The following is a 282,186-nucleotide window of genomic DNA, read 5'->3' as shown; positions in this document are numbered from 1 at the left end:
ACACACACAGTTACATGCACCCCCCTACACCACACACACACACACACAGTTAAATGCACCCCACTACACACACACACAGTTACATGCACCCCCCTACACACACACCTAGTTACATGCACCCCCCTACACACACACCTAGTTACATGCACCCCCTACCCCACACACCCAGTTACATGCACCCTCCTACCCCACACACCCAGTTACATGGACCCCCCTACCCCACACACACACACACCTAGTTACATGCACCCCCCTACCCCACACACCCAGTTACATGCACCCCCCTACCGCACACACACCCAGTTACATGGACCTCCCTACCCCCCACACACACACACACACCCAGTTACATGCACCCCCCTACCCCACACTCACCCAGTTACATGCACCCCCCTACCCCACACACACACACACACCCAGTTACATGCACCCCCCTACCCCACACACACACACACACACCTAGTTACATGCACCCCCCTACCCCACACACCCAGTTACATGCACCCCCCTACCCCACACACACCCAGTTACATGCACCCCCTACCCCACACACACACACACACCTAGTTACATACACCCCCCTACCCCACACACACACAGTTACATGCACCCCCCTCCCCAAGTCAAGTCAATTTTATTTGTACAGCACATTTAAAAACAACCCACGTTGACCAAAGTGCTGTACATCTGATTAGGTACTAAGGAAAAAATGAAACATACAGTAGCACACAAACATAACAGCACATACAAAACAGTTCACATCGCCTCCTCAATGAGCCTCAAACGCTAGGGAGTAGAAATAGGTTTTGAGCCTGGACTTAAATGAGTCGATGGAGGGGGCAGTTCCCACACACACACCCAGTTACATGCACCTCACTACACACACACACACACACACACACACAGTTACATGCACCTCACTACACGCACACACACCCAGTTACATGCACCCCCCAACCCCACGCACACCCAGTTACATGCACCCCACTACTCTACACACCCAGTTACATGCACCCCCCTACACACACAGTTACATGCACCTCACTACACACACACACACCCAGTTACATGCACCCCACTACACACACACCCATTCACATGCACCCCCTACACACACCCAGTTACATGCACCCCACTACTCTACACACCCAGTTACATGCACCCCCCTACACACCCAGTTACATGCACCCCACTACACACACACACAGTTACATGCACTCCACTACCCCACACACCCAGTTACATGCACCCCCCACACACACACCCAGTTACATGCACCCCACTACACACACACACACAATACAATACAATACAATACAATATATCTTTATTGTCATTGTACCCAGGGGTACAACGAGATTGGGAATGCGCCTCCCATACGATGCTGTAGCGACCATAGAGAATGGTCCAGGTCGTCGAACCCTCGGATTGGCCAGCGAGGTCACGTGGGAACGCGACCATGAGGATTGGTCCAGCAAACGACATTGCTGATTGGCCAGCGATGTCAGGTGCGCGTTTGGCGCCCGATTTAGCCAGTTCGGCGAAGTCTTCAAGGAAGACAGTAAGTTTATATTGGTTGTCCTGTAACTTGTTGTTTTGATTCTGTATTCGTGTATTGCGGCTGCAATAAACTTCGTCTACAACTAGCAAGTTTCGGACTCGCCATATTGGTGACCCCGAACGTGATCTGGACGATCACCAACTGAGCAGGAACCCGACGCCTCGTTGACGTTGACCGAGCAGGGCACACCGGAGTCAGGCGCGGCAGGCGTTCATCTTCCGTTATTTTGGACGTACGCACCGCAAGCTTGGTTTATCCACGCCGAGGCTCAATTCCACATAAAGAAGGTGTCGGACGATTCCACAAAGTACTTCTACCTCGTCAGCGCTCTATCGCCGGACACAACCAAGCGCATGATGCGGTTTATCATAACTTCACCTGCGGAAGACAAATACGAAACCATGAAGAAGGCATTACTGCGAACCTTCGGGTTAAATAAGCATGGTGGTGCGGCAAAACTTCTGCACCTACCGGAGCTTGGAGACCAACTGCCTTCCGTCCGCATGGCTGAAATGATGGTGCTAGCCGGTGAGCATACGGATTGCCCGATGTTTGAACAGGCATTCCGCGAGAAACTTCCCGAGGATGTCCGACTGCTGCTTACGGATTGTTCTTTTAAGGACCCCGAAGCATATGCAGCGAAAGCGGACGCGCTCATAGCGGGAAAAAACAAGGCCAGTGATTCCATCAACAAAGTCTCGACATCGGTGACCACGCCGCAGCGACGGAAAGATGGCGCCACGTCTCCCGCCAATTCCCCGAAAGCCCGCCAAAAAGATCCGCACAAGCGCGGCTGGTGCTATTATCACCTACGATGGGGTAACGAATCCCGCAACTGTCGTTTGCCTTGTACCTTCGCGGGAAATGCCTCGGCCGATCGTACATAGGGGCAGTTACGATTGGCCAGAACCGGCGCCTCTATGTCCATGATCGATTCACGGACACAGAATTTTTGGTAGACACCGGAGCCATCGTCAGCATAGTGCCGCCGACCGACCTCGAAACCAGATCGGGTAAGACAGGTCCCACCCTCATCGCGGTTAACGGCAGCCCAATTCGCACTTTCGGCACACGGAAGATGTCCCTTGCTTTAGGCCTCCGCACGTACGAATGGCCATTCATCATAGCCGACGTCAAACAAGCGATCCTGGGCGCAGATTTTCTCTGGGCTTTTTCACTGGTTCCTGATGTCCGCGGTAACGACCTCCGACCCGCTGCTGAAGACGAGCACGTCGCTCCGGCAATCGCCTCCTCGCCCAGCCCTACTGTCCAGGCCGTCGTCGCGGCCCCCGACTCGTATGCTGCGATTCTGGCAGAGTTCCCAGAGCTGCTCGTCCAACGTTTTGACGCACCTTCAGCTAAGCACGGTGTAGTCCATCACATCCGCACTGAAGGCCCTCCCGTTTTTGCTCGGGCCAGGAGACTACCGCCAGACAAACTGGTGGTGGCACGGGCGGAGTTCAGGAAGATGGAGGAAATGGGAATTGTTCGTCAGTCCGACAGCCCGTGGGCCTCGCCGTTACACATGGTCTCCAAGGCATCTGGGGGGTGGAGGCCATGTGGCGATTATCGGCGTCTCAATGCTGTCACCACGGCTGATCGCTACCCCATACCGCACCTACAGGACTTTTCATCTGGACTGGAAGGAGCGGTGGTGTTTTCCAAAATCGATTTGGTGCGAGGATACCATCAGATTCCGGTGCGACCGGAGGACATACAAAAAACTGCAACTATTACTCCGTTCGGGTTGTTTGAATGGTTGCGTATGCCTTTCGGTTTAAAGAACGCGGCACAGGCTTTCCAGCGACTGATGGACCGCGTGGGCAGGGGTTTACCCTTTGTGTTTATTTATTTAGACGACATCCTGGTAGCCAGCCCCTCAGTGCAAGAACACCAGGCCCATTTGCGGACCGTGTTCCAGCGGCTCCAAGACCACGGGCTCATTATTCAACCCTCCAAATGTCAATTCGGCCTGCCTGCTCTCGATTTTCTAGGTCACAGAATTACCTCTGCCGGCGCTGTCCCTTTGCCAGAGAAGGTGGAGGCTATCCGGGCTTTCCCCAGGCCTACCACAGTAAAAGGGCTGCAGGAGTTCGTAGGCATGGTTAATTTCTACCATAGATTCGTTCCGGCAGCGGCGCGAGTCCTGCGCCCACTTTTCCAATGCCTTGCAGGTAATCCGGTAGAGTTGTTGTGGTCCCCGGCCGCAGAGTCGGCTTTTACGGCAGCTAAGGCAGCCTTGGCTGACGCCACCATGCTGGTCCATCCGAGCCCCTCCGCCCCCACGGCCCTGACGGTTGACGCCTCTGACGTGGCGGTGGGCGGGGTTCTGGAGCAGCAGGTTGGTGGCCGTTGGCAGCCTTTAGCGTTTTTCAGCCGGCAACTAAATTCGGCCGAGCTGAAATATAGCGCATTTGACCGAGAGCTTCTAGCTCTCCATTTAGCTGTCCGTCATTTCAGGTATTTCCTCGAGGGCCGCCCATTTGTGGCATTTACGGACCACAAGCCATTAACATTTGCTTTTTTGAAATTGTCTGACCCATGGTCGGCCCGCCAGCAGCGGCACCTGACTGCTATCTCAGAATTTACCACAGATGTCCGTCATATCGCGGGTAAGCTGAATGCCGTTGCTGACGCCCTGTCTAGACCTGCTTTTCCCCCTATTTCGGCGGTGGACTGCGAAGTGGATCCCCAGGAGCTTGCGGAGGCACAGCTCCTGGCGGATACCGTTTCGACGTACCAGTCCACCACTTCGGGATTGAAGTTGGCCCAGGTAGCTTGTGGGTCGGAGGGCACGAAAGTCTGGTGCGATGTTTCTCTTCCTCGCCCCAGGCCGGTAGTACCGCCCTCCCTTCAGCGCCGGGTTTTCGATGCCATTCATGGGCTGGCACACCCGTCCATCCGCTCCACCTCTGCCTTGGTGGCAGCGAGGTTTGTCTGGCATGGCCTGCGGAAACAGGTAGCGGGATGGGCACGTTCCTGCGTGCCCTGTCAGACCGCTAAGGTCCAGCGCCACGTCCAGCCCCCCGTACAGGATTTCGAAGTCCCGGCTTTTCGTTTTTTCCACATCCACGTGGATTTGGTCGGGCCTTTGCCTTCCTCCCGGGGCTACACCCACCTCCTCACGGTGGTGGATCGGTTCACCCGGTGGCCAGAGGCTTTCCCATTGTGTGATATCTCGTCAGCGTCTTGTGCTAGGACTTTGGCCCTTCACTGGGTAGCTCGTTTCGGGTTCCCGGCAGTTATTACAACTGACAGAGGACCACAGTTCACTTCGTCCCTCTGGGCCGCGCTGGCGGAACTGTACGGGTCCAAATTGCAACCCACAACTGCATATCACCCCCAGGCAAATGGACTCGTAGAAAGGTTCCACCGCCAACTTAAGGCGTCCCTCTGTGCAAGGCTTGAAGGCCCAGACTGGGTAGACCAACTCCCTTGGGTTCTGTTGGGCATCCGAACGGCTCCTAAGCCAGATCTCGGTGCGTCGTCCGCAGAGCTGGTATATGGCTCGACCCTTCGAGTACCTGGAGATCTGTTTCCGGACACTTCAGCCCTGCTCCCTACAGTCCCATCAGCGTTAGCAGCTCTCCGGGAACGGGTGGGCTCCCTGGCTCCAGTGCCGACTTCACGTCATGGGTGTCCCATGGTACATGAACCGTCTTCCCTGAAGGACTGTGAGTTTGTTTTTTTGCGTAAAGATGCCCATCGCGCCCCGTTGCAGAGGGTCTATCAAGGGCCGTTTCGGGTTTTACGTAAGGGAACGGCTACTTTCACCTTAGACATGGGCGGCAAGAGTGAACTCGTCTCGGTGTCCCGGCTCAAACCTGCCCATTTGGACCCAGATCAACCAGTCCTGGTCGGTCAAACCCCTAGAAGAGGCCGACCTCCGTTAGTTCCGCCCAGTCCACAAACCCCCATTCCGACAGTTCCTCCGGGACCTCCAGTTTCGGCAGTTCCCCTAGGACCCCCCGTTTCGGCAGTTCCTCCAGGACCCCCCGTTCCGGTAGTTCCTCCAGAACCTCCCGTTCCGGCTGTTCCACCAAGTCCGGAACCTCCGGCTCCTGTGGTTCAGGCTGTCCCTCTCCGTACTCGTTATGGTCGCGAAATCCGGCTCCCTGCTAGGTTCCGCACCTCGGGTTCTGGGGGGGGTCATGTAGCGACCATAGAGAATGGTCCAGGTCGTCGAACCCTCGGATTGGCCAGCGAGGTCACGTGGGAACGCGACCATGAGGATTGGTCCAGCAAACGACATCGCTGATTGGCCAGCGATGTCAGGTGCGCGTTTGGCGCCCGTTTTAGCCAGTTCGGTGAAGTCTTCAAGGAAGACAGTAAGTTTATATTGGTTGTCCTGTAACTTGTTGTTTTGACTCTGTATTCGTGTATTGCGGCTGCAATAAACTTCGTCTACAACTAGCAAGTTTCATAATGCAATAATTTAAATAATTTAGACAGCAGCAACCCAACGAAACGAAACAGTTGTAACAGTTTTGGACAGGGTAAAGTGCAAGTTGATCTATGCGTTGTGGCCATCCGGCTCAGCAGGACCGGTTCATAGCAGCTATGGCCCTGGGGTGAAGCTGTTCCTGAGTCTGGAGGTGCGGGCATAGAAGGCCTTGTATCATCTGCCCGATGGAAGGAGTTCGAACAGACTGTTGCAGGGGTGTGAAGAGTCTTTGTGGATGCTGGTGGCTTTTTTGAGGCATCGTGTGCTGTAGATGCCCTCTAAGTCTGGTAGCTGTGTTCCGATGGCCCTCTGAGCTCTATGGACTACCCGCTGTAGAGCTTTCCTTTCTGCCTCCGTGCAGCTGAGGTACCACACAGGGATGCCATGCGTTAGGATGCTCTCGATGGTGCAGCGGTAGAAGGTCGTCAGCAGCTGTTGGGGTAGACCAGACTTTTTCAGTGTTCTTAAGTAGAACAGTCTTTGTTGTGCCTTCTTGACCAGCGCAGCAGTGTTATTGGACCATGTTAGGTCCTCCGAAATGTGAGTGCCCAGAAACTTGAAGCTGGACACTCTCTCCACACTGTCCCCGTTGATAGAGATCGGGGCATATTCCCCGTTATGTGACCTACGGAAGTTGATGATCAGCTCCTTGGTCTTGGTGGTATTTAGGGACAGGTTGTTATCCGAGCACCAGTCCGCCAGGTTCTGCACCTCCGCTCTATAGTTTGTTTCATCCCCGTTGGTGATCAGCCCGATCACCGTTGTGTCATCTGCAAACTTGACAATGGTGTTGGTGTCGAATGCAGGAACACAGTCGTGTGTGAAGAGGGAGTAGAGCACACACACCTAATTACACGCACCCACATAACAACATACATACCCTGTTACATGCAGCCCAGTTACATGCAGCCCACAGTAATATACCCGCACTGTTGCATGCACCCACACAATTATATACACCCCACAGTTACACGCACCCCCCTGTCTCTTGCCCAAAGTAGGGGAATCTAGGACCAGAGGACATACCGTAGGTTCAAGGTGAAGGAGAAAAGATTTAATAGGAATCTCAGGTGTAACCTTTTCACACAAAGGGTGGTGGGTGTGTGGAACAAGCTGCCAGAGGAGGTAGTTGAGGCTGGGACTATCCCATCATTTAAGAAACAGTTAGGCAGGTACATGGATAGGACAGGTTTGGAGGGATATGGGCCAAACGCGGGCAAGTGGAACTAATGTAGCTGGGACAGTGTGGGCAAGTTGGGGTGAGGCGTCTGTTTCCACACGTATCACTCCATGACTCAAAGCCCTTTACCAGAATTATCAAATTCCATAAAAATCACAGTAATACTGGTCCTCTATCTTCGTCATTCAATACATTCAAAACTCCGCTGCCCGTCTACTCACCCACTTCCCGATCCGTGACCATATCACCCCCGTCCTTTACAAGCTCCACTGGCTCCCCATCCCCCAGAGAATCCAGTAAAAAATCCTCCTCATGACCTACAAAGCCCTCCGTAACCTGGCCCCATCCTACCTGACTGACCTCCTCCACAGGCACACTCCCACCTGCACCCTCCGCTCTGCTGCTGCCAACCTCCTGTCCCCCCCATCCGGACCAAACTCAGATCCTGGGGGGGACAGGGCTTTCTCCATCGCTGCTCCCACCCTCTGGAACTCACTACCCTAATCCGTCAGAGACTCCTCCTCACTCACCACATTCAAAACATCACTGAAGTCTCACCTGTTCAGCACTGCCTTCAACCACTGACCGTCACCTCACCTTCTGTCTCCTTTTTCTGTTCGTTTACTTATTTATCTATTTATTTTCTTCTCTATGTTCTAGTAATCCCTGTAAAGCGTCTTTGAGTGTTTGAAAAGCGCTATATAAATGTAATGCATTATTATTATTATTATTATTAAAAAACGAAAATGCTTCGGTACGATTTTTTTTAAATTTCGCCAGAAAATGTAGCATTTTGGAGATTTTACAACATGGATCCTGATTAAAATGAATCTTAAAAACGTACAAATTACTGAATTATTTCAGTAACTAAATATATATATTTTCAGATGTCTGGGAATTGTGTCTTCATTTCTCTCGTACCGGAGATCCCACCTGTTTATTAATAGGTGTGTTCTCCTCCTGTTTATTATTAATAGGTCTGTTCTCCTTCCCTGACCTAAATACAGAAACGCTGCACCATTTGTTACCAATTCCTGTCTGCACTGCATGCCTTGCTCCCATTTTCACTCAGTTCTGCAAATATATTCCTGAAATGCCTCAATTATTTGATGCAGATGGGTGTCAGGGGAAAAGGCCGGAGACTGGGTTAGGAGGGAGAGATAGATCAGCCATGATTGAATGGCGGAGTAGACTTGATGGGCCGAATGGCCTGATTCTTCTCCTATCACTCCTGAACATGAAATATCAGTCGTTTGTGACAAGATATTCTAATTTGGTGATGTATCATTGGTGAGGAATCTGCTTTCGAACTTCAGCGGATTTAAATGCAAAACTGCACAGATCCTTCAATCAATCAATGATAAAAGATTGACACAAGGTACTGGAGTAACTCAGCGGGTCATTCAGCATCTCTGGAGATAAGGAATAGGAGACGTTACGAGTCAAGGTCCTTCTTCAGACTGTACTTCTCGACCCAAAAAGTCATCTATTCCTTTTCTTTGTCGAGAGATGCTGCCTGTCCCGCCGAGTTACTCCAGCATTTTGTCTCTTTCTTCAGTGTAAAACAGCATCTGCAGTTCCTTCCTACACATTCCTTCAATCTTAACGCGGCTAGGACATTTGCACGAGAAATCTGAATGTTATTTGACAACAACTCCCGAGCACTGCAAATCTATAAACGATCACCTTCCAAGCCTAGCCAAGAAAGTTCAGTAAGTAATTCTTCATATAAAACCTACCATCCTCGGCTGTAGGAAGGAGTCCAGAGTCGTTTTATTGTCGTATGTCCCTAACACAACAATGTAATTCTTACTTGCAGCAGCACAACGGAAAATGTAAACTTAGATGCAGGGAAAAATGTTGGGGGAGTCCAGAACCAGGGGTCACACACAGTCTAAGAATAAAGGGGAGGCCATTTAAAACTGAGGTGAGAAGAAACTTTTTCACCTAGAGAGTTGTGAATTTGTGGAATTCTCTGCCACAGAGGGCAGTTGAGGCCGATTCACTGGATGGATTTAAGAGAGAGTTAGATAGAGCTCTAGGGGCTAGTGGAGTTAGATAGAGCTCTAGGGGCTAGTGGAGTTAGATAGAGCTCTAGGGGCTAGTGGAGTTAGATAGAGCTCTAGGGGCTAGTGGAGTTAGATAGAGCTCTAGGGGCTAGTGGAGTTAGATAGAGCTCTAGGGGCTAGGGGTATGGGGAGAAGGCAGCACGGGTGACTAATTGTGGATGATCACAATGAATGGTCGGTGCTGGCTCGAAGGGCCAATTGGCCTCCTCCTGCACCTATTTTCTATGTATCTATGTTTCTATTCTGCAAACAATATAATAAACAAGAAAGAAAATACACATACCTACACGTGCACTCACATATACATGCACATAAAACAACCGATAATCGTGCAAAACAACAAAACCATTGCATCAGCTTGCATTGGAGGTTGCCATTAAGGTGGAAAGGTGCAGGACAAAACTTGCAAGGTTGTTCTCCCAGGACTGGAAGGCTCAAATCATATAAATATCCCAAAGACGTGCGGGTTTGTAGATTAATCGCCTTAGTGTATAGGGAGAGTGGATGAGAAATTGGGATAACGTAGAACTGGTGTGTGAACGGGTCGGCATTGACTCGGTGGGCCGAAGGGCTTGTTTCCATGGTGTATCTCAAAACTAAATTAAACTAAATTCCATTTCATTTATAGACAATAGACAATAGGTGCAGGAGGAGGCCATTCGGCCCTTCGAGCCAGCACCGCCATTCAATGTGATCATGGCTGATCATTCTCAATCAGTACCCCGTTCCTGCCTTCTCCCCATACCCCCTGACTCCGCTATCCTTAAGAGCTCTATCTAACTCTCTCTTGAATGCATTCAGAGAATTGGCCTCCACTGCCTTCTGAGGTAGAGAATTCCACAGATTCACAACTGAAAAAGTTTTTCCTCATCTCAGTTCTAAATGGCCTACCCCTTATTCTTAAACTGTGGCCCCTTGTTCTGGACTCCCCCAACATTGGGGACATGTTTCCTGCCTCTAACGTGTCCAACCCCTTAATAATCTTATACGTTTCGATAAGATCTCCTCTCATCCTTCTAAATTCCAGTGTACACAAGCCTAGTCGCTCCAGTCTTTCAACATATGACAGTCCCGCCATTCCGGGAATTAACCTAGTAAACCTACGCTGCACGCCCTCAATAGCAAGAATTTATTTTCCATGTGATAGTCAGATGGTTTTCAAAGTGTCTCCATTACCATTTGAAATCAGTGTGCATATCATGTGTTCAGTTGAGTCACAAGGCAAGGCAGAAATGTGTCACAAAGACAAAATATGTATTTGCAACGGATTACCAGTATTAATAAGCCTTGAGTCAGCAATGTGATATGTAACTAAAACTGATTCAATCTTTCTAATAGTGTGCTGTCCACAAGACTTCAATTGTTGTGTGTCCTGCTACTTTGACATATAATTCTTCCATATTGTTGTAGATGGGAAAAAAAGATCAGTTTTAAAATATACTTAATGGGTTTACTGTATCACAGCACATACCAATGAGAGAGAAAAAGGCAATTCTAAAGTGTGGATAGAGTCACAGAGTCGTACAACTTGGAAACAGGCCCTTTGGTCCAACTTGCTCATGCATGCCCCATCTACACCAGTCCCACCCACCTGTGTTTGCCCCATATCCCTCAAACTTTTCCTATGTGTCCAAACCTTTCCTAATGTGTCCAGACATCTTTTAAGTGTTTAGTTCAGCTTAGTTTAGTTTAGTTTAGGTTGGAGTGGAACTAAAGCGTGTTTTCTAGCGCGGAAACAGGCCCATCGGCCCACCGAGTCCACGCCGGCCAGCGATCCCCGTACAGTAGCTATACACACTAGGGGCAAATTACAACTTCTACCAAAACCCAATTAACCTTCAAAGCTGTGCTAGATCTCTTTGGAATGTGGGGGGAAACCAGAGCACCCGGAGAAAACCCACGCGGTCACGGGGAGAATGTACAAACTCCGTACAGACAGTACCCGTAGTCGGAATCAAACCCGGGTCTCTGGCGCTGTGAGGCAGCAACTCTACCGCTGCACCACCGTGCCACCACACGTTGTTATAGTACGTTTTAAATGTTGTTATCGTACCACTATTGCTTCAGGCAGCATCCCTGGAGAACATAGATAGGTGACGTTTCGAGTTGAGACCCTTCTTCAGACGTTGCACTCTGGGGAAGACTTAGGGAAAGATCCATCACACTTGCTCACATAAGCAAATTGCTAATGTTTGATTTAAATGAATAAATCAACGTAAGAAGCAAATTAGAAATTGCTTGTTGAAAACGTGTTCAAAATTAGAAATTAGTTTTGCGTAATATTAATTAATTACCTACTAACCAGTAAAACCAAGGCCATAAATCTACACAGCATAACGTGTAGTGTGGAAAGAATCAACGAGTTGAGGAACTAAGAAGAAAAATGTAAAATAACTAAAAATGTTGGTCATTGACTGCATGGGTTTATTAGTAACTAGAACAAGTGGACCTGTTGGGCCCAAACCTCTCCTGCATTGGTGCAGCAACCTCTTCCCCCCTCTCCCCTCCCCCCTCCTCCCGTCCCCCCTCTCCCCCTCTCCCCCTTCCCCCTCTCTCCCCCCCTCCCCCTCTCTCCCCCCCTTTCCCCCTCCCCCTCCTCACCCCCCTCTCCCCCTCCCCCTCTCTCCCCCCATCTTCCCCTCCCCCTCCCTCCCCCCTCTCTCCTCCTCTCTCCCCCTTCCCTCCACCCCCCTTCCCCTCCCCCTCCCCCCTTCCCCTCCCCCCACTCCATCCCCTTCAACCTGCCTCCCCTCCTTCCCTAGGAGATAGATTTAGACTTTAAAATGGGAATAACTTTAAAAATATAACACCGATTTCAATGAAACTTCTTCCATTAGCACCAAAGGGACGACGGTGAGTAAGGTGGGCCTAAAATTGTTGCGCTACCGTGTACCGTTTAGGCTGTAGTTCAGGAACAAACACACAAACAAACAAGTGTATAGATTAGGAAATAGAGTAGGAACAAGACATGGCATCTGAGACGTAAGGCAGAAGCAAAATAGAATGAAGGTGGTCTATTAAGATTAATGAAAGAAATGTAATGTGGAAGTACATGAAAATGAACCAGAATGTGTGGAAACTGCTTCTAAAATGTTAAAACTGAGAATAAATTGGAGACAAGACAGAATTCAAAACCAGAAAAATAATGATGGCCATGAGAGTGTGGTAAAGATGCGCGTCTATTTTCGATGTAAACCAACATCTGCAGTCCCCTCTTACACATTTCGCCCGCTCCACTGCGTAAACTCCTCAAGTTATGCACCTCCATCTTCTACTTTGAAGAAGTTCTCCTCCTCTCTCCGACGTGAGTTCTGCAACATCCTCTCTCGCTGCTCCCCCTCTGTGATTCCTCCTGGTCTCCGACACTTCATCTCTTTTGTTCTCTTGCGCTTCCTTATCTCTGTAACTCCCTCACACCTGACATCACCCATCCCTTCTCTCCGGAGATGCTGCCTGTCCCGCTAAGTTACTCCAACATTTTGTGTCTATCTATTAGATCATCTGGTCTGAGGAAGGGTCTCGACCCAAAACGCCACCCATTCCTTCTCTCCAGAGATGCTGCCTGTCCTGCTGAGTTACTCCAACATTTTGTGTCTATCTATTAGATCAACTGGTCTGAGGAAGGGTCTCGACCCAAAACTCCACCCATTCCTTTTCTCCGGAGATGCTGCCTGTCCCGCTGAGTTACTCCAGCATTTAGTGTCTACCCTGTTCATTATAGACATGTTTCTCATTCATTGACTTCCCCAGTTAGAATCACAAAGTCCTTTTAGAGATGAAAGGTACTTTGTTGTTTGTCAAAGCAGGGAAATTCGTGCATCTTTGAGGTATAAACAAGTTAGGTTCAGGTTTATTATTGTTGGACCGGGTGCACAACAGTAAAACTAGACATGGATCTACAATGTGCACCAACGTTCAGTGAAAAAGTTTGTTTTGCGCTCTATCCAATCAGGTAGATAGTACTCATACTGCTCAGAGTGTCCTCATTGTATCCATAGTTGTAATTTTAATTTGTTTAAATTAATCGTTAAAGCTATCATTTAGATAGCAAATAATAACTTTGTAGAAATATGTAAGTTATTCATCTGGCAGGATAATACAATGTAATTTTAGTTGTAAACATCAGAGGTGAGTGCAGAAGGTTAATGCGGACCTGAAAAGCTATTAAACTCAAGACACAGAGTGCTGGAGTAACTCAGTGGGTCAGGCAGCATCGTTGGAGAACATGGATAGGTGATGTTTTGGGTATCGGTTTAGGGTTTCAGTGTGAAGAAGTGTCTTGACCTGAAACGTCACCTATCCATGTTCTCCAGAGATGCTGCCTGACCCGCTGAGTTACTCCAGCACTCTGTGAAACGTCACCTATCCATGTTCTCCACAGATGCTGCCTGACCTGCTGAGTTACTCCAGCACTCTGTGAAACGTCACCTATCCATGTTCTCCACAGATGCTGCCTGACCCGCTGAGTTACTCCAGCACTCTGTGAAACGTCACCTATCCATGTTCTCCACAGATGCTGCCTGACCCGCTGAGTTATTCCAGCACTCTGTGAAACGTCACCTATCCACGTTCTCCACAGATGCTGCCTGACCCGCATCCCTCTCCCCATCAGATCTGCCCCCTCCATCGACTCCTTTAAGTCCAGGCTCAAAACCTATTTCTACTCCCTAACGTTTGAGACTCATTGAGGAGGCGCTGTGAACTGTTTTGTATGTGCTGTTGTGTTTGTATGCTACTGTATGTTTCATTTTTTTCCTTAGTACCTAATCAGATGTACAGCACTTTGGTCAACGTGGGTTGTTTTTAAATGTGCTATACAAATAAAATTGACTTGACTTGACTTGACTTGACCCGCTGAGTTACTCCAGCACCCTGTGCCATGTTTTCTAAGTGCATGCAGAGCCGAAGGACAAAGGAAAGAGAACAGCGTATTAGAGATTTTTTTTAAAAAGGAGCCTGTGTCGGTATGCAGCGGATGTGGGCAAGATTCTAAGTGAATAATTTGCAGCTGTCTTAACGCGTGAGGTGAATGATTCTGATGCTGCAGTTAATGAGGGAAAGTGCAAGCTACTGCTGGGATAAACATAGTAAAACAGGAAGTATTATAGGATTTAGCATCTTTCAAAGTGGATAACCCACGAAGCTTTGATGAAATGTACAGCAGACTGTTAGTAGAATAGTGGTGGCAGGGTGGTGTTGTGGTAGAGTTGCTGCCTCACAGCGCCAGAGACCCGGGTTCGATCCTGACCTCGGGTGCAGTCTTTGTGCTGAGTTTGCACGTTCTCCCCGTGACCGCGTGGCTTTTTTCCGGGTGCTCCGGTTTCCATCCATATCCCACAGACTTGTGGATTTGTAGATTAATTGGCCCTCTGTAAATGAACCCCTGGTGTGGAAGAGAAACTGGGGGAATTGATGGGAATTTGGGGAGAATAAAATGGTTTTAGTGTGGGATTAGTCGGTGTGATCCTACCTCAACCTACTCTGGCAGATTGTTCCATGTCTCCACCACCCTTTGTGTAAAAGAAAGTTGTCCCTTAGGTTCCTATTCAACCTTTCCCCTCTCACCTTAAACCTACCTCCTCTGGTTCTGAACTACCCTTTGCATCTACCCTATCTAAGGTTAGAAAAGAACCAACATTCTTTTCGGGGCAGCACGGTGGCGCAGCGGTAGAGTTGCTGCCTTACAGTGAATGCAACGCCGGAGACCCGGGTTCAATCCCCACTGCGGGTGCTGTCTGTACGGAGTTTGCACGTTCTCCCCGTGACCTGCGTGGGTTTTTTTTCCCCGAGATCTTCGGTTTCCTCCCACACTCCAAAGACGTACGGGTTTGTAGGTTAATTGGCTTGGTAAATGTAAAAATTGTCCCTAGTGGGTGTAGGATAGTGTTTGAGTGCGGGGATCGCTGGTCGGCGCGGACCCGGTGGGCCGAAAGGGCCTGTTTCCGCGCTGTATCTCTAAACTAAACTAAACTAAACTTCCACTGGCCATTTCCCTGTCTTGAACTTTCTGGCTTTCTCTGAAGTATTGATACAGCAAGTTAGTCCGAAACTTGTCCTGGTGTGTACTTGTCCTGTGTGAGTGTGCACAGGATATTCGACTATTCAGTCAGCACTTCAGAATTCTTTATCAATCCTTGTGATTTCTGGAGTGCGTTGAATTATTCAACGGTTCACTTCATCTGTTTTTCATTTCACAAGCTGCTTTTTTTAAAGCAGTGCCCTCAAAAAGCAGATTTTTGAACAGAGGTCATGAAATTACAAACTGAAGTTGGATGTGTTGCTAATTTTAGCCTTCCTGATCTTGGGCCATGAAGCCATGGTACTATTTATGCTGGAGGATTTGACGTGGCTAATCTCACACCTCGATTTAAGAAGAGAGGGAATGACGAATTGCTGAGTTAAATTTATTAATACTTTTTTAATTTAAGTATTTACGGATGCGTGAATAACAAGACTGGAGCGACTAGGCTTGTATACACTGGAATTTAGAAGGATGAGAGGAGATCTTATCGAAACGTATAAGATTATTAAGGGGTTGGACACGTTAGAGGCAGGAAACATGTTCCCAATGTTGGGGGAGTCCAGAACCAGGGGCCACAGTTTAAGAATAAAGGGTAGGCCATTTATAACTGAGATGAGGAAAAACTTTTTCAGTCAGAGAGTTTGAATCTGTGGAATTCTCTGCCTCAGAGGGCAGTGGAGGCCAATTCTCTGAATGCATTCAAGAGAGAGCTAGATAGAGCTCTTAAGGATAGCGGAGTCAGGGGGTATGGGGAGAAGGCAGGAACGTGGTACTGATTGAGAATGATCAGCCATGATCACATTGAATGGCGGTGCTGGCTCGAAGGGCCGAATGGCCTCCTCCTGCACCTATTGTCTATTGTCTATTGTCTATTGTCAGATGTGTTTTGTGCAGCCTGATAGAGATATAGTCTCCCCTTGACAAACTTAATAAAGTTTTTAAGAAGTGAATAATATGATTGGGGCAACACAGTGGCCTAGCAGCTGAGTTGCTGCTTTACAGAGCCAGACTCCCGGGTTTGATTCTGACCACTAGTGCTGTCTGTGTGGAGTTTGTACGTTCTCCCTGTGACCGAGTGGGTTTTCTCTGGGTGCTCCAGTCTCCTCCCGCACTCCAAAGACGTGCAGGTTTGTCGAACTAGTGTGCACAGGTTTAACACAAAGTTTAAGGAAAATGTGTGAGGCCAGCTTTTGTACACAAGTTTTTAGTTGAGTACTAGACCAAGTGGACCCGTTGGGCCCAAACCTCTCCTGCATTGGTGCACCACCCTGCCCTCCCCCCCACACTCCCCTCTCTCCTCAACCACCCCCTCCCCTCTCCCTTCTCCCCCACTCCCCCCTTCCCCCCCCACCCTCCCTCCCTCCCCTCCCCTCCTTTTAAACTTTAAAATGTGAATAACTTTAAAAATATAAGAACGATTTCAATAAAACTACTTGCATTATCACTAAAGTGACAATGGTGAGTAAGGTGGGCCTAAAGTTGTCGCGCTATCGTGTACCGGTTTGGCTGAAGTTCAGTCACAAACAAGATAACAAACGAGAGTTTTAGTATATAGATATTGTAAAGTGTGCGCGAGGTACGGTGTAAAGCTTTTGTTGCGTACTAACCAGTCAGCGGAAAGACTATACATGACCATACATAACTAACCAAGCCATCCACAGTGTACAGATATATGAGAAAGGGAATAACATTTAGTGCAAGACAGAGTCCAGTAAAATATGATTAAAGATTGTCCAAGGGTCTCCAATGTGATAGATAGTAGCTCAGGTCCACTCTTTAGTTGTTGATAGAATTGTTCAGTTGCTTGATAACAGCTGGGAAGAAACTGTCCATTTTGAACGGACACTGTGGGCTAGGGGTTGCCAACTTCCGCACTCCCAAATATCGGACAAAGGATGACGTCACCACCCCGCGCCCCACGTGACCTCACCCAGCCAGCAGCCATGTGCTCCTGCTTTATCAATGGCGGCCGCCCAGGCCGGCAGGCGGGTTGCTATGCAACCTCCCTTAGGCGGCACCCGGGCCTCTGGGCCTACACTGTCCGGACCTACAGCATCCAGGCCTACAGCGTCCGGGCCTACAGCATCCAGGCCTACAGCGTCCGGGCTTACAGCATCCAGGCCTACTGTGTCCGGGCCTACAGCATCCGGGCCTCCAGCATCCAGGCCTGCAGCGTCCGGGCCTACTGCGTCCGGGCCTACAGTACCCCCCGGGCCTAATATGGGCAGTCCCGTACGGGACAAACCAATTTAACCCAAAATACGGGATGTCCCGGCTAATACGGGACAGTTGGCAACCCTACTGTGGGCCGAAGAGCCTGTTCCTGTACTGTACCGTTCTATGTTCTATGATTAGCATCTGCAGTTTCTTGCGTGACCGTCCACTCATTTCCTCTGCATCTGTACACACTGAAGCTTGTGGGCTCCACCTCCCTAACGTTGCTGTCCACCAAGTTCTGAGCTTCTAAGTTTAGTTTCGTTTCATTTCATTTAGTTTATTTTTATCATGTGTACCGAGGTACAGTTAAAATCTTTTGTTGGCCTGTTTTCCAATCAATTATAAGACTCGGGCGGCCCGGTGGCGCAGCGGTAGAGTTGCTGCCTTACAGCGAATGCAGCGCCGGGGACCCGGGTTCCATCCCGACTACAGGTGCTGTCTGTACGGAGTTTGTACGTTCTCCCCGTGACCTGCGTGGGTTTTCTCCAAGATCTTCGGTTTCCTCCCACACTCCAAAGACGTACTGGTATGTAGGTTAATTGGCTCGGTAAATGTAAAAAATTGTGTGTGCAGGATATTGTTAATGTGCGGGGATCGCTGGTTGGCGTGGATCCGGTGGGCCGAAAGGGCCTGTTTCCGCGCTGTATCTCTAAACTAAACTAACTAAACTCTGCATCATTACAATAGAGCCATCCACAGATGAAGGATAAAGAGTACAACACTTGGTACAAGATAAAGTCACAAGATAGGTTTAGTGCATGTGGATGTGTCATTGTGACTCCAGCTGCAGCTTCAGCTTTGAAACCAAGATCTTGATCCACTGCAGATAGACACAAAATGCTGGTGTAACTCAACGGGTCAGACAGCATCTCTGGAGAAAAGGAATAGGTGACATTTTGGGTCGAGACCTTTCTTCAGACTGAGAGTCAGGGACGGGCGGCACGGTGGCGCAGCGGTAGAGTTGCCGCCTTACAGCGAATGCAGCGCCGGAGACTCAGGTTCGATCCTGACTACGGGTGCTGTACTGTAAGGAGTTTGTACGTTCTCCCCGTGACCTGCGTGGGTTTTCTCCGAGATCTTCGGTTTCCTCCCACACTCCAAAGACATGCAGGTATGTAGGTTAATTGACTGGGTAAATGTAAAAAATAAAATAAATTGTCCCTAGTGTGTGTAGGATAGTGTTAATGTGCGGGGATCGCTGGGCGGTGCGGACTTGGTGGGCCGAAAAGGCCTGTTTCCGCGCTGTATCTGAAATATGAAAATATGAAGAAGGAAACAAGTCCCACTCCCCTGACCCTCAGTCTGAAGAAGGGTCTCGACCTGAAACGTCACCTACTCCTTCTCTCCAGAGATGCTGTCTGACCCGCTGAGTTACTCCAGCATTTTGCGTCTATCTTCGGTGCAAACCTTCATTCGTCGGAGATCACTAAAAGTTAAAATGCAGGACAAAAAACCCAAAGATCAATCCAGACCATGAACGATTACATCGCGGGGTTTTGATAAATCTGTCTTGACATTAAATCATTAGATGTTCAGACTTAGGAGATACAGTGTTGAAACTGGCCCTTCGGCCCACTCGATCCTTGCCGACCAGTGATCCCTTCTTTTTTGCATGCAGTTCAGTAAAAATCTTACTATTCATAGGCACACCACACTCACGTACAAGACTACAAGAATGATTTTTTTTTTTAGTCAGAGGATGGTGAATCTGTGGAATTAGTTGCCACAGAGCGCGGTGGAGGCCAAGGCATTGGGTACTTTTGAAGGTTCTTGATTAGTAAAGGTGTCAAAGGTCACGGGGAGAGGGCAGGAGAATGGGATTGAGAGGGAAAGATAGATCAGCCATGATCGATTGGCGGAGTAGTCTCGATGGGCTGAACGGCCTAATTCTGCTCTTGTGTCTTACGGAGTGTAAGGATAATAGATTACCACGTGGCTACATGCAGGCTTCACCTCGTTTCCGTTGTCATCTTGTATCCTTCGAGTTCAATGTTGTTAAAATTGTTAAAGCGGTCACAGAAAGCATTGAAGGAGAGGCTCAAAGAGTGGCTAAAATTTAGTTATTATTTGTCAAAAAGTGACAATGTGTTGGGAAGACTGAAACCATCATCTTCAGTCGATTACAAACTCTTCTTGGTTCTTGGTCCTCCAAAATATTCCAAATGGAATTTAAACTGGAGGTGGGTTCTTCCGAGGTTAAGCCCCGGGATGGTGGGACTGTCATGTGAGGAATGATGGGTCTTGTGTTCACTGGAGTTTAGAAGGATGAGAGGGGATCTTATAGCGACGTATAAAATTATAAAAGGACTGGACAAGCTAGATGCAGGAAAAAAATTCCCAATGTTGGGGGAGTCCAGAACCAGGGGCCACACTAAGAATAAAAGGGAGGCCATTTAAAACTGAGGTGAGAAGAAACCTTTTCACCCAGAGAGTTGTGAATTTGTGGAATTCTCTGCCACAGAGAGCAGTGGACGCCAATTCACTGGAAGAATTTAAAAGAGTTAGATAGAGCTCTAGGGGCTGATGGAATCAAGGGATATGGGGAGAAGGCAGGCTCGGGTTACTGATTGTGGATGATCAGCCATGATCACAATGAATGGCGGCGTTGGCTCAAAGGGCCAAATGGCCTCCTCCTGCACATATTTTCTATGTTTCTATGTAACTAGTCCTCTCTCTGGCCACCACTTGAGGCTGAACCAAACTCTTTGCAATCTTCATTTCATGTTTGTTGTTGAGTTGAGCTTTGGACATTGTTGATCTGGTTGTTTTAAAACTATCTAGTCAAGTCAAGTCAAGTCAAATTTATTTGTCACATACACATACTCGATGTGCAGTGAAATGAAAGTGGCAATGCCTGCGGGTTGTGCACAAAAATAATTACAGTTACAGCATATAAATAAAGTTAATAAGTTACTAAACATAGCACAAAAAGTGTCGACAAAAATTTAGTCTCTGGGGTTATCAAAGTTGACAGTCCTGATGGCCTGTGGGAAGAAGCTCCGTCTCATCCTCTCCGTTTTCACAGCGTGACAGTGGAGGCGTTTGCCTGACCGTAGCATCTGGAACAGTCCGTTACTGGGGTGGCAGGGGTCCCTCATGATCTTGCTTGCTCTGGATCTGCACCTCCTGATGTATAGGTCCTGCAGGGGGACGAGTGTAGTTCCCATGGTGCGTTCTGCCGAACGCACTACTCTCTGCAGGGCCATCCTGTCCTGGGCCGAGCTGTTCCCAAACCAGACTGTAATGTTGCCGGACAGGATGCTCTCTACAGCCCCAGAGTAGAAGCAATGAAGGATCCTCAGCGACACTCTGAATTTCCTCAGTTGTCTAAGGTGGTAAAGGCGCTGCTTAGCCTTACCCACCAGTGCGGCAATGTGCGTTGCCCACGTCAGATCCTCTGCGATGCGGACTCCCAAGTATTTGAAACCGCTCACCCTATCCACAATAGACCCATTTATCTCCAGTGGCGTGTACGTCCTTGGATGTTTAGCCCTTCTGAAGTCCACAATCAGCTCCTTTGTTTTAGTGACATTCAAGAGGAAATATCTTTCTGAAATATCTATTCCATCTTTCTGAAATATCTATTCCATCTTTCCTCCCATCTTGGCTTTCCCTCATCTCATCTGGTGCTTGGAATCTTTTTTTAAGATCTTGAGTTCCAACGAGACTTGGAACCAGAAAACAAGAAACATGTGGAGCTCAGGAGGGATAATAATCTTCTCTGAACTAATCTTCTCTGAACTAACTGAACTAATTACTGTAGCTTTCAGACACATGTTTGTCCAGTTGATTGATACCTGTCACAGGTTTGTACCACAGATAGTCATTCCAATTAAATTCTTGCAGGATTACAGAATTTCCTTAATAAAAGTTATGCTGCATTTGGTTATAATTTACTTGAAGGCTAAATGATTTCATGAAAACCCAGTAAAAATACTTTGTGAATCCCTTTTGATGTGACAATTACTAAGATTAAATGTTTAATGAACATTAAGTATTTAAATAATCAAATAAAATAGTGGTGCGTTAAATTTATGGATTAATAGAAACTTAGAAACATAGAAAATAGGTGCAGGAGGAGGCCATTTGGCCCTTCGAACCAGCACCACCATTCATTGTGATCATGGCTGATCATCCACAATCAGTAACCCGTGCCTGCCTTCTCCCCATATCCCTTGATTCCGCTAGCCCCTAGAGCTCTTTCTAACTCTCTTTTAAATTCATCCAGTGAATTGGCCTCCACTGCCTTCTGTGGCAGAGAATTCCACATATTCACAACTCTCTGGGTGAAAAAGTATTTTCTCACCTCAGTTTTAAATGGCCTCCCCTTTATTCTTGGACTGTGGCCCCTGGTTCGTGACGCCACCAACATTGGGAACATTTTTCCTGCATCTAGCTTGTCCAGTCCTCCTGTCAGAGAGTTGTAAATCTGTAGAATTCAGTGCCTCAGAAGGCAGTGGAGGCCAAGTCTCTGAATACATTCAAGAGAGAGCTAGATAGAGCTCTTAAGGATAGCGGAGTCAGGGGGTATGGGGAGAAGGCAGGAACGGGGTACTGATTGAGAATGATCAGCCATAATCACATTGAATGGCGGTGCTGGCTCGAAGGGCCGAATGGCCTACTCCTGCACCTATTGTCTATTGTCTATAGTAGAGAGGAATACCAAATGCTGGGATTTTGTTGCCGATATACTGCAGGAATACCTAGGAATGAGTGGGTTAACATATTGTTGCTTTGAACTTCAGGCGGTAATGGCTGTCCAAAGTAAAGACTAATGCAGGTGGTTAGAATTAAGATAAAAGGTAGATTTGATGGACTTTTTGTCTGATAATATGTGCTATCTAATGTATATCAAGGATTGCGGAAGTCATGCATTGTACAGGTTATTAGTTTAGTTTGTCATTTAGTTTAATTGTCACATCTACCGAGATACAGTGAAAAGCTTTCGTTGCCTGCTAACCAGATTGTACGTGTGGTATTATATTTTAAATCATTCTCATCTTTTGTTAATTTGGCTTTAATTTTCAATTGTTTTCAGGAGAATCTCTGGTAAAGATACAATTAAATGGCAAATGTAGGTATATTTTAAAGCTTTAAAATTCAAGGTCAAATATTTAATTCATAAAATTTCTGTACATTTTTTAAACTGCTTTGATATTGAACTTCAGTTATTTTATTTTTTATTGTTTAAAATATTCTTTGAGACTCGATCAAGGAAATTAAATACATTTAATTTTCAAGATTGACTTGGTTTACTATGACAATAGACAATTGACAATAGACAATAGACAATAGACAATAGGTGCAGGAAGAGGCCATTCGGCCCTTCGAGCCAGCACCACCATCCAATGTGATCATGGCTGATCATTCTCAATCAGTACCCCGTTCCTGCCTTCTCCCCATACCCCCTGACTCCGCTATCCTTAAGAGCTCTATCTAGCTCTCTCTTGAATACATTCAGAGAATTGGCCTCCACTGCCTTCTGAGGCAGAGAATTCCACAGATTCACAACTCTCTGACTGAAAAAGTTTTTCCTCATCTCAGTTCTAAATGGCCGACCCCTTATTCTTAAACTGTGGCTCCTGGTTCTGGACTCCCCCAACATTGGGAACATGTTTCCTGCCTCTAACGTGTCCAACCGCTTAATAATCTTATATGTTTCGATAAGATCTCCTCTCATCCTTTCAAATTCCAGTGTATACAAGCCTAGTCGCTCCAGTCTTTCAACATATGACAGTTCCGCCATTCCGGGAATTAACCTAGTAAACCTACGCTGCACGCCCTTAATAGCAAGAATATCCTTCCTCAAATTTGGAGACCAAAACTGCACACAGTACTCCAGGTGCGGTCTCACTAAGGCCCTGTACAACTGCAGAAGGACCTCTTTGCTCCTATACTCAACTCCTCTTGTTATGAAGGCCAACATTCCATTGGCTTTCTTCACTGCCTGCTGTACCTGCATGCTTCCTTTCAGTAACTGATGCACTAGGACACCCAGATCTCGTTGTACGTCCCCTGTTCCTAACTTGACACCATTCAGATAATACTCTGCCTTCCTATTCTTACCACCAAAGTGGATAACCTCACACTTATCCACATTAAACTGCACCTGCCATGCATCCGCCCACTCACACAATGGAAGTTATTGTAGGTTCAAGATGGCGCCGCCCTCTGTGGCAGCCGTTGGAGCAGCTCCTGCTCACTGGTGAGCGTTTTCCTCTTTCTTCGTAGTTAGTTAAGTTATTTCTCTCACTATTCTTGTGTATTAGTTTTGTGTAACTTTAGCGCGGTATCATCAACTTCCGTCAGTCACACAACGAGGAATACGCTCCGATCTTTATCAACGGGGACAGTGTGGAGAGAGTGTCCAGCTTCAAGTTTCTGGGCACTCACATTTCGGAGGACCTAACATGGTCCACTAACACTGCTGCGCTGGTCAAGAAGGCACAGCAACGACTGTTCTACCTGAGAACACTGACGAAGTCTGGTCTGCCCCAACAGCTGCTGACGACATTCTACCGCTGCACCATAGAGAGCATCCTACCACATGGCATCACTGTGTGGTACCTCAGCTGCACGGAGGCAGAGCGGAAAGCTCTTCAGCGGGTAGTCCATAGAGCTCAGAGGACCATCGGAACACAGCTACCAGCCTTGGAGGGCATCTACAACACACGATGCCTCAGAAAAGCCCCCAGCATCCACAAAGACTCTTCACACCCCTGCAACAGTCTGTTCGAACTTCTACCATCGGGCAGACGATACAAGGCCTTCTACGCCCGCACCTCCAGACTCAGGAACAGCTTCATCCCCAGGGCCATAGCTGCCATGAACCGGTCCTGCTGAGCCGGATGGTCACATCGCACAGCGAACCGGCACAGATCTACTTGCACTTTATTCTGTTTTAAAACTGTTACAATTTGTTTCATTGGGTTGTTTAAATGAATACTGACTAGATAATTAATTTATTGCATCGTATGGGAGGCGCATTCCCAATCTCGTTGTACCCCTGTACAATGACAATAAAGATATATTGTATTGTGTTGTATTGTGTGGAGAGTAAAGCCGACGTTTTTGCATGACTTTTTTCACTCACCGTGTCCAGAGATCCCGCGGGCAGCCAGGGCCCCGTTGTTGACACGAGGGGGCAGGTGTTAACGCTCCGTGACCCTGAGGTGCTGCCTCAGGACAGACCTGACGTGCCCAATTAGCTGAGGAGGAGGGTGTAATGTATTCATGCATATTCATGTGCCATGTTAATGAGTGGGCGTTCCTTGAGCTAGGAATGCTGGGTAAATAAAGGCTGGTGTGATTCAGGCAACCAACGTGGGAGTGTACTTTATCTTTATGCCGTGTTGAACATAACAAAATTGGCGACGAGGACGGGATTGTGGAGGAGACTGAGTTTGTTTTGCATAGCTTTTGTACTGCTAAGTTTTAGGTGCTTTGCTACACCAGAACAGGCAGGAAGTCTGAGCTTGTGCAAGGAAAAAAACCTCTCCTCTTTCCTTTGTTTAAAAAAAAAGAGAGGGACAAAATGGCGGCATCCACGGGCTACATCGGAGGCCTGGGCATCTTTGACAAAAGTAGAGAGCCGTTCAGCTCCTATATGGAGAGAGCAAACATGTTCTTCATGGCAAACAACATCACGGAGACCAGTGGTGAAGGAGAGTGGCTGAAACAAACAGGGCCGTTCGTGAACGCATGAAAGCGATTCTGCTCACGGTGATCGGACCTGAAGTGTACGGCACACTCGTGAATATCCTTGCGCCCATAAAGGCAAAAGATGTGCCATTCTGTGACATTAGAAAGAAGTTGGAGGAACACTTCAACCCAAAGCCTCTGGAAATTGCAGAAAGCTACAAATTCGGCACGAGAAACCAGAAGCAAAACGAGACAATCAGTGAGTACATTGTTGCCTCAAAAAAGTTAACGTTGCACTGTAACTTTGGAGCCTTTCTTGAACGCGCACTACGCGACAGATTTGTTTGTGGTCTAGTGGACGAACGAATTCAGTCCAGACTCATGAGCACTCCTGATCTTACGTTTGAGATAGCATGCAAGATTGCTACTACGATGGAGATGGCATCAAAGAATGCTCGCGAGTTTCGTTCACCACATACTGCAGTGGCCGTGTATACTCACAAAGCAGCGCCAAGGGCCAAACTGAAACCGAAATATGGCGGGGAGCCGAGTGCAGCCAGTTGTTATCGTTGCAACGGTAATCACCCATCCCAATCCTGTCAGTTCAAAACAGCTAAGTGCTATAACTGCCAGAAGAAAGGTCATATCGCCTCAGCATGTCGGGCCAAGCTTACAGTGGGAAACACACGACAACACCAGAAAGGAGTTCACAACTTAGAGATGAACCCGGATGACAATGAACTTGGGTTGTACATCATTCATGCAACTGATGTCAATAAGCCTACAACCAGCCAAGATAAGGACTTTCGAATTAAACTAGTGGTTAATGAACAGTTAATTGATATGTGCATTGACACGGCAGCTGACTGTTCGGTCATGAGCAAAGACTTGTACGAAACAAAGTTCTCACAGACACCATTGTCCGAGAGTAAGGTCAAGTTGAGAACCTACTCCGGCGAAGCCTTGGAGACGTGCGGACAAATGGATTGCGAAGTTCAGTGTAATGGACAGTCAGTAACACTGCCCATCATAGTGGCCAGCTACAGAAATAAACCGACCCTCCTTGGAAAGGATTGGCTGCGTAAAATAAAATTAGACTGGAAGAACATTTTCAGCATTGATGTGTCCAAATCACGTCTTGAAAATGTCGTTAGCAAACACGCTGATATATTTGCTGACAGTTACACGGGAATAACAGGATACTCTGCACACATTCGACTGCAGCAAGATGCGACACCTGTATATTATCGACCAAGACCGGTACCATATGCGCTAAAGCAACAAGTGGAGGAAGAACTCAACAGGTTGGAGCGGAATGGAGTACTCGTGAAGACAGACCAGAGCAACTGGGCAACGCCAGTTGTGGCTGTGCTTAAGGCTGACAAAACTGTTCGACTATGCGGTGACTACAAAGTCACAATCAACCAAGTTGTTGATGACGAACAGTATCCTTTGCCAACCTCCCAGGATCTGTATGCAGAACTTAGCGGAGCAAGAGTCTTCACTAAGCTGGATTTGTCTCACGCTTATGCCCAACTCAATGTTGACAAAGAAAGTCAGCAGTGCCTGACCATCAACACACATAAGGGCTTGTATTCATACACAAAGCTGCCCTATGGTGTGAAATCTTCCCCGAAAATCTTTCAGTCCGTCATGGACAAAATGTTGCAAGGCATTCCGCACTGTGTGTGCAACCAGGATGATCTACTGATATTCACAGTGGGCATGGAAGAACATCTGGAGATACTCGAGCAAGTTCTCACACGATTGAACTGCCACAACGTAAAATTACGAAAGAGCAAATGTGCATTTGCACAATCAGAGGTGATCTACCTTGGACTCAAAGTAGATTCCAACGGACTGCGCCCTGTGAAGGCGAAAATTGAAGCAATTGTGAATGCTCCAACGCCCAACAATGTGACAGAGCTACGATCATTCCTTGGGATGGTGCAATTCTATGCACGATTCCTTCCAGATTTAGCAACCGTGCTAAAGCCACTACATCATCTGTTACAAAAGGATGAGAATTGGATGTGGGGAAAGGAACAACAACATGCATACGACATCTGCAAGAAAAACCTGACAAGTGACAAACTCCTTGTTCAATACGACACGACGCACGAGATGAAACTTGCTTGTGATGCTTCAAGTTATGGTGTAGGTGCAGTGATTTGCCACGTAATGGATGACGGACAGGAAAAGCCTATTGCTTTTGCCTCCCGCACCCTATCACCAAGTGAGCGCAACTATGCACAGATAGAGAAGGAAGCACTCAGCATTGTGTTCGGAATCAAGAAATTCCACCAGTTTCTTCTTGGCAGACCATTCACCCTTGTGACTGATCACAAACCACTACTCACGATACTGGGTCCCAAGTCAGCTATACCTTCCATGGCGGCATCAAGGATGCAGCGCTGGGCAATTCTGTTGTCCCAGTATGACTACAAGGTGGAGTACAGAAGCTCCAAATGCAACGCAGTCGCAGATGCGTTGTCCCGATTGCCCCATGAGAACTCTGATGTGGGAAGCGAGAACTCAATCTACACACTGCAAGTCGTAGATGAAGACTTTCCAGTGACTGCAACAGAAATTGCAGCTGAAACAGTGAAGGACACTGTGCTGAAGAGTGTTTATGAACAGACATTGAATGGTTGGACTGAAGTCGAGAGTGGATCAAACTCGGAACTGAAGCCTTTCTATAATCGACGACACGAATTATCATGCGAGCAGGGATGCATAAAGTGGGGTTATAGAGTGGTTGTACCAGAGTCTTTAAGAAACAAGATTATGTACTAACTTCATGCCGAACATCCTGGCATAGTTAGCATGAAGTCAATTGCTAGAAGTTTTGTGTATTGGCCTGGTATAGACAGTGACATTGAGTCACTGGTGAGCAAATGTAGCGTGTGTCAAGATTGCCGCAGTAAACCACCAAAACCACCACTGCAACCCTGGTCATGGCCAAGTAGACCGTTTCAGAGAGTTCACGTAGACTTTTGTGAAAAGGGTAATGATCATTTTCTGGTGCTAGTAGATAGTCATTCCAAATGGATTGAGGCTAAGCATATGGGGTCAAGCACTACTGCTGAGCGTACCATAGACGAGTTGAGATCAATTTTTGCATGTCATGGTTTACCAGAAGAACTTGTTTCTGATAACGGACCTCAGTTTCGTTCAGAACAGTTCAAACAGTTCATGCAGCGTAACGGGGTAAAACACACACTTGTTCCTCCATACCATCCAGCCTCCAATGGGGCGGCGGAAAGGTCTGTTAGAGTAGTCAAAGAGGCTCTCAAGAAACAGGTTTTGCAGGGTAGTTCAAAGCTCAGCATGAAACATCGTTTGGCTAGTTTCTTGCTGAAGTACAGAACTTCACCACACACAACTACGGGTTATTCACCTGCAGAACTGTTGATGAAGAGAAGGCTAAGAATACGCCTAAGTCTAGTTCAACCCAATTTGGCCTTGAGAGTTGAGCAAAAACAGTTAAGTCAAAAACACCACTTTGACTTCCACAAAAAGGAGAGGAACTTCAAGCCAGATGAGCAAGTTCGTGTGCTCAGTCCTCCCAACAAGTCCAGTCGAGACAAATGGGATGTTGGGAAAATAGTGGAAGTGTGTGGAACAAAAAGATACTTAGTGGATGTTGGAGACAAGATCAAAAGTGTTCACGTGGATCAAATGATTCCAGCCAAAGACGAACCGAAAACTGAGCATGAATTCCTAATCCCTGAGTATTCATCTGAAAGTGAGTTAGAAAAGACTATTGTGGTTGATACACAAAATTCAGTGAGTACAGATAAAGAGACAGACTTCTCTAGTCAAGGTCAGTGTACTAACATAGAGCCAAACAAGCTAACAGTTGAGTCTACACGTACATCTGTTATGCCTGTTGCACCTGTTACTGTTAAACGATCAGGCAGGAACCGCAAACCAGTAATTAGGTTAAATATGTAAATATGGTTAAAAGTATTGATGTAAATCAAGTATCACAATACCAAAATTGTAACTGAGTACTTGGATTTAATACTTAAAAAAAGGGAGAGCAGTGTAATGTATTCATGCATATTCATGTGCCATGTTAATGAGTGGGCGTTCCTTGAGCTAGGAATGCTGGGTAAATAAAGGCTGGTGTGATTCAGGCAACTAACGTGTGAGTGTACTTTATCTTTATGCCGTGTTGAACATAACAGAGGGGAAGAGGGCGCCGTGCTGGAATCCAGCGTCGATCCGGGAGGAGACGCTACAGACCAGTGCTCCCGACCATCGTTATGGGAAACGTAAGATCTCTCCCCAACTCGATGGACGAGTTGGCGGCATTGACCCGGGACAGAGGGAGTCTCGGGAGTGCAGCATCATGCTGCTTACAGAGACCTGGCTGAACATGGTTGATCTGGGATGGAGGGAGTATCAGGAGTGCAGCATCATGCTGCTTACAGAGACCTGGCTGAACATGGTTGACCCGGGACAGAGGGAGTATCGGGAGTGCAGCATTGTGCTGCTTACAGAGACCTGGCTGAACATGGTTGACCCGGGACAGAGGGAGTATCGGGAGTGCAGCATTGTGCTGCTTACAGAAAGAGACCTGGCTGAACACGTTAACTCCAGACACCAACGCCTCACTGGACGGTTTTCACCTGAGGTGGGCGGACAGAACAGTGGAGAGTGGTAAGAGAAAATTTAGATTTAGGTTTAGAGATACAGCGCGGAAACAGGCCCTTCGGCCCACCGGGTCCGCGCCGCCCAGCGATCCCCGCACTCTAACACTATCCTACACACACTAGGGTCAATTTTTTTTACATTTGCCCAGCCAATTAACCTACATACCTGCACGTCTTTGGAGTGTGGGAGGAAACCGAAGATCTCGGAGAAAACCCACGCAGGTCACGGGGAGAACGTACAAACTCCGTACAGACGGCGCCCGTAGTCAGGCTCGAACCTGAGTCTCCGGCGCTGATTTCGCTGTAAGGCGGCAACTCTACCGCTGCGCCACCGTGCCGCCCGAAAAGGAGGAGGGCTGGCTGTGTTTGTAAATGATAGATGGTGTAACCCTGGGCACATCACTGTCAAAGAGCAGCTCTGCTGCAGGGACATCGAGCTGTTATCGAAACGTATAAGATTATTAAGGGGTTAGACACGTTAGAGGCAGGAAACATGTTCCCAATGTTGGGGGAGTCCAGTACCAGGGGCCACAGTTTAAGAATAAGGGGTAGGCCATTTAGAACTGAGATGAGGAAAAGCTTTTTCAGTCAGAGAGTTGTGAATCTGTGGAATTCTCTACCTCAGAAGGCAGTGGAGGCCAATTCTCTGAATGCATTCAAGAGAGAGCTAGATAGAGCTCTTAAGGATAGCGGAGTCAGGGGGTATGGGGAGAAGGCAGGAACGGGGTACTGATTAAGAATGATCAGCCATGATCACATTGAATGGTGGTGCTGGCTCGAAGGGCACCCATTGTCTATTGTCTAACGCGGGGAAAACCAGGGAGATGGTGGTAGATTTCCGCAGGCGCAGCCAGGTCCCCCCGACACCGGTGAACATCCAGGGAATGGACATCGAGAGGGTGGATTCTTATAAGTACCTGGGTGCCTAAATCAACAATAAACTGGACTGGACTGAAAACACAGATGCGCTATACATTAAGGGCCAGAGCAGACTTTATCTGCTAAGGAGACTCAGGTCCTTTGTAGTGCAGGTGGCACTCCTAAGGACCTTCTACAACACGGTGGTTGCATCGGCCATCTTCTATGGAGTGGTCTGCTGGAGCAGCAGCATCTCAGCGGTGGAAGGGAAGAGACTCGACAAGCTGGTCAGGAAGGCCAGCTCTGTCCTGGGTTGCCCCCTCGACTCAGTGCAGGTGGTGGGAGAGAGGAGGATGATGGCAAAGATAACATCGCTGCTGGACAACGACTCCCACCCCATGCAGGACACTGTCACTGCACTGAGTAGCTCCTTCAGTGACAGACCTTCACCCCAAGTGCGTGAAGGAGAGATATAGGAGGTCCTTCCTTCCCGCTGCTGTGAGACTGCACAACCAGCACTGCTCCCAGCAGACGAGTCAACAGTAACAGCTAAGCACACACAGAAAACAGATGACAATTCATGTATCTTTTATTTATAAAGAATGATCTCTTGCTCTCTTGCTATCCACTTTGCTGCTGTAACACTGTACATTTCCCCGGTGTGGGACGAATAAAGGAATATATTATTATTATATTAGAGAAATCAAGTGGGAATATCTTCTGAATCTTGTTGTATATCTGCCGTTCACTCGTTCTGCAGCACAGTTACATCGGATGCCGCGTAAAGTATTTCTTGGATAATGATAAAAACGTAAATACAGATAATAATATATGAACAGCGTTTATCCAGTGTCACTCTTGGCAAGATTTTGTCAGTATTTTATTTCGTGGATCACAAAGAGAAATAACATTGTTTAATCCTGAGCCTATAAAATGCCTGCTGCAATCTAAGATCTTGCATTTACTTCACATCTCACTCTATTTTTAGCCGTTAATTAACACCAAGGGAGTGTAACTTCACAACATGGAGTCCTTGTGTAGTTCTACGTGAAGAATTCACCGCATGCGGAGAGATAAAAATACCTGATATCACAAGATGTCTTTCGTGAAGCATCTGACCTTGTGTCCATCAGTTTTCTCCAATCTATACATAACTATTTCACAGACAAATAATAATAGTTTGTAAATAAAAATGCAGCCTCAATTATTTTTACATTTGTGATGCCTTTTTCCCAGTATTTCCTCCATTTGATCCCTGATTATTATACTTAAGTACATACAGCCTTGTATAAAATGCAACGAGAATAATGGAAGTCACCAGATAGCGAGAAATTTCAATGATGCTTCACTTGTGAGAGAAGTCGTTAGAAGCTTGCAATAATTCTTCGAAGGCAAGAAACCCCACCAGTTGGCGTCCTGGTTCTTGAATCTAATACATAATTAATATGCTTATGAGCACTTTGTTCTATTTCTGAACCATATCTTTGATTAGTGAGGTTTGATAATGGTGTCTGACAGGACTTGCTATGTCTCTGATGTCGAACACTATTCCCCGGCGGAGATAAATCTTTTATCGGGCTGACAAAGAGGTTAGAATAATCCTATCATTTATTGATAGTTACACTGCAGGATTCGGTGATCAATTACACGTCGAATAAAGGAAGGGAAATCTTTAGTTTATTTAGAGATACGGGCATGGAAACTGGGCCCTTTGCCTGCCGACGTCCACTGTCCATCGCCCGTTCACACACTAGCTCTACGTTGTCCCACTTTCTCATCCACTCCCTGCACACCAGGGGGCAATTTACAGAGGGGCCGATTTGACCTACAAACCCGCACGTCTTTGGGATGTGGGAGGAAACCGGAGCACCCGGAGGAAACCCACACGGTCACGGGGAGAACGTGCAAACTCCACACAGACAGCACCCGAGGACAGAATCAATCTCGACTCTCTGGCAGGACGCTGTGAGGCAGCAGCTCTACCACTGAGCTGCCCATCAAGGAGGGGAGAAACTCATTCACACGTATCCAAAAGAACGTTTTGTAAAGTAGACTTATTTTTTTGGTGTGTAAGTTCATAGGACAATATTGAAGTAACAGTTATGTCAGTAAAAAGAAAATAAAGTGCTGGAGTAACAGCGAACTAAATGTCAGAACCTGCAGTAGAGAAATCATGGAGTCATAGATTGATACAACATGGGAACAGGCCCTTCGGCCCAACTCGCCCATACTGTCCCAGCTACCCTAGCCCCACCTGCCTGCGCTTGGCCCGTAACTCTCCAAACCTGTCCTATCCATGTACCTGTCCAACTGTTTTTTAAACGATGGGATAGTCCCAGCGTCAACTACCTCCTCTGGCAGCTCGTTCCATACACCCACCACCCTCTGTGTGAAAAAGTTACCCCTCGGATTCCTATTAAATCTTTTCCCCCTTCACCTTGAACCTATGTCCTCTGGTCCTCGATTCCCCTACTCTGGGCAAGAGACCCTGTGCGCCTACCCGATCTATTCCTATCATGATTTTATAATCTATAAGATCTCCCCTCATCCTCCTGCGCTCCATGGAATAGACACCCAGCCTACTCAACCTCTCCCTGTAGCTCACACACTAGAAACATAGAAACATAGAAACATAGAAACATAGAAACATAGAAAATAGGTGCAGGAGTAGGCCATTCGGCCCTTCCAGCCTGCACCGCCATTCAATATGATCATGGCTGATCATCCAACTCAGTATCCCGTACCTGCCTTCTCTCCATACCCCCTGATCCCTTTAGCCACAAGGGCCACATCTAACTCCCTCTTAAATATAGCCAATGAAGTGGCCTCAACTACCTTCTGTGGCAGAGAATTCCACAGATTCACCACTCTCTGTGTGAAAAAAAAGTTCTCATCTCAGTCCTAAAAGACTTCCCCCTTATCCTTAAACTGTGACTCCTTGAGCTGGACTTCCCCAACATCGGGAACAATCTTCCCACATCCAGCCTGTCCAACCCCTTAAGAATTTTGTACGTTTCTATAAGATCCCCCCTCAATCTTCTAAATTCCAGTGAGTACAAGCCGAGTCTATCCAATCTTTCTTCATATGAAAGTCCTGCCATCCCAGGAATCAATCTGGTGAACCTTCTCTGTACTCCCTCTATGGCAAGAATGTCTTTCCTCAGATTAGGAGACCAAAACTGTACGCAATACTCCAGGTGTGGTCTCACCAATGCCCTGTACAACTCTAGTCCCGGCAACATCCTCGTAAATCTTTTCTGAACCCTTTCAAGCTTGGCAATATCTTTCCTATAATGTTACTTTATTTATCTGAGGACGGGTCCCTTATGTTGTGCGTTACCTGCACAAGATAAGCAATTATGAGGTGTTTGTTCAGTAACCAACCAGGTCAACTAGAGTCAGTTTTAAAGCAGCAGTCACAATCTTGAAACTGGAGATATGCAACTCAGTACTTTGTTTGCCTAAACCGCTGGGCTGAATTTGCCTCCAACCTCAGAAATAATATAATAACTGTCCATCGACACCTCCTATTTAACTTAGATGTGTGTAAAATTATGAAAAACAGAGATTTTTTTAGATTTAGAGATACAGCGCAGAAACAGGCCCTTCGGCCCACCGGGTCCGCGCCGCCCAGCGATCCCCGCACACCAACACTATCCTACACACACTAGTGACAATTTTTACATTTGCCCAGCCAATTAACCTACATACCTGCACGTCTTTGGAGTGTGGGAGGAAACCGAAGACCTCGGAGAAAACCCACGCAGGTCACGCACGGGGAGAACGTACAAACTCCGTACAGACGGCGCCCGTAGTCGGGATCGAACCTGAGGATGGCATTCGCTGTAAGGCAGCAACTCTACCGCTGCGCCACCGTGCCGAACAGATAAGGTAGATGTCAGAACATTCAAAACACTGAGACATTCAGAACCTTTTTCCCAGGATGAAATAAATCAAATAACAAAGGACACAACTTTAAGTTGAGAGGGGCAAAGTTTAAAGGAGATTTGCGGTGCAGGTTTTATACTCAGGGGGTGGTGGGTGCCTGGATACAATCATGGCATTCAAGAGGTTTTTGGTTAGGCACATGGATATGCAGGGAATGAAGGGATATGGATCAGGTGCAAGCAGATAAGAGTTGGACTTGGCATCATGTTCACCACTGACATCGTCTCCACTGTTTGTCACCTTGTGGTGGTGGAGACGCTCGTGTGATCCTGAGATCCTGAGAGCGATGCCGTCTGGAGCTACGCTCCTGGTAGGGTCACCCATGGGGGTAAGGTCGAGGGGGAGGTCCCTGACAAAGAGCGATCCAACCAAGACCTCAACGGTGGAACAGGCAGAGGGAGGATGGCGGCTGACTTTAGTGGAGCGTCACAACGGCTGGGAAGGCGGATGGATGAAGGCCGCGGCAGAAAAGGGTCCCCGGTGGTCTTGGACTCCACGCCACTGGATCCTGACCCAGATCTGTCAAGGACCGTGTGGTGGCTGTCTGTGCACCAGTCTCCCCACGTTAAACAAAGTCACGCACAGGCGTCCGACCCTATGGAGAGGACAGTCACACTCGCTTCCAGTGACTGCCGATGATGATGATGATGACTGCTCTATGTTCAATGTACCCATGTTATTATCAATAATTCACAAAACAAATTTTGACAGATATGACCTTTAAAGACATTGGAGCCACCTGTTTTTTTAAAGAACAGTCTTTGAAGTGGTATATTGTCCCCTGCTGTAATGTTATGCAGAATTAGGTTTTAGTAAATTATTCATTTGGGACTATTATTGCATTCTTTAACTTTAATAAAATGAATAAATAATTTAGAGAATTTTTAATCAAGTGTTTAACTGCCATTTGCACCGAGAACAGAACATTAATGCAATACTTGCTGCAACTTAACAGACCCATTAATGCAATAGCTCAACGGTTAAATATACAACGATGCAAATCAATAAGCTTTAGACTTTAGAGATACAGCGCGGAATCTGGCCCTTTGGCCCATTGAGCTCGTGTCGACCAGTGATCACCCTGTATATTAACACTATCCTACACACCAGGGACATTTCACTATTTCCCAAAGCCAATTAACCTCCAAACCTGTGCGTCTTTGGAATGTGGGAGGAAACCGGAGCACCCGGAGAAAGCCCACGTCCTTGAAGTAAGGTGAGAAAACGGCATAAAATACTTTCCTAATCTTAACAACATGAAATGCAGGTTCCAGATTATAAATTGGAGAATTATTAGAATCTGGGCTTGTGTTCACTGGAGTTGAGAAGGATGAGAGGGGATCTTATAGAAACGTACAAAATTATAAAAAGGACTGGACAAGCTGGATGCAGGAAAAATGGTCCCAATGTTGAGGGGAGTCCAGAACCAGGGGCCACACAGTCTAAGAATAAAGGGGAGGCCATTTAAAACTGAGGTGAAAAAAAAACGTTTTCACCCAGAGAGTTGTGAATTTGTGGAATTCACGTAACCCCTGTGATCCCTCTCTCTCCATCCCTCCCCCACCCAAGTCGTACCAGCCTCAAAGTCGTCTTGTTGAGTCTCATTGTCTGTACTCGTTCTCACCTATCAAACTGTTTCCTTTATCATCGTTACTTTATTGCACATCTTTCATTTATTTGTTCGATATCTCACTACATCACCGTCTATGTCTCTCGTTTCCCTTTCCCTGACTCTCAGTCTGAAGAAGGATTTTGACCCGAAACATCGCCTATTCCCTTTCACCAGAGATGCTGCCTGACCCGCTGAGTTACTCCAACACTCTGTGAAACGTCACCTATCTATGTTCTCCACAGATAATAGACAATAGACAATAGACAATAGGTGCAGGAGTAGGCCATTCAGCCCTTCGAGCCAGCACCGCCATTCAATGCGATCATGGCTGATCACTCTCAATCAGTACCCCGTTCCTGCCTTCTCCCCATACCACCTCACTCCGCTATCCTTAACTCTATCCAGCTCTCTCTTGAAAGCATCCAACGTACTGGCCTCCACTGACTTCTGAGGCAGAGAATTCCACACCTTCACCACCCTCTGACTGAAAAAGTTCTTCCTCATCTCCGTTCTAAATGGCCTACCCCTTATTCTTAAACTGTGGCCCCTTGTTCTGGACTCCCCCAACATTGGGAACATGTTATCTGCCTCTAATGTGTCCAATCCCCTAATTATCTTATATGTTTCAATAAGATCCCCCTCATCCTTCTAAATTCCAGTGTATACAAGCCCAATCGCTCCAGCCTTTCAACATACGACAGTCCCGCCATTCCGGGAATTAACCTAGTGAACCTACGCTGCACGCCCTCCATAGCAAGAATATCCTTCCTCAAATTTGGAGACCAAAACTGCACACAGTACTCCAGGTGCGGTCTCACCAGGGCCCGGTACAACTGTAGAAGGACCTCTTTGCTCCTATACTCAACTCCTCTTGTTACGAAGGCCAACATTCCATTGGCTTTCTTCACTGCCTGCTGTACCTGCATGCTTCCTTTCATTGACTGATGCACTAGGACACCCAGATCTTGTTGAACTCCCCCTCCTCCTAACTTGACACCATTCAGATAATAATCTGCCTTTCTATTCTTCCAAAGTGAATAACCTCACACTTATCTACATTAAACTGCATCTGCCATGTATCCGCCCACTCACACAACCTGTCCAAGTCACCCTGCAGCCTTATTGCATCTTCCTCACAATTCACACTACCCCCCAACTTAGTATCATCTGCAAATTTGCTAATGGTACTTTTAATCCCTTCGTCTAAGTCATTAATGTATATCGTAAATAGCTGGGGTCCCAGCACCGAACCTTGCGGTACCCCACTGGTCACTGCCTGCCATTCCGAAAGGGACCCATTTATCCCCACTCTTTGCTTTCTGTCTGTCAACCAATTTTCTATCCATGTCAGTACCCTACCCCCAATACCATGTGCCCTAATTTTGCCCACTAATCTCCTATGTGGGACCTTGTCGAAGGCTTTCTGAAAGTCGAGGTACACCACATCCACTGACTCTCCCTTGTCAATTTTCCTAGTTACATCCTCAAAAAATTCCAGTAGATTTGTCAAGCATGATTTCCCCTTCGTAAATCCATGCTGACTCGGAATGATCCCGTTACTGCTATCCAAATGCTCAGCAATTTCGTCTTTAATAATTGACTCCAGCATCTTCCCCACCACTGATGTCAGACTAACTGGTCTATAATTACCCGTTTTCTCTCTCCCTCCTTTCTTAAAAAGTGGGATAACATTTGCTATCCTCCAATCCACAGGAACTGATCCTGAATCTATAGAACATTGAAAAATGATCTCCAATGCTTCCACTATTTCTAGAGCCACCTCCTTAAGTACTCTGGGATGCAGACCATCAGGCCCTGGGGATTTATCAGCCTTCAGTCCCATCAGTCAACCCAAAACCATTTCCTGCCTAATGTGGATTTCCTTCAGTTCCTCCATCACCCTAGGTTCTCCGGCCCCTAGAACATTTGGGAGATTGTGTGTATCTTCCTCAGTGAAGACAGATCCAAAGTAACGGTTTAACTCGTCTGCCATTTCTTTGTTCCCCATAATAAATTCCCCTGCTTCTGTCTTCAAGGGACCCACATTTGCCTTGACAATTTTTTTCCTCTTCACGTACCTAAAAAAACTTTTGCTATCCTCCTTTATATTATTGGCTAGTTTACCCTCGTACCTCATCTTTTCTCCCCGTATTGCCTTTTTAGTTAACTTTTGTTGCTCTTTAAAAGAGTCCCAATCCTCTGTCTTCCCACTCTTCTTTGCTATGTTATACTTCCTCTCCTTAATTTTTATGCTGTCCCTGACTTCCCTTGTCAGCCACAGGTGTCTCTTACTCCCCTTAGAGTCTTTCCACCTCTTTGGAATAAATTGATCCAGCAACCTCTGCATTATTCCCAGGAATACCTGCCATTGCTGTTCTACCGTCTTCCCTGCTAGGGCCTCCTTCCAATCAATTTTGGCCAGCTCCTGCCTCATGCCTCTGTAATCCCCTTTGCTATACTGTAATACCGACACTTCCGATTTTCCCTTCTGCCTTTCCATTTGCAGAGTAAAACTTATCATGTTGTGATCACTGCCTCCTAATGGCTCTTTTACCTCTAGTCCCCTTATCAGATCAGGATCATTACACAACACTAAATCCAGAATTGCCTTTTCCCTGGTAGGCTCCAGTGCAAGCTGTTCTAAGAATCCATCTCGAAGGCACTCTACAAACTCTCTTTCCTGGGGTCCATTTCCAACCTGATTTTCCCAGTCTACCTGCATGTTGAAATCTCCCATAACCACCGTAGCATTACATTTTTGATACGCCAATTTTATCTCCTGATTCAACTTGCACCCTATGTCGAGGCTACTGTTTGGGGGCCTATAGATAACTCCCATTAGGGTCTTTTTACCCTTACAATTTCTCATTTCTATCCATACTGATTCAACATCTCCTGATTCTATGTCACCCCTTGCAAGGGAATGAATATCATTCCTTACCATCAGAGCAACCCCACCCCCTCTGCCCACCTGTCTGTCTTTTCTATACGTTGTGCCTGACCCGCTGAGTTACTCCAGTCAGTGAAACGTCACCTATCCATGTTCTCCACAGTTGCCGCCTGACCCGCTGAGTTACTCCAGCACTTTGTGTCTTCTTTTGTAAACCAGTACTTGCAGTTCCTTGCCTCAGTTCAGTTTTCAGATCACCAAGGTCGCCACAATGGGTTTAGTTTAGTTTAAATACAAAATGAAACAGGCCCTTCGGCCCCCCGAGTCCACGCCCACCATCGATCACCCATTCACACTAATTCCGTGCTATCCCACTTTCTCATCCACTCCCTGCACACTAGGGGGCAATTTACAGAGGGGACGATTAACCTACAAACCCGCGCCTCTTTGGGATGTGGGGGGAAACCAGAGCACCCGAAGAAAACCCATGTGGTCACGGAGAGAACGTGCAAACTCCACACACACAGACAGCACCCGAGGTCAGGATTGAACCTGTGGAGCTGTGGGGCAGTGGCTCTACCCGCTGCACCACTGTGCAACCCTGAACTTTAATGAAGCTAATTGCAATCCGCCATCTTCCATCTAGGATTACTAGGTTTACTAGGTTAATTTCCGGAATGGCGGGACTTTCATATGTTGAAAGACTGGAGCGACTAGGCTTGTATACACTGGAATATAGAAGGATGAGAGGAGATCTTATCGAAACGTATAAGATTATTAAGGGGTTGGACACGTTAGAGGCAGGAAACATGTTCCCAATGTTGGGGGAGTCCAGAACAAGGGGCCACAGTTTAAGAATAAGGGGTAGGCCATTTAGAACTAAGATGAGGAAAAACTTTTTCACTCAGAGAGTTGTGAATCTGTGGAATTCTCTGCCTCAGAAGGCATTGGAGGCCAATTCTCTGAATGCATTCAAGAGAGAGCTAGATAGAGCTCTTAAGGATAGCGGAGTCAGGGGGTATGGGGAGAAGGCAGGAACGGGGTACTGATTGAGAATGATCAGCCATGATCACATTGAATGGCGGTGCTGGCTCAAAGGGCCGAATGGCCTCCTCCTGCACCTATTGTCTATTGTCTATCTGTACTGTCCTTTGTTATTACTGGCCTCCGAATGGATAATCACTGATGTGTTTGCTGCACAACGCACAAGATCATAGTTTAGCTACGACTTCTAGAGGACAATACTTCATCATCGAGAGAAAATTGAAATTAGAAAGCAATTCACCGTAGGTAATGTGCTTGTCACACACTCTCCTCGTGTGATTCAAATATTAATAGAGTGCAAGGTGTTGGGAGATCAAAAGGATATGAGATGAACGTTAATTTGCACAACGCCACAAAAATCAACCATGGGAAATATTTTAATTAATGTCTTCTGTTTCAATGTTACGCTTTCAACGTTGAATTTAAGCTATGCAAAAATTCAACCAGCTTTCCAAAAAGGCAAATTATGCCTAACCGCCCATTGATTGACCTTATATATCGGTGTCAAAGATATTCGGATGATATATTTAATTTATTTCAAAGATGTGGCTGTGACATGATTAATTTTACATCGTTCGAATGCTTTATCCCGGTCCAATTTCCACATGAAACACTCATCTCCGATGTCAGGCGAGAGATTCCTCTGGGATTCGCACATCCTTTTCTGCTCGTTCCCCTCTCACACTTTTGCTGCTATTTTTAGAAGGCTTTTTGTGGGCAGTCAAGGGAAGAATGATGAGCCGCTGCAGTTCCCCAAAGCAACCCCGTGACGTCAATCAATATCTCCGCATCCGCATCCAAGATGAGAAGAAATCCTAGCGATATTTCCGAAAATTAAGTCAGGACTGTCGTGCAAGAACAAAGACAACGATGGACTGATTATTTACAAAGCTGCAGATCAAAGAACGTGGGTTTTCAAATGATAATAATCCACATTTCATCTTCCCATTCGGGTTGTTTTATGTCCCTTTTGTGGTTTATGAATGTTAATTTGCAAAGTAATAAACCATGGATTAATAAAAACAACCGCAATACCTTTACTGTAATTGGTAATAGTTGTGTTTGATTCTAAAGATATTGGCAGAAAATTTGGCGTAAAGGTTTTACTCTAATGTTAGGCATTTCCTCTGAGTTCACACTTTTATTGTTTGGAGATCTGGGTGTCCCAGTGCATCAGTCACTGAAAGGAAGCATGCAGGTACAGCAGGCAGTGAAGAAAGCCAATGGAATGTTGGCCTTCATAACGAGAGGAGTTGAGTATAGGAGCAAAGAGGTCCTTCTGCAGTTGTACAGGGCCCTAGTGAGACCGCACCTGGAGTACTGTGTGCAGTTTTGAGGAAGGATATTCTTGCTATTGAGGGCGTGCAGCGTAGGTTTACTAGGTCATTAATGTCCAATTTTCTGCCTATATCTTATAGTCAAACATAAACTATTATCAGACAGAACTATTTATGAATTACTGCCAACGTTTAGAGCAGGAAGGAACTGCAGATGCCGGTTTAAACCGAGGAAAGACACAGAGTGCTGGAGTAACTCAGTGGGACAGGCAGCATCTCTGGAGAGAAGGAATGGGTGACATTTCGGGTCGAGACATTTCGGTTCTAGACTCTTCTTCAGAAGTGTCTGGTCTGAAGAAGGGTCTGAAGAAAGGTCTCGACCCAAAACATCACCCATTCCTTCTCTCCTGAGATGCTGCCTGACCTGCTGAGTTACTCCAGCATTTTCAGAATAAATACCTTCTTTTAGTTTAGTTTAGTTTAGTTTAGAGACACAGTGTGGAAACAGGCCCTTCATCCCAGTGAGTCCACGCCGACCATCCATCACCGATTCACACTAGTTCTGTGTTCTACCACTTTCACATCCACTTCCTGCACACCAGCGGCAATTTTACTGAGGGCCAATTAACCCACAAACCCGCCCACCCATCTTTGGGATGTGGGAGGAAACCGGAGCACCCAGAGGAAATCCATAGAAATATGAAGGGTTTAGAGGACTGTGGGCCAAACGCAGGCAAATGGGGCCAGCCCAGTATGCCAACATGGCCAGCAGGTACGGTCACGGTGGCACAGCGGTGGAGTTGCTGCCTTACAGCGAATGCAGCACTGGAGACTCAGGTTCGATCCTGACTACGGGCGCTGTCTGTACGGAGTTTGTAAGTTCTCCCCGTGACCTGCGTGGGTTTTCTCCGAGATCTTCGGTTTCCTCCCACACTCCAAAGACGTGCAGGTTTGTAGGTTAATTGGCTAGGTAAATGTAAAAATTGTCCTTAGTGTGTGTAGGATAGTGTTAATGTGTGGGGATCGCTGGTCGGCGCGGACCCAGTGGGCCGAAGGGCCTGTTTCCGCGCTGTATCTGTAAACTAAACTAAACTAAACTAAGCAACTCTGTGACTACCAGGACACACACAGTGTGAGTCATTGGAATAATGTCCCAGACATTATTCAAAATCTATCTCCCAGTCTACCTGGGCTGCTGATCTCCGCTTGGTGTTTAATATTGTTGATATGTAGTTCAAGCTTCCTGAGAAAAAATACAATCTGTTTACATCTGTTTTCACAATTTAGCTCAAAAATAAACAGTGACAGGTTGAAGCTTCCAACCAGCCCGCACTCATGAAATACAAAACGCTGGAGTAACTCAGTGGGTCAAGCAGCATCTCTGGAGAGTCATAGAGTCATACAGTGATACAGCGTGGAAACAGGCCCTTCGGCCTAACTTGCCTACACTGGCCAACTGTGTCCCAGCTACCCTAGTCCCACTTGCCTGCGCTTGGTCCATAACCCTCCAAACCGGTCCTATCCATGTACCTGTCCAACTGCTTCTTAAAGGATGGGATAGTCCCAGGCTCAACTACCTCCTCTGGCAGCTCGTTCCATACACCCACCACCCTCCGTGTGGAAAGGTTACCCCTTGGATTCCTATTAAATCTTTTCCCCTTCACCATGAACCTATGTCCTCTGGTCCTCGATTCCCCTACTCTGGGCAAGAGACTCTGTGCGTCTACCCGATCTATTCCTCTCATGATTTTGGAGAAAATGGCAAGGTAAAGGAAATGGAAAGAAAATTAGCAAATTTGCAGATGATGCAAAGCTGGGTGGCAGTGTCAACAGTGAGGAAGATGCTATGAGGTTGCAGGGTGACTTGGACAGGTTGTGTGAGTGGGCGGATGCATGGCAGATGTAGTTTAATGTGGATAAGTGTGAGGTTACCCACTTTGGTGGTAAGAATAGGAAGGCAGATTATTATCTGAATGGTGTCAAGTTAGGAAAAGGGGACGTACAACGAGATCTGGGTGTCCTAGTGCATCAGTCACTGAAAGGAAGCATGCAGGTACAGCAGGCAGTGAAGAAAGCCAATGGAATGTTGGCCTTCATAACAAGAGGAGTTGAGTATAGGAGCAAAGAGGTCCTTCTGCAGTTGTACCGGGCCCTAGTGAGACCGCACCTGGAGTACTGTGTGCAGTTTTGAGGAAGGATATTCTTGCTATTGAGGGCGTGCAGCGTAGGTTTACTAGGTTAATTCCCGGAATGGCGGGACTGTCATATGTTGAAAGACTGGAGCGACTAGGCTTGTATACACTGGAACTTAGAAGGATGAGAGGGGATCTTATCGAAACGTATAAGATTATTAAGGGGTTGGACAAGTTAGAGGCAGGAAACATGTTCCCAATGTTGTGGGAGTCCAGAACCAGGGGCCACAGTTTGAGAATAAGGGGTAGGCCATTTAGAATGCACAAGAACAGGCATTTTAGGCCTGCAATGTCTGTGCCAAACATCAACCAATATCTAATAATAAAAATAAAAAGGAACTGCAGATGCTGGTTTATACCAAAGATAGACACAAAGTGCTGGAGTAACTCAGCCAATTAGGCAGCATCTCTGGAGAAAATGGATGGGTGACGTTTTGGGTCGGGACCTTTGTGCAGACTGATTGTGGGGCGGTGGGGGGAACTGGAAGCAAAAGAACAACAGATAACCTCAGGCAGGGAGGTTCCCTGATAGGCTGCGGAAAGTGTGATCCCAAGAGGGATACATCATATATATACATATATATATATATATGTATAAGAAACTGCCCCTGAGAAGATTCTGCTCTGCCCATCGATTATGGCAGATCTATTTCCCACACTCAATCTCATTCACCTGCCTTCCCCCTGTAACCCTTGAAACCTTCCTAATCACTTTTTAGGGTGTGATGCAAAGGAACCATCTTCTCACTCATATCCTCTCCAGTAGCTCAAATATGAGGCATTGAGGAAAGATAGACACAGAGTGCTGGAGTAACTCAGCGGGTCAGGCAGCATCTGTGGAGAACATGGATAGGTGACGTTTCACAGAGTGCTGGAGTAACTCAGCGGGTCAGGCAGCATCTGTGGAGAACATGGATAGGTGAGGTTTCACAGAGTGCTGGAGTAACTCAGCGGGTCAGGCAGCATCTGTGGAGAACATGGATAGGTGACGTTTCACAGAGTGCTGCAGTAACTCAGCGGGTCAGGCAGCATCTGTGGAGAACATGGATAGGTGACGTTTCACAGAGTGCTGGAGTAACTCAGCGGGTCAGGCAGCACCTGTGGAGAACATGGATAGGTGACGTTTCACAGAGTGCTGGAGTAACTCAGCGGGTCAGGCAGCATCTGTGGAGAACATTGAAATCGGTGTTATATTTTTAAAGTTTTTCACATTCTAAAGTTTAAATCTATCTCCTAGGGAGGGAGGGGGAGGGAGGGGGGAGGAATGTGGATAAGGGGTGTTGAGGAGGATGGAGAGGGGGAAGGGGAAGTGGGGAGGGGAGGCGGAGGGGAGGGAGGGGGTAGGGGGGTTAAGAGAGGGTGCTGCACCAATGCAGGAGAGGCTTGGGCCCAACTAGTATATACACTTGGTCTGGTGTATATATATATGTATGATAGACACAAAAAGCTGGAGTAACTCAGCGGGACAGGCAGCATCTGTGGAAAGAAGGACTGGGTGACTTTCCGGGTTTTTGACCCTTCTTCGGACATATGGGTGTTTCGTAAATACAGCACTCCGTAGTGAAACTGAAGGTCTCCAAACTTCCAGGTTATTTTCCAGTTTTTTATGTAATATTCCCACTGTTTCATATCCTGTATTTTAGGTAGCATAGATCATGGTGTATGGCCAAAATAATGCGATGAAGCGAAGATTAATAAATCTGTTTTTACAAAGAAAAATATCAGATATGTCCCTGTGTTTCCTTGTCACTTTTAATGACATTTTCCTAGCAGGATTTCATCAAATCCTGAGGCTAATTTATACCAGAAAGATTACATTAATTTTGCAATGAAATAACTCCATCAGGTCAAATCAAGTCAAGTTTATTTGTCACATACGCATACACGATGTGCAGTGAAATGAAAGTGGCAATGCCTGCGGATTGTGCAGAAAGAAAATTACAATTACAGCATATAAATTAAAATTAATGCAGAAAAGAAAATTTAGTCCCTGGAGTTATAATAGTTAACAGTCCTGATGGCCTGTGGGAAGAAACTCCGTCTCATCCTCTCTGTTTTCACAGCGTGACAGCGGAGGCGTTTGCCTGACCGTATCAGCTGGAACAGTCCGTTGCTGGGGTGGCAGGGGTCCCTCATAATCTTGCTTGCCAAATGTAAGCCAAATTCTGATTATGCTTATGATTTTTATCATTGATCACCCGATGAGATGGTTTTCTGATGTCCTATGTTTTTGCAGCAGAAACGTGAGCCCTTTGATCACATGTGAACCCTTTTTCTGAATCTGAATCTGAATCTGAATTACCTTTATTGTCATTCAAACTGAATTGAACGAAAATCATTGGCCACGCAGCCACAACAGTACAGAGTAAAAGAAACAAGACACACAATTTTAACACAAACATCCATCACAGTGACTCCTCCAGACACCCCCTCACTGTGATGGAAGGCAAGAAAATGTCTTCTCTCTTCCCCCGTGCTTCTCCCACGGACAGATAGTTCGACTTCTGCCGAGGCTCCCGACTCGCTGAGCCCCCGCAAGGAGATGGAAGGCCCCGCGGCCGAGCCATACCGGTCGAAGTAAAGTCCCGCGGCCGAGCCGTGCCGGGCGATAGAAGGCCCCACGGCCGAGCCATACCAGTCGAAGTAAAGTCCCGCGGCCGAGCCGTGCCGGGCGATGGAAGGCCCCACGGCCGAGCCGCGCCTGGCGATGGAAGGGGCCGAGCCACGCCGGGCGATGGAAGGCCCCACGGCCGAGCCGCGCCGGGCGATGGAAGGGGCCGAGCCATGCCGGGTGATGGAAGGCCCCACGGCCGAGCCGCGCCGGGCGATGGAAGGGGCCGAGCCATACCGGTCGATGTAAAGTCCCGCGGCCGAGCCGCCCCGGGAAAGTCCCGCGGCCGAGCCGCACCGGGCGATGGAAGGCCCAGCGGCCGTGCCGCGCCGGGCGGTGTAAAGTCCCACGGCCGAGCCGCGCCAGGCGATGTATATTTACGGTTTCATTTTTTATTGTTTATATTTTGTGCTTAAGCTTTCCATTGAAATACTTAATAATGATTAGAAAATCATGAAATAAAAATCGACTTTTTCTCGTTTTTTTTCTTCAAATTTTGAAAGTGTTAACTTTTGGTCAAATCTTGGTCGATTTTGATCAGAAATTAGCTCAAAAGGATCATAGTTCAATGTTTCATCCTGTGGTATTTCATTATGATTTAATAACTTTCAAATTTGACCACCCATGTCACAGGTTGGTACCCTTATTTACGAAACACCCATATATATATATAATATATTCACCGATCAGCCAAAACATTATGACCTGATGAGCCAAAACATTATGCCCACCTGCCTAATATGCTGTTGGTCCTCCGTGTGCAGCCCCATACGCAGCAGGGTGCGATGCACTGTGTATTGTGACACATTCCTCCCGTGACCACAATTAACATTTTCCGTGACTTGTGCCACAGTCGACCTTCTGTCGGTTCGGACCAGACGGGATAGCCTTCGTTGCCCTCGTGCATCGATGAGCCTTGGGCGCCCAACACCCTGTCTGTCGCCGGTTTGTGGTTTGTCCCTCCTCGGACCACTGTCGGTCGGTACTCACCACTGCTGACCGGGAGCACCCCACAAGCCTTGCCGTTTCAGAGATGCTCTGACCCAGTCGTCTGGCCATAACAATTTGGCCCTTGTCAAAGTCGCTCAGGTCTTTACTCCTGCCCATTTCTCCTGCATCCAACACATCAACTTCAAGAACTGACCGTTCACTTGCTGCCTAATATATCCCACCCATTGACAGGTGCCATTGTAACAAGATCATCAATGTTATTCACTTCGTCTGTCAGTAGTCATAATGTTTTGGCTGATCGGTGTATATATAATATAGGTACGATAAATCTAACATGTTGGTACAGTACTTATATAATTTCATTTGTCGAATTAGCATTTCGTAAATGTTTTTCAACATTTGTTGAATTAATTAAACTTTAATACAATTTATGTTTTGATTTTTCAATAGACAATAGACAATAGGTGGAGGAGTAGGCCATTCGGCCCTTCGAGCCAGCACAATACAAGAAGGGTCTCGACCCGAAACGTCACCCATTCCTTCTCTCCCGAGATGCTGCCTGACCTGCTGAGTTACTCCAGCATTTTGTGAATAAATCGATTTGTACCAGCATCTGCATTTATTTTCCTATATCTCTTACAATACAATACAATACAATATATCTTTATTGTCATTGTACAGGGGTAGAACGAGATTGAGCCAGCACCGCCATTCAATGTGATCATGGCTGATCATTCTCAATCAGTACCCCGTTCCTGCCTTCTCCCCATACCCCCTGACTCTGCTATCCTTAAGAGCTCTATCTAGCTCTCCCTTGAATGCATTCAGAGAACTGGCCTCCACTGCCTTCTGAGGCAGTGAATTCCACAGATTCACACAGATTTTCGAATGCAAATTGAAACTGCAGACATAGTTAGAAGAACTAAATCCCTTCAATAAAATATTTGTCAACAGAATGGACCACTTGGCCGCTGATGTTCACAGCTGTCCTACCAAGGACAATTGATACTTTTGTTCTGTCAAATGAAAAAACATTAAGTACAGTTAGTTGCATCAGAACCAGCAGGCAGTGATGCATGGCATCTCAACAAGAAAAAAATGGCATCTTTAAATGTCGTTGTTTCAATTTTGGCTGTTGATGGGAAGCGATGAATTAATTCCACTGCAAAGGAATAATTAAGAGTCGGAAAGTAATGTGATCTTAAAGCTAACAATCTTCACCGCAAGAAGGGGTTGTGATTGGAAACGTCACCTATCCATGTTCTCCACAGATGCTGCCTGACCCGCTGAGTTACTCCAGCACTCTGTGAAACGTCACCTATCCATGTTCTCCACAGATGCTGCCTGACCCGCTGAGTTACTCCAGCACTCTGTGAAACGTCACCTATCCATGTTCTCCACAGATGCTGCCTGACCCGCTGAGTTACTCCAGCACTCTGTGAAACGTCACCTATCCATGTTCTCCACAGATGCTGCCTGACCCGCTGAGTTACTCCAGCACTCTGTGAAACGTCACCTATCCATGTTCTCCACAGATGCTGCCTGACCCTCTGAGTTACTCCAGCACTCTGTCTATCTTTCCTTAACGCCTCATATTTGAGCTACCGGAGATAGGGTTGCCAACTGTCCCGTATTAGCCGGGACATCCCGTATTTTGGGCTAAATTAGTTTGTCCCGTACGGGACCGCCCTTGTCCCGTATTAGTAGGGTTGCCAACTTCCTCACTCCCAAATAAGGAACAAAGGGTGACGTCACCGCCCCGCGCCCCACGTGGCCTCACCCAGCCAGCGGCCACGTGCTCCCGCTCCACCAATGGTGAAGAAGGGCCTCGACCCGAAACGTCACCCATTCCTTCTCTCCCGAGATGCTGCCTGACCTGCTGAGTTACTCCAGCATTTTGTGAATAAAAACCTTCGATTTGTACCAGCATCTGCAGTTATCTTCTTATACGAGTAGTACTGCTTGTTTAGTTTAGAGACAGAGATACAGCGTGGAAACAGGCCTTTCGGCCACCAAGTCAGTGCTGACCAGTGATCTTCAGTAACACTATCCGACACACATTAGGGACAATTTACAAATTTACTAAAGCCAATTAACCTACAACCCTGCAAGTCTTTGGAGTGTGGGAGGAAACCGGAACACCTGGAGAAAACATACGCAGGTCAACAGACAATAGACAATAGACAATAGGTGCAGGAGTAGGCCATTCGGCCCTTCGAGCCAGCACCACCATTCAATGTGATCATGGCTGATCATTCTCAATCAGTACCCCGTTCCTGCCTTCTCCCCATACCCCCTGACTCCACTATCCTTAAGAGCTCTATCTAGCTCTCTCTTGAATGCATTCAGAGAATTGGCCTCCACTGCCTTCTGAGGCAGAGAATTCCACAGATTCACAATTCTCTGACTGAAAAAGTTTTTCCTCATCTCCGTTCTAAATCGCCCACCCCTTATTCTTAAACTGTGGCCCTGTGTTCACATGGAGAACGTACAAACTCCGTACAGACAGCACCTGTAATCAGGATCGAACCTGGGTCTCTGGCGCTGTAAGGCAGCAACTTCACCATTGTGCCTATTTTTATAAAATAATTTGTCTAGACGATAAAGCAATAAAGATCGTAACCACAGACAAGGCATGAACTGAATTTCGGAGAAAAAACTGCAGAATAATGAGTAAATAATTTGTAGAAAAATGCAGTATTTTAGAACCACTTTTCAGCTGAATTGAAATGTTGCTGTTATTAATCTGTCACAAGTAAAATCTAAAGAAAATCCCAATAGATAATTGCAAAATAAATCATCCATTTTTAAATTAAATGGCCTATCATATTTTTCAAAGGGACCAAAATTGTGATATTCAATTAAAAAAATATTAGAAATTACTTAACTAAATCTATTTATTCACAAAATGCTGGAGTAACTCAGCAGGTCAGGCAGCATCTCAGGAGAGAAGGAATGGGCGACGTTTCGGGTCGAGACGATGGTGGCCGATTAGGAAAAGGGGAGATGCAACGAGACCTGGGTGTCGTGGTGCACCAGTCATTGAAAGTAGGCATGCAGGTGCAGCAGGCAGTGAAGAAAGCGAATGGTATGTTGGCATTCATAGCGAGGGGATTTGAGTATAGGAGCAGGGAGGTTCTGCTGCAGTTGTACAGGGCATTGGTGAGACCGCACCTGGAGTATTGCGTACAGTTTTGGTCTCCTAATCTGAGGACAGGCGAGATGCAGGAAGATTGTTCCCGATGTTGGGGAGGTCCAGAACATGGGGTCACAGTTTAAGGATAAGGGGGAAGTCTTTTAGGACTGAGATGAGAATGTTTTTTTTCACACAGAGAGTGGTGAATCTGTGGAATTCTCTGCCACAGAAGGTAGTTGAGGCCAGTTCATTGGCTATATTTAAGAGGGAGTTAGATGTGGCCCTTGTGGCTAAAGGGATCAGGGGGTACGGAGAGAAGGCAGGTAAGGATACTGAGTTGGGTGATCAGCCATGATCATACTGAATGGCGGTGCAGGCTCGAAGGGCCGAATGGCCTACTCCAGCACCTATTTTCTATGTTTCTATGAAAAAAGCTGCTAATGGAGTTTTGAGATTTTTCTTTTTAAATCAAGGCATTTGGGCAAAAACCAATCGCTTCTTTGAAGCGCAAGTTCAAGGTTTGGGTCACCCCCTTATATTAGAATAAATATTGATGCCATAATAGAAGATAGAACAGGCCCTCGGCCAAAATATCATGATGACAAGACCATCTCTTATCTACCTGCACATAACCCATATCCTTGATATAGATCAGTAGGGACAACATAAAGGGTGAAAGGAATTTGTCACAAAATCTAGTTGGTAGTTGAGGCCAGTTCATTGGCTATATCTAAGAGGGAGTTAGATGTGGCCCTTGTGGCTAAAGGGATCAGGGGGTATGGAGAGAAGGCAGGTACGGGATACTGAGTTGGATGATCAGCCATGATCATATTGAATGGCGGTGCAGGCTCGAAGGGCCGAATGGCCTACTCCTGCACCTATTTTCTATGTTTTTATGTTTCTATGAGACCCTTCTTCAGACAATCTCAACTTGTAACTTGTAACTAAATGTATATTAGACATCAAAAATATTTGTTGAGCTGGTAAGAAGATGAATACATATAAAACAAATTGCTTCGTAAAATAATGTTTCCATTTATTACTATTAAACACATGAACATAATTCTTTCCAATTCATAACATTCGCGCTGTGGTGAATTTTTCAGTCCATTTTTTTGTATTGTTTCCGCTGAGTTCAAAAAATAGAATACAAAGCTTTTGATCCCACATAAAGCAGCAGCCGTTGCTAAAAATAACCCCAGAGCTTGGAGCAGGTACCCCGCCTGCCTGCCTGCCTGCCTTCTAGCTGCCTGCCTGCCTGCCTGCCCGCCTGCCTGCCCGCCTGCCCGCCTGCCTGCCCGCCTGCCCGCCCGCCCGCCCGCCCGCCCGCCTGCCTGCCCGCCCGCCCGCCTGCCTGCCTGCCTGCCCGCCTGCCCGCCCGCCTGCCCGCCTGCCCGCCTGCCCGCCTGCCCGCCCCGCCCGCCCGCCTGCCTGCCTGCCTGCCCGCCTGCCCGCCTGCCCGCCTGCCTGCCTGCCCGCCCGCCCGACTGCCCGCCCGCCCGCCTGCCCGCCCGCCCGCCCGCCCGCCCGCCTGCCCGCCTGCCCGCCTGCCCGCCTGCCCGCCTGCCTTCTAGCTGTCTGCGCTTCGCCCTGACAACCTTTGTTCACTCCTGATCAATGTACTGTGGATTCCCAGTGACACATTCACCACCACAGGGATCATTATTCACCAGCTTTGCATGACAGGCACGGGAATCTCGACAGCGTCCTCTCATATTGCTCTTCTTATGAAGGTATAGCATCGTGTTGTAATGTGGACAAGTATAGCTCATTGTCACGAGATAAAGTGTCAGTTTGCAAGCATTTCCTCTTTGAAGTAGGTTTATGACCTCAATTCAGAGTGAAGCCGATTAGAATCCAGCATCCTCCTCGGTGTTGCAGTGGTAATTGTTTAGGTGCTGGAGCTGTCACTGGTGCCGGGGCGGCTGCTGTTAGATTCCCCGCTAGTTAAAATCCCCTGCTGTTTATTTTGGGGCGCTCCGATAGCCCTGCTCCCCTGATCCTCCTAATCTGAAGGGAGGAGAAATCAGTGCCTAGGTTATCCAGGTCTGAAGAAGGGTCTCGACCCGAAACGGCACCCATTCCTTCTCTCCACAGATGCTGCCTGACCCGCTGAGTTACTCCAGCACTCTGTGAAACATCACCTATCCATGTTCTCCACAGATGCTGCCTGACCCCCTGAGTTAGGGAGGGGGGGGGTGGGGGGGGGGGGGGGGAGGGAGGGGGGGGAGGGAGAGGGGAGGGAGGGGGGGAGGGGGGGGAGGGGGGGGAGAGGAACAACAGGTAACTTGCACAAAATGTGGTGCAACACTAGATGGAGTTAAATCAAGAGTAAAACACATCCACATACTAAAACTCTCATTTGTTTGTTCCTGAACAACAGCAAAACGGTGCACGATAGCGCGACAATTTGAGGCCCATTTTACTCACCGTCGTCCCTTTGGTGCGAATGGAAGAAGTTTCATTGAAATCAGTGTTATATTTTTTACGTTATTCGAAAATGAATAACTTTATATAATCAGTCTCTCTCAGTTTCTATATAAACAGATAGATAGAAGTTTAAATCTATCTCCTAGGGAGGGAGGGGGGAAGGAGGGAGGGAGGGAGGAAGGAGAGAGGGAGGGAGGGAGGGGGGGAAGGAGGGAGGGAGGGAGGGAGGGAGGGGGGAAGGAGGGAGGGAGGGAGGGAGGGAGGGGGGAAGGAGGGAGGGAGGGGGGAAGGAGAGAAGGAGGGAGGGAGGGAGGGAGGGAGAGGGGGGGAGGGAGGGGGGAAGGAGGGAGGGAGGGTGGAAGGAGAGAAGGAGGGAGGGAGGGAGGGAGGGAGGGAGGGGGAAGGAGGGAGGGAGGGGGGAAGGAGGGAGGGAGGGAGGGAGGGAGGGAGGGAGGGAGGGAGGGAGGGAGGGAGGGAGGGAGGGAGGGAGGGAGGGAGGGAGGGGGGAGGGAGGGGGGAAGGAGGGAGGGAGGGAGGGGGGAAGGAGGGAGGGAGGGGGGAAGGAGGGAGGGAGGGTGGAAGGAGAGAAGGAGGGAGGGAGGGAGGGAGGGAGGGAGGGAGGGAGGGAGAGGGGGGGAGGGAGAGGGAGGGAGGGAGGGAGGGAGGGGGGAAGGAGGGAGGGAGGGTGGAAGGAGAGAAGGAGGGAGGGAGGGAGGGAGGGAGGGAGGGAGGGAGGGTGGAGGGAGGGAGGGGAGGGAGGGAGGGAGAGAGAGGGAGGGAGGGGGGAGGGGGAGAGGGTGCTGCACCAATGCAGGAGGGGTTTGGGCCCAACGGGTCCACTTGGTCTAGTTACATTATAAAAAACATGCAGCTAGAAAACAAAGATGAAGTGTTTAAATGACAGTGATGTATATAAAAAGTTGGTAATAGTTGGATTTTTGTTGATGTTCTACAATTAATGATGCTGTCTGCTTTAATTTTCCTCACTGTGTTTCATGCCAATCTATATGTTTTAAAACATGGACAAGACAACTTGTTCTCAGAAGAGTATTAATCCCATTAAAATATAATGAATGTTAAAGATATTAAACCAAATAAGGCTAAAAAATCAGTGCTATCTTTTCTACGAGGCGTTTCTCTAGGGCAACTGGTCATTTCCATGGTAACTTCTGCAAAGCCCAATGACGTCAAGAAGATAAGAAAAATACCACTGTGAACAGAGAACAATGTGCCTGGTAAAATGCTCAATACTTTGCGCATATTCCTCAGAAATCAGTTGTATAAAGTACATTCAAATGTCTACATTTTACCAAGAGGCATTTCAGAATAATTGTTACGTTATAAATGTTTAACTTTCTCGATTGGTACCTTATAGGTGCACGACATAGGATGAAATAAAGGATTGAGTTTTCTTGTGTGTAGGAAGGAACTGCAGATGCTGGTTTAAACTGAAGATAGACGCAAAAAGCTGGAGTAACTCAGCGGGTCAGGCAGCATCTCTGGAGAACATGGATAGGTGACGTTTCACAGAGTGCTGGAGTAACTCAGCGGGTCAGGCAGCATCTGTGGAGAACATGGATAGGTGACGTTTCACAGAGTGCTGGAGTAACTTAGCTGGTCAGGCAGCATCTCTGGAGAAAAGGAATGGGTGACGTTTCGGGTCGAGAAACGATTGGTTTCGAGAAATGATTCAGGTTGAGAAAAGATTGGTCTGGAGAAGGGTCTCGAGCCGAAACGTCACCAATTCCTTTCGCCAGAGATGCTGCCTGACCCGCTGAGTTACTCCAGCACTCTGTGAAATGTCACCTATCCATGTTCTCCACAGATGCTGCCTGACCCGCTGAGTTACTCCAGCACTCTGTGAAACGTCACCTATCCATGTTCTCCACAGATGCTGCCTGACCCGCTGAGTTACTCCAGCACTCTGTGAAACGTCACCTATCCGTGTTCTCCACAGATGCTGCCTGACCCGCTGAGTTACTCCAGCACTCTGTGAAATGTCACCTATCCATGTTCTCCACAGATGCTGCCTGACCCGCTGAGTTACTCCAGTCTGTCTAATGCGGTTTCTTAACCAGTCATCATTATTTGAACCTGATGACTGTCAAAATTCTGCTCACCGATATCTTTCATTATCAAAGATTACGGGGGAATTGAGAGAGAAAGATAGGTCAGCCATTATTGATTAGTGGGCTGAATGGTCTATTTCTGCTCCTAAGCGTTTTAAACATATATTAGGATAAAAAATGTTTTTTCAATGCATTTGAAACATAATGCCATATAAGTTTTCAAATGTTTGACTGGTCACAGAATTAAAACAGAAAAGGGGAAGGTATATTGATGGTTACATTTGTTAAAAAATGTCGTTTAATTTTTAGTTGATATGCATACCAGCACATTCTTTAGTATAGCTTATTGATACAGTATAGAAATATGCCATTCGACCCACCGAGTCCACGCCGACCATCGATCACCTGATTACACGTTCTATGTTATCTCAGTTTGCATCCACTCCCGATACACAAGAGGCAATTTACAGAGTGTCAATTAACCTACAAACCCGCAAGGCCTTGGAGTGTGGGGGGAAACTGGAGCACCCGGAGGAAACCCACGTGGGCCACGGGGAGAACGTGCAAACTCCACACACACAGACAGCACCCAAGGTCAGGATCTTATCGAAACATATAAGATTATTAAGGGGTTGGACACGTTAGAGGCAGGAAACATGTTCCCAATGTTGGGGGAGTCCAGAACAAGGGGTCACAGTTTAAGAATAAGGGTTAGGCCATTTAGAACTGAGATGAGGAAAAATGTTTTCAGTCAGAGAGTTGTGAATCTGTGGAATTCTCTGCCTCAGAAGGCAGTGGAGGCCAAGTCTCTGAATGCATTCAAGAGAGAGCTAGATAGAGCTCTTAAGGATAGCGGAGTCAGGGGGTATGGGGAGAAGGCAGGAACGGGGTACTGATTGAGATTGATCAGCCTTGATCACATTGAATGGTGGTGCTGGCTCGAAGGGCCGAATGGCCTGCCCCTGCACCTATTGTCTATTGTCTATTGAACCCAGGTCTCCGGTGCTGTTTGGCAGCGGCTCCAGAGATGTGTTAGATTTATTACAGCCGTTTAAGGGATTGTATGTACCATGACTCATCTTTACCCACTATATTTACGCACACAATTAGTGACAAAATGAACCATATTTATCTATTTATTTGCCACGAGTTGCACCTTCTGTGAACTAATGTACCTGCCCCTATGCCATGGAAGTTATTGCAATCACAATCTCAAGCTGTTCAGAATCTTTTCTCAACCAAAACCTATAATTGAGAACCAGGGTAGGATATCTGGATAAATCGCAGTTCATTGTTTTTTTATAAGGACTGTGATCCCAAAATATCCTCAGCAAGATTGGTCCGAGGAGAAAGGATTTCTATTGTCGTCTGTCGCAAGATCAGAAGGCTCCAAAGTTAAGTTAAATAATATAAGAAGATAACTGCAGATGCTGATACAAATCGAAGGTTTTTATTCACAAAATGCTGGAGTAACTCAGCAGGTCAGGCAGCATCTCGGGAGAGAAGGAATGGGTGACGTTTCGGGTCGAGACCCTTCTTCAGACTGATGTCAGGGGGGGCGGGTCAAAGGAAGGATGTAGGTGGAGACAGGAAGATAGAGGGAGATCTGGGAAGGAGGAGGGGAAGAGAGGGACAGAGGAACTATCTAAAGTTGGAGAAGTCGATGTTCATACCACTGGGCTGCAAGCTGCCCAGGCGAAATATGAGGTGCTGTTCCTCCAATTTCCGGTGGGCCTCACTATGGCACTGGAGGAGGCCCATGACAGAAAGGTCAGACTGGGAATGGGCGGGGGAGTTGAAGTGCTCGGCCACCGGGAGATCAGTTTGGTTAATGCAGACCGAGCGCAGGTGTTCAGCGAAGCGATCGCCGAGCCTGCGCTTGGTTTCGCCGATGTAAATAAGTTGGCATCTAGAGCAGCGGATGCAATAGATGAGGTTGGAGGAGGTGCAGGTGAACCTTTGTCTCACCTGGAAAGACTGTTTGGGTCAAGCGGTAGAGTTGCTGCCTTACAGCGCCAAAAACCCGGGTTCAATCCTGACTACGGGTGCCATTTGTACGTTCTCCTTGTGACTGCGTGGGTTCTCTCCAGGTGTTCCGGTTTCCTCCCACACTCCATGCTCCAAGTTTGTAGGTTAATTGGCTTTGGTAAAATTGTAAGTTGTCACTAGAGTGTAGGATAGTACTATTGTACGGGTTGATCACTGATTGGCGAGGATTCGGTGGGCCAAAGGGCCTGTTTCCATGCTGTATCTCTAAACATGGATAGGTGCCAATTCTTGTTGGGGCCCTCCTTCAGGATGAGCGATAAATATCAGTTAAACATTAATGTCATGAGATTCTCTCTTCCGTCTAAATAGATCTTCAGGATTTTTGCTGTCAAGTGTCTTTACTCTTCAAATAAACTGGAACAATAAAATTCTTACTTGCTGCATCTTTTCAGGGACATTAGATGCAACAACAACAATAAATACACAACAAATTTGGATGTATACAAATATACAACAGAAACAGTGTAAAGTCTTTGCCAGGCTTTGTCCTGCTCCCTCCTCTTTTCCAGCATTCTCCTCCTCCCCCCACCCCCACCACAATCTGTTTGAATAAGGATCCCAGCCCAAAATGTCACCTATCCATGTTCTCCAGAGATGCTGCCTGACCCGCTGAGTTACTCCAGCACTCTGTGAAACGTCACCTATCCATGTTCTCCAGAGATGCTGCCTGACCCGCTGAGTTACTCCAGCACTCTGTGAAACGTCACCTATCCACGTTCTCCAGGGATGCTGCCTGACCTGCTAAGTTATTCCAACACCTTGAGTCTTTTCCTAGCAAGTGTTTGGTGGGACAGACACAAAATGCTGGAGTAACTCAGCGGGACAGGCAGCACCTCTGGAGAGAAGGAATGGTTGGCGTTTTAGTTCGCGACCATTCTTCATACTAGAGTCAGGGGAGAGGGAAACTTGAGATATATACGGTGATGTGGAGAAATATAGAACAAATAAATGAAAGATATGCAAAAAAAGTCATGATGTTAAAGGAAACAGGCCATTGTTAGCTGTTTGCTAGGTGAGAACGAGAAGCTGTTGCGACTTGGGTGGGGGAGGGATGGAGAGAGAGGGAATGCAGGGGTTTCTTGAAGTTAGAGGAATCAATATTCATACCACTGGGCTGTGAGCTGCCCAAGCACAATATGAGATGCTGCTCCTCCAATTTGTGCGTAGCCTCACTCTGACAAGGAGACCGAGGACAGAAAAACCTGTGTGGAAATGGGATGGGGAATTGAAGTGTTTGGCAACCGGGAGATGGGGTAGGTCCAGGCAGACTGAGTGTAGGTGTTCAGCGAAATGATTGCCCAGTCTACGTTTGGTCAGGTACCTTCCCCTGCAACCGCAGGAGATGCAACACCTGTCCCTATACCTCCTCCCTTGAATCTGTCCAGGGACCTCATCAGACCTTTCAAGTTAGGCAGAGGTTCACTTGCACCTACTCCAACCTCATCTACTGTATCATTTGATGAAGACGTGGACTCTTATACATCGGCGAGACCACCCTCTCCTTCTCTCCAGAGATGCTGTCCATCCCACTGAGTTACTCCAGCATTTTGTGTCTATCTTCATAAACCCAGCATCTGCAGTTCCTTCCTACACAAGTGTTTGTTGGGTGTAAGTATGGGGGGGGGGGGGTGGGTTTAATTGCCAGATTGTTATACAAAGGCTGGAGATGAAAAGACAAAAGCCTGAGAGATTGGGAGAGAAGAGGCATGAAATGTGAAGCCAGAGGAAGGAATGTAGATGGAAGGGGAAGGGAAAGTAGGGTTGCCAACTGTCCCGTATTAACCGGGATATCCCGCATATTGGGCTAAATTTGTTTGTCCCGTACGAGACCGCACTTGTCCTGTATTAGGCCCGGGGGCCGCTGTAGGCCCGGGCACTGTACGCCCAGGGGGCGCTGTAGGCCCGGACATTGTAGGCCCGGGGGCCGCTGTAGGCCCGTACACTGTAGGCCCGGGGACCGCTGTAGGCCCGTACACTGTAGGCCCGGGGGACACTGTAGGCCTGGACACTGTAGGGCCGGACACTGTAGGCCCGGGGGACACTGTAGGCCCGGAGGACACTGTAGGGCCGGACACTGTAGGCCCGGGGGGCGCTGTAGGCCCGGACACTGTAGGCCCGGGGGGGCGCTGTAGGCCCGGACACTGTAGGCCCGGGGGGCGCTGTAGGCCCGGACACTGTAGGCCCGTGGGGCGGCTGTGGGCCCGGACACTGTTGGCCCGGGGGCGCTGTAGGCCCGGACACTGACGGCCCGGGGGGGGTGGGGGCCCGGACAGTGTAGGCTAACGGAGTGTGTTCGGGAAGCGAGGCCGAGTGTGTTCGTCTAACGGAGGTTGCGTAGAAACCCGCCTCCCGGCCCGGGCGGCCGTCGTTGGTGGAACGGGAGCACGTGGCCGCTGGCTGGGCGGTGACGTCACCTTTTATCCCTTATTTGGGAGTTCGAAAGTTGGCAATCCTAGTGGGAAAGAGAGACAGGGAATGGTATTGTGGGAGAAATGGGTGGGCATCCAGGTGGGGCACAGGGAAGAGAGAGTGGGGGGGGGGGGGGGAGAGATGGGGAGGGGTGTCACCTCCTTCTGGCAGAGTAAGACTTAAAATAAAAGTACTAGACTTACTTCAGTGTTTCCACTCTCTAGTCACATTAGTTGATGGCGGAACCCACGCCAATCGCCAAATATACTGGTGAGGTTTTGTTATTTGTGATCCCATTGCTTAAAAAGATGACTTCATTGATTGTAAAGACCTGAGGTGGTGAACGTGCTCTGTAGAATGCATGGCTTTGTTTTAATTTTTATTTTTCGCAGTTCCTCCGTCATCCTTGCTTGCAATGCAGACAATGCCAGTTTTGATATTTTGCTTTGAGCAGCAGCTGGATTAACACGTAATTTGCATCCGGAGCAACTGTAGCCCTGCACGGCAGGAGACCCAAGCATTCAAATAACAAATGCTTCTCCCAGCAGAGGCAAAACACTGTAGGAAATCAATGCACCGTTGAAAAAAAAACTGTGCCATTGTGCGAGAACTGAAAGGAACAGTCTGTTTTAATACATCTGCTCTCTCAACGACTTGCCCCCCTGCTGGTAAAAGCTGAGCAATTCTCCTGAATTGCGACCCAAAAACTACACAGTAATTCACAATCCACAGTTGCTAACCACTTTAACTACCCTTCCCATTGCCATACCGACCTGCAGAAGGGTCTTGACCCAAAACATCACACATTCCTTCTCTCCAGAGATGCTGCCTGACTGTCCCGTTGAGTTACTTCAGCATTTTGTGCCTATCTCCGACCTTTTCTGTCCTGGGCCGCCTCCATTGCCTCCAGAGTGGGGCCACATGCAAACTGGAGGAACACCACCTCATATTCTGCTTGGGTAGCTTACAACCCAATGGTACGAGGTAGGAAAAAACTGCAGATGCTGGTTTAAATCGAAGGTAGACACAAAATGCTGGAGTAACTCAGCGGGTCAGGCAGCATCTCGGGAGAGAAGGAGTGGGTGACGTTTCAGATCGAGACCCTTCTTCAGACGAAGAAGAGTCTCGACCGGAAACGTCACCCATTCCTTCTTCCTGAGATGCTGCTTGGCCCGTTGAGTTACCCCAGCATTTTTTGTATCTACCAATGGTATGAACGTTGAATTCTTCAATTTCAGAAAAACAATGTACAAACACCCTCCCCACCACATCACCTGGGTCCTTTCCCTTCCTCTGTACAACGTTTATTTCCCATTACCGAGTCCCGTATCACCAAATGTGTCCCTGGGAATAGCCCGTAAATCACGAGTCCTCTGTTACAGAACTCTGTTACTGGTCGCATTAATAAAAATCCTGACTTCAAAATGAATTGAAGGGACCTCTGATCACTGTTACCCAAGAAGAAATATAATCCATTACAGGTGTCTAGTTTACGTGTGATCCCATCCATTCCACATGATCACATTGAATGGCGGTGCTGGCTCAAAGGGCCGAATGGCCTCCTCCTGCAGCTTTGTCTATTGGTTTATTCTCAAACGCTTAGAAAGCCACACAATGCATCAAAACAAGGCACTTAGACAATCAGTCTGAAGAAGGGTCTCGACCCGAAACGTCACCCATTCCTTCTCTCCCGAGATGCTGCCTGACCCGCTGAGTTACTCCAGCACTCTGTGTCTACCGTCGTACTTAGACAATTAATACATAAGCATTCTACAGGTATATTAAAAGTAAAAGGGTACCTCAGTGAAGCTTGTTGACAACATGAAAATAGGTGGGAGGGCATTATTGTCATATGTCCCAGAAAGAACAATGACATTCTGCACAACAGAGTATGAAAACATAGACACATTTTGTGTCTATCTTCAGTTTAAACCAGCATCTGCAGTTCCTTCCTACACATATATATATATATATATTATATATACACACATAATATAATATATATATATATATATATATATATATATACAGATCAGTCTGAAGAAGGGTCTTAACCCAAAACGTCACCCATTCCTACTCTCCAGAGATGCTGCCTGTCCCGCTGAGTTACTCCAGCATTTTGTGTCTATTTTTTCATATTTTTTTTCATTTTTTAGATACAGCGCGGAAACAGGCCTTTTCGGCCCACCAAGTCCGCACCGCCCAGTGATCCCCGCACATTAACACTATCCTATTCACACTAGGGACAATTTTTACATTTACCCAGTCAATTAACCTACATACCTGTACGTCTTTGGAGTGTGGGAGGAAACCGAAGATCTCGGAGAAAACCCACGCAGGTCACGGGGAGAACGTACAAACTCCTTACAGTACAGCACCCGTAGTCAGGATCGAACCTGAGTCTCAGGCGCTGCATTCGCTGTAAAGCGGCAACTCTACCGCTGCGCTACCGTGCCGCTCTATCTTTGATTTAAACCAGCATCTGCAGTCCTTTCCCACACACACACACACACACACACACACACACACACACACACACACACACACACACACACACACACACACACACACACATATATATATATATATACACAGAACACACACATAAATGTATGTATATTTATTATATATGCCTAACAACAAACAACAATAATAGTGCTAAAAGACAAAACCAATACCCTCAAGTCTATGTAGGTGTCAACGACTCTGCCTGCCCACAATCTGCCACCTCATGGCTGACATGGTTGGATTACTGAAAGTAAGCATGCAGGTACAGCAGACAGTGAAGAAAGCTAATGGCATGTTGGCCTTCATAATGAGATGACTGAGGTGAGAAAAACCGTTTTCACTCAGAGTTGTGAATTTGTGGAAGGCAGTGGAAGCCAATTCACTGGATAAATTTAAAAGAGAGTTAGATGGAGCTCTAGGGGCTAGCGGAGTCAAGGGATATGGGGAGAAGGCAGGCACTGGTTACTGATTGTGGACGATCAGCCATGATCACAATGAATGGCGGTGCTGGCTCGAAGGGCCAAATGGCCTCCTCCTGCACCCATTTTCTATGTTTCTATGTTTCTAGGAGTTGAGTTTAGGAGCAAGGAGGTCCTTCTGCAGTTGTTCAGGGCCCTTGTGAACCACACAGTTGTGCAGTTTTGGCCCCCTAATTTGAGGAAGGACATCCTTGCTATTGAGGGAGTGCAGCATAGGTTCACCAGGTAAATTCATGGGATGGCGGGACTGACATGTGATGAAAGAATGGAGCGACTGGGCTTGTATTTCTTTGGAATTTAGAATGATGAGAGGGGATGTTATAAAAACAAATAAAATTATTAAGGGATTGGACAGGCTAGATGCAGGAAACATGTTCCCGATGTTGGGGGAGGCCAAAACCAGAGGTCACAGTTTAAGAAGGGGTTGAAGGGCTGAATGGCGAACTCCTATACCTGTTTTTCTATGTTTCTATGATTCCCGCCACAGGAAGGTGGGTTACAGTGGCAGCCGCGGATACTATTGGGTAGAAATGCTGTCATACAGGAGGAGGGGCTGCCCTTCCAGTGATGGCAGTTGGCGGGAATGGGTTGTCCATTGGGGGACTTGTGTTGGGGTGACGTCACGTGGAGGGGGCATGTGTTGGGGTGAAGTCACGTGGAGGGGGCATGTGTTGGGGTGACGTCACGTGGAGGGGGCATGTGTTGGGGTGAAGTCACGTGGAGGGGGCATGTGTTGGGATGAAGTCACGTGGAGGGGGCATGTGTTGGGGTGACGTCACGTGGAGGGGGCTTGTGTTGGGGTGACGTCACGTGGAGGGGGCATGTGTTGGGGTGACGTCACGTGGAGGGGGGGCTTGTGTTTGGGGTGACGTCAGCGGAGGGTGACGTCAGTGGAGGGAGCTCTTGGAGGTGACGTCAGTTGGAGGGGCTTGGGTTGGGGGTGATGTCAGTGGAGGGGTGACATCAGTGGAGGGGGTGATGTCAGTGGAAGGGTAACGTCGGCGGAGGGGCTCGGGCTGGGGGTGATGTCAGCGGTGGGTGACGTCAGCGGGGGGGTGACGTCAGCGGGGGGGTGGTGACGTCAGCGGGGGGTGGTGACGTCAGCGGGGGGGGGGGTGACGTCAGCGGGGGGGGGGTGACGTCAGCGGGGGGTGACGTCAGCGGGGGGGACGTCAACGGGGGGCGGGCTGGGGTAACGTCAGCGGAGGGGAGGGCTCGGGGTGACGTCAGCGGGGGTGACGTTACCGGGGGGGGCGGGCTGGGGGTGACGTCAGCGGGGGTGCGGGCTGCTCGGGCTGGGGCCGCCCATTGACGGGGCTTTGTTGGCGGGAGCGGGCTGTCCGGCGACGGCGACGCTTCGGCTGAGGGGAGGAGCGACGGCGGCAACAATAGCAGCGGCGATGAGCGGCGGCGTGTACGGTGGAGGTGAGTGAGTGAGGGCAGCGGCCGGGGATGTGTCGGCCGCGGTAGCCCGGCTCTGTGCCTGAGGAAGCCGGCCCGCCGGGTGTAGGCCGGAGCCGGGAGATGCGCGGCCTGGCATGGCTGGTGGAGCAGCGGCCTGGCCCGGCTGGGGGAGCCGGTGGAGCAGCGGCCTGGGCCCGGCTGGGGGAGCCGGTGGAGCAGCGGCCTGGGCCGGCTGGGGGAGCCGGTGGAGCAGCGGCCTGGCCCGGCTGGGAGAGCCGGTGGAGCAGCGGCCTGGCCCGGCTGGGGGAGCCGGTGGAGCAGCGCCCTGGGCCCGGCTGGGGGAGCCGGTGGAGCAGCGGCCTGGGCCCGGCTGGTGGAGCAGCGGCCTGGGCCCGGCTGGTGTGGGAGAGCCGGTGGAGCAGCGCCCTGGGCCCGGCTGGGGGAGCCGGTGGAGCAGCGGCCTGGGCCCGGCTGGTGGAGCAGCGGCCTGGGCCCGGCTGGTGTGGGAGAGCCGGTGGAGCAGCGCCCTGGGCCCGGCTGGGGGAGCCGGTGGAGCAGCGGCCTGGGCCCGGCTGGGGGAGCCGGTGGAGCAGCGCCCTGGGCCCGGCTGGGGGAGCCGGTGGAGCAGCGCCCTGGGCCCGGCTGGGGGAGCCGGTGGAGCAGCGGCCTGGGCCCGGCTGGTGTGGGGGAGCCTGGGGAGATGCTGTACATGAGCAGGTGAACCTATGATGAGCGTGTGTCGGCGCTGGGCCTGTACTCGCTGGAGTTTAGTAGAATGAGGGGGGACCTCATTGAAACACAGAATAGTGAGCGGCCTGGATAGAGTGGATGTGGAGAGGATGTTTCCACTAGTGGGAGAGTCTAGGACCAGAGGGCACAGCCTCACAATTAAAGGACGTTCCTTTAGGAAGGAGATGAGGAGAAATGTCTTTAGTCAGAGGGTGGTGAATCTGTGGGACACGTTGCCACAGAAGGCTGTGGAGGCCAAGTCAGTGGACATATTTAAGGCAGAGATACAGTAGATAGATTCTTGATTAGTGCGGGTGTCAGAGGTTATTGGGAGAAGGCAGGAGAATGGGGCTAGGAGGGAGCGATAGATCAGCCATGAGTGAATGACTTGATGGGCCGAATGGCCTAATTCTGCTCCTATCACTTACGACCTTATGTCCAGTCTCGGCACAGTGTGTGGCTGCCACATCGTCACTGGTTTACAATTCTCAGCTGTATTGAGATACAGAGGACAGCAGGAATTTTGTAATTCAAGTCAAGTCAAGTTTATTTGTCACATACACATACATGATGTGCAGTGAAATGAAAGTGGCAACGCCTGCGGATTGTGCACAAAAAGGAATTACAGTTACAGCATATAAATAAAGTTAATAAAGTTAATATAGAGAAGACAAAATTTAGTCCCTGGAGTTATAAAAGTTGACAGTCCTGATGGCCTGTGGGAAGAAACTCCGTTTCATCCTCTCTGTTTTCACAGCGTGACAGCGGAGGCGTTTGCCTGACCGTAGCATCTGGAACAGTCCGTTGCTGGGATGGCAGGGGTCCCTCATAATCTTACTTGATCTGGATCTGCACCTCCTGATGTATTGGTCCTGCAGGGGGGTGAGTGTAGTTCCCATGGTGCGTTCAGGCGAACGTACTACTCTCTGCAGGGCCTTCCTGTCCTGGGAAGAGCTGTTCCCAAACCAGACTGATGTTGCCGGACAGGATGCTCTCTACAGCCCCAGAGTAGAAGCAATGAATGATCCTCAGAGACACTCTGAATTTCCTCAGCTGTCTAAGGTGGTAAAGGCGCTGCTTTGCCTTACCCACCAGTGCGGCAATGTGCGTTGCCCATGTCAGATCCTCTGTGATGCGGACTCCCAAGTATTTAAAACTGCTCACCCTATCCACAGTAGACCCATTTATCTCCAGTGGCGTGTACGTCACTGGTTAGAATTGGTTAGAATTGTGATATTGTACATATTATTTAATTGATCAGGAGATATGCGCATCAAGTATCGTTACAAAGCACAGGTAATGTGTTTAGATTAGGTTGGAGATGCGGTGTGGAAACAAGCCATGTTGTTAAGCAGCTCAGTTAAAGCTTGTTTGCTGTGTTGTTTTGTAATGTTACAGGATAGCAGCTTTTATTTACTATTCAATCACATCATTCTACAGAAGACAAAGTACTGGAGTGACTCCAGCACTTTATGTCTATCTTCGATTTATCTCTTCTGTAATTTTGAGTGAGTCAATGCGTAGGCTGGGTTTACTTTTTCCGAGGAACGGTGCAGACCTGAAAGGTCACCTATCCATGTTCTCCAGAAATGCTACTTGACCTGCTGAATTACTCCAGCACGTTATGTCTTACTTATTCTATCCCTGCCCCAGCCTTTTAGTGCTGGATTTTACCCTCATCTGTGATTCAGTTAAAGAACTGCACAGCTTTGAAGTTTACTTTTTTTTTGTGTAGCACCAACATTTGGCATGTTGCAGAAATTCAATATATATCGTCACATGGACCCAGGTCCAAGAGTGTATGAATAGTAGATTACACTGAGGCTAAAGTCAATGAATCATCATCTTTCTAATAAATTGGACCGATGAATGTAAAAGGATGCATTGCATCTCATTTGTCTTTTGTGATTTGTGTACAATTTATGTTCATGTTCTTGGTGGACCAAATGGTCTAATTCTGCTCCAAGTCTACTCTACCATGGCTGATCTATCTATCCCTCTCAACCCTATTCTCCTGCCTTCTCCCCATAACTCCTGACGCCTTAATTTAAATGTATTTTCACAAGTATTAGGATTTTGCTTCATAAATGGGTATCTTCACAATACATCTTTCAGTACTGTTAGATTTACAGACTTGTAGGAGGACTGGCTAATGTGCCACTGTAATTTTTTTTTGCAGATGAGGTTGGCGCTCTTGTGTTCGACATTGGATCGTACAGCATTAGAGCTGGCTATGCCGGGGAAGATTGTCCAAAGGTACGTTTTAGTCATCTTTTTATCACCTCCATGTGATAGTTTGCGATTCCATGGGGTGAAGGGCGGCTGGCATGATTTCTTGGATTGTGCTGTGCTTGCACCCAGTCCACAAGGGTGATCCACAGCTGATGTTACCAGTGTCTGCGATTCTCCATCTGACGTGCACTCTGGTCGAGCTCTCTGTGGCCTCTTGTCCTGATAGAACGAGACCCGGTGTAAGCTTGAGGAGCAGCACCTGCTCTTCTGTCCGGGCACATCGCACCCTCTGGATTCAATGTCGAAACCCAGAACTTCCAGCTCACTCATTTTCTCTTAATTATTTGTTTCATTATTATCATGTTATTTTAAAATATTTTTTATCTATTATATAATTGTATATGATTATTTATATAATTATGTATAGCATTTATTTATATTATTAATTGATTAAGTCTGAAGAGTGCCCCGACCAGAAACGCCATCGATGCACGTTCTCCCGATATGCTGCCTGATCCACTGAGTTACTCCAGCATCTATAGTTTTTGCCAGCATCTATGGTTTTTTCCTGTCCATTCGTTTTCTCTGCTTGCATCAAACAGGCCCAGGGTTTTGAACATAATTAAACAATGAACTGCCAATTGTCTTGGTAGTAGTTGGGGATTTTGGCTTATTGCGATAATATCTTCAATGTGTTGATTTCTTTTTTGTTTTTTATGCTATACAAGTACTGTGTTTACAGGCCTGTTATGCTGTTTCAAGTAAGAATTTAATTGTTCGGTTTTTGGCACAGATGACAATTAAACACTTGACCTTAAGCAATACACAGTGTTGGAGTAACTCAGCTGGTCAGGCAACATCTGTGGAGGGAATGGACAGGGGACTGATTGGTAGAGTCTGTCCGTGGGCGTGGGGGGAAGAGAGTGGAAGTTTTGTTGCCTTCCATCACAGTGAGGGGGTGTTTGGAGTCACTGTGATGGATGTTTGTGTTGGGGTCGTGTGTCCTGTGTTCTTTTCTTTTTTGTTGTGTTCTGTGACTGCTGTAATTTCGTTCGGTATCTGTACCGAATGACAATAAAGTTCTGTACAAGAAGGGTCCTGACCAATACATCTGTCCATTTCTCCTCTATCCCCCCCCCCCCCCTCATGCTGCCTGACCCATTGAGTTCCTGGAGCACTTCGAGTTTCGATCATTAAAAAAATGCTTTAAAGTATTTACGAATTACTGTATATTTCAAACTTTGTTTGAATAACATACTTATTTATACGATGAGAAATAAATCAATGTGAATTTTACCTTGGGGAATATATTGTGAGCTGACGGTTCTTTTAAAGGCAGACTTTCCAACGGCAATTGGAATGCTGCTGGAGAGGGATGATGGGAGCGCTCCGATGGAAATCGAAGGAGACAAGGGAAAGCCAAGCGGCACCATGTACTTTATTGACACAAACTCCCTACGGGTTCCCAGAGAAAACATGGAAGTCGTCTCCCCTTTGAAAAATGGAATGAGTAAGTCACCAATTTAAATACTATTTTATAATTCCTCAGTGCTTTTCTCCTCTTCCATCTTGAAGATCTCTTTGTAGATGTCTTTCACATGCCCTTAATTTCCTCTTGAACTCTCTCCAAAATGCACTACTCTTGCTAGTCTTATGCTAGTCATAGGGAGTGCTTGAGCATATGTGAAGCATGTTTGGTAGAGGCTGGATAAGTGACATTGAAGCAACGGCTAAGGAAGCACACCAATGCCTCTACTTCCTTAGAAGTCTTAGGACATGTGTGGCTATTACAAATTAAACTGAAATGACAGGTGGATACAAGTTGGGGGGAGGGGGGGTTGATTGGCAAATGGTTGAACAAAGACTGGAGATGAAAAGACAAATGTGAGAGATTGATCGAAGAGATGTGCATAGTGAAGCCAGAGAAAGGAATATAAGTGGGAAGGAGAGAAATGGATATGTAACAAGATGGGGTAGAGGGAGGAGAGGGGGAACTACACTTTAAGTGATTTGCTTGTTGCAGTCACACATAACTTGGGGGGGGATGGGGGGTGGTATCTTGCATGTAGGTGGCTACCGTGGACAATGAGTTGGTTGGAGAGTTACTTTTTTTTAGTAAGCACCAATGAAGTGAGCTGGAACGGGTCAGTGCACTGCTCTGCCATTGATTGTATCGTTGGAAGGGTTACAACTTGTCCCTTCCCACGAAGAACCCTTTAGTTTGCTGAGGACGTTGTATTTTGACCTTTGATGCAAGCTTTGCTCGGAATAATTTTAGGTGTTTGTGTTCAGTCAGAGATAACGCCAGGATCAATCAAATGTGCTTCATTCCCTTTTTGTCAATTTATTTGGGTGACGTTTCAGTTGGAGACCCTTCTTTGGACCCTTCTTCTTCAGTTGGAGTAACCCACTGAGTTACTCCAGCACTTTGTATCTATCTTAGATGGAAGTATCTTTGCTCAGTAACATGCATTAGAGATTGTTGTAAACAACGACCAGTTTTAAATTGTGTAATTTTTTTTGTGGCATTGTAAATATAGCACTTAATCGAGAAGATATTCACCTGCATAAAATCAATTGTCATACTCTATGCCTCTTTCCAAATGTTTTGTTTTAGTTGCATCAGCAGCCAAGATTGAGTTAAAATGAAATATAGGAGTATTTCAATTTAAATTCTCCTGATTTTAAGGTTGTGAATCTTGTGCTTTTTATTTGCAGTTGAAGACTGGGATAGTTTTCAGGCCATTCTGGACCACACGTATAAGAATCACATCAAATCTGAAGCTGGCCTCCATCCTGTTTTGATGTCCGAGGCACCGGTAAGTAACTCGGTTTCCAATATTGGATTTTTGTTTTGTATCCAAGCGTAAGATCGAACAGTTGGGACAGAAAATAAAAGTCACCGGATAAAAATATCAGTTTGAAGGCAATGTCAAGTCAAGTCAATTTATTTGTATAGCACATTTAAAAACAACCCACGTTGACCAAAGTGCTGCACATCTGACTAGGAAAAAAAAAGAAACATACAGTGGCAGGCAGCCAAACACAACGGCGCGGCCATCTTGAACAAAATGTTAAGTCAATCAAAATGTTAATTCAATGTGATATGGTGCACACGGTCTCGGGAAAGCAGTTAATTTGTTCCATGTAATATTTCCAGTGCTGCTATGTAAGCATCGCAAGGTAAAATAATATGTACATTTTGGGATCTGGAAAAAATATACCTTGACATATTACTCAGTCTCCCATGATATTGCGCACGTCTTGGCCTCAGGATTGTGTCACGTTGGCTGAGGTTGAGTTCATGTATATGTGTGTATGTATATATGTGTGTGTATATATATATAATATATATATATATAAACATAGCACAAAAAGTAAGGAAATTTGTGTTTGGTAGATTATTTCTTTGTTGTAACAATGCTTCTTGGCAATAAATCTTATACCGTTGGAAAGCCTGTTTATTTCCCTTTTAAATGGTGCCACATTTGTAAGGAACATGCATTTGTGGGATGAGCAGCAGAGCTGAGTATATGGGTTGCGCCCATGAAAAATTTGCCAAATCTTCTCTGCCAATGCCAAACAGCTTATTCTGCTGTTGCTATTGACTCTTGTTTTGAGCTTCTGGTACCCCCAGGTGCTGACAATCAGGTACCTGATTGGCACCTGATTGGCAGCATCTGTGAGCATGGGCCCTGCTACAGTGGTCAGTGGGTGTCTGCTCCAAGAATCGGCATGCCACGTTTGACTGATCTGGATAGGGCACGTGCGATAGGGCAGCTTCAAGCTGGTGTTCCGCAAAACCAAGTTGCGGCATTATTTGGAGTGAGCCCTAGTACCATTTCCAAAGTGAAGGCCAAGTTCCATATAACGGGGGATGTCAGAAGTGGGCGTCCTAAGAAGACGACACCCGAAGAAGACCGTTTCCTCACCCTGTCAGCACTTAGGAACTGTAGGCTGTCTTCTACAGATTTGCAGTCAAGGTTTGCAGGACGATATGGCTGACGGCTCTCTGCCCAGACAATTCGGAACAGACTACACGCAGCCGATCTCCGGTCTCATAGGGCTGCCAGGAGGCCTGCCATGACTGCCCTTCACCGTCAGGCCCGTTTGCGCTGGTGTCGGCAACACGTGCACTGGAACCCGAACATGTGGAGGAACGTTATGTTCATCGATGAGTCCAGATTCTGCCTACGGCAGTTGGATCATAGGGTCAAAGTGTGGAGAAAACGCGGAGAACGCTATGCTGATTGCTGCACCGATAGAGTAACATCTTTTGGTGGAGGCAGTGTGATGGTGTGGGGCGGCATCTCCCTCACTGGAAAAACGAGGCTTGTCATCATTGTAGGCAATCTCAATGCAGAGAGATATCGAGATGAGATTCTGCAACCAGTGGCATATCTCCACAGTCTGGGACCGAACTCTATCCTCCAAGATGACAATGCTCGCCCCCACAGAGCAGGGTTTCTCAGAGACTACCTCCAGAATTTGGGAGTGGAGAGGATGGAATGGCCTGCCAGCAGTCCTGACCTCAACCCCATTGAACACTTGTGGGATCAGCTTGGGCGTGCTGTTCGTGCCAGAGTGACCAACACAACCACGTTGGCTGACTTGCGACAAATGCTGGTTGAAGAATGGGATGCCATCCCACAACAGTGTGTGACCAGGCTGGTGACCAGCATGAGGAGGAGGTGCCAGGCTGTTGTGGCTGTGTATGGTTCTTCCACACGCTACTGAGGCTCCTGTTTATTAAATGAATAAATTGTTAAATTGCCAATATGTCTTGTTTCTTCAGACTTCAATCATCCAATCCACCAAACAACACCGAACTAGAGTCAATGGCAGAATAAGCTGTTTGGCATTGGCAGAGAAGATTTGGCAGATTTTTCATGGGCGCAACCCACATACTCAGCTCTGCTGCTCATCCCACAAATGCATGTTCCTTACAAATGTGGCACCATTTAAAAGGGAAATAAACAGGCTTTCCAACGGTATAAGATTTATTGCCAAGAAGCATTGTTACAACAAAGAAATAATCTACCAAACACAAATTTCCTTACTTTTTGTGCTATGTTTATATATAATATGTATATACACGCGCACACCTTGTTGTGAAGAGAGACTTCACAACTGATCCAGTTGTACTGGCAAGAACTCTGAGGGGGAAGGCATGTGATGTTGAGTTTAAGACCAATTGAATGTCGAGTATTGCAGTTATGGGAAATGTTTGTGTGAGTTTTTCTTTTATTTACACAAAGAATGTGTGTTATGGATTCGGGGGTAGGTGAGGGGAGACATTGCAAACTTGTCACCAGTTCCCTGGTGCCAAAAGTTTTCAACAGGCCACTTTCCTATGTTAATTCTTATTGCTTTCATTATAAAAATCTGCAATCATAACATAATTTTTTTTTAAATAGTCAGAGTAATGGTCATACCACATGGAAACAGGCCCGTCAGCCCGACTTACCCATGGTGTCCAAGAAGCCCCATCTACACTAGTCTCACCTGCCTGTGTTTGGCCCAAATCCCTCTAAACCTTTCCTATCCATGTACCTGTCCAAATGTCTTTGAAATGTTGTTTTATAATCCTCAGTTTTGTTAAATTGCTTGTACTCTTTGTGCATTAATGTCCTTGTCCTTATTTTAACTAATTGTTTAATTTCTTCACAGTGGAACACGCGGGCAAAGAGGGAGCGACTCACTGAGCTGATGTTTGAACATTATAACATCCCAGCGTTTTTCCTGTGTAAGACAGCTGCACTCACAGCGTATCCTTCACGGAACTGTTTTTCATTTATGACCGTAGTACTGAAACTGGCAAAAAAAAAATGTTAATCAAGTTCCTTATTCCCACCTGGGAGGAAAACAAGTTTAACAGAAAGCAAGTAGTTAATAACTGGCATAAAAATATAAAAATCCTGTTTCGTCCCGCATCCCAAATACGTGCATTGGCGTGTTTTGCTAATATGTGTTAATTGGCTTCATTAAATGGTGTCGAGGGTGTAGGATATGACAGTGGGATAACAGAACTAGTGTACGGGGTGATCGATAGTCAGCATGGACCCAATGGGCCGAAGGGCTAGTTCTGTTATCTCACTGTATCTCTAAAATTAAAATTAAAAACAAACACTCCAGAGTCGGAGGAAGAAGAGATAGACATTTTTTTTTTTTAAAGGTACAAATTTCAAATGCCCTGAGTATTAATTGAGTTCATGATCATGCTGTCAGATGCTCTTAACAGTCAGAATGCAAGATTTGGACTCTTATGGAAACATAGGACAGATAATGAAATAAATGCTGTTTGAAATTTTGTAATGGCTTCACGTTGTAATTCAGTTTCATGTTTGTCTTTATTTTCCTTTACTCACCAAATTAGATTTGCAAATGGCCGTTCTACTGGCTTAGTTTTAGATAGTGGAGCCACTCATACCACAGCTATTCCAGTACATGATGGATATGTTCTTCAGCAAAGTAAGCATAGCTGCAAGTCTTTATGCTGAAATATGTCATTCAATCGTTGGTAATCCTTTTAAGAAATCTTTCGAGAGCTTGGCAGTTATTGCTTATATATTATTAAAAAATGTGATCCTTACTGTCACCACCCCTGTCCAGCCATCACTGGTCTATCGTGTCTCTGTTCTGAGCCTGTACACTCATTTCGTGTTGCTCTGTGTGCTCTCTCTACTACGTGCTTGCTCCATTTCTTTCTCTCTCGCCCTGCTTCTCCGTCTCTCGCCCTATTTTTCTTTCTCAATAGTCAATATATTTGTCACATACACATAAATGTGCAGTGAAATGAAAAATTACCCGCAGTTCAACGATAAGACCAATAAAAATAAGCAATAAAAATATGCAATAACACATACAATCATAAACCAACACCAAACAAAAGAAACATCCATCACAGTGAGTCTCCTCCAATCACCTCCTCACTGTGATGGAAGGCCAGAATGTCTTTTTCTCTTCCCCTCTTGCCACTTTCTACTTGCACCCCCACCCTGTCACATGATTTCTCACGCCTCACAGTTGTATCATTTCAGCAGTTTAAATAAACTTGAAAAGTAAATGTGTGTGTGTGTGTACATATAGATTTCTGGTAACTTCTAAACCTCATAGCTACAGTGCTGACTTCCATGTGTATGCTGATAACGTTTTCTTTCTCAATAATTTTAGGCATTGTTAAGTCGCCACTCGCAGGAGACTTCATTTCCATGCAGTGCAGAGAACTGTTTCAAGAACTGAATGTGGAAATAATCCCACCATACATGATAGCTGCAAAGGTGAGGGGGAAACGTACCTGTGTGTGTACGTGTAAAAACTACTTGCAGTGACATTGTGACTTGAAATATATTTTTGAACATGTCTAGAGATAAAGCAGTGCTAAGAAGTAAAACTGAGTGCCAGTTTATTCCCATTGCTGTTCTCGTAGGAGTCAGTGCGTGAAGGATCTGCGCCCAATTGGAAGAAGAAAGAGAAGCTGCCTCAGGTTACACGCTCCTGGCACAACTACATGTGTAATGTAAGTCATACATGTGTAATGTCCATCATACATGTGTAATGTCCGTCATACCTGTGTAATGTCCGTCATACATGTGTAATGTCAGTCATACATGTGTAATGTCCGTCCAACAATGGGATATATGCTACGAGCTATACCTTTATTAATTAGGTGATATAGATTTTGAGGAAGGAAGTGATTTCTGAACTCTGGTTCTGAAATCCCTCATGGTAATTTGGACCAGGTAGTAGTATTTGAAAGGATTGTAAGTACTTTCACTGTATCTGAGTACACGTGACAATAATAAATTAAACTAAATTTGTTGTGACTACACCTGCATTATTGGTTTCCTGATTTTTAAAAAAGAATTAGCATTAACCATGAGTTGTTATGTAGGGAAGGGAGGGATCAAGTACAGGCAGAGGCGATTAGTTTAACTTGGCTTCCTGTTCAGCATGGACATTGTGTTTTATGGGTGTGAAAGCTAAAGCTGTAGCTTTTGTGCAGGGTTGAAAGGTAACTGGCTCTGGTCTTGAGTACATTTATTGTTTAGTGTGCAGCAAGGAACTGCAGATGCTGGTTTAAACCGTAGGTACCAAAAGATGGAGTAACTCAGCGGATCAAGCAGCATCTCTGGAGATACTTTTTTCTATCACTCATCGCCAGCATGCAAGGTTCTCTTCGTGAAAATATCCTCCCCACATCCACCGCATCCTTTAATGCTGGTAATGTGTGATAGAGGAGTGTTATGTTTTGTAAATGAGTTGCATAACTGGTGTTATTAACTTGCAGGAAGTGATTCAGGATTTCCAAGCTTCAGTACTACAGGTGTCTGATTCATCGTACGATGAGCAGTAAGTCGTAGATATTTATGTTAATTTCCTACCAACTTCACAGTTATTCCTTATGATTAATTTCCTCTGATTGTGGCTGCATTTTAAAACTTGAACTCTTTCCCTTCATCTCCACAGAGTAGCTGCACAGATGCCCAGTGTTCATTATGAATTTCCCAATGGCTACAACTGTGATTTTGGGGCAGAGAGACTGAGAATTCCAGAAGGCTTGTTTGATCCATCCAATGTCAAGGTACTTCACTGAGAAGGGAAGTGGAAGAAACTCGTCTTTGTGAAGTGTCTCAAAGTGAATTTAATGAGTTTAGTTTGGAGATGCAGTGCAGAAACAGGCCTGCGGCCGACCGAGTCGATGCTGACCAGCGATCCCCGCACACGTACACCATCCCACACGCACGTACACACAGGACAATTTACAATTATACCAAGCCAATTAACAATAACCCTAACCTGTACATCTTTGGAGGGAGAAAACCGGAGATCCTGGAGAAAACCCACGCAGGTCACGAGGAGAACGTACAAACTCCATACAGACATGCATACATAGTAAGGATCGAACCCGGGTCTCTGGTGCTGTAAGGCAGCAACTCTGCCGCTGTGTCACTGCAGCCCTAATACTATAAGACAAATATTTTATTGAAAGGATTTAGTTCTCACTATTTCAGTTTTAGCTTGGAGGTGAAAAAAATGCAAACTGAAATAGAAATATTGAGAACTAAATTTGTGAGGGGAGATTGCATGACTTGCTATAGAAACTTCATATACATATAACATATAACATATAACAACTACAGCATGGAAACAGGCCTGTCCGGCCCTACCAGTCCACGCCGACCATTCTCCCTGACCTAGTCTCATCTACCTGCACTCAGACCATAACCCTCTAATCCCCTCCTATCCATATACCTATCCAATTTACTCTTAAATAATAAAATCGAGCCAGCCTCCATCACTTCCACCGGAAGCCCATTCCATACAGCCACCACCCTCTGAGTAAAGAAGTTACCCCTCATGTTACCCCTAAACTTTTGTCCCTCAATTCTGAAGCTATGTCCCCTTGTTGGAATCTTCCCCACTCTCAAAGGGAAAAGCCTACCCACGTCAACTCTGTCCGTCCCTCTCAAAATTTAAAAAACCTCTATCAAGTCCCCCCTCAACCTTCTACGCTCCAAAGAATAAAGACCCAACCTGTTCAACCTCTCTCTGTAGCCCAAGTGCTGAAACCCAGGCAACATTCTAGTAAATCTCCTCTGTACCCTCTCCATTTTGTCGACATCCTTCCTATAATTTGGCGACCAGAACTGCACACCATACTCCAGATTCGGCCTCACCAATGCCCTGTACAATTTTAACATTACATCCCAACTTCTATACTCGATGCTCTGATTTATAAAGGCAAGCATACCAAACGCCTTCTTCACCACCCTATCCACATGAGATTCCACCTTCAGGGAACAATGCACAGTTATTCCCAGATCCCTCTGTTCCATTGCATTCCTCAATTCCCTACCATTTACCCTGTACGTCCTATTTTGATTTGTCCTACCAAAATGCAGCACCTCACACTTATCAGCATTAAACTCCATCTGCCATCTTTCAGCCCACCCTTCCAAAAGGCCCAAGTCTCTCTGTAGACTTTGAAACTCTACTTCATTATTAACTACACCACCTATCTTAGTATCATCTGCATATTTACTAATCCAATTTGCCACACCATCATCCAGATCATTAATGTAAATGACAAACAACAGTGGACCCAACACAGATCCCTGGGGCACTCCACTAGACACTGGCCTCCAACCTGACACAATTGTCAACCATTACCCTCTGGTATCTCCCATTCAGCCATTGTTGAATCCATCTTGCAACCTCACTATTAATACCCAACGATTTAACCTTCTTAATCAACCTTCCATGTGGAACCTTGTCAAATGCCTTACTGAAGTCCATATAGACAACATCCACAGCCTTGCCCGTATCAATTTCCCTGGTAACCTCTTCAAAAAATTCAAGAAGATTAGTCAAACATGACCTTCCAGGCACAAATCCATGTTGACTGTTTCTAATCAGGCCTTGTTTATCCAAATAATTATATATATTGTCCCTAAGTATCTTTTCCATTAATTTTCCCACCACAGACGTCTAACTAATAGGTCTATAATTGCTAGGTTTATACGATGCATAAGAAAAAAAGTTCATAACTCAGGAGCAGAATTAGGCCATTTGGCCCATCGAGTCTATCATGGTTGATCTATCTTTCCCCCTCAACCCTATCCTCCTTGATGAGTAGATGCCTTCTCCCCATAACCCGTGACACCCGTACTGTGATCAGGCAACTGATTCATCCTACCACAACTAGAGAGCAGTCCTAAAACTACTATCTAGCTCATTGGCGACCCTTAGACTATGTTTGATCAGACTTTACTGGCTTTACCTTGCACTAAATGTTATTCCCTTATGTATCTATAGACTGTAAATGGCTCGATTGTCATGTATTGTCTTTCCGCTAACTGGATAGCACGCAATAAAAGCTTTTCACTGTACCTCTGTACACGTGTCAATGAACTTAACTAATCAAAAATCTATCAATCTCCACCTTAAAAATACCCAATAAAGTGACCAGAAATAATCGTGGATGTATTGCCACATCACATCTCGTAACTCTCCAAAGCAATTCATTCCCCTTAACTTTTTATCCTCAGGATTGCGATTACTGTCATGGATATTTAAACAGCAGCCAATTTCTAAATACCTGAAGCCCCCACCGCACAATTTAACATAAATGTGCATCTGATTCCATTTCAATATTCTCGTGACTTTGTCTTGCTCCTTGGCTGTGCTTCTACTTTTGCCTTTTAGTTCCAAAAGATGGAGGTGGTGGAAGTGAAATGGAGAAGGAAATTGAAATGCAGTGATTAATGAGTGGTTTAATTGCAGCATTAGATATCTAAAAAAAACGATTTTGGGTCATCGACGAGATGTAGATCCTGAGCCATTAGTTATTAATTATAATCTCTAACTCTGCTAACATGATGATTCAATTGATACATCAGGTATGGAACTCCATTGTAGACCATGTTATATCCCTAGTCTTTATAATGTTACATTGTCTTCAGCAGTGACAAATGAAAAAAGGACAAGAGCCCATAGGGGTGGCACAGTGGTACAACCGGTAAAGCTGCCACCTCACAGCACCAGATGCTCGGGTCCGATCTTGACATCTGGCACTCTACGTGCAGAGTTTGCACGTTTTCCCTGAGACTGCGTGGGTTTCCCTTGGATGCTCCGGTTTCCTCCCACTACCCCAAAGATGTGTGGTTTTGTAGGTTAATTGACTTCTGTAAAGTTGCCCCTGGTATGTAGGGAGTGGATGAGAAAGTGGGACAACGTAGAACTAGTGTGAGCAGATGATTGATTGTCAGCGTGGCCTCAATGGGCTGAGGTTCCTGTTTCTATGCAGTATCTTCAATCATTCGATCAATTCTCATGGATCTTAGCCAATGCTATTGAAAATATTGTGTATTTATCACAGTATCTATTCTGGTTGATGATCCTACCGAAATCGTGTGAAAGTAACTTTTGCCTTTATATGAAAATGATGAGTTCAGATGAACCATCAATTTTGCACTCTACTCCTTACCATCAATTTTGCACTCTACTCCTTACCATCAATGGGTACATTTCTTCCAAATTATATGGACTTGCAAAAATCTCATCTGCTTTTGTGTTGCCAATTTTATTGTGCATATTTTCTTTTGTTTTATTCCTCTTGTTCAACCTCTGCATTCAGCAGTTCCTTCACTTGGGGCAACCAACACCTTTACCTCCCCCAACTCCCAAATATTTGACGTTGCAAAGAGATTTTAGGATCATGACAAATTCCACAATGTTTGCAAGCTAGAATAAATTATGAGGAATACACTAAGGTGCTGAAGGAACTCAGCGGGCCAGGCAGCATCTGTGGAGAGAATGGATAAGTGGTGTTTTGGGTCAGGACTATTCTTCAGACTGATAGAGATTGGAGAGAAGAAAGCAGGGGGGAGAACAGATGGGGCAGTACAAAGCCTGGCAAGTGATAGGTGGATGCAGGTGAGTGGGGTGGGTGGTTTGATTACAGGCAGTCTGAAGATGGGTCCAGACCCGAAATATCACCTGTCCATTTTCCTCTACAGATGCGCTGCCTGACCTGCAGAGTTACTCCAGCACTTTGCGTTTTTGCTCAATATTCCCGTAGATCCTTGTGTGTGCATAATGAGGAGCTGTTTTCTACATTTCAACATTAATTTGTGATTTCAGGGTTTATCTGGTAACACCATGCTGGGTGTCAGCCATGTGGTGACTACAAGTGTTGGAATGTGTGACATCGATATTAGACCGGTGAGTGCTTTACAACAGCATTGACACAAGCTTTTGTTATAAACCATTAATGAAATGTGAATGTTGTAAACCGGACAAATAAACTGCTGACTAGAAACATTCCCACAGTTTATTTGCAAGGGAAAAGTAAAAAATACTCTCTTAAGATTCTCAAATATTTTCTTATTTTCATCAAGTTATTGACGAAACATTTTCGCCTTTGATGAGCTTAACATTGGTGGTGATTTTTAGAGTGTTCTAATTATTCTGGACCAATTCAGATATTCTTTGAGTAATCATGTCAAAAGTTCCTCGACCAAAAACAACTTTTCTAATAATGTTTTATTTTCTCAGAGTGCAATGTATGTGAATAGCTAAGTATTTCATAGTTAAGATGAGGGCCAGGAGCAGTATCTTCCTGTAGTGTGGGAAGGTGGAGACAAATATAGTGGCATTTAAGAAGCTTTTAGATAGGCATATGGATAATATCAAAAACAGGCTGGTAAGTGATTACATTTATTCGTTCGGATTTTAGCCATTGTATGTACAATGTGGAACGTGCATTTTTAGTGGAATATGGAAAAGTAAATTCTTAACCAACGTGTAAGTGGTGTTTTGGACCTTTTTAAGGGATTATATGGCAGTGTGATTGCGGTGGGTGGAAATACATTAATACAGAGTTTTACCGACCGCTTGAACAGAGAGCTCTCCCAGAAGACGCCACCTGTGAGTACCTGCTGTGCATAATTTCTATGAAGTAATATTTTTCTTTAGCCGTTACTTTTTCTCGGGTCTATGAGATTTTGAAGGAACTCTGACACAGACATTCTAAATGTAGTGTAAAGAGTAGCAATATTTCATTTTGTAGATTATTCAGTCCATGCTAAGCAAATGTGCCGGACTGTAGGTTTACTATGGTCTTTTGCACCAGAATTTGGTGTGATGTAGAAAAGCATTTCAGTGCAGCACCCTCGGCAGAATCTGAGACCTGGATGTATAAATGTTTCTGCAACCCATCACAGAAACTGAGACATTATAGTCTATCTAGGATTGTTTAAAAACATAAATTCCAAGTTAACACTTTCTCAAGTTCTGGCACATGTTAAAGATCTACTGATCTCAGGACTCTGGGTCAGTTTGCAGCAATCTGGGAATTAATGGTGTTTTAGTTTTGGAGAAAACATCATCTTTGTATATTAGATTTTGTAATGACTTCAAGATGAAAATTGTGATATTTAACTACTCAGCAGGACAGGCAGCATCGCTGGAGATGTTATGAGAATGAAATGCTTTCGATTTAGGAATAACAAGTAAACACCACAGTTGCACAATTACAGATACTTTGATCTAAAACTCATTTTTTTCTGGGAAGTCTGAAGAAGAGTCCTGAAATGTAACATATCCCTGTAATCCAGTGATGCCTGTTTGCCTGACATCCTGCATTACTCCAGCACTGCCTTTTTTAGTATAGGGGCATCTGCAGTTCCTTGTTTGACTTTTTGCATTTGTCTTGCCAAATTATGGAAAGGGTTCATCGTTAATTTACATTGTCCAATACCATTTCCCCCAGAATGGTTCATCTACTGCCCGTTTTCTTTTTCATGGAAAATCAGGGCATAATGTTTGGGTGTGGCTCTCGCCAAGAAGCAGACCCCCCCAACCTGTCCGAATTTGCCTGAAAGTTTCCGCTTTCTTATTTCATTTCCGCCATTCCGCTTTCACCTCACATTTTTCTGCAAAACACGTGCCCCGCCGCTGGCCTCGCCGCTGTACTCGCCTCACGCTGCTGGCCCCGCCCCGTCGCTGGCCCCGCCTCGCTGCTGCACTCGCCCCGTCGCTGGCCCCGCCTCGCATCACGCCGCTGGCCCGGCCTTGCCCCACCTCGCCCCGTTGCAGGCCTCGCTGCGCAGCGCAAGGCCCATTGATGTTGAGGGGATTGGGTGCAGGGAAATGGGGGAGGGCGGGAGTGGGTGGGGGAGGGGGGTAGTCGGGAGTGGTGGGAAAGCGGTAGTTGGGGGGAAAGGGTGGAGGGGAGTAGAGGGGGGAGTCGGGAGGGGGGGTGGGGGTAATGGGAGGGGGGGGACATGGATTGTTGTGATTTGCTGTTGAAGACCACTGGAGCAAGTATGTCTTCAATGAAGTTAGGTATGTACATTTTTAAATGAAACTCTTTCTTCATAACTTAGTCATACATTTTGTGAAAGGAAAAAGCAAAATAGAGAAAACAAAACCAAACAATTTTTTCTTTGTGTTGTAAAAAGTATTTCTGTTCAATAACCTTTCCATAAATAGCAGAATATACTCATGATAGATCTGACATTGTACATGTAGTCCATGAACTACAGACTGTTGGAAATAAGTCGTATTTCACACATGAATGTAGCGCAACGCGTGCGTGCATTTGGCGTGCATACATTTTTTGCTGAAAAGTTGCATTACGCGCCATATGAATTTTGATGTGAAATTCTGAATTTTGGACATCAAAATTCTAAATTTGTAATCAAATGTTGGGAGGTCTGCAAGAAGGCACTGGCGATATTAAGTGTTCCTACTTCATGTGCTCTTATTTACCTGTATGATATTTATAAAATATTTCTGATTTCTGCTTGTGATTTTTCATGATTTAACCTTCCTATAAAACCTGAGCTGATTGATATTTTCAGAGTATGCGTTTGAAGTTAATGGCGAACAACACCACAGTGGAACGCAGGTTTAGCTCATGGATTGGTGGCTCAATTCTAGCCTCTTTGGTGAGTATTCTTCCGTTCTTTCAAACATTGCATCTGTCTTTACCATAATTTAAACACATGAGCTTATTATTTATTCAATCGCCTTATTAAACACTCTTTCTTCCATCTTGGTATTTGCTATTTCAAAGGTGTTTGTAAAGTAGAATCCATTTTAGCTGAGTGACTTCTAAATGTTTTGCTGGAAATATAATTCCATGTGCCTTCGCAGATACGAGTGTTGCAAGCCATGTAGACAGGATTCTCTCACCATTTGGGCAGAAGGGTGTGAATTGATAGTTCATTCAAGATTTGTCATTTGAAATTGAACTGTGAGCCAGTTCATATGTAATGATCCCATTGCAGTCTTTATTTATATCTGCTGATTGATTGTCTGACCTAATTTTGCATAAACAAACTGTTGCATTTACCAATTTTCAAAGCACTTGCATGGTTGTAACTTTCCAGTGAAAGCACTGGTGAAATGCTAAACTGGTTACTCAGTATTGTTTCAATAACCCATTAGGGGTAGTTACTCAGCTGCTTGAAGTTCTAATGTTTATTGTACGGGATAATTCTATAAATTATCCTTGTGGCTCAAATTTAATTCTAGTGTATTTTCTGTGGGCAAGTTATTTGTATGAACTAGAATTGTTTGCCTTTTGGCCAAAAGCCGCATATAAAATTATAAAATCATGAGAATAGATCGGGTAGACGCGCAGAGTCTTTTCCCCAGAGTAGGGGAATCGAGGACCAGAGGACATAGGTTCAAGGTGAAGGGGAAAAGATTTAATAGGAATCCGAGAGGTAACTTTTTCACACAGAGGAGGGTGGTAGGTGTATGGAACAAGCTGCCAGAGGAGGTAGTTGAGGCTGGGACTATCCCATCGTTTAAGAAACAGTTGGACAGGTACATAGAACAGGTTTGAAGGGTTATGGACCAAGTGGGACTAGGGTTAGCTGGGACATTGTTGGCGGGTTGGGCCGAAGGGCCTGTTTCCACACTATCACTATAAAATATTTTGGAAACCTCTATCCTCCTGTATTCTAAGAATGGAGTCCCAGCCTACTCAACCTCTACCTATGGCTCAGACCCTCAAGTCCTGGCAACATCCTCAATCTTCTATAGACAATTTCCAGCATGAAAATGCTGGAACATCCTGCATTTAGACTTCTACCACCTTCCTCTATTTGATTTACTCTCCGTATCATTTTACATTGAGCTTATGCTCATCATTTGTCTTTCCATCATTCTGGGTATTTATTTACTTGCTGCACTGTGCAAAGTAATGAATGGATTTAGATGCAACAGCCCATTATTTCCATTTAATGATGCTTGGCTCTGATTTTATTTTTAAAGGGTACTTTCCAGCAGATGTGGATCTCTAAGCAAGAATATGAAGAAGGAGGGAAACAATGTGTTGAACGAAAGTGTCCTTAAAACTTAACGCAATTAGGTGTGCAGACATTACCTTTGCCTGATTTTGTTCTCCCAAGTAGGATTCTCAGGAACACAGCGTTTAAACCTTCTGTACAAATTTTTTCAGCCTTTGTAAAGTGGCTAGATATTAATGTATATTTTAAGTTTTTTTTTAAACAGTTCAATTTATAGACCAACCAGGTCCCCAAAAACAAAGATGCTGAATTTTAAACTGTTTCAACTTATGCTGTTTTTGATACAAATCATGCTTTGTTCAAGTAGCACCAGATATTTCACTATTTTTGTAACAGGTTAGATCTTGTGCCTTTTACTGAATCTATTGTTTACCTGAAGTTAAACCAGAAAGAAAACCAGAAACCAGAAAGGAATTAACTGAACAATAATCCTTAATTATCTGTAAATGTCATTGCAACTATGTTTTCTGAACAAAATTTAATGTATAATTTACAATGCAGTTTTAAAACCAGCAATAAACTGTCTGTGCCCCACTTATTTTCATATTTACATGTTGTAAACTTAATTCTATGCGGCAGAAGCTTGCGAGATTTTTTTCTTTTGCGCCAATTCTTTCTTCTTTGCACGGTTCTTTATGCGAAGGTAATTCTCAACACGACGCCTAATATAAATAAAATGTGGTCAGTTTGTGATTTTCCTCAGTTTTTCTGCGAGAGCATTATGTATCGAATTACTAGTCACAACCGTTGGTGAACCATTGGCCAGACCCACTGTCTCCTGGACAAAGGGTTTTGCCGGATAGAAGCAAGTCTCCTGGCAGTGCCATGTGTTACTTTGGAAGCAGACAATGGTTAGGCTGCGTAAATTTCACCCCACCCCCAAATTCGGTCAGAGTGCAAGACTGATTAGAGTGGAATTTTAGCTGCAGATACCAACCAATTTTATTTTTGCAGTGAGCTTTTCAGGTTTATCCTTTCAGTCTTTAACTTTTCACTTGAATTTCTGCTAAGTTAAAGCTTGAGAGCATTGCTCTGTTTTATCGGTTCATCAATGATAGGAACAGAATTAGGCCATTCGGCCCATCAAGTTTACTACTTTGCCATTCAATCATGGCTGATCTATCTGTCCCTCTTAATCCCATTCATAGAAACATAGAAAATAGGTGCAGGAGTAGGCCATTCGGCCCTTCGAGCCTGCACCGCCATTCAATATGATCATGGCTGATCATCCAGCTCAGTAGCCTGTACCTGCCTTCTCTCCATACCCTCTGATCCCTTTAGCTAAAAGGGCCACATCTAACTCCCTCTTAAATATAGCCAATGAACTGGCCTCAACTACCTTCTGTGGCAGAGAATTCCACAGACTCACCACTCTCTGTGTGAAGAAATGTTTTCTCATCTCAGTCCTAAAAGACTTCCCCCTTATCCTTAAGCTGTGACCCCTGGTTCTGGACTCCCCCAACATCGGGAACAATCTTCCCGCATCTAGCCTCTCCAACCCCTTAAGAATTTTATATGTTTCTATAAGATCCCCCCTCAGTCTTCTAAATTCCAGCGAGTACAAGCCCAGTCTATCCAGTCTTTCCTCATATGAAAGTCCCGCCATCCCAGGGATCAATCTGGTGAACCTTCTCTGTACTCCCTCTAAGGCAAGAACGTCTTTCCTCAGGTTAGGAGACCAAAACTGCACACACTACTCCAGGTGCAGTCTCACCAAGGCCCTGTACAACTGCAGCAGAACCTCCCTGCTCCTAAACTCAAATCCTCTTGCTATGAATGCCAACATACCATTCGCTTTCTTCACTGCCTTCTCCCCATAACTCCTGACACCCTTACTAATTAACAGTGTTACTTTTTAATCAATTTTAGAAATCATTTACATAGAAAATAGGTGCAGGAGGAGGCCATTTGGCCCTTCGAGCCAGCACCGCCATTCATTGTGAGTACAATCAGTAACCCGTGCCTGCCTTCTCCCCGTAACCCTTGATTCCACTAGCCCCTTGAGCTCTATTTAACTCCCTTTTAAATTCATCCAGTGAATTGGCCTCCACTGCCTCCTGAGGCAGAGAATTCCACAAATTCACAACTCTGGGTGAAAAAGTTTTTTCTCACCAGTTTTAAATGGCCTCCCCTTTATTCTTAGACTGTGGCCCCTGGTTCTGGACTCCCCCAACATTGGTAACATTTTTCTGCATTTAGCTTGTCCAGTCTTTTTATAATTGTATACATCTCTATAAGATCCCCTCTCATCCTTCCAAACTCCAGTGAATACAAGCCTGCAATGCCGATACTTGAAGACTGACTTTAGCTGCAAATTTGACTTGCCGCTCGGCACCACCTTTGGCCCAGCGAGTCCACACCGACCCCTTCATATTAACAATATCCTACACTAGGGACAATTTTTGCATGTATACCAAACCATTTAACCTAAAGACCTGTACGTCAGGAGGAAACTGAAGTTCTCTTAGAAAACTCCTTTGGGCGGCACAGTGGTAGAGTTGCTGCCTTACAGCGAATGGCTCGGTCGCGGGGCCTTCCATCGCCCGGCTTGGCCGCGAGACGTTTCAGCGCCCGGTGCGACTCGGCCGCGGGGACTTCCATCCCCCTGCGGGGACTGTGCGGGTCGGTCGGGGACGAGCTGTCTGTCCGTGGGCGTGGGGAAGAGAGTGGAAGTTTTGTTGCCTCCATCACAGTGAGGGGGTGTTTGGAGTCACTGTGATGGACGTTTGTGTTGGGGTCATGTGTCTTGTGTTCTTTTTTGTGTGTGACTGCTATGTGGTTTCGTTCGGTACCTTGGTACCGAATGACAAATAAAGCTCTGTTGAACTGTTGAATGCAGCGCCGGAGACCCAGGTTCGATCCTGACTACGGGCGCCGCCTGTACGGAGTTTGTACGTTCTCCCCGTGACCTGCGTGGGTTTTCTCAGAGATCTTCGGTTTCCTCACACACTCCAAAGGCATACAGGTATGTAAGTAAATTGGTGCGTGGCAATTGTAAACATTGTCCCTAGTGGGTATAGGATAGTGTTAATGTGCGGGAACCGCTGGTCGGTGCAGACCCGGTGGGCCGAAAGGGCCTGTTTCCGTGCTGTATCTCTACACTAAACTCCTGGGAGAACGTACAAACTCCATACAGACAGCACCCATAGTCAGGATAGAACCCAGATCACTGGTGCTGTAAGGCAGCAACTCTACCGCTGCATGGAAACATGGCAACAGTTTTAGCTGCTGAGGCCAAGGAGGTGTGGTCAGTCGTCAAGTGTCGGCATTGCAGGCTTGTGTATTCCACAGCACTAACCCACATTTCAAATCTTTAGGTGCAAAATGGAATGCAAAAAGCTACACAAGTGGGAACAATGATATTCCATAAGAATATGACGTGTAGAATTGATAATACCAAAACTTTTTAAAAATGCTAAACAATAAGCAGATCAATTTACCTCACAAAAACGTCCACAAATGGAGGTGAGTAGAACCGTTTCATTCTGTATACTTTGTTTAGGTACCAAGGAATTGGCCATTCCTTAAATTTATACCTAGATAAAAGAATATGAAATTAGTAGGGGGAAGACGACTATCACTGTTCTGAATCAGAAAGCTTAACATTACAATAGTACAGGCAGTATTCATTGGCCTCAAACTCCAATCTCCCAAAATAAACTAAAATCAATACCGTATACCAGAACAATGCAGGAAACTTGCAATAGAAAGGGGAAGAGTTTCAGGTCAAGACCCCATGATCAGAATTGGGAAGGGAAAGGTGTAGCATATGCAACAAATAACAAAGAAAAGTTTTAAAAAGATATTTCTAACCAATAGGTCTGTCCAAAGAGGTTTCTTCTCCAAGCACCAGGCCGGCCTTTCTCCTGCCCGGTCTGCAGCAGTCTCAGTGCATCTTCACGTTCTTGAACAACTGAGTCAATTCTAGCCATTGACCGTTCCACCTAAAACATTAATAGATGGAGCTGACCAGACATCTTGGCATGGACATCACCCAATATGTAGTCCAGTGCTATCTTTGATCGGACTTTACTGGATTTTATCTTGCACTAAACGTTATTCACGTTACTCCCTTTATCATGTATCTGTACACTGCGGATGGCTCAATTGTAATCATGTGAATGGTGGTGCTGGCTCGAATGGCCGAATGGCAGACTCCTGCACCTATTGTCTATTGTATTGTCTTTCCGCTGACTAGTTAGCATGCAACAAAGGCTTTTCATTACATCGGTACGCGTGACAATAAACTAAAGGCACTGATTGCAAATATCATTAATTATTGTAGTTGATGATCCATGGGACCAGTGTACACATCTAAAAGCTGAAATGCCATCATCGTACCTGCCTCGACTGCCACCCTGGCAGCGAGTTCCAGACACCTACCACCCTCTGTAAAAGAAACAACCTTGCACATCTCTCTTAAACTTTGCCCCTCTCACCTGAAGTTATGCCCTCTAGTCTTTGACATTTTCACTCTGGGGAGAAAGGTTCTGACTGGCTATCTTGTCTATGCGTCAGAGACACGTTAGAGGCAGGAAACATGTTCCCAATGTAGGGGGAGTCCAGAACAAGGGGCCACAGATTAAGAATAAGGGGTAGGCCATTTAGAACTGAGATGAGGAAAAACCTTTTCAGTCAGAGTTGTGAATCTGTGGAATTCTCTGCCTCAGAAGGCAGTGGAGGCCAATTCTCTGAATGCATTCAAGAGAGAGCTAGATAGAGCTCTTAAGGACAGCGGAGTCAGGGGGTATGGGGAGAAAGCAGGAACGGGGTACTGATTGAGAATGATCAGCCATGATCACATTGAATGGCGGTGCTGGCTCGAAGGGCCGAATGGCCTACTCCTGCACCTATTGTCTATTGCGTCATAATATTATACTTTTCTGTCAGGTCTCCCCTCTGCCTCTGATGCTCCAGGGAAAACAATCCAGGTTTGTCCAACCTCTCCTTATAGCTAATAACCAATACCTGACAGTTTGTGTTAAACTCCGTTATTCTGTTTTCCAGCCTTGTGATACACATGATTACTAATTGTCCCCACTGGCACCTTTTTTTGTGTATAATGAAAAGCTCAGCAACTATAGTGAACTCCATCACATCTCTAACAAAACACAGCAAAAGAACCCTCAAAATCATTCCTTTTTTGTTGTGTAAAAAAAACACTGAATAGGATAAGTAAACTCTCCCCAACACACCTTAAATAAAAACACACCAAAAGAGCCTCGGAATTTACTGCTTACTTTCTTTAAGCGCTCTGGACTCGGCATTTGCAATCGTTGTCTCTTCGCTTCTTGTTCTATTGTCAAGAGCATGTTATTTTCTTTGACAAGGACGTACCTGGACCAAGAAAGTAGTTGGTGTCACAACGAATTAAAGAAGTGAAAATGGAGATATACTCTAACACAGTGCGCTGGAACATCGTCACACAACGCACGAGGTGTTTCCACAAAGGGAAATTATTGCATCAGAAATTCCAGCACGCGACTGAAGTACCACAAATGTTTACCAGAGTTTATGTAAATCCTCATTGCTCTTTACTCTTAGCTGTTTCGCTGTCCAGGGTGCACCTCAAAAGCAAAGTCAAAAGAAACGTATATTAATTTTAAAAAATAAAATGTTCAGAGGTCTGGCTGAGTCCACAACTCAGTCTATTTAGTTTAGTTTAGAGATACAGCGCGGAAACTGGAAACAGGCCCTTCGGCCCACTGGGACCGCGCCGACCATCGATCCCCGCATATTAACACAATCCTACACCCACTAGAGACAACATTTCTGTAGGAAAAAACCCGCAGATGCTGGGGGGAGGGGCAACAGTGTTGTTTCAGGAAGGATGTGGAGGCTTTGAAAAGGGTGCAGAGGAGGTTTAGCAGAATGAAGCTTAGATTGGGGGGGGGGGGGATTAGCCATGAGGGGGTATTAGCAATAGGGGAGGGTATTAGCCATAGGGGGGTATCAGCAATAGTGGGTATTAGAATTTATAGGGGCAGTTCTACCACTGCACCATAGAGAGCATCCTAACACATGGCATCCCTGTGTGGTATCTCAGCTGCACGGAGGCAGAGAGGAAAGCTCTTCAGCGGGTAGTCCATAGAGCTCAGAGGACCATCGGAACACAGCTCCCAGCCTTGGAGGGCATCTACAACACACGATGCCTCAGAAAAGCCACCAGCATCCACAAAGACTCCTCACACCCCTACAACAGTCTGTTCGAACTTCTAACATCGGGCAGACGATACAAGGCCTTCTACGCCCGCACCTCCAGACTCAGGAACAGCTTCATCCCCAGGGCCATAGCTGCTATGAACCGGTCCTGCTGAGCCGGATGGTCACATCGCACAGTGAACCGGCACAGATCTACTTGCACTTTATTCTGTTTTAAAACTGTTACAATTTGTTTCATTGGGTTGTTTAAATTAATACTGACTAGATAATTAATTTATTGCATCGTATGGGAGGCGCATTCCCAATCTCCTTGTACCCCTGTACAATGACAAAGATATATTGTATTGTATTGTTAACTGGCCTCTGTAAATTGTTCCCAGTGTGTAGGAATGCAAGAGCGTAAGAATGATCGCTAGTCGGCATGGACTTGGTGGGACGAAGGGCCTGTTTCTATGCTGTATTGCTAAAACTAAAATACTGAAACAAGCGAACAGGGTGAACATTGGCGCTGTGTACGGTTTAGCACAGCAAAAGGCAAGCTCCAATTTCTAAACAACTGTCCCTTTTCTCCAAAGTAAAATGTTAAATAGAAACAACCGGCAATTTCTAATTAAATATCATTAAAATATTTATCATGTAGCTGTGTTCAAATGCAAGACTTCAGGATTCCACGAGATACTCACCTGATTTTACAGTCGGTTCTCCCCAGTTGTTTGGATCGTCAAAGAACTCTTCTACGCCTCTGCAGGAATGAGTAGCGTGTAACCCTCTGCACTGTTGCCACGACGCTGTCCAATTTTCTGTGCCCAGCCCAGTTTTCTGAAGCTGTGTTGAGATTACCCTTTAATAAACATTTAAACAAGTTAAAGAAATAACTTTCAGTTTGCAACAATGCTTTCAAGAATGTAAGACACAATGAACTGCAGATGCTGGTTTACAAAAGAGAGAGACACAAATGGCTGGATTTGCAGCAGATAACCGACATCCCTGGAGAATGTGGACAGGCGACGTATCAGGTCGGGACCCTTCGTCAGACTGATTGTGGTGGAGGATGAGGTGGGCAGGAAGCTGGCAGAGAAGTGGAGGTGGAACAAGTCGTGGCAAGTGATAGGTGGATACAGGTGAGGAAGGGTTCGATTGGCAAAATGGACAAAGGTCAAAGATGAAAAGACAATAAATGCGAGATATGGCAAGAAATGTGAAGCCAGATGAAGGATATCTTGCCGAGACAGCGTGAAGTGGAGATGGAGTCAATGAAAGGAAGGTTGCTTTGTGTGATGGCCTGTGCTGTGTCCACAATTATAGACAATAGACAATAGGTGCAGGAGTAGGCCATTCAGCCCTTCGAGCCAGCACCGCCATTCAATGCGATCATGGCTGATCACTCTCAATCAGTACCCCGTTCCTGCCTTCTCCCCATACCCCCTCACTCCGCTATCCTTAAGAGCTCTATCCAGCTCTCTCTTGAAAGCATCCAACGAACTGGCCTCCACTGCCTTCTGAGGCAGAGAATTCCACACCTTCACCACTCTCTGACTGAAAAAGTTCTTCCTCATCTCCGTTCTAAATGGCCTACCCCTTATTCTTAAACTGTGGCCCCTTGTTCTGGACTCCCCCAACATTGGGAACATGTTTCCTGCCTCTAATGTGTCCAATCCCCTAATTATCTTATATGTTTCAATAAGATCCCCCCTCATCCTTCTAAATTCCAGTGTATACAAGCCCAATCGCTCCAGCCTTTCAACATACGACAGTCCCGCCATTCCGGGAATTAACCTAGTGAACCTACGCCGCACGCCCTCCATAGCAAGAATATCCTTCCTCAAATTTGGAGACCAAAACTGCACACAGTACTCCAGGTGCGGTCTCACCAGGGCCCGGTACAACTGTAGAAGGACCTCTTTGCTCCTATACTCAACTCCTCTTGTTACGAAGGCCAACATTCCATTGGCTTTCTTCACTGCCTGCTATACCTGCATGCTTCCTTTCATTGACTGATGCACTAGGACACCCAGATCTCGTTGAACTCCCCCTCCTCCTAACTTGACACCATTCAGATAATAATCTGCCTTTCTATTCTTACTTCCAAAGTGAATAACCTCACACTTATCTACATTAAACTGCATCTGCCATGTATTCGCCCACTCACACAACCTGTCCAAGTCACCCTGCAGCCTTATTGCATCTTCCTCACAATTCACACTACCCCCCAGCTTAGTATCACTGCAATTTCTTGCGGTCTTGGATTGAACTGTTCCCAAACCACGTTGTGACGCATCCTGATAAAATGCTTTCTATGGTGCATCTGTAGAAGTTGGTGAGAGTTGTTGGGGACGTGCCAAACTTCCTAAACCTTCTAAGTAAGTAGAGGCGTTGGTGACCTTTCTTGGTCATTGCTTCAGGTACAGGTACAGACATATAGGTTTATAGGTTGTTATAAACCCACCCCCTTCCCCTTCCCAGTTCTCCCACTAGCCTTCCCGTCTCCGACTACATCCTATCTTTGTTCCGCCCCCTCTCTTGAAGTCTCAACCCGAAACGTCACCCATTCCTTCTCTCCCGAGATGCTGCCTGACTCGCTGAGTTACTCTAGCATTTTGTGTCTACCTTCGATTTAAACCAGCATTGGCAGTTTTTTTTCCGACTAGGTTTATAGGTTCATTGGCTTTGGTAAAATTGTGAATTGTCCCTAGTGTGTGCAGGATAGTGTTAGCGTGCGGCAATCGCTGGTCGGCAAGGACTCGGTGGGCCAAAGAGCCTGTTTCCACGCTGTATCTCTAAAGTCTAAATTCACTGTGTGTCTATTCCCCCCCCCCCCCCCCCCCCCCCACACGGTATCCACCCATCACTCCCCAGGCTTTGTCCTGCCTCAAACTCTCTGCTAGCCTTCTCCCCCCAGCTCCATCAGTCTGAACACAAAAAGCTGGAGTAACTCAGCCGGTCAGGCCACGTCTCTGGAGAGAAGGAATAGATGGAATAGATAGAGAAGGATTTGGGTAGAGGAGGAAAGAGGTCCTTCTGCAGTTGTACAGGGCCCTGGTGAAACCACATCTGGAGTATTGTGTACAGTTTTGGTCTCCGAATTTGAGGAAGGACGTCCTTGCTATTGAGGCAGCGCAGCATAGGTTCACCAGATTAATCCCCGGGATGGCGGGACTGTCATATGAGGAAAGATTGGAAAGACTGGGCTTGTATTCACTGGAATTTAGAAGGATGAGAGGGGATCTTGTAGAAACATATAAAATTATAAAAGGACTGGACAAGCTAGATGCAGGAAAAATGTTCCCAATGTTGGGGGAATCCAGAACCATGGGCCACAGTCTAAGAATAAAGGGAGGCCATTTAAATCAGAGGAGAAAAAACGTTTTCACCCAGAGAGTTGTGAATCTGTGGAATTCTCTGCCACAGAAGGCAGTGGAGGCCAATTCACTGGATGAATTTAAAAGAGAGTGAGATAGAGCTCTAGGGGCTAGTGGAATCAAGGGATATGGGGAGAAGGCAGGCACTGATTGTGGATGATCAGCTATGATCACAATGAACGGCAGTGCTGGCTCGAGGAGCCGAATTGCCTCCTCCTGCACCTATTCTATGTTTCTATGAATAGGAGGAATTCAGGCCCACGGGTTGAGGGGGCTGGGTCTCTATTCCTTAGAGTGCAGAAAGATGGGTGGTGATCTTATAGAAGTGTAGGAAAATAACCGCAGATGCTGGTTCAATTGTGAATGGCGGTGCTGGCTCGAAGGGCCGAATGTCCTCCTCCTGCACCTATTGTCCCTCGCCTCGTCTGAAGAAGGGTCTCGACCCCAAAAGTCACCCATTCCTTCTCTCCTGAGATGCTGCCTGACCCGCTGAGTTACTCCGGCATTTTGTGTCTACACCTGGTGATCGTATAGAGGTGTATAAGATCATAAAAGAGGAATAGATGCACACAGAGACTCTCGCCCAGAGTAGGGGAATCGAGGACCAGGCAGAGGACACGGGTTCAAGGTGAAGAGAGGGGATAAAGGTTTAATAAGATTTATTCACAAAATGCTGGAGTAACTCAGCGGGTCAGGCAGCATCTCGGGAGAGAAGGAATGGGTGACGTTTCGGGTCGAGACCCTTCTTCAGACTGATGTCAGCGGGGTGGGACAAAGGAAGGATATAGGTGGAGACAGGAAGATAGAGGGAGATCTGGGAAGGAGGAGGGGAAGAGAGGGACAGAGGAGCTATCTGAAGTTGGAGAAGTCGATGTTCATACCACCGGGCCGCAAACTGCCCAGGGGAAATATGAGGTGCTGTTCCTCCAATTTCCAGCGGGCCTCACTATGGCACTGGAGGAGGCCCATGACAGAAAGGTCAGACTGGGAATGGGAGGGGGAGTTAAAGTGCTCGGCCACCGGGAGATCAGTTGCGTAAATCAGGTTTAATAAGATACTGAGGGGTAACTATTCCACACAGAGGGTGGTGAGTGTATGGAACGAGCTGCCAGAGGAGGTAGTTGAGGCTGGGACTACCCCATTGTTTGTGAAACAGTTAGACAGGTACATGGACAGGACAGGTTAGGAGGGATATGGACCAAACGCGGGCAGGTGGGGCTAGTGTAGATGGTGTGGGCCGAAGGGCCTGTTTCCACACTGTATCCACATCTCCACACAGACGCTGCCCGGCCCCGCCATGCTGTCCCGGCCGGGGAGCGGGTACTCACAGCCCGGCCCGGGAACTCCTGGCCGCCGCCGCCGCCATCCGCCGGCACCAGCCCGCCGCCCGCGCCGCCATCTTGTCCCCTCTCCCCGGCAACAGGCCGCTCATTGGCCCACTCTGCCTACCCTCCCTCGGTAACAGGCCGCTCATTGGCCGCACTGTCCTCCCTCCCCTGGCAAAAAGGCCGCTCATTGGCCCACTCTGCCTACCCTCCCTCGGTAACAGGCCGCTCATTGGCCGCACTGTCCTCCCTCCTCTGGCAAAAAGGCCGCTCATTGGCTCACTCTGCCTCCCCTCCCCTGGCAACAGGCCGGTCATTGGCTCATTTGACCTGCCATCCCTTAGTAATAGGCCTCTCATTGGCTCATTCTGCCTCCCTCCCTCAGTAACATTCGGCTCATTGGTTCACTATGCCCCCCTCCTTTAGTAACAGGTCCTCATTGGCCGCACTGAACGTCCTCCCTTAGTAACAGGCCGCTAATTGGCTCACTCTGCCTCCCCTCCCTTAGTATCAGGCCGCTCATTGGCTCATTCAGCCCCCACTCCCTCAGTAACAGGGCCGCTCATTGGCCGCACTGAACTTCCTCCCTTAGTAACAGGCTGCTCATTGGCTTACTCTGCCTCCCCTCCCTTAGTAATAGGCCGCTCATTGGCTCACTCAGCCCCCACTCCCTCAGTAACAGGGCCGCTCATTGGTCGCACTGACCCGCCCTCTCCTGGCAACAGGCCGCTCATTGGCCCACTCTGCCTCCCCTCCCTTAGTAACAAGCCGCTCATTGGCTCGCTCAGCCCTCGCTCCCTTAGTAACAGGCCGCTCATTGGCGCACTCATCCATCTCCCTGATTAACGGGCCGCTCATTGGCTCACTCTTCCCGCCCCGCCCTTAGTAACAGGCCGCTCATTGGCTCACTGTCCTCCTTCCCCTGGCAACGGGCCGCTCATTGGCTTATCTGTCCTCCCTTCCCTTAGCAACAGGCCGCTCATTGGCTCACTGTCCTCCCCTCCCTTAGTAACAGGCCGCTCATTGGCTCACTCTGTCCTCCCTCCCCTGGCAACTGGCCGCACATTGGCTCACTCTGCCCTCCCTACCTTAGTAACGGCCGCTCATTGGCTCAATGTGCCTCCCCTGCACCTAGCAACAGGCCTTTCATTGGTTCACTCTGCACCCCTCCCTTAGTAACAGGTCCTTATTGGCCGCACTGAACCCCCTCCCTTAGTAACAGGCCGCTGATTGGCTTACCGTCCTCCCTCCCCTGGCAACAGGCCGCTCATTGGCTCACTCTGCCTCCCCTCCCTTAGTAACTGACCGCTCATTGGCTCACTCTGCCTCCCCTCCCTTAGTAACAGACCGCTCATTGGCTCACACTGACCCCGTCTCCCCACCGGGTGACGGACACAAACCTGTCCTGGTCTCCGCCAGCCCGGGCCCTTTAATCCCGTTCTCCGTTGTGTTTTTACTTCAGTTTGCAACATTTGCAGTCTCTTGCACCCTCGCCAATGGCAATACAGGCAGGATGTGCATCAAAGTGAGCACAAACAAGCGTGCATTGTGCAGCTGCAACCACCAGAGCAGTTTGCATTGTGGATGCACAGCATGGGAACCTGCATGAAACATGAGAGTAGTCGATTGATGATATAGGGGGGGGGGGGGGGGGGCGGGGCTCGTTCTCTGCAGCCCCCCCCCCCCCGTCCCTGGCATTTGATGATATGGGGAGGGGGCTCGTTCTCTGCAGCCCCCCCCCTTGGCGTTTGATGATATGGGGGGGGTCGTTCTCTGCAGCCCCCCCCCGTCATTTGATGATATAGGGGGGGGTCGTTCTCTGCAGCCCCCCCCCCTTGGCGTTTGACGAAATAGGTGGGGCTCGTTCTCTGCAGCAACTCCCCGCCTCCCCCCCTTTAACCTTTGTGTGGTGCTCCCGGCCAATCAGCTGCTTGCCCTAACCCAAGATGGCGGCGGGCGGCTTCACTCCGCTGTCGGCGGGGGAAGAGTGAAGATGGCGGCGCTGGGTTTGCTGCGGGCCGCGGCGGCTGCCCTGGGCCGCTCGGTCCCCCGGCCTCCCGGAGCTGTGCGGCAGCGGCAGCGGCTGGCGAGCGCGTCCCTGCTCCTACTCCGGCCCGGCCCCGGGGGGGCTCACGGTGGTGAGGCCGGCCTTGTCCGGGGGGGGGGGGGGGAGGTGATGGGGAATGAAGGGGGGTTGACCTTGACTGTCGGGGGCAGCTTAAAGGTGGAGAGGGGAGCGTTAGAAGGTTCTAGAAGGCTTGGGAAACAGGTTTATTGTTGTCTTCTGTGCATCTTGGAACAATTCGCCCTGGGAAAACAGGCCCTTCGGCCCAACTAACCCGTGCTAGCCCAGATGTCCCACGTTTGGCCCATTTCCTTCCAACCTATCCTTTCCTATCCTATCCATGTACCCCATGGCAGCCCACATGTCTCTTTGAAGTTGTTCCAACCCCCCCCCTTGCCTCAAAGTCATTAGCATCACACAGCGTGGAAACAGGCCCTCGTTCTGGCCCAACTCGCCCATCCCAACCCAGATGCCCCATCGCCACACTAGTCCCACCTGCCCACATTTGGCCCGTTTCCCTCTTAAACCCATCCTATCCACGTATCCCTGTCCAAATCTGTCTTTTAAATGCTGTTATAGTCCTTGCCTCGTAGTCATGTAGTGTGGAAGCAGATGCTGGACCAACATGCCCCATCTACACTAGTCCCGTTTGGCCCGTTTCCCTCCAAATGTCTCGGGAATGCTGTTATATTGTCATGTTGCTTCATTGTCATGAGTCATGCAACGTGGAAACAGGCCCTTCAGCCCAACTTGCCCCCAATGACCAACATGCCCCCATCTACACTCGTCTCACCTGCCCGCATTTGGCCCATATTCCTTTAAACCTTTCCTGTCCATGTACCTGTCTAAATGTATTTGAAATGTTTTTTGTATCTGCCTCAACTACCTCCTCTGGCAGCTCGTTCCACGCACCCTCCACCTTCTCTGTGGAAATATTTTTCCTCAGGCTCCTATTAAACCTTTCCCCACCTACCTTAAACAAGTCTCCTGTGGTAGATAGATGCAAAGTGCTGAAGTAACTCTGGGCCGGGTCTCTGGAATGAGAAAGTGGGATAACAGAACCAGTGTGAATGGGTTATCGATGGTCTGTATGGACTCGGTGGGCCGAAGGGCCTGTTTCCACGCAGTTTCTCTTTACTAAACTAAACTATCAAATCATGGCTGGTTCTGACAATTAATTCTCTTTTTCTCCTGATAGTTGTGCCCATTATTTCCCTTAATGTTACAAATCTCAGTTTAGCTTTATATAAATTCAGTGACTGATCACCCACGTGTACACTGCTAAAAGGCGTACACTGTACAGTTTGTTTCTGAGATGCTTATTAGATCTTTTCATTGTTTCAAAATTTTTGTATTTCAGCTGCAGTTCGCTACGGAAGTCAAGGGAAACAAATGTTTGTTGTCAAGTCCAGTCAATATTATGACCGTCGGTTTTTGCGTCTCTTGGTATGTATCCAAGTCGTGGCTGAATTTTGTTAAATAATCCCCGTTTGTGAAAAATTCATCATGATGTTAAAATGTATGTAATTGGACATTTACAGAGATAGGAAAGGTTTAGAGAGACATGGATCGAATGCAGGCAATCGGGACCAGTTTAGATGGGGCATCTTGGTTGGTATAGGCGTTGGGCTGAAGGGCCTGTTTCCATGCTGTATGACCCAATGACTATTCTTTGGTTCATCATAATGCTGGCACTTAATACCGAAAGCTTTCAGTTGTTAATTAACTGTGTGAATATAATGTATATTCAACGAACATCCATAAAAAGTTGAGAGGGAGATGTGCGGGCTAAGTTTGTTTTTAATATGGAGAGTGAGAGGCACCAGGTACATGTTGCTTCGGGAGGTGGTAGAAGCAGATGTACCTGCGAGATTTATGAGGCCTATGAACAAAAGGGGAATGGAGGGAAATGTGCCAATTGCAGGCAAATGTGATTAGATAGATAGCATCGTTGTCGGAATGGACACAATAGGCCGAAGGGCCTGTTCCTGTGCTGAACTTTTCTATGTCCTATTATTTGTAAAGTGACTATGGACCAAAGACTGCCTATTACGCCATCTCGGATTACTAGTATAACCAATGTGTTCACATTGAGTGTGTAGGAAGAAACTGCAGATGCTGGTTTACATTGAAGATAGACCCAAACTGCTGGAGTAATTCAGCGGGTCAGGCAGCATCTCTGGGTAGAAGGAAGATGTTGCTTGTCCCACTGAGTTACTCCAGCATTTAGTGAAGATATCTTCAATGTTCGCATTGAATAATTTTCTTTTTTTAGATTTCTTGTGTAAATGTGATCGGCAGATTTGTTTTATACTGTCCTCTGAATTTTTATACAGTAAACCCTCGTTATTATGAAGCTGTACACGAGGGATTTTGGTTAAAGCGCACTGTCTCTTGAAGAACATGCTGCTAGTTCCACTGCGGATGCTGGTGAAATTGACAGGGCGTTGAAATTGACAAGGCGTTGAGATTGACAGGGCGTTGAAATGAGTATAGGAGCAAAGAGGTCCTTCTGCAGTTGTACAGGGCCCTAGTGAGACCGCACCTGGAGTACTGTGTGCAGTTTTGGTCTCCAAATTTGAGGAAGATATTCTTGCTATTGAGGGCGTGCAGCGTAGGTTTACTAGGTTAATTCCGGGAATTGCGGCACTGTCGTATGTTGAAAGACTGGAGCGACTAGGCTTGTATACACTGGAATTTAGAAGGATGAGAGGGGATCTTATCGAAACGTATAAGATTATTAAGGGGTTGGACACGTTAGAGGCAGGAAACATCTTCCCAAGTCCAGAACCAGGGGCCACAGTTTTAGAATAAGGGGTAGGCCATTTAGAATGGAGATGAGGAAAAACTTTTTCAGTCAGAGAGTTGTGAATCTGTGGAATTCTCTGCCTCAGAAGGCAGTGGAGGCCAATTCTCTGAATGCATTCAAGAGAGAGCTAGATAGAGCTCTTAAGGATAGCGGAGCCAGGGGTATGGGGAGAAGGCAGGAGCGGGGTACTGATTGAATATGATCAGCCATGATCACATTGAATGGCGGTGCTGGCTCGAAGGGCCGAATGGTCTCCTCCTGCACCTATTGTCTATAAATTGACAGGGCGTTGAAATTGACAAGCAATCGCTTCGATCGATGTTTAACTCTATTAAACAACGTAACAAACAGCCTTTAGTATTTTTATTTGCAGCAGCAAAGATACATTTTTAGCTGTTGTAAAGGACTTTGTATTTGAAAACAACTTGTTTCACGGAGTGACTGACCGCTTGGTGGTTAGAGTGCGCAGCGGTAGAGTTGCTGCTTTACAGCGAATGCAGCGCCGGACACTCAGGTTCGATCCTGACTACGGGTGCTGCACTGTAAGGAGTTTGTACGTTCTCCCCGTGACCTGCGTGGGTTTTCTCCGAGATCTTCGGTTTCCTCCCACACTCCAAAGACGTGCAGGTATGTAGGTTAATTGGCTGGGTAAATGTAAAAATTGTCCCTAGTGGGTGTAGGATAGTGTTAATGTGCGGGGATTGCTGGGCGGCATGGACTTGGAGGGCCGAAAAGGCCTGTTTCCGGCTGTATATATATGATATGATATGATATGATAGAGTAGATTCCTTATTCGGTTATAGTGGACAATCAGCAATAACGTACATCCCACCCATGTGGTGCGTTAAAACGAGGATTTACTGTCTTTGCTTCTGTGTTCTTCGGTATTCATCAGTTGCTGTACCGATATCTTGGAATTTGATAAAACTCTCAAGCTTCTCTTCTCTTCCTTCCCCCTTTAATTAACTCCTTTAAAACCTGCCCTGCTTTCGAACACTGGTGTTAACATGTGCTTATAACTCAATGCCAAATTTTATTTAGTAAAGCTTCCATGAGGAGCATCTGTAGGTTTTTATGATGTCCACATTGTCTAATGCAGGCTGAATTGATGAATTGCGTTTAAATGCCTTTTGTTGAGAACAAGGTGTCTTGCTGGATTTCTGCTGCCTGCTGCCAGAGAGGTTGTTGCGAATTGACCTCCTTTGTCGATACTTATTTAGCATTCTATCCATAGTAATAGCAGCAACGATTATTCTTCCCTTGAGATCACTAAATTAATGTTTGAAACCTTTAAAACATGAATAAAAAGGCACTTCTAATTCTGCTATCAATTTCCCCTGCAGAGATTCTATATTTTATTGACTGGAATACCAATGGCGGCATTAATCACTTTTGTCAATATTTTTATTGGTAAGTATCTTGCAATAGTAATCATTTGGGATACAGAACACAGTTTGAAATAAAGCTAAAAGTTGACTTGACGTAAAATATAAAGGAATTTTCACATCATTTCTTAATTAAAGACAGCTTAATCTCTTTAATTCAGAAATTTCTCTCGTTTCAAGTGTCGAGAGTGTTTAATCGTCATATGGACTGAAACGCAACAATGAAATTCTTATATTTTAAATTGTTAAAATATGTTCAGAGATGCAGCTTTGAAACAAGCCAAAATGTGCAAGAAAGAATTGCAGATAGATGCTGGTTTTAAATCGAAGGCAGATGCAAAATGCTGGAGTAACTCAGCGGGACAGGCAGCATCTCTGGAGAGAAGGAATGGGTGACGTTTCGGGTCGAGACCCTTCTTCAGTCATCACCCATTCCTTCTTTCCAGAGATGCTGACTGTCCCGCTGAGTTACTCCAGCATTTTGCGTCTACCTTCGATGGAAAGAGGCCATTCAGCCCACTGAGTTCATGCTGACCATAGATCGCCCATTCGCATTAGTTCTATGTTACCCCACATTCTCATCCATTCCTTACACACTCGGGGGAATTTACAATTAATTTACAAACCTGCACGTCTTTGGGATGTGGGAAGAAATCGGGATACCTGGAAGACACGGGGAGAACGTGCAAACTCCACACTGACAGCGCCTGAGGTCAGAATTGAACCCCGGACTCTGGTGCTGTGAGGCAGTGGCTCCACCAACCGCGCCCTGGATGGCTAAGCAAAATTAAACAATGGACAATAGACAATAGGTGCAGGAGGAGGCCATTCGGCCCTTCGAGCCAGCACCACCATTCAATGTGATCATGGCTGATCATTCTCAATCAGTACCCCGTTCCTGCCTTCTCCCCATACCCCCTGACTCCGCTATCCTTAAGAGCTCTATCTAGCTCTCTTTAACGTTTAATAATATATAAAGTATGTATAGTGGAGCAGTGTAAAACCACATTTATTCCACTTGGAGGGGAGAAACTCATTTAAATGTATCACCAAGAATTGACTTCGTTCAGGTTAAGTTTGTTTACTCCCAAAATATAGACAAATTGAATGGTGCGTTTATTGCATTTTGCAGGTACTGCCGATCTTACGGAGATCCCAGAGGATTATGTCCCGGAGCACTGGGAATACCACAAGGTCAGGACCCTTTTTCAAGCACTCATTTAAAAAATTCTTGCATTTATTTCAAGAGGGCTAGAATACAACAATGGGGATGTGATGCTGAGGCTCTGTAAGGCGCTGGTCAGGCCATACTTGATGTATTGTGAGCATATTTGGGCCCTGTTTCTGAGGAAGGATGTGCTGGCTCTGGAGAGGTTCCTGAGGAGGTTTACAAGAATGATCCCAGGAATGAGTGGGTTAACATATGGTGAGCGTTTAATGGCACTGGGCCTGTACTCTTCAGAAGGGTCTCGACCCAAAACACCACCCATTCCTTCTCTCCTGAGATGCTGCCTGACCAGCTGAGTTTCTCCAGCAGTTACTACATATTTTAGCATGTTTTGTTTTTCCTTGCAGCATCCCATAACCAGGTGGATTTCACGAAGGCTCTATGACCCACCTGAGAAGGGCTATGAGAAAATGATGGCCCTCATCGCAATTGAAGCAGGGAAAGCAGACCTGAGGTAAGAAGCAGCAAACTTCCAGCAGCATTTTCTTTTTTACTTTTGGGGTTATATGTATTTCAAAATGTGTGCTGAAACTCCAATCTTTGCATACATCAAACGGCAGTGTTGGTATCAACCTGCCAAACACCTTCAAGAAAGTATGTCGTTCTTGTTTGAAAGTTATCATGTTGAAGACTTACAATATTGGTATGTACCAGAGTAAGTCATTTAAATCTCCAGCCCTTGTTGTTTCTAATTTTGAACGAATGAAGGAATGATACTTTATTGTCACGGCGGAATTCTTTGATTTGCATAATCGAGGTATGCAAAGAGTCTCCACATAAAGGGCGACGCAAAGTTACAAAATATCCCAAGCCGGGTCCTCCTCTGTTCTCCTCCCCCCCCCCCGTGCCATGGGGTTCCCCCTACACCAGGTCTCCTCTGTTCTCCTCCCCACCCCTCACGGTGATTCCCCACCACCGGGTCCTCCTCTGTTCTCCACTCCCCCCCCACGGCAGTCCTCCCATGCCAAGTCCTCCTATGTTCTCCCCACCCCTCATGGTAATTTCCCCTCCACCGGGTCCGCCTTTGTTCTCTCCCCCCCCCCACGACGGTCCCCCCCATGCCAGGTCCTCCTCTGCTCCCCCCCCCCCCCACGACGGTCCCCCCATGCCAGGTCCTCCTCTGTTCTCCCCCTCCCCACAGTGTTCCCCCCCACGCAGAGCCCTCCTCTGTTCTCGGTGTCACATCTGGCCAAATTTTCTTGACCAAATGCATGCATCTAGGAACAGCTTCATCCCCTGTGACAATCGAAAAGAGCTGGTAGAATGGAAGCTGTTTATTGTAAAATAGTTTCTGGTTTGAAAGCTGGTGACTGTTCACAGCTTATTCCTCAGCTGTGGGATTCATTGCCACAGACGGCTGTGGAGGCCAAGTCAGTGGATATATTTAGATAGATAGATTCTTGATTAGTGCGGGAGTCAGGGAGAAGGCAGGAGAATGGGGTTAGGAGGGAGAGATAGATCAGCCATGATTGAATGGCAGAGTAGACTTGATGGGCCGAGTGGCCTAATTCCTCTCCTATCACTTCTGAACTGTTTGTCTTTGATTACAGGCTTAAACAACTGGAGGTGCGGAGGCTGATGAGGGAGAGGGGAGACGGTGCCTGGTATCAGTATGAAACCCTGGATAAGAATTTAATTGATAACTCTCCAAAGTCAAGCCCAGACTACTAAGTGGACAAAGATTGCTGGATAATAATATTCACCAAAACCAAGAATGTATGAAGACATTGTTCAATAAATTATCACGTATCTGTTTGCATTATCATTACTTTGACAAAATATTTGTATACATTATTAGTTTTATACATTATTACATGAAATTTGTATTCATTATTCATCAAAGAACTGCAGATGCTGGTTTTCACCAAACACAGACCCTAGGTGCTGGAGTAACGGGCAGCATCTCTGGAGAACACAGATAGGCGATGTTCCTGCTGTTTCGGGATAAAGGGTCCCGATCCTCCTATCCAAGTCCTCCAGAGACACTGCCTGACCCGCTGAGTTACTCCAGCACTCTGTGAAACGTCACCCATCCATGTTCTCCAGAGATGCTGCCTGACCCGCTGAGTTACTCCAGCACTCTGTGAAACGTCACCTATCCATGTTCTCCAGAGATGCTGCCTGACCCGTTGAGTTACTCCAGCACTCTGTGAAACGTCACCTATCCATGTTCTCCACAGACACTGCCTGACCCCCTGAGTTACTCCAGCACTGTGTCTATCTTTCCTTTCGAGATACAGTGCAGAAACAGGCTCTTTGGGCCACTGAGTCCGCGCCGACCAGCGCTCACCCCGTACACTGGCACTATCCCACACACTCGGGACAGTTTACGACTTACGGAAGCCAATTAACGCACAGACCTGCACGTCTTTGGGATGTGGAAGAAAACCCAAGCGGTCACAGGGAGAAGTGTGTACAAACTCCGCACAGACCACCTGGAATCAGCGTGGAACCCGGGTTTCTGGCGCTGTGAGGCAGCAACTCTGCCGCTGCACCATCCGCTGACCGTTCTTCAGACGGGACCCGAAACGTTGCCTCTCCATTCCCTCCACAGATGCTGGAATGGTGAGGTAGGTGCAGGACAAAACCTAACACGGTGAACACGGGTGAGGATGGGTTGGAGTCAGTGACAGGCTAGAGATGGAAAAGTGACAAAAGCATGTCAGGTAAGGAGTGTGGAGGTGTGAAATGTAAACCTGGATGGTGGGATATGGATAGAAGGGCACTGGGAAAATAGGAGGCAGTTCTACCATCATTTCTTTCGGACAGGAAAGATGCCTGGTGATACCTGCCACCTTATTCATATGGGGATGCTGGTTCAGACCGATAAAGCAAGCTTTAGTTTAGAGATACAGCGTGGAAACAGGCCCTTTGGCCCACCGGGTCCGCGCCGACCAGCGATCCCCGCACACTAACACTATCCTACACACACTAGGGACAATTTTTACATTTACCAAGCCAATGGACCTACATACCTGCACGTCTTTGGAGTGTGGGAGGAAACAGAAGATCTCAGAGGAAACCCACGCAGGTCACGGGGAGAACGTACAAACTCCGTACAGACAGCACCCATAGTCGGGATGGAACCCGGGTCTCCGGCGCTGCATTCGCTGTAAGGCAGCAACTTTACCGCTGCGCGACCGTGCCACCCTATCCAGTCAGCGGAAAGACAATACATAATTACAACCAAGCCATTGAGTTGGATCATAATCTCATCTGGGGATTGGCATTGAAGGCTGGACATGTCAAGGATGCAGCCTGTGACTGATTTGTTTAGGGGAGCATCACGTTAGGTGATGAACACAGTTTTAAAAAAAGTTTTGGAGATACAGCGTGGAAACAGGCCCTTCAGCCCACTGAGTCTGTGCCAACCCGCGATCACCCCGTACAATAGCACTATCCTACACACTAGGGACAATTTGCAACTGAAGCCAATTAACACACAAACCCGCACGTCTTTGAAGTGTGGGAGAAACCCGGAGCACCCGGAGAAAACCCACGCCGTCACAGGGAGAACGTGCAAACACTGCACAGACAGCTACCCGAGATCAAGATTGAAGTTGGGTCTCTGGCGCTGTGAGGCAGCAATTCTACCGCTGCGCCACCGTGCCGCCTCTGAAGGACTCTATGATCAGTTGTCAGAACTCTGGGCTGCAAATTATGTCGCATACCGTATTAAAAGTGGATTTACGTGTGCTTCAGTGCTTATTTCAGAAGATTGAAAGTGACTGAAATGATCAATGTTAGCTAGTTCTCCTGAAACAAGTTCAGTGTGTCACTGCCCTCTGCTGTAAGACTTCCCGCATGGCAGCTCATCAATTTTATTTTATTTCCAGTTAGATTTAAAAAAACACGTAGCTAGATAACTCTGTATCACAAAATGCTGGAGTAACTCAGCAGGTCTGAAGAAGGGTCTCGACCCGAAACGTCACCCATTCCCTCTCTCCTAGATGCTGCCTGTGGGGAAGTAGTTGTTCCTGATCCTGGACGTGACAGTTTTCAGGCTTCTGTATCTTCTTCCCAGTGGCAGTGGTGAAATGAGTGTGTAGCCAGGGTGGTGTGGGTCTCTGCTGATTCTGGCTGCCTTGTTAAGGCAGCGCCTCCTGTAGATCCCTTCAATGGTGGGGGGGGGGGTCAGGGCCGGTGATGGACGGGGCAGTGTCCACAACATGTGGTCAAAGGTGACCAGGAGCCAATGCCACCAAATGGTCAACGTCAACAGCAACTCACTCCCCCAATCCAACCCACCAGGGACAACTTCACCTGTGGGAGGGTCTGCACCTCAAGGATAGACCTGGTCAGCCAGAGCAGGAGATACAGCCACAGACGAAACTTTCTCCGCTCCCAGCAGAACAACCTCAATGTTTTTAGTTCAGTTCCGTCACTGCACGGTAACAGGCCCCTCGGCCCACTGAGTCCGCGCCGACCAGCGATCCCCACACACCAACACTATCCCACACACACTAGGGACAATTTACAATTTTTACCAAGCCAATTAACCGCCAAACTGTACATCTTTGGAGTGTGGAAGGAAACGGAAGATCCCGGAGGAAACCCACGCAGGTCACGGGGAGAACGTGCAAACTCCGTACAGACAGCACCCATAGTCGGAATGGAACCCGGGTCTCTGGCACCGTGAGGCGGCAACTCTACCGTTGCGCCAACGTGCCGCCCATCATCGCCCACAGATGGATACCTGCCAACTGCAACGTTATTTTTTTCCATCTTGCTAACATTACTTCTAGATTGACACAGTCGCGAATTGTTATCATTCTCACCATAGTTTAAAAATATATAGTTTAGTTTATTGTCACGTGTACCGAGGTACAGTGCAAAGCTTTTTTCTTGCGTGCTATCCAGTCAGTGGAAAGACAATACATGATTACAATCAACCAGTAAATCAATTACAATTACAATCAGTCTGAAGAAGGGTCTTGACCCGAAACGTCACCCAATCCTTCTCTCCACAGATGCTGCCTGACCCGCTGAGTTATTCCAGCACTCTGTGAAACGTCACCTATCCATGTTCTCCACAGATGCTGCCTGACCCGCTGAGTTACTCCCTCCAGCACTCTGTGAAACATCACCTATCCATGTTCTCCACAGATGCTGCCTGACCGGCTGAGTTACTCCAGCACTGTGTGTCTGACTGCCCTCTGAACCTTGGTAACATTCACCTGCACTCATTGGTAATTCACAGCGACCAATAAATCTCCCCACGTGTCAATGACTCTCCAGGAAACCTGATGCTGGCCTGCTGCCCGACGACTCACACTCTCTCCACATGCTGCAAGGCAAAATAGTCCTCACAGATTGGCGGTGTAAAAAAAACAACTTATAATGGCTTTCCCAGCTTCTGCGCGCAGTGAGGTAAACAGATTTGCTATGTTGCAACCCCAGTCCTATTTTGCACTGATAGGGTAGACAGTCAGGACCTTCATTCCAGGTTGGAAATGTCAAGGACTAGTTAATTTAGTTTATTGCCACGTGTACTGAGGTACAGAGAAAAGCTTTTGGTTCAAGATTCAATTTATTGTCACATGTACCAATGAAGGTACAGTGAAATGTGAGTTACCGTACAGCCATACTAAGTAAAAAGCAACAAGACACACAGCCACATAAAGTAACATTAAATGTAAACATCCACCACAGCGGATTCCACATTCCTCACTGTGATGGAAGGCAATAAAGTTAAATCATCTTCCTCTTTGTCCACCCGCGGTCGGGGCTGTTGAACCGTCCGCAGTCGCCGCTGCCGACCGTCCGAGGCCCTCGCGTCGAGGCGATCGAAACTCCCCGCGTCGGGACGGATGAAACTCTCTCCGCGGCACGGTGTGATATCCAGTCAGCGGAATTTAGAAGATTGAGGGGGGATCTTATAGAAACTTACAAAATTCTTAAGGGGTTGGACAGGCTAGATGCAGGAAGATTGTTCCCGATGTTGGGGGAGTCCAGAACAAGGGGTCACAGTTTAAGGATAAGAGGGAAGTCTTTTAGGACCGAGATGAGAACGTTTTTTTTCACACAGAGAGTGGTGAATCTGTGGAATTCTCTGCCACAGAAGGTAGTTGAGGCCAGTTCATTGGCTATATTTAAGAGGGAGTTAGATGTGGCCCTTGTGGCTAAAGGGATCAGGGGGTATGGAGAGAAGGCAGGTACGGGATACTGAGTTGGATGATCAGCCATGATCACATTGAATGGCGGTGCGTACAGGCTCGAAGGGCCGAATGGCCTACTCCTGCACCTATTTTCTATGTTTCTTCAAATTTGGAGACCAAAACTGCACACCGTACTCCAGGTGCGGTCTCACCAGGGCCCTGTACAACTGCAGAAGGACTTCTTTACTCCTGTACTCAGATCCTCTGGTTGTGGAGGTTGCGTTTGAGAGTGAAGGCACAAGTGTAAGTGTGAGTGTGTGTGTGAGAGTGTGAGAGAGAGTTCTCTCTCCCAGTTGAGTTGACTGGATAATGTCCCCACTGAGTCTCTCTCCCTCTCTCCCTCCCTCCCAGTCACAGGCACGTCAGTGGGTCTGATGGCACATGTTTAAAAATAGTGAGTGTCCCTGCCTCCTCCCCCTCTCCCTCTCCCCCCCCCCACCATCAATGCCTTGAGCAGCATTCTGGGTGGGGAATGTCAGCATGGCTGCGGACATTGGCGAGCTGCTGGTCCCGTTCATGCCAACCATCAGGGTCCCTCGGTCTGGGGACCGCGTCTACAACAGCGAGTGCGCCTTCTCCTTTGACTCGCCAGTGAGTAGAGTCGCAATCCAACCCACCCCCAAGCCCCCAACACCCCCCCTCCCAACCTCCTCACCCCCCAACCTCCACCCTCCAACCCCCCAACCTCCACCCTTCCCACCCTCCAACCCCCACCAGGCTCCCTGCTCCCCTCTTCCCCAGAGCTAAGGTGTAGTGAGTGGGCTGCAGGTCCTCACTGACCACAGTGGACACCCCCCCACCCCCCCACCCCCCCACCCCCGCCTCTCCCACTGCCCGGGCACTTACACAGCAAGGGAAGATTCACACAGAGAGGGGGAGGGAGGGAGAGGACAGAGAGAGGGAGAGGGAGAGAGAGAGGGGGAAAGGGAGAGGGGGAGAGACAGAGGGGGGAGAGAGACAGAGGGGGAGAGAGACAGAGGGGGGGGGGAGAGACAGAGGGGGAGAGAGACAGAGGGGGAGAGGGAGAGGGGGAGAGGGAGAGGGGGAGAGAGACAGAGGGGGAGAGGGAGAGGGGGAGAGACAGAGGGGGAGAGAGACAGAGGGGGAGAGAGGGAGAGGGGGGAGAGAGAGAGACAGAGGGGGAGAGAGACAGAGGGGGAGAGGGAGAGAGGGAGAGGGGGAGAGAGACAGAGGGGGAGAGAGGGAGAGGGGGAGAGAGACAGAGGGGGAGAGGGAGAGGGGGAGAGACAGAGGGGGAGAGAGACAGAGGGGGAGAGAGGGAGAGGGGGAGAGAGAGAGACAGAGGGGGAGAGAGACAGAGGGGGAGAGAGACAGAGGGGGAGAGAGGGAGAGGGGGAGAGAGGGAGACAGAGGGGGAGAGAGGGAGAGGGGGAGAGAGAGAGACAGAGGGGGAGAGAGGGAGAGACAGAGGGGGAGAGAGAGAGAGGGGGAGAGAGAGAGAGACAGAGGGGGAGAGAGACAGAGGGGGGGGAGAGACAGAGGGGGAGAGAGACAGAGGGGGAGAGAGACAGAGGGGGAGAGAGACAGAGGGGGAGAGAGACAGATGGGGAGAGATGGAGAGGGGAGAGAGGGAGAGGGGGAGAGAGACAGATGGGGAGAGAGGGAGAGGGGAGAGAGGGAGAGGGAAGGAGAGAGGGAGAGGGAAGGAGAGAGGGAGGAAGGGGGAGAGGGGGTGGAATGCAAAGTGCGCTGTATGTAGGTAGATCTGTGTCAGGCTTCTGCTGGTGTTTACAGAGGGCGAGAATTCCGCCTAAATAACGAGGAGAATTAAAGGGGAAAAGTGTGGGGAGAATTTAATTTTAAAAAATGAACCAGTCCGGGTTGAACTTTAAAGCTGGGAAGCGAATGTACAAATAACTGAGTTTGTTTGGACAATTCCTTTGGAGAGAAAAGTCAAAGCGAGAGGAAAGTGTCTTTTAAAACTCGGGCAAGTTGTCAAGGCGGAGTGTGAGTGGGGTGTGTATGTTACAGTGGGCTGTGTGTGTGTGTGAGTGGGCTGTGTGTGTGTGTGAGTGGGGTGTGTGTGTGTGTGTGAGTGGGGTGTGTGTGTGTTACAGTGGGCTGTGTGTGTGTGTGTGAGTGGGGTGTGTGTGTGTGTGAGTGGGGTGTGTGTGTGTGTGAGTGGGGTGTGTGTGTGTGTGAGTGGGGTGTGTGTGTGTGTGAGTGGGGTGTGTGTGTGTGTGAGTGGGGTGTGTGTGTGTGTGAGTGGGGTGTGTGTGTGTGTGAGTGGGGTGTGTGTGTGTGTGAGTGGGGTGTGTGTGTGTGTGTGAGTGGGGTGTGTGTGTGTGTGAGTGTGTGTGAGTGGGGTGTGTGTGAGTGGGGTGTGTGTGTGTGTGTGAGTGGGGTGTGTGTGTGTGTGTGAGTGGGGTGTGTGTGTATGAGTGGGGTGTGTGTGTGTGTGAGTGTGTGTGAGTGGGGTGTGTGTGAGTGGGGTGTGTGTGTGTCAGAGTGGGCTGTGTGTGTGTTACAGTGAGGTGTGTGTGAGTGGGCTGTGTGTGTGTGAGTGGGCTGTGTGTGTGTGTGTGTGAGTGGGGTGTGTGTGTGTCAGAGTGGGCTGTGTGTGTGTTACAGTGAGGTGTGTGTGAGTGGGCTGTGTGTGTGTGAGTGGGCTGTGTGTGTGTGTGTGTGTTACAGTGGGCTGTGTGTGTGTGTGTGTGTTACAGTGGTGTGTGTGTGAGTGGGCTGTGTGTGTGTGTGAGTGGGCTGTGTGTGTGTGTGTTACAGTGGGCTGTGTGTGTGTATGTGTTACAGTGGTGTGTGTGTGAGTGGGCTGTGTGTGTGTGTGAGTGGGCTGTGTGTGAGAGCTGATGGGCTGGGCTGGGCTGGGGGGTGGGGGTGAGCCAGCAGTTATTAATATCCCGCTCCCACTGGCTGCCATCTCGGGTGTCGCCTGAGTGTTTGACACGGTTCTGATTCTGAGCTCAGAGACCAAGTGCAGAGGTTTCAGAACCTCGGGTCGGTGTTAAAACACCCGCTCCCCCCCCACTGACCGGGATCGTGGTCTTCGTTGGTGGTTGTCACCTGTGGGTTTAGTCTGTGCTGTAAATGTGCTGGGGACATTAGCAGTGAAAGTGGGCCATGTGTACACGCCTTCAAGAGGGGCAGCTGAGGGGAAATATCCCTGTCCCGGGTTACCCACCCTATCCCGGGTTACCCACACTATCCCGGATTTGCCACCCTGTCCTGGGTTAACCACACTATCCCGGGTTAACCACTTTAAACCGGGTTAACCACCCTATCCCAGATTAAGATTCCTGTCCCGGGTTAACCCCCCTATCCTGGGTTAACCCCCCTATCCCGGGTTAACCCCCTATCCCGGGTTACCCCCTATCCCGGGTTAACCCCCTATCCCGCGTTAACCCCCTATCCCGGGTTAACCCCCCTATCCCGGGTTAACCCCCCTATCCTGCGTTAATCCCCCTATCCTGGGTTAACCCCTATCCCGGGTTAACCCCCCTATCTTGGGTTAACCCCCCTATCCCGGGTTAACCCCCCGATCCCGGGTTAACCACCCTAACCCGGGTTAACCACCCTGACCCGGGTTAATCACACTATCCCGGGTTAACCTCCCTATCCTGGGTTAACCCCCCGATCCCGGGTTAACCACCCTATCCTGGGTTAACCCCCCTATCCCGGGTTAACCCCCCTATCCCGGGTTAACCCCCCTATCCCGGGTTAACCCCCCTATCCCGGGTTAGCCCCCCTATCCCGGGTTAACCCCCCCTATCCCGGGTTAGCCCCCCTATCCCGGGTTAACCCCCCTATCCCGGGTTAACCAATCTATCCAGGGTTAATCACCCTATCGCGGGTTAACCACACAATCCTGGGATAGCCCCCCTATCCCGGGTTAACCCCCCTATCCCGGGTTAGCCCCCCTATCCCGGGTTAAGATTCCTATCCCGGGTCACCATCCCATTCGGAACCATTTGGCTTGCATTACTAACGGAATAAATTCTCGGAAAAGAGAGGGGGAATTTCTATCATCAGAGGGTGGTGAATCTGTGGAATTCATAGAAACATAGAAAATAGGTGCAGGAGGAGGCCATTCGGCCCTTCGAGCCAGCACCGCCATTCAATGTGATCATGGCTGATCATCAAAAATCAGTACCCCGTTCCTACCTTCTCCCCCTATCCCCTGATTCTGTTAGCCCTGAGAGCTCTATCTAGCTCTCTCTTGAAAACATTCAGAGAATTCAGCGGTAGAGTTGCTGCCTTACAGTGCTTGCAGCGCCGGAGACCCGGGTTCAATCCCAACTACGGGCGCCGTCTGCACGGAGTTTGTAGTTCTCCCCGTGACCTGCGTGGGTTTTCTCCGAGATCTTCGGTTTCCTCCCACACTCCAAAGACGTGCAGGTTTGTAGGTTAATTGGCTCGGCAAATGTAAAAATTGTCCCTCATTTGCATAGGATAGTGTTAGTGTGCGGGGATCGCTGGTCGGCGCGGACCCGGTGGACCGAAGGGGCTGATTCCTGCTATATCTCTAAACTAAACTAAACTATAGGTCTCGACCTGAAACCTCACCCATTCCTTCTCTCCCGAGATGCTGCCTGACCCGCTGAGTTACTCCAGCATTTTGTGTCTACCTAAACTAAACAGAGGGCCAATTAACCAACAAACCTGCCCGTGTTTGGAATGTGGGAGGAAATATAAATTGAGATCAAGCATTATTTATGAAATTGCAATTATTTGTCTATCTTTTCTCTTGACTCCCTCGTCTATCATCAATCATCTTTGTATTTCCCCAAATTTCTATTCTGTTGAAACTCCAGGAATCAGAAGGTGGTCTCTATGTGTGCATGAGCACGTTTCTTGGCTTTGGAAGGGAACACGTGGAGAGGCATTATCGTAAGACGGGACAGTGCGTCTACATGCACCTAAAACGGACCATTAAAGAGGTAAGAATTGTTTAGCTTTATTACTGTCACGAGTACTGAGGTACAGTGAAAAACTTTGTTTAGCATGCTATTCAATCAGATCAGATATACCATACTTAAATACAATCAACTCAAACTCAAGTACAACAGGTGGAGCAAAGGGGAAGATACAGAGTGCAGAATATAGTTCTCAGCATCGTAGCGCATCAGTTCCACAGACAAAGTCCAATGCCCGCAATGGGGTAGAGGTGAATCGGACAGTGCCCTAGCTTATGGAAGGGCCGTTCAGAAGCCTGATAACAGAGGGGAAGAAGCTGTCCCTGAGTCTGGTGGTGCGCGCTTTCAAGCTTCTGTACCTTCTGCCGGATTGGCATTTAGTCTGTGTGACGGGCTGGGCTACATCTACAATGGTGGGGAGTGTGGTGTGTGTGACGGGCTGGGCTACATCTACAATGGTGGGGAGTGTGGTGTGTGCGATGGGCTGGGCTACATCCACAACTCTCTGCAGTTTCTTGCGGTCTTGGGCGGAGTTGTTCCCAAACCAGGCTGTGTTGCAACCTAACAGCGTGCTTTCTACAGTGCATCTGTAGAAGTTGGTAAGAGTCACTGGAGACGAGCTGAATCTCTCCAGTCTCCTCAGGATGGTGTGTTTTCCTGGCTGTTGTATTAATCCATGGCAGATAGTTGGTTGGTTTAACATAAAAAATGGTATCAGAGCCACCACTCAGATGCATTTCATAATGATCTCTAATCCACATATTTAATAAAGATGTTGGTAAGATGGAAAAATAGGATTGTGAGTAATATTTGCAAATGGCTGCTCTGGTCAATGTAATTTATGTTTCCATCACATCCAGGCAGCCTGGTCTAGACTGCGTATTATTCTAAACTAGACAAAACTGTGATCTTGTACTTCAAGTTAGCTCGATTTTGTACAGAAAAAGTTGTAGTGCCCTATCTTGGTTAATTGTTATAAAGTGTGGAATCTGTAGAATTCTCTGCCTCAGAAGGCAGTGGAGGCCAATTCTCTGAATGCATTCAAGAGAGAGCTAGATAGAGCTCTTGAGGATAGCGGAGTCAGGGGGTATGGGGAGAAGGCAGTAACGGGGTACTGATTGAGAATGATCAGCCATGATCACATTGAATGGTGGTGCTGGCTCGAAGGGCCGAATGGCCTACTCCTGCACCTATTATCTATTGTCTATAAATAATAATAATCTCCCTTGGAAAATCAATGTATTCAATTTTTCTTTGGATAATTTTTAAGTCTTAAAATAAGTCACTTTTTCTAAAATTATTATTTTCATAAGTGATAGGAGCAGAATTAGGCCATTCGGCCCATCAAGTCTACTCCGCCATTCAATCATGGCTGATCTATCTCTCTTTCCTAACCCCATTCCCCTGACACCTGTACTAATCAAGAATCTATGTATCTCTGCCTTAAAACTATTATGATATTTTTAAAATTCAAGGCAGTCATTGATTTTAATGGAAAGGGTTTTCCATCTTATAAGCATCTCTATTAAATAATAATAATAATAATAATAATAATGCATTACATTTATATAGCGCTTTTCAAACACTCAAAGACGCTTTACAGGGATTACTAGAACATAGAGAAGAAAATAAATAGATAAATAAGTAAACGAACAGAGAAAGGAGACAGAAGGTGAGGTGACGGTCAGTGGTTGAAGGCAGTGCTGAACAGGTGAGACTTCAGTGGTTGAAGGCAGTGCTGAACAGGTGAGACTTCAGTGATGTTTTGAATGTGGTGAGTGAGGAGGAGTCTCTGACGGTTTAGGGTAGTGAGTTCCATAGGGTGGGAGCAGCGATGGAGAAAGCCCTGTGAAGATAATTATGAAGTGAGAGGGTGGTGAATCTGTTGGATTCTTTGCTACAGAAGGCTGTGGAGGCCAAGTCAGTGGATATTTCTAAGGCCGAGATAGATAGATTCTTGATCAGTGCGGGTGTCAGGGGTTATGGAGAGAAGGCAGGAGAATGGGGTTAGGATGGAGAGATAAATCAGCCATGATTGAATGGGCCGAATGGCCTAATTTTGCTCCTATCACTTATGACCTTATGATCTTATGAAATGTGTAATGAAAAGAGTTTCAGTGCCTATTGATGCCAGATTCAAGTCACTAATTAACGTTGCAGAATGGAAGCTAGACACAAAGTGCTGGAGTAACTCAGCGGGACAGGCAGCATCCTTGGCAAAAAGGAATCGGTGACGTTTCAGGTCATGGCACTTCTTCAGACTGAGAGCAGGGAAGGGGGGATCGTGGAGGTATGGGAAGGTACACAACAAGTTCAGTTTAGTTCATTGCCACGTGTACCGAGGTACAGTGAAAAGCCTTTGTTGCGTGCTAACCAGTCAGCGGAAAGACAATACATGATTACAATCGAGCCGTTCACAGTGTACAGATACATGACAAGGGAATATCGTTCAGTGCAAGGTAAAGCCTGAATTATGTTTAGTTTGGTTTAGTTTCGTTTAGAGATACAGCGCGGAAACAGGTCCTTCGGCCCACCGACCAGCGATCCCCGCATACTAGCACAATCCTACACACACTAGGGACAATTTACACTTATACCAAGTGTACAAACCCATCAATTAACCTACAAACCTGCACCTCTTTGGAGTGTGGGAGGAAGCCGAAGATCTCGGAGAAAACCCGCGGGGAGAACGTACAAACTCCGTACAGACAGCGCCCGTAGTCGGGATCAAACCCGGGTCTCTGGCGCTGTGAGGCAGCAACTCTACCGCTGCGTCACCGTGCCATTACCAAATGTTGATCTCCTCTTCAGTACTTTAGGCCAATAGCAATTAAGCCTTGAGAAAGATACAAAAAGCTGGAGTAACTCAGCGGGTCAGGCAGCATCTGTGGAAAACATGGATAGGTGACGTTTCACAGAGTGCTGGAGTAACTCAGCGGGTCAGGCAGCATCTGTGGAGAACATGGATAGGTGACGTTTCACAGAGTGCTGGAGTAACTCAGCGGGTCAGGCAGCATCTGTGGAGAACATGGATAGGTGACGTTTCACAGAGTGCTGCAGTAACTCAGCGGGTCAGGCAGCATCTGTGGAGAACATGGATAGGTGACGTTTCACAGAGTGCTGGACTAACAGGCAGCATCTCTGGAGAGAAGGAATGGGTGATGTTTCGGGTTGAGACCCTTCTTCAGACAATGGAGCCTTGCCCTGTAGACTGCTCTGTCTGTTGTGAGATGGATACAAACAGCAGGCAGTGAGGTGGTCTTGCCTCACCACTGCAAACATCTATGTAGTCTAGTTCTTGACAAGCTCACTGGTTTCCTGTCTACAATGCTGGCTGGTGTTCCATGGGCAAACGCTCAGCTGTTTTAAAAATGCACTGTAATGACCCTCGCCTGGAATGTGTCACAGTTGTTCGCAGAGGGCTGGGACTTCAATATTTAATTTGTAGTCCCACAGGATCGACCAACTGAGAGGATTTTTGATTTAGTTTTCAGTTTAGTTCCAGTTTAGTTTCGAGATACAGCGCGGAAACTGGCCCTTCGGCCCACCGAGTCCGCGCCGACCAGCGATCTCCTCGCACTAACACAACCCTACACACACTGGGGACAGTTTTACAATCACACCAAGCCAATTAACCTACAAAACCTGCGCGTCTTCGGAGCGCGGAAGGAAACCGAAGATCACGGAGAAAACCCACGCAGGTCACGGGGAGAACGTGCAAACTCCGCACAGACAGCGCCCGTAGGCGGGATGGAACCCGGGTCTCTGGCGCTGTGAGGCGGCAACTCTACCGCTGCGCCACCGTGACGCCCTTTTGTGTTTAATTTAGTTGAGTTTATTGTCACGTTTGCCGAGGTACAGTGAAAAGCTTTTGTCGCGTGCCAACCAGACAGTGGAAAGACAATGCATGATTACAATCGAGCCGTCCACAGTGTACAGATAGGGATTTAAAAGTGTGGAGCGATTGTAATGTGTGATTGCAGGTCCCCTTCTGTGAAGCGCATACATAAAGAGTGATGTCACCGCCCCGCGCCCCACGTGACCTCACCCAGCCAGCGTCCACACGCTCCCGCTCCACCAATGGCGGCCGCCTGGGCCGGAAGGCGGGTTGCTACGCAGCCTCCGTTAGGCGGCGCCATGGCCTACACTGTCCGGGACTACAGTATCCGGGCCTACAGTGTCCGGGACTACAGTGTCCGGGACTACAGTGTCCGGGCCTTCAGTGTCCGGGCCTACAGTGTCCGGGCCTTCATTGTCCGGGCCTACAGTGTCCGGGCCTACAGTGTCCGGGCCTACAGTGTCCGGGACTACAGTGTCCTGGCCTACAGTGTCCAGGCCTAATATGGGACAAGGAAGGTGTTTTGTGTCAATCTTCAGTTTAAACCAGCATCTGTAGTTCCTTTCTACACGGTTTTATATCATAGTTGGGTTACCCTCATGTGGAGTTAAGTCCAGCTTCTGGTGAAGACTTGGGTCCCAAGTGTCACCAAGACAATTGGCAGTTCGTTGTTGAATTATGTTCAAAACCCTGGGCCAGTCTGATGCCAACAGTGAAAATGAGTGGCCACAAAGAACTGTAGATGCTGGTTTATAAACAAACGCCGCCCATTCCTTCTCTCCACAGATGCTGCCCGACCCACTGAGTTACTCCAGCACTCTGTGAAACATCACCTATCCATGTTCTCCACAGATGCTGCCTGACCCACTGAGTTACTCCAGCACGTTGTGTCCTCCTGTGTATTGACCAGTATTTGCAGTCGTGTGTATCTCCTACTTGTTTGATGATGATCCCTTACTCGGTTATGTTGGACACCATTCCCCCTCCACTGCCGCCCGTTATAACGAGGATTTACTGCACTGGAAAGGGTGAATAAAGACTGTCTTGATGAAGTTGCCATGCACCTAACAATGTTTCCTCTCGCAATCCATCTTGCAGAAGGCCACTGGAGCGTCAGGCGGCGTGGTGCCAAGGCAGAGATCTCCACGCGTTGTGTTCGGTAAGGTGCATCGAATAACATATCTCATCGGCTTTAAAAACAATTTGAATACATCTGCTCCATTGCCATCTTAGTTTAGTTTAGTTTGGAGATACAGCGTGCAAACAGGCCCTTCGGCCCACCGGGTCCGCGCCGACCAGCGATCCCCACACACTAACGCTACCCTACACGCACACCAGGGACAATTTTCACATTTATACCAAGCCAATTAACCTAGACACCTGCATGTCTTTGGAGTGTGGGAGAAAACTGAAGATCTCGGAGAAAACCCACGCAGGTCACGGGGAGAACGTACAAACTCCGTACAGACGGCGCCCGTAGTCAGAATCGAACCCGGGTCTCCGGCGCTGCATTCGCTGTATGGCAGCAACTCTACCGCTGCGCCACCGTGACCGCCTCGTGCTGCATCTATTCCATTGCCATCTTTTATGTTTTGAATTAGCTTCCTATCTTCGCACAATGATTAATCCTTTTGATAGATTGAAATATACAGGGTCTCCAGCTCACCGAGTCCATGTAACCTGTAGTGCCAACTTCATCTGTAAAGATCCACTGCTTCTAGTTTGGTTTTGATATAAAATAATTCAAAGATGGACACAAAAAGCTGGAGTAACTCACCTGTTCAGACAGCATCTCTGGAGAAATAAATGTATGAGCTATAGGTCTGAGCTACAGGGAGAGGTTGAGCAGGCTGGGTCTCTATTCCATGGAGCGCAGGAGGATGAGGGGAGATCTTATAGAGGCGTACAAAATCATGAGAGGAATAGATCGGGTAGACGCACAGAGTCTCTTGCCCAGAGTAGGGGAATCGAGGACCAGAGAACATAGGTTCAAGGTGAAGGGGAAAAGATTTAATGGGAATCTGAGGGGTAACTTTTTCACACAAAGGGTGGTGGGTGTATGGAACAAGCTGCCAGAGGAGGTAGTTGAGGCTGGGACTATCCCATCATTTAAAAAACAGCTAGACAGGTACATGGATAGGCCAGGTTTGGACGGATAAGGAAGGACCAAGCGCAGGCAGGTGGGACTAGGGTAGCTGGGACATGTTGGCTGGTGTGGGCGAGTTGGGCCGAAGGGCCTGTTTCCACACTGTATCACTCTATGACTCTAATAGGTGACATTTCAGGTCGAGACACTTCTTCAGACTGAGAGTCAAGGGAGAGGGAAACGAGAGATATAGATGGTGATACAGAGAGGGATAGAGAACAATGAGTGAAAGATATGCAAAAATGTAACGGTGATAAAGGTAACAGGCCATTGTTGGGTGTGAGCTCGGTGAAAACGAGTTACAGACAATGAGACTCGACAAGTTGACTTTGAGGCTGGTATGACTTGGGTGGGGGAGGGATGGAGAGAGAGGGGATGAAGAGGTTACTTGAAGTTAGAGAGGTCAATGTTCATACCGCTGGGGTGTATGCTGCCCAAGCGAAATATGAGGTGCTGTTCCTCCAATTTGCGCTGGGCCTCACTCTGACAATGGAGGAGGCCCAGGACAGAGAGGTCAGTGTGGGAGTGGGAGGGGGAGTTAACGTGTTTAGCGACCGGGAGATCAGGTAGGTCCAGGCAGACTGAGCGGAGGTGTTCAGTGAAGCGATCAGCCAGTGTACATTTGTTGTAATCTTGAATTGAAAGTTGTAGCAGGGATGCAAATGTCAAAAACTAGAGGGCACAGCTTTAAGGTAAGAGAGTCAGAGTTTAAAGGAGGGTGGCGGGTGCCTGATATGAAGGGTGGGTCGTGGAGGCCGATGTGATAGTGGCATTAAAGAGGCGTTTAGATAGGCTGAAATCTGAAGAAGGGTCTTGACCCGAAACGTCACCCATTCCTTCTCTCCAGAGATGCTGCCTGACCCGCTGAGTTACTCCAGCATTTGGTGTCTGTCTTGTAGAGAGGCACATGGATATAGATGACTGGAGGGGTGTGGATTAGGTGCAGATAGAGCGATTAGTTTATCTTGGCATCATGTTTGGCACGGGCATTGTGGGCCGAAGGGCCTGTTCCTGTGCTGTACTGTTCTATGTTCCACGTTGGTCTGGAGATATCTTTCATATGGATACGTCCTTCATATAAAGGTGGTGTATTATCATTCAGTGGATCTCTGTTGTCACCCATTCAAGTTTAGTTTAGTTTAAAGATACAGCGGAAAATAGGCCCCAATCTGCGCCGACCAGCGGTCCCCGCACCCTCACACCATCCTCCACACACCAGGGACAATTTACAATTTTAACCAAAACCAATTAACCTACAAACCTGCGCGTCTTTGGAGTGCGTGAGGAAACCGGAGCGCCCGGAGAAAACCCACGCAGTCACAGAGAACGTAAAACTCCGTACAGACAATATGGTGGCGCAGCGGTAGACTACGGGCGCTGTCTGTACGGAGTTTGTACGTTCTCCCCGTGACCTGCGTGGGTTTTAGACAATAGACAATAGGTGCAGGAGGAGGCCATTCGGCCCTTCGAGCCAGCACCGCCATTCAATGTGATCATGGCTGATCATTCTCAATCAGTACCCCGTTCCTGCCTTCTCCCCATACCCCCCTGACTCCGCTATCCTTAAGAGCTCTATCCAGCTCTCTCTTGAATGCATTCAGAGAATTGGCCTCCACTGCCTTCTGAGGCAGAGAATTCCACAGATTCACAACTCTCTGACTGAAAAAGTTTTTCCTCATCTCAGTTCTAAAAAAGTTTTTCCTCATCTCAGTTCTCCGAGATCTTCGGTTTCCGCCCCCACTCCAAAAGACGTGCAGGTTTGTAGGTTGATTGGCCTTAAATGTAAATTCTCCCTAGTGTGTGTAGGGTAGTGTTAGTGTGCAGGGATCGCTGGTCGGCGCGGACACGGTGGGCCGAAGGGCCTGTTTCCGCGCTGTATCTCTAAACTAAACTGATCTAAACACCCGTAGTCAGGATGGAACCTGGGTCTGTGGCGCTGTTAGGCAGCAACTCTACCGCTGTGCCACCGTGCAGCTTAGGAACCTGGAAGCAAAGGTTCTGTAATGAGGGAGGTATGCTTCATGTTTCCAGTGTGCGGTCGGGAGGCTAATTTAATTTGATGATGCCCGTTTCAGACGTGGGCACGTCACGGTATGACAGTGTTGGTGTGTTAGCTGGGCCATGACAAAACACAGCAGCTGCCTGCTGGTAGCAGCATTGTGCTGTAAACAAATATGCGCTGGCCCTTACAAAAGGGGCCGCGTCTAATACAGATTTAGATCCGTTGCTAATTGACCGCTGGAGTAGTTCTGACCAGAATAGCTACGGGTGTCACTGAACCAGATTTCAGGCTGCGCTCTCTGGCGCGGATGCAACCGATGAAACCTGAGGCAGGGACACACGCTTTTAGAGGCTGAGTAGAAGCAGAGACCAGCCAGGGCCTAAGGTCAAGCCGTGGTAAAGGCAGCCTGGGGGCGGCACTGAGGTGTCCCTGCATATGGATCGGGAAGGAGACCGCGCCTGGAGTATTGTGTGCAGTTTTGGTCTCCTGATTTGAGGAAGGACAATAGACAATAGGTGCAGGAGGAGGCCATTCGGCCCTTCGAACCAGCACCGCCAGTCAATATGATCATGGCTGATCATTCTCAATCAGTACCCCGTTCCTGCCTTCTCCCCATACCCCCTGACTCCGCTATCCTTAAGAGCTCTATCTAGCTCTCTCTTGAATGCATTCAGAGAATTGGCCTCCACTGCCTTCTGAGGTAGAGAATTCCACAGATTCACAACTCTCTGACTGAAAAAGTTTTTCCTCATCTCAGTTCTAAATGGCCTACCCCTTATTCTTAAACTGTGGCCCCTTGTTCTGGACTCCCCCAACATTGGGAACATGATTCCTGCCTCTAACGTAACCCTAATCCCTTAATAATCTTATATGTTTCAATAAAATCCCCTCTCATCCTTCTAAATTCTAGTGAATACAAGCCCAGTCGCTCCAGTCTTTCAACATATGACAGTCCCGCCATTCCGGGAATTAACCTAGTAAATCTACGCTGCATGCCCTCAATAGCAAGAATATCCTTCCTCAAATTTGGAGACCAAAACTGCACACAGTACTCCAGGTGCGGTCTCACTAGGGCCCTGTACAACTGTAGAAGGACATTTTTGCTATTGAGGAAGTGTAGTGTAGATTCACCAGGTTAATTCCTGGGATGGACATATAATGAAAGGATGGGTCGACTGGGTTTGTATTCACTGGAATTTAGGATGAGAGGGGATCTTATAGAAACATATAAAATTCTTAAGGGATTGGACAGGTTAGAAGCAGGAAAAATATTCCTGATGTTGGGGGAGTCCAGAACCAGGGGTCACAGTTTAAGAATAAGGGGTCGGCCATTTAGGACTGAGATGAGGAAAAACTTTTTCACCCAGAGAGTTGTGAATCTGTGGAATTCTCTGCCACAGAAGGCAGTGGAGGCCGATTCACTGGATGTGTTCAAGAGATTTAGCTCTTAGGGCTAACGGAATCAATGAATATGGGGAAAGCAGGAACGGGGTACTGATTTTGAATGATCAGCCATGATCATATTGAATGGCGGTGCTGGCTCGAAGGGCTGAATGGCCTATTCCTGCATCCATTTTCTACGTTTCTATGTTTCTAGAAAGAAACACAGGAGGTATAAGTGGCGAGGTGACCTGAAATGGTGAGTTGCAGGATGCGTTCTCCCTGTGACCTGGCGTGGGTTTTCTCCGGGTGCTCCGGTTTCCTCCCACACTCCAAAGACGTGCAGATTGGTAGGTTAATTGGCTTGGGTAAAGGTTGTAAATTGTCCCCTCGTGTGTGTAGGACAGTGCAGGTGTACGGGGAGATCGCTAAACTAGACTAAGCTGTGGAAGCAGCTCGTTAAATGTCTCCATTTTGCTTTCCTTCATTCTTTGTAACTATTCTTAAGTCCCTCTTCACCGGCCAAGCGTTTGGTGATTTGCCCAGCCGCCCACACCTCACCTGGCTCTCTGCCCTGGGCTGACAGTGCTGCTGTACAGAGGGTGTTCATGAGTACATGTATCTTCACTACGGCTTCTGACTCAGTCAATAAACTCATACGTGTTCACAACAGTCTGGCGTCGATGATGCATCACTAAATACCCTGCAAGTTTCTTTTGACATATATGGTCTTAACCAAAGAGTTGCTGCCTCACAGCGCCAGAGACCCGGGTTCCATCCCGACAACGGGCGCTGTCTGTACGGAGTTTGTACGTTCTCCCCGTGACCTGCGTGGGTTTTCTCAGGGAATTTTGGGTTTCATATTTTATATTTCGGATACAGCGCGGAAACAGGCCTTTTCGGCCCACCAAGTCCGCACCGCCCAGTGATCCCCGCACACTAACACTATCCTACACACACTAGGGACAATTTTTACATTTGCCCAGTCAATTAACCTACATACCTGTACGTCTTTGGAGTGTGGGAGGAAACCGAAGATCTCGGGGAAAACCCACGCAGGTCACGGGGAGAACGTACAAACTCCTTACAGTGCAGCACCCGTAGTCAGGATCGAACCTGAGTCTCCGGCGCTGCATTCGCTGTAAAGCAGCAACTCTACCGCTGCGCTACCGTGCCGCCCTCCCACACTCCAAAGACGTTGGTTAATTGGCTTGGCATAAATGTAAAAATTGTCCCTCGTGTGTGTGTGTGTAGGATAGTGTCAGTGTGCGGGGATCGCTGGTCGGCACGGACCCGGTGGGCCGAAGGGCCTGTTTCTGCGCTTTATCTCTAAACTAAACTAAACTATATGGGAACCTTGCAATGTATGTGCCTCGATCGTTAATGGTAACAGTACTGGTCCATAATACCAGTGGACTGACTGGACTGAATATTAGTGGACTAACTGAGACACGGGTTGAGCAGCCTGGGTCTCTATTCCTTGGAGCGCAGGAGGATGAGGGGAGATCTTATAGAGGTGTATAAAATCATCAGAGGAATAGATCGGGTAGACGCACAGAGTCTCTTGCCCAGAGTAGGTGAACCGAGGACCAGAGGACATAGGTTTATGCTGAGTGGAGAAAGATTTAATAGGAACCTGAGGGGTAACGTTTTCATGCAAAGGGTGGTGGGTGTATTGAATGAGCTGCCAGAGGAGGTAGTTGAGGCTGGGACTATCCCAACGTTTAAGAAACATTTGGACAGATACATGGATAGGACAAGTTTAGAGGGCTATGGACTAAATTTGGGCGGGTGGGACAAGTGTAGCTGGGACATGTTGGCCGGTGTGGGCAAGTTGGGCCGAAGGGCCTGTTTCCACACTGTATCACTATGTGACAAGGAACTGCAGATGCTGGAATCTTAAGCTAAACACAAAGTGCTGGAGGAACTCTGGGTCAGGCAGCAACTGTGGAGGGAAATGGACAGGTGACATTTCGGGTCGGGACCCTTCTTCAGACTGGTTGGAGTGGGGGGAAGGAAGTTGGAAAAGAGAGATGGGGGCGGGACAAAGCCTGGCGAGTGATAGGTGGATACAGGGGAGGGAGGGGGAAGGTTTGATTGGCAGATGGGTGGAGTAAGTGACAAAAGGTGGAGGTGAAATGGGGACGAAATGTAAAGGCGGAGGGAGAGGTCGGGTGGAAGGGGATGGGAGAGCGGGGGGAGGGGGGGCGGTGGGGAGGTTTACAACTCTAGTACAGGCGGCTCGGTGGAGCAGCGGTAGAGTCGCTGCCTCACAGCGCCAGAGGCCCGGGTTCTATCCCGACTACGGGCGCCGTCTGTACGGAGTTTGTACGTTCTCCCCGTGACCTGCGTGGGTTTTCTCCGAGATCTTCGGTTTCCTCCCACATTCCAAAGACGTACAGGTCTGTGGGTTAATTGGCTGGGTAAATGTAAAAATCGTCCCCAGTGGGTGTAGGATGGTGTTAGTGTGCGGGGATCGCTGGGCGGCACGGACCCGGTGGGCCGAAGGGCCTGTTTCCGCGCTGTATCTCTAAACTAAATCTAAACTAACACTTCCTTGAACACATCTGTGTTGCTTCTGCCTCCACTACCACCCCAGGCAGTGTGTTCTACGCATCCAATCAATCTCACTTTAGCTTAGTTTAGAGATATGACTCAGTAACAGGCCCTTCGGCCCACCGAGTCCGCGCCGACCAGTGATCCCCGCACACTAACACTACCGTACACACACACACACACACACACACAAAGGACAATTTTACATTTATACCAAGCCAAGCCAAAATAAATAATCTAATATTCTAATTCTGCATTTTATTCTTTTAATTAAATATACAACCTTTTTTTTAAATCTTGAAATGTAAAAAATTATGATTGAATTTTCTATCAGTTGAAAAATTCAAGTGTAATTTAATGTTGGGTATATCATAAAGTTATAAGGAATAGGAGCAGAATTAGGCCATTCGGCCCATCAAGTCTACTCCGCCATTCAATCATGGCTGATCTATCTCTCCCTCCTAACCCCATTCTCCTGCCTTCTCCCCATAACCCCTGACACCCATACTAATAAAAGATCTATTTATCTCTGCCGTAAAAATACCCACTGACTTGGCCTCCACAGCCGTCTGTGGCAAAGATTCCCACAGATTCACCGCCCTCTGACTCAAGAAATTCCTCCTCATCTTCTTAAAAGAACGTCCTTTAATTCTGAGGCTGAGCCCTCTGGTCCTGGACTCTCCCACTATGTTATACAAACTGCTTCCATTTCATGTCAATTTATTGTGAACGAAGCTTCCGCTGATTCCAATGGGGAATGGGACATGACCTCTGAGTAAATGAATCCTGATTTTATTTTAATCCTGTTTCTACCCGCTCAGACCTGGAGCAGAACAAGGACTTTAACCACGAGGATTATGAGTGTGAAGATGAAGCGAAGCTTGTTATATTCCCCGACCACTTTGAAATCGCACTGCCCAACATCGAGGAGCTGCCCGCACTGGTCAGTGGTTTTATGTGACACGAGATGACATGATACGACACGCCACGACACGATACGACACGCTACGACACGATACGATACGACACGCTACGACACGATACGATACGACACGATACACTACGACACGATACGATACGATACGACACGATACGACACGATACGATATGCCACGATACGATACGATACGCTACTATGCGACACGATATGAAACGATACGACACGACACGACACGATACAATAGACAATAGAAAATAGGTGCAGGAGGAGGCCATTCGGCCCTTCGAGCCAGCACCGCCATTCAATGTGATCATGGCTGATCATTCTCAATCAGTACCCCGTTCCTGCCTTCTCCCCGTACCCCCTGACTCCGCTATCCTTAAGTACGATACGGTATGGAACGTTACGATACAATACGATACGGTGCGCTGCGATACGATATGTTATGATACATTGTGCTACGATACATTGTGCTACGATACATTGTGCTACGATACATTGTGCTACGATACATTGTGCTATGATACGCTACAACATGATACGATACGCTACGATACGTTGTGCTATGATACGCTACGATACGACACGACACGACACGCTATGATACGGCACGATACGATATGACACTATACGCTACGATACGATTCGATACAATACAATAGACAATAGGTGCAGGAGGAGGCCATTTGGCCCTTCGTGCCAGCACCGCCATTCAATGTGATCATGGCTGGTCATCCACAATCAGTACCCCGTTCCTGCCGATATGCTCCAATACGACACGAAACAAAACGACACGACACAACACAGCACGATACAATACGACACGACACAAAGCGATATGCTACGATATGATACGGTACAATACGATAGATAAGATGCGACACGATTCGACACGATAGAACTTTATTTATCCCAGGAGGGAAATTGATCTGCCAACAGTCATGAAACACAACAAGATACACGAAACATGAAATTAAAGTGATGAGTGGAAAAGATTGGCGATGTGGTAAAGATTGGGGGGTGGGGGGGTGTCAGCCTCAGTCTAGCCCACGACAGAAGGGGGAGGAGTTGCACAGTTGGATAGCCACAGGGTAGAAGGATCTCCTGTCCTGCACGTTGTCACAGGCCGCTGTGACGTTTACCGTATGATCTGCCCAATGGTATTGATAGACTCATGCACGTGCACCCAGATGCTTTTATTGTGGTCTTCTTAAACTAACAGAGAGCAGTCCTGAACTGCTATCCACCTGATTGGAGACCTCGTTGTGCAGAAGTGTGAAAACGCACACCTCCAGATTCAGGGGCAGTTTCTTCCCAGCTGTTATCAGGCAACTGAACCGTCCTCTCACCAACCAGAGAGCGGTCCTGACCTCCCATCTACCTCGAAGGTACACACAAAATGCTCGAGTAACTCAGCGGGTCAGGCAGCATCTCGGGAGAGAAGGAATGGGTCCCTAAGGGTCTCGACCCGAAACGTCACCCATTCCTTCTCTCCCGAGATGCTGCCTGACCCGCTGAGTTACTCCAGCATTTTGTGTCTACCTTCGATTTATACCAGCATCTGCAGTTTTTTCCCTACCATCTACCTCAATGTAGACCCTCGGATTATGTTTGATTGGACTTTAATGGACCTTACCTTGCACTAAACGTCATTCACGATATTCCCTTTGTCATGTGTCTGCACACTGTGGACGGCTCGATTGCACCTGTCCAAATGTTTCTTGAAGGCTACAACCTCGACAACCTCCTCTGCCAGCTCGTTCCACACACCCTATGTGTACAAAAAACGCTGCCCCTCAGGTTCCCATTACATCTCCCCCCTCCCTCCCCCTCAATTTAAACCTATGTCCTCTCGTTGTCGAGTCCCCTACTCTGGGTCAAAGACTCTGTGCATTTATCCGACTGATTCCTCTCATGATTTTGTGCACCTCCATAAGATCACCCCTCGTCCTCCTGCGCTCCGAGGAATAAAGTCCTAGCCTGCCCCAACCTCTCCCTGCTTTAATCATGGGCGGCACGGTGGCACGGCGGGTAGTGCTGCTGCCTCACAGCGCCAGAGACCCCGGCTCGATCCTGACCTCAGGTGCTGCCTGTGTGGAGTTTGCACGTTCTCCCCGTGACTACGTGGGTTTCCTCCCCTTTCCTCCCACATCCCAAGGACGTGCGGGTCTGAAGGTTAATCGTCTCTCTGTAGATTGCCTCCTCGTGTGTAGGGAGTGGATGGGAAAGTGGGATAACGTGGACCTAGTGTGTGGACGGGTGATCGATAAAGAGCCTGATGTCTGTTCCTGAGCCTGGTGGTGTGGGACCAGGCTTCTGTACCTCCTGTGGAACTCATTGCCACAGACGGCTGTGGAGGCCAAGTCAGTGGACATTTTTAAGGCAGAGATGGATAGATTCTTGATTAGTGTGAGTGTCAGGGGTTATGGGGAGAAGGCAGGAGAATGGGGTTAGGAGGGAGAGATAGATCAGCCATGATTGAATGGCGGAGTAGACTCGATGGGCTGAATGGCCTAATTCTACTCCTATCACTTATGTCCTTCTGCCCGACGGTAGAAGAGGGCACTGTTGGGGAACCATGGTGGTAGATGCCCCGTGTTGAGGCAGGGCCTGGTGTGGACGCTGTCGATGGGGGGAGGGATTGTGGGTGTGATGGGCTGGGCTGTGGGCATGATGGGCCGGGCTGTGGGAGTGATGGGCCGGGCTGTGGGCATGATGGGCCGGGCTGTGGGCATGATGGGCCACAACTATGGGCGTGATGGGCCTGGGTGTGAGAGTGATGGGCCGGGCTGTGGGTGTGATGGGCCTGGCTGTCGGTGTGATGGGCCACAACTATGGGCGTGATGGGCCTGGGTGTGAGAGTGATGGGCCGGGCTGTGGGTGTGATGGGCCTGGGTGTGAGAGTGATGGGCCGGGCTGTGGGTGTGATGGGCCTGGCTGTCAGTGTGATGGGCCACAACTATGGGCGTGATGGGTGGGACTCCCAGCAGCCTCTTGCCTTCCTGTGCGTTGGCGTTTCCGTAGCAGCTGGCATTTTAACGTCTGTTTTGACGTAGAGAAGCTTTGTCAGAAGGGAGCTTTTTGTGTCTTTTATATTAATGTGGATAGAACAAACGTAGTGCGTAGAGGGGGTACTAAGAGCCCTAATTAGTTTAGTTTTAGAGATATAGCAAGGAAACGGGCCCTGAAGAAGGGTCATGACCCGAAACATCTCCCATTCCTTCCCTCAATCAGTAATCATAATCATACTTTATTAGCCAAGTGTGTTTTGCAACTTACGAGGAATTTCATTTGCCGTACAGTCATAACAATAAAAAGCAACAGGGCACACAAAATCCATTTTAACATGAACATCCCCCACAGTGACTCCTTCACATTCCTCACTGTGATGGAAGGCGAAAGCAAGTTCAATCTCTCCCCTTCTTTGTCCTCCAGCGGTCGGGGGCCGTAACTCCAGAGTTACTCCACCATTTTGTGCCTATTTTCGGTTTAACCTGCACCTGCAGTTCCTTCCTGCACATGAAGTCTACTCTTCCATTCAGTCATGGCTGACATGTCTCTCCCTCTCAACCCTGTGCTTTCTTGTTGCTTCTGTTCGTCCTCCTCTCTGCAGGTGACCATCGCCTGTGATGCGGTCCTGGCCGCCCGCTCTCCCTACGGAAAACAAGATTGCGAATCCTGGGAAGAAGAGCTGAAGCATTCAAAACATGAGGACACCCTCCACCAACTGGATAATGGAGTGCGTATCCCACCCAGGTCAGCACCCTTGAAGGGTCTCGTCCCCAAACGTCACCCATTCCTTCTCTCCGGAGATGCTGCCTGACCCGCTGAGTTACTCCAGCACTCTGTGAAACGTCACCTATCCATGTTCTCCACAGATGCTGCCTGACCCGCTGAGTTACTCCAGCACTCTGTGAAACGTCACCTATCCATGTTCTCCACAGATGCTGCCTGACCCGCAGAGTTACTCCAGCACTCTGTGAAACGTCACCCATCCATGTTCTCCACAGATGCTGCCTGACCCGCTGAGTTACTCCAGCACTCTGTGTGACCCTTCCCTTCACCGCAGGTAACCCTGCGACTCCAGCAGTGGGCTTTACCTCACCCTCGAACGTGAACATTGTCCAGATGTAGAAAATACCACAGACCGCAGAACAGTGAAGCACAGGAACAGGCCCTTCGGCCCGCAGCGTCTGTGCCCAACATGATGCCAAGTTGAACTTTAGTTTAGACAGACAGACACAAAATGCTGGAGTAACTAAGCGGGTCAGGGAGCATCTGTGGAGAACATGGATAGGTGACGTTTCACAGAGTGCTGGAGTAACTCAGCGGGTCAGGCAGCATCTCTGGAGAGAAGGAATGGGTGACACACTCCAGCATTTTGTGTCTATCGTCGGTTTAAACCACCATCTGCAGTTCCTTCCTAAACTTTAGTTTTGTTTAGTTTAGTTTAGAGATACAGAGTAGAAACAGGTCCTTCAGCCCACTGAGTCCGCGCCGACCAGCGATCCCCGCACACTAACACTATCCTACACACAGTAGGGGCGATTTACATTTATACCAAGCCAATTAACCTACAAACCTGTATGTCTTTGGAGTGTGGGAGGAAACCGGAGAAAACCCACGCAGGTCATGGGGAGAACGTACAAACACCGTACAGAGAGCATTCCAACAAAGTTTTTCCTCATCTCCGTTCTAAAAAAGTTTTTCCTCATCACTGTTCTTAAAAAAGTTTTTCCTCATCTCTGTTCTAAAAAGCTTTTCCCCATCTCCGTTCTAAAAAGTTTTTCCATCTCCGTTCTTAAAAAAGTTTTTCCTCATCTCAATTCTAAAAACGTTTTTCCATCTCTGTTCTATAAAAGTTTTTCCTCCTCCACTCTAAAAACGTTTTTCCTCATCTCCGTTCTATAAAAGTTTTTCCTCATGTCCGTTCTAAAAACGTTTTTCCTCACCTCCGTTCTTAAAAAGGTTTTTCCTCATCTCCATTCCAACAAAGCTTTTCCCCATCTCCGTTCTAAAAAGGTTTTTCCATCTCGATTCTAAAAAAGTTTTTCCTCATCTCCGTTCTAAAAATGTTTTTCGATCCCCGTTCTAAAAACGTTTTTCCTCATCTCTGTCCTAAAATCGTTTGTCCTCATCTCGGTCGTACGAGGGTTGAGTGCCCTTTCTAACGCTGTCTTCTCCTCTCCTGCGTTGCCCGTGTGCGTGTCGAGCAGTGGTTGGAGGTGCGCCTGGTGTGACCTACGGGCCAACCTGTGGCTGAACCTGACGGACGGCACCGTGCTCTGCGGCAAGTGGTTCTTCGACGGCAGCGGAGGCAACGGACACGCCCTGGAGCATTACCGCAAGAAGAAATACCCCTTGGCCGTCAAACTGGGAACTATCACACCTGATGGTGCAGGTCAGCCTACTTTAGTTTATAGTCACGCGTGCCGAGGTACAGCGAAAAGCTTTTGTTGCCGTACAAACCAGCAGCTAGATCGCCCGTTTCAATATTAAACTATGTGTTAATGACCGAGGAAAGTCACAGAGTGCTGGAGTAACTCAGCGGGTCAGGCAGCATCTGTGGAGAACGTGGATAGGTGACGTTTCACAGAGTGCTGGAGTAACTCAGCGGGTCAGGCAGCATCTGTGGAGAACGTGGATAGGTGACGTTTCACAGAGTGCTGGAGTAACTCAGCGCGTCAGGCAGCATCTGTGGAGAACATGGATAGGTGACGTTTCACAGAGTGCTGGAGTAACTCAGCGGGTCAGGCAGCATGTCTGGATAAGGAATTTTATGAAAAGGATATAATAGAGAAATGGAGGATATTTAAAGGTGAAATTTTGAGAGTACAGAGTCTTTATGTCCCTGTTCGGTGGAAAGGAAAGAATAATAATTTGAAAGAGCCGTGGTTTTCCAGGGAAATTGGACACGGTTCGGAAAAAGAGGGAGATATACAATAAATATAAGCGGCAGGGAGTAAATGAGGTTCTTGAGGAATATAAAGAATGTAAAAGGAATCTTAAAAAGGAAATTAGAAAAGCGAAAAAAAGATATGAGGCTGCTTTGGCAAGTAATGTAAAAGTAAACCCCAAGGGGTTCTACAGATATGTCAATAGCAAAAGGATAGTGAGGGATAAAATTGGTCCATTAGAGAGTCAGAGTGGACAGCTATGTGCTGAGCCGGAAGAAATGGGGGAGATATTAAACAATTTCTTTTCTTCGGTATTCACCGAGGAGAAGGATATTGAATTATGTGAGGTAAGCGAAACAAGTAGAGTAGTGATGGAAATTATGAGGATTAAAGAAGAGGAGGTACGGACACTTTTGAAAAATATAAAAGTGGATAAGTCTCCAGGTCCTGATAGGATATTCCCTAGGACATTGAGGGAAGTTAGTGCAGAAATAGCAGGGGCTATGACGGAAATATTTCAAATGTCATTAGAAACAGGGATGGTGCCGGAAGATTGGCGCATTGCGCATGTTGTGCCTTTGTTTAAAAAAGGTTCTAAAAGTAAACCTAGCAATTATAGACCTATTAGTTTGACGTCTGTGGTGGGAAAATGAATGAAAAAGATACTTAGGGACAATATATATAATTATTTGGACAAACAAGGCCTGATTAGAAACAGTCAACATGGTTTTGTGCCTGGAAGGTCATGTTTGACTAATCTTCTTGAATTTTTTGAAGAGGTTACCAGGGAAATTGATAAGGGCAAGGCTGTGGATGTTGTCTATATGGACTTCAGTAAGGCATTTGACAAGGTTCCACATGGAAGGTTGATTAAGAAGGTTAAATCGTTGGGTATTAATAGTGAGGTTGCAAGATGGATTCAACAATGGCTGAATGGGAGATACCAGAGGGTAATGGTTGACAATTGTATGTCAGGTTGGAGGCCAGTGTCTAGTGGAGTGCCCCAGGGATCTGTGTTGGGTCCACTGTTGTTTGTCATTTATATTAATGATCTGGATGATGGTGTGGCAAATTGGATTAGTAAATATGCAGATGATACTAAGATAGGTGGTGTAGTTAGTAATGAAGTAGAGTTTCAAAGTCTACAGAGAGACTTGGGCCTTTTGGAAGGGTGGGCTGAAAGATGGCAGATGGAGTTTAATGCTGATAAGTGTGAGGTGCTGCATTTTGGTAGGACAAATCAAAATAGGACGTACAGGGTAAATGGTAGGGAATTGAGGAATGCAGTGGAACAGAGGGATCTGGGAATAACTGTGCATTGTTCCCTGAAGGTGGAATCTCATGTGGATAGGGTGGTGAAGAAGGCATTTGGTATGCTTGCCTTTATAAATCAGAGCATCGAGTATAGAAGTTGGGATGTAATGTTAAAATTGTACAGGGCATTGGTGAGGCCGAATCTGGAGTATGGTGTGCAGTTCTGGTCGCCAAATTATAGGAAAGATGTCGACAAAATGGAGAGGGTACAGAGAAGATTTACTAGAATGTTGCCTGGGTTTCAGCACTTAGGCTACAGAGAGAGGTTGAACAGGTTGGGTCTTTATTCTTTGGAGCGTAGAAGGTTGAGGGGGGACTTGATAAAGGTTTAAAACATTTTGAGAGGGACGGACAGAGTTGACGTGGGTAGGCTTTTCCCTTTGAGAGTGGGGAAGATTCCAACAAGGGGACATAGCTTCAGAATTGAGGGACAAAAGTTTAGGGGTAACATGAGGGGTAACTTCTTTACTCAGAGGGTGGTGGCTGTGTGGAATGGGCTTCCGGTGGAAGTGGTGGAGGCTGGCTCGATTTTATTATTTAAGAGTAAATTGGATAGGTATATGGATAGGAGGGGATTGGAGGGTTATGGTCTGAGTGCAGGTAGATGAGACTAGGTCAGGGAGAATGGTCGGCGTGGACTGGTAGGGCCGAACGGGCCTGTTTCCGTGCTGTAGTTGTTATATGGTTATATGATATAACATGTTTCTTAATTAGAACGGGTGTCAGGGTTATGGGGAGAAGGCAGGAGAACGGGGTTAGGAGGGAGAGATAGAAACATAGGAAATAGGTGCAGGAGTAGGCAATTCAGCTCTTCGAACCAGCACCACCATTCAATATGATCATGGCTGATCATCCAAAATCAGTACCCCGTTCCTACTTTTTCCCCATATCCCTTGATTCCGTTGTCCCTCAGAGCTAAATCTAACTCTCTCTTGAAAACATCCAGTGAATTAGCCTCCCCATTCTCCTGCCTTCTCCCCATAACCTCTGACACCCGCACTAATCAAGAATCTATCTATCTACACCTTAACTATACCCACTGACTTGGTCTCCACAGCCTTCTGTGGCAAAGAATCCCACAGATTCACCACCCTCTGACTAAAGACATTTCTCCTCATCTCCTTCCTAAAAGAACGTCCTTTAATCTTGAGGCTGTGACCTCTAGTTCTAGACTCTGCCACTATGCGAGACAAACTGCTTTGATTTCATGGTAATTTATTTTAAATGAAGTTTGTGTTTGCTGATTTGAATGAATGAATGAATGAATAAGTTTATTGGCCAAGTATGTGCATATACAAGGAATGTGCCTTGGTGCTCCGCTCACAAATGACAACACAAACATACAGTTAACAATTAAGAATAAAGCATAAACACATCAAAACAATAAGGATACAACATTACGGTCTAAACATGTGGGTGAAAATAAACCAGAGCAAAAAAGAGAAAAACAAAATTTCAACTGGGAATGGGACATGATCTTAAATTTTACCTCTGGACCCAATGACGGCCATCTGTGGCAAAGAATCCCATGGATTCACCACCCTCTGATGGAAGACATTCTAGCCTTAGAGGGAGTACAGAGAAGGTTCACCAGATTGATCCCTGGGATGGCAGGACTTTCATATGAAGAAAGACTGGATAGACTAGGCTTATACTCGCTGGAATTTAGAAGACTGAGGGGGGATCTTATAGAAACATATAAAATTCTTAAGGGGTTGGAGAGGCTAGATGCGGGAAGATTGTTCCCGATGTTGGGGGAGTCCAGAACCAGGGGTCACAGCTTAAGGATAAGGGGGAAGTCTTTTAGGACCGAGATGAGAAAACATTTCTTCACACAGAGAGTGGTGAATCTGTGGAATTCTCTGCCACAGAAGGTAGTTGAGGCCAGTTCATTGGCTATATTTAAGAGGGAGTTAGATGTGGCCCTTGTGGCTAAAGGGATCAGGGGGTATGGAGAGAAGGCAGGTACGGGATACTGAGCTGGATGATCAGCCATGATCATATTGAATGGCGGTGCAGGCTCGAAGGGCCGAATGGCCAACTCCTGTACCTATTTTCTATGTTTCTATGTTTCTAAGTGGAGGGAGGGATGGGGTAGGGGGGGGGGGGAGGTATGTGGGAAGTAGTGGGGGGGGGGGGGGGGTTGGAGTCCGGGTGAAGTCCGTGGTAAAATCTGGCCTTGAATCAGTGCGGTGTTTTGTTTCCTTGCAGACGTGTACTCATTTGATGAGGAGGAGGCAGTGCTCGACGCAAACATCGCGGAACACCTGATGCACTTTGGCATCGACATGCTGAACATGCAAACGGTGCGTGATACACCTTCAAAGTCAACTTGTCGAGTCTCACTGTCTGTAACTTGTTTTCACCTGGCCCACAGCTAACAATGGCCCACAGCTGACAATGGCCCACAGCTGACAATGGCCCACAGCTGACAATGGCCCACAGCTGACAATGGCCCACAGCTGACAATGGCCCACAGCTGACAATGGCCCACAGCTGACAATGGCCCACAGCTGACAATGGCCCACAGCTGACAATGGCCCACAGCTGACAATGGCCCACAGCTGACAATGGCCCACAGCTGACAATGGCCCACAGCTGACAATGGCCCACAGCTGACAATGGCCCACAGCTAACAATGGCCCACAGCTAACAATGGCCCACAGCTAACAATGGCCCACAGCTAACAATGGCCCACAGCTGACAATGGCCCACAGCTGACAATGGCCCACAGCTGACAATGGCCCACAGCTGACAATGGCCCACAGCTGACAATGGCCCACAGCTGACAATGGCCCACAGCTAACAATGGCCCACAGCTGTTTCATTTATCATCGTTACATTTTGCATTTCTTTCATTAATTCATTCTTTCATTCATTCTTTCATTCATTCATTCATTCATTCACTCATTCATTCATTTGTTCTCCATCTCTCTCTGTATCACCGTCTATATCTCTCAATAGACAATAGATAATAGGTGCTGGAGTAGGCCATTCAGCCCTTCGAGCCAGCACCGCCATTCAATGCAATCATGGCTGATCACTCTCAATCAGTACCCCGTTCCTGCCTTCTCCCTATACCCCCTCACTCCGCTATCCTTAAGAGCTCTATCCAGCTCTCTCTTGAAAGCATCCAACGAACTGGCCTCCACTGCCTTCTGAGGCAGAGAATTCCACACCTTCACCACTCTCTGACTGAAAAAGTTCTTCCTCATCTCTCGTTTTCCTCTCCCCTGACTCTCAGTCAGAAGAAGTGTCTCGACCCGAAACGTCACCTATTAGAGTCCCATAGAGTGATCCAGCGTGGGAACAGGCCCTTCGGCCCAACTTGCCCACACCGGCCAACGTGTCCCAGCTACATTAGTCCCACCTGCCCGCGCTTGGCCCATGTCCCTCCAAACCTGTCCTATCCATGTACCTGTCTAACTGTTTCTTAAACGATGGGATAGTCCCTGCCTCAACTACCTCCTCTGGCAGCTTGTTCCATACACCCACCACCCTCTGTGTGAGAAAGTTACCCCTCCGATTCCTATTAAATCTTTTATAAGAAAATGACTGCAGATGCTGGTACAAATCGAAGGTATTTATTCACAAAATGCTGTAGTAACTCAGCAGGTCAGGCAGCATCTCAGGAGAGAAGGAATGGGTGACGTCTTCAGAAGAAGGGTCTCGACCCGAAACGTCGCCCATTCCTTCTCTCCTGAGATGCTGCCTGACCTGCTGAGTTACTCCAGCATTTTGTGAATAAATACCTCTTATTAAATCCTTTCCTCTTCACCTTGAACCTATGTCCTCTGGCCCTCGATTCCCCTACTCTGGGCAAGAGACTCTGTGCATCTACCCGATCTATTCCTCTCGTGATTTTGTACGCCTCTATAAGATCACCCCTCATCCTCCTGCGCTCCAAGGAATAGAGACCCAGCCTGCTCAACCTCTCCCTGTAGCTCACATCCTCTAGTCCCGGCAAAATCCTCGTAAATATTCTCTGAACCCTTTCAAGCTTGACGATATCTTTCCTATAACATGGTGCCCAGAACTGAACACAATACTCTAAATGCGGCCTCACCAACGTCTCATACGACTGCAACATGGCCTCCCAACTTTGGAATGTCGCTACTTGTCCTTCACAAGAAACGGCGCAGTGTGGTGGGACACAGTAACAATCGGTCATTATTGGCAGCAAATAGTTTTTAGAGACACAGCGCGGAAACAGGCCCTTCGGCCCACCGAGTCCGTGCCGACCAGCGGTCCCCGCACACTAACACTATCCTAAACACACTAGGGACAATCTACTTTTTATACCAAGCCAATTAACCTACAAACCTGCACGTCTTTGGAGTGCGGGAGGAAACCGGAGATCTCGGAGAAAACCCACGCAGGTCACGGGGAGAACGTACAAACTCCGTACAGACGGCACCCGTAGTCGGGATGGAACTCGGGTCTCGGGCGCTGTGAGGCAGCAACTCTACCGCTGCGCCACCGTTTCGCCCATGTGAACCATTTTTCTCTGCACGCAAACTATTCTGAGCTTGACATCCCCAGTGGGAGAATGAAAACACACGTGTAACATGCTTGTGAGGCACGGTGGCGCAGCGGTAGAGTTGCTGCCTCACAGCGCCAGAGACCCGGGTTCAATCCTGAGCTCGGGCGATGTCTGTATAGAGTTTGAACGCCGGTTTAAATCGAAGGTAGACACAAAATGCTGGAGTAACTCAGCGGGTCAGGCAGCATCTCTGGAGAGAAGGGATGGGAAACGTCACCTATCCATGTTCTCCAGAGATGCTGCCTGACCCGCTGAGTTAATCCAGCATTTTGTGTCCACCTTAGAAAAGTAAATGGAACCGGATTGGATGCAGATTAATGAGAGTGTATTCATCATAATTGTGATCATACTTTACTGGCCGAGCGAGCAGCATCTGTATTAACGTGTGTCTATTGTACCTGTCCCCCAGTCTGACAAGGCTCGGGTGAGTGAGTGGGAGATGGTTCAGGAGTCGGGGACGAAGCTGAAGGCCATCTACGGCTCGGGCTACACTGGCATCAGGAACCTGGGCAACAGCTGCTTCCTTAGCTCCGTCCTCCAGGTCATCTTCTGCATCCCTGACTTCCAGCGAAGGTGAGCCCCCCTGCCCACCCCCCATCGCCCCCCCCCCCCCTGCCCACCCCCACCGCCCACCCCCCCCCCCCCCCCCCCCGCCCGCTTCCCTACACCGCGTTTGCAGTTGTGGCGCAGGGTGGTGCAGTGGTAGAGTTGCAGCCTCACGACCAGGGGTTGCCAACTATCTCATTCCCAAATACGGGACAAGGTGACGTCACCGCCCCGCGCCCCACATGACCTCACCCAGCCAGCGGCCACGTGCTCCCGCTCCACCAATGGCGGCCGCCCGGGCCGGGAGGCTGGTTGCTACGCAACCTCCGTCAGGCGAACACACTCGACCTCGCTCCCCGAACACACCTCGTTAGCGTACACTGTCCCGGCTTACAGCGGCTCCCGGGCCTACAGTGTCTGGGTCTACAGTGTCCCCCGGGCCTACAGTGTCCCCCGGGCCTACAGTGTCCCCCGGGCCTACAGTGTCCCCCGGGCCTACAGTGTCCGGGCCTACACTGTCCAGGCCTACAGTGTCCGGGCCTATACTGTCCCCCGGGCCTACAGTGCCCTGGCCTACAGTATCCCCCGGGTCTACAGTGTCCGGGCCTACACTGTCCGGGCCTACAGTGCCCTGGCCTACAGTATCCCCCAGGCCTACAGCGTCCCCCGGGCCTACAGTGTCCGGGCCTACACTGTCCGGGCCCACAGTGTCCTGGTCTACAGTGTCCTGGTCTACAGTGTCCTGGTCTACAGTGTCCTGGTCTACAGTGTCCCCCTGGTCTACAGTGTCCCCCTGGTCTACAGTGTCCCCCTGGTCTACAGTGTCCTGGTCTACAGTGTCCTGGTCTACAGTGTCCGGGTCTACAGTGTCCTGGTCTACAGTGTCCTGGTCTACAGTGTCCCCCGGGCCTACAGTGTCCTGGTCTACAGTGTCCCCCGGGTCTACAGTGTCCTGGTCTACAGTGTCCTGGTCTACAGTGTCCTGGTCTACAGTGTCCGGGTCTACAGTGTCCTGGTCTACAGTGTCCTGGTCTACAGTGTCCTGGTCTACAGTGTCCTGGTCTACACTGTCCCCCGGGTCTACAGTGTCCTGGTCTACAGTGTCCTGGTCTACAGTGTCCCCCTGGTCTACAGTGTCCCCCGGGTCTACAGTGTCCGGGTCTACAGTGTCCTGGTCTACAGTGTCCTGGTCTACAGTGTCCTGGTCTACAGTGTCCTGGTCTACACTGTCCCCCGGGTCTACAGTGTCCTGGTCTACAGTGTCCTGGTCTACAGTGTCCCCCTGGTCTACAGTGTCCCCCGGGTCTACAGTGTCCGGGTCTACAGTGTCCTGGTCTACAGTGTCCTGGTCTACAGTGTCCTGGTCTACAGTGTCCTGGTCTACAGTGTCCGAGTCTACAGTGTCCTGGTCTACAGTGTCCTGGTCTACAGTGTCCTGGTCTACAGTGTCCCCCTGGTCTACAGTGTCCCCCGGGTCTACAGTGTCCTGGTCTACAGTGTCCTGGTCTACAGTGTCCTGGTCTACAGTGTCCTGGTCTACAGTGTCCTGGTCTACAGTGTCCGAGTCTACAGTGTCCTGGTCTACAGTGTCCCCCGGGTCTACAGTGTCCTGGTCTATAGTGTCCCCCGGGTCTACAGTGTCCTGGTCTACAGTGTCCGAGTCTACAGTGTCCTGGTCTACAGTGTCCCCCGGGTCTACAGTGTCCGGGTCTACAGTGTCCCCCGGGTCTACAGTGTCCTGGTCTATAGTGTCCCCCGGGTCTACAGTGTCCTGGTCTACAGTGTCCTGGTCTACAGTGTCCTGGTCTACAGTGTCCCCCTGGTCTACAGTGTCCTGGTCTACAGTGTCCTGGTCTACAGTGTCCTGGTCTACAGTGTCCTGGTCTACAGTGTCCTGGTCTACACTGTCCCCCGGGTCTACAGTGTCCCCCGGGTCTATAGTGTCCCCCTGGTCTACAGTGTCCTGGTCTACAGTGTCCCCCGGGTCTACAGTGTCCCCCGGGTCTACAGTGTCCTGGTCTACAGTGTCCCCCGGGTCTACACTGTCCCCCGGGTCTACAGTGTCCTGGTCTACAGTGTCCCCCGGGTCTACAGTGTCCCCCGGGTCTACAGTGTCCTGGTCTACAGTGTCCCCCGGGTCTACAGTGTCCTGGTCTACAGTGTCCTGGTCTACAGTGTCCTGGTCTACAGTGTCCTGGTCTACAGTGTCCCCCGGGTCTACAGTGTCCTGGTCTACAGTGTCCTGGTCTACAGTGTCCTGGTCTACAGTGTCCCCCGGGTCTACAGTGTCCCCCTGGTCTACAGTGTCCCCCTGGTCTACAGTGTCCTGGTCTACAGTGTCCTGGTCTACAGTGTCCTGGTCTACAGTGTCCTGGTCTACAGTGTCCTGGTCTACAGTGTCCTGGTCTACAGTGTCCTGGTCTACAGTGTCCTGGTCTACAGTATCCGGGTCTACAGTGTCCCCCGGGTCTACAGTGTCCTGGTCTACAGTGTCCCCCGGGTCTACAGTGTCCCCCGGGTCTACAGTGTCCTGGTCTACAGTGTCCTGGTCTACAGTGTCCCCCGGGTCTACAGTGTCCCCCGGGTCTACAGTGTCCTGGTCTACAGTGTCCCCCGGGTCTACAGTGTCCCCCTGGTCTACAGTGTCCCCCTGGTCTACAGTGTCCCCCTGGTCTACAGTGTCCCCTGGGTCTACAGTGTCCCCCTGGTCTACAGTGTCCTGGTCTACAGTGTCCCCCTGGTCTACAGTGTCCCCCGGGTCTACAGTGTCCCCTGGGTCTACAGTGTCCCCCTGGTCTACAGTGTCCTGGTCTACAGTGTCCCCCTGGTCTACAGTGTCCCCCGGGTCTACAGTGTCCCCCTGGTCTACAGTGTCCCCCTGGTCTACACTGTCCCCCTGGTCTACAGTGTCCCCCGGGTCTACAGTGTCCCCCGGGTCTACAGTGTCCCCTGGGTCTACAGCGTCCCCCGGGTCTACAGTGTCCGGGCCTACAGCCCCCCCCCCCCCCCCTCCCGGGCCTAATCGGGGACAAGGGCGGTCCCGTACGGGACAAAACAATTTAGCCCAATATACGGGATGTCCCGGCTAATACGGGACAGTTGGCAACCCTACTCACAACGCCCGAGACCCGGGTTCCATCCTGACCTGTCGAGGATCTCAGAGATACTCCATCCCCCTGCCCACTATTTCCCTCCACCCCTCCCTCCCCTTCCACCCACTTCCCTCCCTCCGGCTTCTATCAGAGGGTAGTGAATCTGTGGGGGGGTGGGGGGGGGAATGGTTGGCACGTGAGAGGGTATCGCTTGCAGGGATAGCTGGGGAAACATCCATGGTGTACGTTTGTTTTCCAGGTATGTGGGGAATCTCCAAAGAATATTCGACTACTCTCCACTAGATCCGACTCAAGACTTTGATACGCAGATGTAAGGAACAGGTTCTGCAAAATGAAACAACGATCTCACAAGGTCATAGGGGATAGGAGCACAATTAGGCCATTCGGCCCATCGAGTCTACTCCGCCATTCAATCATGGCTGATCCATCTCTCCCTCCTAACCCCACTCTCATGCCTTCTCCCCGTAACCCCCGACACCCGCACTAATCAAGAATCTATCTATCTCCGCCTTAAATATATCTCAGCTGGAAGTGGTACCAGAGGGCACTTGGCGTTTAAGAGACTGTGGATAGACACGTGGATGTGCCAGGAATGGAGGGATATGGATCGTGTTGTGGAAGAGGAGATAGACACAAGAAGCTGGAGTAACTCAGCGGGTCAGGCAGCATCTGTGGAGAACATGGATAGGTGACGTTTCACAGAGTGCTGGAGTAACTCAGCGGGTCAGGCAGCATCTGTGGAGAACATGGATAGGTGACGTTTCACAGAGTACTGGAGTAACTCAGCGGGTCAGGCAGCATCTGTGGAGAGAAGGAAGAAGTCAAGACCCTTCCTCAGACTAATTATAAGATCTCTCATCCTCCTGTGCTCCAGGAGGGTTCTGGGGGGGAGTCAGAGACCAATTAACATACAAATCTGCATGTCTTTGGAGGGAGTTAAGAGGGACCAGAGATAGGAGTTAGTGCGGGTGTCAGGGGTTACTGGGAGAAGGCAGGAGAATGGGGTTAGGAGGGAGAGATGGATCAGCCATGATTGAATGGAGGAGTAGACTTGATGGGCCGAGTGGCCTAATTCTGCTCCTGTTACTCGTGACCTTATGAGTGTGGGAGGAAATTGGAGCAGCCGGAGAAAACACTCGCAGGTCACGGGGAGAACGTGCAAACTCTGTTCAGGCAGCGCCCGTATTCAGGATGGAACCCGGGTCTCTGGCGCCGTGAGGCAGCAGCTCTACCCGCTGCACCACCGTGCCGCCTTACAGTTTGGAGTTACGAAGAGATTCACAGGAATGGGATCCTGGGGAGGATCTGTGGTAGTCATGCAGGTAGCACTTATTACAACAAGGCTTGTACACAACAACAGGGATGTAATGCTGAGGCTCTACAAGGTGCTGGTCAGGCCACATTTGGAGCACTGTGAGCATTTTTGAGCCCCGTATCTGAGGAAGGATGTGCTGGCTCTGGAGAGGGTCCAGAGGAGGTTTACAAGAACCATCCCAGGAGTGAGTGGGTTAACCTATGATGAGCGTTTGTAGGCACTGGGCCTGTACTCGCTGGAGTTTAGTAGAATGAGGGGGGACCTCATTGAAACGTACAGAATAGTGAGCGGCCTGGATAGAGTGGATGTGGAGAGGATGTTTCCACTAGTGGGAGAGTCTAGGACCAGAGGGCACAGCCTCAGAATTAAAGGACGTTCTTTTAGGAAGGAGATGAGGAGGAATTTCTTCAGTCAGAGGGTGGTGAATCTGTGGAACTCTTTGTCCCAGAAGGTTGTGGGAGGCCAAGTCAGTGGACATTTTTAAGGCAGAGATAGATAGATTCTTGGTGTCAAAGGGCAGTCACGGTGGCGCAGCGGTAGAGTTGCTCGGGTTCGATCCCGACTATGGGCGCCGTCTGTACGGAGTTTGTACGTTCTCCCCGTGACCTGCGTGGGTTTTCTCCGAGATCTTCGGTTTCCTCCCACACTCCAAAAAGACGTGCAGGTTTGTAGGTTAATTGGCTGGGTAAATGTAAAAATTGTCCCTAGTGGGTGTAGGATAGTGTTAATGTGCGGGGATCGCTGGGCGACGCGGACCCGGTGGGCCGAAGGGCCTGTTTCCGCGCTGTATCTCTAAATGTAAAATTTCTAAATCTAAAAATCTAAAGGTTATGGGGAGAAGGAAGATAATCGGCCATGATTGATTGGCAGAGTTGACTTCATGGGCCTAATTCTGCTCCTATCTCTATGATCTTCTGACCTTATCAGCATGTGTTTGACACAGGGAGTGGATGTGAAAGGTGTGATTTTGTTTTTGAAGGGCCAAGTTGGGACACGCTCTGCTCTCTGGCCTATACTCCAGACCACCTATGAAGTCCGATGTAATTGAGCAGGTGATGAAAGAAGAGAGCAAGGTATTTGATTCCATTCCCTCCCAGCTTGATATCTCATGTGATTGACTTTTTAAAAAAAACATGCCACGGACACCAGCTTTAAACTTTGCCCCTCTCACCTTCAAGCTACGCCCTCTGGCCTTCGATTTTCCAACCTTCAGTTTGAGTTTAGTTCATTGTCATGTGCACCGAGGTACAGTGAAACATAGAAACATAGAAACATAGAAAATAGGTGCAGGAGTAGGCCATTCGGCCCTTCCAGCCTGTACGCACCGCCATTCAATATGATCATGGCTGATCATCCAACTCAGTATCCCGTACCTGCCTTCTCTCCATACCCCCTGATCCCTTTAGTCACAAGGGCCACATCTAACTCCCTCTTAAATATAGCCAATGAACTGGCCTCAACTACCTTCTGTGGCAGAGAATTCCACAGATTCGCCACTCTCTGTGTGAAAAAAAACTTTCTCATCTCGGTCCTAAAAGACTTCCCCCTTATCCTTAAACTGTGACCCCTTGTTCTGGACTTCCCCAACATCGGGAACAATCTTCCTGCATCTTGCCTGTCCGACCCCTTAAGAATTTTGTAAGTTTCTATAAGATCCCCCCTCAATCTTCTAAATTCCAGCGAGTACAAGCCGAGTCTATCCAGTCTTTCTTCATATGAAAGTCCTGCCATCCCAGGAATCAATCTGGTGAACCTTCTCTGTACTCCCTCTATGGCAACAATGTCTTTCCTCAGATTAGGAGACCAAAACTGTACGCAATACTCCAGGTGTGGTCTCACCAATGCCCTGTACAACTGCAGCAGAACCTCCCTGCTCCTATACTCAAATCCCCTCGCTATGAATGCCAACATACCATTCGCTTTCTTCACTGCCTGCTGCACCTGCATGCTTGCTTTTATTGACTGGTGTACCACGACACCCAGGTCTCGTTGCATCTCCCCTTCTCCTAATCGGCCACCATTCAGAAAAGCTATCGTTGCGTGCTAACCAGCCAGTGGAAAGACGAAACCTGATTACAATCGAGCCGTCCACAATGTACAGATGCATGATAATGTTTAGTGCAAGGTAAAGCCAGTAAAGTCCGATTAAAGATAGACCCTGGGAAAAATGTTCTGACTCTCTGCCCTATCTACGCCTCTCGTCATTTTATAAATTTCTCTCATGTCTCCCCCCAACCTCTGGCATTCCAGAGAAACCAATCCAAGTCTGTCCAACCTTTAAACGTTGCCCCACCTTAAAGCTGTGGCCTATTGTGTTAGGTTGTTCCATTCCGGGAAAGAGGTTCTGACTGTCTACCCGATCTGTGCCACGATAGGACGTTATTCATCCCAGGAGGGAAATTGGTCTGCCAACAGTCATAAAACACAAAGTACATGGAACATGGAATTAAAGTGTCGAGTGGGGATGGGGATGGGCAACGAATGGGGGGGAGGGAAGGGAGGAGTTGTACGGTTTGATAGCCACAGGGAAGAAGGATCTCCTGTGACGCTCTGTCCCGCATCTTGGTGGGACGCTCTCCATAGTCTCCACATCCTTCCTGTAATAGACATAGGTGCAGGAGGAGGCCATTCGGCCCTTCGAGCCAGCACCGCCATTCAATGTGATCATGGCTGATCATTCTCAATCAGTACCCCGTTCCTGCCTTCTCCCCATACCCCCTGACTCCACTATCCTTAAGAGCTCTATCTAGCTCTCTCTTGAATGCATTCAGAGAATTGGCCTCCACTGCCTTCTGAGGCAGAGAATTCCACAGATTTACAACTCTCTGACTGAATTTTTTTTTCCTCCTCTCAGTTCTAAATGGCCTACCCCTTATTCTTAAACTGTGGCCCCTTGTTCTGGACTCCCCCAACATTGGGAACATGTTTCCTGCCTCTAACGTGTCCAACCCCTTAATAATCTTATACGTTTCGATAAGATTCCCCCTCATTCTTCTAAATTCCAGTGTATACAAGCCTAGTCGCTCCAGTCTTTCAACATACGACAGTCCCGCCATTCCGGGAATTAACCTAGTAAACCTACGCTGCACGCCCTCAATAGCAAGAGTGGGGGTGAGCAGAATTACACGCAACACTCCAAATGCGGCCTGACCAACCGCGGCTCAACCACAGTCGTAAGAGCTGCATCTTGATATAAGGTGAAGGTGACCGATGCCGGGGTTATTTACATTTATATATTCGATCTCCCACCTTTGGCCCAATCACACTTTGACCTTTGCTTCCCCTCTCACCCCCTTTGACCTTTGCTTCCCCTCTCACCCCATTGAACTTTGCTCCCCTCACCCCTTTGACCTTTGCTCCACTCTCACCACGCTGACCTTTGACATTTGCTCCCCTTTCACCCCATTGACCATTGAACTTTGCTCCCCTCACCCCTTTGACCTTTGCTCCCCTCTCACCATGCTGACCTTTGACATTTGCTCCCCTCTCACCCCATTGGCCATTGAACTTTGCTCCCCTCACCCCTTTGACCTCTGCTCGCCTCTCACCATGTTGACCTTTGCTCCCTTCGCCCCTTTGACCTTTGCTCCCCTCTCACCACACTGACATTTGACATTTGCTCCCCTCACGCCCCCTTTTTCCCGTCTGGAGCTGGTCACCAGCATATTGTTCACAGCTCTGTTTTATTGATTACAGTCACAACAACAGGGCATGGTGCCCCGAATGTTTAAAGCTTTGGTCGGGAAAGGACATCCAGAGTTTTCATCGAATCGACAGCAAGATGCGCTAGAATTCTTTCTGCATTTAATCAGCCTTGTCGATGTAAGTCTCCAGCTGTGGGTAGTCTTTACTTCAATTCCAAATTTTAGTTGAGTACTAGACTAAGTGGACCCATTGGGCCCAAACCTCTCCGTTAGCCTACAGTTATGCTCCCCGAACATACTCCGTTAGCCTACAGTGTCCGGGCCTACGCCGGCCCCCAGGTCTACAGTGTCCAGGCCTCCAGTGTCCGGGCCTACACTGTCCAGGGCCTACAGCGCCCCCGGGCCTAATACGGGACAAGGGCGGTCCCGTACGGGACAAACTAATTTAGCCCCAAAAAACGGGATGTCCCGGCTAATACGGGACAGTTGGCAACCCTACAAACATGATACCAAGCCCGTCAGTTATACTGTAGTTTAGTGATACAGCACAAGCACAGGATGACACAGCAAGGTGAATCAGCGGTGGAGTTGCCGCCTGACAGCACTTGCAGCGTCAGAGACCCGGCTTCAAGCTGCCTGTACAGAGCTTGTACGTTCTCCCCGTGACCACGTGGGTTTCCTCAGGGTGCTCCGGTTTACCCCCACATCCCAAAGACGTGCGGGTTTGTAGGTTAATTGGCCCTCTGTAAATTGTAGATTGTCCCTAGTGTGTGTAGGATAGTGTTAGTGTAGGGGGGGATTGCTGGTCGGCGCGGACCCGGTGGGCTGAAGGGCCTGTTAGCGGCTGTATCTGGAATTTAGAAGGATGAGAGGAGATCTTATTGAAACGTATAAGATTATTAAGGGGTGGGACACGTTAGAGGCAGGAAACATGTTCCCAATATTGGGGGAGTCCAGAACCAGGGGCCACAGTTTAAGAATAAGGGGTAGGCCATTTAGAACTGAGATGAGGAAAAACCTTTTCAGTCAGAGAGTTGTGAATCTGTGGAATTCTCTACCTCAGGAGGCAGTGGAGGCCAATTCTCTGAATGCATTCAAGAGAGAGCTAGATAGAGCTCTTAAGGATAGCGGAGTCAGGGGGTATGGGGAGAAGGCAGGAACGGGGCACTGATTGTGAATGATCAGCCATGATCACATTGAATGGCGGTGCTGGCTCGAAGGGCCGAATGGCCTCCTCCTGCACCTATTGTTTATTGTCCATTGTGTATTGTCTATTGTCTATCTCTAAACCAAGCTAAGAGCTCCCTTTTGTTGCGTTCCAGAGGAACAACAGCGGTTCGGACGATCCCAGCGAAGTGTTCCGCTTTGTGGTGGAGGATCGGGTGGAGTGTTGCCAGTCTAGGAAAGTCAAGTACAAGGAGAGAGTGGACTATGTCATGCAACTGCCTGCTGTCATGGAGGCCGCAAGCAACAAAGGTGCTTCCACACCACCCTGCATGGTGTAGATGGGCAAACGTGTGGGAAAGTGGAGGCATGATCACGCATCAGGGCTGGAGGTTTGGAGGGATATGGGCCAAACGCAGGCAGGCGGGACTATTAGAAAATAGGTGCGGGAGGAGGCCATTTGGCCCTTCGAGCCAGCACTGCTGGGACATTGTTGGCCGGCGTGGGCAAGTTGGGCCGAAGGGCCTGTTTCCACGCTATTTTCCAGAACCAGGGCCCCCACAGTCTAAGAATAAAGGGGAGGCCATTTAAAACTGAGGTGAGAAAAAAACTTTTTCACCCAGAGAGTTGTGAATTTGTGGAATTCTCTGCCACAGAGGGCAGTGGAGGCCGATTCACTGGATGGATTTAAAAGAGAGTTAGATAAAGCTCTAGGGGCTAGCGGAATCAAGGGATATGGGGAGAAGGCAGGCACGGGTTACTGATTGTGGATGATCAGCCATGATCGCAATGAATGGCGGTGCTGGCTCGAAGGGCCGAATGGCCTCCTCCTGCACCTATTTTCTATGTTTCTATTCTGCACTCATCTCACTTGTGAGGGAGGGAACTGCAGATACTGGTTTCCACCGATGAAAGACGCAAAATGCTGGAGTAACTCAGCGGGACAGGCAGCATCTCTGGAGAGAGGGAAGAAGTCGAGACCCTTCCTCAGACTCATTGTTTTGTTCATTTCTTGACAGATTGAGATCCTTCTTCAGATCCGTCTGAAGAAAGGTCCCAACCCAAGACGTCACCTATTCCTTTCCTCCAGAGATGCTGCCTGACCTGTGTTACACTTGTATTGGTATCAAGGACCTGTAAATGTACCTACACTTTCCTCATGGAGAGATGGTCCTGGAGTCACACACCACATAAACAGGCCCTTCAGCCCAATGCTTCCATGCTGTCCAAGATGCCCCTCACACACGCACACTCACACACACGCACATGCACACATACACACACACACACACACACGCATGCACGCACATGCACACACACACACACACACCACACATGCACACACACACTTACACACCACTCACACACACACGCATGCACGCGCGCGCACACACACACACACACACACACCACACATGCACACACACACACTTACACACCACACACACACGCATGCACGCGCGCGCGCACACACACACACACAGACACACACACACACACACACACACACACACACACACACACACACACACACACACACACACACACACACACACACACACACACACACACACACACACCCTGAGTTACTCCAGCACTTGGTGTCTTTGTTAATGTTGGATCACATTAGGTTGACTTCAAGATTCCATCCAGCCAATGAAGGGGAATTCTGTTTGGAATGAATAGATGTGAAAGCTCTCAGTGATATTTCGATGCATCTTTACATTGCGTTGCCTTTTGGCGGCCTGCAGAGGAGATAATTGCGTATGAGTTGCGGAGGCGAGAGGCGGAGAGAGTGAAGCAGCCTTTGCGAGAGGTGGTCCGAGCCAGAATCCCCTTCAGTGCTTGCCTCCAAGCCTATCAGGAGCCAGAAAACGTGGCGGACTTCTGGAGCAGCGCACTGCAAGCAAAGTCGGCCGCAGTAAAGTAAGTGTGTGACTCTAGTCTAGAGAGACAGCATGGAAACAGGCCCCCCGGCCCACCGAGTCCACGCTGACCAATGATCCCCCGCGCACACCGGTTACCACACGACAGAGGTTTGTCCAATTTAGGATCATGAAAGTTCCACGTTATCCCACTTCCTCATCCACTCCTTACGCAATTTACAGAGGGCTGATTAACTGACAAACCCACACGTCTTTGGAGTGCGGGAGGAAACCGGAGCGCCCGGAGAAAACCCACGCAGGTCACGGGGAGAACGTACAAACTCAGTGCAGACAGCGCCCGTGGTCGGGATCGAACCTGGGTCTCTGGTGCTGTGAGGCAGCAACTCTAATAATAATAATAATAATAATGCATTACATTTATATAGCGCTTTTCTAAACACTCAAAGGCGCTTTACAAGGTTTACTAAAACATAAAAGAAAATAAATAGATAAATAAGTAAACGAACAGAGAAAGGAGACAGAAGGTGAGGTGACGGTCAGTGGTTGAAGGCAGTGCTGAACAGGTGAGACTTCAGTGATGTTTTGAATGTGGTGAGTGAGGAGGAGTCTCTGACGGTTTAGGGTAGTGAGTTCCAGAGTGTGGGAGCAGCGATGGAGAAAGCCCTGTCCCCCCCAGGATCTACCGCTGCGCCACCGTGCCGCCCAAACTGGTGCTGGGCTATATTTCATACGTTTAAGTCATACGTTCTATGACAAACAGTTGCCACAAAAGTGCTGCCAAAGTTACAACAAGTCCTCTCTCAGTTTTGTTGGTCCCTTCTTTAACACCCCGCCCCCCCTCACGCTGGGACCCCCTTGGTTCTCAGCCGGCTGAAGGGCCCGTTTCCACGCTGTGTGACTCTCTGACATTTCCCTACAGAGAGCGAGGCACTGTTAGTGCACAGAGGCCTACACAGACATGGGTTACCGCTGGCTGACGTGTTTGACGTTGTGCCACAGCTCACCAACGTCACACTGCTGCACTGACCAGAGGTTCCTCTTCAGTTGTCAGAGTGCAGAGTAAATGATGCCCCCCTGAATGTGGCGGGGGCAAGATCACGCACTGGCCAGTGTTTATTTTTAAACTCCACAAACTCGGCCTCATGGCGATATTTTCTAGCTACGGGAAGATGAGATTCTTTAGAGCTACGCCTAATTAGCTTTGTAGTGTAAAAAAAACATGCAGATGCTGGTTTAAATCGAAGGTGGGCACAGAATGCTGGAGTGGCCTGACACGCTGAGTTACTCCAGCTTTTTGTGACACCTTCGATTTGTACCAGCATCTGCAGTTATTTTCCTACGGAGTAACTCAACGGGACGGGAAGCATCTCTGGAGAGAAGGAATGGGTGAGGTTTCGGGCCGAGACCCTTCCTCAGAGTGCGTAGGAAAGAACTGCAGGTGCTGGTTTAAATCGAAGGTGGACACAAAATGCTGGAGTAACTCAGTGGGTCAGGCAGCATCTCAGGAGAGAAGGAATGGGTGAGGTTTCGGGCCGAGACCTGAAACGTCACCCATTCCTTCTCTCCAGAGATGCTGCCCGACCCGCTGAGTTACTCCAGCATTTTGTGTCCACCTTATCAGCTTTATTTACAATGCCTCCTTGCTAAACTTTTCCATATCACTCACGATTTTGCAAATGGAAAAAAATGACATCACGTTTCTGGAAAAATAATTGGAGACAATTTTATTTAATACCAAATGAAATGGTCATGAATTAAAATGTAGCAGCTGGTTCTGATATTTAAAATGGGGTTATTTTGTTTATAGGACCATCCGCTTTGCTTCATTTCCTGAGTATCTGGTGATCCAAATAAAGAAATTCACCTTCGGTATCGACTGGGTCCCGAAGAAATTAGGTAAGCTGTTGGAAATCTGTCATCGTTAAAGTGGTCACGTTTTCTCAGCTGTATATTTTTATTAAAATATGCATCATTCACAATACACTATCAAGATGGAACTGCCTTATTGAATAAGTTGGTTAAAATGCACAGAGTGCTGGAGTAACTCAGCGGGTCAGGCAGCATCTGTGGAGAACATGGATAGGTGACGTTTCACAGAGTGCTGGAGTAACTCAGCGGGTCAGGCAGCATCTGTGGAGAACATGGATAGGTGACGTTTCACAGAGTGCTGGAGTAACTCAGCGGGTCAGGCAGCATCTGTGGAGAACGTGAATAGGTGACGTTTCACAGAGTGCTGGAGTAACTCAGCGGGTCAGGCAGCATCTGTGGAGAACATGGATAGGTGACGTTTCACAGAGTGCTGGAGTAACTCAGCGGGTCAGGCAGCATCCCAGGAGATGTCCTGGAGATGGGTCTGAAGACGAGTCTCGACACAAAGCGTCACACATTCCTTCTCTCCAGAGATGCCGCCTTTGTTACTCCAGCATTTCGCTCTGGAGAACATGGATAGGAGTCGATTCGGGTCATGAACCTTCTTCAGGCTGATTGTAAGGTGGGCAAGGGGAGGGTCAGGGCAGAGCTTCGTGGGTAATAGGTCACAATGGACAGGCAGATGGTTTGGATCAAAGGCCAGAGAAAAGAACATTAGGTGTGAGACAGGTTTGAAGAGTTGTGGATTAGGAATCTGGGGGGTGAGGGGGGGGGGGGGTGAGGGGGGAGTCGGGGGAGGTGGGAGGTTATGAAGGTTATGGGCAGGTGGGACGAGTGTAGATGGGGCATCTCGGTCGGCATGGGCTAGTTGGGACAAAAAGGGCATGTTACTGTGTAGGAAGGAACTGCAGATGCTGGTTTACACCGAAGATAGACACAAAATGCTGGAGTAACTCAGCGGGTCAGGCAGCATGTCTGGAGAGAAGGAATGGGTGTCGTTTCGGGTCGAGGCCCTTCTTCAGACAGTTCTGAAGAAGGGTCTCATTCTGAAACGCCACCTATTCCTTCTCCCCAGGCCTGTTTCGGTGCTGTATGAATCTAAGAGACACCATGATCGTTGGGCTGTTAGTTGTTTTCGATAATGTTGGGGAGTGAATCTCTGTGGCACTGTCCCTGGCAGTGGAGGGAAAACAACACCAGTTCTAGATCCATTCAGGAGAGTGTACGAGCGGTCATGTGCGGAAAGCCGGATGCGGTTTCGTTTTAGAGATACAGCGCGGAAACAGGCCCTTCGACCCACCGAGCCCGCGCCGACCAGCGATCCCCGCACACTAACACTATCCTACACACACTAGGGACAGTTTACAATCTTTACCTAAGCCAATTAACCTACAATCCCGCACATCTTTGGAGTAGAAACAGAAACATAGACAATAGGTGCAGGGGGAGGCCATTCGGCCCTTCGAGCCAGCACCGCCATTCACTGTGATCATGGCTGATCATGTGGGAGTCAGCTAGACTTATCTACGAAATAATTCAAAAAGCACAAAGACCAAGGTGGTGTTTGCAAAAACCACTTTTAATAACAGCTTTTAATAACAGCTTAAAATATCCGCCATAACCTTCACAAACTGGCTTCTACTGCATTAACCCTTACAATCATCCACAATCTGTAACCCGTGCCTGCCTTCTCCCCATATCCCTTGATTCCACTAGCCCCTAGAGCTCTATCTAACTCTCTTTTTAAATCCATCCAGTGAATCGGCCTCCACTGCCCTCTGTGGCAGAGAATTCCACAAATTCACAACTCTCTGGGTGAAAAAGTTTTTTTTCCCACCTCAGTTTTAAATGGCCTCCCCTTTATTCTTAGACTGTGTGTGGCCCCTGGTTCTGTGGGAGGAAACCGGAGCACCCGGAGAAAACCCACGCAGGTCACAGGGAGAACGTACAACACCTGTAGTCAGGATGGAACCCGGGTCTCTGGCGCCGTGAGGCGGTAACTCAACCGCTGCGCCACCGTGATGCCCTGGGATAAGTCTTTGTATCTCTCTTAGATGGTTAACGCAACATGGACCACCTGTACCTGTTCTGCCCCCCATACGCTCCAATCAAGACTTGGTTGAGGGGATTGAGATTGTACTTTTAACGATGTGTTGCCAGTTGTTGTTGCTGCTGGTGTCTGGAGCACGTTACAGATCGACCTCTCCGCATTGTGTTGCAGATGTCTCCATCGACATGCCCGACCTGCTGGATATCTGCCATCTCCGAGCCACGGGTTTACAGGCCGGGGAGGAAGAGCTGCCCGATATTTCCCCACCTATTTTCATCACCAACCAGGGTAAAGGTAACTCATTCCTTCTAAACATCCCGACTGGTTCACAGAAACACTCCCCCTTCCTGAAACCCGACCCATTCCTTCTCTCCCGAGATGCTGCCTGACCCGCTGAGTTACTCCAGCATTCTGTGTCCACCTTCGATTTAAACCAGCGTCTGCAGTTCTGTATCCTGCAAGTCTGAAGAAAGGTCTCGACCCGAAATGTCACCCATTCCTTCTCTCCCGAGATGCTGCCTGACCCACTGAGTTACTCCAGCATTGTTGAAAGACTGGAGCGACTAGGCTTGTATACAATGGAATTTAGAAGGATGAGAGGAGATCTTATCGAAACGTATAGGATTATTAAGGGGTTGGACACTTTAGAGGCAGGAAACATGTTCCCAATGTTGGGGAATCCAGAACAAGGGGCCACAGTTTAAGAATAAGGGGTAGGCCATTTAGAACTGAGATGAGGAAAAACGTTTTCAGTCAGAGAGTTGTGAATCTGTGGAATTCTCTGCCTCAGAAGGCAGTGGAGGCCAATTCTCTGAATGCATTCAAGAGAGAGCTAGATAGAGCTCTTAAGGATAGCGGAGTAAGGGGGTATGGGGAGAAGGCAGGAACGGGGTACTGATTGAGAATGATCAGCCAAGATCACATTGAATGGCGGTGCTGGCTCGAAGGGCCGAATGGCCTCCTCCTGCACCTATTGTCTATTGTCTATTGTGTGTCTAACTATGAACTGTCTTAGTTTTAGTAAGGACTTTGGACTTTTTCACTAGTTGTGGTGTTTTTAAATTTGTTGAATTTTTAGTTTGAGTTTAGTTCATTGTCACGTGTACTGAGGTACAGGGAAAAGCTTTTGTTGCGTGCTAACCATAGCTTCGGTAAAGATTCGGTAAAGATTGTAAATTGTCGCTAGGTTAATTGGTCCTCTGTAAAGTGCTGGGAGTGGATGCGAAAATGGGAGAACACAGAACTAGTGGGAACATAGAAACATAGACATAGAAAGTAGGTGCAGGAGTAGGCCATTCGGCCCTTTAGCCTGCACCGCCATTTAATATGGTCATGGTGGATCATCCAACTCAGTATCCTGTACCTGCTTTCTCTCCATACCACCTGATCCCTTTAGCCACAAGGGCCACATCTAACTCCCTCTTAAATATAGCCAATGAACTGGCCTCAACTACCTTCTGTGGCAGAGAATTCCACAGACTCACCACTCTCTGTGTGAAGAAATGTTTTCCCATCTCGGTCCTAAAAGACTTCCCCCTTATCCTTAAGCTGTGACCCCTGGTTCTGGATTTCCCCAACATCGGGAACAATCTTCCCACATCTAGCCTCTCCAACCCCTTAAGAATTTTATATGTTTCAATAAGATCCCCCCTCAGTCTTCTAAATTCCAGCGAGTATAAGCCGAGTCTATCCAGTCTTTCTTCATATGAAAGTCCTGCCATCCCAGGGATCAATCTGGTGAACCTTCTCTGTACTCCCTCTAAGGCTAGAATGTCTTTCCTCAGATTAGGAGACCAAAACTGTACACAATACTCCAGGTGTGGTCTCACCAATGCCCTGTACAACTGCAGCAGAACCTCCCTGCTCCTATACTCAAATCCTCTTGCTATGAATGCTAACATACCATTCGCTTTCTTCACTGCCTGCTGCACCTGCCCGCTTGCTTTCAATGACTGGTGCACCATGACACCCAGGTCACGTTGCATCTCCCCTTCTCCTAATTGGCCACCATTCAGGTAATACTCTGCTTTCCTGTTCTTGCCGCCAAAGTGGATAACCTCACATTTATCCACATTATATTGCATCTGCCATGCATTTGCCCACTCGCCTAATCTATCCAAGTCACTCTGCAGCCTCCTAGCATCCTCCTCGCAGCTAACACTGCCACCCAGCTTCGTGTCATCCGCAAACTTAGAGATGTTGCATTCAATTCCCTCGTCCAAATCATTAATATACACTGTAAATAACTGGGGTCCCAGCACTGAGCCTTGCGGTACCCCACTAGTCACTGCCTGCCATTCCGAAAAGGACCCGTTTATTCCTACTCTTTGCTTCCTGTCCGCCAACCAATTCTCTATCCATCTCAACACTGAACCCCCAATACCGTGTGCTTTAAGTTTGTACCCCAATCTCCTATGTGGGACCTTGTCGAAGGCCTTCTGAAAGTCCAGATACAACACATCGACTGGTTCTCCCTTATCCACTCTACTAGTTAAATCCTCGAAAAATTCTATAAGATTCGTCAGGCATGATTTGCCTTTCATAAATCCATGCTGACTTTGTCCGATGATTTCACCACTTTCCAAATGTGATGCTATCACATCTTTAATAACTGACTCTAGCATTTTCCCCACTACCGATGTTAGGCTAACTGGTCTATAATTCCCCGTTTTCTCTCTCCCTCCCTTGTTAAAAAGTGGGGTTACATTAGCTACCCTCCAATCCTCAGGAACTACTCCAGAATCTAAAGAGCCTCTTAAATATAGCCAATGAGCTGGCCTCAACTACCTTCTGTGGCAGAGAATTCCACAGATTCACCACTCTCTGTGTGAAAAAAAACGTTCTCATCTCGGTCCTAAAAGAGTTCCCCCTTATCCTTAAACTGTGACCCCTTGTTCTGGACTTCCCCAACATCGGGAACAATCTTTCTGCATCCAGCCTGTCCAACCCCTTACAAATCTTGTGAGTTTCTATAAGATCCCCCCTCAATCTTCTAAATTCCAGCGAGTACAAGCCGGGAACCAGTCAGCGGAAAGACAATACATGATTACAGTCGAGCCATCCACAGTCCACAAATACATGATCAAGGGAATAACGTTTAGTGCACGGTAAAGTCAAGTAAAGTCAGATTAGCAATAGTCCGAGGGTCCCCAATGAGGTAGATAGTAGTTCAGGACCGCTCTCTAATTGGTGGTGGGATGGTTCAGTTGCCTGATAACAGCCGGGAAGAAACTGTCCCTGAATCTGGAGATGTGCGTTTTCACGCTTCTGTACCTCTTGCCCGATGGGGGGAAGAGGGAGTGGCCGGGGATGAGACTGGTCCTTGATTGTGCTGCTGGCCTTGCTGAGGCAGCGTGAGGTGTAGATGGAGGCGATGGAAGGGAGGTTGGTTTGTTTGTGCGTGCGTGCGTGCGATGGTCTGGGCTGCTGGCCTTGCCAAGGCAGCGTTAGGTGTAGATGGAGTCGATGGAGGGGAGGTTGGTTTGTTTGTGCGTGCGTGCGTGCGTGCGACGGTCTGGGCTGCTGGCCTTGCCAAGGCAGCGTGAGGTGTAGATGGAGTCGATGGAGGGGAGGTTCAAGGTTTGTGTGATGGTCTGGGATGCGTCCACAATCCTCTGCAATGTCTTGCGGTCTTGGATGGAGACAGCATGGACTATTTTAGTTTATTATGTTATCTAGGAGCATGGTGTTCACCGACCTGTTATGCTGCTGGAAGTAAGAATTTCATTGTTCCATTGTCAGTAAATATGACATTCAAACAGTCTTGAACCTGGATTGGTGAGGAGTATTGTGTTCAGTTTTGGTCACCTCACTGTAGGAAGGGTGTCACTGAGCTGGGAAAGGAGCGGAGAAGATTTACGAAGACATTTCCAGGGCTTGTGGGCCTGAGCTACAGGGAGAGGTTGGGCAGGCTAGGACTTTATTCCATGGAGCGCAGGAGGATGAGGAGTGGTCTTATAGAGGTGTACAAAATCGTGAGGGGAATAGATTGGCCTGCTTTTTACAACAGCAACGGTTAGGAAATAATAACCTTTTGGAAGTGAGTATACACCGATCAGCCAAAACATTATGACCACTGACAGGCGAAGGGAATAACATTGATTGTCTTGTTACAATGGCATCTGTCAAGGGGTGGGATATACTAGGCAGCAAGTGAACAGTCAGTTCTTGAAGTTGACGTGTTGGATGCAGGAGAAATGGGCAGGAGTAAAGACCTGAGCGACTTTCACATGGGCCAAATTGTTATGGCCAGACGACTGGGTCAGAGCATCTCTGAAACGGCAAGGCTTGTGGGGTGCTCCCGGTCAGCAGTGGTGAGTACTGACCAACGACAGTGGTCCGAGGAGGGACAAACCACAAACCGGTGACAGACAGGGTGTTGGGCGCCCAAGGCTCATCGATGCGCGAGGGTAACCAAGGCTATCCCGTCTGGTCCGAACCGACAGAAGGTCGACTGTGGCACAAGTCACAGAAAATGTTAATGGTGGTCACGGGAGGAATGTGTCACAATACACAGTGCATCGCACCCTGCTGTGTATGGGGCTGCACACGGAGGACCAACAGCATGTTAGGCAGCTGGGCATAATGTTTTGGCTGATCGGTGTATGTACTGTGTGTGGAGCTACATTTGTTGTTATTGTTCCCAGAAACCTTCTTTTCCTTCTGATTTTATCAGAACCCACCAACATTTGGCCCAAGAGGGAATTACAATTCTTGATGTGGGATTCATTTAAAAATTATTCTCTCTCCTTTCCTCCCCCTCTGCTTAACACATGTGGCCTTTGTGGAAGAGGTGAGTATCGTGTTGGGAATTGGATTCAATTATCACAACAAGACCCGAGTTCGATCCCAACTACGGGCGCCGTCTGTACAGAGTTTGCACGTTCTCCCCGTGACCTGCGTGGGTTTTCTCCGAGATCTTCGGTTTCCTCCCACACTCCAAAGACGTGCAGGTGTGTAGGTTAATTGGCTTGGTATAAATGTAAAATTGTCCCTAGTGGGTGTAGGATAATGTTAGTGTGCGGGGATCGCTGGTCGGCGTGGACCCGGTGGGCCGAAAGGGCATGTTTCCGCACTGTATCTCTAAACTTAACTAAACTAAACATTTATACCAAGCCAATTAACCTACAAACCTGTACGTCTTTGGAGTGTGGGAGGAAACCAGAGCACCTGGAGAAAACCCACGCAGGTCACGGGGAGACAATAGACAATAGGTGCAGGAGGAGGCCATTCGGCCCTTTGAGCCAGCACCGCCATTCAATGTGATCATGGCTGATCATTCTCAATCAGTACCCCGTTCCTGCCTTCTCCCCATACCCCCTGACTCCGCTATCGTTAAGAGCTCTATCTAGCTCTCTCTTGAATGCATTCAGAGAATTGGCCTCCACTGCCTTCTGAGGCAGAGAATTCCACAGATTCACAACTCTCTGACTGAAAAGGTTTTTCCTTATCTCCGTTCTAAATGGCCTACCCCTTATTCTTAAACTGTGCCCCCTGGTTCTGGACTCCCCCAACATTGGGAACATGTTTCCTGCCTCTAACGTGTCCAACCCCTTAATAATCTTATACGTTTCGATAAGATCCCCTCTCATCCTTCTGAGAACGTACAAACTCCGTACAGACGGCACCCGTAGTCGGGATGGTATCCGGGTCTCTGGCGCTGTGAGGCAGCAACTCTACCGCTGCTCCACCGTGCCACTCGTGTCTTCACAGTGTTGGAACGTAGAAGACGCTAACAGATGGGTAAAGTAGGAAAACGGACTTTTTGTTGTTTTATCTTCCAGGTCACTTGCTGAACCACTTCATGGAGCGTACGTACCTTTCTCATTTTTACTTTACAAACGATATTCAGGACTTCTCTTTATCCATTAATGGGCTTTACTCCACCTTAATCACAAGTGTTCAATATTTATTTTCTGAGAGAATTTCTAAAACCATGCGTATAAGAAAATAACTGCAGATGCTGGTACAAATCGATTTATTCACAAAATGCTGGAGTAACTCAGCAGGTCAGGCAGCATCTCGGGAGAGGTCTGAAGAAGGGTCTCGACCCGAAACGTCACCCATTCCTTCTCTCCCGAGATGCTGCCTGACCTGCTGAGTTACTCCAGCATTTTGTGAATAATTCTAAAACCATGCTCCATGCATGCTTCAGCCTCAAATCATAAAACTGTAACGTGACTTTGTCAGGCCACAAAGATCCTCCACCATTTTGGATATCATTAACCTTGTAGTAATATTAGGAACTATGTCGTCTGTGCATGTGACTCCAGTCATAGAAATATATAAACATAGAAAATAGGTGCAGGAGGAGGCCATTCGGCCCTTCGAGCCAGCGCCGCCATTCAATGTGATCATGGCTGATCATCCACAATCAGTAACCCGTGCCTGCCTTCTCCCCATATCCCTTGATTCCGCTAGCCCCTAGAGCTCTATCTAACTCTCTTTTAAATTCATCCAGTGAATTGGCCTCCACTGCCCTCTGTGGCAGAGAATTCCACAAATTCACAACTCTCTGGGAGAAAAAGGTTTTTCTCACCTCAGTTTTAAATGGCCTCCCCTTTATACTTAGACTGTGTGGCCCCTGGTTCTGGACTCCCCCAACATTGTGAACATGTTTCCTGCATCTAGCTTGTCCAGTCCTTTTATAATTTTATACGTCTCTATAAGATCCCCTCTCATCCTTCTAAACTCCAGCGAATATAAGCCCAGTCTTTCCAATCTTTCCTCATATGACAGTCCCGCCATCCCGGGGATTAACCTGGTGAACCTACGCTGCACTGCCTCAAATTAGGAGACCAAAACTGCACACTCATTGCCTTGTTTTGTCTCACAATTTCTCATACTTGGCTGAGATCTTCAAAGCAATATTCTTTGATTGATTGAAAGACACAGCATAGGAACAGACTCTTCGGCCCACCGAGTCCGTGCTGACCCGTTCAGGATACTGAGTTGGATGATCAGCCATGATCATATTGAATGGCGGTGCAGGCTCGAAGGGCCGAATGGCCTACTCCTGCACCTACTTTCTATGTCTATGTTTCTATGTTCCCACTAGTTCTGTGTTCTCCCACTTTCGCATCCACTCCCTGCACTTTACAGAGGAACAATTAACCTGCAAACCTGCACGTCTTTGGAGTGCGGGAGGAATCCGAAGCACCTGGAGGAAACCCATGCAGGTCATGGGGAGAACGTACAAACTCCGTACAGACAGCACCCGTAGTCGGGATGGAACCCGGGTCTCCGGCGCTGTGAGGTAGCAACTCTACTGCTGCGCCACCGTGCCGTAAAAACTAGGGTTGCCAACTTTCTAACACCCAAATAAGGGACAAAAGGTGACATCACCGCCCGCGCCCCACATGGCCTCACCAGGCAGCGGCCACGTGCTCCCGCTCCATCAATGGCGGCCGGCCAGTTCGGGAGGTGGGTTGCTATGCAACCTCCGTTCGGCGAACACACTCGGCCCTGCTCCCCGAACACACATCGTTTGCTCACACTGTCCGGGCCAACAGCAGCCACCGGGCCTACAGTGTCCCGGCCTACAGCGCCCACCGGGCCTAAAGTGTCCAGGCCTACAGCGGCCCCCAGGCCTACAGTGTCCGGACCTACAGCAGCCCCTGGGCCTACAGTGTCCGGACCTACAGTGTCCGGGCCTACAGTGTCCGGGCCTACAGCGGCTCCCAGGCCTACAGTGTCCGGACCTACAGTAGCCCCCGGGCCTACAGCAGCCCCCGGGCCAGCAGTGTCCGGGCCTACAGTGTCCGGTGGTCCCGCAAGGGACAAACCAATTTAGCCGAAAATACGGGATGACCCGCCTGATACGGGACAGATGGCAACCCTAGGCCCAACAGTGATTACTGTTTGTGTTTGTGTCCTTCTCTCCTCAGCTCCAGAGATTGACGAGTCGGCAGTAATGCAGTTGGCGGAGATGGGGTTTCCCCTGGAAGCCTGCCGGAAAGCCGTCTACTACACTGGGAACCTGGGAGCGGAGTTGGCCTTCAACTGGATCATCGCACACATGGAAGAACCCGGTGAGATGAGAGGGCAAGGCCAATGTGTGGCCGTCAGGTGAACGGCGATGGGCCCCGACCTCTGAGGGGGGAGCTCATTGAAACTCACCAAACTGAGCGGCTTGGACAGAGTGGATGTGGAGAGGATGGTCCCACTAGTGGGAGAGTCTAGGACCAGAGGGCACAGCCTCAGGATTAAAGGACGTTCCTTTAGGAAGGAGATGAGGAGGAATGTCTTTAGTTAGCTGGTTAGTGAATCTGTGGAACTCATTGCCACAGAAGGATGTGGAGGCCACAAGTCAGTGGATATTTTTAAGACAGAGATAGACAGATTCCAAGTGCGGGTGTCAGAGGTTATGGGGAGAAGGCAGGAGAATGGGGTTAGGGGGGAGAGATAGATCAGCCATGAATGAATGGTGGAATAGGCTTGATGGGCCGAATGGCCTAATTCTGCTCCTATCACTTATGACCTTCTGACCTGTAGATGATGGGCGGGTTGTGTAATCTCGAAACATATAAGATTATTAAGGGGTTGGACACGTTAGAGGCAGGAAACATGTTCCCAATATTGGGAGAGTCCAGAACCAGGGGCCACAGTTTTAGAATAAGGGGTAGGCCATTTAGAACAGAGATGAGGAAAAACTTTTTCAGTCAGAGTCGTGAATCTGTGGAATTCTCTGCCTCAGAAGGCAGTGGAGGCCAATCCTCTGAATGCATTCAAGAGAGAGCTAGATAGAGCTCTTAAGGATAGCGGAGTCAGGGGGTATGGGGAGAAGGCAGGAACGGGGTACGGATTGAGAATGATCAGCCATGATCACATTGAATGGCGGTGCTGGCTCGAAGGGCCGAATGGCCTACTCCTGCACCTATTGTCTATTGTCTATTGTCTATTGTCTATTTGCACTCAGTAAGGATCTCAGGATCTGTAGCTTTTAAGAAAGCATTCTGAAGCGGAGATTATTGAAGACCACTCTGGCACTGTGTGTGTTTCAGAACCGACTCTGTAAACATAGAAACACAGAAACATAGAAACATAGAAAAATAGGTGCAGGCGGAGGCCATTCGGCCCTTCGAGCCAGCACCGCCATTCGATATGATCATGGCTGATCATCCACAATCAGTACCCTGTTCCTGCTTTCTCCCCATATCCCTTGATTCCTTTAGGCCCAAGAGCTAAATCTAAATCTTTCTCTCACGAGCATAGCTCTCTTGAGCGTAGCTTTCAGAAGGATATCTGTAAAGTAAGATTCAGGAGTGGAACAGATTCAGGGCGGTCACGGTGGCGCAGCGGTAGAGTTGCTGCCTTACAGCGAATGCAGCGCCGGAGACCCGGGTTCGATCCCAACTACGGGCGCCGTCTGTACGGAGTTTGCACGTTCTCCCCGTGACCTGTGTGTGTTTTCTCCGGGATCTTTGGGTTTCCTCCCACACTCCAAAGACGTGCAGGTTTGTGGGTTAATTGGCTGGGCAAATGTAAAAATTGTTCCTAGTGTGTGTCGGGTAGTGTTAGTGTGCGGGGATCGCTGGTCGGCGCGGACCCGGTAGGCCGAGGAGCCTGTTTCCGCACTGTATCTCTAAACTAAACTAAACAAGGAGGGTGAGAGCAGTCTCTCGTGCGCTCTGTCACACAGACCAGCTCATTGGTTAAACTGGCTGCAATGTTGTCATCGACTCGGCACATGGAACATGCAGGAATGTTAGATCTTGCAGCTTCTATTTATACATCGCAGCGTCATGGCAGAAATGCTGGTGGAATTGCAAAGGACTGTTCTCTGATTAAACACTGATGGGCAACCACACCAGGAGATAGACAATAGACAATAGGTGCAGGAGTAGGCCATTCGGCCCTTCGAGCCAGCACCGCCATTCAATGTGATCATGGCTGATCATTCTCAATCAGTACCCTGTTCCTGCCTTCTCCCCGTACCCCCTGACTCCGCTATCCTTAAGATGATCAGAAGCTTGCAAAATTAACCGTTTTTATAGAATATCTCCCTCCGGTTTTACATTGCACTCCTCCTCTCCTTACCCAACACCTTTTCACCTCCAGGCTTTGTCACCTACTGCACCCATCTGACGATCACCCCTGCCCCTTCCGCCCTATCCACCTATCACTCTCCAGGCATTGTCCTGCCCCCCCCCATCTCTCTTTTCCAGCTTTCTCGCTCCCCCACCCCGCGCCCTACTCCATCAGTCTGAAGATGTGTCCCAGCCCCAAACGCCCTCTGTCCGTTCCCTCCACAGATGCGAGGAGATCTTATCGAAACGTATAAGATTATTAAGGGGTTGGTCACGTTAGAAGCAGGAAACGTGTTCCCAATGTTGGGGTAGTCCAGAACAAGGGGCCACAGTTTAAGAATAAGGGGTAGGCCATTTGGAACGGAGATGAGGAAAAACTTTTTCAGTTTGAGAGTTGTGAATCTGTGGAATTCTCTGACTCAGAAGGCAGTGGAGGCCAATTCTCTGAATGCATTCAAGAGAGAGCTAGATAGAGCTCTTAAGGATAGCGGAGTCAGGGGGTATGGGGAGAAGGCAGGAACGGGGTACTGATTGAGAATGATCAGCCATGACACATTGAATGGCGGTGCTGGCTCGAAGGGCCGAATGGCCTCCTCCTGCATCTGTTGTCTATTGTCTATTGTCTATTGAATTTCTTTAGCCAGAGGGCGGTGAATCTGTGGGATTCTTTGCCACAGACGGCTGTGGAGGCCAAGTCAGTGGATATATTTAAGGCAGAGATAGATAGATTCTTGATTAGTGCGGGTGTCAGGGGTTATGGAGCGAAGGCAGGAGAATGGGGTTAGGAGGGAAAGATAGATCAGCCATAATTGAATGGCGGAGTGGACTCGATGGGCCGAATGGCCTAATTCTACTACTACAACTCATAAGTAGCTGAAATCCATTATAAAGGGAACATAGACATAAAATGCTGGAGTAACTCAGCGGGACAGGCAGCATCTGTGGAGAGAAGGAATGGGTGACGTTTCGGGTCGAGACCCATCTTCAGACTGATATGATAAAGGGGTCTGTCTGTAGGAGGGTTGTGTGTATGTTGTGCTTGTATTAATTTGCCTCTCTCCCCGCTAGACTTTGCGGAGCCACTGAGATTGCCAAGGTGCGGTGAGGTTGGGGGCGTGGAGTTGGGCCAGTGTGAGGTGGGCCTGTCTGGAGGAGCCTCGTCCACGAGGAGCCAGCCCCCGGAGGAGATTGTTGCCATCATCACATCCATGGGCTTCCACAGGAAGCAGGCCATCCACGCTCTGAAAGCAACCGTGAGTGTGCGCTTGCATCCCCTTCCCCCACAAACCTTTTACCAATCGCTTAGTTCAGTTTAGTTTATGGTCAATAGACAATAGGTGCAGGAGGAGGCCATTCTGCCCCTTTGAGCTAGCACCGCCATTCAATGTGATCATGGCTGATCATTCTCAATCAGTACCCCGTTCCTGCCTTCTCCCGAAACGTATAAGATTATTAAGGGGTTGGACACGTTAGAGGCAGGAAACATGTTCCCAATGTTGGGGGAGTCCAGAACAAGGGGCCACACAGTTTAAGAATAAGGGGTAGGCCATTTAGTACTGAGATGAGGAAAAAGTTTTTCAGTCAGAGAGTTGTAAATCTGTGGAATTCTCTGCCTCAGAAGGCAGTGGAGGCCAATTCTCTGAATGCATTCAAGAGAGAGCTAGATAGAGCTCTTAAGGATAGTGGAGTCAGGGGGTATGGGGAGAAGGCAGGAACGGGGTACTGATTGAGAATGTTCAGCCATGATCACATTGAATGGTGTTGCTGGCTCGAAGGGCCGAATGGCCTCCTCCTGCACCTATTGTCTATTGTCTATTGTCCCCATACCCCCTGACTCCGCTATCCTTAAGAGCTCTATCCAGCTCTCCCTTGAATGCATTCAGAGAATTGGCCTCCACTGCCTTCTGAGGCAGAGAATTCCACAGATTCACAACTCTCTGACTGAAAAAGTTGGTCTTGTGTACCAATGTTTAGGGTTTAGAGATTAGGGATACAGCGCGGAAACAGTCTCTTCGTCCCACCGAGTCCGCACACTGACACTATCCTACACACACCAGGCACAATTTACATTTATACCAAGCCAATTAACCTACAAACCTGTAGATCATCGGTTTCCTCCCATATTCCAAAGACGTGCAGGTTTGTAGGTTAATTGGCTTCGGTACAAATGTGAATTGTCCCTAGTGTGTGTAGGATAGTGTTAGTGTGTGGGGATCGCTGGTCGCGTGCAGTGTAGGGCGTGCAGCGTAGGGCGTGCAGTGTAGGGCGTGCAGCGTAGGGCGTGCAGCGTAGGGCGTGCAGCGTAGGTTCACTAGGTTAATTCCCGGAATGGCGGGACTGTCGTATGTTGAAAGGCTGGAGCGATTGGGCTTGTATACAATGGAATTTAGAAGGATGAGGGGGGATCTTATTGAAACATATAAGATAATTAGGGGATTGGACACATTAGAGGCAGGAAACATGTTCCCAATGTTGGGGGAGTCCAGAACAAGGGGCCACAGTTTAAGAATAAGGGGTAGGCCGTTTAGAACGGAGATGAGGAAGAACTTTTTCAGTCAGAGAGTGGTGAAGGTGTGGAATTCTCTGCCTCAGAAGGCAGTGGAGGCCAGTTCGTTGGATGCTTTCAAGAGAGAGCTGGATAGAGCTCTTAAGGATAGCGGAGTGAGGGGGTATGGGGAGAAGGCAGGAACAGGGTACTGATTGAGAGTGATCAGCCATGATCGCATTGAATGGCGGTGCTGGCTCGAAGGGCTGAATGGCCTACTCCTGCACCTATTGTCTATTGTCTATTGACCCGGTGGGCCGAAGGGCCTGTTTCAGCGCTGTATCTCTAAACTAAATTAAACTGTTTGGAGTTGAGACCAATGTCAACTTGGTTGACATCGCACGTCTTTGGAGTGTGGGAGGAAACCGGAGCACCCGGAGAAAACCCACGCAGGTCACGGGGAGAACGTACAAACTCCGTACAGACGGCGCCCGTAGTCAGGATGGAACCCGGGTCTCTGGCGCTGGATTCGCTGTAAGGCAGCAACTCTACCGCTGCACCACCGTGCCACAGTGAAAGGCTTTTTGTTGGCGTGCTATCCAATCAAAGTGATGACTGTACAAGAATACAATCTAGCCATCCACTGGGTACAGATGCAGGGTAAAACGTGCAACATTTAGTGCAAGATAAAGGCAGGAAGTCATGAGGCAGCTCTAGTTGAGTTTAGTTTATTGTCACCTGTACCGAGGTACAGTGAAAAACTATTGTTGCGTGCTAACTAGTCAGCGGAAAGATGAAACATGATTACAATCAAGCCGTCTAAATGCGTTGTCCTTCATCAGTCAGAGTATTGAGTATAGAAGTTGGGAGTCATGCTGCAGTTGGATCAGATGTTGGTGAGGCCAGCATTTAAAGCATTGTGTTGGAAGGAACTGCAGATGCTGGTTTACAATGAAGATAGACACAAAATGCTTCAGTAACTCAGCGGGTCAGGCAGCATTTCTGGATAGAAGGAATGGGTGACGTTTCGGTTTGACACCCTTCTTCAGCCGCTGTTCAATGTTCAGTTCTGGGAACCATGTTATAGGAAAGATGTCGTCAAGCTGGAAAGGGCACAGAGAAGATTTACAAGGATGTTGCCGGGACTAGAGGGCCTGAGCTACAGGGAGAGGTTGAGTAGGCTGGGACACTATTGGAGCGCAGGAGGATGAGGGGAGATCTTATAAAGGTGCACAAAATCATGAGAGGAATAGATCGGGTAGACACGCAGATTCTCTTGACCAGAGTAGGGGAATCGAGGACCAGAGGACATAGGTTTAATGTGAAGGGGAAAAGATTCAATAGGAATCTGAGGGGTAACTTTTTCACACAGAGGGTGGTGGGTGTATGGAACGAGCTGCCAGAGGAGGTAGTTGAGGCTGGGACTATCCCAACATTTAAGAAACAGTTGGACAGGTACATGGATAGGACGGGTTTGGAGGGATATGGGCCAAGCGCAGGCAGGTGGGAATAGTGTAGCTGGTGCATGTTGGCTGGTGTGGGCAAGTTGGGCCGAAGGGCCTGTTTCCATGCTGTATGACGCTATGATTCCACATGATTACAATCGGGCCGTACAGTGTGTACAGTTTGTGCGGCACGGTGGCGCAGCGGTAGAGTTGCTGCCTTACAGCGAATGCAGCGCCGGAGTCCCGGGTTCGATCCTGACTACGGGTGCTGTCTGTACGGAGTTTGTACGTTCTCCCCGTGACCTGCGTGGGTTTTCTCCGAGATCTTCGGTTTCCTCCCACACTCCAAAGACGTGCGGGTTTGTAGGTTAATTGGTTTGGTAAATGTAAAAATTGTCCGTAGTGTGTGTAGGATAGTGTTAATGTGCGGGGATCGCTGGACGGCGCGGACCCGGTGGGCCGAAAGGGCCTGTTTCCACGCTGTGTCTCGAAACAAAACTTTAAAAAAAGATACATAACAGTATAACAGTATAACAGAGCTTTATTTGTCATTCGGTACCAAGGTACCGAACGAAACTACATAGCAGTCACACAAAAAAGAACACAAGACACATGACCCCAACACAAACGTCCATCACAGTGACTCTGAACACCCCCTCACTGTGATGGAGGCAACAAAACTTCCACTCTCTTCCCCACGCCCACGGACAGACAGCTCGTCCCCGACCGACCTGCACAGTCCCCGCAAGGGAATGGAAGTCCCCGCGGCCGAGTCGCACCGGGCGCTGAAACGTCTCGCGGCCGAGCCGGGCGATGGAAGGCCCCGCGACCGAGCCGTGCGCAGCTAAGTCCCGTGGCCGAGCCGCACCGGGCGATGTTAAGTCCCGCGGCTGTGCCGCACCAGCGGTGAAAAGTCCCGCGGCCGAGCCGCACCGGGCGATGTAAAGTCCCGCGGCCGAGCCGCACCGGGCGATGTTAGGCCCCGCGGCCGAGCCGCACCGGGCACTGTTAAGTCCAGCGGCCGAGCCGCACCAGCGATGTAAAGTCCCGCGGCCAAGCCGCACCGGGCGATGAAAAGTCCCGCGGCCGAGCCGCACCGGGCACTGTTAAGTCCAGCGGCCAAGCCGCACCGGGCGATGTAAAGTCCAGTGGCCGAGCCGCACCGGGCGATGTTAGGCCCCGTGGCCAAGCCGCACGCCGCGCCATGAGGAAGAGACCTAAAAGAGAAAAGTTTCCCCCACCCCCACACCACCTCCCCACCCACACCACCCCCCACCACCCCCCCACCACCACCCCCCACACATACACAACCAAAAAAATACAAAAACCATCCCAACACCGACACACAGGGAATAACGCGAATAACGTTTAATAACGGTGAAGTCTGACGACAGTCAGTGCCTTCCCTTTGGGTGAATGTGATGTGGGGTGTTGCTCACGAGCGGTGGATCTGACCTGACCTGACCTAACCTGACCTCGGTGCTGCCGGCTTTTGCAGAACAATAACCTGGAGCGAGCCCTGGACTGGATCTTCAGCCACGCCGACAGTGAGGACGAGAGTGAGGCGGCATCAGAGGACGACTCGCAGTCACACGTCACCACGGAGACCAGCGCCGGGCCCAGGGTGCGGGACGGAGCGGGAAGTAAGGCCCACCCTCAGGCCCTGCCCCTCCACACTCGCTGTCCATTACTCCCACCCTCAGGCCCTCCACCTCCACACTCCATCACTCCCACCCTCAGGCCCTCCACCTCCACACTCCATCACTCCCACCCTCAGGCCCTGCCACTCCACACTCCATCACTCCCACCCTCAGGCCCTGCCTCTCCACACTTGCTGTCCATCACTCCCACCCTCAGGCCCTGCCCCTCCACACTCCATTACTCCCACCCTCAGGCCCTGCCCCTCCACACTCCATCACTCCCACCCTCAGGCCCTCCACCTCCACTGTCCATTACTCCCACCCTCAGGCCCTGCCACTCCACTGTCCATTACTCCCACCCTCAGGCCCTGCCCCTCCACACTCCATTGCTCCCACCCTCAGGCCCTGCCCCTCCACACTCCATTACTCCCACCCTCAGGCCCTGCCCCTCCACTGTCCATCACTCCCACCCTCAGGCCCTCCACCTCCACACTCGCTGTCCATTACTCCCACCCTCAGGCCCTCCACCTCCACTGTCCATTACTCCCACCCTCAGGCCCCTACCCCTCCACACTCCATCACTCCCACCCTCAGGCCCCTCCACCTCCACACTCCATTGCTCCCACCCTCTGGCCCTGTACCTCCACACTCACTAACCATTATTTTACTAGGCCAAGTGTACGCGTTGGGCCCAAACCTCTCCTGCATTGGCACAGCACCCTCTCCTCCCCCCTCCCCCTTCCCACTCCCCCTCCCTCCCTAGGAGATAGATTTAAACATTAAAATGTGAATAACTTAAAAAATATAACGCCGATTTCAATGAAACTTCCTCCATTAGCACCAAAGGGACGACGGTGAGTAAGGTGGGCCTACAGTTGTCGCGCTATCGTGCACCGTTTTGGCTGTAGTTCAGGAACAAACAAACGAGAGCTTTAGTATATAGATTATCATTGTGGCACGGTGGCACAGCGGTAAAGCTACTGACTCACAGCGCCGGAGACCCGTGTTCCATCCCGACTATGGGTGCTGTCTGTATGGTGTTTGTACGTTCTCCCCGTGACCGGTGTGGGTTTTCTCTGACATAGACAATAGACAATAGGTGCAGGAGGAGGCCATTCGGTCCTTCGAGCCAGCACCGCCATTCAATGTGATCATGGTAAGAATAAGAAGGCAGGTTATTATCTGAATGGTGTCAAGTTAGGAAAAGGGGACGTACAACGAGATCTGGGTGTCCTGGTGCATCAGTCACTGAAAGGAAGCATGCAGGTACAGCAGGCAGTGAAGAAAGCCAATGGAATGTTGGCCTTCATAACAAGAGGAGTTGAGTATAGGAGCAAAGAGGTCCTTCTGCAGTTGTACAGGGCCCTAGTGAGACCACACCTGGAGTACTGTGTGCAGTTTTGGTCTCCAAATTTGAGGAAGGATATTCTTGCAATTGAGGGCGTGCAGCGTAGGTTTACTAGGTTAATTCCCGGAATGGTGGGACTGTCATATGTTGAAAGACTGGAGCGACTAGGCTTGTATACACTAGAATTTAGAAGGATGAGAGGGGATCTTATCGAAACATAAGATTATTAAGGGGTTGGACACGTTAGAGGCAGGAAACATGTTCCCAATGTTGGGGGAGTCCAGAACAAGGGGCCACAGTTTAAGAATAAGGGGTAGGCCATTTAGAACTGAGATGAGGAAAAACTTTTTCAGTCAGAGAGTTGTGAATCTGTGGAATTCTCTGCCTCAGAAGGCAGTGGAGGCCAGTTCTCTGAATGCATTCAAGAGAGAGCTAGATAGAGCTCTTAAGGATAGCGGAGTCAGGGGGTATGGGGAGAAGGCAGGAACGGGGTACTGATTGAGAATGATCAGCCACGATCGCATTGAATGGCGGTGCTGGCTTGAAGGGCCGAATGGCCTCCTCCTGCACCTATTGTCTATTGTCTATTGTTAATTGGTTTGGTATAAATGTAAATTGTCCCTAGTGTGTGTAGGATAGTGTTAGTGTGCGGGGATCGCTGGTCGGCGCGGACCCGGTGGGCCGAAGGGCCTGTTTCCGCGCTGTATCTCTAAACTAAACTAATGGATGGTTTGATTTTGTCTGCAGGATACGAGTTGTTTGCTTTCATCAGCCACATGGGAGCGTCCACCATGTCCGGTCATTATGTCTGCCACATCAAAAAGGAGGGACGGTAAGCTCTCTTACATTTGGTAGAAAAACTGAGACGCAGGTTTAAATCGAAGGAAGATAGACACAGAGTGCTGGAGTAACTCAGCGGGTCAGGCAGCATCTCTGGAGAGAAGGAATGGGTGACGTTTTGACCCGTCTTCAGACTGATGTCAGCGGAGGGGGTCTCGACCCGAAGCATCACCTATTGTTCTCCACAGATGCTGCCTGACCCGCTGAGTTACTCCAGCACTCTGTGAAACGTCACCTATCCATGTTCTCCAGAGATGCTGCCTGACCCGCTGAGTTACTCCAGCACTCTGTGAAACGTCACCTATCCATGTTCTCCACAGATGCTGCCTGACCCGCTGAGTTACTCCAGCACTCTGTGAAACGTCGCCTATCCATGTCCTCCACAGATGCTGCCTGACCCGCTGAGTTACTCCAGCATTTTGTGTCTACTTCTCTTACATTTGGGATGGACTTTCACAAACATTACATTTACCTGGAGTGTCTAAAAAGATTAAAGTTGGTAACACAAATTCAATCTTGACAAGTGAATCAGAACGTGGTTAATTTGATTCATAGAACATAAGTGGCTCAGCGGTAGAGTTGCTGCCTCACGGCGCCAGAGACCCAGTTTCCATCCTGACTACGGGCGCTGTCTGTACGGAGTTTGCACGTTCTCCCCGTGACCTGCGTGGGTTTTCTCCGGGTGCTCCGGTTTCCTGCCACACTCCAAAGACGTACAGGTTTGTAGGTTAATTAGCTTCTGTAAATCGTCCCTAGTGTGTGTCGGATAGTGCTAGTGTACGGGGTGATCACCGGTTAGCACAGACTCGGTGGGCCGAAGGGCCTGTTTCCACGCTGCATCTCTAAACCATAGAACAGTATAGCACATGAACAGGCCCTTCAGCCCACAATGTCCGTGCCAAACATGATGCCAATTTAAACTAGCCTCTTCTGCCTGCACGTGATTCCTATCCCTTCTTTCCTGATTATCCACGTGCATATCTAAAAGATTCATAAACGCTGCAAGGAATGGGTGACGTTTCAGGACGAGACCCTTCTTCAGACTGAGTGTCAGGGGAGAGGGGGACACAGAGATAAGGAAGTGTAAGGTGTGACAATGAGACATCAAAGGGGATTAAGTTCAAGGAAAATGTAGAATGGATCATTGTTAGCTCGGAGAAGGTGCCAACTAAGGCATGCAGAGATACCATGTAGGAAAATAACTGCAGATGCTGGTACAAATCGAAGGTATCACAGAATGCTGGAGTAACTCAGCGGGTCAGACAGCATCTGTGGAGAACACGGATAGGTGACGTTTCACAGAGTGCAGGAGTAACTCAGCGGGTCAGGCAGTATCTGTGGAAGAAGGAATGGGTGACGTTTCGGGTCGAGACCCTTCTTTCTGTCTGAAGAAGGGTCTCGACCCGAAACGTCACCCATTCCTTCGCTCCTGAGATGCTGCCTGACCCGCTGAGTTACTCCAGCATTTTGTGAATACCAGAGATGCAATGTCATCAGTTGAACACTCAGACTGGTCGGAGAACTAGGGAGGGATGGAGGGAGAGGGAGAGCAACGGTTACTTGAAGGCCACATTCATAGCGCTGGGGTGTGAGCTGGTCCAAGCCCGTATCTCACTCTAGATTGTGTTGTTTAATTGTTTCCCAATTCCAGATGGGTGATCTACAACGACCATAAAGTCCACACGTCAGTGAAACCTCCAAAGGACCTTGGCTACATTTACTTTTACCAGCGGTTGGGCTATTGAGAGATTGGTCTGGAAACCGGAGCCATCCTTCGATCCGACGAGCAAAGATTCTCCAGACTGTGGAACGATAGAGGGGAAACGGTGCATTAATGTGCAAATGCCTTATTTATAGAAAACCCAAATGCAATATGTTTTGTCATGAAAAAGGAATTTTATTGATCGTTTAATATATTGACAGTCTTTTGTTTTATTTTTGAAAAGCTGCATCTGGAGAAAGCTGGCCAGTCTGCTTTGAAACTGGTCTATGAGGTATAAAAACATCTCCATTTTTTTCTCATTGCCCCCTGTTCTCTCACGTGGCAGTGCATCTGTCCGACCTATTGTTCAGTTGTGATGGGCGGGCATCTCATTACGGAATGAAGCTGATCTCACGGAACCCGTTTTCTCTCTTTCCTTCGACACCGCGTTTAATGAGAGGAAAGGCCGTCGTGGGTTTGGCACCAGCGAGGTATTGCCGGGACGTCCATGTGCCTTTGAGTTACTGATCAGTTTGTGAGCTTTGAACAATCCATGCCTCCTACTAAAGTTTACCCCCTGGAGCGTTAAACGCAAGGCCCATGATAATTGGGCAATGTGTCTAGGCCCTTACACCGTGGTCTCACCTGGTCATTCTTCATGTGTTAGATCTTAGCATGACCATCCTCATGCATCTCATGTAGTCCACAGCCCAACAGTATGGACAATGAATCCTCCAATTGTTGGTAACCTGAGCCCCACCTGGACTAGGATCTATTTCCCCCGCCCCTCCTCCCAACCTCCCCCACCATTCCACCTTCCTCAATTCGCAGCTCTTCCATCCTTTTGCCTTTTTCATCTCTCTAACCACCCGTCCATCGGGCCTGTGTTCACCTTTTACCTGCCACGCTTTGTCCTGCCTCTCCCTCTTCCATCTCTCTTTCCACCCTCCCACCACGATGAATCTAAAGAGGAGTCCCGTTACGAAACGTCACCAATCCACGTTCTCCACAGATGTAAATTATCCCTGGTGTGTAGGGTAGAATTAATGTGCGAGGTGTTCGCTGGTTGTTGCAGACTCAGTGGGACAAAGAGCTTGTTTCCACGCTGTTACTCTCAACTAGAATTAAACTAAGCTGTTTGCCCACAATTCTAGTTATATTTTTTACAAATCAACTAATTGGCAGTATTCATTGAGATTCTAAAGTTCCCACTGATCGAAAAGAAACTATTACAATGGTAATACTTCTTTCTGTAGTGTATCTGTTATTGATATACAGGGGTTTGTACGTTCTCCCCGTGACCTGCGTGGGTTTTCTCCGAGATCTTCGGTTTCCTCCCACTCTCCAAAGACGTGCAAGTTTGTAGGTTAATTGGCTTGGTATAAATGTAAAAATTGTCCCTAGTGTGTGTAGGATGGTGTTAACGTGCGGGGATCGCTGGTCGGCGCGGACCCGGTGGGCCGAAAGGGCCTGTTTCCGCGCTGTATCTCTAAACTAAACTAAGCTAAAGTCAACATTCAGTAGAAACCGTAGGTTAGACGGCTATGATGTCTGGTAGGTTTGGTGTATTAAATGCACTTTCGGTTTACGATATTTTCGATTTACGATGGGTTTATAGGAACGTGACCCCATTGTAAGTCGAGGAGCATCTGTACTTTGAAAATGTCAGGCATTCAGAACTCTTCTAGTTCTAGTGAATATTCAGCCAGAAACTCCTCTCCACAAAGACAAAGAAAGGAGCCTTTTCCTTTCTAAATGCTTGTCCTGATTGATGCAGTGCACAACTCTGTAGTTTTGTTGATGTGATCACTGAAGCCTCAATGTGTAGGAAGGAACTGCATCGAATGCTGGAGTAACTCAGCGTGCCAGGCAGCATCTCTGGAGAGAAGGAATGGGAGGCGTTTCTGGTCTGAAGAAGGGTCTCGACCCGAAACATCACCCTATTCTCCTTTTCTCCAGGGATGCTGTCTGACCCGCTGAGTTACTCCAGCAATCTGTGTCTATCTTTGGCTCCTCTATAGGGGTGCCAACTTTCTCACTCCCAATGGCGGCCGCCCGGGCCGGGAGGCGGGTTGCTACGCAATCTCCGTTAGGCGAACACGCTCGGCCCCGCCCGCCGAACACACTCGGTTAGCCTACAGCGGCCCCCGGGCCTACAGCCGCCCCCAGGCCTACAGCCGCCCCCAGGCCTACAGCGGCCCCCCCTACCTACAATGTCCGGGCCTATAGTGCCTCCCGGGCCTAATACGGGACAAGGGCGGTCCAGGACGGGACAAACCAATTTAGCCCAAAATACGAGATGTCCCGGCTAATACGGGACAGTTGGCAACCCTATTCCTCAATGATCTTTCACACTGGTACGTGATTTTAAAGTTGTGTTCATGAAAGTGTTGCCGTTTTCCACCACTGTATCACCCTGGCACCATTAAGTTTTTTTTTAAAAGGTAACTTATTTGTCAGAGTGAAGCAGAGATTTGTTTCTTGTCCATTACGGCATTATTTCAGTCACACATTACTGCCATCAGTGTTAATGTAACTGGAAAACGTTGAAGACAATCTTCTTTACTGCACTGAAGTAATAAAAAATGTAGTCGAAACCTTTTTGGCTTTGAGTTTTTATTTCAAATTTAAATTATTGATTTCCTTTTGAAGTTACAAATTAGTTAAATGAAGCCCAGGGTATTATTTAGGTTTAGAGGGATACAGGCCAAATGTGGAACACAACGCCAGGGGCCCAGGTTCAATCCTGACTACGGGTACTATCTGTACGGAGTTTGTACGTTCTCTCGAAGGTGGACTCAAAATGCCGGAGTAAAGGGCCTGTCTCACTTAGGCGATTTTAAGGCGACTGCCGGTGACTAGGCTGTCGCCGAATGTTCGCAGGGGTGTCGCGGGCATGATCGTGAGGAATCTTCCAAAAATCGTAGTGGATTGTAAAGAAATCGCTCGGCGACAGCTGGCTTGTCGCCAGGTATCGTTGCTTATCTGTTGCACGCTGTCCCCAGGTTTGCTAGGTTCTCTTAAGATGCATTTACAAGCACGTAATATTGAAATAAGTAAAGTCATTTCAAAATACCATAAAATGCTTGTGTTTAACCAATTTATTTACCGTCAGGACATTTGACAGGTAGATTGGAGGCGACAGTTTGACGGTCAGGTAAGCGTGGGAATTTTCGCGATGTTTATGGCCATCAGCCATTACATTTAAAGTGGGCTCCCAACCCAGATATGCAACCCAGGAACCAGATATGCATCTCCCGTACATTTTCAAAGAATGCCCACACACTTTTCACAAAAATCCACTGAACCACTTTTTGTATTTTTTTTTTTTAATACAGCTATTAGTAAACTGGAAGTAAATCCGGTTTATTCCTTGTTACAGTGAAGCTTGGTTTTTAAGTAACCCAGGCAAGATGTTATAGTTCAAAAATCTCAAGTACTTACCGACTTGTCAGTGATTTCAGCGAAAATTAGGACGCCGGAGAAGCATTGACAGCGTGGGAAATTTGCGATGTTTCAGAAGACGTGTAATCTCGACCTGACTCGGCATTGTCGTGGTCATTGTCGTGGTCATTGTCGTGGCCATTGTCGTGGCCATTGTGGTGGTCATTGTCGTGGCCATTGTCGTGGTCTTTGTCGTGGTCATTGTCGTGGCCATTGTCGTGGTCATTGTCGTCGGGTAAAAGAAAAGTTCGGGGATCTGCTACGACTTTGACAGCCGCCGGCAGTCGCCAAAGAAATCGCCTAAAGCGGGACAGGCCCATAACTCTACCTACCTCCTCTAGCAGCTCGTTCCATGAACAAGGTTCATGCAGGTAAAATGTTCCTGATGTTGGGAGAGTCCAGAACCAGGGGGTCACAGTTTAAGAACAAGGGGTCGGCCATTTAGGACTGATATGAGGAAAAACTTCTTCACCCAGAGAGTTGTGAATCTGTGGAATTCTCTGCCACAGAAGGCAGTGGAGGCCAATTCACTGGATGTATTCAAGAGAGAGTTAGATTTAGCTCTTAGGGCTAAAGGAATCAAGGGATATGGGGAGAAAGCAGAAACGGGGTACTGATTTTGGATGGTCACCCCTGATCACATTGAATGGTGGTGCTGGCTCGAAGGGCCGAATGGCCTCCTGCACCTATTTTCCTATATTTTTTCTTCTTTGTTTTTCTCTATACACCCACCACCCTCTGTGTGGAAAAAGTTGCCCCTCAGTTTCCTATTAAATCTTTCCCCTCTCACCTTAAACCTCTGTCCTTTGTTTTTTGATTCCCGTACTGGTGGCTAAAAGAAGTGTCTGTGTTTAGCTCAAGATTCCAGCTTTTACACTTCCTTGTTTGTGTTTTGCTAGCATTTACAGTTCGGGTTGCCAACTTTCTAACTCCCAAATAAGGGATAAAAGGTGACGTCACCGCCCCGCGCACCACGGGACCTCACCCAGCCAGCAGCCATGTGCTCCCGCTCCACCAATGGTGGCTGCCCGGGGTCGGGAAGCGGGTTGCTACGTAACCTCCGTTAGGCGAACACACTCGGCCCCGCTCCCCGAACACGCTCCGCTAGCCTACAGTGTCCAGGCCTACAGCGGCCCCCGGGCCTACAGTGTCCGGACCTACAGCGGCCCCCGGGCCTACAGTGTCCGGGCCTACAGCGTCCGGGCCTACAGCGTCTGGGCCTACAGTGTCCGGGACTACAGTGGCCCCCGGGCCTACAGTGTCCGGGCCTACAGTGTGCGGGCCTACAGTGTCTGGGCCTACAGCGTCCGGGCCTACAGTGTCCGGGCCTGCAGCCCCCGGGCCTACAGTGTCTGGGCCTACAGCATCCGGGCCTACAATGTCCGGGCCTACAGCGTCCCCCCGGGCCTAGTACGGGACAAGGGCGGTCCCGTATGGGACAAACCAATTTAGCCCAAAATACGGGATGTCCCGGCTAATATGGGACGGTTGGCAACCCTACTTACAGTACCCATTTGAACGGGCCTATTAAATTGTGTTGCAGAAATTAGTTTCACTGAGAATCGCGGTGAATGCCAATAGATATCGATGTCACAACAGAAAGAGGAACACATTTCAAAGTGCGTTTTATTAGAGATAATCTGTACAGCAAATAACCTGTGCATATTTAACTTTATTTAAATACCCTATCAAGTTGTGTACTTGTTGTAAATGCTCTCACACCACCCTGGCAAGTCCTTGTTTAGTGCATGTGCTGGTTTGAAGCGTCAAAGTAATAGTATTTTAAATAACCTGCAGAGTTTTTTACACAGCGGGTGATATAGTCACTCAGAATACAATTAATTCAAAGTTCCTCAGAACTAGGCGGTTAATTTCTTACATAGAGTTCCCAAATGGAAACAAAGTGATAAGGAAACTAGAAACTAACCATTTGCTGCAATCACGGACAAGCTTCTAAATTAATCTCGGAACAATATAACATTATGGAGAAAAATACACTGTGGTTCTCTACTACTGCTGGGGAGGTACAAATATAAACCGTGTGTAGATTAGTAACCAGAATTTGTTTTCAATTAAGTTCATAAGTGATAGGAAGCAGAATTAGGCCATTCGGCCCATCAAGTCTACTCCGACATTCAATCATGGCTGATCTATCTCTCCCTCCTAACCCCATTCCCCTGCCTTCTCCCCAATAACCCCTGACACCTGTACTGACCAACAATTTTTCTGTCTCTGCCTTAGAAATATCCATTAAGAATAGAAATTATTATTATAATATATTTTTTGCTTGCTGTGACTAAATCGGAAATGCTTTAATTAAAATTAAATTCATCTTTCAGTCACAACAGTTAGACAGAGGAACTATTTACAATATGATATGGACAGTTCTCTTTATAGTTCATATATTAATAGACACGTTTAGTGCTTTCGATATAAGTCGTAGATATGTGCAAAATTAGCCACAGGTAGAGTCAATAATAATCTATATTTCATGTCTTATATATTCGAAAATGTAAAAGCTTTTTCAAAAGTAGGTGCTGATCTAATCATGCAGCATCTCTCAAAGTAGCAGATATTCCATTTTTATAAGGTAGGTTTTTAGGTAAAGTGGAAGCTATAAATGAGCTACATCTCCTAAAGCTATCGTTACCACAGATGCTGCCCGACCCGCAAAGTTACCCCTGCATTTTGTTCAGGTTTCCAGCATCTGTAGATTTCTGTGTGGGAGTTTATTTGTTCCGTGCAGAGTTTGGGTAGGTTTACGGTGTGGCGTTACTTAAGGACGCGAGGAACAAAGTCGGGGGAGCGGCCATTTGGCCCCTTGTGCTTTCCCAAACCCTTCAGTAAGATGTACAAACAGGGAACTGAAGAAGCCGATTTACAAAAAAAAAAGACTCGAGTCTGAAGAAGGGTCCCATGTGGAGACGTCGACGATCCACAATCCCCAGGGACGCTGCCTGACCTGCTGAGTTACTCCAGCATTTAGAGTCCCTTCAGTAGAATCATGGCTAATCTCTTACCCCTGCACCACATTCCTGTACTTAACGGCACCTTTAGTTTAGTTTAGTTTAGAGATACAGCGTGGAAACAGGCCCTTCGGCCCACCGAGTCCACGTCGACCAGCGATCCCCGCACACTAACACTATCCTGCACACTAGGGACAATTTACCATTTTACCTAAGCCAATCGACCTACAAACCTGCACGTCTTTGGAGTGTGGGAGGAAACCGGAGATCCTGGAGAAAACCCACGCAGGTCACGGGGAGAACGTACAAACTCTGTGCAGATAGCGCCCGTAGTCAGGATGGAACCCGGGTCTCTGGGTGCTGTAAGGCAGCAACTCTACCGCTGCGCCACCGTGCCGCTCATTTTAAACGTTTAGCTTAGCTCTCTTTCTTATTCATTAATATCTAAAATCTATTAATTTATTATCCTGCTTGGGATACCTTCCCTGAATCTATCCTAAAACTAAACTGAATTTAATCAGATTTATTCCATTGAAGTAGCTGATTCATTCAAGTGGCAAGATTTGATGGGTGGGAGATAATGAGCAGGGTGTTTAGTTTAGTTTAGGTTAGATATGCAGCGCGGAAACAGGCCCTTCGGCCCATCGAGTCCGCACCGACCAGCGATCCCCGCACACTAACACTATCCTACACCCACTAAGGACAATTTTACATTCACACCAAGCCAATTAACCTACAAACCTGCACGTCTTTGGAGTGTGGGAGGAAACCGAAGATCTCGGAGAAAACCCACGCAGGTCACGGGGAGAACGTACAAACTCCGTACAGACAGCGCCCGTAGTCGGGATGGAACCTGAGTCTCGGGCGCTGCGAGGCAGCAACTCTTCCGCTGCGCCACCGTGCCACCCACACTCAGTGAAGCGGTGGTCTAAACTGCTTCAGTGCAAATGTTTTGGAAATGGTCCTAATCTATATTTGGCAGCACTTAATGCCCGCCTTGCTCAAACAAGTGCCTTTATGACTGAGATGAGTTTCCAATTTCATTCAACCTCATTGTCTTTGCTGACGTTTCCCAGAGAGAATGTGATTATCATGTCCATAAATTCATAAGTGATAGGAGCAGAATAAGGCCACTCGGCCCATCAGGTCTAGTCCGCCATTCAATCAGGGCTGGTCCACCTCTCTCTCCTCACCCCATTCTCCTGCCTTCTCCCCGTAACACCTGACGCCCGTTTTGATGGGGCATCATATACGATTAGCAGGTTAATTTACCACACTAGAACACAAATACACTTTGAAGAATCTGAGTAAGAATGCAATATTATCTCAAGTATCATAAAGTTAATTTACACCACCGCCCGGAAGACGATAAAGTCTAAGTCCGTAGTTGGGTTGAAACTCTGTGCATCCAAATTTGGTTTGTTCCTCCGACCACCGGGCAGCTTTGGGTCATGGTCCACCTGTTGGTTGGTGGTGGAAGGCCTGCTTCCACAGTGGGGAGTGTACAGTGTGTACGTTGGGGGGGGGTGTGGGGGGGGGGGGGGGGGTGGGCCTGACATGCCCCTGTCCGTGTCAGCTCAGTCCATGTTGAAGGCTTTCATGAGGGTGTCCAGGTCTCCAACGTGGGCGGCGTGGAAGAGCTCGGGCTGGTCCATGAGGGACAGGGCTATCCTCACCGCCGTCCAGATGCTGCCCGAGATGAACTGATGGCAGGATTGTACCGCGCGGGTCTTCCTCTGAAGGTTCAACGCCGTGAGGAAGTTGCTAACCGCCTCCCTGTGCCAGACACAAAGTCACAATGGTCATAGCAGCAGTATTAGGCCCTTCGGCCCATCGAGTCCACTCTGCCATTCGATCACTGGCTGATCTATCTCTGCATCCTGTAAAGTATTTCCCAGCTTTGCTACGTCAACTATCCAGGGTCACACCAAGCTATCTCCCCAAAGCTGAGCCAGCACAGAGGCCTAAACTCATAAATGATAGCAACAGAATTAGGCCCTTCGGCCCATCAAGTCTATGCCATTCAATCAGAGAGAGCTAGATAGAGCTCTTAAGGATAGCGGAGTCAGGGGGTATGGGGAGAAGGCAGGAACGGGGTACTGATTGAGAATGATCAGCCATGATCACATTGAATGGCGATGCTGGCTCGAAGGGCCGAATGGCCTCCTCCTGCACCTATTGTCTGTTGTCTATTGTCTATGGCCGATCTATCTCTCCTAACCCCATTCTCCTGACTTCTCCCCATAAACCCCTGACACCCGTACTAATCAAGAATCTATCTATCTCTGCCTTAAATATATCCGTTGACTTGTCCTCTCCATCCAGGCCTTTCACGATTCTGTACGTTTCAATGAGGTCCCCCCTCATTCTTCTAAACTCCAGCGAGTGCAGGCCCAGTGCCGACACAAGCTCATCGTATGTTAACCTGCTCGTTCCTGGAATTTTACGTCAATCGTTAACATTGTTCCACAAAGTTGCCAAGTTCACGATGCTGAGAACGATATCCTGTACTCTCTCTGTACCTTCGCCTTTGCTCCACCTGTTGTACTTGAGTTTGAGTTGATTGTGTTTATGTACAGGATGGTATATCTGATCTGTTTGGGTAACATGCACAAGAAAGCTTGGCACTGTACCTCAGGACAGGTGGCAGTAATAAACCTAAACCTCTTTTAGACAATAGACAATAGACAATAGATGCAGGAGGAGGCCATTCGGCCCTTCGAGCCAGCACCGCCATTCAATGTGATCATGGCTGATCATTCTCAATCACTACCCCGTTCCTGCCTTCTCCCCATACCCCCTGACTCCGCTCTCCTTAAGAGCTCTATCTAGCTCTCTCTTGAATGTATTCAGAGAATTGGCCTCCACTGCCTTCTGAGGCAGAGAATTCCACAGATTCACAACTCTCTGACTGAAAAAGTTTTTCCTCATCTCTGTTCTAAATGGCCTACCCCTTATTCTTAAACTGTGGCCCCTGGTTCTGGACTCCCCCAACATTGGGAACATGTTTCCTGCTTCTAATGTGTCCAACCCCTTAATAATCTTATACGTTTCGATAAGATCCCCTCTCATCCTTCTAAATTCCAGTGTATACAAGCCTAGTCGCTCCAGTCTTTCAACATATGACAGTCCCGCCATTCCGGGAATTAACCTAGTAAACCTACGCTGCACGCCCTCAATAGCAAGAATATCCTTCCTCAAATTTGGAGACCAAAACTGCACACAGTACTCCAGGTGCGGTCTCACTAGGGCCCTGTACAACTGCAGAAGGACCTCTTTGCTCCTATACTCAACTCCTCTTGTTATGAAGGCCAACATTCCATTGGCTTTCTTCACTGCCTGCTGTACCTGCATGCTTCCTTTCAGTGACTTTTGGTTATACCTGTTTTTCAAGAGTAACAAATATCCTTTAGACTTTAAAGATACAGCACGGAAGCAGGCCCTTCGGCCCACTGAGTTGATGCTGACCAGCAATCACCCGTGCACTAGCACTATCCAACACGCGAGGGACAATTTCAGTTCAGTTCCAGTTTCAGCTTCAGTTTACTTTATTCTCACATGTACTGAGGTACAGTGAAATGCTTTTATTGCCTGCTTTTTACCGAAGCCAATTAACCTGCAAACCTGCACGTCTCTGGAGTTTGGGGGGAAACCGGAGCACCCGGAGAAAACCCACGCGGTCGTAGGGAGAAGTTGCAAACTCCGTACAGACAGCACCCGTAGTCAGGATTGAACCCGGATCTCTGGCGCTGTGAGGCAGCGACTTTACCGCTGCGCCACCACTATCCAAGTCCCTTCTTCAATAAACACAATTATTCAAGCACAAACAAGCTACGTTTTGGGTAGGAAAGGACTGCAGATGCTGGTTTAAATCGCAAAAAGCTGGAGTAACTCAGCGGGACAGGCAGCATCTCTGGAGAGAAGGAATGGGTGACGTTTCGGTTCGAGACTAGGGGTTGCCAACTTTCTAACTCCCAAATAAGGGACAAAAGGTGATGTCACCGCCCCACGCCCCACGTGACCTCACCCAGCCAGCAGCCACGTGCTCCCGCTCCACCAATGGCGGCCGCCCGGGGCGGGAAGCGGGTTGCTACGCAAACTCCGTTAAGCGAACACACTCGGCCCCGCTCCCCGAACACACTCCGTTAGCCTACAGTATCCGGGCCTACAGTGTCCAGGCCTACAGCGGCCCCGGGGCCTACAGTGTCCGGGCCTACAGTGTCCAGGCCTACAGCGCCCCCCAGGCCTAATAAGGGACAAGAGCAGTCCCGTATGAGACAAACCAATTTAGCCCAAAATATGGATGTCCCGGCTAATAAGGGACAGTTGGCAACCCTAGTCGAGACCCTTCTTCAGACTATCAAGCCACGTTTTGTCCTTACTTGTAGGCGCCCAGGTTTATGCAGCTGATCCCCAGGTTGTATCTGGACCGGATGAAACCAGGTTGGATTTCCAAAGCCCTTTGGTAGGCCTCCACCGCTTCTTCACTGCGATCTCCATTGGCCAAGGTGGCTCCGAGACGATTCCATAATAAATAATCCTTGGAAATAAAAAGCTGTCATTATAACAACAACCGTCAGGAGAATCCAGGATCCATCAGCCTACGGAGCACTACTCATGAGGAGCATTTGACGGCACTGGGCCTGTACTCGCTGGAGTTTAGAAGGATGAGGGGTATGGTTGCCAACTGTCCCGTATTAGCCGGGACATCCTGTATATTGGGCTAAGTTGGTTTGTCCCGTACGGAGCGCCGTTGTCCCGTATTAGGCCCGGACACTGTAGGCCCGGACACCGTAGGCCCGATCACCGTAGGCCCGGACACCGTAGGCCCGGACACCGTAGGCCCGGACACCGTAGGCCCGATCACTGTAGGCCCGGACACTGTAGGCCCGGACACTGTAGGCTCGGACAATGTAGGCCCGGACACTGTAGACCCAGACATACAGAATAGTGAAAGGCCTGGATAGAGTGGAGAGGATGTTTCCACTAGTTTAAGAATAAGGGGTAGGCCATTTAGAACAGAAATGAGGTAAAACTTTTTCAGTCAGAGAGTTGTGAATCTGTGGAATTCTCTGCCACAGAGGGCAGTGGAGGCCAATTCACTGGATGAATTTAAAAGAGAGTTAGATAGAGCTCTAGGGGCTAACGGAATCAAGGGACATGGGGAGAAGGCAGGCACGGGTTACTGATTGTGGATGATCAGCCATGATCACAATGAATGGCGGTGCTGGCTGGACGGACCAAGTGGCCTCCTCCTTCACCTATTTTCTATGTTTCTATCTTGTGTTATTCAAGCAGCAATCTTAGCACCATTAATAATGGTGGAATGTGTGGTGCATCTGTGAAGTCAATGAAGCGGGAAAGGGAGAGGGGGGGAGAGAGGGGGAGAGAGAGGGGGAGAGAGAGAGAGAGAGAGAGAGAGAGAGAGAGAGAGAGAGAGAGAGAGAGAGAGAGAGAGAGAGAGAGAGAGAGAGAGAGAGAGAGAGAGAGAGAGAGAGAGAGAGAGAGAGAGAGAGAGAGAGAGAGAGAGAGAGAGAGAGAGAGAGAGAGAGAGAGAGAGAGAGAGAGAGAGAGAGAATGAGAGAGAGAGAATGAGAGAGAGAGAATGAGAGAGAGAGAGAATGAGAGAGAGAGAGAATGAGAGAGAGAGAGAATGAGAGAGAGAGAGAATGAGAGAGAGAGAGAATGAGAGAATGAATCAATCAGAGGTTTTTACCTGTGGTCTGATGGTCAGGGCAGCATTGAAAGCCCCTACAGCTTTGTCGTATTCCCCGCTCAGATTGAACAAGACCCCCAGGCCAGTCTGCAGGTCGGGGTCAATCGTGTCCGGGCTCTGTTCTGCAGCTTTCAGAAACAGGTCTTTCACTTCTGCAAGGAATAAACTAAAAAGAAATTAAAGTTACAGATTCATCAACTGACGAAGGGAGATTTTTCCATTCACCAATGGAGCATTCACAAACCAGAGGCAAAAGTGGATTGAGCTTAAGGGGGCGGCACGATGGCGCAGCGGGTAGAGCCGCTGCCTCAGAGAGCCAGGGTTCGATCCTGACCTCGGGTGCTGTCTGTGTGTGTGGAGTTTGCAGGTTCTCCCTGTGATCTCGTGGGTTTTCTCCGGGCGCTCCGGTTTCCTCCCACATCCCAAAGACGTGCGGGTTTGTAGGCTAATCGGCCCCTCTGTAAATTGCCCCCTAGTGTGTAGGGAGTGGATGATAAAGTGGGATAGCACAGAATTGGTGCAAACGGGTGATTGATAGTCAGTGTGAACTCAATGGGCTGAAGGGCCTGTTTCCATGTTGTATCAAGAAAATTGGCAAACATTTATCACGGCAAGAGATTGCACAATGTTTAGGCTTCTGACTCTCTGGGCCGGAGGGGCTGTTACCATGTCGGGCCTTACATCAGTCAATGCATCAGTTCACACGTACTAGGTGCTGATTTAGGCCATTCGGCCCATCAACTCTACTCCATTCAATCATGGCTGATCTAACTCTCCATAACTTGTTCAGTGCGGGTGTCAGGGGTGGCGGGGAGAAGGCAGGAGAATGGGGTTAGGAGGGAGAGATAGATCAGCCATGATTGAATGACGGAGCAGACCTTGGGTTGCCAACTGTCCCGTATTAGCCGGGACATCCTGTATTTTGGTTTGTCCCGTACGGGACCGCCCTTGTCCCGTATTGGGCCTAAGGGGGGGTGGTGATGTAGGTCCAGACAATGTGGTAGGAAAAAAACTGCAGATGCTGGTTAAAATCTGTGCCTACCTTCCGGGCAGTGTAGGTGTGGTGCGGACAGTGTAGGCCCGGAGGTCCCGGCGCAGCCTAATGGAGGTTGCCTAGCAACTCGCCTCCCGGGCAGCCACAAAAAGCTGGAATAACTCAGCGGGTCAGGCAGCATCTCGCGTCGAAACGTCACCATTCCTTCTCTCCAGAGATGCTGCCTGTCCCGCTGAGTTACTCCAGCTTTCTGTGTCTACCTTCGATTTAAACCAGCGTCTGCCTACACGACCTGCCTCCCGGCCCGGGCGGCCGCCATTGTTGGAGCGGGCTGGGTGAGGTCACGTGGGGCGCGGGGCGGTGAAGTCACCCTTTGTCCCTTATTTGGGAGTGAGGAAGTTGGCAACCCCTACTAACCACACAGAGCCCAGTTTGCGCAAGGATGGTATCGATCTTTCCACGACAGATGTCGCACGCGTTTCCAAGGCTGGGGTTTGCATTCACCTTCCTGCTGCATCTTTGGACTGCTTGCGGCCGGCAGCGGGTGGGCCCGACGTGCCCTGGACCAGGTACTTGTACTTGGGGTTGTAGCGGATCCAGTTCCTCAGGGTTTCGCTGGCCTCGTGCTGAAGACCCGTGTTGGTGAGACTCACTGCCAACGCCATCAGGGCGTCTAGGTTACAGGACTGCAGCTCCAGACACCTGCAGGGACGGGAAGCAAAGCTCGCAGGGCCGGCACGGTGGTGCAGCAGGTAGAGTCGCTGCCTCGCAGCGCCGGAGACCCGGGTTCCATCCCAACTACGGGTGCTGTCTGTACGGAGTTTGTACGTTCTCCCCGTGACCGGCGAGGGTTTTCTCCGGGCGCTCCGGTTTCCTCCCACACTCCAAACACGTACGGGTATGTAGGTTAAGTGGCTCGGTATAAATGTAAATTGCCCCTAGCGTGTGTAGGATAGTGTTAGTGTGCGGGGATCGCTGGTCGGCGTGGACCCGGTGGGCCGAAGGGCCTGTTTCCGCGCTGTATCTCTAAACTAAACTAAACTAAATTATCTGAGTGAAGAACAGTTTGTTCCGGGAGTTATATTTTGGTTCGTAGAGGAAGCCGGATGTAATAAGGACGTTTGGCATGTTTGTTCTGACTCACCTCTGGAGAGCAACAATTGCTGCTTGTTCATTTTCATTGTCTGCCTGTGTGCTGCCCAAATACTGCCAGGCCTGTGTACAGACAAACACTCTCTGTAAGGCACAGTGTTAGCAGCAACAGTAAACACATTCATGAAAGATGCGTGCGGCACGGTGGCACAGCGGTAGAGTTGCTGCCTCGCAGCGCCAGAGACCCGGGTTCCATCCCGACTATGGGTGCCGTCTGTACGGAGTTTGTACGTTCTACCTGTGATGGCGTGGGTTTTCTCCGGGTGCTCCGGTTTCCTCCCACACTCCAAAGACATGCAGGTTTGTAGGTTAATCGGCTTGGTAAAATTGTAAATTGTCCCTGGTGTGCGTAGGATAGTGTTAGTGTGCGGGGATCGCCGGTCGGCACGGACTCGTGGGCTGAAGGGCCTGTTTCCGCTCTGTAACTCTAAACTAAATTAAACCTTTATAAACACATCCTAAAAAACAAACTTTCATGAATGTGGATACAAGGAGCTGCTGATGATGGTTTAACATCACAGCTTAATACAGCTATACAGATAAATGGCTCAGAGTGCTGGAGTAACTCAGCGGGTCAGGTAGCATCTGTGGAAAACGTGGATAGGTGACGTTTCACAGAGTGCTGGAGTAACTTAGCGGGTCAGGCAGCATCTGTGGAAAACATGGATAGGTGACGTTTCACAGAGTGCTGGAGTAACTCAGCGGGTCAGGCAGCATCTGTGGAAAACGTGGATAGGTGACGTTTCAGGTTGGGCTGTCTGTGTGGGAGGGGGGAGTGGAGAAGAAAGCTGGAAGGGATTGTTGAGGCAATCAAGAGTTTGAGTAATCTGGGGGAGTTTAATTGCCTGAAACATCTTCACCACACAGCTGGGTTAAAATCACCACCATGAATTAGCTGATGTTTCTTCAGATGTCACCCAATCCGAAACGTCACCTATCCATGTTCTCCAGAGATCCAGAGAAGTCAATGTTCATACCGCTGGGCTGCAAGCTGCCCGAGCGAAATATGAGGTGCTGTTCCTCCAATTTGCGCTGGGCCTCACTCTGACAATGGAGGAGGCCCAGGACAGAAAGGTCAGACTGGGAGTGGGAGGGGGAGTTGAAGTGCTGAGCCACTGGGAGATCAGGTAGGTTAAGGTGGACTGAGCGGAGGTGTTCAGCGAAACGATCGCCGAGCCTGCGCTTGGTCTCGCCGATGTAGAGGTTGAAAGCACAGAGTCTTTTACCCAGAGTAGGGGAATCAAGAACCAGAGGAAATTGGTTTAAGGTGAGAGGGGTAAGATTTAATGGGAACCTAAGGAGTGCAGGATGATGAGGAATGTACCGGGGTAGGGAATCACAAGCTGGGGCACATGGGTGACACCAAGCTGTTGGTATTTATCTCAACGATTACTGGTATTTGCCATCTGGTGGACGTGGCAGTAAACTCCACAAAGCTCTTCACAACAACCACACTGGACATCCTGCCCACTGATTGCTGGCCCACGTTACAGCCACTGCATGATTTACATTCTAATACATTGCAGGAGAGGTCTTTTACAATTCTGACAACAAAAACGTTTTTGGACAAAAATTTGTAACTTCGCTTATTGTGAGTGTGTGAGAGTGGTGTGTGTGTGTGAGAGTGGTGTGTGTGCGTGCGTGTGTGTGAGTGTGTGAGAGTGGTGTGTGTGTGTGTGTGTGTGTGTGTGTGTGTGTTTGTTTGTGGTGTGTGTGTGTGTGTGTGTGTGTGTGTATGTGGGGCGTGTGTGTGTGTGTGTGTGTGTGAGTGTGTGAGAGTGGTGTGTGTGTGTGTGAGAGTGGTGTGTGTGCGTGCGTGTGTGTGAGTGTGTGAGAGTGGTGTGTGTGTGCGTGTGTGAGTGTGTGAGAGTGGTGTGTGTGTGTGTGTGTGTGTGTGTGTGTGTGTGTGCGTGTGTGAGTGTGTGCGTGTGTGTGTGTGTGTGTGTGACCAGTCATCAGCAGGTCTCTCAGCTATTGGTGAGCCCTGTTGTGTGGAGGTGCGTGACAGGGGGTCTGGCTGTACTGTACTATAACCATGCAGGCTGCCGGCCCACCTCAGCATCGTAGGGGTCCTGGAGAATGGCGGACTCCAACAACAGGACGGCGTTGGGCAGATCCCCTTCCTTCTGCTTCTTGATTGCCTCCTCAAAAGCATTGGGCCAGTCTTTGTAGGGGTTGTCAGTGTGAAAGTAATACCCCTGCAGCAGAACGGGCAGAGGAACAAATCCAGCGTCATTCACAAACGGTAATGACTGTTGGTATCTAACTTTGACAGCGCGGAAACAGGCCCTTCGGCCCACCGAGTCCGCACGCTGCCTGATTGTTTCACGCGGTGACTTTCCCAGTTACCTTCTCGTGTGGCGAGACCGTTGCATTTGTTGGCGGCGGCTCGTTCCCAGCGATCCAGTTCCGACGTGCCATCTCCTCCCACTCGTCTTGCATCTTATCCCAGAATTCTGTGTCAGACTGGGAGAGAGAGAGAGACAAAAGTTCATAGGCTGAAGTGAATGAATGGCCCTGGCCATGAACTAGTCGAAGCACTTCCCTCTGGAAGGCGACTCCGGACTGTCAAAGCAGCCACAGCCAGACATAAACACAGCTTTTTTCCCGCTACGAGTCGCTCTACTCAATAACCAAAACTCTGTAGCCTCCTTTTGCTCTGGTATTTTATTTCATTCACATGTTTAAACTATAATTTTGTATTCTTAAAGTTTTAATGCTTTATGCTTTATTCTTAATTGTTTACCGTAAGTTCGTGTTGTTACTCGTGAGTGGAGCACCAAGGCACATTCCTTGTATGTGCACATACTTGGCCAATGAACTTATTCAATTCAACTCAATTCAGTTCCAATGAATGAATATTTTAATACCACAAGTTATAGGAGTAAAACTAAGCCACTCGGCCCGTCGAGCCCACACCGCCATTCAATCATGGCTGATCTCTCTCTGCCTCCTAACCCCATTTTCCTGCCTTCTCCCCATAACCCCTGATCAAGAATTTGTCTATCTCTGCCTTAAAAATATCCACTGACTTGGCCTCCACAGCCCTCTGTGGCAATGAGTTCCACCACCCTCCCTGCATTACTTTGTGTACACATGTTACCTGTGATGTTGGTAGCTGTTCCAGTTCTGTTAAACCAGCATCTGCAGTTCTTTGTGTCTACAGTGAAAAGCTTTGCTTTGCAATCTGTCTAATCAAATCAGGTAACACTGTACACAAATACAATCTGTTCAAACTCAAGAACAACAGGTGGAGCAAAGGGGAAGATACAGAGTGCAGAATATGGTTCCCAGCATCGTAGCGCATCAAACAAAGTCCAATGTCCACAGACAAAGTCCAATGTCCGCAATGGGGTAGAGGTGAATCGGACAGTACCCTAGCTTATGGAGGGGCCGTTCAGAAGCCTGATAACAGAGGGTAAGAAGCTGTCCCTGAGTCTGGTGGTGCGCGCTTTCAAGCTTCTGTACCTTCTGCCGGACGGGAGCGGGGAGAAGAAGGAATGGCCGGGGTGGGACAGGGACAAGTCTCTGATTGTGTCGGCTGCTTTTCTGAGGCAGCGTGAAGTGTAGATGGAGCTTTAAACCATAAAAGATTTAACCGTCAGAAAAAATCACTGAGAATTCTTGGCAGCAATTCGTCCACATCAGATGTCCAATTCAGCTGGAGTGTGGTGGTCACTGAGGTACTTGGCAGATAAAGTTGTGTTTGATTGTGTATAGTTATAAAAAAAGCAAATGGGGAGAATCTACCTTCTGTTTCCTTCATAACATTCCAGCATCATTCCAGGATTAGTTTAGTGAAGTGAAGTGAAGTGAAGTGAAGTTAAGTTTAGAGATACAGCGCGGAAACAGGCCCTTCGGCCCACCGAGTCCGTGCTGACCAGCAATCCCCGCACACTAACACTATCCTACACACACTAGGGACAATTTACATTTATACCAAGCCAATGATTGAATAGTAGAGTAGACTTTGATGGGCCGAATGGCCTAAATCTGCTCCTATCACTTAAGAACTTAGAAACATAGAAAATAGGTGCAGGAGGAGGCCATTTGGCCCTTCGAGCCAGCACCGCCATTCGTTGTGATCATGGGTGATCATCCACAATCAGTAACCCGTGCCTGCCTTCTCCCCATATCCCTTGATTCCACTAGCCCCTAGAGCTCTATCTAACTCTCTTTTAAATTCATCCAATGAATTGGCCTCCACTGCCCTCTGTGGCAGACAATTCCACAAATTCACAACTCTCTGGGTGAAAAAGTTTTAAATGGCCTCCCCTTTATTCTTAAAATGTGTGTGGCCCCTGGTTCTGGACTCCCCCAACATTGGGAACATTTTTCCTGCATCTAGCTTGTCCAGTCCTTTCATAATTTTATACGTCTCTATAACATTCCCTCTCATCCTTCTAAACTCCAGTGAAAACAAGCCCAGTCTTTCCAATCTTTCCTCATATGACAGTTCCGCCATCCCGGGGATTAACCTGGTGAACCTACGCTGCACTGCCTCAATAGCAAGGACCTCCTTCCTCAAATTAGGAGATCAAAACTGCACACAGTACTCCAGATGTGGTCTCGCCAGGGCCGTGTACAACTGTATAACTTGCCCCACAGCTCAGCCCCTCGAGTCCTGGCAACATCCTGGTAAATCATCTCCGCGCTCTCTCCAGCTCAACAACATCCTTCCTCTCGCAGAGTCAATAGGCAATAGGTGCAGGAGGAGGCCATTCAGCCCTTTGAGCCAGCACCGCCATTCAATGTGATCATGGCTGATCATTCACAATCAGTACCCCGTTCCTGCCTTCTCCCCATACCCCCTGACTCCGCTATCCTTAAGAGCTCTATCTAGCTCTCACTTGAAAACATCCAGAGAATTGTCCTCCAGTTCCTTCTGAGGCAGAGAATTCCACAGGTTTACAACTCTCTGACTGAAAACGTTTTTCCTCATCTCCGTTCTAAAATGGCCTACCCCTTATTCTTAAACTGTGGCCCCTGGCTCTGGACTCGCCCAACATTGGCAAACATGTTTCCTGCCTCTAACGTGTCCAATCCCTTAATAATCTTATATGTTTCTATAAGATCCCCTCTCATCCTTCTATATTCCAGCGTATATCCAGAGTCCAGAGTCGAACGAAATCGGACACGGTGCTCCGAGTGAGGAATAACCTCGGGAAAGAAAAGAGGGGGAAAAGTTCAAAGACCTCAACTGCCGCCTTTGCCTTTTCAAACTCCTCCTCGGTGGAAGGGTTTCGGGTGAGTGACGCCCTTCTCCACGGCTGCTCCTTGCTCACACGTCCCTGTTGGTCATAACCACACAGAGTTAGGTCGCCATTTTTACAGTCATTATTGTCAGTCACATTTATATTGTCAAGAAAATTGCTTAAAAGTTCACATAATATTTACATCGAAAATTGTAATTATAAATTCTGCAAAACACAACAATAAATATACAATCTCGACCCGAAACATCACCCATTCCTTCTCTCGAAGGACGAGAGGAGATCTTATCGAAACGTATAAGATTATTAAGGGGTTGGGCACGTTAGAGGCAGGAAACGTGTTCCCAATGTTGGGGGAGTCCAGAACAAGGGGCCACACTTTAAGAATAAGGGGTAGGCCATTTAGAACTGAGATGAGGAAAAACCTTTTTCAGTCAGAGAGTTGTGAATCTGTGGGATTCTCTGCCTCAGAAGGCAGTGGAGGCCAATTCTCTGAATGCATTCAAGAGAGAGCTAGATAGAGCTCTTAAGGATAGCGGAGTCAGGGGGTATGGGGAGAAGGCAGGAACGGGGTACTGATTGAGAATGATCAGCCACGATCACATTGAATGGCTGTGCTGGTTCGAAGGGCCGAATGGCCTCCTCCTGCACCTATTGTCTATTGTCTCCAGAGATGCTGCCTATCCCGCTGAGTTACTCCACCATTTTGTGTCTATCTTCCATACACAACATAAATTACGTTCTTAATTGTATATTTGTGAGGATGTTGCCAGGACTAGAGGGTGTGAGTTATCGGCAGAGGTTGAACATGCTGGAACTCTATTCCATGGAGCGCAGGAGGATAAGAGGTGATCTTATAAAGGTGTATAAAATCATGAGAGGATTAGATCGGGTAGACGCAAAGAGTCTCTTGCCCGGAGTAGGTGAATCGAGGATCAGAGGACATAGGTTCAAGGTGAAGGGGAAAAGATTTAATAAGAATCCGAGGGGTAACTTTTTCACACAGAGGGTGGCGGGTGTAAGGAACGAGCTGCCAGAGGAGGTAGTTGAGGCTGGGACTATCCCAACGTTTAAGAAACAGTTAGACAGGTACATGGATAGGACAGGTTTGGAGGGATATGGACCAAATGCGGGTTGTATCACACTATGATGATAACTCTATATTGCCTGAATATTAAAGAAGCACATTAAAGCACCAATAAGCATCTGAAGAAGGGTCTCGACCCAAAACGTCATCCATTCCTTCTATCTAGAGATGCTGGCTCACTATGTTAAAGTGAGATACCTTACCTGTGGATAGACATAAAAAGCCAGAGTAACTCAGCGGGTCAGGCAGCATCTCTGGAGAGAAGGAATGGGTGACGTTTCGGGTCGAGACCCTTCCTCAGTCTGAAGAACTCACTCATTCCTTCTCTCCAGAGATGCTGCCTGTCCTGCTGGGTTGCTCCAGTTTTTAATTGTTTACCGTAAGTCCGTGCTGTTACTCGTGAGCGGAGCACCAAGGCACATTCCTTGTATGTGCACATACTTGGCCAATGAACTTATTCAATTCAACTCAATTCAGTTCCAATGAATTAATATTTTAATGTCACAAGTTATAGGAGTAAAACTAAGCCACTCGGCCCATCGAGTCCACACCGCCATTCAATCACGGCTGATGTCTGCCTCCTAACCCCATTTGTGTCTATCTTCAGTGTAACCCAGCACTTGCAGTTCCTTCCTGCACACATGTTACCTGTGATGTTGGTAGCTGTTCCAGTTCTGTTAATGATGAATGCAGCCCTGTTGTATGTTTACTGGTTGCTAGCTCAGTCGAGACCTTATTTTCTGCAGACCTGCGCGGGATAAAAAACCAAGTGAAGACAAATATAAGGATCCAGAATTAAACATTTGACATAGGCAATATTTACTCTCCAATCAAGTAACCAATTGGCGTCACGGTGGCGCAGCGGTAGAGTCAAGTCAAGTCAAGTCAAGTCAAATTTATTTGTCACATTCACATACACGATGTGCAGTGAAATGAAAGTGGCAATGCCTGCGGGTTGTGCACAAAAAAGAATTACAGTTACAGCATATAAATAAAGTTAATAAGTTACTATTAGTGTCGACAAAAATTTAGTCTCTGGGGTTATAAAAGTTGACAGTCCTGATGGCCTGTGGGAAGAAACTCCGTCTCATCCTCTCCGTTTTCACAGCGTGACAGCGGAGGCGTTTGCCCGATCGTAGCATCTGGAACAGTCCATTACTGGGGTGGCAGGGGTCCCTCATGATCTTGCTTGCTCTGGATCTGCACCTCCTGATGTATAGGTCCTGCAGGGGGGTGAGTGTAGTTCCCATGGTGCGTTCTGCCGAACGCACTACTCTCTGCAGGGCCATCCTGTCCTGGGCAGAGCTGTTCCCAAACCAGACTGTAATGTTGCCGGACAGGATGCTCTCTACAGCCCCAGAGTAGAAGCAATGAAGGATCCTCAGAGACACTCTGAATTTCCTCAATTGTCTAAGGTGGTAAAGGCGCTGCTTAGCCTTACCCACCAGTGCGGCAATGTGCGTTGCCCACGTCAGACCCTCTGTGATGCGGACTCCCAAGTATTTAAAACTGCTCACCCTATCCACAATAGACCCATTTATCTCCAGTGGCGTGTACGTCCCTGGATGTTTAGCCCTTCTGAAGTCCACAATCAGCTCCTTTGTTTTAGTGACATTCAAGAGGAGGCTATTGTCCTGACACCAGAGTGCCAGATCAGCCACCTCCTCCCGGTAGGCCTTCTCATCGTTGTTGGAGATCCGGCCCACCACCACAGTGTCATCAGCAAACTTGATGATGGAGTTTGAGCTGAACCTGGCCCCACAGTCATGTGTGTACAGGGAGTACAGTAGGGGGCTAAGGACGCAGCCCTGGGGGGATCCTATGTTCAGGGTGAGGGAGCTAGATGTGTGTTCCCCCATCCTGACCACTTGGGGCCTGGCAGTGAGAAAGTCCAGGACCCAGGCACACAGAGGGGTGCTAAGCCCCAGTTACAGCAGCTTCTCAACCAGTCTGCTGGGGACTATTGTGTTGAATGCTGAACTAAAGTCAATGAACAGCATCCTCACATAGCCCCCCTGGTTGTCCAGATGAGAGAGAGCGGTGTGTAGAACCTGGGAGACTGCATCATCCGAGGACCTGTTCGGACGGTATGCGAACTGTAGCTGCCTTACAGCGAATGCAGCGCCGGAGACCCGGGTTCGATCCCGACTACGGGCGCCGTCTGTACGGAGTTTGTACGTTCTCCCCGTGACCTGCGTGGGTTTCCTCCGAGATCTTCGGTTTCCTCCCACACTCCAAAGACGTGCAGGTATGCAGGTTAATTGACTGGGTAAATGTAAAAATTGTCCCTAGTGGGTGTAGGATAGTGTTAATGTGCGGGGATCGCTGGGCGGCGCGGACTCGGTGGGCCGAAGGGCCTGTTTCCGCGCTGTATCTCTAAATCTAAAATCTAAATCTAAATCTAACTAAATCACAAGGTCATAAGTGATAGGAGCAGAATTAGGCCATTCGGCCCATCAAGTCTATCCCGTCATTCGATCTTGGCTGATCTATCTCTCTATCCTAACCCCATTCTCCTGCCTTCTCCCCGTAACCCCCTGAAACCAGCATTAATAAAGAAGTGTAGAATGATTAGGTAGGCACAGAGTGCTGGCGTAACTCAGCGGATCAGGCAGCACCTCGCGAGAGAAGGAATGGGTGACATTTCGGGTCGAGACCCTTCTAATTGGAATCAGAATCTAAAATAATTAGAGTCAGAGTCATACAGGCTCTAAGACTAATTATTTCAATAGACAATAGACAATAGGTGCAGGAGGAGGCCATTCAGCCCTTCGAGCCAGCACCGCCATTCAATGTGATCATGGCTGATCATTCTCAATCAGTACCCCGTTCCTGCCTTCTCCCCATACCCCCTGACTCCGCTATCCTTAAGAGCTCTATCCAGCTCTCTCTTGAATGCATTCAGAGAATTGGCCTCCACTGCCTTCTGAGGCAGAGAATTCCACAGATTCACCACTCTTTGACTGAAAACGTTTTTCCTCGTCTCCGTTCTAAATGGCTGACCCCTTATTCTTAAACTGTGGCCCCTTGTTCTGGACTCCCCCAACATTGGGAACATGTTTCCTGCCTCTAACGTGTCCAACCCCTTAATAATCTTGTACGTTCCGATAAGATCCCCTCTCATCCTTCTAAATTCCAGTGTATGCAAGCCTAGCCGCTCCAGTCTTTCAACATACGACAGTCCCGCCATTCCGGGAATTAACCTAGTAAACCTACGCTGCACGCCCTCAATAGCAAGAATATCCTTCCTCAAATTTGGAGACCAAAACTGCGCACAGTACTCCAGGTGTGGTCTCACTAGGGCCCTGTACAACTGCGCACAGTACTCCAGGTGCGGTCTCACTAGGGCCCTGTACAACTGCACACAGTACTCCAGGTGCGGTCTCACTAGGGCCCTGTACAACTGCACACAGTACTCCAGGTGCGGTCTCACTAGGGCCCTGTACAACTGCACACAGTACTCCAGGTTCGGTCTCACTAGGGCCCTGTACAACTGCACACAGTACTCCAGGTTCGGTCTCACTAGGGCCTTTGGCCCATCAAATCCATGCCAGCCAGCGATCACCTGTTCACACTAGTTCTACATTGCCCCTAGAAACATAGAAACATAGAAGATAGGTGCAGGAGTAGGCTATTCGGCCCTTCGAGCCTGCACCGCCATTCAATATGATCATGGCTGATCATCCAGCTCAGTATCCTGTACCTGCCTCCTCTCCATACCCCCTGATCCCTTTAGCCACAAGGGCCACAAGCCCCTCTTTCTCTTGCACTCCCCACACAACAGGGGGTGACATACAGAGGGCCACTCACATGGCACTCGATCCCTCTGAGAAACTCCCACCAGGTTCCGAGCAAGCGTGGAAAACCTGGCGCGGTCTCAACAGACCGGGGACAGGCGTGGGGGAGGAGCAAACCGAACGTGCTGAAGTGGGGATACACTGAAGATGAGGCAGACTGCGAGTGGGGACGGGTCCTGCAGACTACGGAGCGTCTCCTGAGCTGTGACGTGCCGCACGACACACGCACTGTGAAGGGTCTTGCAGAGACCCGGGTTCGATCCTGACCTCGGGTGCTGTCTGCGTGTGTGGAGTTTGTTCAGGTTCTCCCTGCGACCGCGTGGGTTTCCTCCGGGTGCTCCGGTTTCCTGCTAAAATCTGCTCGCTATTGGCAAACAGCTGTGCGATGACACGAATAAATAAAAATAAATTCACAGAGGGGCCGATTAACCCACAAACCCACTCGTCTTTGGGGCGTGGGAGGAAACCGGAGCGCCCGGAGGAAACTCCAAAGACGTGCAGGTATGTAGGTTAATTGACCGGGTAAAATGTAAACATTGTCCCTAGTGTGTGTCGGATGGTGTTAGTGTGCGGGGATCGCTGGGCGGCGTGGACCCGGTGGGCCGAAGGGCCTGTTTCCGCGCTGTATCTCTAAATCTAAAAAAAAATCTAAAACCCACGCGGTCGCAGGGAGAATGTGCACAAACTCCACACACACACACACACACACACACACAGCACCCGAGGTCAGGATTGAACCCGGGTCTCTGGCGCTGTGTGGCAGCAGCTCTACCCGCTGTCTGTACCAGCCCTGCCAACATCCTTGTAAATCTTTTCTGCCTTTCCAGCCTAACGGCATCTTTCCTACGTCAGGGTGACCTAAGCTGACAAATACGAAAGGGGATGAGGAGAGATTTCTTCAGCCAGAGGGCGGTGAGTCTTGTGGAACTCATTGCCACAGATGGCTCGACCCGAAACGTCACCCATTCCTTCTCTCCTGAGATGCTGCCTGACCTGCTGAGTTATTCCAGCATTTTGTGAATAAATAAGGGTTCTTGATTAGTACTGGTGTCAGGGGTTATGGGGAGAAGGCAGGAGAATGGGGTTGAGAGGGAAAGATAGATCAGCCATGACCGGAAGGTGAAGTGGACTCGATGGGCCGAATGGCCTAATTCTTCACCGACGATTCTTCACTTCTGATAATAGACAATAGACAATAGGTGCAGGAGGAGGCCATTCGGCCCTTCGAGCCAGCACCGTCATTCAATGTGATCATGGCTGATCATTCTCAATCAGTACCCCGTTCCTGCCTTCTCCCCATACCCCCTGACTCCGCTATCCTTAAGAGCTCTATCCAGCTCTCTCTTGAATGCATTTAGAGAATTGGCCTCCACTGCCTTCTGAGGCAGAGAATTCCACAGATTCACAACTCTCTGACTAAAAAGGTTTTTCCTCATCTCAGTTCTACCCCTTATTCTAAAACTGTGGCCCCTTGTTCTGGACTCCCCCAACATTGGGAACATGTTTCCCGCCTCTAACGTGTCCAACCCCTTAATAATCTTATACGTTTCGATAAGATCTCCTCTCATCCTTCAATAGCAAGAATATCCTTCCTCAAATTTGGAGACCAAAACTGCACACAGTACTCCAGGTGCGGTCTCACTAGGGCCCTGTACAACTGCAGAAGGACCTCTTTGCTCCTATACTCAACTCCTCTTGATATGAAGGCCAACATTCCATTGGCTTTCTTCACTGCCTGCTGTACCTGCATGCTTCGATCTCATAAGACAAATAAAAAAAGGAATATTTACCAAAGGAACTCTTGGGAGGCAATCCGTTTGGATCGCCGTCTCTCCATTACCCACTGTTCCTCAGGAGTCCGGGCACTGTGTAGATTCACCTCCTCCCATTTCTCTATACGCGGTGGGATAGTGACTAAACAGAGTGGAGAAAGAGGACATTGTTACTGGCAGGCGAGAGGAGATTATTTCGCCTTCATTCTGCCCCCCCCCTGGCCCACAAAGTATAAATTAATCAGTGTGCATGCAGAGTGATCAGAAATAAATAGAATCACTCGGAACTGCAGGTGCTGGAATCTGGAGTGAAAAGACAAAGTGCCGGAGGAACTCAGGGTGGCACGGTGGTGCAGCAGTAGAGTTGCTGCCAGGCACCCGGGTTCGATCCTGACTACGGGTGCTGTCTGTACGGTCTCCCCGTGACCGTGTGGGTATAGGTGTGATTGGGTAGAGCAGGGGGATCTAGGAGCGCAGGTAGCACAGGATGCTGGAGTAACTCAGCGGGACAGGCAGCATCTCTGGAGAGAAGGAATGGGTGACGTTTCGGGTCGAGACCCTTCTTCAGACTGGAGCGCAGATCTAGGAGCGCAGGTATACAGTTCCCTGAAAGTGGTGTCACAGGTAGACAGGGAGTGATGGAGAGCTGAGGGATCTAGGAGCGCAGGTACACAGTTCCCTGCAAATAGTGTCACAGGTAGATAGATATTGCTGTACAGCAGAATGATCTAGCAGTGCAGGTACATAGCTCCCTGAAAATGTTGTCACAGGTAGACAGGGAGTGTTGTAGAGTAGAGGGATCTAGGGGTGCAGGTAGTGTAAGAAAGTAACTGCAGATCAAAGGTATTTATTTCACAAAATACTGGAGTAACTCAGCAGGTCAGGCAGCATCTCAGGAGTAAAGGAATGGGTGACGTTTCGGGTCGAGACCCTTCTTCAGACTGATGTCAGGGGAGCGGGACAAAGGAAGGATATAGGTGGAGACAGGAAGATAGAGGGAGATCTGGGAAGGAGGAGGGGAAGGGAGGGACAGAGGAACTATCTAAAGTTGAAGAAGTCGATGTTCATACTTCCCCTCCCCCTTCCCAGATCTCCCTCTATCTTCCTGTCTCCACCTATATCCTTCCTTTGTCCCGCCCCCCTGACATCAGTCTGAAGAAGGGTCTCGACCCGAAACGTCACCCATTCCTTCTCTCCTGAGATGCTGCCTGACCCGCTGAGTTACTCCGGCACTCTGTGAAATAAATAGGGGTGCAGGTACATCGGTCATTGAAAGTGGCGTCACAGGTGGATAGGGCGGTCAAGAAGACGTTCTGCACATCGGCCTTCATCAGTCAGGGTAATGAGCACAGAAGTTGGGATGAGCAACAAGGAACTGCAGACGCTGGTTTACACCAAAGATAAACACAAATATGCTGGAGTAACTCAGCGGGACGGGCAGCATCTCTGGAGAGAAGGAATAGTTCTTGAGTGATTAAGTTTACTGATGGTGGAACAAGAGAACAGATTGGACCTTTCGATGCACAGGCACGACGGCCCAGAAAATCATCGGCTGCTCACTGCCCTCCCTGGAGCACCTGTTCAGCCTGCGCTGCCTCAGTAGAGCAGGCAAAATAATAAAAGATCCATCCCACCCCGGCCACCGTCTGTTTGTTCATCTGCCCTCTGGTCGACGTTTCAGGTCAATCAAATCCCGAACAAACAGACTTAAGAACAGTTTTTACCCCAGGGCCATACGAGAACTGAACACTACCTGTGCACTAGGCAACACCGTTAAAAAATCTTGTATTTAATTTAATTGTATTTATGTATTTATTTGTTTTTGCATTTATTGCATATATGTTTGTACGCACCGTCAGGATTGGCTGTTTTTTAATTTCGTTGTACTCGTTGCAATGACAATAAATGAATATTATTATTATTATTATTATAATCATCACTACCTGGCCTCCCTATTTAGACTGCCAATGTGCAGTATGCAAAAGAAAAGCCCAGACTCACTGCAAGGTGGCGCTGTGGTGCTAAATCCTCACATCCATTTTGAGATATTGTTTCCTTTGGATAGAATTTTGACTTTGGCCACTCGAACTACAATAAATGTCTAGTTTAGTTGAGTTTGGTTTATTGTCACGTGTACCGAGGTACAGTGAGGAGCTTTTGTTGCGTGCTAACCAGCCAGCAGAAAGACAATACATGATTGTCAAGGCCATTTAGGACTGAGATGAGGGAAAACCTTTTCACCCAGAGAGTTGTGAATCTGTGGAATTCTCTGCCACAGAAGGCAGTGGAGGCCAATTCACTGGATGTTTTCAACAGAGAGTTTGATTTAGCTCTTAGGGCTAAAGGAATCAAGGAATATGGGGAGAAAGCAGGAACAGGGGACTGATTTAGAATGATCAGCCATGATCATATTGAATGGCAGTGAAGGGCCGGATAGACTACTCCTGCACCTATTTTCTATGTTGCTATGATTACAATTGAGCCATTTACAGTACAAGGACGTTCTTTTAGGAAGGAGATGAGGAGGAATTTCTTTAGTCAGAGGGTGGTGAATCTGTGGAGTTCATTGCCACAGAAGGCTGTGGAGGCCAAGTCTTTGGGTATTTTTAAGGTAGAGATAGATAGATTCTTGATTAGTACGGGTGTCAGAGGTTGTGGGAAGAAGGCGGGAGAATGTTGAGATGGAAAGATAGTTCAACCATGATTGCAGGGCGGACTAGACTTGATGGGCCGAATGGCCTAAGTCTGCTCCTATCACCGATGAACTTATGAATATGATAGAGGACATCAAAATGTCACCCTCATCACCGTCCTAAACCTCTCTCTCTGATATTCCTTTCTATTCAATTCAAATAAAATGAATCAAATATGAGGAGAAAGGTGCTGTAATATCTCACTCATACGGTTCACATTTATCTTGCATTGAATGTTCTACCCTTTATCCTGCACTTGGGAAAGGTGGATGGTTTGATTGTAATCAGGTACAGTCTTTACTTTGACTGGTTAGCACACAACAAAAAGCTTTTACCTGTACACGTGACAATAATAAACGAAACTAAAACTGAACTCAACACAACAAAGACAAGAGACAAACTTCTATTTTCCTTTTGGCGCAAATGGGATTAAGTTTTGATTAAAAACTTTTTTAACAATGAACTCAGAGGAAGCGATTCTTTGATCAGACATTGCTGTATTTTTGTGTAGACCTAATCTTCTAACAAAATGTAAGGATTGAAAAAATATGCACTGTATATAGAGTAGTATAAGAAAATAACTGCAGATGCTGGTACAAATCGAAGGCATTTATTCACAAAATGCTGGAGTAACTCAGCGGGTCAGGCAGCATCTCGGGAGAGAAGGAATAGGTGACGTTTCGGGTCGAGACCCTTCTTCAGACTGATGTCTGAGGAAGGGTCTAATAAGAAGTGGACTGATGTCTGAAGGAGGGTCTCGACCCGAAACGTCACCCATTCCTTCTCTCCCGAGATGCTGCCTGACCTGCTGAGTTACTCCAGCATTTTGTGAATAAATACACTGTATATAGAGATGAGGAGGAATGTATTTAGTCAGAGGGTGGTGAATCTGTGGGATTCGTTACCACAGAAGGCCGTGGAGGCCAAGTCAGTGGATATTTTTAAGGGAGAGACAGATAGATTCTTGATTAGTGCGGGTGTCAGGGGTTATGGGGAGAAGGCAGGAGAATGGGGTTAGGAGGGGAGATAGATCGGCCACGATTGAATGGCGGAGTAGACTTGATGGGCCGAATGGCCTAATTCTGCTCCTATCACTTATCAACTAATGAACTTATGGAAAGGAGAAAAACTGATGGTCAGACAGTCCTCTCCAATATATCTGCACCTCCCACATGTATTGGCCCTCAGTCACTGTGAGATAGATACTGAAATCAGTCCCGCCATCCCCACATGCATGTCATACGTGATCATGCGGTTTCACTTGCGGTTTACATGGGCGTTATGTTCCTGAAAAACAGCATGGAAATGTAACATAAAGGTTTCCTCCCACATTCCAAGACGTGCAGGTTTGTAGGTTAATTGGCTTCTGGAAATAGTCCCGAGTGTGTGTAGGGTAGAATTAGTGAACGGGCGATCGCTGGTCAGCATGGACTCCGTGGGCCGAAGGGCCTGTTTCCATGCTGCTTCTCTTAACTGAACTAAACCAAACTAAAGCCTCTTCACCAACCAATCAAAGAGTGTTGCCACATTCAGCGAACGATAGAGTTGAGACTGAAGACAGACGCAAAACATTGGAGTAACTCAGCGGGTCGGGCAGCATCTCTGGAGAGAAGGAATGGGTGACGTTTTGGGTCGAGACCCTTCTTCACACCGAGAGTCAGGGGAGATGGAATGGTACACGGAACAAATGAATGAAAGGTTTGCAAAAGGACAAATCAAAGCCCGCCACGGTGACCAAGGAATGGTGGAGCCCACAATGGTCCACTGTTGGCTGTGAGGAAAGTGATCACATGTGTGATACAGACAGTGAAACTCAGTGGAACGACAGTGAAACTATTACACCGCCTAGGGTGAGAGAGGGACGGAGAGAGAGAGAGACAGAGAGAGAGAGAGAGAGAGAGAGAGAGAGAGAGAGAGAGAGAGAGAGAGAGAGAGAGAGAGAGAGAGAGGAGAGAGAGAGAGAGAGAGAGAGAGAGATAGAGAGAGAGAGAGACGAGAGAGATAGAGAGAGAGAGAGAGAGAGAGAGAGAGAGAGAGAGAGAGAGAGAGAGAGAGAAGAGAGAGAGAGAGAGAGAGAGAGAGAGAGAGAGAGAGAGTGAGAGAGAGAGAGAGAGAGGAGAGAGAGAGAGAGAGAGAGTGAGAGTGAGAGAGAGAGAGGAGAGAGAGAGAGAGAGAGTGAGAGAGAGGAGAGAGAGAGAGAGAGAGAGAGAATGCCAATGGTGAAGTTAGAAAAATCAGTATTCATATTATTTATATTTTTGTGTATATCTTCGTGTAAACCAGCATCTGCAGTTTAGTTTAATTTATTTTTAGTTTAGTTTAGAGATACAGCGCGGAAACAGGCCCTTCGGCCCACCGGGTCCGCGCCGCCCAGCGATCCCCGCACACTAACACTATCCTACACACACTAGGGACAATTTTCACATTTACCCAGTCAATTAACCTACAAACCTGTACGTCTTTGGAGTGTGGGAGGAAACCGAAGATCACGGAGAAAACCCACGCAGGTCACGGGGAGAACGTACAAACTCCGTACAGACGACGCCCGTAGTCAGGATGGAACCCGGGTCTCCGGCGCTGCATTCGCTGTAAGGCAGCAACTCTAACGTTGCGCCAACGTGACCGCCTATAGTTCCTTCTTACAGATAGATAGAAACCCCAGGTCTATTCCTGCACATTTCTGAATGTCCTACCAGTCCCTGCATCTGCCTGACCTCTACTAAACTTCCCAAAGTGAATCAACTTGCATTGAAATCTGATGTTGAGCAATCTGACATCTCCTGTTTTACTACAGAGAATGAATTAGCTGATTCAAACCTATTTTCAATACATAAAATCATGGCATGTCTCGTGTATATTAATGGATGCCATAATTAATAAACTGCTGCAAATATCTATTTAAAACGTATCGTTTTCACAATTTCCTTGCAAATTGTCCCGTGGCAGCATGGACATTGTGGGCCGAAGGGCCTGTCCCTATGCTGTGCTGTACGTTCCAATAACTCTACTTAGGTTTTTCCCAAACATTAACCCTATTTTGTTGTTTTTTCACACACAGGTGAATGGAACGAGCTGCCGGAGGAGGTAGTTGAAGCTTGGACTATCCCAACGTTTAAGAAGCAGTTAGACAGGTACATGGATAGGACGGGTTTGGGGGGGATATGGACCAAATGCGGGCAGGTGGGACTAGTGTAGCTGGGACATGTTGGCCGGTGTGGGCAAGTTGGGCCGAGGGGCCTGTTTCCACACTGTATCACTCTATGACTCCAGAATTGATTTACTTAGAAATGTAATATGCTATTTTTAAATGCTTTACCTGGCCAAAGTTCACATTTATTAATCTTCATTGACATTTCTACTGCATTAATGCCACAGTATGAAGGCTCACTGTGTGTGACTTTAAAAAGACAGCAAATTCTTCACCCAGAGTCCTTCACAGATGAACATGTTACACCTGACACAGCACGACTGAATTTAGCCAACCACAATATTAATATTTAATGACACAGAGTGCTGGAGTAACTCAGTGGGTCAGGCAGCATCTCTGGAGAACATGGATAGGTGACGTTTCACAGAGTGCCGGAGTAACTCAGCGGGTCAGGCAGCATCTCTGGAGAACATGGATGGGTGACGTTTCACAGAGTGCTGGAGTAACTCAGCGGGTCAGGCAGCATCTCTGGAGAACATGGATAGGTGACGTTTCAGGTCGGGACATTCTGAAGCAGGATCCAACCCGAATCATCACCTATCCATGTACTCCAGAGATGCTGCCTGACCCGCTTAGTTACTCCAGCACTCTGTATCTTTTTTGTTGTTGTAAACCTGCATCTGCAGTTCCTTATTTCTAAAATGGAATACACGTCACATCATGAATCCCATCTTATCCAATGGTTATTCAAAACAACAAAACAAGGATGAAAAAAATCCCAGCAATGTTAGCATAATCTTAAATCAGTGATAATTGATAGATGACTGCCTGGGGCGGCACGGTGGCGAAAGCGGGTAGAGCCTCTGCCTCACAGCGCCAGAGACCCAGGTTCAATCCTGACCTCGGGTGCTGTCTGTCTGTGTGGAGTTTGCACGTTGTCCCTGTGACCACGCGGGTTTCCTCCAGGGCGCTCCAGTTTCCCCCCACGTCCCGAAGACGTGCGGGTTTGTAGGTTAACCGGCCCCTTTGTAAATTGCCCCCTAGTGTGTAGGGAGTGGATGAGAAAGTGGGATAACACGGAACTAGTGTGTGAACGGGAGATCGATGGTCAGCGGTGGGCCGAAGGGCCTGTTTCCATGCTGTATCTCTAAACTAAACTAAACTTAGCAAACGATTATCATGCCAAAGAGGGTAAACAATTTCTAGGCAAATTTAGAAGGATGAGAGGAGATCTTATCGAAACGTATAAGATTATTAAGGGGTTGGACACGTTAGACGTAGGAAACATGTTCCCAATGTTGGGGGAGTCAGAACCAGGGGCCACAGTTTAAGAATAAGGGGTCGGCCATTTAGAACTGAGATAAGGAAAAACTTTTTCAGTCAGAGAGTTGTGAATCTGTGGTATTCTCTGCCTCAGAAGGCAGTGGAGGCCAATTCTCTGAATGCATTCAAGAGAGAGCTAGATAGAGCTCTTAAGGATAGTGGAGTCAGGGGGTATGGGGAGAAGGCAGGAACGGGGAACTGATTGAGAATAATCAGCCATGATCACATTGAATGGCGGTGCTGGCTCAAAGGGCCGAATGGCCTCCTCCTGCACCTATTGTCTATTGTCTATTGTCTATTGTCTATTGTCATATGATTTTCCTGCACTAATTACTTTTTGGTTCTACTATAATTGAAGTTATTCATTCCATGAGTTACTCAGGCTGGTGGGCCGGCGCGGTGGCGCAGCGGTAGAGTTGCTGCCTCACAGCGCCAGAGACCCGGGTTCCATCCTGACTACGGGTGCTGTCTGCACGGAGTTTGTACCTTCTCCCCGTGACCTGCGTGGGTTTTTATCCGAGATGTTGGTTTCCTCCCACACTCCAAAGACGTGCAGGTTTGTGGGTTAATTAGCCTTATATAAATGTAAATTGTTCCTAGTGTGAGTGGGATCGTGTTAGTGTGCGGGCATCGCTGGGCAGCACGGACTCGGGTGGGCCGAAGGGCCTGTTTCCGCGCTGTACCTCTAAACTAAACTCAACTCAAAATTCATGAGCTTCGTCAAATAAAGCAACTTCTGCACTGTAAAAGTCCAAATGTTGCCTATATTTAAGCAAATGTCTATAAAAATACATATCGAACAAATAAAGACAAGCATCATTCATGATCTATGAAATGAAAAAGGCATATTAATTTCAAAATGAAAAGAAATAGGATATGTAAATGCAGAAACAATATGGTTCGTTTTATTTACTAAATAATTTTAATTCTTTTATGCTCAAACATTTAATTTTGTCAGCATTGTGTTGCGAAAGTAAAAATGATTAAAGGCACAAAGTAACAAGAAATAAAAAATGTAAAAAGTCAGAAAAATCTGGAAGACTGAACATTTGAATCAGCACCGTTCTGAGGGTGAGGATATACAGGCATTTAGATGGACTTGTGCTGATTAGGGATAGTCAGCATGGCTTTGTATGTGGGACGTCGTGTCTCACAAATCTGATGGAGTTTTCTGAAGATGCAACCAAAATGGTTGATGAAGGCAGAGCTGTAGATGTTGTGTACATGGATTTCAGGAAGGGCTTCGACAAGGTTCCACATGGTAGGCCGCTCTGGAAGGTTATGATCGCCTGGGATCCATGGAGAGATAGCTGAATCTTTTGCAAATTGGCTCCATGGAGGGAAGCAGAGGGTGACGGTGGAAGGAAGGAACTGCAGATGCTGGTTTACACTGGAGACGGGCACAAAATGCTGGAATTTAGAAGGATGAGGGGGGATCTTATTGAAACATATAAGATAATTAGGGGATTGGACACATTAGAGGCAGGAAACATGTTCCCAATGTTGGGGGAGTCCAGAACAAGGGGCCACAGTTTAAGAATAAGGGGTAGGCCATTTAGAACGGAGATGAGGAAGAACTTTTTCAGTCAGAGAGTGGTGAAGGTGTGGAATTCTCTGCCTCAGAAGGCAGTGGAGGCCAGTTCGTTGGATGCTTTCAAGAGAGAGCTGGATAGAGCTCTTAAGGATAGCGGAGTGAGGGGATATGGGGAGAAGGCAGGAACGGGGTACTGATTGAGAGTGATCAGCCATGATCGCATTGAATGGCGGTGCTGGCTCGAAGGGCCGAATGGCCTCCTCCTGCACCTATTGTCTATTGTCTATTGAAACGGTGGAGTGACTCAGTGGGACAGGCAGCATCTCTGGAGAGAAGGAATGGGAGAGGCTTTGGGACGAGAGCCTTCTCCGGGAAGGTTGCTTTTCAGACTGGAGGCCTGTGACTAGGGGCGTACCTCAGGGTTCGGTGCTGGGCCCATCGCTGTTTGTCATCTAACTCAATGGTTTAGACAAGAACGTAGATGGCACGATCAGCAGTTGTGGAGAACACATAGAATTAAATGTCTGCACCCTTATACATTGAGGTGCCGTTTCCTAAGGATTACTCAGTTCATGTAAAATCTAAGACAGACACGAAAGGCTGGACAGGCGGCATCACTGGAGAGAAGGAAGAGGTGAGGTTCTGGGTCGAGACTGCATAGGTCACCTAAAATGTAAACGTCTAGCCAGAGTGGTCGGGGAACTTATAATAATGTTAATGTCCACAGGATATAATGAAAGAATTCAGGATTTGTTTGGTTCATACCAGCATCCAAGGAGGGTCTAAGTGGGGGTTTGACACTCTGAGTATTCTGCTCAGTTTCTACTTTGATTAGATCGGTGTCATCTTGGTCTTTCCTAAAGGAGGCAGGTTTAGACGCTTCACCTCGGGAGGTCACTTCAGATTTCCTTGTCTTACTATTGCTTGTCATCACTGGCTTCATAAGGTCCATGAGGTCCAGCGTTGGTGACAGAACTGCAATATTAAACGCCGTTATTAAAAACGTCAATGGACACTGTGCCAACTTCGTAACGTTTTGACCGATCGATTGATTGAAAGATACCTCGTGGAGACAGCTTCGGCCCACCGGGTCCACGCTGACCATTGATCACCCCTTCACACTAGTTCTATGTTCCATGTCCCATGAGCAATTTGAAGGAAACGATTAACCTACAAACCCGCACGTCTTTGGGATGGGGGGGGGGGGGGATGGAATCAGAGCAATTACTTTAGTTTGGTTTAGAGATACAGCATGGAAACAGGCCCTTTGTCCCATCGAGCCCACGCTGAGGGCGTGCAGCGTAGGTTTACTAGGTTAATTCCCGGAATGGCGGGACTGTCGTATGTTGAAAGACTGGAGCGACTAGGCTTGTATACACTGGAATTTAGAAGGATGAGAGGGGATCTTATCGAAACGTATAAGATTATTAAGGGGTTGGACACGTTAGAGGCAGGAAACATGTTCCCAATGTTGGGGGAGTCCAGAACCAGGGGCCACAGTTTAAGAATAAGGGGTAGGCCATTTACAACGGAAATGAGGAAAAACTTACAGTCAGAGAGTTATGAATCTGTGGAATTCTCTGCCTCAGAAGGCAGTGGAGGCCAATTCTCTGAATGCATTCAAGAGAGAGCTCGATAGAGCTCTTAAGGATAGTGGAGTCAGGGGGTATGGGGAGAAGGCAGGAACGGGGTACTGATTGAGAATGATCAGCCATGATCACATTGAATGGCGGTGCGTACAGGCTCGAAGGGCCGAATGGCCTCCTCCTGCACCTATTGTCTATTGACCATCGATCACCCGTTCGCACACTCGATCAATAATGTTATCCCACTTTCTCATCCACTCCCGACACACACTAGGAGTAATTTACAGAGGGGCCGATTAGCCGACAAACCCGCACGTCTTTGGGATGTGGGAGGAAACCGGAGCGCCCGGAGGAAACCCACGCGGGTCACAGGGAGAACGTGCAAACTCCACACACACAGACGGCACCCGAGGTCTGGATGGAACCCGGGTCTCTGGCGCTGTGAAGCAGCAGCTCTACCCGCTGCGCCACCGTGCCAGTTGACTTACATCGGTTTTTTCTTTGGGAAATATTTTGATGACAGCATTTCAGCCTCTCTGTTTTTTATCTTTAAGATTAGTTCTCAGGGGCGTAGATTTTGTCCGGGGATGACAGAAATTTCTGGAACATTGACTGTACAAGTCTGCAAACATGTAACGGAAAGACTGGGATACTGCGCGCAGTGGGCCTAACTTCTGATGTACGCAGTGTTTCCAAACCAGCAATGTGAAGCAGACACATATAAATTACCTTCAAGCTCCACATAAACATTAGGATAAATGACACAACTTTAAAAATCCGATAGTTACTATAGTTCGGTTTTGTGATACAGCGCGGAAACAGGCCCTTCGGCCCACCGAGTCCATGCCGACCAGCGATCCCCGCACATTAACACTATCCTACACACACTAGGGACAATTCACATTTATACCAAGCCAATTAACCTACAAACCTGCACGTCTTCGGAGTGTGGGAGGAAACCGGAGCGCCCGGAGAAAACCCACGCAGGTCACCGGGAGAACGTACAAACGCCGTACAGACGGCGCCTGTAGTCGGGATTGAACCCGGGTCTCTGGCGCTGAGAGGCAGCAACTCTACCGCTGCGCCACCATGCTTCATAAGCATGTTACACGTGTGTTTTCATTCTCCCAGTGGGGATGTCAGGCTAGGAATAGTTTGCGGGCAGAGAAAAATGGTTCAACACCTTCGCCTTAACTCAAGAGCACGTGTTCCTTGTCACCGTGGCCTTCCAGATCAAAGAAATGCTCCTCAGCAGAAAACCAAAGTTATTTTTAAAATATATTTCACTCGGGTTAAATTCGAGAACACAATACTCAGGTGCTCCGGTTTCCTCCCACATCCCAAAGTCTTGTTTAAATTGTTCTTCTGGTTTGTTTCAGGAGTTCAGACACAAAATATATATAATGCTTAATATTCACTGTTTGTATCATATATTCTTGTGTCCCATGTCATATGTTGTTGTCTTAGCTGCAGTTATACTTGTCGTTGAAATTGTTCTACACACTCTTTGAGAATCTGTTGCATTAATCTCATGATTTGGAGTCACAGAGTCTTACAGCAGGGAAACAGGCCCTATGGCCCATGCCGACCAAGATACATCGTCTATTCTAGTCTCACCCTCGAGTCCTGGCAACACCCTTGTAAATCCTGCCTGTGCTTTCTTCCAGCTTAACAACAGCAGGGTTACCAAAAATGAACAAGATAAATGCGGCCTCAACTACGTTTTGTACAACTGTAACAAAATATCCCAACCTCCCAAGTTAGGAAAAGGGGGCGTACAACGAGATCTGGATGTCCTAGTGCATCAGTCACCGAAAGGAAGCATGCAGGTACAGCGGGCAGTGAAGAAAGCCAATGGAATGTTGGCCTTCATAACAAGGGGAGTTGAGTATAGGAGCAAAGAGGCCCTTCTGCAGTTGTACAGGGCCCAAGTGAGACCGAACCTGGAGTACTGTGTGCAGTTTTGGGCTCCAAATTTGAGGAAGGATATTCTTGCTATTGAGGGCGTGCAGCGTAGGTTCACTAGGCTAATTCCCGGAATGGCGGGACTGTCATATGTTGAAAGACTGGAGCGACTAGGCTTGTATACACTGGAATTTAGAAGTATGAGAGGGGATCTTATCAAAACATATGAGATTATTAAGGGGTTGGACACGTTAGAGGCAGGAAACGTGTTCCCAATGTTGGGGGAGTCCAGAACCAGGGGCCACAGTTTAAGAATAAGGGGTAGGCCATTTAGAACGGAGATGAGGAAAAACCTTTTCAGTCAGAGAGTTGTGAATCTGTGGAATTCTCTGCCTCAGAAGGCAGTGGAGGCCAATTCTAATGAATGCATTCAAGAGAGAGCTAGATAGAGCTCTTAAGGATAGCGGAGTCAGGGGGTATGGGGAGATGGCAGGAACGGGGTACTGATTGAGAATGATCAGCCATGATCACATTGAATGGTGGTGCTGGCTCGAAGGGCCGAATGGCCTCCTCCTGCACCTATTGTCTATTGTCTATTGTCTATACTCATTACCCTGAGTGATGAAGGCCAATGTACTGAAAGCCTTTTTGGTCACCCCATCTACCTGTGACGCCACTTTCAAGGAATGATGTTCCTGCGCTCCGAGATCCCCCTGCTCTACAACACTACCCGTCTACCTGTGACACCACGTTCAGGGAACTGTATACCTGCACTGCAAGCTCCCTCAGCTCTCCATCACTCCCTGTCTACCTGTGACACCACTTTCAGGGAACTGTATACCTGCGCTCCTAGATCCCTCTGCTCCACAACACTTCCCAGAGCTCTACCATTCACCGTGAAAGTCCTGCCCTGGTTCGACTGCCCAAGTCATTCTTTGGTCTTTAGTATTGTCAGTTGTTGCAAGGCAAAATATTTAGGTTGAACTAACAAAGTGGTGTAATTTGCTAGATTAATATTGGGTAATTTTTAATAAAATTAACTTTTGATAAACTCCCCCCCCCCCCACCTCCCCCTCACCTGTATCCACCTATCACTTGCCAGGATAGACACAAAATGCTGGATGAACTCAGCGGGTCAGTCAGCATCTGTGGAGGGCACAGACAGACGATGTTTCGGGTTGGGACTGATTTTGCACTTCACACAGAGGGTGGTGGGTGTGTGGAACGAGCTGCCAGGGGAGGTAGTTGAGGCTGGGACTATCCCAACATTTAAGAAACAGAGACAGGTACATGGATAGGCCAGGTTTGGAGGGTTATGGACCAAGTTCAGGCAAGTGGGACTAGTTGAAGGGCCTGTTTCCACACTGTATCACTCTGTGACCCTACAAGCCCAGGGGATAAATCTGGAAAAGAGAAATGGGGGTTGGGCCAAAGCCTAGCAAGTGATAGGAAGGAACTGTGGATGCTGGTTTACACTGAAGACAGACACAGTGTGCTGGAGTAACTCAGCAGGTCAGGCAGCATCTCTGGACAAAAGGAATAGATGATGTTTGGAGTCAAGCCCCTCAAAGATGAGTCTAAAGAAAGGTCTCAATCTGAAACATCACCCATCCATGTTCTCCAGAGATGCTGCCTGACCCGCTAAGTTACTCCAGCACTCTGTGAAACATCACCTATCCATGGTCTCCAGAGATGCTGCCTGACCCGCTAAGTTACTCCAGCACTCTGTGAAACGTCACCTATCCATGTTCTCCACAGATGCTGCCTGACTCGCTGAGTTACTCCAGCACTCTGTGAAACGTCACCTATCCATGTTCTCCACAGATGCTGCCTGACTTGCTGAGTTACTCCAGCATTTTGTGTCCATCTGCGTCTTGATTGTAATCATGTATCAGTGGTGTGGATTATATGCAGGCAGATAAGAGTTGGTCTTGGCATCATGTTGGGCACACACAATATGGGCCGAAGGGCCTGTTGCTGTCCTGGGCCTGTTCTGTCTTAACAATGAAATTCTTACTTGCTGCAGCTTTACAGGCACATTAGAGTTTAGAGATTAGATTATTATTGTCACGTGTACCGAGGTACAGTGAAAAGCTTTTGTTGCGTGCTAACCAGTCAGCGGAAAACTCAACGATATACAATACTTCACCAATTAGACTAAGCACGTTTAATGCTAAATGAACAGAATTATTTATTAAATGTTCCTCAGTCTGAAGAAGGGTCTCGACACAAAACGTCGCCCATTCCTTCCCTCCAGAGATGCTGCCTGTCCCGCTGAGTTACTCCAGCGTTTATGTCTATCTTCAGAATTATTTATCATGCACATGTCTTGCATGGCAAGATTAATCGTGAGGCTTTTAACGATCGGTTTTAAATAGAACACTTACGTTGCTTTGATCTGAATGTAGATCATGATAAATTAATGATGCTCACACTGACCTGAATTCCTTGGCTCACCGAGTTCCAAACTGTTGGCTTTACCTTACAGAGTACCCAGAATCACCAGTGCGGCACGGTGGCGCAGCGGTAGAGTTGCTGCCTTACACCACTTGCAGCACCAGAGACCCGGGTTCCATCCCGATTACGGGCGCTGTCTGTACGGAGTTTGCACGTTCTCCCCGTGACCTGCGTGGGTTTTCTCCGAGATCTTCAGTTTCCTCCCACACTCCAAAGACGTGCAGGTTTGTAGGTTAATTGGCTGGGCAAATGTAAAAATTCTCCCTAGTGGGTCTAGGATACTGTTAGTGTGTGGGGATCGCTGGTCGGCACGGACCCAGTGGGCCGAAGGGCCTGTTTCCGCGCTGTATCTCTAAACTAAACTAACACTAGGCAGATCAGTGATTGAAGGACATGGCCATCTGAGAACACCGCAGACATAAGGCAGATCATGTGGGGTAAAAGACAACCCAGATTAGTTAGACTGAATGCCAAATGTATTTGAGTTTAGTTTCTAGATACAGCGTGGAAATAGGCCCTTCGGCTCACTGAGCCCGCTGAATCGAACACCCTGTACACTAGATCTATCCTACACACTAGGAACAATTTACAAAAAGTCAATCAACCTACAAACCTGCACGTCTTTGGAGTGTGGGAGGAAACCGGAGCACCCGGAGGAAACCCACGCAGGTCACGGGGAGAACGTACAAACTCCACACAGACAGCGCCCGGAGTCAGGATCAAATCTGGGCCTCTCCTCTGGAGCTGTGAGGCAGCAGCTCTACCCGCTGCACCACCGTGCTGCCCTCTCTATAACATCCACAGAACATACACCTCTCCAGTTTCAGATTGCATTCCATCAAGAAAACCTTAATAATGTTGCATTAATGGCACCAAAACACAAGCTTATTAGATACTGATTACATTGCAATTATCATAAAGATTAATTCCAATTTCCAAAAACACAGGCTGATTATGTTATTTGTCGGAAGGAACCGCAGATGCTGGTTTAAACCGAAGGTAGACACTAAACGCTGGAGTAACTCAGCAGGTCAGGCAGCATCTCTGGAGTGAAGGAATGGGTGACGTTTCAGGTCGAGACCCTTCTTAAGACTGAGGAACATTTAGTAAACTCGAAATGTCTCCCATTCCTTCTCTCCAGAGATGCTTTCTGTCCCGCTGAGTTACTCCAGCAAATTGTGGTCATATGTTATTTGTTGTGTATTGATCTGAAATGCAACACAATTTGTATAATTATAAATATAAATATATGTTTAATATTTATTGATATTATTAATAATAATAATCATCATCATCATTATCATGAATATTATTATTATTAACAATAATATTGTGAATAATAACAATAACAAAAATGATTATTATTGTTATTGTTATTATTATTATTATAATTCTTCTTAAATATTTAAAACATATCTAATTATATTTATAATTAAACAAAATTGTGTTGTATTTCAGATCAATATACAACAAATAACATATGATCACAATTAATAATAATAATAATCATTGTTATTGTTATTGATTAATAATATTATTAATAATAACAATAACGATTAATATTTAAGAAGAATTATTATTGTAACAATAATGATTATTTTGTTTAATTATAAATATAATTATATATATTTTAAATATTTAAGAATAATTATTATTGTAACAATAATAACAATAATGATTATTATTGTTATTATTGTTACAATAATAATTATTCTTAAATATTTAAAAAATATATAATTATATTTATAATTAAACAAAATTGTGTTGTATTTCAGATCAATATACAACAAATAACATATGATCACAATTAATAATAATAAACATCATTATTATTATTATTAATTGTGATCATATGTTATTTGTTGTATATTGATCTGAAATACAACACAATTTTGTTTAATTATAATTTATCGCATGATTATAATGTGTCGCATATAAAATAGAATGATAATTTAATATGATGATAATTTAATATAATGTAATAATGATGATATAATCATGCAGATATGATGGTGATGATTATCGTGGATGTCATGTTGCTCGGTGCTGCTCCAGTCTCACTGTTACCTGCTGTGTTTGATGTCGTTGTATGTGAGTTGCTGTCTGTTTTTGTTTCCAGCAGGAAGTCATCGATTGAAGGGCTCAGGAGAGGTCGGCTCTCCTGCTGTTCATTCACCAGCTAAAAATAGAGAGCAAAGCCGCAGTTAAGAGACTGAACCACCCCACCACAACCAGAGAGCAGTGCTGAACCACCGTCTACCTCCTCGGTGACCCTCGGACTATCCTTGATCGGACTTTGCTAGCTTTACCCTGCACTAAACGTCGTTCTCTTATCATGCATCTGCGTACTGTAAATGGGGTCAATTGTAATCATGTGTTGGTAGGAACTGCAGATGCTGGTTTTAAACCGAAGATGGACACAGAAAGCTGGAGTAACTCAGCGGGTCAGGCAGCACCTCTGGAGAGAAGGAATGGGTGACGTTTTGGGTCGAGACCCTTCCTCAGAATTGCAATCATGTATTGTCTTTCTGCTGACTGGTTAGCGCGCAGCAAAAGCTTTTCACTGTACCTCGGTACACGTGACAATAAACTCAACTGAGAGAGGTGGGGGGCGGGAATTATACAATTAGCCATCGTTAACCCGGGTTCAATCCTGACTACGGGTGCTGTCTGTACGGAGTTTGTACGTTCTCTGCGTGACCACGTGGTATTCCCCTAGACCTTCGGTTTCCTCCCACACTCCAAAGACGTGCAGGTTTGTAGGTTAATTGGCTTGGGTTTGTGTACTTGGTATAAGTGTAAATTGTCCCTAGTGTGTGTAGGATAGTGTTAGTGTGTGGGGATCGCTGGTCGGCGCGGACTTGGTGGGCCGAAGGGCCTGTTTCCGCGCTGTATCTCTAAGCTAAACTAAACCAAATCAAAGTGATTTGGTACAAAACATAGAACAGTAGAGCACAGCAGGCATAAGGAACTGCAGATGCCGGGATCTTGCGTAGAATGCAAAGTGCTGGAGTAACTCAGCGGGTCAGGCAGCATCTGTGGAGGAGAGCTCCAGAGATACTGAAGAAGGCGACCTCCTTAAAGGCAATAAATGCTGGTCTTTTGAGGTACACCCACATCACAGAGTCATACAATGTGGAAACAGGCCCTTCGGCCCAACGTGCTCATGCCGACCAACGTGTCCCATCTACACGAGTCAGATTAAGTTGACTAAATGCCAAATTTCTTTTAGTTTGAGGGGTGTCGGGGGTTAGGAGATTAGGGTTAAGAGGGAAGATGGATCAGCCATGATTGAATGGTGGGGTAGACTTGATGGGCCGAATGGCCTAATTCTGCTCCTACCACATGAACTAATCCCACTTGCCTGTGTTTGGGCCCTTTATGCCTCTTAAACCTGTCCTATCCATGTCCCTTTCTAAATACTTCTTAAAAGTTGGGATAGTCCCAGCCTCAACTACCTCCTCCAACAGCTCGTTACATACACCCACCACCCTTTGTGCGAAAAAGTTACCCCTCAGGTTCCTACTAAATATCCCCCCCCCACCCCCCCCCCCCCTCCCAATTTAAACCTATGATGAATCCTGCGTGGAAACAGGCCCTTCGGCCCACCGAGTCCGCGCCGACCAGTGATCCCCGCACACTAACACTATCCTAATAATAATATATTCCTTTATTCGTCCCACACTGGGGACATTTACAAATCCTACGCCCACTAGGGAGAATTTACGATGTTTATTTTTAAACCGAAGCCAATTAACCTACAAATCTACATGTGTTTGGAGTGTGGGAGGAAACCGGAGCACCCGGAGAAACCCACGAAGGTCACGTACAAACTCCGTGCAGACAGCACCCGTAGTCAGGATGGAACCCGGGTCTCTGGCGCTGTGAGGCAGCAACTCTACCGCTGCGCCACCGTGCCGACCTATTTATTATATCACAGGACGCAATGGATAACCATAAGCTGGAAACAATAGACAATAGACAATAGGTGCAGGAGGAGGCCATTCGGCCCTTCGAGCCAGCACCGCCATTCACCGGGATCATGGCTGATCATTCTCAATCAGTACCCCGTTCCTGCCTTCTCCCCATACCCCCTGACTCCGCTATCTTTAAGAGCTCTATCTAGCTCTCTCTTGAATGCATTCAGAGAATTGGCCTCCACTGCCTTCTGAGGCAGAGAATTCCACAGATTCACAACTCTCTGACTGAAAAAGTTTTTCCTCATCTCAGTTCTAAATGGCCTACCCCTTATTCTTAAACTGTGGCCCCTGGTTCTGGACTCCCCCAACATTGGGAACATGTTTCCTGCCTCTAATGTGTGTCCAACCCCTTAACAATCTTATGGAATAAATGGAAGAAATCATTCAGAAATAGCTCAGAGCTATGAGCAAGAGAGACTTTGTTTTCAGCAATCGAGCTTGTCACCTGCTGAGAGGCTGTGATACAAAGCTAAACATAACGGAAGTGAATTAAACAAACATTATATTAAATCACTTATCTTGTTCACACCTTGCGGGTTATCGTCTAATCTTTTTGTAGTTTGTTTGCACTGTCGTTATTTTTAAATTGTCATCTTTATTCCTTTGGCTTGTCATATAAAAATATCTTTGAACACCTTTACTGTTCTCTGGTGATTCTTTCTGTTGCTGTAAAACAATAGACAATAGGTGCAGGAGGAGGCCATTCGGCCCTTCAAGCCAGCACCGCCATTCAATGTGATCATGGTGATCATTCTCAATCAGTACCCCGTTCCTGTCTTCTCCCCATACCCCCCGACTCCGCTATCCTTAAGAGCTCTATCCAGCTCTCTCTTGAATGCATTCAGAGAATTGGCCTCCACTGCCTTCTGAGGCAGAGAATTCCACAGATTCACAACTCTCCGACTGAAAAAGTTTTTCCTCATCTCAGTTCAAAATGGCCTACCCCTTATTCTTAAACGGTGGCCCCTTGTTCTGGACTCCCCCAACATTGGGAACATGTTTCCTGCCTCTAACGTGTCCAACCCCTTAATAATCTTATACGTTTCGATAAGATCTCCTCTCATCCTTCTAAAACATCATGTTGTGTGAGGGCACACCTGTCATTGCACTGAATGTTCTTCAACTTAAGCATTATAGTGAATATGCTTCTTTAATTGACCCATTGCTGCACTAGAAATAAATTCTAACTAAATCTTGCAGATCTTCCATTAAAACAAACTTTATTCAAGGAGAAACAATTTCAATAAAGGAGGAAAGGAAATGAGCAGTGAAATCTGAACCTAGGTATAAGTTCATAGGTTCTCGGAGCAGAATGATGTTGAAAGATTGGAGTGACTAGGCTTGTATACACTGGAATTTAGAAGGATGAGAAGGGATCTTATTGAAACGCATAAGATTATTAAGGGGTTGGACACGTTAGAGGCAGGAAACATGTTCCCAATGTTGGGGGAGTCCAGAACAAGGGGCCACAGTTAAAGAATAAGGGGTAGGCCATTTAGAACTGAGATAAGGAAAAACTTTTTCAGTCAGAGAGTTGTGAATCTGTGGAATTCTCTGCCTCAGAAGGCAGTGGAGGCCAATTCCCTGAATGCATTCAAGAGAGAGCTAGATAGAGCTTTTAAGGATAGCGGAGTCAGGGGGTACGGGGAGAAGGCAGGAACGGGGTACTGATTGAGAATGATCAGCCATGATCACATTGAATGGCGGTGCTGGCTCGAAGGGCCGAATGGCCTCCTCCTGCACCTATTGTCTAATGAGGCCATTCGGCCCATCATGTCTCCTCCACCATTCAATCACGGCTGATCTATCTCTCCCTCCTAACCCCATTCTCCTGCCTTCTCCCCCATAGCCCCTGATACTCGCACTAATCACGAGTCTGTAAATCTCCACCTTAAAAATATTCAATAACCTGGCCTCCACAGCCGTCTGTGGCAATGAATTCCGCAGATTCACCGCCCTCTGACTAAAGAAATTCCTCCCCATCTCCTTTGTAAGGGTGCATAGAAACATAGAAAATAGGTGCAGGAGGAGGCCATTTGGCCCTTTGAGCCAGCACCGCCATTCACCGTGATCGTGGCTGATCATCCACAATCAGTACCCCGTGCCTGCCTTCTCCCCATACCCCTTGATTCCGCTAGCCCCTTTTACTTTGAGGCCATGCCCTCTGGCGGGAAGACAGGGGTTAGGAGGGAGAGATAGATTGAATGGCGGAGAAGGACTCGATGGGCCGAATGGCCTCACTCATTCTGCTCCTGTCACTTACGGCCTTATGATCTTACGGTGAACAAGATGCCTTACCTGTAGGTGCCCGAAGGTGAGGCCTCGTAGGAAGGGACATGACACCCTGTGGGTGGCGATCAAGGTGTGCCATGGGGTGTGGGTGACTGACGCCAGGAAGTAACTCGACATGTTTCTGACCTGACACTAGGTGACCTGGAAATGGTTGCAATCGTGTTCTATTCTCGGGATGGAAAATATAATCAATTTTCAGATGCATCATGCTGGCAAATAAATAGCCGCGTTGCAAAATCAAATCTCCAGGCAACTGGAGGAACCATCGTTGTGAATCTGTGGAATTCTCTGCCTCAGAAGGCAGTGGAGGCCAATTCTCTGAATGCATTCAAGAGAGAGCTAGATAGAGCTCTTAAGGATAGCGGAGTCAGGGGGTATGGGGAGAAGGCAGGAACGGGGTACTGATTGAGAATGATCAGCCATGATCACATTGAATGATCAGTCTGAAGAAGGGTCTCGACCCGAAACGTCACCCATTCCTTCTCTCCTGAGATGCTGCCTGACCTGCTGAGTTACTCCAGCATTTTGTGAATAAATACCTTCGATTTGTACCAGCATCTGCAGTTATTTTCTTATACTACATTGAATGGTGGTGCTGGCTCGAGTGACCGAATGTCCTACTCCTGCACCTATTGTCTATTGTCTGCAGAGTTGTGTGATTTGGAAAGGAAAATAAGATGAATAAGGGAAAATGGGCCATGAGTTGTGTGGGGATTAGTTGTAATGATATGACTGAAGGCGGGCGGTGGATTGGAGGGCTCCAACAGACACGTTTAATATTTTATCGGAAGGAACTGCAGGTGCTGGTTTACGCCGAAGAAAGACACAAAATGCTGGAGTAACTCAGCGGGGACAGGCAGCATCCATCTCTGGAGGGAAGGAACGGGTGGCGTTTCGGGTCAGGGACCTTCTTCAAACTGACGACACGGCAGAGGGAAGTACAGAGATGAGGAAGTGTGCGGTGTGAAAACGAGACAAAGGGGATGGAGATCAAGGACAATGCAGAACAAATCATGGTTATCTTGGAGAAGGTAACGACAAGATTAAATGTAATTGAGGACAGTCAGACTGGTTGGAGCATTGGGAAGGGTGGATGGATGGATGGATGGAGGGAGAGGCGAGGCAAAGGTTATTTGAAGTATAATTTAGAAGGATGAGAGGGGATCTTATCGAAACGTATAAGATTATTAAGGGGTTGGACACGTTAGAGGCAGGAAACATGTTCCCAATGTTGGGGAATCCAGAACCAGGGGCCACAGGTTAAGAATAAAGGGTAGGCCATTTAGAACAGAGATGAGGAAAAACTTTTTCAGTCAGAGAGTTGTGAATCTGTGGAATTCTCTGCCTCAGAAGGCAGTGGAGGCCAATTCTCTGAATACATTCAAGAGAGAGCTAGATAGAGCTCTTAAGGATAGCGGAGTCAGGGGGTATGGGGAGAAGGCAGGAACGGGGTACTGATTGAGAATGATCAGCCATGATCACATTGAATGGCGGTGCGTACAGGCTCGAAGGGCCGAATGGCCTCCTCCTGCACCTATTGTCTATTGTCTATTGTCTATAATAAGTGTAATATTCTAGCTGTTGTTGCAGATGGTTTAAAGAGGTATGTGTAGGGAGGAACTGCAGATGCTAGTTTACACCAAAAATGCTGGAGTAACTCAGTGGGCCAGGCAGCATCCATCTCTGGAGGGAAGGAATGGGTGTCATGTTTCAGGTCGAGACTGAAGAAGTCTGAAGAAGGTAGACACAAAATGCTGGAATACCTCAGCGGGACAGGCAGCATCTCTGGAGAGAAGGAATGGGTGACGTTTCGGGTCAGGCTGAAGATGGGTGTCGACACGAAACGTCACCCATTCCTTCTCTCCCGAGATGCTGCCTGACCCGCTGAGATCCACCAGCATTTTGTGTCTATCTTCGGTTTGAAAGGGGTCAGGAATGGCAGGCCAAGGTTTCTGGTTACAGGGTTTTCCGACAAGGGGGACTGTGATTAAAATGTCTGGCTGGAACACTGAGTAAAGTAGAGCTTTTCCTTTAGATGCGGTGGTGCAGCGGTAGAGTTGCTGCCTCACAGCGCCAGAGACCCGGGTTCCATCCCGACTACGGGCGCCGTCTGCACGGAGTTTGTACGTTCTCCCCGTGACCTGCCTGGGTTTTCTCTGAGATCTTCGGTTTCCTCCCACACTCCAAAGACGTGCCGGTTCGTAGGTTAATTAGCTTGGTATAAGTGTAAAACTGTCCCTAATGCGTGTAGAATAGCGTTAGCGTGCGGGGATCGCTGGTCAGTCCGGACTCGGTGGGCCGAAGGGCCTGTTTCCCTGCTGTATCTCTAAACTAAACTAAACTAAACTAGACAAACAGATCAATGAAAAATCAATAATTATCAATACCCCATTCTACAGTTTTGAGTTTGTGACATTCATAGAACATAGATCAGAACTGTGCAGGAACAGGCTCTTCGGCCCTGTATGTCTGTACTGGACATAATGCCAAGATAAACTAATCTACTCTGTCTGCATGTGATCCATAACCCTCCATTCCCTCCACATCCATGTGCCCATCTAAAGCTTCTTAATCGCCACGATCGTATCTGCCTCCACCACCACCCCTGACAGCGCGTTCCAGGCCCCCACCACCCTAGTCTTTGTCCACCCATCTGCCAATTAACCCCCACCCCCCCTCACCTCTATCCACCTATCACTTGCCAGGCATTGTCCTATCCCCAATGTATAACAAGGAACTGCAAATGCTGGTTAATACAAAAAAGGACCCAAAGTCCTGGTGTAACTCAGCAGGTCAGGTAGTATCTCTGGGGAACATGGATAGGTGACGTTTCGGGACCGAAGAAAGGTCCCGATCCAAAACGTCACCTATCCACGTTCTCCACAGATGCTGCCTGACCCGCTGAGTTACTCCAGCACTCTGTGAAACGTCACCTATCCACGTTCTCCACAGATGCTGCCTGACCCGCTGAGTTACTCCAGCACTCTGTGAAACGTCACCTATCCACGTTCTCCACAGATGCTGCCTGACCCGCTGAGTTACTCCAGCACTCTGTGAAACGTCACCTATCCACGTTCTCCACAGATGCTGCCTGACCCGCTGAGTTACTCCAGCACTCTGTGTCCTTATGTCCATCTCTCTTCCCAGCTTTCTTCCCGTCGACTACAATCAGTCTGAAGAGGGATCCCAACCCGAAACATCGCCTGGTCATTCCCTCCGCAGATGCTGGCAGACCGGCCGAGTTCCTCCAGCACTTTGTCTTTTACTCAAGATTGCAACACCTGCAGTTCCTTGAGTCTTAATCCTGGATGTGCTCTCAGTTTGGCGATAAATGCTCACTGCACAGTTGAAGGAAATTCTGGATCATTTTTTCATTTTTATTGCATTAAGCTTCGTAATTTTCTGAAGTTCAAAAACTCATTAATCTTCATCAAGTGCACTTATCCCAGGCCCACTCCCATCACTCATCCTTATCCCCAGCATCTCAGAGGTTTCAAAGCACACTCTCTTTTAAAGTAAAAAATGTTTATACAAAAGATAGACACAAAATGCTGGAGTAACTCAGCGGGTCAGGCAGCATCTCAGGAGAGAAGGAATGGGTGACGTTTCGGTCGAGACCCTTCTTCAGACTGATGACAGGGGAGGGGGCGGGACAGAGATAGAATGTAGTTGGAGACATTAAGACTAGTGGGAGAACTGGGAAGGGGGAGGGGAGAGAGAGGGGATAACTTCAGGTAGACTATAGACAATTGACAATAGGGGCAGGAGGAGGCCATTCGGCCCTTTGAGCCAGCACCGCCATTCACTGTGATCATGGCTGATCATTCTCAATCAGTACCCCGTTCCTGCCTTCTCCCCATACCCCCTGACTCCGCTATCCTTAAGAGCTCTATCCAGCTCTCTCTTGAATGCATTCAGAGAATTGGCCTCCACTGCCTTCTGAGGCAGAGAATTCCACAGATTCATAACTCTTTGACTGAAAAAGTTTTTCCACATCTCAGTTCTAAATGGCCTACCCCTTATTCTTAAACTGTGGCCCCTTGTTCTGGACTCCCCCAACATTGGGAACATGTTTCCTGCCTCTAACGTGTCCAACCCCTTAATAATCTTAGACGTTTCGATAAGATCTCCTCTCATCCTTCTAAATTCCAGTGTATACAAGCCTAGTCGCTCCAGTCTTTCAACATATGACAGTCCCGCCATTCCGGGAATTAACCTAGTAAACCTAAGCTGCACGCCCTCAATAGCAAGAATATCCTTCCTCAAATTTGGAGACCAAAACTGCACACAGTACTCCAGGTGCGGTCTCACTAGGGCCCTGTACAACTACAGAAGGACCTCTTTGCCCCTGCTTTCCCTCTCTATACCCTCCCCCTTCCCAGTTCTCCCACCAGTCTTACTTTCTCCGACTACATTCTATCTCTGTCTCGCCCCTTTGACTTGACTTGACTTGACTTCCCCTGACATCAGTCTGAAGAAGGGTCTCGACCCGAAACGTCACCCATTCCTTCTCTCCTGAGATGCTGCCTGACCCGCTGAGTTACTCCAGTATTTTGTGTCTACCTTCGGTTTAAACCAGCATCTGCAGTTTTTTTCCTACGCAATGTTTATACAAACAAGCGAAACCATCTTTAATGATTTATCTCACTTCTGCTCTTTGCAAAATTAATGATTTTTCAACGCACTTGTAAAATAATGCTCTTTTCCATTAAAATCTGAGACGTGTTTGCACGCAGATCGTTCTATAAGAACTTCTCCTGGACCACCCTTACTGAAACAACGACCAAGTAAGCACAACCCACGCCTCTACTACCTCAGAAGGCTTAGGAGGTTCGGCAAGTCCCCCTACATCTCTCCCCAACTTCTACAGATGCGCCACACAAAGCATTTTATCGGGATGCATCACAGCTCGGTTTGGGAACAGTTCCATCCAAGACCGCAAGAAATTGCAGTGAATTGTGGACGCAGCCCAGACCATCACACACAAACCAACCTCCCTCCCATTGACTCCATCTACACCTCACGCTGCCTCGGCAAGGCCAGCAGCACAATCAAGGACCAGTCTCACCCCGGCCACCCCCTCTTCTCCCCTCTCCCATTGGGCAAGAGGTACAGAAGTGTGAAAACGCACACCTCCAGATTCAGGGACAGTTTCTTCCCGGCTGTTATCAGGCAACTGAACCATCCTAACACAACCAGAGAGCAGTGCTGAACTACTATCTACCTCTTTGGTGACCCTCGGACTATCCTTGATTGACTCTGCTGGCTTTACCTTGCACTAAACGCTATTACCTTATCATGTATCTGTACATTGTAAATGGCTAGATTGTAATCATGTATTACATAGAAACATAGAAAATAGGTGCAGGAGTAGGCCATTCGGCCCTTCGAGCCTGCACCGCCATTCAATATGATCATGGCTGATCATCCAACTCAGTATCCCATACCTGCCTTCTCTCCATACCCCCTGATCCCTTTAGCCACAAGGGCCACATCTAACTCCCTCTTAAATATAGACAATGAACTGGCCCCAGTATTGTCTTTCCACTGACTGGTCAGCACGCAACAAAAGTTTTTCACTGTACCTCGGTACACGTGACAATAAACTGAACTGAACTAACCTAACCGACTCGAAATGAAGGCAAATAAATGTTAGGTCTTGACTATATTTTAAACTTTGTTGTTTATCAGTCTAACAGGATCTATCTGGGTCATTGTTTAATGGAATGAGAAGGTGCTGGTTAAATCTTAGAATTACGAATATTATTCCCTTTAGTGCTCAGAATCAGTTAACCTTTTGTCCAACTACTCCAGTGTATGCATATTTATAGCCATTGTACATTTAATTAGAAGATTTTAATTCCGAATTAATCAACAATGCAGTCCAAATACCAAGTCACATAAATTATACATAAATCAAGTCAATTACCATACCAGCTCTAAGGAGGTTGTAATTTGACCTTATTGTCGACTTTATGAATAAAACACACCGAATATTGGTCTCTTCTTCCACTAACTTGTTCCCCATGCGTATATTGTTTTGAATATATTATTTCTAAAGGGCCTAAAATGATCTCTTTTTTGAAATTCTTGCATTAATTTTTCCGAGAGAGTTAGATTCAGCTCTTCAGACTAACGGGATCAAGGGACATATGGGGGGGGGGGAAAGCAGGAACGGGGTACTGATTTTGGATGATCAGCCATCATCATACTGAATGGCGGTACTGGCTCGAAGGGCCGAATGGCCTCCTCCTGCACCTATTTTTCTATGTTTCTATGTTTCTAATTCCTGGTAATAAGGCCAGATTTAGAACTCAGAAATGCTGCTTCAAGTCAAATGCTCCCTTATAAAATCTACACCTCACGCTGCCTTGGCAAGGCCAGCAGCATAATCAAGGACCAGTCTCACCCCCGGTCACTCCCTCTTCTCCCCTCTCCCACTGGGCAATAGGTACAGAAGTGTGAAAACGCAATGAATGTACCTATCCATGTACCTGTCCCTGTCCATGTCCCTGTACCTGTCCATGTACCTGTCCCTGTCCATGTCCCTGTACCTGTCCATGTACCTGTCCCTGTACCTGTCCATGTACCTGTCCCTGTACCTGTCCATGTACCTATCCATGTACCTGTCCCTGTCCATGTCCCTGTACCTGTCCCTGTACCTATCCCTGTCCATGTACCTATCCCTGTCCATGTACCTGTCCCTGTACCTGTCCATGTACCTGTCCCTGTACCTGTCCATGTACCTGTCCCTGTACCTGTCCCTGTACCTGTCCATGTACCTGTCCATGTCCCTGTACCTGTCCATTTACCTGTCCATTTACCTGTCCATGTACCTGTCCCTGTACCTGTCCATGTACCTGTCCATGTACCTGTCCCTGTACCTGTCCATGTACCTGTCCATGTACCTGTCCATGTACCTGTCCTTGTACCTGTCCCTGTACCTATCCACGTACCTGTTCAAATGCCTTTTAAATATTGCCATTGAACCTGTCACAACTACCTTCTCTGGCAGCTCATTCCATACACCCACCACCCTCTGTGTGAAAAGGTTGCCCCTCAGGTTCCTATTAAATCCTTCCTCTCTCACCTTAAACCTATGTCCACTGCTACTTAATTCCCCTACTCTGGGCAAAAGACAGTGCATCTACATATCTGTTCCCCTCATGATGTTCTCCACCTCGACAAGATCCCTCAGCCTCCGACCCAAGGTGGGTGTTCAGCACAGGATATGGTAGTAATGATAGGGGCCATTATTACCCCCCCTGCACAGTGGCACAGCGGTAGAGTTACTGCCTTATAGAGCCAGAGACCTGGGGTTCGATCCTCACTACGGGTGCTGTCTGTACAGAGTTTGTGCGTTCTCACCATGACCACGTGAGTGTTTCCTCCCACTAGGGTGGCCAACTGTCCCGTGTTAGCCGGGACATCCCGTATTTTGGGCTAAATTGGTTTGTCCCGTATGGGACCGCCCTTGCCCCGTATCAGGCCCACGGGCCGCTGTCGGCCGGGACAGAGTAGGCTAACGGAGTTTGTTCGCCTAACGGAGGTTGCTTGGCAACCCGCTTCCCGGCCCGGGCGGCCGCCATTGGTGGAGCGGGAGCACGTGGCCGTTGGCTGGGTGAGGTCACGTGGGGCGCGGGGCGGTGACATCACCTTGTCAATGGACAATACACAATAGGTGCAGGAGGAGGCCATTTGGCCCTTCGAGCCAGCACCACCATTCAATGTGATCATGGCTGATCATTCTCAATCAGTAACCCGTTCCTGCCTTCTCCCCATACCCCCTGACTCCGCTATCATTAAGAGCTCTATCTAGCTCTCTCTTGAATGCATTCAGAGAATTGGCCTCCACTGCCTTCTGAGGCAGAGAATTCCACAGATTCACAACTCTCTGACTGAAAAAGTTTTTCCTCATCTCAGTTCTAAATGGCCTACCCCTTATTCTTAAACTGTGGCCCCTTGTTCTGGACTCCCCCAACATTGGGAACATGTTTCCTGCCTCTAACGTGTCCAACCCTTTAATAATCTTATATGTTTCGATAAGATCTCCTCTCATCCTTCTAAATTCCAGTGTATACAATCCTAGTCGCTCCAGTCTTTCAACATATGATAGTCCCGCCATTCCGGGAATTAACCTAGTAAACCTACGCTGCACGCCCTCAATAGCAAGAATATCCTTCCTCAAAACTGCACACAGTACTCCAGGTGCGGTCTCACTAGGGCCCTGTACAACTGCAGAAGGACCTCTTTGCTCCCATACTCAACTCCTCTTGTTATGAAGGCCAACATTCCATTGGCTTTCTTCACTGCCTGCTGTACCTGCATGCTTCCTTTCAGTGACTGATGCACTAGGACACCCAGATCTCGTTGTACGTCCCCTTTTCTTCATCTCAGTCCCGTATTTGGGAGTGAGATAGTTGGCAACCCTACCTCCCACATCCCAAAGGCGTACAGGCTTGTAGGGTGATTGGCCTGGGTGAATTGCCCCTAGTGTGTTGGATGGAGCAGGGAGATCGCTGGGCGGCACGGACTCAGTGGCCACAAGGGCCTGTTTCCACGCTGTATCTCTAAACTACACTAAACGATATTTGGGAAGAAATGATGCGAATCTATCTCCACAAGTCAGTGCAGTAGTCTCTCTCCCAGGGTGACACATCTTCAAAGTCTTCAATTAATGGTTGGGAAATGAAACGTTGGTGAGGGAAGATCATAAGTCATAGCAGCAGAATTAGGCCATTCGGCCCGTCAAGTCTACTCCGCCATTCAACCACGGCTGATCTATCTCTCCCTCCTAACCCCATTCTCCTGCCTTCTCCCCGTAACCCCCTGACACCCGTACCAGTGAAGAATTTACTTATCTCTGCCTTAAATATATCTATTGAGCGAAGCTGCTGTCTGATTGATTAGAAGTCTTGCTTCGTGTCAGGTCTGCTTCAGCCTCCTTGGAGCACAGTAGATCTGTGCTGACAGGCAAGCACATTACGCTTCTGAAAAATAACCCTGTCTTTAAATCGGTTCAGAAACAGGCCCTGGGAATTAATTGGATCTCCACTGCCATTGACAGTGAGCAAGTCCCAAAGTGACAAGATCTGCATTTTCACATGGTGTTCAGCAAGGCATGAATTATACACGGGCCTATGAAGTCATTACTTATCTGCTGAAGAAGAGTCTCGACCAGAAATGTCACCCATTCCTTCTCTCCTGAGATGCTGCCTGACCCGCTGAGTTACTCCAGCATTTTGTGTCTGCCTTCGATTTAAACCAGCATCTCTGCCTCAGAAGGCAGTGGAGGCCAATTCTCTGAATGCATTCAAGAGAGAGCTAGATAGAGCTCTTAAGGATAGCGGAGTCAGGGGGTATGGGGAGAAGGCAGGAACGGGGTACTGATTGAGAATGATCAGCCATGATCACATTGAATGGCGGTGCTGGCTCGAAGGGCCGAATGGCCTCCTCCTGCACCTATTGTTTATTATCTATTATCTATTATCTGCAGTCCTATCCTACACAAGGAACTGCAGATACTGGTTTACACTGAAGATAGACACAAAATGCTTGAGTAACTCTGAAGAAGGGTCTCGACCCGAAACGTCACCCATTCCTTCTCTCCAGAGATGCTAGGTTACTCCAGCTTCTTGCATCTGTCTTGCTCAGCACCATCTCTGCTGCTGAAATTGATCTTTGCCACACAGAGGCAGACTGGTCAAAGACCCTGCAAGTCTCACGGCTAATAGACAATAGACAATAGGTGCAGGAGGAGGCCATTCGGCCCTTCGAGCCCATTCAATGTGATCATGGCTGATCATTCTCAATCAGTACCCCGTTCCTGCCTTCTCCCCGTACCCCCTGACTCTGCTGTCCTTAAGAGCTCTATCTAGCTCTCTCTTGAATGCATTCAGAGAATTGGCCTCCACTGTCTTCTGAGGCAGAGAATTCCACAGATTCACAACTCTCTGACTGAAAAAAGTTTTTCCTCATCTCAGTTCTAAATGGCCTACCCCTTATTCTTAAACTGTGGCCCCTTGTTCTGGACTCCCCCAACATTGGGAACATGTTTCCTGCCTCTAACGTGTCCAACCCCTTAATAGTCTTATACGTTTCGATAATAGGCATGTACCGTGATGGTCGGGCAGGAGGGCAGAAGCCTGAAGTCCCGCACCATCAGGCTCAGGAACAGCAACTTTCCTGCAACCATCAGTTTCCGGAAAAAACTTACACATCAGCTCACCTGACCTGAGCAATGAACTCCAGGGGCCATCTCATGCACTCCTATTAAACATAGAAAACAATAGAAAACAGGTGCAGGAGGAGGCCATTTGGCCCTTTGAGCCAGCACCGCCATTCAGACTTGTCTTTTTATTTTCTAACTCAATGTTTGCACTAATGTCTTGTGTTTTTGCACAAACATTTAATTTTGAATTTTGTGAATTTATGTCTAACATGTTTTTGTGTGTTGTCTTCATAGATTGATAAGTTATAGGAGTAGAAATAGGTTCTTTGGCCCACTCCACCATTCAATCATGGCTGATCTATCATTCCCTCTCAACCCCATTCTCCTGCCTTCTCCCCAAAACCCCTGACACCCGTACTAATCAAGAATCTGTCAATCTACGCCTTTAAAAACCCCATTGATTTGGCCTCCACAGCCGTCTGCGGCAATGAATTCCACTGATTCACCACCCTCTGACTAAAGAATTTCCTCCTAATTTTTCCAAAGGTATGTCCTTTAATATCGAGAATATGGCCTCTCTCTCAACCATCGGGCAAAAGGTACAGAGGTGTGAAAACGCACACCTCCAGATTCAGGGACAGTTTCTTCCCAGCTGTTATCAGGCAACTGAACCATCCTACCACAACCAGAGAGCAGTGCTGAACTACTATCTACCTCATTGGTGACCCTCGGACTATCTTTGGTCAGACTTTGCTGGCTTTACCTTGCACTAAACGTTATTCCCTTATCATGTATCTGTACACTGTAAACGGCTCGATTGTGATCACGTGTTGTCTTTCCGCTGACTGGTTAGCACGCAACAAAAGCTTTTCACTGTACCTCAGTACACGTGACAATAAACTGAACTAAATGGTCCTAGACTGCTCCTCTAATGGAAACATCCTCTCCACACCCACTCCATCCAGGTCTTTCACTATGCAGTAAGTTTCAATGAGGTTCCCCCTCATCTTTCTAAACTCCAGCAAGTACAGGCCCAGCGTTGCAAACGCTCAATGCTGAGTTAGTCTATGTACCTCGATGCTGTAGCAAGCAAGAGTTTACACTGTAAAAACACAAAGTGCTGGAGTAACTCAGCGGGTCAGGCAGCATCTGTGGAGAACATGGATAGGTGACGTTTCACAGAGTGCTGGAGTAACTCAGCGGGTCAGGCAGCATCTGTGGAGAACATGGATAGGTGACGTTTCACAGAGTGCTGGAGTAACTCAGCGGGTCAGGCAGCATCTCTGGAGGACATGGATAAGTGACGTTTTTAGATTTAGAGATACAGCGCAGAAACAGGCCCTTCGGCCCATCGGGTCCGCTCCGCCCAGCGATCCCCGCACACTAACACTATCCTACACCCACTAGGGACAATTTTTTTTTACACACATTTGCCCAGCTAATTAACCTACAAACCTGCACGTCTTTGGAGTGTGGGAGGAAACCCAAGATCTCGGAGAAAACCCACGCAGGTCATGGGGAGAACGTGCAAACTCCATACAGACTGCACCCGTAGTCAGGATCGAACCTGAGTCTCCGGCGCTGCATTCGCTGTAAGGCGGCAACTCTACCGCTGCGCCACCGTGCCACCCATCTGGGTTTTGGGTCAGGACCCTTCAGTACTCTTTGGGTGGAGTCTTGACCTGAAACATCACCTATTCCTGTTCTCTGCAATTGCTGCCTGACCCGCTGAGTTACTCCAGCACTCTGTGAAACATCACCTATCCATGTTCTCCAGAGATGCTGCCTGACCCGCTGAGTTACTCCAGCACTCTGTGAAACGTCACCTATCCATGTTCTCCACAGATGCTGCCTGACCCGCTGAGTTACTCCAGCACTCTGTGAAACCAGGATTCCAGCTTCTGTCCATTTTTATCTTAAATCATTGTCATGCTAATAATTCTAAGTTTCCACCTTTAAGGTTTGTTAGGATTCCCCATTCAGTTTGCTTCCACTTCCATTATCCAATTCCATTTCACTTGGGCCAGATTGCTTTTAAACTCAATTATATTAGCCCTTCTCCAGTTATTTATTTTTACACACACACAGTTCTGTATTAAATGTTGTCGGTTATAAATGGTTTGATTTTCATCCTTTCTCTCGGCGATGTTAAAATAAATGATATTGTGACTGTTGATGGTTTAAACACATTGAATGATACTCCACTTGTGTCAGCTTAGTGAAGTTAGGCACAAGATGCTGGAGTAACTCAGCGGGACAGGCAGCATCTCTGGAGAGAAGTAATGGGTGACTTTTCAGGTCGGGGCCCTTCTTCAGTCTGACCCGAAACATCACACATTCCTCCTCTCCAGAGATGCTGCCTGTCCCGCTGAGTTACTGCAGCATTTTGTGTCTATCTTCAATGTAAACCGGCATCTGCATGCAGTTCCTTCCTATGCATTTTGTCGCATCTCACTGTTAGGTAGGGTTGCCAACTGTCCCGTATTAGCCGGGACATCCCGTAAATTGGTTTGTCCCGTACGGGACCACCCTTGTCCTGTATTAGGCCCGGACGGCGCTGTAGGCCGGACACTGTAGGCCCGGACACTGTAGGCCATGACACTGTAGGCCCGGACACTGTAGGCCCGGACACTGTAGGCCCGGACACTGTAGGCCCAGACACTGTAGGCCCGGACACTGTAGGCCCGGACACCGTAGGCCCGGACACTGTAGGCCCGGACACCGTAGGCCCGGACACTGTAGGCCCGGACACTGTAGGTCAGGACGCTGTAGGCCCGGACACTGTAGGCCCGGACCACTGCATTCGCTCTAAGGCAGCAACTCTACCGCTGCGCCACTGTGCTGCCCTTTAGACCTTAGAGATACAGTGCGGAAACAGGCCCTTCGTCCCACCGAGTCCGCGCCGACCAGCGATCCCCGCACACTGGGGACAATTTACAATTTTACCAAAACCAATTAACCCACGGACCTGTACGTCTTTGGAGTGTGGGAGGAAACCGGAGCACCCGGAGAAAACCCCACGCAGGGGAGAGGATTCTAAAACGAGAGGACACAGGCTTAAGGTGAGAGGAGGGAGATTCAAGAGGGACTTCAGAGGCACTTTTTCCACTCTGAGAGTAATCGGCATCTGGAATGAGCTGCCAGAGGAAGCTACAGAAGGGGATACAATTATGACAAAGTTAGAGAGCTAGATAGAGCTCTTTATGATAGCGGAGTCAGGGGGTACGGGGAGAGGGCAGGAACGGGGGAATGATTGTGGATGATCAGCCATGATCACATTGAATGGCGGTGCTGGCTCGAAGGGCCGAATGGCCTCCTCCTGCACCTATTGTCTATTGTCTCTTGACAGTTGAACATCCATGTGGATAGGAAAGGATTAAGAGGTTCATGGTTCAAAATGCAGGTAAATGGGTCTTGCCATGTACGCCAAATTGGACAAGACGGCATGCATGAATGAATGGATACTTTATTTAAGTATTATTCAATAATACCCAATAAAGCATTCATTCATTAATTCGTTCGTTCATTCATTCATTCATTCATAGAAACATAGAGACATAGAAAATAGGTGCAGGAGTAGGCCTTTTGGCCCTTTGAGCCTGCACCGCCAGTCAATATGATCATGGCTGATCATCCAACTCAGTATCCCGTACCAGCCTTCTCTCCATACTCCCTGATCCCTTTAGCCACAAGGGCCACATCTAACTCCCTCTTAAATATAGCCAATGAACTGGCCTCAACTACCTTCTGTGGCAAAGAATTCCACAGATTCACCACTCTCTGTGTGAAAAAAACTTTCTCATCTCGGTCCTAAAAGACTTCCCCCTTATCCTTAAACTGTGACCCCTTGTTCTGGACTTCCACAACATCGGGAACAATCTTCCTGCATCTAGCCTGTCCAACCCCTCATTCATTCGTTCATCCGTTCATTCATCCGTTCATTCATTCATTCATTCATGCCAAGTTATCCAATTACCAATACACAAGGTATGCAAAGAGCCTCCACATGAAGGGCACCGACAAAGTTACAAAGTATCCCGCACCAGGTCCTCCTCTGTTTGCCCCCACCCCTCCCCATCCCCTCCCCCCCCCCCCATCCCCCACACGTTATTCCTTTGTTCTCCCCCCCCCCCGCCCCACCTCATGGACATGATGTGCCGAAGGGCCTGTTTCCGCGCTGAATAGCTCTATGGCTGCTCTATAATAACTATAATAGCTCTCTGCCACAGAGGGCAGTGGAGGCCGATTCACTGGATGAATTTAAAAGAGGGGTAGTTAGAGCTCTAGCGGCTAGCGGAATCAAGGGTTATGGGGAGAAGGCAGGCACGGGTTACTGATTGTGGACGATCTGCCATGATCACAATGAATGGCAGTGCTGGCTCGAAGGGCCGAATGGCCTCCTCCTGCACCTATTTTCTATGTTTCAGTGTTTCTATGACTCTACGACTCAGCAATGAATGACTGGAACGAGTGACCTTTTGTGATGTGATCCATTCATCAGAACAACGTAATGATGATCAGATTCCTTGTTAGTATGTACCAGTGCTCCATTGGCTCAAAGCCAGCTTGATGCAAATAGACCAAGTATATTTATCGCAGAACTACCAGCGCGGCTCATTTTGTTCAAGCTCTTTAAAATAAAAACAGGAAGAATAAATATTCCCCAGAGGAACAGTGAAAGTTCTAAAAGCAGTCATGATCGGCAATGGCAGATGCTAAATATTCACAGCTTAATTTAGTTCATGGTTAAAACTTCAGATTATAATTAGGCTGATAATTAGAAGCACTGAAGATAGACACAAAACGCTGGAGTAACTGAGTAACTGCTGAAGAAGAAGGGTCTCGACCCGAAACGTGTACTGTGTGCAGTTTTGGTCTCCAAATTTGAGGAAGGATATTCTTGCTATTGAGGGCGTGCAGCGTAGGTTTACTAGGTTAATTCCAGGAATGGCGGGACTGTCATATGTTCAAAGACTGGAGCGACTAGGCTTGTATACACTGGAATTTAGAAGGATGAGAGGAGATCTTATCGAAACGTATAAGATTATTAAGGGGTTGGACACGTTAGAGGCAGGAAACATGTTCCTAATGTTGGGGGAGTCCAGAACAAGGGGCCACAGTTTAAGAATAAGGGGTAGGCCATTTAGAACGGAGATGAGGAAAAACTTTTTCAGTCAGAGAGTTGTGAATCTGTGGAATTCTCTGCCTCAGAAGGCAGTGAGGGCCAATTCTCTGAATGCATTCAAGAGAGAGCTAGATAGAGCTCTTGAGGATAGCGGAGTCAGGGGGTATGGGGAGAAGGCAGGAACGGGGTACTGATTGAGAATGATCAGCCCTGATCACATTGAATGGCGGTGCGTACAGGCTCGAAGGGCCGAATGGCCTCCTCCTGCACCTATTGTCTATTGTCTATTGTCTATTGCCACCCATTCCTTCTCTCCAGAGATGCTGCCTGTCCCGCTGAGTCCCTCAGGTCAGTTCAGTTTATTGTCCCGTGTACCGAGGTACAGTGAAAAGCCTTTCGTTGCGTGCTAACCAGTCAGCAGGAAGACAACGCATGATTACAATCGATCCATTTACAGTGTACAGATACTTGATAAGGGAATAACGCTTAGTGCAAGGTAAAGCCAATATTTAGTGTCTATCTTAACTAGCCTCCGCAGTTCCATCTGAGACACTCGTGTCTCTAAACAGATCTAAACTAAACTTGAGGCACTTTGTTTCACTTTGTAGAGATTGGCTTGGTTCTATCTCACCACATTGTAGATGTGTAATGGGACGGGGGAGAAAGAAAAGCTACATTTGCTGAGACTACACTTGTGTTTCTATAATCCCGACTCAGCAGTTTTCATTTCCATTGATGAATGTAAAGAAAATACAGACGATGCACAACAAATTGGAAAAAGTCAAATTGTAAAATGGGGCCCAGAGGTCGCGCTGCTGCCTCACGGCGCCAGAGACCTGGGTTCGATAAGACCTTGGGACGCTGTCTGTGTGGAGTTTGCTCGTTCCCCCTGTGACTGCGTGGGTTTCCTCCGGGCGCTCCGGTTTCCCACCACATCCCAAAGACGTGCGGGTTTTTAGGTTAATTGGCCCTCTGTAAATTGTCACCTCGTGTGTAGGGAGTGGATAAGGAAGTCCTGCATGGACACACGCCCTTCGGCCCATCTAGTCCGTGCAAGCCAAGATGTCCCATCTAAACTAGTCCCACTTGCCCGTGGTCTAGTCCCATCTTCCCTCAGTACATTGCCCCTAGTGTGCACAGAGTGGATGCAAAAGTAGGAAGACATAGAACTAGTATGAAGGGTGATTGAGGTTCGGCGTAGACCCGGTGGGCCGAAGGGCCTGTTTCCATGCTGTAACTTTGGAATGCTTAGAAACATAGAAAATAGGTGCAGGAGTAGGCCATTTGGCCCTTCGAGCCTGCACCGCCATTCAATATGATCATGGCTGATCATCCAACTCAGTATCCCGTACCTGCCTTCTCTCCATACCCCCTGATCCCTTTAGCCACAAGGGCCACATCTAACTCCCTCTTAAATATAGCCAATGAACTGGCCTCAACTGCCTTCTGTGGCAGAGAATTCCACAGATTCACCACTCTCTGTGTGAAAAAAAACTTTCTCATCTCGGTCCTAAAAGACTTCCCCCTTATCCTTAAACTGTGACCCCTTGTTCTGGACTTCCCCAACATTGGGAACAATCTTCTTGCATCTTGCCTGTCCAACCCCTTAAGAATTTTGTAAGTTTCTATAAGATCCCCCCTCAATCTTCTAAATTCCAGCGAGTACAAGCCGAGTCTATCCAGTCTTTCTTCATATGAAAGTCCTGCCATCCCAGGAATCAATCTGGTGAACCTTCTCTGTACTCCCTCTATGGCAACAATGTCTTTCCCCAGATTAGGAGACCAAAACTGTACGCAATACTCCAGGTGTGGTCTCACCAATGCCCTGTACAACTGCAGCAGAACCTCCCTGCTCCTATACTCAAATCCCCCCGCTATGAATGCCAACATACCATTCGCTTTCTTCACTGCCTGCTGCACCTGCATGCCTACTTTCAAACACCAGGTCAAATATAAAGAACATATTAATTTATAATAACAAGGAACCGCAGATGGTGGTTTACACCAAAGAAAGACACAAAATGGTGGAGCAACCCCAGAGATGCTGCCTGACACATTGAGTTGCTCCAGCATTTGGTGTCTTTCTTGAGAACATTTTAACGATGGCTGTTAACGACCGCTGGAGGACAAAGAAGGGAGAGATTGAACTTTTTTTAAACTTCCATCACAGTGAGGAGTGTGGAGGATGTTCATGTTAAAAGGTATTGTGTGTGTCCTGTTGCTTTTTATTGTTATGACTGTACTGCAAATGAAGTTCCTCGTAATTTGCAAACCGTACTTGGCTAATAAAGTATTATTGTGGTTGTGACTGTGATTGTGAAAAGAACATAACCATTTCCTTAAAAGGATAACAGGAGAAGAGTTAATGATCAGAATACTAAACTGCTCGAGACTGGGGGAGTTGTGATTTTGGGTGATAATCTAAATGGCATCAACTGACCTTATTATATCGCTTCCAATTTTCTAAAGAGTTGTCTATTCTTAGATTATCCATTTTACACAATCCGAGAATCAACAAAAGTGAAACACAGGTAATCTGGCCTGCAACAGATTTTAGATTTAGAGATACAGTGCGGAAACAGGCCCTTCGGCCCACCGGGTCCGTGCCGCCCAGCGATCCCCGCACACTAACACTGTCCTACACACACTAGGGCCAATTTTTACATTTACCCAGTCAATTAACCTACGTACCTGCACGTCTTTGGAGTGTGGGAGGAAACCGAAGATCTCGGAGAAAACCCACGCAGGTCACGGGGAGAATGTACAAACTCCGTACAGACGGCGCCCGTAGTCAGGATCGAACCTGAGTCTCCGGCGCTGTATTCGCTGTAAGGCAGCAACTCTACCGCTGCGCCACCGTGCCGCCACAGCAGGGGGAATATTGTGGAATCTATTCAGTCATAAGGTCATAAGTGATAGGAGCAGTAGTAGGCCATTCGGCCCATCTAGTCTACTCTGCCATTCAATCATGGCTGATCTATCTCTCCCTCCTAACCCCATTCTCCTGCCTTCTCCCCGTAACCCCTGACACCCGCACTAATCAAGAATCTATCCATCTCTGCCTTAAAAATATCCACTGACTTGGCCTCCACAGCTTTCTGTGGCAACGAGTTCCACAGATTCACCACCCTCTGACTAAAGAAATTTCTCTGGAACAAGAAAGAATCATTATCGGAATTGGCACTTGTATCGATGGTAAGATGCATCCAGTAGGCATCGAGTTGTACAGCATGGAAACAGGCCCTTCGGCCCACCTTGTCCTTGCGAACCACGTTGGCATACTGAGCTAGTCCCATTGTCCACATTTGGCCCAGAGCCCTCGAAACACCTCCCATCCAAATATCTGTCCAGATGTCTTTTAGAAGGTCGTAGTTGTAACTGTGTCAACAGCTTCCTCTGTTGGGACTTGAGGGCCTGAGCTACAGCGAGAGATTGGGTAGGCTACGGTTTTATTCCTTGAAGCTCAGGAAGATGAGGGGGTTGATCTTTCTTATAGAGGTGTCTAAGATCATGAGGGGAATAGATAGAGTGAACGCACAGTCTCTTGCCCAAAGTAGGGGAATCGGGAACCAGAGTTCATAGGTTTAAGGTGAGGGGGGAAAGATTTAATAAGAACATGAGGGGCAACTTTTTTTTACAAAAAGGGTGGTGGGTGTGTGGAACGAGCTGCCGGAGGAGGTAGTTACGGCAGGTACTATCGCAACGTTATCATATTGAATGGCGGTGCTGGCTCGAAGGGCCAAATGGCCTACTCCTGCACCTATTGTCTTTTGTCTATTGAATCTGAGGGGTAACTTTTTCACACAAAGGGTGGTGGGTGTATGGAACAAGCTGCCAGAGGAGGCAGTGGAGGCCAATTGAGGCAGGGACTATCCCAACGTTTAAGAAACAGTTAGACAGGTACATGGATAGGACAGGTTTGGAGGGATATGGGCCAAACGCAGGCAGGTGGGACTAGTGTAGATGGGACATGTTGGCCGGTGTGGGCAAGTTGGGCCAAAGGGCCTGTTTCCGTACTGTATAGAGACGTATAAAATTATATGTATTAAAAAAAAGTACTGGACAAGCTAGATACAGGAAAAATGTTCCCAATGTTGGGGGAGTCCAGAACCAGGGGCCACAGTCTAAGAATAAAGGGGAGGCCATTTAAAATTGAGGTGAGAAGAAACGTTTTCACCCAGAGAGTTGTGAATTTGTGGAATTCTCTGCCACAGAGGGCAGTGGAAGCCAAAGCACTGGATGAATTTAAAAGAGAGTTATATAGAGCTCTAGGGGCAAGCCGAGTCAAGGGATATGGGGAGAAGGCAGGCACGGGTTACTGATTGTGGATGATCAGCCATGATCACAATGAATGGTGGTGCTGGCTGGAAGGGCCAAATGGCCTCCTCCTGCACCTTCTATGTTTCTATGTTTCTATGCATCACTCTAGGACTCGATGTCTAATCACCAAACTGCACCCATGTGATTTTTGTCACTAAGTTCCTCGTGGCACCCATTTGTGACCTCTGTCAGCAAGAATTGGCAAATTAACTTCATCAGGTTCTTGACATGATGCACTTCAGACTCAAATTCACTCTGCAATGTAATAAAACTGCCACAGTTCAGTTAATTCATGGAATGTACAGCTGTTTGCCCGAGCAGTGTCTGGACTCCGAGCTCTGAAACGATGATTAACAAATCTCACTGCCTGGCCTGGCCCACAACTCACTGCCTTGGTCAACAATATTACATTTAATAACAACTTAACACGATGGATAGGACGGTTTAGAGCAATATATATGGGCCAAATGTGGGATTAGTGTAGATGGAGCATGTTGGTCAGCAGGGGCTAGTTGGGCTGAAGGGCCTGTTTCCGTGCTGTGCGACTCTCGGACATTGGAGATGACCGATAACGAGGAAGATATTTTAGCACAATTTGTTGGCGAGCCAAATTTAACATTGTTACGAAAGTAAATACATGACTTCACGTCTGAGGAAGGGCCTCGACCCGAAACGTCACCCATTCCTTCTCTCCAGAGATGCTGCCTGACCCGCTGAGTTACTCCAGCACTCTGTGAAACGTCACCTATCCACGTTCTCCACAGATGCTGCCTGACCCGCTGAGTTACTCCAGCACTCTGTGAAACGTCACCTATCCACGTTCTCCACAGATGCTGCCTGACCCGCTGAGTTACTCCAGCACTCTGTGAAACGTCACCTATCCACGTTCTCCACAGATGCTGCCTGACCCGCTGAGTTACTCCAGCAGTCTGTGAAACGTCACCTATCCACGTTCTCCACAGATGCTGCCTGACCCGCTGAGTTACTCCAGCACTCTGTGAAACGTCACCTATCCACGTTCTCCACAGATGCTGCCTGACCCGCTGAGTTGCTCCAGCTTTTTGTGCCTTTTTGGAGTATTGTGGTCAGTTTTGGTCACCCTGTTAAAGGAAGGATGTCGTGAAGTTGGAGAGGGCGCAGAGAAGAATGTTGGTGGTGGGTGGGGGTGGGGCGGGGGGAGGGGAATAAGTGCAGCACAGTGGAGTGGAGACTGGGAGGGGGGGGGGGAGTGGAGAAAGAGGGGTGGGGGGGGGGGAGTTATTAGAGGTTGCCTAAAATTGGAGGTCAATGTTCAGAATTCATGTTGGGTTGTAAGCTACCCAAAGCGGAGTGTGGAGAACGAGACCACGGAACCAAACACCTACTGTAAATGACCAAGTACGCTTTATGTACGAGGGACATGGCGGTGAGAATGGGGCTGGTTTGGCCTCTGTCCTGCACAAAGCAAGATGCAGTGCGGCCCAACTTCAACTTCAGTATCTCATTGTAGACACGTAGAACCGAAGATGCCACAGAGAAACATAGAAACATAGAAGATAGGTGCAGGAGGAGGTCATTCGGCCCTTCGAGCCTGCACCGCCATTCATTGTGATCATGGCTGATCATCCACAATCAGTAACCCATGCCTGCCTTCTCCCCATATCCCTTGATTCCACTTGCCCCTAGAGCTCTATCTAAATCTCTTTTAAACCCATCCAGTGAATTGGCCTCCACTGCCCTCTGTGGCAGAGACTTCCACAAATTCACAACTCTCTAGGTGATTTTTTTTTTGCTCAACTCAGTTTTAAGCTATGCGGCACGGTGGCGCAGCGGTAGAGTTGCTGCCTTACAGCGAATGCAGCGCCTGAGACCCGGGTTCGATCCCAACCACAGGCACTGTCTATACGGAGTTTGCACGTTCTCCCCGTGACCTGCGTGGGTTTTCTCCGAGATCTTCGGTTTCCTCCCACACTCCAAAGACGTACAGGTTTGTAGGTTTGTAGGTTAATTGGCTTGGTAAATGTAAAAATTATCCCTAGTGGGTGTAGGATAGTGTTAGTGTGTGGGGATCACTGGTCGGCACGGACCCGGTGGGCCGAAGGGCCTGTTTCCGCGCTGTATCTCTAAACTAAATGGCCTCCCCTTTATTCTTAGACTGTGCCCCCTGCTTCTGGACTCCTCCAACATTGGGAACATATTTCCTGCATCTAGCTTGTCAAGTCCTTAGGTTGAACATAAAGTGCTGGAGTAACTCAGCGGGTCAGGCAGCATCTGTGGAGAACATGGATAGGTGACGTTTCATTGAGTGCTGGAGTAACTGAGCAGGTCAGGCAGCATCTGTGGAGAACATGGATAGGCAAAGTTTTACAAAGTGCTGGAGTAACTCAGCGGGTCAGGCGGCTCTGGAGAATATGGATAGGTGACGTTTCATAGAGTACTGGAGTAACTCAGCGGGTCAGGCAGCATCTCTGGAGAGAAGGGTGATATTTTGGGTCAAGACACTTCTTCAGACTGATGTCAGGGGAGAGGGAGATAATAGATAAGGAAGTGTAAGGTGTGAAAACAGGACAAAGGGGATGCAGATCAAGGAAAATGTAGAATAGGTCATTGTTAGTTGGGAGAAAGCAACTCCCAAAGCAACAAAGCAAACAGAAATAACTCGCAAACGAGGACAGTCAGACTGCTGGGAGAACTGGGAAGGGGGAGGGATGGCGAGAGAGGGAAAGCAAGGGTTACTTGAAGTTAGAGAAGTCAATGTTCATACCGCTGGGGTGTAAACTACCCAACCGAAATACGAGGTGCTGTTCCTCCAATTTGCGCTGGGCCTCACTCTGACAATGGAGGAGGCCCAGGACAGAGAGGTCAGCGTGGGAGTGGGAGGGGGAGGTAAAGTGTTTAGCAACCGGGGGGATCAGCTAGGTTTAGGCGGACTGAGCGGAGGTGTCCAGCGAAACGACCGCCGTAACCCGCTGAGTTACTCCAGCATTTTGTGCCTATCTTCGATTCAAACCAGCATCTGCAGTTCCTTCCTAAGACACGTAGCCCTCTGAGTTGGCCAACAACATGCACTTGTATAATTAATAAATGCCTGGTACAATCTCCCCGCACATCTACAAACGCCACTCAACTCTGTTTTATAATTACGTACCCTCCCTAATACAGGCGCGTTATTCATTACATCAAATGCGTTGGTCGTACCTGACAAGGGAAAATAAGCTGCCCTTATCTCTAAGTGTTCCAACAGCTGCTGATCGAGCCCCTGTAGGCTACATTATTTACAGCCTCATCATTTATTTGTTCTTCTAAGTGAGCCTAATTGTTCAGTTTAGTTTAGCTTAGAGATGCAGCGCGGAAACAGGCCCTTCGGCCCACCGAGTCCCAGGCCGACCAGCGATCCCCGCACACTGGTTTTATGCTATCCCACTTTCTCATCCACTCCCCACACACCAGGGGCAACCAACCTACAAACCCGCACGTCTTTGGGATATGGGAGGAAACCGGAGCGCCCGGAGGAAACCCACGCAGGTCACGGGGAGACTCCTGGATTTAGTGGGGAATTAATAAATGTGTTGTTTTTTCTAAAAACTTTATGTTGTTGAAGTTTTTCTCCGTCATCGATTTGAATTCTCAAACCTGCCTGCAATGCTACAGTTTATAAATAATCTCCATTTTTTGGGATAAAAGCAGAGAATATATTTAAACAAAATATCTTGCATAAAGCACAAACAAAAAGGCGAATCTGCCATGTGTACAGAGCTCCTGTCTGATTCAGAGTTAATTTCAATCAATTTAGCTAAGTTCCATATAGTTAATGGTCAGAGGAGGAACTGCAGATGCTGGAATCTTGGAACAAAACACAAAGTGCTGGAGGAACCCCGCGGGTCAGGCAGCATCTGGGGAGGGAATGGATAGGCAACGAATGGGTCAGGATCCTTCTCCAGGCTCAATATAGTTATAAATGGGAATGAAAGTTTTAAATGGTTTGACTTTTTTAAAGCATTTATTTGCTTTTTGAGATACAGCTTGTAGAGTTGCTGCCTCACAGCACCAGAGGCCCAATCCTCAGCGAGCGTGCTGTCTGTGTGGAGGTTGCACGTTCTCCCTGCGACCCCGTGGGTTTCCTCCCACATCCCAAAGATGTGCGGGTTTGTAGGTTAATTGGCCCTCTGTAAATTGCCCCAGGTGTGTACGTGTGGGGCAGAATATTGGGGTCAATTATGTCAATATGGAGAGTATCCACTTGGATTAGATTAGGGTAAAATTAGCATAAATTGACGGTTGGTCTGCAGGGGCATGATGGGCCGAAGGGCCTGGATTTATGCTGCACCTCCCCAAAATGGAAAAGGAGCAAGGAATTACCAAGCCTTCGCGTTGGAGAGAGAGAGAATCTCAAAATCCTCCTTGTGTCAGATGCCATAACAGCAAGCATTTCATATAAAGACACAGAGTGCTGGAGTAACTCAGCGGGTCAGGCAGCATCTGTGGAGAACATGGATAGGTGACGTTTCACAGAGTGCTGGAGTAACTCAGCGGGTCAGGCAGCATCTGTGGAGAACATGGATAGGTGACGTTTCACAGAGTGCTGGAGTAACTCAGCGGGTCAGGCAGCATCTGTGGAGAACATGGATAGGTGACGTTTTGGGTCGGGACCCTTCCCCAGACTGATTGTAGGGGGAGGGTTAGAAGAACGCTGGAAAAGGGGAGAGGCAGGACAGAACGTGGCAGGTAATAGATGGAATCACAGAGGGGGAGCAGTGAGAGAGGATCTCACAGAACTCTCATCGGAGAGAGGAGGAGAACGTCATCAAAGTTGGCGAATGTACAGTGGAACTGACAAAATGTAGAAACGTTTCATTCTCGCCTGGCTTGGTAGATTCAACGGCGGGCACAGTGGCGCAGCGGTAGAGTTGCTGCCTCACAGCGCCGGAGACCCGGGTTCCATCCCGACTATGGGCGCTGCCTGTACGGAGTTTGTACGTTCTGCCTGTGACCATGTGGGTTTTCTCCGGGCGCTCCGGTTTCCTCCCACACTCCAAAGACGTACGGGTTTGTCGGTTGATGTGGCTTCAGTAAAAATTGTAAATTGTCCCTAGTGTGTACGATAGTGCTAGCAAGTGGGATCGCTGGTCGGCACGGACCCGGTGGGCCGAAGGGCCTGTTTCCGCGCTGTATCTCTAAACTAAACTAAGTCTCAGTCCAGTCCTGACCCTCATTTCCACCTCATCTAGTGCTGGTGATCAGTGAAGTACAGAGACCAGACTAGCCTCTGACTCCTGACTCTTATGTCACTGCAGATTGATTGCCAAATTTTAGTTCAATTTAGTTTAGCATTGTCACGTGTACTGAGGTACAGTGAAAAGCTTTTTGTTGCGTACTAACCAGTCAGCGGAAAGACCGTACATGATTACAATCAGGCCGTCCACAGTGTACGGATATAGGGTAAAGGGTAACATCTAGTGCAAGATCAGGTCCAGTAAAGTCCGAATAAAGATAGTCCAATGAGATAGATTGGAGGTCAGCACTGCTCTCTGGTTGTGGTAGGATGGTTCAGTTGCCTGATAACAGCTGGGAAGAAACTGTCCCTGAACTTGGAGGTGTGTGTTTTCACACTTCTGAACCTCTTGCCTGATGGGAGAGGGGAGAAGAGGGAGTACTGTGTGCAGTTTTGGTCTCCAAATTTGAGGAAGGATATTCTTGCTATTGAGGGCGTGCAGCGTAGGTTCACTAGGTTAATTCCCGGAATGGCGGGACTGTCATATGTTGAAAGACTGGAGCGACTAGGCTTGTATACACTGGAATTTAGAAGGATGAGAGGAGATCTTATCGAAACGTATAAGTATAAGATTATTAAGGGGTTGGACACGTTAGAGGCACGAAACATGTTCCCAATGTTGGGGGAGTCCAGAACAAGGGGCAACAGTTTAAGAATAAGGGGTAGGCCATTTAGAATGGAGATGAGGAAGATTGGTCTAAGGGTAAACTGTAAAATTGTCCCAAGTGTGTGTAGGGTTGTGTTAATGTGCGGAGATCACTGGTCGGGACGGACTCGGTGGGTCTGATACTGCACTGTATTTCTAAACTAAACTAAACCTGGGAGGGTGAGCACGACACCCCATGCCCACAAGGGAAGCAAATGACATGTTGCTGGGGCTGTAACACCATCCTGGTGGCCAATCCCTAGTGAAGAATCCACAGACTGCACTGCAGTGATGCACATTTCCAACACCTGACCACTTGCAATCATTGTTATGTTGGAAAGGGCTAGGGTTGCCAACTTCCTCACTCCCAAATAAGGGACAAAAGCTGAAGTCACCGCCCTGCGCCCCACGTGACGTCACCCAGGCAGCGGACATGTGCTCCCGCTCCACCAATGGCAGCCGCTCGGGCCGGGAGGCGGGTTGCTACGCAACCTCCCATGGGCGGCACCCGGGCCTACAGTGTCCGGGCCTACAGTGTCCGGGCCTACACTGTCCGGGCCTACAGTGTCCGGGCCTACACTGTCCGGGCCTACAGTGTCCGGGCCTACAGCGTCCGGGCCTACAGCGTCCGGGCCTACAGCGTCCGGGCCTACAGCGTCCGGGCCTACAGTGTCCAGGCCTACAGTGTCCGAGCCTACACTGTCTGGCCCTACAGTGTCCGGGCCTACACTGTCCGGGCCTACACTGTCCGGGCCTACAGTGTCCGGGCCTACAGTGTCCGGGCCTACAGTGTCCGGGCCTACAGTGTCCGGGCCTACAGTGTCCAGGCCTACAGTGTCCGGGCCTACAGCGCCCCCCCCCGGGCCTAATACGGGACAAGGGCGGTCCCGTACGGGACAAACCAATTTAGCCCAATATACGGGATGTCCCGGCTAACACGGGACAGTTGGCAACCTTGGAAAGGGCCAAATAGCATTTAATGACATTCTTCTCAAATGAAATTAATAGACCCCCACCCCCCCACCCCCACTGAAAGAGTGTTAAATTAAATATGCTTCAATATTTAACACCGACAAGAAAATCATTTTATATTAATGTACAACAAAATATTTTGATCCATTATAAAGTTTCACATTTAGTTCACACTGGTTAACACATTGGCGCAAGGTTAGTAACATGTGCAACAAATCTAAACAAAGGTCATTTTGCATATACAACACATCACTAAAATGAAGAATCACAAATGTAAATGTGGAAAACAAAGATTTAAAAATCCATAATTTGAAAAAATAAATAAAGGATTCTGGTTAAAGGGCACAATTGCTAGTTGGACTATAGAAATAGAAAGGCAGATTATTATCTGAATGATGTCAAGTTAGGAAGAGGGGATGTTCAACGAGATCTGTGTGTCCTAGTGCATCAGTCACTGAAAGGAAGCATGCAGGTACAGCAGGCAGTGAAGAAAGCCAATGGAATGTTGGCCTTCATAACAAGAGGAGTTGAGTATGGGAGCAAAGAGGTCCTTCTGCAGTTGTACAGGGCCCTAGTGAGACCGCACCTGGAGTACTGTGTGCAGTTTTGGTCTCCAAATTTGAGGAAGGATATTCTTGCTATTGAGGGCGTGCAGCGTAGGTTCACTAGGTTAATTCCCGGAATGGCGGGACTGTCGTATGTTGAAAGGCTGGAGCAATTAGGATTGTATACACTGGAATATAGAAGGATGAGGGGGGATCTTATTGAAACATATAAGATAATTAGGGGATTGGACACATTAGAGGCAGGAAACATGTTCCCAATGTTGGGGGAGTCCAGAACAAGGGGCCACAGTTTAAGAATAAGGGGTAGGCCATTTAGAACGGAGATGAGGAAGAACCTTTTCAGTCAGAGAGTGGTGAAGGTGTGGAATTCTCTGCCTCAGAAGGCAGTGGAGGCCAGTTCGTTGGATGCTTTCAAGAGAGAGCTGGATAGAGCTCTTAAGGATAGCGGAGTGAGGGGGTATGGGGAGAAGGCAGGAACGGGGTACTGATTGAGAGTGATCAGCCATGATCGCATTGAATGGCGGTGCTGGCTCGAAGGGCTGAATGGCCTACTCCTGCACCTATTGTCTATTGTCTATTGTCTATTGACTTAAAACTGGATTATGTTTTAGTTTGCTGAGTTACTTTTTATTAAAAAAACCCAGTTGTGTATTCTCAGGGGGTTAAAGCTGATATGATGCGTGTTAGTTTATGATGCATGTTATTTTAACGGAGTAACTCCAGTGTTGCAGTGGTGATTGTTTAGGAGCCGGCACGGCCCCTGTTAAATTCCCCGCTGTTTATTTTGGTGGGTTTTTGTTACCGAGGTGTCGGAGCGGCGCTCCAGTGAGCTCCGGTACCACTGCACCCCTGAGTAACTCTACTGAAATGAAACTTTCTGTGGCACAACTGGATTTAGTCTTGTGATCGCTAAAGGCTAATGAACTGATAGCTGGCCCACACTTCAGTTTGATCCAGGCAGCGGGTATTTATCACTAAATAAATTTGCAAAAAGCCAAGCAGAACATTTAAGAAGGTTATGGATGGACATAATATCCCCGAGACATCCCACCGGTAACATGCTTTGAAAGGAATCGTCGGACGAGCGGCACGGTGGCGCAGCGGTAGAGTTGCTGCCTTACAACGCTGGAGACCCGGGTTCGATCCTGACTACGGGTGCTGCCTGCACGGAGTTTGTACGTTCTCCCCGTGACCCGAGTGGGCTTTTCACCAGGCGCTCCGGTTTCCTCCCGCACTCCAAAGACATACAGGTTGGGCTTTTTTTTTCTCGGTATTTCCGATTTAAAAAAAAGTAAATGGTCCCTAGCGTGTGCAGGAGAGTGCAGGTGTAAGGGGTGATCGCCGGTCGGCGCGGGCTCGAAGGGCCGAATGGCCTCCTGCTGCACCTATTGTCCATTGTCTATTGTCTATAAATCATCCCTAGTGTGTGAATCTGTGGAATTCTCTGCCTCAGAAGGCAGTGGAGGCCAATTCTCTGAATGCATTCAAGAGAGAGCCAGATAGAGCTCTTAAGGATAGCGGAGTCAGGGGGTATGGGGAGAAGGCAGGAACGGGGTACTGATTGAGAATGATCAGCCATGATCACATTGAATGGCGGTCGGTGCTGGCTCGAAGGGCCGAATGGCCTCCTCCTGCACCTATAGTCCATTGTCTATTGTCTATAAATCGTCCGTAGTGTGTGTAGGCGCGGGCTCGGTGGGACGAAGGGCCTGCTTCTAGGTTGTATCTCTGCAGTCTGACGTAACGAATCAACAAAGGATGGGGATGAATGTAAATAATGGCACATTTAGGCAGACATTAATTGGATATTTACACTCAGTATTAAATCATATTTAAGGACGAGTTTTTAAACCTTACTGTTTTTTAAAAATTGTAAATCTGTCCTTAAGACATTCAGCTAGTGGACTGAATGAGCTCATGCCAACACCATGTTGGGATGAAACGTCCCACCTGTGCAGTCACAGTCAGGGGGGGTCTGGCTTCATCATATTCCTGTCTTGGGATCTCCTTCATCACCATGGTAACACCCTTATCTGCACCCCTAGCGACTTTGCCCTACAACAGTGAAATCAACAATGTCTTGTGTCAAGAGGCTTCAAGCTTTTTCACCGTTCAATTTTTTTTAAAAAATCTTTTTTTTTCTTACACGCACACACACACACACACACACACACCATTTTATTTTCTCTTTTTTTTTTACAACATTCCTGCCAACGCAGGGAAAAGAAAAATTCGAATCGACCACACAAAAAACAAAATAGAAATAGAAAGCGGCGTTTTTAATTGCGTGTGTAACCAAGGCATGAAGGTGGGGGAGGGGGGCAATGGAGACACTGGACATTGACCCCCTCCCTCCGCACCACTGATTATTTAAACCACAGGTCAGATGTCCACAGCCGATCCAGAATCAAAAAGCATTCACTTTGACTTGAAGCCAGAGAGAAAAAAATATTGCACCACAGCTTGAAACTTCATGGCACACAAATTGTAAAGAAAGTCAAGCCATTGGGTATTTTTAAGGCTAAATCTATAGACAATAGGTGCAGGAGGAGGCCGTTCGGCCCTTCGAGCCAGCACTGCCATTCACTGTGATCATGGCTGACCATCCAGTGACCCGCGTTCGATCCCGACTACGGGTGCTGTCTGTACGGAGTTAGTACATTCTCCCCGTGACCTGCGTGGGTTTTAGACAATAGACAATAGGTGCAGGAGGAGGCCGTTCGGCCCTTTGAGCCAGCACCGCCATTCACTGTGATCATGACTGATCATTCTCAATCAGTACCCCGTTCCTGCCTTCTCCCCATATCCCTTGACTCCACTATCTTCAAGAGCTCTATCTAACTCTCTCTTGAATGCATTCAGAGAATCGGCCTCCACTGCCTTCTGAGGCAGAAAATTCCACAACTTCACAACTCTCTGGGTGAAAAAGTTTTTCCGCATCTCCATTCTAAATGGCCTACCCCTTATTCTTAAACTGTGGCCCCTAGTTCTGGACTCCCCCAACATTGTTTCCTGCCTCCTGCGTGTCCAAACCTTTAATAATCAGATATGTTTCAAAAAGATCCCCTCTCATCCTTCGAAATTCCAGTGTATACAAGCCCAGTCGCTCCATTCTTTCAACATACGACAGTCCCGCCATCCCGGGAATTAATCTCATGAACCTATGCTGCAACTTGACCGGTTCTCCAACATTCCACCTTCAACATGGTTTGAAAGGATTCATTGGCGCAGCGGTAGAGTTGCTGCCTCACAGCGCCAGAGACCCGGGTTCGATCCTGGCTACAGGTGCGTTTCTGTACGGAGTTTGCACGTTCTCGCCGTGACCCGCGTGGGGTTTCTCTTGGGTGCCCCGGTTTCCTCCCACACTCCAAAGATGATGAGGAAGTTCTTTAGTCAGAGGGTGGTGAATCTGTGGGATTCATTGCCACAGACAGCTGTGGAGGCCAAGTCAATGGATATTTTTAAGGTGGAGGTGGACAGGTTCTTGATTGTCTCGGTGTCAGGGGGTTACGGGGAGAAGGCAGGAGAATGGGATTGAGAGGGAGAGATAGATCAGCCATGATTGAATGGCGGAGTGGACTTGATGGGCCGAATGGCCTAATTCTGCTCCAATGATTTATGAACATCAAATATTAGCGGAAGTATTAAATCTGGCAGTTAGATTTTTTAAAAATTCTCCACATTATACTTACTCGAACTGAAGTTACAATTTTATGAAATCACATTTGTCAAATGCAGACACTAATAGAATTCGACTTTGGATTTTCAATATCCACCTTGCTCAAGGGCTGAGAAGAATTAGATTATATAATAGGACTTTGTTAAAGATCTGGTGTACACAGTTTATTTAATCTCTTGGATGAGCATGGTGGTGTTATGTGGGGCATAAATTTGAAATTATATTGTATCATTATCGTTCAAAAAGCAAATAAGTTCAACGTGACTTGAAAATCAACAGGTCTCTAGTTCAGTCTAGTTTATTGTCACGTGTACCGAGGTACAGTGAAAAGCTTTTGTTGCGTGCTAACCAGTCAGCGGAAAGACAATACATGATTACAATCGAGCCATTCACAGTGTACAGATACATAATGGGGGAATAACGTTCAGTGCAAGGTAAAGCCAGTAAAGTCCGATCAAGGATAGTCCGAGGGTCACCAATGAGGTAGATAGTTCAGCACTGCTCTCTGGTTGTGGTAGGGATGGTTCAGTTGCCTGATAACAGCTGGGAAGAAACTGTCCCTGAATCTTAAAGATCTTTGTTAATTTCAACATAAGGTTTATTGGATAGTGATTGAAGGTCTTCTGGAGATCTTCAATTACTGGAGCTAAATAGTCAAAAGAATCACTGATATTTCAGCAAGTAATATAGCCTACCTGACTGTACTTGTTATAATAGACAATAGACGATAGGCAATAGGTGCAGGAATAGGCCATTTGGCCCTTTGAGCCAGTACCGCCATTCAATGTGATCATGGCTGATCATTCTCAATAACGATCCTGCCTTCTCCCCATACCCCCTGACTCCGCTATCCTTAAGAGCTCTATCTAGCTCTCTCTACACACAGTGCTGGAGTAACTCAGCGGGTCAGGCAGCATCTGTGGAGAACATGGATAGGTGAAGTTTCACAGAGTGCTGGAGTAATTCAGCGGGTCAGGCAGCATCTGTGGAGAACATGGATAGGTGAAGTTTCACAGAGTGCTGGAGTAATTCAGCGGGTCAGGCAGCATCTGTGGAGAACATGGATAGGTGAAGTTTCACAGAGTGCTGGAGTAATTCAGCGGGTCAGGCAGCATCTGTGGAGAACATGGATAGGTGAAGTTTCACAGAGTGCTGGAGTAATTCAGCGGGTCAGGCAGCATCTGTGGAGAACATGGATAGGTGAAGTTTCACAGAGTGCTGGAGTAATTCAGCGGGTCAGGCAGCATCTGTGGAGAAAAAGTACAGGTGATGTTTCGGGTCGAGACCCTTCTTCAGAATGACTATATTTGTATTATATTATCTCATTGTCTGTTAGATCAAATAACTTCTCATTCACTAATGAAAAAATCGTATTAAAATATGTCATTAAGACTGAATTGTGATAACGTATTAAAGAATATGATAAATCTTTTTTTTTTTTAAGAGACACTCTTTAAATATAAATCTTAGGGTGTTAAATATTATAGACTCTTTAAATATGGATCTTAATGTGTTAAATATTATATCCAATTAAATGAGACAAATGTGCAAATAATGTACTTCATTTTAAAAATAAAAGCCAAAGAATATAGGGACAAATGTGTAAATAAACGTGTAAATTTGTTTCAATATTAGTTATATAGTAGAATCCTCACGGCACTAGAAGAACAATTTTGGGTAAAATCAAAGGGTTGGATAAATCATTCAGCTGTGGGGTAATCTCAAAATGATAATCTACGGTTAAACTGAATGACCAGAGTTTAGGAAAGAACTGCAGATGCTGGTTTAAATCGAAGGTAGACACAAAATGCTGGAGTAACTCAGCAGGTCAGGCAGCATCTCTGGAGAGAAGGAATGGGTGACCCGAAACATCGCCCATTCCTTCTCTCCAGAGTTGCTGCCCATCCCGCTGAGTTACTCCAGCACTTTTGTATCTACCTTTGACCAGAGTTTAGTTTAGTTTAGAGATACAGCATGGAAATAGGCCCTTTGGCCCACCGAGTCCGCACCGCCCAGCGATCCCCGCTCATTAATACGATCTGACACTGGGGAAAATTTTAACATTTATACCAAGCCAATTAACCTACAAACCTGTATGTCTTTGGAGTGTGGGGCAGCACGGTGGCGCAGCGGTAGAGCTGCTGCCTTACAGCGAATGCAGCGCCGGAGACTCAGGTTCGATCCTGACTACGGGCGCCGTCTGTACGGAGTTTGTACGTTTTCCCCGTGACCTGCGCGGATTTTCTCCGAGATCTTCGGTTTCCTCCCACACTCCAATGATGTGCAGGTATGTAGGTTAATTGACTGGGTAAATGTAAAAATTGTCCCTAGTGTGTGTAGGATAGTGTTAATGTGCGGGGATCGCTGGGCGGCGCGGACTCGGTGGGCCGAAGGGCCGGTTTTCGCGCTGTATCTCTAAATCTAAAAAATCGAAGCCGAAGATCTCGGAGAAAACCCACGCAGGGCACGGGGGGAGCGTACAAACTCCGTACAGACAGCACCAGTAGTCGGGATGGAACCCGGGTCTCTGGCGCTGTGAGGCGGCAACTCTACCGCCGCGCCACCGTGCCGCCCAACTCTTCTTAATTGGAAGTCCCACTAGTGGCTTGAGACAAAGGGTTAAATTATTGCAAGGCACTATCTCTGAACAAAAGGATTAATACGGATTCTGCTGGACCCCTGTGATTATATAAAGTCGGTACATTATTCCATGACGCACGTTAGTGGCCAATAAACGAATAAATCCTAGAGTAATTAGATAACGAGGGAAATAGGTGGCATAGATTGTCAATGCACCTTAGGAAAAATGTACCATCTCCAGCTTGCAGCTGCTTACACCTGCATTATTAGTGATCTATTTTTGGAACGGTTTCTCTGCACAGTTTTCTCAGGAGGGTACACTCTCACAGAACCAGCATCCCAGAGCAATCAATTATTTTCATTTAATGCACTCAAGGACAGGGTATTCTTAATGAAAGAGTAACAGCATCTCTGATCAAAATTTACAGCCACCAGAGAAACTTTGTATTCTGCATTATCTAACTTAGAAAATGGACACACACACACACACACAGTGCTGGAGTAACTCAGTGGGTCAGGCAGCATCTGTGGAGGACATGGATAGGTGACGTTTCACAGAGTGCTGGAGTAACTCAGCGGGTCAGGCAGCATCTGTGGAGAACATGGATAGGTGACGTTTCACAGAGTGCTGGAGTAACTCAGCGGGTCAGGCAGCATCTCTGGAGAAGGTGGATAGGTGACGTTTCGGGTGAGACCCGTCTTCAGGCTACAATCATGAACTCCAATAGGCCTGATATTCCCGATAGGTTTTTCCCGGCATCTGTTTTGACTTTAGACTTTGGAGACACAGCCCCTCGGTACCGACCAGCGATCCCTGCACACTGACACTATCTCACACACTAGGGACAATCTACATCCAAAGCCAATTAACCCACGAACCTGCACGTCTTTGGAGTGTGAGATGAAACCAGAGTACCCGGAGAAAACCCACGCGGTCACGGGGAGAACGTGCAAACTCCGTACAGACAGCGCCCATTGTCAGGGTCTCTGGCGCTGTGAGGCAGCAGCTCTACCTGCTGCGCCACCGTGCCGCCCTTGAGTGGGGGAGGTCATAAGGAATACGAGTAGAATTAGGCCATTCGGCCCATCAAGTCTACTCCGCCATTCAGTCATGGCTGATCTATCTCTCCCTCCCAACCCCATTCTCCTGCCTTCTCCCCGTAACCTTTGACACCCGCGCTGATCGAGAATCTATCTATCTATCTGAGAGCTGGAGAATTCGGAGATAAGGGGCGGCACGGTGGCGCAGCGGTAGAGTTGCTGCCTTACAGCGAATGCAGCGCCGGAAACTCAGGTTCGATCCCGACTACGGGCGCCGTCTGTACGGAGTTTGTACGTTCTCCCCGTGACCTGGGTGGGTTTTCTCCGAAATCTTCGGTTTCCTCTCACACTCCAAAGACGTACAGGTTTGTAGGTTAATTGGCTGGGCAAATGTAAAAATTGTCCCTAGTGTGTGTAGGATAGTGTTAGTATGCGGGGATCGCTGGGCGGCGCGGACCCGGTGGGCCGAAGGGCCTGTTTCCGCGCTGTATCTCTAAATCTAAATCTAAAAATCTCTGGAAATTTCTGGTCGTTATTTGTTCCAGGAGCTTTGGCCAGGGAGAGGTTGTTCTGGCAACTGGGAATCAAATAAACCCAAGATGCAGGAGTGGGAAACACAAGAGGTGTTGCAGCGCTGATACACTCCCACACACAACGCATTCACACCCAGAGACAAGCCAACACGATCATGAGTCTACTGAGCTATATGCACACACAGTGCCCAGTAGAGTTAGAGCCGTGAAGTCAAACAGCACGGAAACTGGCCCTTCGGCCCATCTCATCCATGTCGACCAAGATGCCCTATCGAAGTTTAGTTTACTTTAGTTTAGAGATAACAGCGTGGAAACAGGCCTTTCGGCCCACCGAGTCCGTGTCGACCAGCGATCCCCGCACACTAACACTATCCTACACACACACTAGGGACAACTTACATTTATACCAAGCCAATTAACCTACAGTTTGTCTTATTAGCCAGTGTTTGGCCCATGTCCCTCAAAACCTGTCCTATCCATGTACTTGTCCAACTGTCTTTTAAATGTTGTTATAGCATCTGCCTCAACTACCTCCTCTGGCAGCTCGTTCCACACACCCACCACCATCCAGGTTTAAAAGTTGCCCCTCAGGTTCCTACTGAATCTTTCCCTTCTCATCGTAAACCTGTGTCCTCTGGTTCTTGATTCCCCTACTCTGGGAAAAAGACTCTGTGCATCCACCCGATCTATTCCTCTCCTGATTTTGTAAACCTCCATAAGATCGGGGCGGCACGGTGGCGTAGTGGTAGAGTTGCTGCCTCACAGCGCCAGAGACCCGGGTTCGATCCCGACTACGGATGCTGTCCGTACGGAGTTTGTACGTTCTCCCCGTGACTTGCGTGGGTTTCCTCCGGGTGCTCCGGTTTCCTCCCACACTTCAAAGACGTACAGTTTTGTAGGTTAATTGGCTTGGTAAATGTTTAAAAAAATTGTCCCTAGTGGGTACAGGATAGTGTTAGTGTGCGGGGATCGCTGGTCGGCCCGGACCTGGTGGGCCGAAAGGGCCTGTCTCCACGCTGTATCTCTAAAACTAAAAAAGAAAATCACCCCTCGTCCTCCTGCACTCCAAGATCTCCCCCAATGACCCATCCCGACCTCTTTTGCAGCTTTCTCCTCCCCTACTCCATCAATCTGAATAAGGGACCAGTGCCAGAACACCATAGAAACATAGGTGCAGGAGGAGGCCTTTCAGCCCTTTGTGCCAGCACCGCCATTCAATATGATCATGGCTGATCATCTAAAATCAGTACCCCGTTCCAGCTTTCTCCCCATATCCCTTGATTCCATTAGCCCTAAGAACTAAATCTAACTCTCTATTGAAAACATCCAGTGAATTGGCCTCCACTGCCTTCTGTGGCAGAGAATTCCACAGATTCACAACTCTCTGGGTGAAAACGTTTTCCCTCATCTCAGTCCTAAATGGCTGACCCCTTATTCTTAAATAAACCATCTGTCCATCCCCTCCACAGATGCTGCCCGACACCACCCCATCCCAAAGATAGACACAAAATGCTGGAGTAACAATAGACAATAGGTGCAGGAGGAGGCCATTCGGCCCTTCGAGCCAGCACCGCCATTCAATGTGATCATGGCTGATCATTCTCAATCAGTACCCCGTTACTGCCTTCTCCCCATACCCCCTGACTCCGCTATCCTTAAGAACTCTATCTAGCTCTCTCTTGAATGCATTCAGAGAATTGGCCTCCACTGCCTTCTGAGGCAGAGAATTCCACAGATTCACAACTCTCTGACTGAAAAAGTTTTTCCTCATCTCAGTTCTAAATGGCCTACCCCTTAATCTTAAACTGTGGCCCCTTGTTCTGGACTCCCCCAACATTGGGAACATGTTTCCTGCCTCTAACGTGTCCAACCCCTTAATAATCTTATACGTTTCGATAAGATCCCCTCTCACCCTTCTAAATTCCAGTGTATACAAGCCTAGTCGCTCCAGTCTTTCAACATATGAAAGTCCTGCCATTCCAGGAATTAACCTAGTAAACCTACGCTCAGCGGGTCAGGCAGCATCTCTGAAGACAAGGAATAGATGACGTTTCGGGTCGAGACCCTGCTTTACTCCAGCTTTTTGTGTCTATCCTCAGTTTAAACCAGCATCTGCAGTTCCTTCTTATAGACCTCCCCATCCCACCCTTACAGATCCTCCCCCAGATTACTCCAGCACTTTATGTTTTGCTTAAGGTACGAGCATCTGCAGTTCCTTGCCTCTCCATCCAACAGGTAAAATGTAATCTGACTGAGCCTTCAAAAGAGAAATGGGTTGGAGTCCAAGAAGGGCAGGGTATGATGGGACGGGACTGGGGGAGGTGAGGAGTTGGGAGAAGGGCTGGGTATGATGGGACGGGACTGGGGGAGGTGAGGAGTTGGGAGAAGGGCAGGGCATGATGGGACGGGACTGGGGGAGGTGGGGGGTTGGGAGAAGGGCAGGGTATGATGGGACGGGACTGGGGGAGGTGAGGAGTTGGGAGAAGGGCAGGGCATGATGGGACGGGACTGGGGGAGGTGAGGAGTTGGGAGAAGGGCAGGGCATGATGGGACGGGACTGGGGGAGGTGAGGAGTTGGGAGAAGGGCAGGGTATGATGGGACGGGACTGGGGGAGGTGAGGAGTTGGGAGAAGGGCAGGTTGTAGAACAGCTAATTAAAATTGGAGTACTCAAAGCAATTTTCAGACCGTTGGAAACGGTATGGACTGAACTCCGTGGTCTGAAGAAGTTCCTGTCCCGAAACGTCACCTATCCATTTTCTCCACAGATGCTGCCTGACCCGCTGAGTTACTCCAGCACTCTGTGAAACGTCACCTATCCATGTTCTCCACAGATGCTGCCTGACCCGCTGAGTTCAGTTTAGATACACAGCGCGGAAACGGGCCCTTCGGCCCACCGGGTCCTCGCCGACCAGCGATCCCCGCACACTAACACTATCCTACACCCACTAGGGACAAGTTTTACATTTACCAAGCCGATTAACCTACGTACCTGCACGTCTTTGGAGTGTGGGAGGAAACCGAAGATCTTGGAGACAACCCACGCAGGTCACGGGGACAACGCACAAACTCCGTACAGACGGCGCCCGTAGTCGGGATGGAACCCGGGTCTCCGGCGCTGCATTCGCTGTAAGGCGGCAACTCTACCGCTGCGCCACCGTGCCGCACGGGTTACGCCAGCACATTGTTTCTTTATATTTTTTGAAGCTGTGACATTATTTTCTACGCTAGTTTTTAAAAGCTCATGAATGAAGCACAGGGGAGATATGCTGCAAGATCAAAGGGGGGAAACTACAGAGCAGGCAGATGGATGTAGGTTGCAACCATAACCACAGATTACACGGCATTCAATCGGCAAAATGACTGAGTAAATAAATGTCAAGCTACGATCAGCAAATTACACAAATTAAATAATAAAACGGACAGATGTAATCATGGAGAACTGCAGAGCTGGAAAGGCAAACAAACACTTAAAATGGAAAGAAAGTCAATCTGTGGATACATATTTAAACTGCAAAGATAACAAAGTTGATTTTTTTTAAAACTGGAGATGGCCAGAGAAATGTGCACTCACCACACTGCATCTACCCAGCAGGTCAGGCAGCATCTCTGGAGAGAAGGAATGGGTGACGTTTCGGATCAAGACCCTTCTTCAGTCTGAAGAAACATCACCCATTCCTTCTCTCCAGAGATGCTGCCTGACCTGCTGAGTTACTCCAGCATTTTGTGTCTACCTTCAATTTGTACCAGCATCTGCAGTTATTTTCCTACACACAGTGCATCTACCCGATCAACAATTTGTTCGATGCGGCTAATTTTGAATCTCCATCTGTCCGATCTATAGATCTATAGATCAGGTAGACCGGACAGATGAAGAAGCAACATTAGCCGCGTCCAACAAATTGTTGATTAACCTGCTATTTTAAGAAAATAACCGCAGATGCTGGTATAAATCGAAGGTATTTATTCACAAAATGCTGGAGTAACTCAGCGGGTCAGGCAGCATCTCAGGAGAGAAGGAGGAAATGAGCAGAAGGAAATGAGAGTTAATTTATCTGGATTTTGGTTGCTACATTGACCGTAGATAATTGACGTTAAGTGTCATTTAGTTCAGATGGAGTACGACAGTCAGAATCTATTTCCCGGCACGGAAATATCCAAGACCAGAGGGCACAGCTTTAAGGTGAGAGGCAGAAAGTTTAAAGGAAGATAGACACAAAAATCTGGAGTAACTCAGCGGGTCAGGCAGCATCTGTGGAGAACATGGATAGGTGACGTTTCACAGAGTGCTGGAGTAACTCAGCGGGTCAGGCAGCATCTGTGGAGAGCATGGATAGGTGACGTTTCACAGAGTGCTGGAGTAACGTCACCTATCCATGTTCTCCACAGATGCTGCCTGACCCGCTGAGTTACTCCACAGCCTTGTTCTATACATTCCTCTTTGATTCAGATTCGCCACTCTTGCATGCATGAAGTATTTGCTCAGGAAATGCATCTAGTTTTAGTGGAATATACGCATCAACAGTCTGTGTGATACAGTGCAAAAGGCAAATCAACATGAGCGGAATCAAAACAGACAGAGTAATTAGCTTTGGGAAGGGTGTCAGGGGTTGTGGGGAGAAGGCAGGAGAATGGGGTTAGGAGGGGGAGATAGATCAGCCATGATTGAATAGCGGAGTGGATTTGATGGGCCGAATGGCCTTATTCTACTCCTATCACTTATGAACGTATTAAATCGGGAGCGTATTGGACGTATTTTCCATTAGCCATCCTCAATGAGAAGGCTTTAAATTAACCAACAGGGGTTTGTGTCGGCAAACAGCTGGGAATTGCTACTCCCAGTGAAGTTGTGAATCCCTGCAGATATCAGATGTTTAATGGAACAGTGGACATGGCGTGGGAAGAGGCAGAGGCTTTCACCTGTTGTTGGCATCCAGTTAATAAGCCGTGTACAATCCCGCCTGCGCCTACGATATCTCCCGGTTGCCAAACACTTCAACTCCCCCTCCCACTCCCACACTGACCTCTCTGTCCTGGGCCTCCTCCATTGACAGAGTGAGGCCCAACGCATATTGGAGGAACAGCACCTCATATTTCGCTTGGGCAGCTTGCACCCCAGCGTAGGGGTTGCCATCTATCTCACTCCCAAATACGGGACAAGGTGACGTCACCGCCCCGCGCCCCACGTGACCTCACCCAGCCAGCGGCCACGTGCTCCCGCTCCACCAATGGCGGGTGCCCGGGCCGGGAGGCGGGTTGCTACGCAACCTCCGTTAGGCGAACGCACTCGGCCCCGCTCCACGAACACACTCCGTTAGTCTACACTGTCCCGGCCTACAGCGGGCCGCGGGCCAAATACGGGACAAGGGCGGTCCCGTATGGGACAAACCAATATAGCCCAAAATACGGGATGTCCCGGCTAATACGGGACAGTTGGCAACCCTACCCCAGCGGTATGAATATTGATTTCTCTAACGTCAAGTACTTTCCCTCTCTCTCCGTCCCTCCCCCATCCTAGTTCTCCAACTGGTTTCACTGTCCTCCTGATTAATTTTACTGTTTCTATGCTTTGTTGCTACCATCCCCTCATCCAACAATGAACCATTCTATATTTCCTTTATCAGAGTCTGCTTTGATCTGTTCTTTTCACACCTTACATGTTATTTGTGCCTTCCCATAACTGATTTCCCTCTCATACAGTGATACAGTGTGGAAACAGGCCCTTCGGCCCAACTTGCCCACACCAGCCAACATGTCCCAGCTACACTAGTCCCACCTCTCCCTATAGCTCACACCCTCTAGTCCTGGCAACATCCTCGTAAATCTTCTCTGTACCCTTTCCAGCTTAACTCCCCTGACTCTCAGTCTGAAGAAGGGTCTCGCCTTAAACGTCACCCATTCCTTCTCTCCACAGGTGCTGCCTGACCCGCTGAGTTACTCCAGCATTTAGTGTCTACCAACAAAGCATAAATAACTGTGCCAGCATGTTGGAGCTTCTGCCTTACTAGTGCTGAGCAAGATGCAATGTCAGCATTTACAAAGCTTGCAAGTGAGAGAAACGGAATCAATGAGAGAAATTGGAAAAAAATGAACAATTTAATAGATTGCTTCAACTAGCTATTCATCTAATTTACTGTTTCTTCCAGATGCTCTGCAGAAAGCACATTGTCAGGTTGTGTCTGGATTTAGATTTAGAGATACAGTGCGGAAACAGGCCCTTCGGCCCACCGGGTCCGCGCCGCCCAGCGATACCCGCACACTAACACTATCCTACACCCACTAGGGACAATTTTTACATTTACCAAACCAATTAACCTACAAACCTGCACGTCTTTGGAGTGTGGGAGGAAACCGAAAATCTCGGAGAAAACCCACGCAGTCACGGGGAGAACGTACAAACTCCGTACAGACGGCGCCCGTAGTCGGGATGGAACCTGAGTCTCCGGCACTGCATTCGCTGTAAGGCGGCAACTCTACCGCTGCGCCACCACAGCTTGGTTTGTGAACAACCCTGCCCAAAAAATGCAGAGTTGTAGATGTAACCCAGCCCATCACACACACCACACACCCCACCATTGTAGATGTAGCCCAGCCCATCACACACACCACACACCCCACCATTGTAGATGTAGCCCAGCCCATCACACACACCACACACCCCACCATTGTAGATGTAGCCCAGCCCATCACACACACCACACACCCCACCATTGTAGATGTAGCCCAGCCCATCACACACCACACACCCCACCATTGTAGATGTAGCCCAGCCCATCACACACACCACACACCCCACCATTGTAGATGTAGCCCAGCCCATCACACACACCACACACCCCACCATTGTAGATGTAGCCCAGCCCATCACACACACCACACACCCCACCATTGTAGATGTAGCCCAGCCCATCACACACACCACACTCCCCACCATTGTAGTGTGAACCGGCACAGATCTACTTGCACTTTATTCTGTTTTAAAACTGTTCCAATTTGTTTCATTGGGTTGTTTAAATGAATACTGACTAGCTAATTAATTTATTGCATCGTATGGGAGGTGCATTCCCAATCTCGTTGTACACCTGTACAATGACAATAAAGATATATTGTATTGTATTGACTCCTGATCAAACCCAGGTCTCTGGCGCTGTGAGGCAGCAATTCTCCCACCGTGCCGCCTGAGATCAGTTGGCGTGGCACACTGTTCAGTCCTCTTTCCTATTTAAGCCTTCGTGTTGTTTTAAAAATGGATTGGTCTAATTCACAAGAAGACTACGATCATATTGCAAGTTTGCACTTTGCATGCTGGTGGGTATGTTTTTGCATGCTGGTGGGTATAGAGGCTGTTTATTCACAAAATGCTGGAGTAACTCAGCGGGTCAGGCAGCATCTCAGGAGAGAAGGAATGGGTGACGTTTCGGGTCGAGACCCTTCTTCAGACTGATGTCAGCGGGGCGGGACAAAGGAAGGATATAGGTGGAGACAGGAAGACAGTGGGAGAACTGGGAAGGAGGAGGGGAAGAGAGGGACAGAGGAACTATCTAAAGTTGGAGAAGTCAATGTTCATACCACTGGGCTGCAAGCTGCCCAGGCGAAATATGAGGTGCTGTTCCTCCAATTTCCGGTGGGCCTCACTATGGCACTGGAGGAGGCCCATGACAGAAAGGTCAGACTGGGAGTGGGAGGGGGAGTTGAAGTGCTCGGCCACCGGGAGATCAGTTTGGCCAACGCGGACCGAGCGCAGGTGTTGAGCGAAGCGATCGCCGAGCCTGCGCTTGGTTTCGCCGATGTAAATAAGTTGGCATCTGGAGCAGCGGGTGCAATAGATGAGGACTATTTCTTGGGACTTACATAGCGGCCGAATCTGCTCGCCACAGCGTAGCACCAAGAACAACATGCAGAGGTTAGATTGCAAACCCACATCTCAATTAACGTGACACCATCATTAATAACCAACCAATCAATCAATCATGTATTATTATTTATTTATTTTTTTAAAATTTTTTTTTTTAATAGATAAATTTTTTTTTATTGGAGATAGGTACATAACCTGTTTACATCTTTATGTATTATTAATCTACTACGGTAATATTGGCATAAATCCATTTCAAAAAATGCTGGCAAATTCTGCAGTTTTGTGTAATAAACAGTTAGATGAATGAAGTAACTCAGTCACACATTTGATAAGTGTCCTTTGGTACATTGGCAACACATTTTATGTGAACTACATCTCCTTGTTGCCTAATCTGATAAAATTGAAATATTTAATAAATATTCCCTTATCACCTATCTGCACACTGTGGACGGCTCGATTGTAGTCGTGCGTTGTCTTTCCGTTGACTGGTTAGCACGCAACAAAGGCTTTTCACTGTACCTCGGTACACGTGACAATAAACTCAACTCAAATAAACTAAATTTACGGCAAGAACTAAGGGAGACACAGAATGCTACAGTAACTCAGCGAGCCAGGTAGCATCTCTGGAGAGAAGGAATGGGTGACGTTTCGGGTCGAGACCCTTCTTCAGACACGAAACGTCACCCATTCCTTCTCTCCCGAGATGCTGCCTGGCCCGCTGAGTTACTCCAGCATTTTGTGTCTTCCTTCAATTTTAACTCGCATCTGCAGTTTTTTTTCTTTCAGCAAGAACTCTGTGAAACAACTTTTTGTGTTATTTAAGGGAGGTGACCTTCCTTTGGCCACATGATTCATGCTGATAAATGGGACAGTCACCAAACAAAATTATAAAGTAATTTCCAGCCTACTAACTGTCTGAAATCCAATCAAGCTGATCTGAACTGCCGGCAAATAAGAACCATATTTGGTTCAGGAAAGAAGGGATCCTCTTTCAACAAACATCAGGTTCCCGTCAGATCTCCATTAGTTAATTGCACCAGAGAATAGTTTAGTTTAGTTTGGAGATACAGCGCGGAAACATGCCCTTTTGGCCCACCGGGTCCGCGCCGACCAGCGATCCCCGCACACTAACACTATCCTACACATTTTCCAAGCCAATTAACCTACACACCTGCACGTCTTTGGAGTGTGGGAGGAAACCGAAGATCTCGGAGAAAACCCACGCAGGCCATGGGGAGAACGTACAAACTCCATACAGACGGCACCCGTAGTCAGGATGGAACCCGGGTCTCCGGCGCTGCATTCGCTGTAAGGCGGCAACTCTACCGCCGCGCCACCGTGCCACCTTGGTGCCAACTTAGAACAAATGATCGGAAATCCACATTGAAACAGGAATCTGACGGACATTTATACATTGTCGCAGTGGGAACAAACACCCTCTACTATCTCTCCATTCCTCTTCTCCACCAATTGGGTTGTTTAGGTTTATTGTTGTCACGTGTACCGAGGTACAGTGAAAAGCCTTGTGTTGCGTGGTATCCAAACAGACCAGATAGACCATACAACCTACTCAACCTCAAGTACAGTAGGTGGAGCAGAGGGGAAGATACAGAGTGCAGAATATAGTTCTCAGCATCGTAGCGCATCAGTTCCACAGACAATGTCCACTGTTTGAATGAAAGATACAGAATGGCAACAGATCTGGAAGACGGGTCTCGACCCGAAACGTCACCCATTCCTTCTCTCCAGAGATGCTCCCTGATCCGCTGAGTTACTCCAGCATTTTGTGTCCATCTTCGATGGAAACAGGCCCTTCAGCCCATCAGCTCCAGGCCGACCAGCGTTCGCCCGTTCACACTAGTTGTCTGTTGTCCCACTCTCTCATCCACTCCCTCCACACTAGGGGGCAATTTACAGAGGGGCCGATCAACCACCAAACCCGCACGTCTTTGGAATGTGGGAGGAAACCGGTGCGCCCGGAGGAAACCCACGTGGTCACGGGGAGAACGTGCAAACTCCACCCAGACAGCGCCCAGGGTCAGGATTGAACCCGGGTCTCCGGCGCTGTGAGGCCACTGTGCAAATATCATAATATCTAATAAGAGTTGGTGAACAATAATTTTGCAGGCCTCAGCAATATTGTTCAGATCCTGACTCACAGCTGTCTGTACGGAGTTTGTACGTTCTCCCCGCGACCTGCGTGGGTTTTCTCCGAGATCTTCGGTTTCCTCCCGCACTCCAAAGACGGACAGGTGTGTAGGTTAATTGGCTTGGTATAAATGTAAATTGTCCCCTAGTGTGTGTCGGGCAGTGTTGGTGTGCGGGGATCGCTGGTCGGCGCCGACTCGATGGGCCGAAGGGCCTGTTTCCGCGCTGTATTGCCGAACTAAACTAAACTAAAAACAAAGTTTGAAAATGAAGTCCTGGGCTGGAAGGATACAACGTAGAAGTGTCTGCCCCGTACAGAGGTAAAGGGTCAGGGATGCAGCCTACAGCTGGGAGGGTGACCATGTGAGGAGAACACAGGGCCTTTCAAATCCTAGTCCCCGGCAGGGTTCCGTCCTGGGCCCAGTGATTCAGGCCAGATGGTTTGGCACAGGCATTGTTATTTGAACCTCTAACCATGGGAGACGTGCAGCCTGACCAAAGGAATGTACACCTCTGGCACTCACACCATTTAATTTATTAATACCATGTCGTATGATACCAGGGCGGCAGCAGTAGAGTCACTGCCTTACAGCGCTCACGGCGCCAGAGACCTGACCCGACCACGGGCGCTGTCTGCACGGAGTTTGTACGTTCTCCCCGTGACCCGCGTGGGAACAGGCCCTTCGGGCCCACCAAGTCCGCGCCGCCCAGCGATCCCCGCGCACTAACACTAACCTACACACACTAGGGACGATTTTTACATTTGCCCAGCCAATTAACCTACATACCTGCACGTCTTTGGAGTGCGGGAGGAAACCGAAGATCTCGGAGAAAACCCACGCAGGTCACGGGGAGAACGTACAAACTCCGTACAGACGGTGCCCGTAGACAGGATCGAACCTGAGTCTCCGGCGCTGCATTCACTGTAAGGCAGCAACTCTACCGCCGCGCCACCGTGAAGCAGTTTCATCCCACACTCCAAAGACCCTCAGGTTTGTAGGTTAATTGGCTTGGTATAAATGTAAAAGTTTCGGTGGGCCGAAGGGCCTGTTTTCACGCTGTATCGCTAAACTAAACGAAGCATATTAAATGATCAGGGACAAGTGGAGGCAGTAAGGAAATCTACGGGCCGGGTGCATTCTAGGGTCGGTTTCCAACTATCTACACTGAAGCAACTGCAGATGCAAGCACTCTCTCCAGTAACGATGATCATAAGACACAGTGAGCGGCCTGGATAGAGTGGATGTGGAGAGGACGTTTCCACCAGTGGGAGAGTCCAGGACCAGAGGGCACAGCCTCAGAATTAAAGGACGTTCCTTTAGGAAGGAGATGAGGAGGAATGTCTTTAGGCAGAGGGTGGTGAATCTGTGCAATTCTTTGCCACAGAAGGCTGTGGAGGCCACAAGTCAGTGGATATTTTTAAGGCAGAAATAGATAGATTCTTGATTAGTGCGGGTGTCAGGGGTTATGGGGAAAAGGCAGGAGAATGGGGTTAGGAGGGAGAGATGGATCAGCCATGATTGAATGGCGGAGTAGACTTGAAGGGCCGAAGGGTTTAATTCTGCCCCTATCACTAATGAACATGACATTGGAGCAGAATAAGGCCAATCCTTCCATCGAGTCCACTCCGCCATTCTATCATGGCTGATCTATTTTCCCCTCTCAACTCCATTCTCCTCATAACCGTTGAAGCCCTTACCAATCAACAACCTGCCAAACTCCGCCTTGACAATACCCAGTGTCATGACCTCCACCGCCGTGTGTGACAACGCCTCACCAATCTCCCCAAATCATTTCACCCAGACATGCCGACACAAGGAACTGCAGATGCTAAAATCTTGAACCAATAGCAAAATGCTGGAGGAACTCCACATGTCAGGCAGCCTCTGTGGAGGGAGATGGACGGACAACGTTTCTGGTCAGACTGAAGAAGGGTCCCAGTCTGAATTGTCAAGAGCGATAGGAGCAGAATTAAACCATTCGGCCCATCAAGTCTACTCCGCCATTCAATCATGGCTGATCTATCTCTCCCTCCTAACCCCATTCTCCTGCCTTCTCCCCGTAACCCCTGACACCCGTACTAATCAAGAATCTATCTATCTCTGCCTTAAAAGTATCCACTGACTTAGACAATAGACAATAGGTGCAGGAGGAGGCCATTCGGCCCTTCGAGCCAGCACCGCCATACAATGTGATCATGGCTGATCATTCTCAATCAGTACCCCGTTCCTGCCTTCTCCCCATACCCCCTGACTCCGCTATCCTTAAGAGCTCTATCTAACTCTCTCTTGAATGCATTCAGAGAATTGGCCTCCACTGCCTTCTGAGGCAGAGAATTACACAGATTCACAACTCTCTGACTGAAAAGGTTTTTCCTCATCTCCGTTCTAAATGGCCTACCCCTTATTCTTAAACTGTAGCCCCTTGTTCTGGACTCCCCCAACATTGGGAACATGTTTCCTGCCTCTAACGTGTCCAACCCCTTAATAATCATATATGTTTCGATAAGATCCCCTCTCATCCCTCTAAATTCCAGTGTATACAAGCCTAGTCGCTCCAGTCTTTCAACATACGACAGTCCCGGGAATTAACCTAGTAAACCTACGCTGCACGCCCTCAATAGCAAGAATATCCTTCCTCAAATTTGGTGACCAAAACTGCACACAGTACTCCAGGTGTGGTCTCACTAGGGCCCTGTACACCTGCAGAAGGACCTCTTTGCTCCTATACAACTCCTCTTGTTATGAAGGCCAACATTCCATTGGCTTTCTTCACTGCCTGCTGTACCTGCATGTTTCCTTCCAGTGACTGATGCACTAGGACACCCAGATCTCGTTGTACGTCCCTTTTTCCTAACTTGACACCATTTAGATAATAATCTGCCTTCCTATTCTTACCACCAACGTGGATAACCTCACACTTATCCACATTGAACTGCATCTGCCATGCATCCGCCCACTCACACAACCTGTCCAAGTCACCCTGCAACCTCATAGCATCTTCCTCACAGTTCACACTGCCACCCAGCTTTGTATCATCTGCAGATTTGCTAATGGTACTTTTAACCCCTTCATCCAAGACTTGGCCTCCACACCTTCTGTGGCAAAGGATTCCACAGATTCCCCACCCTCCGTCTCTCTCTCCACAGATGCTGCCTGGCCCGCTGAGTTCCTCCAGCACTGTGCTGTGTGTTCCTAGATACAGTATGTCCTTGCACTAAAGCCACATGCTGATGGCAGGACTACTGTGCATTGGAAATGGAGCAGGGTACAACGCCCCGTGATAACATCCTACAACGCAGTGCACTAACACCTGCCCTGGAGCCAGAAGGTCAGCTGGGCCCGATCTCCCCGGCAGATGCCAACCTACCACAAGCTGCAGATGGATCCTGTCAAACCCAACCCTGCACACAATGGACACCTCATTAACCCTTGGAAGAGCTGCAACAGTCTTCAACTTAGTTTGGTTTAGAGATACAGCGTGGAAACAGGCCCTTCGGCCCACCGGGTCCGCGCCGCCCAGCGATCCCCGCGCTCCAAAGACGTACAGCTTTGTAGGTTAATTGGCTTGGTAAAATGTAAAAATAAAAATTGTCCCCAATGGGTGTAGGATGGTGTTAAATGTGCGGGAATCGCTGGTCGGCGCGGACCAGGGGGTACGGGGGAGAAGGCAGGAACGGGGTACTGATTGAGAATGATCAGCCATGATCACATTGAATGGCGGTGCTTGCTTGAAGGGCCGAATGGCCTCCTCCTGCACCTATTGTCTATTGACTATTGACTATTGACCCGGTGGGCCGAAAGGGCCTGTTTCCACGTTGTCAAGTCAAGTCAATTTTATTTGTACAGCACATTTAAAAACAACCCACTTTGACCAAAGTGCTGTACATCAGTTCAGGTACTAAGAACGAACATACAATGGCACACAAACATAACAGCACATACATAAACAGTTCACAGCTCCCCCTCAGAGGGCCTCAAACGCTAGGGAGTAGAAATAGGTTTTGAGCCTGGACTTAAAGGAATGGATGGAGGGGGCAGTTCTGATGGGGAGAGGGATGCTGTTCCACAGTCTAGGTGCTGCAACCGCAAAAGCGCGGTCACCCCTGAGCTTAAGCCTAGACCGCGGGATAGTCAGTAGCCCCAAGTCGGCCGACCTGAGGGACCTGGAGATAGTTGTATCTCTAAACTAACACTATCCTACACACACTAGGGCCAATTTACAATTTACAGAAGCCAATTAACCTACAAACCTGTAACGTCTTTGGAGTGTGGGAGGAAACCGAAGATCTCCAGGGGAAACACACGCAGGTCATGGGGAGAACGTGCAAACTCCGAACAGACAGCACCCATAGTCAGGATTGAACCCTGGTCCCTGGCGCCGCGAGGCAGCAGCTCTACCCGCTGCGCCGCCGTGACGCCCTTCCTCAGAACCTCACGGTGGGAGAGGAGAAGCATCACTTACAGATGGGCCTCACCTGGAGGGAGGAGCAGCCTACGTCTTTGTGTAACCCTGGTCACGGGCGACTCAGTGGTCATTCCACAAGCAAGCTGCCTCAGGAAAGCAGTCAACACACACAAGGACCTTTCCCACCCCGGCCTTTCCTGTGTCTGCTCTCTCTCCCGTCAGGCAGAAGATACAAAGGCTTGAAACACACGTACCACCAGACTCAGAAACAGCTTCCTCCCCTCTGTAATCAGGCTTCTGAACTGTCCTTCCATAGGCTAGGGTTTAGTCCTGATCTTCCAACCTACCTTCATTGCTGAAGTGGGACTTTCCCTCGGTAACTGCAGCGCCACATTGCTACAACACTACATTCTGGGCTCTGATATTGTTCGATGTCGTACTTGTGTGTGGCTTGGGTGTATTCATGTGTAAACTCATCAGATTTAATTGGGCAGCACACAAACAACAGCATTTCAATGTTTCCCTGTACACGTGACAATGCTTCAACTAAAGCTTCAACTAAACCAAGACTTGAAACTAAACCTAACCTGACACTATACTAAGCTTGAACTAAACTCAAACTAAACTTCAACTAAAGTAAACTTTAACTAAATTAAAACTTTAACTAAAGCTTAAACTAAATGAAAACTTGAAACTAAGCCAAACCAGAAACTAAACCAAACTTAAACTAAACTAAGCTGAAACTAAACTTTAACTAAACTCAAACTAAACCAACCCAACGAGAATAATTGACTATTAACCTTGCACTGTGTATTGCCACAATCGGTTCTTGATTTTGCAATTAGATAGAAGTAATGAGAAAGGGCCTAGGTAGTTCATAAGATCATAAGTGATAGGAACAGAATTAGGCCATTCGGCCCATCAATCCTAACCCCCGTTCCTGCCTTCTCCCCATAACCCTTGACACCCGTACTAATCAAGAATGTATCTATCTATGCCTTAAAAATATCCACTTGATTTGGCCTCCACAGCCTTCTGTGGCTATAAATTCCACAGATTCACCACCCTCTGACTAAAGAAATTCCTCCTCATCTCCTTCCTAAAGGAACGTCCTTCAATTGTGAGGCTGTGCCCTCTGGTCCTAGACTCTCCCACTAGTGGAAACATCCTCTCCACATCCACTCTATCCAGGCCTTTCACGATTCTGTACGTTTCAATGAGGTCCCCCCTCATTCATCTAAACTCCAGCGAGTACAGGCCCAGTGCTGACAAATGCTCATCATAGGCTAACCCACTCATTCCTGGGATCGTTCTTAGTAGTTCATTTTGGGATCATTGTATACTTTTCCCCCTACAAACTCCTCCTGGGTTTTGCTTGTGCATGTTGTGCTGTGTGCCAGAGGCTGTGGGCGGTTGATTTATGCTGAGCCAGTTTCTACAGCTGCCAGCCAGCCTCTATTGATTAGGAACACAGTATCCTGCTCACCAGTTTCTCTCTCTGTAACGGATCACCTGCCAGCTTTCAGGTGCCAGGCATTGCCACCGTTGAACAGCGAGCTTGGAGCGCGGGTTTAGCTTAAGCTTAAGGTTGAGCTATTTACAAACATAGACACATAGAACATAGGTGCAGGAGCAGGCCATTCAGCCCTTCGAGCCAGCACCGCCATTTGGCAGCACGGTGGCGCAGCGGTAGAGTTGCTGCCTCACGGCGCCAGAGACCCGGGTTCCATCCTGATAAGGGCGCTGTCTGTATGGAGTTTGTACGTTCTCCCCGTGACCTGCGTGGGTTTTCTCCGGGTGCTCCGGTTTCCTCCCACACTCCAAAGACGTACAGGTTTGCAGGTTAATTGACTTGGTAAAAAAATGTAAATTGTCCCTAATGTGTGTAGGATAGTGTTAGTGTGCGGGGATCGCTGGTCGGCGCGGACATGGTGGGCCGAAGGGCCTGTTTATGCGCTGTATCTCTGTGCTAAACGAAACTAAATCTAATCATCCAGAATCAATACCCCGTTCCTGTTTTCCCCCCATATCCCTTGATTCCGTTAGCCCTCAGAGCTCTCTCTAACTCTCTCTTGACTGTCTCCCCAGAACCGCTAAATCGAAAGTAGACACAAAATGTTGGAGTAACTCAGTGGGTCAGGCAGCACCTCGGGAGGGAAGGAAAGGGTGACGTTTCGGGTCGAGACCCTTCTTCAAACCCGAAACGTCACCGAGATGCTGCCTGACCCGCTGAGTTACTCCAGCAGTTTGTGTCTACCTGCGCATTAATTCTGATCATTAAAAATCCTTGGACTGCCAAATTATGAGAAGGTGGGACAGACACAGTGTGTTCTGGCCTTGTGACGATCTCCAATCTGCCTGACTGTTGTGTTGTAGAAGCTAATGCAGAAGTATAAATCTCAGCCGGTGAACGTTGATGCAGTGGAAAGGCAAGGGCCTGTATTCCATGTTACGGCCCAAGGTGATTTACAAGGATGTTGCCTGGGCTCGAGGGCCCGAGCTTTAGGGAGAGGTTGGGAAGGCTAGGATTTTGTTTTAGTTTAGTTTAGAGTTACAGCGCGGAAACAGGCCCTTCGGCCCACCAGGTCCGCACCGACCAGCAATCCCCGCACAACAGGGACACTTTTCTCACACATACACCAAGCCAATTAACCTACAAACCTGCACGTCTTTCGGAAAGGGTAACGTTTCGGGTCGAGACCCTTCTTCAGACCTGAAACGTCACCTATTCCTTCTCTCAGAGAAAACCCATGCAGGTCACGGGGAGAACGTGCAAACTCGGTACAGACGGCGCCCGGGTCTCCGGCGCTGCATTCGCTGTAAGGCGGCAACTCTACCGCTGCGCCACCGTTCCTTCGTTCCTTGCTTATTCCTTGGAGCGCAGGAGGACAAGGGGTGATCTTATCGAGGTGTATAAAATCAAGAGGGGAATAGATCGGGTGAATGCACCAGAGTCTTTTACCCAGAGTAGGGGAATCGAGGACCAGACGACAGGGTGGAAGGGGAAAGATTTAATGTGAACCTGAGGGGCAACAATTCCACACAGAGGGTGGTGGGTGTATGGAATAAGCTGCCAGAGGAGGTCGTTGAGGCAGGTTCTAGAACAACATAAAAGAGACACTTGGAGAGGGACATGGATGGATAGGAAAGGTTTCGAGAGGTATGGGCCGAATGAGGGAAATGGGACTAGCTTAGATGGAGCATGTGGATCGGCAAGGATAAGTTGGGCCTGTTTCCATGCTGTAGAATTCTCAGAATTCTCAGTATTCTGTGACTCAGAAGGCAGTGGAGGCCAATTCTCTGGATGTTTTCAAGAGAGAGTTAGATAGAGCTTTTAAAGATAGCAGAGTCAAGGGATATGGGGAGAAGGCAGGAACGGGGTACTGATTGTGGATTATAGAAACAAAGAAAATAGAAAATAGGTGCAGGAGTAGTCCATTCGGCCCTTCGAGCCTGTACGCACCGCCATTCAATATGATCATGGCTGATCATCCAACTCAGTATCCCGTACCTGCCTTCTCTCCATACCCCCTGATCCCTTTAGCCACAAGGGCCACATCTAACTCCCTCTTAAATATAGCCAATGAACTGGCCTCAACTACCTTGTGTGGCAGAGAATTCCACAGATTCACCACTCTCTGTGTGAAAAAACACTTTCTCATCTCGGTCCTAAAAGACTTCCCCCTTATCCTTAAACTGTGACCCCTTGTTCTGGACTTCCCCAACACCGGGAACAATCTTCCTGCATCTAGCCTGTCCAACCCCTTAAGAATTTTGTAAGTTTCTATAAGATCCCCCCTCATGACAACATACCATTCGCTTTCTTCACTGCCTGCTGCACCTGCATGCCTACTTTCAATGACAGGTGTACCACGACACCCAGGTCTCGCTGCATCTCCCCTTCTCCTAATCGGCCACCATTCAGATAATAGTCTGCTTTCCTGTTCTTGCCACCAAATCAGCCACGATCACATTGAATGGCGGTGCTGGCTCGAAGGGCCGAATGGCCTCCTCCTGCACCAGTTGTCTATTGTCATTCAAATTGCCTATTGCTGCTTTACTGAAGGCTGTGTGTAACCAGAACTCATGGGAAGTCCTGTACCTTTCATTCATTTGCTCTTTGTACCTTTTCATATCTCTACTTTCCCCCTCCCCTGACTCTCAGTCTGAAGAAGGGTCTCGACCCGAAACGTCACCCATTCCTTCTCTCCAGAGATGCTGCCTGACCCGCTGAGTTACTCCAGATTTTTGTGTCTGTCTATCTTCGATGGAAACAGGCCCTCCCAGGGCATGAAATCCACCCAGACCAGCGATCACCCGTTCACACTAGTTCCACGTGGTCCCACTGTCTCATCCACTTCCTACACACACTAGGGGGGCAACTTACAGAGGGGCCGATTAACCTACAAACCCGCACGTCCTTGGGATGTGGGAGGAAACCGGAGCGCCCGGAGGAAACCCACGCGGTCACGGGGAGAACGTACAAACTCTACCCAGACAGCACCCAGGGTCAGGATCGAACCCGGGTCTCCGGCGCTGTGAGGCCACTGTGCAATATAATAATTTATTCACAAAATGCTGGAGTAACTCAGCAGGTCAGGCAGCATCTCGGGAGAGAAGGAATGGGTGACGTTTCGAGTCGAGACCCTTCTTCAGACTGATGTCAGCGGGGCGGGACAAAGGAAGGATATAGGTGGAGACAGGAAGATAGAGGGAGATCTGGGAAGGAGGAGGGGAAGAGAGGGACAGAGGAACTATCTAAAGTTGGAGAAGTCGACGTTCATACCACTGGGCTGCAAACTGCCCAGGCGAAATATGAGGTGCTGTTCCTCCAATTTCCGGTGGGCCTCACTATGGCACTGGAGGAGGCCCATGACAGAGAGGTCAGACTGGGAGTGGGAGGGGGAGTTGAAGTGCTCGGCCACCGGGAGATCAGTTTTGTTAATGCGGACCGAGCGCAGGTGTTCAGCGAAGCGATCGCCGAGCCTGCGCTTGGTTTCGCCGATGTAAATAAGTTGACATCTAGAGCAGCGGATGCAATAGATGAGGTTGGAGGAGGTGCAGGTGAACCTTTGTCTCACCTGGAAAGACTGTTTGGGTCCTTGGATGGAGTTGAGGGGGGAGGTAAAGGGACAGGTGTTGCATCTCGTGCGGTTGCAAGGGAAAGTGCCCGGGGTTGGGGTGGTTTGGGTAGGAAGGGACGAGTGGACCAGGGAGTTACGGAGGGAACGGTCTCTGCGGAACACAGAGAGGGGAGGGGATGGGAAGATATGGCCAGTGGTGGGGTCCCGTTGTAGGTGACGGAAATGTTGGTGGATGATATGTTGGATCCGTTGGCTGGTGGGGTGGAAGGTGAGAACGAGGGGGATTCTGTCCTTGTTGCGAGTGGGGGGAGGGGGAGCAAGAGCGGAGCTGCGGGATGTAGAAGAGACCCTAGTGAGAGCCTCATCTATAATGGAGGAGGGGAAGCCCCGTTTTCTGAAGAACGAGGACATCTCGGAAGCCTAATATAATAATATCTAATAAGAGTTGGTGAACAATAATTTTGTAGGCCTCAGCAATATTGTTCAGAACCTGACTCACAGCTGTCTGTGCGGAGTTTGTACGTTCTCCCCGTGACCTGCGTGGGTTTTCTCCGAGATCTTCGGTTTCCTCCCACACTCCAAAGACGTGCAGGTATGTAGGTTAATTGGCTTGGTGTAAATGTAAATTGTCCCTAGAGTGCGTGTAGGGTAGTGTTGGTGTGTGGGGATCGCTGGTCGGCGCCGACTCGGGAGAACATGCAAACTCCACACGGACAGAATCGAAGCCGGGACTCTGGCACTGTGAGGTAGCTGCGCCACTACGTACAAGGGGTTTGGAGAGAGTTACTGACGAGGTAAAAGCTGCCTTCCTTGGAGAAGTGGATTTATTTTAGATTTAAAGATACAGCGCAGAAACAGGCCCTTCGGCCCACCAAGTCCGCGCCGCCCAGCGATCCCCGCACATTAACACTATCCTACACACACTAGGGACAATTTTTACATTTTACCCAGTCAATTAACCTACAAACCTGCACGTCTTTGGAGTGTGGGAGGAAACTGAAGATCTCGGAGAAAACCCACGCAGGTCACGGGGAGAGTGTACAAACTCTGTACAGACGGCGCCCGTAGTCGGGATCGAACCTGAGTCTCCGGCGCTGCATTCGCTGTAAGGCAGCAACTCTACCGCTGCGCCACCGTGCCGATAGAGACATCTTATTATTCATTTTACCAAGTGTCAGCCTCTGTGATATAAAATGGTGGCAGCCGTGACCTTAGAACACGCGGTGTGTATTCTTGGTCTATTGCACTGCCTCTGGAGATGCAATGCACAAATTCTTCTGGGTCCAATGTCCAGCACAAGAAGACAGCAGTTTGCATATAAATAGACCCAAGATGACACACATTATAAATCAAAGCCAAAAACGCAGCCCCTACCTACACTGCTCGAAAAGCAACAGGCCCAGTACAACAGAAACATAGAAAACAGGTGCAGGAGGAGGCCATTCAGCCCTTCGAGCCAGCACTGCCATTCATTGTGATCATGGCTGATCATCCACAATCAGTACCTGTGCCTGCCTTCTCCCCATATCCCTTGATTCCGCTAGCCCCTAGAGCTCTATCTAACTCTCTCTTAAATTCATCCAGTGAATCGGCCTCCACTGCCCTCTGTGGCAGAGAATACCACAGATTCACAACTCTCTGGGTGAAAATGTTTCTTCTCACCTCAGTTTTAAATGGCCTCCCCTTTATTTCAATCTTCCATTTCTTTTTGTTATTCTATCCGACAGACAGTGGTGAACAAAGGCCAAAGCCACAGCGGCAAAAGGTTGAATGAAATGTGAAAGTAAAATCTAGCTATTAAATACATGTCTCACGTAAAAGTAATATTAATAAACTGAGTAAACACAAGAGTCATTGCTTGTAGGAAGGAACTGCAGATGCTGGTTTAAACCAAAGATAGATACAAAATGCTGGAGTAACTCAGCGGGTCAGGCAGCATCTGTGGAGAACATGGATAGGTGACGTTTCACAGAGTGCTGGAGTAACTCAGCGGGTCAGGCAGCATCTGTGGAGAACATGGATAGGTGACGTTTCACAGAGTGTTGGAGTAACTCAGCGGGTCAGGCAGCATCTCTGGAGAGAAGGAACGGGTGACGTTTCGGGTCGAGACCCTTCTTCAGACCACAGAGTCATTACGATGGACCCAGCCTCAAACTCCCTTTTGTGTCGGAAGGAACTGCAGACGTTGGTTTAAACCGAATATATACACAAAATGTTGGGCGGCACGGTGGCGCAGCGGTAGAGTTGCTGCCTTACAGCGTTTACAGCGCCGGAGACCCGGGTTCGATCCCGACTACGGGCGCTGTCTGTATGGAGTTTGTACGTTCTCCCCGTGACCTGCGTGGGTTTTCCACGAGGTCTTCGGTTTCCTCCCACACTCCAGAGATGTGCAGGTTTGTAGGTTAACTGGCTTGGGTATGTATACTTGGTACAAGTGTAAAATAAAATTGTCCCTAGTGTGTGTAGGGTAGTGGGAATGTGCGGGGATCGCTGGGCGGTGCGGACTCGGTGGGCCGAAGGGCCTGTCTGCGCGCTGTATCTCTAAACTGAACTCAACTCAGCGGGTCGGACAGCATCTCTGGAGAGAAGGAACGGGCGACATTTTCGGTCGAGACCCTTCTTCAGAAATTCCCTTTTCTTGCATTACGAGATTTTAGTGGCTCTAGGATTCTAGATATTATGCACAAAACAAAAGATATTTTTTGCACATGAATTCCCTCGAGACTTATCATTTCTTTTCTAATTCTTGTCTTGCAATAAAAAGCATTTTAAAATTGGCATAAATAAGAAGGTTTTAAGAAAATGCTGATCTTTCTATTTATTTAAGTTGGCATACATTTTGCTGATATTTCCGAATTCGCAAAATAATAAAAATGTTTTTATTAATCTTAGAGGTTGATGCTTAGAAATTAAACAAGGGGCTGACTCACGTCAGCTATCGCCCGGCTTCCACTGAAATATTTGGAGCATCGGCCAACACAGCCTCCGTTACGAGAAGTCAAGAAAGACGGACTCATCTGTTCTCTCGTGTTCAACAAGATAAATGATCGTGTGGCCGCCCAGCCCAGCGTGTTCCAGAGCGATTTGCCGACTGTATAGAACCCACTCAATTCCCTCTGCCAGTCAGATCGCATAATTTAAGGAGATAAATTCAACGGCAGAGACAATGAGAACAAAACCCAGTCATCTTGGCGCGGAATTAAATGCAAGAACACAAATAATGTGCCCAGAAAATGCAGCCACAAAGTCAGGAACAAAACTCCCCATTTTTCCCCCCAGTGTTTATTATTGTCATGTGTACCGAGGTACAGTGAAAAGCTTTGTTTTGCTCGTTATCCAATCAGATCATAGAATCACAGAAAATAGGTGCAGGAGTTGGCCACTCGGCCCTTCCAGCCAGCACCGCCATTCAATGTGATCATGGCTGATCATCCACAATCAGTACCCCGTTCCTGCTTTCTCCCCATACCCCCTTGATTCCGTTAGCCCCTAGAGCTCTACCTAACTCTCTCTTGAAAACATCAAAGAGAGAGTTCAGGCCAGATCATACCACACACAAATAGGCACATTAGGTAGAATAAAGGGGAAGATACAGAATGCAGAATATAGCTTACTTTACATTAGGGATTCAGCATGGAAACAGACCCTTCAGCCCAACGAGTCCATGCTGACCCGCACACTAACACTATCCCACACACACTCGGGACAATTTACAACTTACATAAGCCAATTAACCTACAACCTGCACGTCTTTGGAGTGTGGGAAGAAACTGAAGCACCCGGACAAAACCCACGTGGTCACGGGGAGAACGTACAAACTCCGTACAGACAGCGCCTGTGGTCGGGATGGAACCCGGGTCTCTGGCGCTGTGAGGCAGCAACTCTACCGCTGTGCCACCGTGCAGAAGGAGTTGCCTGACTGACCTGTCCATGTTCTCCACAGATGCTGCCTGACCCGCTGAGTTACTCCAGCACTCTGTGAAACGTCACCTATCCATGTTCTCCAGAGATGCTGCCTGACCCACTGAGTTACTCCAGCACTCTGTGAAACGTCACCTATCCATGTTCTCCACAGATGCAGCCTGACCCGCTGAGTTACTCCACGGCCTTGCTTTATACATTCCTCTGATTCAGATTTGCCACTCTTGCATGCATGAAGCATTTGCTGAGGAAATGCATCTAGTTTTAGTGGAATATACACATCAACATTCTGCCTGATACAGTGCAAAAGTCTAATCAACAGGTGCGGAATCAAAACAGACAGAGTAATTAGCTTTGGGAAGGGTGTCAGGGGTTATGGGGAGAAGGCAGGAGAATGGGGTTAGGAGGGAGAGATAGATCAGCCATGATTGAATGGCGGTGGACTTGATGGGCCGAATGGCCTTAATCTACTCCTATCATGTATGAACTTATTGAATCGGGAGCGTATGAGACGTATTTTCCATTAGCCATCCTCAATGGGAGTGTGGGAGGAAACCGAAGATCTCGGAGAAAACCCACGCAGGTCACGGGGAGAACGTACAAACTCCGTACAGACAGCGCCCGTAGTCGGGATGGAACCCGGGTCTCTGGCGCTGTGAGGCAGCAACTCTACCGCTGCGCCACCGTGCCGCAATCAGCATCGTAGCGCATCAGTTCCACAGACAAAGTCCAATGTCCGCAATGGGGCAGAGGTGAATCGGACGGTGCCCTAGCTTATGGAAGGGCCGTTCAGAAGCCTGATAACAGAGGGTAAGAAGCTGTTCCTGAGTCTGGTGGTGCAGAGTTGGGTAAAACATTCTGTATTCCGTACCACAAAAACAATGGAAAGTCTTTATAAGCAAGCTTCTATACGTCACTGAGCTGGAACGAGTGCAGTGAAGATTTATGAAGATGTTGCCAGGACTAGAGGGTGTGAGCTACAGGGAGAGGTTGAGTAGGCTGGGTCTCTATTCCATGGAGCGCAGGAGGATGAGGGGTGATCTTATAGAGGTGTACAAAATCATGAGAGGAATAGATCGGGTAGACGCACTGAGTCTTTTCCCTAGGATGGTGGGGGGGGGGGGGTCGGTGGGGAATTATAGATTTAACTCTACAGGGCATGGGCTTAAGTTGAGAGGGTCTAGATTTAATACAAACCTGAGGGACAACTTTTTTCCACTCAGAGGGTGGTGGGTGTATGGAACGAGCTGCCGGAGGAGCTAGTTGGGGCAGATGCGGTAACACTATTTTTAAAAGACACCTGTACAGGTACATGGACAGGAAAGGTTTATAGGGATTTGGGCCAAACACGGGCAGGTGGGATTTGCTTACACAGAATGATACAATGGTGCAGCGGGTAGAGCTGCTGCCTTTCAGCGCCAGAGACCCGGGTTCGATCCCGACTACGGGCGCCGTCTGTACGGAGTTTGTACGTTCACCCCGTGACCTGCGTGGGTTTTCTCCGAGATCTTCGGTTTCCTCCCACACTCCAAAGACGTGCAGGTTTGTAGGTTAATTGGCTCGGTGTAATTGTAAACTGTCCCTAGTGTGTGTAGGATAGCGTTAGTGTGCGGGGATCGCTGGGCGGCGCGGACCCGGTGGGCCAGAGGGCCTGTTTCCGCGCTGTATCTCTAAACTAAACTGAAACAACTTAGCGTGACACACGTATTTAACAACTAAACTAAACTAAAACTTCTTCAATTACACAACCAGTGAATCCTGAGGATAGACACAAAAATGCCGGAGTAACTCAGCGGGACAGGCAGAGTCTCTGGAGAAAAAGGAAAGAGGATCTGACGTGGGCAACGCACATTGCCGCACTGGTGGGTAAGGCAAAGCAGCGCCTTTACCACCTTACATAAACAGTAACACAGGAGCAATGTTGAAATGGTCATTTTTATATTGATATATAGATTTTGTCGTTCATTCTATCATTTTCGAAAAGCCCAGAGGCTTTTTGGGGGGAAAACAGTTTTAAGGAGACAGATTAGTTCATGTCCTTGAAGCTGTGTGCACACAGGCCTCAAGATGCACCTTGTGGGAAATCACAACAGATGCTGGTTTAAACCGAAGATAGACACAAAATGCTGGAGTAACTCAGCGGGACAGGCAGCGTCTCTGGAGAGAAGGAATGGGTGACGTTTCAGTTCCGAAGAGGTGTCTCGACCCGAAACGTCACCCAAGTCAAGTCAAGTCAAGTCAAATTTATTTGTCACATACACATACACGATGTGCAGTGAAATGAAAGTGGCAATGCCTGCGGATTGTGCACAAAAAAGAATTACAGTTACAGCATATAAATAAAGTTAATAAGTTACTATTAGTGTCGACAAAAATTTAGTCTCTGGGGTTATAAAAGTTGACAGTCCTGATGGCCTGTGGGAAGAAACTCCGTCTCATCCTCTCTGTTTTCGCAGCATGACAGCGGAGGCGTTTGCCTGATCGTAGCATCTGGAACAGTCCGTTACTGGGGTGGCAGGGGTCTCTCATGATCTTGCTTGCTCTGGATCTGCACCTCCTGATGTATAGGTCCTGCAGGGGGACGAGTGTAGTTCCCATGGTGCGTTCTGCCGAACGCACTACTCTCTGCAGGGCCATCCTGTCCTGGGCAGAGCTGTTCCCAAACCAGACTGTAATGTTGCCGGACAGGATGCTCTCTACAGCCCCAGAGTAGAAGCAATGAAGGATCCTCAGAGACACTCTGAATTTCCTCAGTTGTCTAAGGTGGTAAAGGCGCTGGAGAGGCTAGATGCGGGAAGATTGTTCCCGATGTTGGGGAAGTCCAGAACCAGGGGTCACAGCTTAAGGATGAGGGGGGAGTCTTTTAGGACCGAGATGAGAAAACATTTCTTCACACAGAGAGTGGTGAGTCTGTGGAATTCTCTGCCACAGAAGGTAGTTGAGGCCAGTTCATTGGCTATATTTAAGAGGGAGTTAGATGTGGCCTTTGTGGCTAAAGGGATCAGGGGGTATGGAGAGAAGGCAGGTACAGGTTACTGAGCTGGATGATCAGCCATGATCATATTGAATGGCGGTGCAGGCTCGAAGGGCAGAATGGCCTACTCCTGCACCTATTTTCTATGTTTCTATGTTTCTATGTTTCTGACCTGCTGAGTTACTTTAGCCTGAGTGATTGATTGTTTGAAAGATTCCTTTATCCTGTATCGATTGGCTCGATTGTGATCATGTATAGTCTTTCTGCTGACTGGTTAGCACGCAACAAAGGCTTTGCACTGCACCTCGGAACACGTGACAGTAAACCAAAGTGAAATGAAATGAAATGGGGAACAGGCCCTTCAGCCCATCATGTCCACACTGGCCAGCAATCACCCATCCCCTTTCTCATCCACTCCTTCCACACGAGGGGGCAATTTACAGAGGGCCAATTAATCAATAAACCCGCACGTCTTTGGGATGTGGGAGGAAACCAGAGCACCTGTAGGGAATCCACACAGTCTGGGGGAGAACGTGCAAACTCCACACAGACAGCACCTGAGGTCAGGATGGGAGCCGTGTCTCTGGTGCTCAGAAGGCAGTGGAGGCCAATTCTCTGAATGCATTCAAGAGAGAGCTGAGATAGAGCTCTTAAGGATAGCGGAGTCAGGGGGTATGGGGAGAAGGCAGGAACGGGGTACTGATTGAGAATGATCAGCCATGATCACATTGAATGGCAGTGCTGACTCGAAGGGCCGAATGGCCTCCTCCTGCACCTATTGTCTATTGTCTACTGGGCCCGCCCTTACAATTTAAATTTGACTGGATGATTTTGGACATGACTTACAATAAAACAGGTAATGTTTGATTTAATGCCCAATACACAATTCTATGCTTTTTAAAATGAAAAGTATACATGTCTTGAATTAGTGCTGCCCATTTTACACTCAAAGTCTATTATCAGTTGAGTTTATTGTCACGTGTACCGAGCGAGGTACAGTGAAAAGCTTTTGTTGCGCGCTAACCAGTCAGCGGAAAGACAATGCATGATTACATGATTCCCTACACACTAGGGGGCAATTTACAGAGGGCCAATTAATCAACAAACCCTCACATCCTCTGGATTTGGGATGAAACCGGAGCACCTGGAGTAAACCCACATGGTCACAGGAAGAACATTATACATGCCATTTAAAAAAAAAGATCACTTAAACTGATAATTGATTGGAAAAGCCAGTCGAAATTTCATTACCTCAGTCAAAACGAAGTCCAATGGTCAAACTGACTTTAAGATAGGCACAAAATGCTGGAGTAACTCAGCGGGTCAGGCAGC

General features: G+C 48.1%; 5 protein-coding genes and 1 long non-coding RNA gene across 8 annotated transcripts; 3 read left to right on the top strand and 3 right to left on the bottom strand.

The window, feature by feature from the left end:
- Positions 1-40,726: 40,726 nt before the first annotated feature.
- LOC144599307 (uncharacterized) lies at positions 40,727-52,846 on the bottom strand. The gene is made up of 3 exons (XR_013547987.1): positions 52,745-52,846; positions 42,612-42,667; positions 40,727-40,992 (listed from the first exon to the last, which is right to left on the bottom strand). It is a non-coding gene; the product is annotated as an uncharacterized LOC144599307 (long non-coding RNA).
- A 10,708-nt stretch (positions 52,847-63,554) lies between these two features.
- actl6a (actin-like 6A) lies at positions 63,555-84,117 on the top strand. The gene is made up of 14 exons (XM_078410928.1): positions 63,555-63,683; positions 66,571-66,647; positions 67,959-68,133; positions 69,342-69,442; positions 72,294-72,391; positions 73,000-73,094; positions 73,797-73,903; positions 74,053-74,142; positions 74,914-74,975; positions 75,093-75,207; positions 79,269-79,349; positions 79,959-80,054; positions 81,992-82,078; positions 83,415-84,117. Exons 1-14 carry the CDS (start codon positions 63,659-63,661, stop codon positions 83,493-83,495), a joined length of 1,290 nt encoding a protein of 429 aa, XP_078267054.1. The 5' UTR covers positions 63,555-63,658; the 3' UTR covers positions 83,496-84,117.
- Positions 83,414-94,389, bottom strand: mrpl47 (mitochondrial ribosomal protein L47). Its single transcript, XM_078410929.1, has 7 exons — positions 94,299-94,389; positions 90,295-90,452; positions 88,956-89,016; positions 88,690-88,786; positions 87,263-87,393; positions 86,890-86,985; positions 83,414-84,111 (listed from the first exon to the last, which is right to left on the bottom strand). The coding sequence occupies exons 1-7, from the start codon at positions 94,367-94,369 to the stop codon at positions 84,018-84,020; spliced, it is 708 nt and encodes a 235-aa protein (XP_078267055.1). The 5' UTR covers positions 94,370-94,389; the 3' UTR covers positions 83,414-84,017.
- Positions 94,390-96,241: 1,852 nt separating this feature from the next.
- ndufb5 (NADH:ubiquinone oxidoreductase subunit B5) lies at positions 96,242-103,535 on the top strand. The gene is given in 7 exon segments (XM_078410095.1): positions 96,242-96,266; positions 96,269-96,433; positions 97,721-97,806; positions 100,513-100,579; positions 101,687-101,748; positions 102,130-102,236; positions 103,333-103,535. Coding segments are annotated over 7 exon segments (633 nt in total). The 3' UTR covers positions 103,454-103,535.
- Positions 103,536-112,742: 9,207 nt separating this feature from the next.
- On the top strand, positions 112,743-172,566 carry usp13 (ubiquitin specific peptidase 13). Its single transcript, XM_078410094.1, has 20 exons — positions 112,743-112,856; positions 117,769-117,829; positions 125,576-125,697; positions 129,308-129,450; positions 130,911-131,095; positions 135,117-135,244; positions 137,867-138,021; positions 141,346-141,417; positions 143,402-143,495; positions 146,119-146,244; positions 147,389-147,542; positions 148,982-149,156; positions 150,924-151,012; positions 153,207-153,329; positions 158,819-158,845; positions 160,922-161,065; positions 164,132-164,316; positions 168,492-168,636; positions 170,729-170,813; positions 172,473-172,566. The coding sequence occupies exons 1-20, from the start codon at positions 112,758-112,760 to the stop codon at positions 172,564-172,566; spliced, it is 2,406 nt and encodes an 801-aa protein (XP_078266220.1). The 5' UTR covers positions 112,743-112,757.
- Positions 172,567-177,595: 5,029 nt separating this feature from the next.
- On the bottom strand, positions 177,596-248,659 carry pex5la (peroxisomal biogenesis factor 5-like a). Of its 3 annotated transcripts, none has more exons than XM_078410925.1 (13): positions 248,584-248,659; positions 215,378-215,489; positions 208,128-208,337; positions 198,683-198,806; positions 193,744-193,843; positions 191,991-192,086; positions 189,145-189,261; positions 188,850-188,993; positions 186,788-186,858; positions 186,148-186,345; positions 184,650-184,815; positions 183,316-183,473; positions 177,596-180,709 (listed from the first exon to the last, which is right to left on the bottom strand). In XM_078410925.1, the coding sequence occupies exons 1-13, from the start codon at positions 248,650-248,652 to the stop codon at positions 180,511-180,513; spliced, it is 1,764 nt and encodes a 587-aa protein (XP_078267051.1). In that variant the 5' UTR covers positions 248,653-248,659; the 3' UTR covers positions 177,596-180,510. The 3 variants fall into 3 exon arrangements, with proteins under 3 accessions (XP_078267051.1, XP_078267052.1, XP_078267053.1); XM_078410926.1 differs by having other exon boundaries at positions 248,491-248,620; XM_078410927.1 differs by lacking the exon at positions 208,128-208,337.
- Between the last annotated feature and the right edge of the window lie 33,527 nt (positions 248,660-282,186).

This window comes from Rhinoraja longicauda, chromosome 13 (genome assembly GCF_053455715.1).
Source record: "Rhinoraja longicauda isolate Sanriku21f chromosome 13, sRhiLon1.1, whole genome shotgun sequence".
NCBI classification, from domain to species: domain Eukaryota; kingdom Metazoa; phylum Chordata; class Chondrichthyes; order Rajiformes; family Arhynchobatidae; genus Rhinoraja; species Rhinoraja longicauda.
Note: the sequence above shows the minus strand (reverse complement) of the source record. Positions and strands in the feature narration are given on the sequence as shown.

What these genes read in the sequence shown, in the direction of transcription:
- actl6a (XM_078410928.1), top strand. Translation starts at nt 63,659, where the DNA reads ATGAGCGGCGGCGTGTACGGTGGAG. An exon ending in CCCTTTGAAAAATGGAATGA is followed by an intron (nt 68,134 to 69,341) that starts GTAAGTCACCAA and finishes TTTTATTTGCAG; the next exon opens with TTGAAGACTGGGATAGTTTT. An exon ending in TTTTGATGTCCGAGGCACCG is followed by an intron (nt 69,443 to 72,293) that starts GTAAGTAACTCG and finishes ATTTCTTCACAG; the next exon opens with TGGAACACGCGGGCAAAGAG.
- mrpl47 (XM_078410929.1), bottom strand. Translation starts at nt 94,369, where the DNA reads ATGGCGGCGCGGGCGGCGGGCTGGTGCCGGCGGATGGCGGCGGCGGCG. An exon ending in CTCTTTGGACAGACCTATTG is followed by an intron (nt 86,986 to 87,262) that starts GTTAGAAATATC and finishes TCTTTTATCTAG; the next exon opens with GTATAAATTTAAGGAATGGC. An exon ending in TTTGTGGACGTTTTTGTGAG is followed by an intron (nt 84,112 to 86,889) that starts GTAAATTGATCT and finishes TATTTATATTAG; the next exon opens with GCGTCGTGTTGAGAATTACC.
- usp13 (XM_078410094.1), top strand. Translation starts at nt 112,758, where the DNA reads ATGAGCACGTTTCTTGGCTTTGGAAGGGAACACGTGGAGAGGCATTAT. An exon ending in GGAGGCCGCAAGCAACAAAG is followed by an intron (nt 147,543 to 148,981) that starts GTGCTTCCACAC and finishes GGCGGCCTGCAG; the next exon opens with AGGAGATAATTGCGTATGAG. An exon ending in CACATCAAAAAGGAGGGACG is followed by an intron (nt 170,814 to 172,472) that starts GTAAGCTCTCTT and finishes TCCCAATTCCAG; the next exon opens with ATGGGTGATCTACAACGACC.
- pex5la (XM_078410925.1), bottom strand. Translation starts at nt 248,652, where the DNA reads ATGGTGATGAAGGAGATCCCAAGACAGGAATATGATGAAGCCAGACCC. An exon ending in AGGCAAAGGCGGCAGTTGAG is followed by an intron (nt 189,262 to 191,990) that starts GTCTTTGAACTT and finishes TCTCTCTCCCAG; the next exon opens with TCTGACACAGAATTCTGGGA. An exon ending in CGGTCTCGCCACACGAGAAG is followed by an intron (nt 188,994 to 189,144) that starts GTAACTGGGAAA and finishes GTTCTGCTGCAG; the next exon opens with GGGTATTACTTTCACACTGA.